We start from the raw sequence: 282428 nt of genomic DNA on the forward strand, positions 1-282428 counted from the left end.
CATTTGGCCTGAATTGGTGGAGGACGACGAGGTCGAGCTTCTTCTGTGGGAAGTTGAAGGATTGCTTGAATTGGAAACTATGCAAGCAGAGTCTCCAGAGGCGCTGCTTCTTGGCGGCCTCTTGAAAATATCAGTGGTTGGTGCCTTCTTTACATCGTTGCTACCATCTGACGGTAGTGAATGGACGGAGGTTTTTCTCGGCCAGTAGCTCCGACGGTGGAAGATTCCTCCCATAAAACCACAACCAATTTCACCATCCACCCTGCATTGCGCCATTTCTGCCATCACTCTCTCTTAATTAAAGTATGTGATGCCTGATTTATATTCGAATGAACAACCAATAACTTTGATAACCACAAACGAGGAATCAAAATCGCGTTAAAATCATATTAATTTAACGTACAAAAAAAAAAAATCAATAAAGAATGGCTAAGCAAAATAGAGATTGAAGGAATCTGAAAAGAATGATAAAAGATAGAAAATAATCAAAGAAGGCTTGAACGTGAAGGACTCTATACTCTGAATAATGCCAATATATATAACCTCGCAGCCTCATAGAGTGGCTTCCAAGAAACCAACTTTATAACTTTTGGATTTTTGAGAGGGAGACGAGGGTATAATAAGGATCACATGATTCATAACATTAAGATCCGTTTGGGTTTGTAATTTCAATATAAGAAAAATGCAATTTAAAAATAATTATTATAAAATGTACCATTTAAAAACATGGTGTTTAGTAAAATCACAATTTACCCTTTAAAATTATAGTTCCGTGCGTTTTTAAAACACATTTATTGCCTATAATTTGAAAATACAAATTTTTCTACGTTTTTAAATCATAATTTTTTTTTAAATGCACTTTCAAATTATTCATTTTTTGCGGCTTGATTTAACATCGCACTTTTAAAAGCGAAAAGCGAAAAAAAAAAAAGAAAAAAAAAAAAAAAAAGAATGGCGAATGATATGGCTCCGTTTAGCAATCAACCCAAATTTTTTTCCAAAAAGTTAACCCAGAGCATAATTATTTTTACTTTTCCTTAAAAAATTTAAAATCACTTTTATTTTCTATCATATCAATAACATTTTATTACTGTTAAAAAAAAAATCACCGCACAATCCTTTACCAACCGTCTGATTTGTAAATCTATTTCCCAAAACAGCAGAAACTCATACATTGCTCAGTCTTTTCACCCAAAAAGCAAAAATAATTGATGAGCAAGTTTTATTTATAAGAGTTGACATTAGGTGAATCAATTGAAAAGGCAAAAGGAAATTGAAGCCAATCAGGAGCAGTAAAACATGGGCAATAAGAAACTACTGTTTGGCCTGGACCTGGACCCCATGAAACAACTGAGTCAATGAACCCAGCTGTCCATATTATCATGCATTTCCCTCATCCTCTGCCTACTCTGCTCTGTTTCTTATTGGGTAGGTACCAAGCACAGTTCTTTTATTTATTCTCTGCACGAAATCCATTGGGAGTGGGTATTGGGAATTAAGCAGTGTTTTTTGTTGTCGTTTGTGGATTCGTTTGTAGTTTTGTGGATTTTGTGCGACAGATACGATGTTCTTGGACCATTGATGATGCAGAGGAGTTTGAAACAGTTGGTAGACTACTTGTCTATGGTTCTGCCTACATCATGTCTGGTTCACTGTTAGTCGGTGCCGGCTTTTTTAACACTCGACAACAAACTCAATTTTCAGACAATCCCACCTGCGGCCGGCCGGCACCACACAAATCTTATACCCTCCAATTATTATTATTATTATTAGAATGCTTTGATAACATGTTGAAATGCTATGATACCATGTTAGAATGCTCTGATATTATGATAGAATAATAAAGAGATAAAAGTGGAAGAATAATAGGGAAACTGGAAGCACACAATGAACTATATTGTATTGATATTCTTATTCTAATAATGATAATGAATACAGAGACCTTTATGTATAGAGAGACAAAAAACCTAATAAATTAAGGAAAAGTAAAGTGGTAAACCTAGTAAACTAAAGAAAGGTAAACCTAATAGACTAATAGTACCTAAGGAAATAAATAACAAGTAAATAACCATAACATAATATTCTTAACAATTATTATTATTATTTTTTCTGAAAATTAAACATTCTCCTATTTAATGTCCGCCCTAATTAATTAATTAATTATATTGTGTTCTCTCTTGCCCTACAAAGAATTAGTTGAAAGATCATGTCATACCAACTATGAGAAATTTCATACCCTCGACCTATGCCTATCTTCAACGTGAGAGCGAAAAGTATTACACATGTATCTTTTATTCATTTTTTTTGGTTTATTAGTGAATTTGTAGAACAGTGAATTTGTCAATCTCTTGTAGAGAAATAAACAAGAAATAAGTAAAATATGAAAAACAAACATTTCTCTTTTGACAACAAGGTGCTCGAGGGTAAGAGAGTGATGGGTGGGGATCTAATGACAATGAGGTGTTGTTTGGTCCTTTCAGACCATTCTCAGTTTCTGTTTATATCCATATATCTTTGTTGCATTTTTCATTTGAGTTTTGTTGTTAGGGTGTTCACCCTGTTGTTGTTGTTTGATCCCATATAACCATTTTCCTTTATTTATTAAAAAAAATAAAAAAATAAAAAAAATAAAAAACAAAAAATAAAAAACTAGTAGATATTATATTTTAATTTAATGATAATTTTATAAGTCACATTAATTTTGAAAGGACATGAGAAAATTTTTAGCATTAGTAAACTGATATACGACTATCATCCACTTAATAATATGATAATAAAAATTAGTCATTGAATTAACTATTAAATAGCATTAGTAATGTTTAAAACCATTCAAAAGGTGCATGAATTGGAACATCCAATCGTGAGTCTTAGAAAATTGAAATTTCCCGGTTGGTGGCAATATATATATATAAAAAAATAAAAAGAAGAAGAAGAAAGAAAGGGAATGATGAAACCGCGTTGAACAATGTGATTCTCATTCCTTTTGAGGAACAAAGTTTACTTGCCGACGAAAAAGAAAAGCCTCTCTCATTCTCTTATCCTGTTTGGAGTTGTGAGGAGAAAGATAGGAATAGGGGCGGGCTGAGAGTTGGAAATCACCTCAAATCCCTGCACAATCTAAAACCTAAAAAGTAGTCAAAGTTTACGACTTGCAGAAAGACAACGCATGTATGTTCCTCATTTTGTTTGTCTGAAAAAAACAAATTTGCAAAACGGTGGCAGATTGATACCGTTTTAGGCCTCTTAATTAACCAAGAGTTTACATTTGAATTCGGGATCCAAATCTATTTCAAGCAGAAAGTTATGTGCCTGGACAGAAATAAATTGATTGGGATAGTACTTGTAATTTTTGACATGACTCGTGAACTCGACACAAATCTAACATGAAATTAGTAAAATTAGGATTGAAGGGTCTAGCCTTATTTAATTAAATGGATTATATTCGGGTTGACCTATATAATCTTATACTCATAGCCAATATGAGATAGTTAGGACTGACAATTTTTATAAGACTTGTGACGTTGACACAAACCCGACACGAAATTAGTAAATTATAATTGAGGGATCAGGTTACTCTTATGCCTATGATTGAACACGATCTAAACTCGACACGCGAACACAAATTGCTACATCTACTTAGAATCAAGTATCTAAATCAAATATGTAAGTTCTTGTTGGCATAATTCGGTAATCAAAATGGTGACCAAAAGTGCTAAGATTCTTCATCCATGCAAGTACTGTTTGGACGTGAAGAAGTGCTGTTCTGACGCTCGAAGAATTCTATTTTTCTCGAGGGCCTCATCTGCACCCCGTTCGAACGAGATCGATAAACAAGAATTCCAGAGAGCCTCGTCTGCAATCTCGTCTGTATCTCATTCGGACACGCTGCACCAAGAAAGAAAGAAAGCGATGCGTTCCTCGAGTTTGCCTTAGGCCTGTCCAAACGGCCATGTGTTAAAAACACATTCTTGCCGTGTTTTTTATCCTCGTTCGGACGAACTCATTTATCATCCGGACACCGCGTACCTGTAACAATTTTAAATTATCTCAAACTGTGTTCTAGATCTAGGGATTGTGGGGCTATTATAAATACATCTCTATAGGAAGAGATATACGAATTTTAGAACCCTAGAGTTCGTGAGAGGCTATGCTTGAGTGATCAATTGTTGTGAGCCTTATTATTCCTCGTAGATGATTTTGTGTTAGTTTCTATTTGCTTAATTGAAGTCTATTGGAAGGGTCCGGTAAAGGAAAATCATGTTGAAGAAGAATGTGAGCGAGGAGACGAGTTGAATGCTTGTCAATCTTACAGAGTCAAGGTCTTGCAAAGAGTTGTGAGTGTTCCTAGTGTTTGTAATCTTTTGATAGTAATTTTTTGGGTTTGGCTGTCCTGAATAGGTTTTACTTTTAAAGCGTTTTCTAAAAGGTTTCCTCTTTGTCACCAAAATATTTGTGTCTGCGTGATTTACTGCTTGATATATTTTGGTGATTAAATTGTTTATTGCTTTATATTATTAATTCCGCATAAATTATGATAAACAAGTATTTTGGAGTCTTTTTCAAAATAAAAAAAAGTCATTAGTTCATTCCATTAATCCAATTAGTTAAACAAATTAAGCAAACAAGTTGAAGAGAGATATATAGACAGGTAGGCAGAGGCGGCAGATAAAGGTTGGGAAGCATGCATATCCTTGAGATACGATTGTTGACCACAATCATAGATGCTTTCTCTACTGCACTATCTAGCTATATAGAAATGCACGTGGATGATGCTGACCAAATCAAGCAAGGGCCACCTGAGACATGTTTAAATCACAACCAGATCAAGCACTACTCATAATTTATGCAATAATTATAATATCTCCCATAACATTTTATTATATATTAGCAGTATATTCTCTTTTTTCTTGTAAATTTTTGTTAAAGAAGCTTCATATCTACGTTGTGATGTTGAAAAAGGAGGCTTGAGATGCAAGGCTAGCTGAAAGTACTGAGGCACCTGATGAAATTGTGTGGGCAAAGGCTTAATTGGGACCTGGAGGCTCAAGAAGAAAAGAAAAGAAAAGTTGTAGATATGTATATATATATATATTACGTGTGGGATGCGGAAAGGGTAATTAAGAACACGTGCATTTTACGTAAAGGAAACACAAGTAATCACTTGATCCAAAGCCCATGAAAGCTGCCAAAGCTTCAGCTTTACGCTTCGGTCGGGTCTCATTGGGATCATCCTCATTCCTCGGCAAGACATTCTTAATAATTCCTCCATGTAATGAACATCATATGTCATGCAAAAATCAGCCATGAAAATTAAACAAACATATATATATATATATATATATATATATATATATATATATATATATAATTGTCACAAGATTATAATTGTCACATGGAACATAGGTTACAAATCAAGCCTTATCTCATCGGGGTCTTCAAAACCGAACAACCAGGAGAACCAGGTGGAGTGTCCATGTTCTTCAATATTTTTCCATATTCTTAACATTTTTAAGAATCTTTCAGCTGCGGCCGCTTTCGTAAAATGTCACAAAAAATAAAGGAGAAGTGGGCCTTGCGCAAAGGAAGAATGTCCATGACGGTCGTTTGGGCCAAGGCCACTTTTGGTTTAGGGAACACAACAGCTTGCCTACTCCTAAACCAGGCAACAATATCTTCGTTTCAAATAAAATGAAAAATATTTATTTTATGGTTAAGATTTAAAGTTAATGTATTAAATATTGTACATGATTTCACATTATTTATTTTTTTTTTAAAAAAAAAAAAACGTATCAACGGCATTAACTTCATATACACTATTAGATACACTAAGGTTAAATGCAAAAAGCCGAATACTAGTTCTAAATTTCTAAACCATTAAATCAACCTTAGAGCCTTTTGGGGTAAATAGATAAAAATAAACATCATGGTGAGGCTTTCTAAGTTTCCATCCAAAACATACCATTGATCAACCACTTCAATTACGGGGCGGCAATTTAGGTTTATGGGTCAACTTCGTGTCATATATTTCGAGCTTTATATAGGCATACAACAATATGTGTCGAACTTAATTAATCCAACCATTTAATTAAACGAATTAAATCCTTCTAGATTTTGAGGGGATCTCTCTCTTAGTGTGCTCCATCTCTTGCAAACCCAACAAGCTAAACTTCAGAGTCCAGAGGCTTTGGGAACATGGCAAGCCCACTATTCCTATTCAAATCAGTTTTAGCGTAAAGCCCAAAAACAAGGCCAATCTTCAGCAGTATCCGTTGTGAAAAAAACGCTGAAGAATTCAGAATTGAATGAACAAAAGTTATTTTCAATGCAAAAGATGGAGGTGCTGAGTTTTTTTATTTATTATTTATTTCCACTATAGTTTTTCTAAAAAATATATATAAGGGAATATTTTTTATTATTTTTTTTATTTTTTTATGACATGTCCACACAAAAGGGGAAAGTGAGATTCGAACTAGTGACCTCCACTTCATTAAGCATGGTTTTATATCCGGGATTCAAACTAGTGACCTCTACTTTATTAAATATGATCCCATATATAAAGGGAATGTTGGGGCGGTTGAGATCATCGATGCAATATAATATAGAAAATGACAATAACTTGTGTATATAACGTTGGGTACACGAGAGCACTAAGTTGTGAAAAGGGTGGGATGCTTTTTTTTATTATTATTTCTAATATTAGATATGGGTTGGTAAGAATATCAATTATATTTAGTGGCGTCATGTTGTACGTTGTTTGGAGACCCACCACAATTGGTTTCAATTGCTATTTATTTTCTCCAATATATATATATATATATATGTCAATTTGTGCATTATAACTATTTTTTCTTTTGCCGAAATGCATGTGATAAATAATAACACCCTATTAGTTTTTGAAGTGAAAATTGAGTCATTTCGTTTGAATTTTAAAACTAAATGGGCTATAAACAAATATGGAGATGACATCTAGCATTATTCGTGTAAGTTTTGGAGAACGGTGAGAGATACAAGAGACGTCTAACATTACTTAATATATAATACGACAATAGACAAAAGAGAATATGAGTTTATTCTGGGATGTGGAAAAGAAGCACATGATTCCAAGGAAATATGGGAGTAAGAAACTGCAGCCAAAGTGAAAGGATTATTTATATGTGGGATTTGCTAGAAAACGACGAGGGATTGAGGGATTACATCTTATGTAGTGTACATAAAGATTACGTATTCGAATCTCTCTTCCATAATTAGGATAAGTGTTATAAAATATATGTAGCTCGACCAGTCAGCAACTAAAACCCCTTGTCTCCCAGCAAGCCCTAATTCACTTCACACACACACATATATATATATATATATATATATATATATATGAAGGATGGGGGATTAAAAAAAATATTTATTTATTTATATGAAGGATGGGATTGAAAGACACCAATTAAAACGGTACAAGTATGGGTGACCGTGTTATATAGTTTATTTTTAATAAATATTTTATATTAGGTATGGAAGACGCGTGAGAAAGTTCTATTCGGATCTTTTGGGCTCTTGATTCGCCGATCTCGCTTAGTAGGGCAGACCAATAGCCATTAATTCAAGATAATCAAATAAATAAATAAAACAAACTACCCATGACAAGACCACAACCACCATGGTCCATATATACGTTGTTGGCCGGATTTGATATTACTAATTTAGTTAGATTAACTGATATAATTAAGGATGATTTTAAAAACAAAGAGACCATATATATCAATTGTTTAATTATTTCCATATATATATGGCTGGCTTGAATAATCATCAAAGTTATTTTCTATAATCCATTGAAAAAAAGAGTGAATTAAAATGGAAAATAGAAGCATTTTGAAGATAATGTAGCTATTGCAATGTAACATATGTACAACCATCTAATAATTAAGCACGTACTTTAGTCTTTTGTCTCAAAACATTTCTTCAAACACATTATCTTAATAATTAGAGAAAAACTATTTAGTTAATTGTTATACGGCCGTTATACAATTGAGAAGTTTGGAATAGACATAGTAATAAAAATTAGCCATTGATTTTTCTGTTTAACAAATTCTTGTTGCTCTAAATGCTGATTTTCATTGTCATATGCCAATATGCCATCCTAGTTATATGGTAGTATGCTAATAATTACTAGCTCTCATGTTAGATTGTTAAAGTAATAGTGAGAATAATGGTTAAATAATTGATTTTTGTCTGCTTTATTAATTTAAATTTAAGAGTAAGTAGTAACTTAACAAGAAGTTAGTAATTTGATTAAAAAAATTAAAACTCTTAATAACTACTAATTAATATTTTCAATATTAAGAGAGGATGAGACTTCTAATTAATTTGTAAGTCTCATTCTCGTTCCAAACAAAAATATTTTAGTGTAATGTTATTTAGTATACTATTATACCTTAATTATACAATTTAATGATATGGTAATAAAAATCAACCATTAAATTAGTAAACAAAAAAAAAAAACTGATTTTTATATATTGTCACATTATCCTAAATGTATGGCAGTTTTATAGTAATATACCAGATAGTATTACTCAATATTCTAACTCTACTAATGGATTCTGCACTTGCAAGTTGCAAACAACCATTCTTCCTTCCCTTAATCGTTTTTCTACTACTATTATTATTATTATTATTATTATTATTATTATTATTATTATTATTGTCGTTGTTGTTGTTTTCTTGGATGAAAGGGAGAGGGACCATGAGTTGATATGTAGTGCCAATTTTAGGACCCAAATTTCCTAATTGTAAGCTGACCACCAGACATTAAAATAATGAGTAACATCACACCGGAACATTTGTTATCATAACAATTTACAAGAAGGAATTTGAAAATGAAGAAAAAGAAAAAGAAAAAGAGAGATGGATGATACTAATTCAATATTAGATTTGAAAAAGAGATAGATGAGAAATGGAGAAACTAATATGCATGCCTAGCTCTAACTTAGGGTTAAATACTCTTTTGGTACTTAGGTTTTAATGTCTTTAATTTTTTTGTTTCACCTAGGTTTCATTTTGTATCATAAATAATACCTAAGTTTTGGCTAAATATTGAAATGGTATCTCGGTTCATCTTCCGTTAATAAAACTAACAGATTTTCATCATTTTTTGCAATTAGGGGTGGCTTCGGCTACCCCTAATTACATTTTGAGGTGAGAAATCTGTTAGTTTTATTAACGAAATATAGACGGAGGTATCATTTCCGTATTTAGTCATAACTTAAATATCATCTATAATACAAAATGAAACACAAGTGAAAAAAAAAATAAAGGCGTTAAAACGCAAATACCAAAAAAAAAAAAAAAAAAAATGAAAGCATAGCAGTTCTGTAACCTATAACATGTACACTAGCTATATATAGTAGCTACCTTATGAAAAGTAATTAATTTAGAGTTTAATAGAATATTAATTAATATACCAACCTTGTATTTTTCATATACCAAGTGCGTAAAATCTGTTATCAACCGATATGATCATATATATTTTATTTAGTTTTAGTGCGCACTTAAGATTCTTAATTCTTTCTCATATTAACAGTCGCTGATGTGTTTTGTTAATTAACCTCATGTTCTTCCCAATTTAGCTCTACTTAGCTAGCTACCTAGCCCACCTTCTCTTACTTTATTAATTATATATACTATATATATATATATATATATATTTTTTTTTTTTCCTTTTCCGAATAATTATTTTTTTGTTTTTGTTTTTGTTATTTAGTTATATATATATTGGCCTAGTATTTGCAAACTTAAATCTCCCATCGATCCTTTTCTCCCTTTCACACTCATAACATATTAGCCGACCCTATCTCTCACTCTCTCTCTCTCTCTTTCATTCACTTTGAGTTTGACCCGTTGCCAGCCACCGGCAGCTATTTTCTCTCTACTCGAATGGCTACCCCACCCTGCACTCTCTCTATGAGGATCCTCTAAATGTTGAGCCCTCTTTTTCTGAGCAGAAAGGTTAAATAACCTTTCATAATTTTTCTCTCTCTTTCTCCTTTCCTACTCTGAAACCCTAGTTCACAACATATAGGAAAAGAAAGCTACAAAAAAGAAAAAGAAAAGCAACAGATCTCTCCAAACCCTTCTCCCCTTCATCTCCAAATGATCATCACTAAGATCTCCATGCATATTCTCTCTTCTTTTTATACCAACTGAAAGACAAGTAAAGGATTTGCTTCCATTTCAGATCCACCCTTGAAAGATATCGTAAAGCTGCTAGCTCTACATTAATTTCCAGGTTCCTTTTTTCTTTTCCCTTTTCTTTCAGTCGTTTATTTAATTTTCAAGCTATGGATTCTGGTGGTAGTGGAAGTATGCAATCTTCTAGCGGTGGTGAAGAAGAATATGACTCATCTGCCCCGCCCTTCTTCAATAATCCTCCTCCTACCCACTTCGGCTCCATCTCATCAAATCCACGCCCTTCATTTTTCTATCAACACCAGCCCAATTTGTTTGATCTTTCACCTAATTATCTCCACGTTCTCTCTCAAACCCAACCAAATCATTCAAGTCCCAATTCCGCCGACCTTGCCTCGTTGAACAAATTATCTACCTCCAGCTCGGCGGCTCCTCCGGAGCCTAACCACGGCTCGATGCTGCACAATGGTGCACGAGCCGCAACGCAACGCAACTCCAAGAAGCGGACTAGAGCTACAAGGCGAGCACCCACCACCGTTCTCACCACCGACACCACGAATTTCAGGGCAATGGTGCAAGAATTCACTGGGATTCCCTCGCCGCCTTTCTCCGGCGGCTCGCCCTACTCCCGCCGGCTCGATCTATTCGGCAGCGGCTCGAGCTTCCGGTCCTCCGGTCATTTGGAAGCGTTGGGGGGAGGATCATCATCAGCTCTTTACCCTTTACGTCCTTCACCTCAAAAGGTACTCCAGCCGCCATCGCCGTTTCTCATGTCTTCCTCTTCTTCTTCTTCTTCCTCATTGTTGAACAACGCCATGGTTGATGCTACAAATGTTGGTAATTCGACAACCTTAAATAACTACCACCAACTGCCGTCTAATCTTGGCCTTCCCCGGCAGCCTCAAAACATGCTAAACATGCAAAACCAAATTCTCACATTCCAGTCGTCGTCGTCGTCGTCTCTTCCGCAGCCGAGTATTCCCGGCGGATTTGGTGCGCCGTCGCCTGGAAGTTTAGCCTTGCCATCCCTTGAGGAATTAGGTATGAGCCACGGACATGCCAATCTGAACCTCGGTGGAGGAGGGCTACCAATTAATCACGGAGCTGGATCCAATGGTGGAAGATCGAGCCAAGAGCATTTGAGGCCGTTGGATGGGAATTACGGCAATTCGCCGCGGGTCGGTGGCTGTAAGTTGAATTATTCGGCATCTTCATCAACGGATTTTAACGTCCACGACAAGTCTTTGGAGAATGTGTCTGGTAGTAGGGGTGACGGTACCGTTGATTCATGGCTTTGTCATTCAGGTTAAATTGATCAAATGATCGAAACTATAACACGTGTACGTACCACACGAATCGCCGTGTTTAAGTACATTATGATGAAGAGGGTTTTGCCGCAGCCATACAACACAGCGGCGGCCGGCAGCGCCGGTGGTGGTGGTGGTGAAGATGATGAATATCTTAGCTTCTTATATTAATTAATTAGTGATCACCACGCCTTAGCCACTTTTCGGCATCAATGTTAATCTGTTTTTATATATATATATGTTTCTTTTCATCTTTTTTCATATTAAACAACTATGAACAAGTAATTAGTCAAAAATGTGAGGCGTCATGCATATTATTTTAATTATATCGTGATATATTATGCTCTTTTATTGATCCGTAATTGAGATTAGACATATCCCATAGGGAGATTAATCAGAAAACTCTTTAGTTTTCCTTAATTTTCAATCGATTTTCTTTACCTTTTGAATGGATTTACATGTTGTAGCAGCTGTAAGATTTCTGAATTAGCAAAGTTTCTTCCTCGTACTTTATGTATGAAAAAGAGAAATGGGCGGGTGATCAGGCCGTGCATTAAAAAGAGTTGATATTTGCAAATCTACGTATCATTATCACACGTACATGTATGTACACTCGAGCTAGCTCCAAGGTCTCTATCCTTTGGGAAAAGAGTTGTGCTAATCAAGATTCAAGCGTGGTCCATGCTCCATATATAATCCATATGCTTTTCTTTCTTCCTCAGCTGCTATAGCTGTTAGTACGGCCCTTGGCTTTCTTTTTAATGGCAAAATCCTAATTAATTAATACTGTTGTGCCCACTCCCTTTTTTTTTTTTTTTTTTTTTTTTGGTGCTAGAACAGAAATCACTAGCCATATGGTTTGTAAAATTTTTGTTTACAATACAAATGTCCTTAATTATTTATAAATAGGCTTTTTTGGGGGGAGGTATATAATTATAGTAATTATCGGGGGAAAATGCAGTTTACTCCTATGAAGTTTCAAGGGTTTTTTAATTTTAACTCTAAAATTCAAAAATTGGTAATTTACTCATCTGAAATTTCAAAAATTGGCAATTTAAACCTTCCGTTACTAATTTTGTTAAATTGGATGGAAATTTTTTTGAAAAAGCCTAAGAGTAATGATGTAATTTCATAGATTTTCGTCCATTTAGACAGAAAAATTAAACGGAGAATTTAAATTGTCAATTTTTGAAACTTCAGGGAGTAGATTGTCAATTTTTGAACTTTAGGGTTAAAATTGAAAAACTCCTAAAACTTCAAGAGCAGTAAACTACATTTTTCCCTATTGTCTTATATCGTTTTTAACTGCTAAGTTGGACAGAATTAATTATTTAGCGTCTATTTTCTATTTCCATGGTATATAACTAAAAGCCCTAGCTAGGAGATCTTGTGTGCTACAAGCCTACACGTACGATATCTTCCATAATACATATCGTTTATTTTGATTTACAAGTACTATGGAAGATAAGTGGAGCGATTTGTGGCCACAATAGGAGAATCCCTACCTGCCGCAATCATAACATACAAGTTGATTGATTTCTAGTACTACAACATTATTACAAAATGACGCAATAATTAATCAAAATTTAATTTAATTATTTAGTGATTAATAAAGTAAATATCACTTAACCGTATGTATTAGTTTGAAAAGAAATTGTAGTTTTAGCAACCATTTTAATTCTGTACTGAACAGATTAATTGAACTCTTAATTATTTTCTATTTTTTTATATTTTCCATTTGAGATTTTAAAATATTTAACCACCCCACTATAGACCTTTTTTTTTTTTTTTTTTTAAGAAAAACTCATTTTCTTTTATTATTCAGAAACTTTCTCAGCAAGTACAGACTCCTGAATACACTGGGGAAAACCCTTAATCCAAAGCTCTTCGTCTGTTAAGACTAAAACATGTTTAGCTAAGAGGTGTGCAGTTACATTAGCTTGCCGGGTAACATGATTCACCCTCCACCCCACTATAGACCTGCCCAGGCGAGACTCTCTCTCTCTCTCTCTCTCTATATATATATATATATATATATATATATATTCAGCTTGAGACAAGAATATCATTTTCCTTCAAAGATTAAAAAAAAAAAAACCTGCAATATTGTATAGAGACTAAAAGACAATACAAAGATTCAATCCGCACAAGATCATTGAATACCATTAGCGGTAAGATTGTGATCCACACATGCAAATTATTCACTTTCTAGATAAAGAATATAATTCCTTCCTTGAAAGTTATATATATATATATATATATATATATACAGTTTATTCGGTGCTAGGCATTGGTTGATCAACAGAGGCTTTCCAAAATAAGTGTACGGATTAATCATACAATTAATAATTAATAAAATAGCAGGCTGGACTAACTAAAAGTCGATGGAAATTGTTTTTATTTTTATAAATAAATATTGAATGGGGAGAGAGGTCACTTTGTGTTACTAATTGTTACAATTAAATTAATAATTTCATTAAGCATGAGAATTAATTAGGTAAATGATATTAAAAGGAAAGGAAAGAAATATTAATTAATTAATTATATAAATAATATATCCAAGAAGAAACATGATGATGAGGAGGAGGACATATTATTATCCATCGGATTTTGAGGGATGATGACACATTGAGAGGATGTGGTGACATGTGAATACCCTCTTTCTCCTTCGGAATATCGTGGTGGCCCCATGCCAGAGAATAATCTGGTTTTTTGCAATGATGAATCCTTTCTATCTCTATCTTCTTCCCTCATTCGCTTGTCCTCGACCTCATGTGCGGACATCAAAAACACTGGTCTCAAAAAGGGAATGATCTGAGGCTAAAACTGGCAACTTCATATGCCAGTTCTAACTAGCATCGGCATCGGCATCGGCATCCAGGGCATGCATGTATGCGAATGCCTGAGCAAATTATATTATAATATTATACATACATGATACATCCATTCATATATATTTTTCGGCCATCGGTACTCTAATAATAATTATTACTCTCTATTTTTTTAATTCTACTTATTCGATTACTGTTGAGTTGATTGCCTTTTTTTCTTCCCACTTTTACTATTTCTTTATTTTCGTCGTTTTAAATGATTTAGTTTACGTAAGCGATGATGAAAGTATATGGCATGCTGACGCAACTGGGTCTTCCAAGACTCGAACCAGATCCCCCGTGAATCGGCTTTCTTTTCATTTTTTCTAAAATTTATCAAATCAGAATTATTTTTTTTCTTCTTTATTTAATTACACTTTACAATGTAAGTTCTTAACGTACTCTCACCTTTTTTACAAAACATTTTGCTTTAAAATAATAAATATAGAAGATAAAGTGATACTTAATACAGTGAATAACATTGTGACTTACCTAAATGCTTGGTTTACATTTACGCCTTTTTTCTTCTATTGATTTTGTATCTTTTTTCGTTTTTTATAAGAAAAGCAATTCATGTTCATGTGTCAGGTTCAGATCATGTCAAGACATGAATATAAGATATACTAAATCAATCATAACTCAACCCATTTAATTAAAACAGGTTTAACTATTCAACTCTAACCTTCTAATTCTGTATTGGATTCAGGTCGGATTTGAATTTTGTCAAGGTATAAGTATAAGATTATATAGGTTAACTCTAACCCTACCCATTTAATTAAGCAAGTTAAACTCCTCAACCCTAATCTAATTTTGTGTTGGGTTCATCTCGAGTTCCAAGATCGTGTGAAAAATTGTCTGTCATAATTTTTCATATCCTATTTTAGACTTTATTTCATTTTTCTACTTTTGTAATTAATTTTTTTTTTCATTTCATTAGAATTCAATTACACTTAACCGCATTTTATTCTGTTGAATCAATCGGCATAATCAATGTAAAAAAAATTAGTTACGAAATTAAATCATTTCATATTAATAGCCTGTGTACTTGCTCGTGTGAGAGCTAGATTTGCCTCAGTTCAAGGGAATAAGCAAAAAGTGATTCATAGCAACTTATTACAGCCGTGTGTACAGAGTTTGGACCTTAAGCAATTAATTAAGAGGCCATGCCTAATAAATGGGTTGCTTTATTTAAAGTCTCTATCCTATTGATGAAGTTAGGCAATTCCATTGGAGAAGCTATTACCTTGGGAAGATCCCCCAAAGCCACATGTGGAAAATTTTATTAATAAAAAAATGTTAGGTATATCAAATCTTTTTATTAAGATATGGGTATCAAAATAATGTGAAGTTTATTTAATATTCATCTCTTAATATAAATTTTATACCACTAGCATTTATATTTATTCATTAGGATAAGCTTTAAGTTAGGTTCTTAAGATATGCTTATAAATTATGATCTTAATGAGAAACCCTAAGCCCCCCTCCAGAGCGCTACCGCCTCAGGGGAGGAGGGTTGCCCGTTGCCTGCATCCCTCCTCCCTTCCTTGCTTCCCGATTTTTGTTTTAGGTTTGTTTCTGTCTTTGATGTTTTCTGTTATGTTGTGCTTGTGTTATCTCTCGGTGGGTACTGTTTTTGGGGGTTTTCACTCAAACTCTCCCCTTCCCTGTTTGTTTGTGTGTGCCGTCAATCTCCTCCGCGCTCGCTTCACTGCTCACCGCTCGCTGTCGGGTCTTTTCACGCGCCCCTCCCACGACAAGCTTTTTGTGCCACCTTCTGCAGCGGTTTCCGGCCAGCTTGCGATCGGCCTCCTCCGGCTGCCGTCACCCGCTTTGAGTGTTTTTCGTATTTATTTTCCTGTTTTTTTGTTTTGTATTTCCTTTGAGTTCCCCTGTATTTAGTTTTATTTGCTGTAATTTCTTTTCATGCATTAATTTTATTGTTCCCTTTATTTTCCTGTATGGTTTTATTTATACTTGTAATAAGGCTTTCTCCTCCTGCTTTGTTGCGCCCGTTTGCTGCCCGATATTACTAGTCCAAACCTTTGGGTTGTAGATGTAAAATTTATCCTGGCTTTCGAGTCGAGGAGGATGAGTATCGGCTTGTGGGTTTTGCTCTCAAGGCCGAGGAATAAGTATCGGCTTGGGGGTTTTGTTCTCAAGGCTGAGGAATAAGCGCTACCTATGCATTAGATGGTGTCTGTTTGATGCAGATCTGAGTTTTCAACCTGATATTTAGTCATAGGTTAGTGGATGCTGTGTTTTAGTTGATTTGATCTGTTGTTGATGACTGTATCTTTAGCTTCGACTATGATTTATTTCAGGGCTTTTTACTCTGTTTGTAAGAACTTTAGGCTCGCAACTTTTATCAATGAATGAGTATGATATGTTTCAAAAAAAAAAAAAAAAAATTATGATCTTAATTACTTGTGGTCATGTGAAAATAGACTTAGCAACATTCACGTATATCATTAAAAGCAAAAACTTAGCAACGTTCAGCATTACAATATCAGTGACACATCTTCTATATGAATCACTTCATCTCCTACATAAAGTGCTAGCTTTGGGAGCATGTGAGCGACTCAATTGGCCTCCTGTCGTACATGGACCCCATTGTTGGAAAGAGTTCAGCAAAATTCCAGTTTCCAACTACTGGGGAAATCGTTTTTGCTTTGATTACACATTGATCAGTGAGATGATCATGATCGATCCCATGCTGGTTTATTTCAGTATAATTTATTGATCGAGTACCAATTGTTGGCTAAGATCATGAGGACTTTTCACAAATTCGATATCAATGCACCTTTTAATATTATGGTCAATATCTCTCTCCCAATCCCTTTTCTATCTTCTCTCTCCTTCTTTGGTGGGTACAAAAATCTCTCCCGAGGCTTTAAAATTCAGAAAGATTTCGTTTCTTAGAGACATGAAGACATTATCTTTGTCTACCTCAGTGGGTGTTGTGTGATTTTCAGGAACCCCACATGTCCCCCACTTCAATTTCCTTTTTGATGAATGAGCTACAAGATAAAATATGTTCATTATCAGCAGCCATTGAGAATGAGATGCCATATATATATGTTTCCTCGTCCAAGGGTTACCCTTATATCTGGAAATTTTTGTACAAGTATACACAGGCTGAGGCTACAGCATGATGACTGATAGATGGTCTTTTCTCCCCTTTGTTTACAAAGTTGTGGGGTTAAATTCCTCCAAAAAAAAAAAACACAGAAAACAAGCTTGCATGGATGGCCTACATTTAAATTATTAGAATATATATATTTGCCAACATTATTCATTCAAGCTTACACCATAACAAATTACAAAAGTAAATTCTCGACATAATTAGGTCTAAATCTATAGACATAATGGATCATACAGTCATACAGATTCAATGACTAAATTTTTAAAAAAGTTTTACTAGAGAAGAATAAGAGACTCTCACTCACTTGATTTGACAGCATTAACTATTTGGAGCGCCCCACCCTCCAAAACATTGAAACAATGTGTCCAAAACACACGTCGGCGTAGAAAACACCCAAAGCTTAAGCTACAACTCGTTCTAGAGTCCCCTCCATAGCCATATATACTTTTAAAAAAGTTTGTTGCTACTTGCCATGGACTTGATTGGACTGAGATTTTACCATTTGTAAAGTTTGAAAAAATAAATAAATAAAAGGGTCAATAAACGATGAGTAAAATGACCAAAAAACCAATAAAAGGTTAGATTTTTTAACAAAAATTTTCGGAGTCAGGGCCCCCGCAGCCCCCGCGGATGTTTCCGTGCTTTTTATTGTTTTGTGAATGCATGCATATACTTTATCATCATATTATGTTTACTTTTTGGTCCGCAAGGAAAAATTACGAGGATTTTTCTGCTCCGACAATTTAGGCGCGAGAATTTGAGAAAACTAATTCTGATTGTGTGTAGGGATTGAAGGAGATAGATGGAAATTAGAGTTTAAAGGGAAGACAAAATTACCAACACTTTTGGTAGAAGGTGGGGATCATAGAGAGAGAGAGAGAGAGAGAGAGAGACAGAGAGACAGAGAGAAGTGCTGAAATCCCTCAAAGCTTCACATGCAGAAGATTGTGAAATTTATTTATCAGTACTCTCACTCTACACAATTTATACATGCAGGAATGTAATAATGATCAAACGATGTTAGGAATTCTATGTATGTGTGGCCAGGAAAAGAAAAGAAAAGAAAAAACTTGGCCCCGTATTTAGGGTTTTTGAAAATTGTAAAAGATTATTTCGTTTGGTTGCATTTAAGTAGAGGGAATTCAGATACCTAAGAGAACGTGGATTCCCTCCAAACCCCATTTTGCTGAGAATATGGATTCTCTCCTATAGACGTGAAAATCCAAATTTTCTTGGCTTTGAAAATATTTTCTTTCTTTTAAATAACTAGAATGCACACATCTCATACGTTTTTATTAATACCGGGCTAAAACTTTCTCATTTGTGCGTTAAACCGCAAAAAAATTGTAATACAAAAGTTAGAGTAAGTAATAATTTTGTTATAATTATTCTTTTTAATGCCATTTTTTGGATTTGATCGATTGTGACTATTTGTAAAATTTGAGAATATAAAGTGTCATTATTTATTCCACCAAAGTTGGAAATAAATGTAAAATCTGTATTTAAGAATGGGTCACCGGCCATTTTATTCCACAACAAATAGAAATGAACATATTGTATTTGGTTATAATGAAAAATAAAGAAAATAAGTCTAATAGTATAACTATTTATATACTGGGAAATGAAAGAAAAACCATTAATTTTTCTATCATTTTTGTTTAATTTTTAAATAATTATGTATCAAACTGCCACTTTTTTTTTTTTTCTTTTTTTTAATTGAAAGAGGGAAAATGACTACAAGGGAGGATCTTTCCCATTTCTGATCTGAATGAAAGAGAGAATAGGTGATCTTGTGAGAATGCTTTCAAAAACAAGATGGGAAGCGGCCCATTTAGCTTGAGCATGCATGTGCCCGAAAGTTGGCATTATGAGATACCTTCAAAGCATTCCAGCTTTGAAAGAGAGCAAAAACTACACTAATATCAGAAATACAGTTAGCAAAATTCCAAGAAGAGCAGAGAGAAGGGTTGTTAATAGTTAACACCACTAGGAGAGCGTCTCTTTCCAAAAAAAGAAAATTACAACCAAAAGAAGCTGCCACTTGAAGATAGAAACATAGAGATAGTTTAGAAAAAACAAATAATTCCTATAGGATTAAGCCAAATATGAGAATCTAATATTTTCAAAAACCCTACTAGGTTTTTAATCATTCCCAATTGTGAAAATACTAACCCCTCAAATTTTAGATTCTCAAGCATCACATTCTTAAGAATGTGAATGCTATTGGAAATGTTAATTTCCACAAACCTAACACCATGCATGCCAGGGTCTCTCTCTTTTTTGGGCTTGATAAACAATTAAAAACACTAATTAATATAAAAATTTAAGAGTATAAATTAATTTGGACTTATCAATATGATATTATTATTAGTAACGTAATTTTTTCACTAGTCTTAAGCCGCTTAATTGCTTAGTCACACCTACCAGTCCACGTAAATTATTCCATCACCCCTACATCATTCTAGCTAGCTCTTTTTTTCTCCTTTTTTTTTCTTATCTCATTTCCATATCTTCCACCAACATAGGATATTAATTTTGAGAAATGTTAACATGACAATGTTTCTCAACTTTTATTTTTCTTTTTTAACGATAGTTAATCTAAAGACCAATTAATAAAGCTTATACATCATCCTAATAAAATAAAAGTGAGACGTAGTATGATTTTCTTAGCATTTTTCTAATCTTAATGTGAAATAGATAATTTATAACTTTTTCTTCTATGGAGGAAATATCAGAGATTAAAAAAATCCTTATTATTATTATTATTATTATTATTTTTAATAAATAAATGAATTCAAACTTCTCAAGTGAAAAGAAAATTGCACGAGGGTGCAATTAATTGAGCGACAGGGAATTACTTACAGTGATATGACGCACAAAGCGACGTCAGAAGCACTTCACGCCTTGAATTCTGCAGATGAACGGGGGCTCTTAACCTGGAAAGGGGCGGGAAAGACGGAGGGGGGATGAAACACGTGTACGGCGGGAAGGGTATCCCACGTGGGAAGAGTGGCATTGATTGCTAGCTGTCTAATGATGGTTGGCTGGCTCCACCTCAAGTCTATGGCGGTGATTCTCTCTGAAATCTGCGTACGTTGTACGAATGCAATTATATGCGCCCTCACTTGTCCCCAAAGAGATTATGTATTGCATATGATGACCACCCACCACCCTGCACCCCCCCGGTGGTCGCTTTCTCTATTATTCACCCCACCCACTCTTTTTACTTTTATCAAACCAACACCTTTGTTTTTTCCCTCCTCAAATTAGTCTAAATAATTTTACGCCTAAATTCTAAATTTAATCTTTTATATGCCAACCCAAAAAAAAAAAAGTTTTTGAAAGGACCATCTATATTAGATGAAACAAGACATCTTGTTGTCGGAATAATGAATAACTATTAGGTCTCGAGACAGCTAGCACAAGAGAAAAAAAAAAAAAAACTAAACTAACTCAGTGGTGACAATAGTTTGGCATTGAGTATGAAGAAAAATGGTGATTAGCGTAATAATGATGTGGCTTTTCAATAGCAAAAGGTGAAAATCGCATCCGCATTTGATTGCATTTACTTTATAACGTTTGATGCGGCAAAATTGAATGATTCAATCGATATGAAAAGTAAATTTATTCTTCATAGCCTGTGCCCTTTCAAGAAGAAAATGAGAGAGATTTGAAACCTCACAACTAGGCATGTCACCATTTGATGGACCAAACCAGTCAAGAGGATTGCGCCGATCGACTTTTGACAGATTGGTGCGGGGCAAAGGGACGACAATTGGCTCCTAAGACTTTGAATTCCTAAATCTATTTTTCAATCCGCATACGCAATAGTCAATCAAATTAGTTCTCTCCCATTTTTAATTATGTAGTAAATATAGATTGAATTATTGTTATATGTGTGTACGCACGTAAATGTGTGTTTGTATAGTAAATTTATATGCATACTATAAAACATATATATAAACCCGAGATTTAATGATTTAAGATTCAAATTATTGTATTTAATTAAATCAACTGGCATGAATTTATGAAAAATTAATGGTTCAGGATATTAACTTTATCTTTGAATTAAATGAGCAACTCGTAAACAAGCTCATAAACAAGCCCATATCATGATGTTCATATATATGTTCATACTTGAACAAATTATTTGACTCAATAAGCTCAAGGTCAAGGTCAGCTCGTATTCAAAATTATTAAATTAGCAGGATATGAACATTCAATACTTAATTCGACTACAACCCTATTTAGGTCTACTCTCAAATTATCTAGGGAAGACTTTTAAGTGATTAACAAAAATTTCTCAAAATTATATGAGTGCAGAGCGAAATCTTAACATGCTTTTTTTTTCATGAATGAAAAATAAATTAAGAAAGAAAACAAAACAAAAGATACAAGAAAAAGAAGGTGGTTCTTGTTTTTTTTTTTTTTTTTTTTTTTTTTTCTTTTTTGAACAAAGAGAAGGTGGTTCTGATAATAATTAAATAGAATAGTCAGGAGATAGCAACAAACAAAGGTGACAAATTAATAGTCTTCGTAAAAGTACAAAACAATAACCCAAACCAAGGAGCCAAACAGAACACAAGAAGAAACCAATAATAAATAGGAAAAGTGCTGCAAAAGAGAGAGCAACAGAGTTTCAGGAAAAAAATTCCCCCACGAAACAACAGTACTTGTCCTTCCAACAGTAGACTCTCTGTCTGACATCCACCACGATAACCTCAACTACTCTCAACAAGTCCCTCTTCTTCTTCTTAAATAATCATCTCAAATTCCTTTATTTCCAAGCCAATCCATTTCTTTTCTTTCTTTTTTTTTTTAGTCCGGATATTCGGGCTCGTTTCGACTAGATCTCTAAAACAGTGCTTTAAATTTTTGCATTTACAGTAAAAGGGTTGAACTTTAGACATAATGCCCCTACCCCAGCCAATCTATTGGAATTTCTAAGCAATTTTCAATTCAAGCAATTAGCTATATTATTTTATTTTTTTGTTGGTTTTTGCAATTATGGATCAGACATGTAATTGTCCAAGCAACAATGACAGAGTATGTTGTACCTGAGATGGTGGCTCTCTTTAGTCTTTATCCAAGTAATGGGAAAGAGGACCGAAATTGTGAAGTAGGGTTTCTTTGGTTCAATTAAGAGTATAGGGACTGGAACTGTAGTAGATTTGATTGATCTGGAACGGTAGTAGATTTGACTGATGTGAGAAAAATGTACGAATATTTTGTATGAAAAGTGAAAAAAAAATAAAAAATTGTAGTGGTTTTTTTATTTAAATAGTAATAAAAAGTTATTGATGTAATGTAAAAAGTAAGAATATTAAAGTTAATTTTAAAATAAATTTTTTTGGGTCTTTGGGTTTAGAATTTTCAACATATATCAAGGAAAAGATGACCGGAATAGGGGAGGTTGCAGTGCCAAATAAAAGAATGTCAGATCCTAAAATGCTATTTAAGGAAATCTTTACTTTAGATTTTTTTCTTTTCTTTTTTATATGTCCGCACAAGAGGGAGAAAAATGATTCGAACTAGTGATCTCCGCTTCATTAGGCGTGATCCCAACCGATTGAACTACCTCTTGATGACACTTTAATGTTACTATACTGTATAAACCGCAAGTAAAAAAGGATTGCTCGATATTTCCAGTTTCCAGGATTGCTGGAAAGCCCCGTCAACTCGTTTAAATTTAACAAGATAATCCTTAATCAATTTCAACAGAACCTGCAAGATAATCCTTGGCGAAGAGCTATATTAAAATCATCCATACCTTAGCTTTGTGATTTTGATAAACCGTTGTTCCTTTGATCAAACTTTTTTTTTTTTTTTTTTTTTTTAATGATGTAAAGTAGAAGTAAATATAATTTATTGAGTATTTTGTGTTTTGAGTTATTTGTTCATGTTTTTGTTTTTTTAGGCATGGTCTAACAAATCAGGATTTTTTATTTTTATTTTTGGTAAATTACTCTATTGTAATTGAATTCCTAACGGCATTCAGATTGGTTTATGCATATTTTTATGTAAAATGGTTAATCAAAACCTACTTTATCTAATTTGTCTAAAAAGTTTTAAAAGACATCATATATCTCATTATCTATTTTTTATTTATTTATATGATTTAAATATTATTTATCTATTTTTTTATAAGAATTATATTTTTCCTAAAAATCATATTTTTCAACTTCTGGAAAAAGAGAGATGTGGAGAGAGAGAGAGAAATAGTATATTAATGAAATTGATGTGTAAACAGTGTTTGCTAACATATAACGGTGCACTATTTACAAATGCAATAAGAATGTATTTTACATTTAAGATGTATAATCTAATGCAAAATGATTAAGCGAATGTGAACGCTCTAATCGGATTGGTGCCGTTAGAATGGACTGAGCGTGCTGTAATTTTTTCAGTTTTTCCTTTTTTTTAAAATAATAATAATAATAATTTTGGGTCTTCGTTAAAATGCTCTTTTGCTTACCCTTTTCAGTCCTCGTTTAGACTTCACCTAACTTCACCTAATCAAGCTGTGAAACCTTCACAAATGTTCCCTCTGAAGCCATCTAATTTGACTTGTGAGATAAACAAATTAATTCAAATTCTACAGCATTCTTTTTTTTCTGATACTCATAAACAGTCAACTTACGCATGCTCGCCTTTATAAGCGGCGGCCTTTTTGATAAGTTTTCCGGGTCCAGCCCATCAATGGTTGAGCCTGGCCCATGGATTCTGGGCATCCAAAGCACAAAGCCCTATAAACTCTTACGCAGGCCCCATTTCACAAAGTCAAATCGCTGACCCCTTGACTAAGCAAGCAAATATGGAAGGACATCAATTTTAATATAAAATTAACAAGTTAAACCAAAAATTAAATTAAGGGAAGAGTCAAGCCCACCAAATACAGCGTTACATCACTCCACCCATGACAGTCTTACACGTAGCACACGCGGCCTTCCCCTAAGACTCACCCACTTGTCATCTTTACTCTTCCATCTTTTTCCCTTCACAAGACATAAAAATAAAAATAAAAACACCAAAAACCGTGTAGTCAATAGAAAAAAGGAAAGAGAAGTCAGAAACAGTGGGGACATGATGTTGGGAAAAGGAAAGATGAAGGCGGAGACGGTGACTCTGATTCTGGTGAATCTTGCCGGGATTATGGAGAGGGCAGACGAGTCTTTGCTGCCGGGTGTGTACAAAGAGGTCGGTGCGGCGCTTCACGCCGGCCCAACGGGCCTGGGCTCTCTCACTCTCTTCAGGTCCATAGTACAGTCAGCGTGCTACCCTGTCGCCGCCTACCTGGCCATGCGCCACAACCGCGCCCACGTCATCGCCCTCGGTGCCTTCCTCTGGGCCGCCGCCACTTTCCTCGTTGCCTTCTCCTCCACTTTCTTTCAGGTTAGGAATTAAAAAAGCACACCCAATTGCCCATTTTTTATTGGGTTTTTTTTTTTTTTTTTGGGAAATCCTTGTTTGGTTGCTGAGAATTCCCTGATCAAAAAGCTGTTTCCTTTTTCTTGCCATTAAAATAGATAGCTAAATATGAATATGGTAGTGATTTGATTGGTTTCTCATTTCTGGGGGTCAGTTTTGAGAAGGTCTTTTGGATATGGTAATTGGGATCAATTAGGTAGCTGGAACATTGAATTCCAAATATTTCGGAGGTCTAAATGTTTACAATTTTGGTATGTTTAAAATATTAACATTGATTAAACCTAAAGGAAAGAATTTGAGTATATTCGTTTCCCATAGAGTATATGCTTCTGAAAATTAGGTAGCTTCATTGAAGGAGGAAGAGGTTGGCGATGAAAAAGTGAGGTCAGTTGGAGTTTGAACTTTGAAAAATAGGCAAAAATTGAAATGAATTATTCCTAGAATTTTGTAACACTAGCTTGACATAGTCAGAAGTTCTGTACAAAATTCATTAAATATGAAAATTATTTAAAAAAAAAAAAAATTTATTTAAGAGTCATTCTTTTTCCTTTTTGAGATGCACAAGATTAGAAAAACACTTGCAAGCAGAATACATACTATTTGTACTAAAATCAAAATGAACTAAAATATAAAGGTTAGAGCAATAGGACTTAGCACTTGATGATAAGTGATCACAACTCTGAACAACGGTGTCTACAGAATGATCAAAAAAATATTAATATTTAACCAACTAGTTAACAAAAGAGAGAGTAAAAATTACAGTAGATATGTCCAAAGAATGTATGAGAGAATATATTGCTTTTGTAAATAGAGATAAGGTGGCAGAGAAACATAGAGTGAAATGAGAGTTTGTTAGAGTAAAATCAAAATAGAAAAGAAGAGGAAAGAATTAAAAAATGAATCAAGATAGAGGTTAATACATTTGATGTTTCAGCTCTCATAGAAAGAGAGGTAAACTTTTTAAAAATTGCTTTCTATCGTCATATGACAATTAGGTAGGTGAAATGATCCTTATAAAGAAAGAAAATTCCTATGGTCAAAAAGGGTTCTCATTCCTCTCTCTTCTTTGCAAACTAATTATTTTTTTAGCCAAGTAGTTTTTTTTTAATAAGTAATTGAGATATCATCATTAAAAGCGTAAGGCACCCCAAGTACATAGGACGTATACATGAGAAAACACCTAACTAGAAAGAGAAAAAAGAACAAGAAAATTATGATAACTAATCACCAAAGGAGAAACAAAAACTGTTGTCCAAAAATATAGAGTACAAAAAAAATAACAACTTAATTTTCTCCAATGTCCTCTCGCAGGCCCCTCTAAAAGAGGTTGTTCATTATTAGATTCTTCTGCAGTGTCTTGGTTCGCAATGATGGCTTTCATTTGCATTGGAAGAGTGTTTGGTAGAATAAGGTTCCTTTGAGGGCGGTCTTTTTTGCTTGGTTTGCGGCTCTAAAAAAGATCCTTACCATGGACAAAAGCTGTTGTATGTGTAAATGGAGAGTCCGTGAACCATCTTCTTCTTTATTGTAAGGTTGCCGGCGCCTAATGGGATGGTTTTTTCTGTTGATTTGGGCTGTCTTGGGTTATGCCTGGACAAGCAATCGACTTCTATGCTTGTTGGTGGACTATTGGTAGCACTCAAAGTACTGTTATGTGAAAGATGGCTCCTTTGTGTCTTTTGTGGTGTCTATGGTTCTTAAAAGGCATTTATTTCTTAGTGGCCTTAGGCATACAATTTAATTGCTTAGCCATATAGCTGGCCCTACATGCATAACAGTCTTAACAGACTAGAAGAAGTTTTCACTTCATCGAGCCTCTGATGGCTACCTTGTCAATTCAAAACAAGAACAATACTAGTGATGAAACCATGAATAGTCATAAGATTCACAACATTTTATAGCCGTTGAGGGTTATGTGATGGTATATAGATTCTGTTGTGAAATGGGGTTTCAACCAGTTCCAGACACCCAAATTCAAAGTTTAAGCATATTCTTCCCTTACAGTCATAGAAGGTATATTTTAATGCGATCTATAAATGTGTTATACTTGGCAAATATATGAAGTTTTAGAGCTATACAAGTGAGTACTATCCTTGGCATGCCAGCTGATTGTATCCGCTTTAAAGTCATCCATCTTCTGTCAAACAGGTGGCCATATCTAGAGGTTTAAATGGGATTGGCCTTGCACTAGTTGCACCTGCAATCCAGTCACTTGTTGCCGACTCAACTCATGACAGCAACCGTGGTATGGCTTTTGGATGGCTTCAACTAACAGGCAACCTTGGTTCAATTATTGGTGGACTTTGTTCGGTATTGATAGCTCCAATAACATTCATGGGAATCCCTGGTTGGAGATTGTCCTTTCATATTGTCGGAGTAATCAGCGTTATAGTAGGGATTTTGGTCCGTCTTTATGCCCATGATCCACACTTTTCAGATAGTGGTACAGTAGCTAGAGATCCAGTTCCAAGCAAATCTTTCAGGTCAGAAGTGAAGGACCTGATTCAAGAAGCAAAATCAGTTATTAAGATTCCATCTTTCCAGATTATTGTGGCACAGGGGGTCACCGGTTCATTCCCCTGGTCAGCTCTGTCATTTTCAGCCATGTGGTTAGAGCTCACCGGCTTCTCCCATGAGAAAACTGCGTTCCTCATTGCACTGTTTGTGATTGCTAGTTCCCTTGGGGGCCTATTTGGTGGCACAATGGGAGATATCCTTTCCACTCGCCTCCCAAATTCTGGAAGGATAATTCTAGCACAGATAAGCTCAGCATCGGCTATCCCTCTAGCAGCAATACTTCTCCTGGCTTTACCCAATGATCCATCTACAGCAGTGGTCCATGGTTTGCTCATGTTCATCGTTGGCTTCTTCATATCCTGGAATGCTCCTGCTGCAAACAAGTAAAGTCTTACAAACTCACATCCTTTCTCCTTCCATCTACTAAAATAAATTCACATATTCAGAATTTACGCCCAAATAATCCAATAATGTCACAAGGCATTTGGGTTTTTTTTGTAAATAAATATATTCACTTTGATAACAGGAGCATTTGCACACAAGTTGATAATGTAAAAAATGGATTCTATCATCAAAGTAACCAGAATAATCATAGAGGTGGCAACTATGTCATTATGAAGAAAGAAAAACATCATAGACTTGTTAAGATGGAATTGTTGCACTTCTTGTGATCAGTTATTTTCATGTAATGCAAAAGCTCAAAGAAAAAATTATTAGCTTTTCATGAAGGGATGATACTTAAAATGATGTTATCATAACTAATAAGTGATGATTTTAATTATAAAGATGTTTTCATTACTCATAAGTTGCTGATTTTGATTAGATGGTGTATGCAGTCCAATTTTTGCAGAGATAGTTCCTGAGAAATCCCGAACAAGTGTCTATGCTTTGGATCGTTCTTTTGAGTCGATACTATCATCATTTGCTCCCCCTATAGTTGGGATATTGGCTCAACATGTTTATGGTTATAAGCCAGTCTCCAGAGGATCCAGTGAATCCGAAGAGATTGCGACGGATAGAGGGAATGCTACATCGTTGTCCAAGGCACTCTACACAGCAATAGGAATTCCAATGGCTCTCTGTTGTCTCTTCTATTCGTTTCTCTATCGCACCTACCCGAGAGACCGGGAACGCGCCAAGATGGAAGTTCTGATAGAATCAGAGATGCAACAAATGGAGCTGGATGATTCACCCAGAGGCGGAGAGTTTGATCTTGATGACGAAGAGAATATATTGCTTTACCGCCAGTTGACATTCTCCAATTTAGGGGAATAGTAATCCCAAAAGCCAGAAGCTGACCTAACCAAAGGCAGCATTCCATTGAAGAAGCTCGCCTCATGGGAAATTTCAAAGCGTTTGGTTGGTATTAATCAGAGGAGAACTTTTCAGCATTGTTTATGAGTGTACCATATTATACGGAAGCCACATACACATCATCTTCTGATATTCTTCAGCCTGAAAGAAATGTAGTCGACAAGAACTCATTGAAAGGTTTAAGACTATTGAATGGGGTCTTCGGTTTTGTTTGCCAGATTTCGCGGCGTATTGAGTTCCCAATTTTGTCCATTTTTTAGCAACAGAGTTTAGTTGTGTAGCAGGAAATGTCAGCGGTGTATAGCCCTTTTTTAGTTTTGTTTTTGCCTCGATTGTCTAAGAAGCCTTTGATCTGATATCTTATACACAAACTTATGGTAATAAAATGATTGCAACAGGCTCATGTATATAGAATGGAGTACAAACGATCTACCATATAAACATATTTATTATTATTATTATTTTTATACAAGACACATGATTTTGATAGACTTAATAGTATCTGGTAGATATGAAATTTGGCATGTCTTTAACTTGTAAGCCAAAATAATTTGTAATTTGAGGGCACATGATGGAGAGGAGCAGCGTGCCAAATACTTAGATGGGTTTCGAAGCAGAGATCATCACGAAACGCCTATTTCTTATGCATGTAAAACCAACTAGCCCACAGGCTCTGCACAGTTCTTCTAGTTCCCGTTCAGATAAGAAGATGTGGCTGCCTGATATTTGTGTTGTATTCTATAGTAAGAAATAAATAACCCACCATCAGCAACAGATCAATCACAGCAACTATAATGATGATTGCAAGTTAAGTCCCTTTTCATAAAACTCTTCACACCAGCTTTCGCAGCCTTTTTAAAACAATAATATTCTTGCTCAAAGTTGGGAAAATCTTTCTTGTTTAGAAACATCTTTGACAGCAAAATAAAAGAAGCCATGATAGATCTCATATCCAGCAACAACACCAGAAACCATGATGATAGAAGATAAACAGAAATCAAGTCCCTTTTATCTAAACTACAATTATGATCGCAAACTATCCATTACAAAGAAGCATTTTGAATCAAATTGCCGATCAACCGCCATGCCCGATTCAAAGTTGAGAACGCTTACCTGTCGTACAGTCTTCAAAAATGGAAGGAAAGAATAAGGCCCATCGAGTATGTAGGTGGTAGCAACAAACACTCCTCCAGGTCGCAGAACTCGACTTATCTCAGCTACCTAAAAAACCACACTACCAAATTTATGTGGAAATAAAGAACATTGGGACCTGAGGCATTATAGTAATATTAGAAGAAGCGAAGGGGCTACAGCACCAGAAGGTGCTTATAGAAATTATATAGGATTCCTTAAGTTAAGAGATCCACCAGTAGATAAGTCTTCACATAAAGACTAGACAAAAATCTGACACAATAGTTTTTGACCCTTCACACAATAGACTTGAACAATGCACTTGGCACTAACTAAAGGTTGGCCTATGAAACAAGTTAATAAGTTCAACTGCTCTCATGTTTCTGTCGATATTTTTTATACAGTAAAGCACAAGAAAGATGTGTGAGGAAATGTAGTCAAGGTAATTGCAGAGAAATATTCCATACAAAATAAATAAGAAATATAAAAATAGAAGTGAGTTTCTTTCTTTTGGTCCATTTGATTTAAGGGAGTTATTTCCCAGCAAAGAACATTGTTGTGAAAAAGTATTTAATCAGAAATCTTTTCTAGCTGTCATGTTATCAATCTGTGCAGAATGAAGTTCGTCCAGAGAGATTCAAATGCATAAATGTAAAACCTTTAGGAGGTCAGCAGATTTTAAGAAGGAAAAAAAAAGGCTTTCTGTGACATTCGAAGTCTACTACACCCTCTTCCCTATAACTAATCTAAATCTTTTAGTAAATCAAAAAATATACAGGTACTTCAGTGATCTCAGGGTAATCCTAATTTCTTTGGGACTCTTACTGCAAAAAAGAGAATGAAACATCCAGCAATGAAAAAGGAAATAAAGAATTTGAATTTCAACAATATATTTTGGTAAGCAATTTTCAAGATTTTGTCCATCATGGTTTTTTGAAGGTACAAAGCAGGTTAGAAGTTGTTGTCATCCTTTGAGAAACCATTAAGGCACTAGAAGTTTTTGCTGGCACTCGAGTTTTCTGTCATCTTGGAATTTTCCTTTTAAACTCACCTTGATATGTGAACTCACATACCTTTAAATCAATAAATGGCCGTGATAGGCTACAAATTATGTCAATAGCAAAGCCAGAAATTTATCTTTGAGGGAGCCCAACAAATATGTAATAATTAAATATTTTTTTATTCTTTTTAGTACTGTATATTTTTCTCTATATAGTAACACAAAGAAGACATTATAAATATAATTCAAGATGCAAAAAATATTATCAACCTATTTGTTGACCTAGGGATGCAAGTCCATGACAGTGAAAGATGACGAATTGTAGAAGATGGTTTTCTCTCCTTTACCAAGAACTTGGCATACCCGAGTCATGGTCATGGAGGAGAGAGAAAGCATAAGATTAAAATGAGGGTTAAAGGGACTTGAGGGAGGGTGGAGGAAAGCAACATGTTCTAGATTTTAGAAGAAGACATCCCATGGCTTTTAGAAACTTTGGAGATCAAACTTTTTGGGTTTTGAAAGAAGCACTTTTTTAGAGTTTTTGTGCCTAAATTTTTGGATTTTAAAAAGTCTAGATTTATTTTTTTGGTGTGTGTGTGGGAAGCGGGCTAGCTGGTTTTTTTCAGATTTTTGGGAGGTCCAAAGGAAGTCTTTCAAATTTATATGGGGGCCATGACCCTCCCTCCGTCCACCATTGCATTGCAGGTTATGCCTCAGATTACAGATTCATAAAGGGAGGAGGTACTTCTTGGCTAAAAAGGTCAGTGGTCCTCTATGAGTTGTTTCTGTGCCAATATATAGGAACCCTATGCAAGAGGAACAATTAGCCTGAAAACCAATATATAGAAGAATACTCACAGCTGCTGATGGTGACGGCCAACAGTGTAGAGCAGCACCAGCATGCACAGCATCAACAGAACTTGAAACGAAAGGAAGCCTAGAGATATCAGCTCTGACCAAGATCAAATTCCTAACAGAAAACCAACTCAATCAGATTGAAAACTCGTATTATACTTATGAAAGATCACTTGTCTTATGAAATGAATTTAAATTTATAAGTATTCATAAACAATGAATTTTAATTTATAAGTTAAAACTTTATACTCTTTGGGAAAGTTCCTCTCCTGCTCAATGAATTCATAGCATTGCTGCAACATGTTCTCTGAGTAGTCCAAAGCAACAACAAGGGAAAACAATCCACTCTTGGCAAATAGTCTAGAAAATAACCCACTTCCACAACTAGCATCAACAATATTTCCCCCTAAAACCGGCTTTAAGAAATCCCTCATCAATTCAAACTGCAGTCAGATCAGCACCTGGTTAGTAACTCATCAATCTTAAGAGGATGCATTAGCCACAAAAATCCACTAATGTCTGTGTCTATTTTATGCCACCTCAATATTATTTGAAAAATATGATGAAACAGATTCAATTTATGATTACTAACATTTCAAATGGGTCCTTGTGTATTTGGAGGCACTAAATTCAATATTCTTTTTCACACATCAGATATCTTAAAATCACTTGCTTTCATTTAATAAAAGCTACTATCATTGACAGCAGGGCTTCCACTTTCTTTGATGATGCTATTCTAGAATCAAGGATTTTCACTTCACTTACAAAAAAAAAAAAAAAAAAAAAAAAAAAAAAAAACAGGATGGGTTGATTTAAACTTCCACAGAATGTCCAAGAACACTTCACATACTAAGTATCTGTTGGACATGCTTTCAACTGCATTGCTCAAAGCTGCAACTTCTTTTTATGATTGCATAAGCTTTACAGGCTATATCCATAAAATAACAGTAATTGAAATGTAGTAAGAAGCATTTAGTAAATCTTTATGCAACAGAGTAAACAAAGAAATAGATAAACTTGTAAATCACCTCTTTTTCTGGTCCTGGAAAACCACCCCAGACAGAAAAACTTTGACGCCAGCCCCTCTCATATAGAAACGATATCAATGGAAGCCTGATCCAGTAAACGATACCACAGTATGATTCAAATTAGACAATCGGACTGATGTGACATTATGGATTATGCAGGAAAGCACCTAAAGTGGCAGCAGCAACAATATTTGATCTATGATCATGCACTATCCGTGCCATAAAAGCGAAAAATACCAAGGTTGACAATGAAGGGCCTATATATGCAGTGAATTTCTTAACCAGAAACTGAAATGAGACAATATTACTGGAATAAACCCAAAAATGAGCCTAATATCCTCATATTCAATTCACAAATGCTTGCTGATATGGAGAAACTGAGTGAATTTGCATCTGAATATTCTTCAACCCTTTGCTTTCTACTCTAATCCATCCCCAAATACATGCACTCTAAAATTGAAGAATGCTACTGAAGGTCATATAATCTCGATTGATAAACAATGTGCCCACCTGAAAAGCTCCGTGGAAAGTGGCATTGGCTCACCATAGTTCTTGGCCCCGCTAGATGCCGTCAGGTCTAGATGTGTTTTGCTGCCAATATAAGATTTCTTACAAGTGCTACATTGTAAAGTAGACCCGGCTGCAGACTCTCTGCGGAAAATTCATTTCGATGCAAACGAATAAAAAATTGAGTGCATTGCAAACTAGTGAAGCAAAACAAATCGAAGATTGAGTACACTGCAGAAATTCCCAAACAAGTAATCCAGAACCATTCCATTAATGAAATTACTTACACAGATAAGACTGGATTGCCAACCCACGTTAAGGAGTCATAGCATATGGGACAAGCTAAAATGTTCTTGTTGGTGCTTACCTCCTTTTCAACAACAACAGGATCCTAAACATAAAGAAAATTATATGAAATAATAGAGAGCCAGATAATTGTACAGATACTAACGATCATATTCATACATAAATAATTATCATTTCTGATTTGTAATTGGATTGATTGTGTAGCACACAAATGTAAACTTGAATAAATCAAACTTTAGAGCGCCCAACTATACAACCACCAAACCAGACATTCAAAATTTTCATCCCCCCTCTATTTCTTCCACTTTCTCACCAATTGTGGACTCAACTCAAATATGGGTCCTAAATTTCAAAAACCCATGCAGCTATGGATGTTTTGGGCGTTTGGAGTTTGTAACGAGTGTCAATTTCATTGAACAAAACAAGGTAAAACTTTAAGTTTCTTCACATAACCAAATCGTGAATTTGCATATGAATTTGTACTGAAATCAAAAACAAGAATAAATTTGCTTCCAAACAAGGAAATCCTCTCCATTTCAAATGAGTTTGGTGGTATCATGTCTAAAAGTATGTTTTTTTAGAATATTAATTAAATAATTAAATATTACATTTATTATTTTTTATTAGCTTAAACTTTTAAGATAAATATTGATTTAATACAAATATCAGAACAAATGTCATGGAACCATGTCTTCGTTATTAGCTTCTTATTTCAATTAAATATTACGGTCATGGACAAATTTTCCTTTAACCCGGTCACTAAAAGTAAAATGTATTAATACATATTTTTCTACTAATGCTATCGAAAAAAAGCAGAAATATATGCAGCTTCTCCTTAGCATATGCTAAGGAACACAAGTAACTTTTAGAGAGAGGTAGGAGGAATTTCCTGTTTCTAGGAAATCTCTGAGGCATTCAATTTCAAGAATATGACAACAACGGGAAAAGGAAAAGCGAAAAGCATTAGTTACCGCTGGCGACTTGGTTTCCACAATGACAGTTGAAGAAGAAGAAGAAGCTCGAACTTGTGTGGCGAAAATGCGTTTTTCCAAGACTCGTGAGGCAGAGGATTTGAAGAAATAACGCCTCGAGTTACCGAGTTGTCTCGGAAGGAAAACCGATGAGAGGTTGCTCATAGCTCCCGCCATAGCTGCGCGTGTTTGCTAGTTTTCTGCTTTGAGATTCAGTTTTCTGACAAATTTTGTTTCGAAGAGGGGAACATGTTCTACCATTTGCCCGAATTTGTCCTTCCTTTCTGGATGTTCACCGGATTTTTTTATTTTTTATTTTTATTTAGGGTTAAATACTAAATTAGTCCCTAGGGTTTCACAACTTTATTTTTTCTCCCCTGGGTTTTCATTTTTATCACAGGAGGTCCCTGTGGTTTTGATAAGTGACCAAATTAGTCAATCCGTTAGTTGACCGTTAGTTGACCGTTAAACTGGACACGTGGACCAATCAGACGTCGACACGTGGCACATATATTAATTTTTTTTTAAATTTTTTTTTAATTAAAAAAAATGTTTTTTTTAAAAAAAAAAAATTAAAAAAAAAAAAAAAAAAAAAAGAAAAATCGTAAAAAACTGGGGGTGGCCGAGCCACCCCCTTGGCAATTTGGGGGTGGCTCGGCCACCCCCTTTGGCCATGGGGGTGGCCAGGCCACCCCCATCTGGCCGGATGGGGGTGGCCGAGCCACCCCCTGGGCACCAGGGGGTGGCCGAGCCACCCCCTTGGGCCCCAAGGGGGTGGCCGAAACCACCCCCGGTTCCCACTGGGGGTGGCTCGGCCACCCCCATGGAGCCTTGGGGGTGGCCGAAACCACCACCAATGGTGGTTTCGGCCACCCCCAAGGCTCCATGGGGGTGGCCGAGCCACCCCCAGTGGGAACCGGGGGTGGTTTCGGCCACCCCCTTGGGGCCCAAGGGGGTGGCTCGGCCACCCCCTGGTGCCCAGGGGGTGGCTCGGCCACCCCCATCCGGCCAGATGGGGGTGGCCAGGCCACCCCCATGGCCAAAGGGGGTGGCCGAGCCACCCCCAAATTGCCAAGGGGGTGGCTCGGCCACCCCCAGTTTTTTACGATTTTTCTTTTTTTTTTTTTTTTTTTTTAATTTTTTTTTTTAAAAAAAAACATTTTTTTTAATTAAAAAAAAATTTTTTAAAAAATTAATATATGTGCCACGTGTCGACGTCTGATTGGTCCACGTGTCCAGTTTAACGGTCAACTAACGGTCAACTAACGGATGGACTAATTTGGTCACTTATCAAAACCACAGGGACCTCCTGTGATAAAAATGAAAACCCAGGGGAGAAAAAATAAAGTTGTGAAACCCTAGGGACTAATTTAGTATTTAACCCTTTTATTTAAAAGAGCCTTTCCGAATGGCGCCTGTCGGCCCAGTGCCGGTGTGGACGTATTGGGCGTTGGCAATATGCTAGACACTAGATACCCCATTTTGTTAAATAATTGGATAAGAAAAGCGTCAGGTTTTAAATGAATTTTAAATTTCATTTTTAAATTGCCATAGAATATAGATTATCTAATCCTATCTATTTAATTTTTTTAATATATATATATATATTTTAAGATTTGATATTGATGATAATATTAATATAATTTTTTAATATATATATATATATATATATATATATATATTTTAAGATTTGATATTGATGATAATATTAATATAATTTTTTGTACATACTGTTATATAAAATAACAAATATCATCCTTTCACTTTCACATGGCCACATGAGTGTTAATTTAATGAAAGCCCCTACGATCAGGTTTATTTTGATAACACCTCTTTTGCAGTCTCCAATTATTATGCGACACATTATCAATTTAAGAAAGATGCAAAAAATAAAAGCGAGAACAATCACACTAAATCAGAGGAAAATAAAAATAAAAAAAAGGTAGCCTCCGTGGGTCTCGCGGATGGCTGGCGGTGAATGCCTTAAACCTCGCCTATCGTGACCTGCCTCAAAACTCATTTCTAATGCCTCAAAACTCGTTTCTAATGCCTTAAAACTCATTTTTTTGATTTAAAACTAAAACCTAGAGGTGGAAGGTTAATCATTTAGGGATTTTAACCCTAAAATTTAGTGTATTTTTGTCCAACTTATTTTTGTGCACTTTTTATGTTTTTGCTTATGTATCGGTTATTAATTGGAGGCTGTAAAAGTGGTGTTATAAGGATGGTCCTGATAAAAGGTTTTCTCTAATTTAATTCTTACACTTTACATATGTGACAAATCAAACCCTTCATTAAAAATTCTTAGTTAAATCTATTGCAATTAAATATTAAATAATATGTTTATCCTTTAATATCTATTCAAATTACAAAACAACTATTCATCCTTAAGAGCATCTTCAGTAAATTAGATAAATTGTCTACATTAGCTAAATTTAGCTAATATTGTCCAATTTTTTACCTCCAATAAATTAGTTAGAGGCTAGTTAAAATACATTTGATACTACTGTAAGTCTGTAAAAAGAATAAGTAAAATAGAGGAGAGTACTTTTTGATTATTGCTGCCTTGCTGGGAGTGATCCACGCCACATGGAATTGGGGGATGGGAGGGTGACAATAGTATAATTAGTATTACTCTATTGCTGAAAATGCTCTAATATTCGTATTTCAATATGTTAAATACAATTGAAATTATTATTAAATTTAGTATTAAGTAAGAATTTCGGCCTACTAAGTCAACAGCCCGTCTAGCTCAGTTGGTAGAGCGCAAGGCTCTTAACCTTGTGGTCGTGGGTTCGAGCCCCACGGTGGGCGTTTGTGGCCTTTTGTAATCTCGCTCTTTTTCACCACGTCCACTTCTTAATGGGACAAAATGAATCTACTAATAAAAACTACTTCTTGGTGGTTATGCAGAAAAATAAGCCACAAGCCACAACTTTTTTAATTTGTGAATCTGATTACATAAAGAGTAATGCTTAGAAACACATTTTTATTTGGATTTCATCCCCATAAAAAAAAAAAAACTTGTTTGCATTTTTTTAGAGACAGTGCATTGTAGTAATCTCCACTTTCACTTAGGTTGTGTTTTTATTGCAGTTATCCAAGACTAAGAGGATGAAAACTATATGTTTGTTTAATTAAATTTGACCCATTTAAGTGGTTCATAGAATGTCTACGTTTATCCTCCTACCGACATAACATCCTTGGCCCATCATTAATACAAAGTCAGACCCCGTCCCTATTCTTTTAATTTAATCATTAGTTGATTTTGAGATTAACTGATGTTTAGTTATTAAACTATTGTAATCAACTGAAAACACTTGCTTTACTTGAACAAAAATTAACAATGTTGATGGAGGAGGCACAACTCGCTGACGATGATCCTGAGTTAATTCTATTAACATCAAGTGGTTAGGCTGCTATGGCTGAGGATTAGCACATAAACAAAGACTAAGCCGACAACAGAACTGAACATCATCCAAACATAAAGAATTGACTACATTGCTGGTCGGAGAACAACATCTAAACTACTTTTGTTCTTATATGATCTCTATTCGACGTCAATTCCACAAAGAATATAAAACAAAATGCCTTTCATTTACGCCTTGGCGATCCAAATATTTCTTATCAAAATATTTTCAAGAAATTTTATATACCACTTATCATACTTTTATTCAATACGAAAAATGTATATACCATACTTTTATTCCACTTTGTTAGTGTGCTACTATCAGTCCGGTCTTGAAGCTTTAAAGAATGGTTGATTGACAGTGTTACATGAGCAAAGCAAAATAAAAAAAAAAATATTGTTGTATAGCATTAATCATTCAACTACTTATCAAGAAGCATAACCATATCAGGCAACAAACATATTTTAATCTAGTCAGATAGGTTCATAACTCATACTTATCAAGAACATTCATGATGCTAACTAAAGCAAGAACATAATGTTCTCCAGTGCATTCCATAAATTCCATAAAACACAGACAAAAAAAGCACATGGCTTTCAGTAACACCAGCTTCTGTTCACTTGTAACACCTTTAATCAAGTGTTGTCAGTCCTCTCCAAAGCTGCAAAAAAGTGCAAATGTCAGTAGCAGTAGAGCCATAAGCATCCTCATAAACTGAACTGTTGAGAGAGACAGAGAGAGAGCGAGAGAGAGAGAGAGAGATTACTATTGTAATTCAGAAGCTTTTCAATGAGATCAACATGAGTCATGAGCATTCGCCTACAGCAATAACGAACCAACCCCAGTGCATCAAGAGCGTCTCTGCGAACCAAGTAATCAGAAATCAGTACCATCAAGTAATATTCACCTTTTAACACTCAAAACTAATACTAGGTAACAAGGATGTCCACACGCAAATGCGGTCATATGTGTGCAGAATTAAATTACCTCTGAAACTTAGCCAACATTGATCATAATGTCACATTAACAAATTGGCACAACAATCACCCACAACCATTGATGTATGGTACACTTGTAGATACACATCACCCAATTTATTAGAGTATACAAGTGTGGGTGCGAATGGCTAAATCCCACACCAGATAGTAGACACAAGAGTGAGCAATTGAGGAAAGTCTTAACATCTTATATCAAGATCTTACTTTGAAACTTAACAAAGTGGGGTATTGAAGCTAATAATGGCGTACAGCAAGTTGTACAATGGTGGTCTTTTTCATAGTTTAAATGACACAATGTGTGTGCATAGATGACAAGTCAATCAAAAATGATGTCTCTTTCCCAATTGGAGCTGAGACCAAGTGTATAATACGAACAAATCCACAAAACCTCCATAAGTACAAGGGGTTCTCACCCTTCAGAATAATCTGATTGGAGAAGGTCAAGATATGTGTCCCACTTGTTTCCAATCACCTAAAGAACACAGCAAATTTCACGTTTATGAGCCATTGTTGAGGATTAGCGAAGTTAAGGAGTTTTCTGAGTAACAAACTTAGGTTTTATTTTGCAATTACATTGAAGTAGTTTTGGAGTAAAGACAATACCTTGCCGCAGGTAAAACAACGAACTGGAATGATCATCTTTGATTGCCTAGGGTTGTTGCTCTGTCACAGCCAAAACGTGTAACAAAAAAACTGAAACACTCAATAATTTTTGTATTCACTAATATGTATCTCACAGCAAGATTGCACCACTAGCTGTCACCACAGAAAATGTGGTTGGTAAGTTAATGCTACATTCCCCTTATTCACCTTCTGATAATGCCAAACCCGTATCAGCAACTTTATTCTAAAACTGAGAACAGCAACTTATCTCACACCAAAAATGGAAAAGAAATTCACAATACAAAGGGAATTTTTCAGCCTTTTCTTCCTCAAATCAACAAACCAAAACCGATTATCGTACAAATAGCTAATGGGATTGTCAAGGAAGATATAAAAATTAATGATAACCAAAAAAAAAAAAAACGAAATAGGTCAAGCCAACTGCTGTTCGTGACTAGCAGGGAAAGAAAAATGTGAGGAAATCAAAAGAAAAAATCGAAAAACAGAGAGAGAAGCTGACCTCTTTTGATGGCTCGGATCGTCGGTGGTGGTCACAGACACACACACCCAAGTTAGGGTTTCTTCACTAACCCGCAAGCAAAATTCCCAAATACAGTCAAACATTCCAAAATTAGGGTTTATTAACAAAATCGAAAGAGAGGTTGACTGAGAGAGAACGGTGTGAAATTTTTACCAAGATTGTGGTGGAGGGGGCGTCGCACGGTGGCCGAGAGTGATGGTTCGTCTTTTGATGGCTCGGCTCGTTGGCGCTGGTGGCTCGTCGGAAGCGGGGGCGTGTGATGAAGGGAGGAGAGGGAGGAGAATATTGGGGGGAAAAAGATTTGGGAATTGTTTTTGAAGGGGGCCACGTCAGCTGGGACGGATGCGGGGCGGGAACGAGGGTGACGAGTAGAATAACTCGTCACGGTGGGCTTGTGGCTTTTTTCACCTCACTCTCTGTTACCACCTGGTCCGGAAAATAAAGAAAAATAACTAAAAACAGGTTGAAAAAGTTCCGTTTGAAGGAATTTTTGTTTGTTTTTAAACTGTGAAAATACAAAAGAAAAAGATTTTGTTCGATCCCAGCTGATTTTTAACCCTTTTTTTTTTAACTTGTATTAATCAATCAAGAGATAAAATAGATTGCTCCATCAAAATTATATCACGGTCAGAAATTTCTCCCTCCAAACATGATTAGTGACTTGTTGAATTGCCAACATCACTTGTCTATGAGCTGCATTATTGAGAGCTTGATTCAAATGAAAGCACTTCCAACTAGGAAAAGAATGCAGGGTCGTCCTCATGTCTTCCACCAGACGCCCAGAACGACTCCAATTTTGCTCAATTGAATTCACTGCATTCACAACCTAAAGTGCGTCGCCCTGGAAGCATATGGCCTGCACATCTAATTCTTGGCATAATCTAGCCGCACAGCAAGCTGCTAAAGCCTCACCAGTTGTCGGTTCCAATGTGCCAACATGGGTAGTGCACCTTGCCGCCAACATCATTCCCTGTGAGGGGTTCACAGGGAATCAAATTTATTGATTTAACCGTTACACATCATTCTTGGATCATTTTCGCATCCTCACTTTTAAAAATTACTATTAGATATGTCGGATTCAAAATGGCGTTTTTGAAAATGTGAGAGGATGGGAGAAGAATCATAAGAGAAAATGAATAATTTTCCGTCATATTATAATTTTACTGTTTAATTGATTTTTTTTTTCTTCTTTTTTTCATTTTTAGGTTTGGTTTGTCATCAAGTATTTCCATAATTATTGTATTTTTCATATTTTTGGTCTGTTTGAGATTGCAATTTAAAAAATTGCGTTTTTTAAATCGCTACTTTTTAAAATCATAAAAGCGTTTGGTAATAAAATATGTTAAAAATTATTTTTTTTTATCAAATATTTGTTATGCAAAATCATGATTTTATTTAAATTTGCCTTTTTTTTTTTTTTTTTTTTTTTTTTTTTGGCAAATAAGCACCCCATAACGGTATAACCTGCTTATAAAAACCGCTTGCGATTTTTTCCCTATTTTAGATTAAGTGTTATTTAAATTGCTATGTCAAATAACTTACGTTTTGCGATATCTTTTAAAAATGCAAATTATTCTTGCGAAATCGCAATCTCAAACGCACCCAAAGTTTAGGATCATCTTAATGGAAATAAGAAGTTTTTGTCATCAATAATATATCAATTTTCTCTATTAATTTGTGTGTTGATTTTTGTACATTGAGAACACAATTTCTCTTTTGATGTCTATCCATTTTGCTACGTCTAAGTCCACTTCTAGAGCCTTAAATGGGGACCAAAGTTTTTTATGGTTGGGGGCCATCCCCTTAACCTGCTCCTTTGTTTTTATTCTTTAGTTTTCCGTCAATTGGTGGCTTCTTATTTCTTTAAGATGGCACGCCACCAGATGAGAACAAGCCTCCAATTGATGAGGACAAAGTTAGCAGCTATGGTTTTATAAGCTTATGCCAAATGGCCCGTTTACAATTTTTTTTTCTTCTTCTTCTAATAAAAAGGCTGGCGGAACAAATCAACTCTGACTTCTTTTATTTCAGTGTGACCATAATAGCACCAAAACATTAACTGTTTATTCCACCAAACTCAACTCCACCAAAACTTCAATAAAAACTAAAGTAGTTTACACCCATGTCAAATGGCACATTGACAGTTTATTCCTCTTTCTCGCAGAAAAAGAAGGCACATATTTTTTTTGCTTTGTGAATCTGATTAGATAAAATCTAGATATATTATTATTATTAAACACATTCTCATCCATGCAATTCACAATGAGTGGTACTGAATGAGCCACCTCATCTCAATGCATTACAATAAAGAGAAATGCTACTAAGGGTGCGTTTAGGATTGTGATTTCGTAAAAATAATTTGCATTTTTAAAAAATATCGCAAAATATAAGGTGTTTGACATTATGATTTAAAAAGCACTTAATCTAAAATAGGAAAAAATCTGCGATTTCTATAAGCAAATTATTATTATTAAACACATTCTCATCCATGCAATTCACAATGAGTGGTACTGAATGAGCCACCTCATCTCAATGCATTACAATAAAGAGAAATGCTACTAAGGGTGCGTTTAGGATTGTGATTTCGTAAAAATAATTTGCATTTTTAAAAAATATCGCAAAATATAAGGTGTTTGACATTATGATTTAAAAAGCACTTAATCTAAAATAGGAAAAAATCTGCGATTTCTATAAGCAAATTAGGGGGTGCTTATCTGAAAAAACAAGAATTTAAACTAAAATCATGATTTCGCATAACAAATATTTGATTAAAAAAAAAAAAAAATTAACATGTTTTACCAAACGCCTTTACAATTTTAAATACGCAATTTTTAAAATTGCACTTATTGAAACCATAATCCCAAACAAACCCTAAGCATTCTCTTTTTTTTTTTTTTTTTTTTTTTTTTTTTTTCCGTTGATGGTGGTTATCAAAAAGGCAAGTGAAAGAGACCAACTCTGATTTTTCTACTTGGATGTGACTATAATAGCACTTACTCGTTAAAGGGCTCCCCTAGACGATAGGAATCGTATACTCTCTCAAATTCAACTAAACTATAACATAACTCAACTCTACCAAAACATCAATAAAAATTAAAGCAGCTTACTCCAATGCCAAATGGCACATCAACAGTAAATTCCTCTTCTTGGTGTTTATGCAGAAAAGGAAGCCAATTTTTTTTTTTTTTATTTGTGAATCTGATTAGATAAAATCTAGATATATTATTATTACTAAAACATTCTCATCTCAATGCATTACGAAAAAGAGACGGAAAAAGAGAAATGCTACTAAGCATTCTCCTCCTCCTCTTCTTCTTCTTATTATTTATTATTATTTTTTTCTTTATGATGGTGGTTATCACAGCAGAGGCTAGTTTGCTTGCACTTATCCGAGACAATGACAACTATAAATGGTTGGTTAATTAATTTGACCCATTTAGGTCGATTTATATAACGCATTGGTTCATCCTCCTGCCGACATGACATCCTTGGCCCATCATGAAGACAAAGTCAGACCCCGTTCATATTTAGTTAATTTAATCATTAGTTGATTTGGGATTAACTGATGTTTAGTTATTAAACTATTGTAATCAAGTGAAAACACTTGCTTAACTTCAAAATTTTGGACGGTACTTCTTGATGTGGCTTCGGTTGTTAATGGAGTAGGCACACAGTGAAACAGGACACGACTCCTTGACAATGACCATGTTTTAATCCCAAGTGTTAATTCTATTAACATCCTGCGGTTAGGCTGTAATCCAGACCATTTCTGATATTCTTTTTAAATGCAAATGGGAAATTTAATAGCGTATAAAATGCAAAAATGCAGCTATATATATTCAATATTACAGGTCGGTAAAGTTAGGTGACCTTGCCTGCTGGATTTGTAAATATTTCCATTATATTATTTAACAAATGTGATCTTATTAGTATATAAAATTAGCATGTATCCTTTAACATTTATATATATTTTTAGGAATAAAACATGTACTCCATTTAAACTATTAAGCAATTTGCAATGTCTCCATAAACTTTTAATTAGAGCAATATCTCCCTAAACAACGAAAAAAAACACAATGTACTCCCTCCCTCGGTGCGAAAAACAACCTTCAAAAAATTTAGAAAAAATTAATTAAAAATGAACATTAATAAAAAATTAATAAAAAAGGAACATTAATTTTTGACTCACACCAGTCCCACCTAAGGTCATTTTTTCGAATTTATAAAGATATTTGTCTTTTTGAGAATTTTTAAGAGTGTTTTTGTCGAGGCAAAATGAGTACATGCATTGTAATTTTTTAGCAATTTTGAGAGATATTGCTTCAATTGAAAATTTCGAAGAAATAATACAAATTATCCGGTAGTTCAAAGAGGTTAAAAATACTTTCTTTATATATATATATATATATATATATATATATGTTAAAAAAAAAGAACTACACAAACTTTTAATCTTACACTCTCAAACCCATATTCTAAAAGTAATTTTTTTTTTTTTTCTAATAGTAATTTTGGATACACTAAGAAATAGAAAATTTTAGGTACTCTCTTAATGTTCTTATGATGTTTTTCAAATTGTAATGTGACTTTTAAAATTATCAATAAAAATTAATAATAATAATTTAATGATAATTTTAAACTTTATATTATAATTAAAATAACACTAAAAATACACTTAGTATTGCTCATGAGAAATAGTACACGGTGGCGCATGAGGGCCATGACCGAAGTTTACACTTAAAACATCGTCCCTTTCATGTGGCACACTCACCTACCTTGTCGAGTATGTAACCTGGTGTTCCAGTATCCCGTCCTTTTTATGTAATTTGTTCAACCTTGAATGGGCAAGTAAAATAAAAAGGAACAATAAAGTAACCGACAGCTGTGCTACTTACTCTCAGCCGTATGTGACCTGTGAACTAAATGATGATGATGATGGTAGCCATAGTGATATAATTGTGCAACCTTGAGAAGATGACATAGAGAAATCATAAACCTAGTCAAGGCTGACGTTGCAGCTCGATCGAATCATCCCTTTTTCTTCTGTGTGTGTTGGGTATGTTCCAACTTCCAAGTTAGGTTCCATTACGCTGTGCCAGATATCACTCAAAATCGTGGGTCCCTTCATATTATCTATTTTAATTTCTTTTCTTTTCTTATTTTTTTAATAAAAAAATTTTAAAATTTGAAATAAATTATTATGGTGTTTTATATTCTTATTCAATTTTCTCTCCCACGCCCAAGTTTTGGTAATCATGAATCCCATTATACACGGACGTGGGTTACCTTCAAAAGCTGATGAAATAAATAAATAAATAAACCAAGGACAAACCTTTTTCCAACCAAATTGAACACACACAAATGGTCCCTCTTCCCCCCCCTAATGAAACCCTAATCAATAATGAGAAATATTAGAGATTATTTTTTAGTTTTCAGCTTTTAAAATTACTATTGAATTTGAAATTACTGTTAAATTTTACTTTAATTGTGATTTTGAAAGCTGCATTAATTTAAAATGATAAAAAGATAGTTCATAACATTACTACTCATCGCCAATAAGGTCATGGTACGTTTTTTAAAATACTCTCATTTCTTGGTGCTCAAAAATATGAATTTGTTTACACGTTTTCAAATTATATTTTTTTTAATGCACCATTTAGAGCATGTTTGTGATTGTGTTTGAGAAATAGAGCTTTTAAGTCAAAATACGCTTTTGGCAAAAGCTTTATTTTTAAACTTTTGTCAAAAATGCGTTTTTGTTATTTTTAGGTTTTTTAAACAATTAAAAGTTTTTTTTTTTCAAATGGACTTTTAGACTTTTTAAATGGACACTCAAACAGGCCCTTAGAGTACTTTTAAATGCTTATGTGTTCTGGTACACGAAATGACTATTCCAATAAATAGTCTTGAAGAATGAAAAAACCTTGAAAATACACTAAAAAATTGTGATAATATGTACTTGATAGTTACCAAAAAAAACAAGCAATTATTTTGTATTGACTCTTCCAAATTCAATCTTAGGATTCTTGCATATTTAACTTTACTCAAAACATTCAATAAGTGGTTTTTCACTGTAGTTCTTGAATTATTTTCCTTTCTTGGTAGTGATCTGTTTGGTTTGCTTAGTCCAAAAAACCAAAAAGCATGAAGAAAAATAAGTAATGATGTGATGAAGTTGGATTGAAATTTCAAAAACTTAAACAATTAAATATCACAATAATTGTCTAAATTATTAATAATTTAAATAGCTAATGGCTCTTGAAAGGAGTTTTTGGTAATTGTAGGACATCAGGAAATATAAACGTCCGATTTGCCAGCAACAATGTGGATTATCTTGTCTAACGGATAACTTTATCATTACGTCACATTCTCGTATAACATATTCCTACCAGTTAGAGGACGGAAATACCCCTGTTAAATTACATCCCTACCCTTATTTCTGGTAAGAGTGCAAGTTGACAACCCTTTCAAAGTTTATCTTCCATTATCACGGCCTTACTTTTTCCGAGCAAGAAATTTTGGTGAAGAACGAGTAAATGTGTACAAAGCCGGCCCATAATAGAAGGATCTGAAATGTCATCATCGATGCCCATTCACAACACGTGAAACTTTTCTTTGACGTGCCCCACGAATGAAGCATTTGGGATTGGATTTCTCAGTGCCTCACATGGGTCGATACGCAAAAAAATAAAAAATAAAATTCTATTTTCATACACCAAGTGTCACGTGCTGCGAAGAATCACGTCACGTTGAAGATAAAAAGACGATGTATAACATTAGAGCTTGTTTGAGATTGTGTTTGACAAATAAAATTTTTAAGCAAAAACTTTATTTTAAAAATTTTAACCAAAATTTATATTTTCATACACAAAGTGTCACGTGCCACGGAGAATCACGTCACGTCAGCTTTGGAGATAAAAAGATGGTGTATAATGCAAATTAATTATTATTATTTTTTTTCATTTTTTATTGTTAAAAATGATCATAATTATTGGAAATAACTATTTTGAAGTTACAATTGAAAACGGAAAGATGGTTTTTTGGTATTTTAATGTCAATTATCGAAATTTAAGAAAGGTAGTTCGGGTAACCCGGGAAGGACATGACAGTAAATCAAAATAAATCTTATTTAATAACCGGCATGTGGCCGTTGATCCGGTGCACATGCTGGGCATTAAAGAAATAAAGGCGGTACGAGATTCAAATTTAGAGGGTAATATATATATATAAAGAAAAAAGAAAAAAGAAAAAGAAAATAATATAATAATTTAGTTGGTTTTAAACAGAAGAAGAGTAGCTACTACTCCTAGGCCTACGTTTAACTCCCTTTGAATCCACACATCGGCAGTGGCGAGAAAGCAAGCGAAGGAGTATAAAGCAAACGCATAGAAAGTTCCAGATCAGGTGGAGGACATTGTCGTCATTTCGCAGCGACCCCATCACTGCGTGAAGCGAGAGCGAGAGAGAACACGGTGCTTATTAGAGAGAGTTGGGGAGGAGGAGAAAGACAAAATTCCCCCTCGTACACTTTCACTCCCACTGTTTTTTTGTTTTTGTTTTTTTTTTTTTTTTGCCTGTCCTTCGATCTTCGATTGCAAAAGCACGCGAGTAACCCACACTCGCACTGCTTCGTTGCCTTACTTTCCAATTCTGGCAAGTGGTTGGTTCTGGTGCGAGTCGAAGAAGAAAGAGAGCAAGGAATAGTGATAAAAATGGAGAGGAGCACACCGGTGAGGAAGCCGCACACGTCCACAGCAGATCTGCTCACTTGGTCCGAGAATCCTCCGGCCGATTCTCCCGCCGTTGGTTCAGCTGCTTCTCGCTCCGCCACGCGCTCGCACCAGGTAGCGATTCTATTGTTTTATATCTTTCTTGTTTTTCTTTTTGGCTTTCGAAAAGCTTGTTTGCTGATTTGGAAATTCATTGGCTTGGTTATGTGGGGGGAAAATCTTAGCCGTCGGATGGGATCCGTAAGGTGGTATTTGGAGGTCAGGTAACGGATGAGGAGGTTGAGAGCTTAAACAAACGGTGAGATCTGCCTCTTCTTCTGCTTATTCTTCTCATCATTTGCAAATTTCTTCATTTTTTCATTTGTATCACAATTAAGTCCACTTAGTTCAAAGCTTCTTGTTTTTTAGAAAGAAAAAAAAAATCATTGTTTTAGATTTTAGTTTTTGCTCTGCCTCGGTCTGCATTGTTCACGGTTTTCACCATTTTCGCGTGCTTTTCACAATTTCAGATTTTTATTACTTAAGTTTGAGTCTATGTATTCTGGTAATCTTTTCAATAAACGCGATTGATCTACTCAATGATCTGTGATCGATCTACTTATTTTCACGGTGAATTTGAAAGAATTATTCAAATTTCGCTATCTCTCTGAATTATGTTGCGTGTCTTTTGAAGTAAAGAATTTTCTAAATCTATTGAATTTAGACGCTAATGTTTCGGACCCGAATGTTTGGATCTTATATCACTGCTAGATTCCTTTTTTTACCCATTTTTGGTTTCATTCTGTTTCCGGCAAGAGAGATCTTTTTCTAATGTTTATAACTAAGGAGACCATTTCAGTGATTAGAATTGGGCTCTGAAACTTGTTATTAGGAATTTCTACAGGAAACCATTTTGTGAAAATCCACATCCGCAGCTAAAACTTTTTGGGAATTGAAGAAAATTGTTTTAAAAGAAAGTATTAGTAAGCAAATTCCATGTCTGGATTCATGAGTTAATTATCTGCGGGATTTATTAGTTCTCAATGCTTTACAAAAACATGCATATTCTTAATTCTAAAGGCTTCTTTTTTTAGCTATCGCATTCTAATTACCTAATTCTGCTCAATTGTGGGGGATTTTTATCTGAATATAAATGACTTTCTGTGATGTGTTTGGACGTCCTGTTAATTTTGAAAAAAAAAATTCACATTTGAAAGCGTTTACTTGTATTGGCACCATTAGAATGAATGGTAGTTACCATCTCTGGTGTGAGATCAATTTCATGTATTTTTGAAGTGACCCACCTTCCTTTTCTTTTACGAACATTGATGTAACGCTGTGTAAAGGGCACTGTACGATTTGGTTATTTGGTTGGCCTATTTTTGTGGCCATTTGTCAGTGGCAGAAAAGGATAAGATGTCAAGGAGACTGAGAGGTTTGGTGAAGAAGAGGCAGAATATTCATTAGATTAATTTCCCCTCATCCTTATCCAGTGTTGTGCTGTACCCATGTTTCTTTTCTGATACTGCAATATTTGATATAAATGGAAGAAAGAATTTCTAATCAAGTGTTCCATCACATGATATAGGAAACCTTGTTCTGGGTATAAAATGAAGGAGATGACTGGTAGTGGCATATTCATTGGAGAAAAAGATACAGAAGAATCTGGCAATGCCAACTCTTCTGTGAGCAACAGAACAGGAATACGCATGTATCAGGTATCTCTATCATTTCTTGTTGATCTCACTTGTATGAAAATCTGGATCTCTGTTCTCCATATTGACTTCTATGTAACTGGTTGGAATTGCCAGCAAGCAATTGCCGGAATTAGCCATATCTCATTTAGCGAGGATGAGAGTGTTTCTCCCAAAAAGCCTACTACTTTGCCCGAGGTTGCAAAGCAGCGTGAGCTGAGTGGAACCCTGGAAAGTGAGGATGCGAAGTTGAAGAAGCAGCTTTCTGATGCAAAGTGCAAGGAGCTTAGTGGACATGACATCTTTGCACCCCCTCCCGAAATTTTACCTCGGCCAGTAACTGCTCGCACATTGGACTTGAAAGGAAGCATAGAAATAGGAGAATCCGCCGCACCAAATGTACGCACTTCTGTTAAAGTTTCTAACGTGAGTGAATTGCGTTTACATGTATGCTTGCACACATGTTTATGCACATATACATCATATAAGGAGTTCATAGGATCAGAGTCTTAGCATATGCATGTGACAAGTATATATTGCCATACCACCCCCCCCCCCCCCCCCCCCCCCCCCCTCCCAAGATTGGCCAAATAAGGCTTATAGTTGATCTTATTACTACAGTGTCAATTTGAAGAATTAGAATTTTGGTCTACATAATTCAAAGATCTAATAATGGGTTGCTGTTTTTGGATTCAATTCATAGCCTGCTGGAGGTCAGAGCAATATCATGTCAGATGAAGAACCTGTTATGAAGACAGCGAAGAAAATATATAACCAGAAATTTGCGGAGCTTTCCGGAAACGACATATTCAAGGGAGACGTTCCTCCATCATCCGGTGAGAAACCACTGAGCACGGCGAAATTGCGAGAGATCAGTGGCAACGACATCTTTGCGGACGGGAAGGCGGAGTCTCGAGATTATCTAGGCGGTGTACGCAAGCCTCCTGGGGGCGAGAGCAGCATTGCCTTGGTTTAACTTGGTTTAGGTCTAACACTCAGTTTCTGTCACCTGGCGTCTGGTTTTGTTTTAGTCCTAGTGCGGATGTGTTACATTATTATATATTATTTGACCTTGCATTCTGGGTTTCGGGAGTTGTCTTAGCTTTTAACGTGTCGACCACAACTATGGACTACGTACTAATTAATTGGGTTGTATGTCCATATATTCTTGTGTTTTTTCTTCCTTTTTTTTTTTTTTTTGGTTCTGCTTGTCTTAATGAAGCGCTTGGACTGTTGTTTCCAGGTTAAATTTTATCAGTTATTTATCTGTTTGTTGTGAAGACGCTGCTTAATTAAATGTTGGCTATTGAGAATTTAAACTTGGGGGGTTTTCAATCATCCCCGCCATTTTCTTTCCTACATAGACACAGATGGAGAGAGAGAGAAATCTTTGTGGGGGAACCTGGAGGGCTGCTGGACCAGTGCAAAACGGTTAAAGTTGAGGTGTCAGACTGGCACTAGGAGGGAGTAGGTGCACTAGCTAGGGCAGAGCTGTCCAACTGTCAAAGCCGTCCGCTGAGAACAGTAGGGTACTCCCATTTCGTTCTTTAACTAAAAACAAAAAAAAACAAAAAAACAAAAAAGGACTACGATTTTCAAGGGTCTGAGGTGGCCACTGGCAGCTGGCAGCGCCTTCCTCGACAAGGAATGAAGAAGGTGTATGGGAGGGAATTAACGACGAGTGTCAAGGCCGAGCTCACGCTCTGTTTGTGGTTGTTGCCACACTAGATCTCTTTATCATTTGTCTAGCCCAATTTTCTTTCCACCCTTGAGTTTGATGACATCTTGTTTCCTCTCAAAATTTCAAAATTAGGCATTTTAAAATTATTATTGGGTATGTGATAAATTGCTATTAAATTATTATCCAATGATAATTTTAAAAGTTCTAACAATTTTGAAATGACACAAGGAGAGAACACGAATTTCCTTTTAACATTACTCATTAGGTTGATGCTAAAATATTTGTTATTTGTGTTTGTTCGTAGTAAAATGGTATTACCATACTTGTCTAGCACACTTTTTTTATAATAAGAACTTTTGTATTGTTAACAATAATAAAGTTAATGAGAGCATAATAATGTAACTTTGGAGACAATTCAAGATAGATCTCTAACACCGAACTACTTCAAAATTCCTTGTTTGTTTTTTCTCTCTCTATGCTTCCACTTTTATTCTTATATTTAATATTTATATAAATTTCTACAATTATGTAAATAAGTGACAATAAAACCTGTTTATAATATACATATACATTTATGGGACTTGGAAGGATATACGTACAAACGAAATTTGTCAAGGCTCAGGAAAAAAAATATAGTGGATGTTTGGGCTATCCCTCATCGGTTGTGGAAAGGGCTAATGGTCACTTTATAAGTGTGAGGAAAAGCCTCACCTCTTGAGCTAGCTTTTGGAATTGAGAGAAGCCCAAGATTACTCAACACTGGTATTAGAGCTTAGGTTCAACCAACAAGTCTTGGCATAACAATCCACGAGAGAAACGAGTTGTTGCTGCTCCAACCTAGTGCCCAATGTATGAGGGGGAGATTGTTGAGGTTATCTCACATTGGTTGTGGAAAGGACTAGTAGTCATTTTATAAGTATGAGAAAAAACCTCACCTCTTGAGCTAGCTTTTAAGGTTGAGAAAGGCTCAAGACCACCTAATAGTGGAGCACATCCCTTGCCAGCAAATTAGCCTTTGGTTCAAGTCACCTCATTTTTATAGTAACACAAGAAAAACATAAGAGTGACTTTTATAATTACTCGGTCCGCTCCCTCAACGATATGTTAAAGTCTATAAATTAGATTAGATTGTCACACACACTATTGAAAGTCAAATATCATAACGCTCTGTTGAAATAAATGTTTTCTGAGTCGATCTCTCGAAAATATATAAATAAATGTTAAGATATTATCTATTTGGCTTTTAACAATCTATATCGGTGGACGTCAAGTCGGTGATAAAAGATGGGATCTTTTTAAGGTAAAGAAAGACCTTAAAAACAACAAAAACAAAACAAACAAAAAAAAAGGTTTGTTCCTTAATCTAACCATATACTATAAAGTATAACCCAAAACAGATAAAAAGGTCTAGTAATAAAAGTCTCCACAAACACGTGTACTCAATTATTTATGCAGAAAAAAAAAAAAATTATGCAGTAGGTTTATTCATTGAAAACTAACATATATATATATTTCTTCAAATTAATCATGTTATAATAAGTATCAGTAAATTATAAAAGTGTTGTAAAGTAGCCCAACCATATTCACCTGGTTGAAGGCATGGATCATTGTGGCAGTGCCCATCTAGTCTAAGATTTATTTATTTATTTTTTAAATAAAGGCATATCCAAGAACTAATGGACACTATCAAATTAGTCCCTTAGATTTTTATTTTTATTAAAAGTATGAAAAAATGAGATGAAAGTTGAGTATTTAGAATTACTATTTATTTGATTAGAAAAAAAAAAGAATTACTATTTATTTTTTCATATATACAAAATGAGCATTTAACATCGAGAATCGTGAAACTCAAACCAAGAGTTTAGTAAGAAAGATTCAGATAAAAGGGAAGTAATGTCTTATGCCACGCCACCACTCCATTATTATTTTACTATGTTGTCGGAGGCAGTGTCAATCCACCTTTAATTTCTCTTTTTAACGGGGGCTAATTTAAGGGTAGATTAATCATGTTGCATTAGCATAGTGGGATAGTGGTAGAACGATTGTTAGGGATATAACATTTTTTATTTTATTTTTAAAAGTAACATTAGTTAAAAGATATTGTTATTATCTAGAAAAAAATTCAAATTTTACAAGTGGTTATTCTGCTTACCTTATAAGAATGACTAGAGTTCGCTTAGAGTTCTTCTAAATGTGATGTAATTTTTAAAATTACCAATACATCAAAATTAAATAATAATAATTTCAAATTTAATAGTGATTTCAAATGGCACATCATATTTGAAAAGACTCTAATCCTCTCTATATCATTATTCTTAAGTAAAATATTATTCATTTGTTTGTTTTGTATAATGTTAGGAAGTTCCGAATCCCAATAAAACAAAAACAGTCTTCAAGAGGTAGCTCAGTCGGCTGTGAATCACGCCTCATAAAGCGGAAATCATTAGTTCGAATCCCTCTCACCCTCCCTTGTGTGGACACGTCATAAAAAATAAAAATAAAAAATAAAAAAAAAAATAAAAAAAGTTAAAAGTATAAAGAAACGTGGTAGGAAACAACTCCAAAACACACGTGTGCTCAATTACTCACTCAAATAAAGAAGGTATATATTCTCACTCAAATCAGGGCCGTTGAGACAATCATATCTATTTTCAATGCACCCATCCTGGCCGTTGGAGTGTCCTCTCATCATATATATATATATATATATATATATATATATATATTATATTTTCATCCACAGTTAACAGAGTGCTTAAAATATTTAGATTGAGAGTCACGAAAATCAAGCTAAAGTGGTTAAGAAGAAGATAATCGTATAACAGAACAACCCAATCACAAGAAAGTTTTTTTAAAAAAAATAGGAGTCGCTAAATAAAAAATGATTTAAGATTACATAAATACTAAAAAAATATAAAGAAATTTCCATGTTTGTAAATGTATGAGTGTATGACGCTCTCTCTGTCTCTTTGCTTTTTCTGTGCATAGTGAGTGCGACACCCTCTTCACACTCCAGTGCTCATTTTAATGGCGTGAGCGTCAAGGGTGACAGAACCGTACACCCGCACCCCCACATTGAAACGAAACCGTCTGAGACCAAAACCCTCCCTCTGTCTCGTTGTTTCTTTCCTTTCACAAAAAACGCGTTACCAAATCGAATCGGATATGAGATTCATGTAGAAGAAACACAGCGTCACATCCCAAACGAGTTGTCGCGTGCTTAAGAGAAACACTCCGTAGTAGCTGTGATTTTAGCGTCTCTGAGTCCGTTCTTGATGTGGGTTTTTGGATTTTGAGTCGTTGTTTGAATTTTTACATATACTTTTTTTTGTTTCTTTCTTCTTTGTGTTTGTCTCTCTTTGTTTGGATAAAAAGATGGCTGAGAAAGATAGGTGGGGTACAGAGAACATGAAGAGGAATGGAGAGTTTGGAATGTCGTCGAGTGAGATCCCCAATCCAAATGCTTCCTACCTTAATCTTTCTCATCGTCAACATCATCATCATCAGCTCGTGAATGGTTCACCTATGAGCAGAGTTTCTCGGCAACCAGAGTCCTGTCCTTCGAGTTCTTTCTCTAATGGGCTTGGTTCCTCTGAGGATGGTTGGGTATTTCCAATTCCATTAGAGGAGGTTAATCAAACACCCGGCACCCATTACTCGAACATCAATGGGAGGCTGGTGGATGACATGGATTTGTCTGAGACTATGCACAGAATGCATATCGGTGATGAACAGAGGGATGGTACTAAGATGAGGGGATTTGAGGTGGGCCCTGATGGGTTTGGCTTTGGTGATGGTTATTTTGGAGGGACTATCCCGTGGAGTGGTGAACATGAAGGTTATAGCAATGGTGCTTCTGGTTATGAAGGGTTTCAATCCTCTCATCATGGAACTCCGGCGAGTTTCAACGATGATGTGGGGATGACATTGCTTGGTTTGGAGGGTGGATATAGAGGAAGTGATTCAATGGGGTCTTATCTCGATCATAATCAGTCTAATGCTTTCTACTCTGGCCCCAGTTGCAGCAAAAACCACATGAACTTTTTATTGGAGAAAAGAAATGAACGTGGAAATGGCTGTTACTATAGAGGGGTTCAACTGCAGAACCCAGCGACAAGTAGGCCTTACCTTAATGATACTTCTATTTGCTCACCGTGGGGTGAAAGGGATTCTAATGGAGTCAGGGGTCTAAGGGAACCATTGAATGTGGACCATTCCTTATGTAGTCGTCTAATACTAAATGAAGGGACTAGAGCAATCCCTAACAGCATGGTTCCTCCATCTGTTTTGTCTAGGAAAGCTGCAACTGATGTTGAGGCTTTCACTTGTGAGGATGGTTTCATCATACATGGGAACAGTTTGAATTATGGCATCGACAAGAAATGCAACGCTTCAAGGAGTCATAAGAAGAATTACTGGGATGAAATTGCAGAACAAAACCAACGAAGGAAAAGCTCTGAACTGGATGGATGCTTTATCTTTGGAAGAAGTTGTGAAAATGGTCCGAGTCAGAGGAGTGATTCACCATTGTTCTTGCCACTAACTTTTACTTCTTTGGCTGAGGTCCAGGGCTATATATACTTCATAGCAAAGGATCAATATGGTTGTCGCCTATTACAAAAGGTGTTTGATGAGGGAACATGCCAAGACGTGCAAATCATTTTTAATGAAATTGTCAGTCACGTTGGGGAACTTGCGACGGACACATTTGGCAATTACCTTGTGCAGAAGTTGTTGGATGTGTGCAGTGAAGAACAGAGACTGCAGATTGTGCTAATGATGACCAACAAACCAGGACAACTCATCAGAATTTCTCTGAACACACATGGGTAAATCCTTCATATGTCACTTATCATTGCTGTTATCTTGGTGGAGTTTTGATTTTCTTTGCAACTTTTCTTTCTTCTGAATGAAATTGGTACTTTGGTATCAGCACGCGTGTTGTACAGAAGTTGATCGAGACTGTCAAAACTAGAAAACAGATTTCGCTAGTTAAGTCTGCACTTGAACGTGGTTTTCTTGATCTTATTAAGGATGTGAATGGCTATCATGTGATACAGCGTTCCTTGCAATACCTTAGCAATGAAGATAATACGGTATTGATTTTACATTTTGTTGCTTTTTCTTCTAATCTGTCTTTCCAATGTGGCTCTTAATCTCGAATGTTTTCATGAATTCTTTTCACTTCATATTGTGCCTTCTTATGTTCTTGAGATTTTTTTTTTCCCCTAGATTTTATATAATTTTTCCAATGTGGAATGTGCTTCTGTGCAAATCTCATTGTCATGCAAAAAGACAATATTTATTCCTAGTGCTTCATGATTGTAATTCATTTCTTGTAGATTGCATTTGGTTCTGAGTATCCTTAAAAACAACATGTTCTCTTCTAAGCCTGTTGTTTGAATCTTATACAAATGCAAATGCAATTAATGATGCCAACCTCAATTCAACCAAGCTTGACACCAGTTTCTTGGCTCGAGTTATATGTGTCCTTTTCACCATTCTGCTTTATAAGTATTTATTGCATAAGACAAGAGGAAGACCATATGCTCTGTAACCATCTTTTCTTAGTATCCATTCTTATGTTTGGTCAACCAACTAATAAGTCTACATATCACCAGTGTTTCATTCAAGCTATCTGGGGCTGGCAACTTGAAACCTGTATAATCAACATCATTGGCTAACTTTTTCTTTCAAAGAGAACCAAATTTGCCTTCAAAGTCTACCAAATCAAAGGGATGATGCTTGAGATGTTTCGACTTAAGCGTGGTGATCTATGAAAGTACTAGAAATTTTCCAGTCATTGAACTTGTGTATCCTGGGTGCTAATCTCTGGACTCTGATCCTGTATATTACTCCCCAAAATGGTGAAATCCAATGTTAGGAGTGATTGTTTTGGTTGCCATGGCTCATTTTCGAAATTAATAAATTTATTTCACTTTTAGTTAGTCTTTTACTTGATTCAGTGTTCTTTTAACTTTTCAAATATTTTCTTGGTTGCTTCCTGATCCTGATGTTCATGCTTTTTTGCAATTTCTTGATGTTTGAAAGCCCTGTTGCTATTTGTTCTTAAACTTGAGACCACGCTAGAAGGTATCTCAGCATTCTAGAACAGATTTTACTGGGACTTAAAGGCGTTTTAGCCCTCAACTATGGTGATGTTCCAACTTTTCTTGATAGCCCAATTCTAGATGTTGGGTTTCGTTCATTAGATAGTAGATACTATAAAAAGTATAAGCGGGGCATTTAAATTGCCTGACACAGCCAAACAGGCCTCTGTTGTATAAACAAGGATTGATTATTGAAAGGCTTAACCTGAAGACAACCATGGAATGCCAATCCATTTGAAGGGCAGGGTTATAATTCACCACAGCACATGCTCACCAAAGATAGATGCATCAGTAACATTTTTTCTCGTCTTGAATTATGGAACTCAACTATAACATGGTACTATGCTATTTCATTGACCATTCTAGGAATTTTCCCAGAGATATACTTTTCCTGAAAAGCTATACTATGCTTTATCTCTGTGTTTTAACTCTGTATATGTTTTTTTTGTAGGATCTGCTATTTTTTTTTTGTTGAAACAGATTCTAAACTTGTTTTGTCCGTGTTCATCTTTGCAGTTTATTTTAGTTGCCGCTGCAAAGTATTGTGTGGACATTGCAACTCATAGGCATGGATGTTGTGTCTTGCAACGCTGCATTTCACATTCAACAGGGGAACATCGAGATAAGTTGGTTACTGAAATCACTAGAAATGGGCTTCTCCTCGCTCAAGATCCTTTTGGGTAATTACGAACACCGGAATCGTGTTACATTGTTTGCTGACCATAAATCCTTATTCTAGCATGATAAACCATGAGTAAACTTTGGCATATGTATTCTTACTGCCTTTCGATGAGTAAAAAAGTTTCAGTCACCAAAATTTTCTTTAACTCACCTTGAGATATATGTGTAAGCATGGGTTAAAAATTATGGAGCTATTGACATATCTGTCATGCATTTTTTATGCTGCCAATTTTATTGCATTGTAGACATTCTTAATGGAGATTTCACAGTGACACAATTGTTAGTATTTCTATGATCTATGATTTATTTTATTACTGTGACAAAACTTTGATCTGCTCATGTTCCTTCTATGCTACGTTAGTAGGGTACTGCACTGACTGGGTGTATATATCTGACATGAATACACTATGCCCATTGCCCAATATGTTAAACTCTTAGTGCTCAAAATGGTATCTCTGCACACTTATGTGGTGATGTCTTCAACTCTGAAGAAAATATAAAATATCACATAGTATCCTTGTTATGGAGAAAATGTTACTTTTTGGCCACTTTTCATTGTAATTCTGCTCAACTAAGCCTTAACCCCAAAGAAGTAGGTTCGTTTTTATGTGCTTATTAGGAGACAAAATACATATGCCTAAGCTATTATGTTCTTTATGAAGATTTTGCAATCTGCATACCTGAGATATATGGATTGAATTGAAATAAAGGTGGATTTTATTACTACCTGAATATCACATCTTCCTTGATGGATTTATTTTTGTTAGACATCCAGTCCTAATTGGCCTGGTTTCTGCACTAAACTAAAATTCTTGAAAGAACATTTTTTTTTTTTTTTTTTTTTGTGGGGGGGTGGGTTGTTTCCATTTGTGTTATGTAAGCAGCTGCGGAGATACTGTACATATTTGTCACTAAAGGTTAGTACTTAAAAAGTATTACTGTATAGTTGTGCCTGTAAATCAATCATAGTGCATTACCTCAAGTATTTGGTTATTGGCAACATATAATTTGCACGAATCTTTTGTTGCCGTTGCTCTCAATGGCCCTTCTTCCTTCTTTTCTCACTCAAGATAATGGGATCTTTACTTACTACCTTTTCTCTCGAATATGGTCATCGGGTCATTGAGTAATTCTAAAAGTCACTCTTGTATCCTTCTTGTGTCATTCTAAGAATGAGGTGACTTTAAAAATACTATTTGATTAAAATTTAATAATAATCAAGACAAAGTTAATGATGATTTTAGAAGTCATATCATTCTTGAAGTGACACAAGAATGACTTGTAGCATTACTCTGTGACATTGGTAGGTGTATACGTATCTGACTGACATGTGAGAGTATCAAGTTTGAAAATACACAATAAGTTGGTTTCAATTGTAATGACACAGTGAGTTGACATCCTAATATTGTTGATTAAAGGCTCTTGAGAAGTTTTTCATGAACTAGACTATTGCTCATTTTCCGTTTTTCTTTCTATGCTACTGTAGCATTGATGAATTCTTGAGTTTCCAACTAAACCAATCTCTCTCATGGCCTCATGGGCTATGGTTGTGGTGCACAAGATATTTTTGTATAATACCAAATCAACTTGATTCATGCATGGTTCATATCTCCAAATTTGCTTACAGCATTGCACTTATTTAAATTGTTTCACTGTCTAGTTTCTCCTTACTATTGTGACATCCACATCATTTCTACAATTATGGACATAATGTGATTGAAGAACAGCCATTTGACTGCTCTATTTATTTATTCATCTGCCAGACCTTATCTATAATTATATGGCATTCAAAAGGATTCATTGATATCAGAATCTGTATTTCAATTTATTGGTTGATAAACGTAAAATTCTATGCTTTTATCTGTGAAATACTGTAGTCCCGGAAAAGGCATAGATTGATTCTGACTCAATATGTTGCTCTTTTTGCTTTTCAGAAACTATGTTGTTCAGTATATCATAGAGATGAAGATCCCAGCTGCAAGTGCGAAATTGATGTCTCAGTTTAAGGGGAACTACGTACAGCTTTCAATGCAGAAATTTAGCAGTCACGTGGTTGAAAAATGCCTTAAGCATTTTGAAGAGAGCAGGTCAAGAATCATCCGTGAATTGCTCTCTGTGTCTCACTTTGAGCAGTTATTGCAAGACCCTTTTGGCAACTATGTCATTCAATCTGCTTTAGCAGTTACCAAGGTATAAGAACCATGATTCCTTCTAAAAAATGCTTTAATTTTAATGCTGAAGAACCTCTCTCTCTCATGTCCTTACTTTTGATTTACTTCAGGGCCCTCTTCATGCTTCACTGGTTGAAGAAGTGCGGCGCCACAATGTCTTGCGCACCAGCCCATATTGCAAGAGGATTTTCTCACGGAAACTCATGAAGGACTAATTTGTATTACATTGTAGTAAGCTTGTTGTTGTTCTCTGAAGATTTACCAAGATGTTCTTGTCCACCTTCAATAAGTACACTTCTCTATCTTAGGCACTAGTGTATTAAATGTACTTCAGAATCTTTTGTTGAACTCTAGCTGAGAAATTCGCAATGCAGGCTCTGTGGATGACTTCCATGAGTCTGAGAAGTGTAAAAGTCATGTTTTGCTTCCAATTGCTCATGATGCAGATGTGCCTTATATATATTTCTGTTGTCTTCTTGTTGATCTAAATTTAGTAATTTATGATGTATGATATAACTGCTATACAATTAGATTTGACGTGTTAGTAAAAATCAACTACTGATTTTTTTTTTCTTTTTCTTTTACAAGCATGAATCCAAAAGCTAATTTACGATGTCATTTTTATGGTAATACGATAATATCATACTACATAGGATATCGTTTCATGTATATATATATATATATATAGGCGGTTAACGGTTAGTGCGGTTAGCCGTAAAATCACTATTCTTTTACTTTAAGTGTATTTTCCCGTAAAATCAAATATAAAAAGTAAGAAGTTGAAGTAGTAAGCCTTACATATCCATTTATGATCTTACTACCAAGGTAGTTGCCACATTTTTAATGTATTTGATTAACCATTAACTAAATGAAGCCCCCAAGGGATAGTTCAATCTGCTAGAGACCACGACTTATGAAACGAAGGTCACTAGTTCGAATCCCCCCTCCCCCCTCTTGTGTGAACATGTCAAAAAAAAAAATAATAACTAAATGGAATAACAAAATAGTCAATGTATTTTTTTCTTCGATAAAAGAACGAAAAGGTAGATGTTGCTACAAAGTAGTCAATAAAGAAAGCCCTTTTTGTAGAAAGGAATATAGGGCAAAAAGTACTTTGAGGTAATTAATGAAGAAGGAAATGTACGCTTAACGCATATACGGATCAAGATCCTTGCAATACCTCAAATTCTAGCCGTTCATTTGTAATGAATGGTTATGAATATGCCACGTTACTGATGTCTAGAAGAAATAGGAAAAAAAAAAAAAAACACAATGAAGAAGGGGTGATCGGCCACCTGATGAACTGTTTTGGAGTAACTGACTACTCCGATCAACTATTTGGAAGTGATCGGTCACCCCTATCAATTGTTTGGAGGTGGCAGAATTACCCTCAAAATTTATTTGAGGGTAGTTTCTCACTCTTATTGGTTGGTTTGAGTGTGATTAACCACCTTCATTAGCTTATTAGGGGTGGTTGACTACCTAAAAAACTAGTTGGGACTCAAAATAGCTGATGGGGGCGGGCAACTACTTTTATAAACTACTTTAGGGATGGCTGAACTAACCCCAAGCCTGTTTGAGGGTGACCGACCACTCAAACAATAGTTTATGGTGGGTGGTTGCCACCACCTCAAAAACTAGTTTAGGGAATGGTAAGAAATAGGCTTGAAGGTGGTCTAGTCACCCCTAAAGAGTTGATGGGGGTGGATTCCCACTTCTTTCTTTTCAATTTTTTGTTTCTTATTTTGTTCTAGGCATTTATGACGGGGCACATCTATAGTCGTTTGTTACAAACGAACGGTTGAGATTTGAGTATTGTATGCCTGGCAATACCTAGAATATTACAGGGATCCTGATCTCAGATATACTAACTCAAATGGTATAAATAAGGCTTCGTAGAATTTCAGTTTGCTGCTTGTTTTTATTGATAATAGAGGGCCTAGGAAAGTACAACTTGTCGATGATACAAACCCATTTTTATATTTTTATATGCCACAAAAATCAGCAGATATATTTACACGACCATTGCCCCCCAAGAGGCTAAGATCCTATTTTTCTACCTGCCATCTAAGGCTCTAAGCACCAAGGAAAAGCAAGAGGAAGAAGAAAATTTCCTTCATTTCGAGTAAATTTCAGAGACAATTGCATCTTGCACTGCGATGAATGCAGAGGTGGTTTGAGTTTGAGCCAGGAGGAGATGCCCCCACACTCAACCTTGGTAATTTCCAAAAGGATTTTCCATTAAAATTGTCTCAAATATAGGAATCGCTGGCCTTTTCCCCTTCCTTTTTTTTTTTTTTTTTCCCCTTTTGTTGACTTATGAAAGAATAGCATTCAAATACAGGACCTGCTTCAGTTTACACAAACCACAGAAGAGATTCCCCTTCTCCCGCTTTAAAAAAAAAAAAATACCACAGAAGAGATAAAAGGATTAAGATAATCTCATATAATGTTTAATGGAAGCAGATTGTACCATATCTTATTTTAGGTGATAATAGATAAAAGTTCTCAAACTGAGGCAACCATATGACAGGATTAAGGCCACCTTAACCACAACACAAACAGCAAACTATTAAAACCGCAAATTAGATATACTCGTTATGAGTAACACTATTTAGTATATTGTTATACGACTGTAATATAACTGAGATAAGGTAACAATGAAAATCAGCCCTTGTTTTTTCATTGCCACATCATCTAATTGTATGGCAGTCGTATAACAGTCTACTAAATAATATTATTCAACATGACACATAGACTAATGGCTCAAGCATCCCCATGCCCTATCAGTGCCAAAAGCATATTTTCATAATCTCCATTAGTGTCCTTGACAATAGCACGATCCAGAGGGACGCTGCTTCTTCGGTGGTATTCATCCCTTATAAACTTCATGTCAACCTCGGCCCTTGTAGCGATAACCCTAGTGAGTGCTCCTTCATCTGTTCCTCGCTTGTTAATTGCCAGCCGAAGAATCTTCTCAAAATACTTCTCAGGACGATTCAAGCACTTAACTGTGGCCCTCAGTATTGCAAGAAACTCATCCTTAGGGTCAGTCTTCAGATCCTGCATGCAAGTTGAAATTACCACCCTTAGAGACCATGGATAATATAAGTTGCACAAAGTCTAAAATATGTCTACACATAAAGTTTCTTCACTAACTCCCAAGAAAATGACATCACTCTGTTTTGATTCAAAGAGCCCCTGAATTCCCATGAGAAACACAAACCATTCCAAGCCAAAGTGCCATGCTATATAACTCAATTAATAGCAAGATGTAAGGTAAAAATGAGAACAAAAATAACTGCCCAGGACATCTTTCTGAAGTCACATAGAGCTCAACTCCCTACCTTGTTGATGTCATTTCCGAATTCATTTTTATAGTGATTCAGAGTGGCATTGATCTGTGCTTTGCTCCTTGTAGCCAAAATCCTGATAATATCCTCATGATTGTAAGCCTTCTCTGAAATCTTCTCGTGGAGTATTTTAGCCTCTGACTTAGCCAGAGTCATGTTCACTTCATCTCCCTCATATCGGTATGAGCTTACAAGAGGCACCAAAAGCTGGGAGGAACAAAATAATATAATAAAGTCAATACTACTTTGGATTTAACTGAAGAAGGACTAAGATAATCTTAAATGGACTTTTTGAAGAAAGAAAATGCCCACAAATTTCAAATTTCATAGTAAGAAGCTCATAACAGAAGCGACTTCGTAAATATTCACTCGCCATTTTTCTAAATACAATCATCGCCCTACTCTGTTCCACTGTCGCAGTCCAATATACATGACACTGTAGTTTTCACCCATAAGTTTAGGAACTTGCAACTGGTTTCACAAGAACCAACATGTTCTTGTCACAAAATCCCTTTAGTCTTTTAAAGGCACAGATGCAAAGTTTCAATTCTGGAAAGCAAGGAATTATTGTTATCATAAGACACGGTTTCAGATTGGAAGAAAGTATGTGCATTTCAGCTATTCTTCAAAAGCTTTCAAACAGTTTTCTTTGAGAGGTAAGAGTAATGCAAAAATATGAGAAAACTGTTTTCTGAGTGAAGAAAGAAGACTTCAATTGTCAATAGAAATCTAACACCTGGGCACAAGAAATCCTAAAGAAAGCCTGAAAACTTTAATTAGTAAAATTTCCTTCTAAACCCAAAAGTGTTAATGATCTAGAAGCTGCACCTTGCAGAAATCCCCAGTTGTGTGGTATGCAACATCCTCTTCAAGAGATTTCTTATACCGAGCATGATAAGCCTGCCTTACCAGAAGTAGATCATGTGAAGATCTCGTGCACGCTATTTCCACAAGAACCTGATTGCTTGAAGTCCACCTCTTTGTTGCTTCATTGGCCAAAAGTGCATCACGTTCAGCGGGATCAAGTGTCCAGAGCACTACCACTCTCTGATGGGAAGAGATCGAAAATGCAAATAAATCATCCCAACATTGACTTAAGCAACAATAACATGTTCTGATTCTGTATAAAATTTCAATTTCAACTGAGGATGATATATATGAGATCCTTAAGTTGTGCCTGTTCTTGGTAGATTCCTCATGCCAGTCAAGAAAATGGGTGATAAATATTCTCAAGTAAACCAAAAAGAAAATGCAATCCAAAACTGACCTCAAAGTCATTTGTAAGTTCTTTGTTCAATGCCTTGAGGAGATCTTCTCCATAAGTTTCAGCATAAGTTTGCCGAATCAACTTTCTTTGAGCAGCATTTCTATGTCCCAAGATGGAGATAACCAACCCCTCATTTGTTCCCCATCCTGCAACGATATTGATCAAGATCAGCTTCATCTAAGTATTCAAACATGGAAGCAAATGCACCAACATATCATCATCATCATTGAAAATATATAAAAGGTGTATACAAAACGATTTTATTGTATATTTAGAAGAGGCAAAGGTTCTTAAATCACACGCGCGCGCGCGAAAAGATGTCACGAAAGAAGATCAACCAAAATCTAGAATCCTAGATCAATCTCCCTAATACATATTATATGAATATTCAAAGCACAGATTCAAACACCCTTTTAATAGTACTACATCGAGCACACTATCCAAAATAATATAGCTCCAATAATTTAACAAATCATTTTCAGATCAACGTCTTCTTTTTCCAAAAAAGCAACGGATCGCGATCTTTTTTACAGATCCAAGGTAGAAGCAAAGAACAATCTGTAAGTTAGGCACACAAGTTTTCGGAATTGGATCGTCAAGGAGAATTAACACCGATCGGATCGCAGACCTTCGAAAGCTTTCCGGAGTTGCTCGCAGTCTTCCGGCACAGAGGGGATCGTCTCAGGTACTGTGAGAGTCGACATTTTTATATGTTTTTTTCTTTGCGTCTGCTCTGCGAGAAAAGAAACGAGAACGAGAGAAACAGACAAGTGAATGTCACTTTTTGTAGGCAAAGTTACTACAAATGGCAATCTGGCCTTGTAGAGAACGACGACGTAGCTATACGTAACACTGTAACAGGAAGAAGGCTAGAAGCCTAGAAGCATTTAGGGTGAATATTTTATTAGCATGTAAATACAAACATTAAAATGGTTTATGAGAAATGTTAAGTGTTTTTTTTTTTTTTTTTTTTTTTTCTAATTTAAAAGGTGGGAAGGGGCGAGCAGTGTAGTTTCCCTCCTTGGGCGTTACCATCGAGGTTCTCACCCGCTGTGGAATGTCCGGTTTGAGCCATAGCTACTGACTGGAAAGACGAACCCGTCACCACAACCCCACAAGGGTGTGAGCCAGTAGAGCCCCTTCAAAGTAGCATCTGGTTCACGTATCTACTACCGCAAGCGGATTCGAACACGTGACCACTAGGATGAAAGGAATTCTTCTACCAACTCAACCACCACCCTTGTAGTGAGAAATGTTAAGTGTTAATAATATTATGTTAGGGTTAATCAAATATATATTTGGCCTGTGTTAAATAATAACCATCAGAAGAAGAGGAGATCTCAAGACCAAGAAAATAGATGAAATGGCTAAGAACTTTCATCTCAAAGTGCTAACTGAGAAACTGTTTAAGTTCTTGAATACCAGCTGTCATCTTTGTCGACGTTGAGGGCACACTATTGACAGATGTTGGCATAAGGGAAAATCTAATGCACCCACAGCAGAAGTTACTCATACTGAGAGTGGTTCATCTCCAGCTGCTCCCTCTTTAGTTACACCCTTTTCAGTTGCTCTCTCTGGCCACGCATCAGGATCCAGTGTCACCTTATCTGCAGCTAACTTCGAGACAATAGTCAACTAGGTCGTCCTATCTCGTTCTAGTAATGCATCTTTTTCTGTCCTCTCAGTTTTGCCAGGTACCTCTTCCCCTTGGCTCTTTGACTCTGCTTGTTGCAATCACATGACACTTCACCCTACTTCTTCTACCACATCTGTACTTTCACCTCATTCCTCATTGATTCGCACAGCTCATGGCTCCATTATGACTGTTAAAAATATAGGCACTATCAATACACCTTCCCTTTCTGTTCTTGAAGTTTTTCATGTGCCTGAATTGTCCTTTAATCTTCTTTTTGTTGGCCAACTGTGTGAACTTGGATATCGACTTGTTTTTGACTTTTCTAGTGTGCATGTATAGGATCCTCGTACGAGTTAGACCATTGGGACCGGGCGTAGAATTGGGCGTATGTTCGAACTCTCATCCTTACATCTCCTCGCCACTAGCGTCTCTGCTGCTGCCTCTTCGTCGTCACCATCTCTTGCACTTTGGCATTCGCGTCTTAGTCATGCATCTATCTCTCACGTTCAACTTTTAGTTTCAAAGGGTTGGTTAGGTTCAGTTTATAATAGTTCTTTTGATTGTAGTTCATGCTACTGCATCTTTTGATTTAATTCATTCTAATGTTTGGAGATCTTCTCCTGTTACTAGTATGAGTGGTTCACGTTATTTTGTTATTTTTGTTGATGATTTCTCTCGTTACACTTAGGTGTTTTTAATGAAATCTCATTCTAAATTATTGGACATTTATCAAACTTTTGTCAAAATGGTTTAAATCCAATTTTCAAAACCCATCAAAGCTTTTCGTTCTGATAATACTTTAGAATATACTCAATATGATTTTCAAGCTCTTCTCAAACATTATGGCATTGTTCCTCACTTGTCGTGTCCAGGCACCTCACAACAAAATGGTCAGCTGAACGTAAACTTAGGCACATTTTAGACATTGTCCGTGCTCTTCTCATTTCCACATCTGTTCCTACCCCATTTTGGGGTGAAGCCACTCTCATGGCTGTCTGCAAGATCAATAGGTTGCCTACCCCTATCCTTGATAATTTCACTCCTGACGAGCGGTTGTTTGGCTGTATCCGTTCATATCACCATCTTCGTGTCTTTGGTTTTGCCTGTTTTGTTTTACTCTAGCCTCATAAGTGCACCAAACTCGAGCCTCGTTCTCGATTGTGTTGTGTTCTTGGATATGGAGTGGAACAAAAGGGCTACTGGTGTTATGATCCTGTGTCTCATTGTATTCACATCTCCCGTCATGTAGTTTTTTGGGAGCATCGACTATTCCACGAAGTTGGAAAATTCAGCATGCCATCATTCCCTCCCTTTACTACCCTTCTTGAATTTCCTCTTTCTCCTACTCTCACCACCAATGTCTTGCCAAAGTCTCTCTCGATCGAACAACAATCATCTGATGACCTCGACGCCGCTTCGCCTGCGTCACCAGGTTCTGATGCCCTCGACACCTCTTTGCCTGCGTCACCAGGTTCTGATGCCCTCGACGTCACTTTGCCTGCGTCCCCAAGTTCTTCGCCTGCGTCCCCAGGTTCTGTTCTATTCGAGGATCCCATCTACACTCCACCACCTAACCTTCGCCGATCGACCCGAGTAAGATCTCTCCCATCTCGTTTACAGGATTTTCATTGCTTTCATGCCTTAGCTACCTTACATGAGCCTCACTCCTTTTGTGAGGCCTCCACTAACCCTCTTTGGCAGGCTGCGATGAAAGAGGAACTTGATGCTTTACACAAGAACAATACATGAGATCTGGTTGACTTACCTCTTGGAAAATCTGTGGTTAGGTGTAAGTGGATTTACAAAATCAAGACTTGTTCCGATAGTACTATTGATAGGTACAAGGCTCGACTTGTGGGCAGAGGTTTTACTCAAGAATATGGTGTGGATTATGAAGAGACTTTTGCTCCAGTTGCTCGCCTCTCTTCTGTGTGTGCTCTGTTAGCTGTTGCAGCCTCTCGACATTGGTCACTTTGTCAAATGGATGACAAAAATGCCTTCATTAATGGTGATTTAAGTGAAGAAGTCTATATGCAGCCACCTCCTAGATTATTTTATCCTACAAACAAGGTTTGTCATCTTCGTCGAGCTCTATATGGACTTAAGCAAGCACCTCGAGCATGGTTTGCTAAGTTTAGCATCACTATCTCTCGCTTTGGCTACTCCATCAGCTCTTATGATTTAGCCTTGTTTATTTGCCGAATAAACCGGGGTACCATACTTCTTCTACTATATGTTGATGATATGATTATCACTGGAGATGATATCACTGGCATTTAGGAACTTAAACAGTTTCTCAGTCAGCACTTTGAGATGAAAGATCTTGGCCCTCTCAACTATTTTTTTGGTCTTGAGATCTCTTCTTCTGATGGTTATTATTTAACACTTGCCAAGTATATATCTGATCTGCTTTCCCGGGCCAATCTCACAGACAATAAGATTGTCGACACACCGACTGAGCTTAATACTCGTCTCACTCTTCATGAAGGCGAGCCTCTTCACGATTTTACCTTATATCGGCATTTAGTTGGCAGTCTTGTTTACCTTACTGTCACTCGACTTGATATCTCGTTTGCTATTCATCAGGTGAGTCAATTTATGGTTGCTCCTCGCTCCACTCATTTGTCAGCTGTCCTCCGCATTCTTTGGTACCTGAAGGGGACATTATTTCATGGGCTCTATTTCTCCTCTCAGTCTCCTCTACAACTGCATGCTTATACTGATGCTGATTGGGCGGGTGATCCGAAAGATCGTCTCTCTACCACTGGTTACTGTTTCCTACTTGGCATATCGCTTATCTCTTGGCGAAGTAAGAAACAGACTGTTGTTGCTCGATCTACCACTGAGGCAGAATATCGTGCTCTAGCTAATACTACCGCGGAGCTTCTTTGATTGCGATGGCTGTTACAAGATATGTGTCTCTCTTTCTTCTGCTTCTCTTGTATACTGTGACAACACGAGTGTTATTCATATTGCTCATAATGATGTTTTTCATGAACGGACAAAACATATTGAGATTGATTGTCATTTTTTCGTCATCATCTTCTTCAGGGCTCACTACAGCTTCATTCTATCACGTCTTGTAATCAGCTCGCAAACATCTTTACAAAGTCACATCCTCCGGGGCGTTTTAGTGATCTTGTGTCCAACTTCAAGTTGGTCTCTCGCACTCCACCTTGAGCTTGTGGGGGGTTGTTAATAATATTATGTTAGGATTATTTACTTTCTTTAGTATTCTAGGTCTACTAGGTTTACATTTCCTTATTCTACTAGGTTTGTATTATTAGCCTATATATATAGCTTCCTTCTGTACATTATATAGTGTGATTCAATATACAACCTTATTTGTAACATTAAGAGCATTACTCTTTATTCTTTTATTTTTATTTTTAAAAAATTAATTATTAAATTTGTAAGATCTATCTATGTGAAGGCAGATCCAATTTTAATTTTAAAAAATTAAGAACAAGAAAAGATGATAAAAAAAAATAAAAATAAAATAAAATAAAAAAAACCTTGAACAGATGCTATCATTTCTCGTGATCTTCATTTTATTTAAACTATTTTTTGAATAATTTGAAAGGGCAGTTTGACTGTGAATCATGATGAAGCTGCAAGCCATGGGCCAAAATAGTTGACATATTTTCTAAGATGTCTGGGTTTTAGGAAGGCTGTTAGGTATCCAAACATTTTTTTTCTAAATTTAATTTCTTAAATGATCAGAACTCTACATTCATTTAAGAAAAAAAATATATAAATCTATTTATTTATTAAATAAATCAGATTATTTAGACAAAAAATGTTGAGATGTCTAACATTATTCTTTCGATGCGGGGAAGCCTGTCGGCTGCCTCTAATGCAATTGATGCAAGGAGACGTGTAGAATAAACAATAAAAAACCTCAATTTAATTTTGTTAATTTGCGCGTGAATACAGAAAGAAAAGCCTTCTCTCAGCTCTTTTTTTTTTTTTTTTTTTTTGTGGGGGGGGGGGGGAGGGGGGGGGGGGCGGAATGCTTTAAGCTTTTTTATTCTTCCTTCAAGGCATCAATTATCAATATCTGCTGATTCCCTAGGAACGTTAGATGAGGATATTTTTGCACTTGGGTGCCCGAAAGAGCCAGGGATTGTGGAGCTTATTTGCTGTAAGTTGTTAAGGGATTGCCCGGGGTAAGTTCAGGGCTGTGGGGCCTTGCAATTTTTTTATTTATAAAATGAATAATTTTAAAAGTTTTTATTGTCACTAAAAAAATGAAATAATTTTTAAAATTACTATATGATTAAAATTCAATAATAATCAATAATAAACTCAATGGTAATTTATGAACCACATCATTCTTAGAGAGACGCAATAAAAACATAAGAGATTAGAGTAACTTGTAACATTATATTATAAAACTATCAGAAGTGCTTACAATTTTAGTAGATAATCCAAATTCATGAAGTACATAGAAAAGCAAAACAACTCTCAAAATATATAAAAACCAGGTGCTCTCCTCCTCCTTGTGTTATCATTGTCCTAGGTGAAAATTATTTTATAAAAACCAAGTGGGAAATAAGAGTAACTTTCTTTTTTTCTTTTTTTTTTATAAAATAATTTCCACATTAATTTCCAAATTGTCTTTTGCCTAGCTGCTACATTGACTTATTTAGAAGGAAAAAAAATAAAAATAAAAAGGAATTTTCAACACTCGAAATTGCCGTACAATAAAACACAAATAAACGTTCAAAATGAAGTTCAAATGACGCTTCGAACGGATGCCTTCCAATGTGTTCATTCGGAGCTCATAGGGCTGACGTTCGAATGACATTTGAAGCTCACTGGAAGTGGCGTTCAAACGTGCTTTGAGCGGACGTTCACTTCAATTTTCACGACGCAGAGAAAGATGACTCCAATGCCAGCAAATATAAGGAAACATTACTCACAAATAGTCTGTGTAAGAAAGATAAGAAATCTCACTGTAATTCCTTTGATTTGCACGTGAATACCATGGTTATTCTCTCAATATTACTCAAAACTCAAATAGTTTCCAGATTGTCTTTTCCCCCTCTCCCACAGTGATTTTTTTTTAATGGGCAAAATAAGATTCATTAAAGCTACGAAGTGAAACTATATCAAGATATTATTCAAACTCCATAATTTTCAAATTGTCATTTTCCTAACGACTCCAGTGATGTTTTTTTGTGGGTGAGATAAAATTCATTAAAGCTAGTAGCGGGTGGGATAGCTCATAGCTGCTACAGTGATTCATTTATAGAGAAATAGAACTAAAACTTCAAACAGATACCTTTTGGAAAGTTCAAGAATGTTTCATTCGAAGTTTACACGAAGTGGCATTTGGATCAATAAATCTTTCTTGCCACAAGATAAACAAAGAATAATTTTCCAACGAACGAATGCAAATCAAATTAATAACAAAAGTACTGTTAGAATAAATTTAACACATCGCGCATTGATACCAACCTGAGCACTTCAACTTTAACGTCTTTGTAGTTGTAATGACTTCAAAAAAAAAGAAAAAAAAAAAAAAAAACTTGAAACACACTATAGTGGTAGACTCCGATGACTGGTTTCCACCGGCAAGTAGAAGTCTAGAGGTGGGAGTGACATAACACAAGACTAACCCTGTGTAACCTCAAAGGCAAATTTAGACGTGGTCACAGGTCTTAATGTCACTGCAAGTTGATATAAAAACACTAGGCATGCTGCAATTCAAATCAACAACCATTATGAGTAACAGTGTAACACTACTCCTTCATCCTAGATTTTCACACCAATTTGACACCAACTAATGTGATATATTTTAAGTAGCCTTTTGTAAATGACATAGAAAGGCACTTAAAATAAGCCACATCAAAACCAGCTTAAAGAATAGCATGACTCGAAAGATAATGCCATAATGGCAAATGGTGATTAATAAATCTCACATGTTTCAATGAACACATTGCCACCCTAGAAATATAGCAATATTGGACGCAGGACCCAAAAGAATTTAGTAAAACCTAAATAAATTTGAGAGGGAGGGTAAATCAACTGATAACAAGACTACATCCAAACAAAACATGTTTAACCATATTGTAGGAGTCTAACAACCATTTAAAAAAAAAGATTAAAAAGCAAAGGGAAACAAAAAAAAAAAATCATTCACATGAATGAACATGTCCTGGTGATAGTTTCTATCTACTCATAAATTTCTAAAAATGCTGCGTCATAGGCTGCCATTGCAAGAAAGAGGTACCCGAAAGTTAGACCCCAAATGAACTGAGGAAGCATTCATATGAGCCTGCAACAGCCACATGTAAAGGCATGCGAATTGCATCCATCTTTAGGCAACCACAGCTACTAAAACTCCGTGGTCGGCTGAATCTTTTAATATCAGCAAGGTTGAGAACTACGGTACGGTTAAAAGTCAAAATCCCCATGGATGAAGGACTCAAATGAAATGTGAGTGTCAACTCTTACCAATCAGGACATTATCAAAGAAAAAATGGTAAGACAGTAGATTGCAACCAGCATGAACATCATATCCACCATCTGTGAAGCAAAACCAGCACCACAGCAAGCACATCTCAGCAAACAGCAAACAGCAAAATTCACCTTTCCCGACCACAACTATATAAGGACAATACACGATCCACAATGAGAAATTCCATTAACAGAAGAAATAATAATCAAAATTGCATATTTAAAAAGAAAAATGAAAAAAGAAAATCATTGAGATGGAAGGAAAGAAAGGCGAAATGATATCGAGTAAACCAAAAATAATGACCCACAGGCAGGGATTCTCAAACAACGTAATAAAAACTATTCTGGAACTCTTGAAATGGTACAAACCTATAGAAATTAATACATGAACTGCGATCAAACACGAGTCAAGAAATGCATTGAATCCAACAAGGTAATGTTCAACCTCCCAAAAGGTCCATGGCGATGAAATCTAGCATTCAAGGCGTTGATCATAGCATGCCTAACTTAACATGTCCGCTCCACAATTAAAGCAGATACACAGAACGCATTGAGCCACAGAAATCTCCATCACATCATATGCTGCTCCTTCATTCCTATAAAACATAAAACATCTCAGTTCAATCAAAATGCCTATGGCCTAAAAGGGAAAAAGAAGGCCAAAAATGCAGTGCAGTGACTCACATCAGCATCAGATCTACGAGGAGAAGGGCTTCGAGAATCAACAGGTCGACCATGTGATGCAACAGTTTTTGGTACAGGAGAGCCTTCTTTATGATTGCGTGCATCAGGACTTTCAACCCTAGAAGGTGTCCTATGTGGAGACGGGCTCCTCCTAGGATTCGGACTGCGCCGAGCAGGGGAGGCACTTCGATAAATTCCCATTTTCCATCAGATAACTATCATGAAAACACAATTTCTTACTAAAAATCAATAATATACAAGTGACTGAATACCTATCATAGGACCGACTTCGACTCCGCCGCTCATCGTCATATCTGCCTCTCCCACGATCTTTGTGATTATCAGGACTTGCACTAGGGCTCCTGCTCCGGCGACGATTATCTTTTTCCCTCCCACGGTACCTGTCACGAGCAGATCGCTCCCTGCTTCTACTACGACTTCTCCTTCTGTAATCCTTGTCCCTATGTTCATCCCGATGCCTGAAAATGTCACGAATTAGTCACTTCAACTGCATTATAGTACATATTTATGATAGAATCAAATCTGTCACATTTCATATGCATTAATTAATAAGAGCATAATCAACGGTGTAAGTGTCAAATTCAGTTTGATGAAGATTCACGGGTATAAGACACCAGCACAATAACAAAAGCAGCATACGAGAGAGTACAGAAACATATTCTACCTAATAAAATCATCTGCCAGCCAAAAAAAAAAAGAGCGTACTTCATTTTGTCTTTCTATAAGATTTTTTTTTTATATAAGTATTTTGTCCTTTTATAAGAATATTTGCAATGTTTGGAAGTTACAGATGCAAACAAAAATAGAGTTGCACACCCAACAGAAGTGAGAAAAAACTTTAGGCTCTAGAAACATGAAAACAAGGTAAAACACAGCTGAAAAGATATAAGAACCTGATATGGGCATCTTATTTATAACTGACTAAAGTAACAGCAATACATCAATCAAAGAATGCAAAACAGCAAAAGCATTATTTTAAGAAAAAGATTCAAACCCAGGGTGAAGGTTGTGGAGTTAGCACAGCCATTGAAAAAAATAAATAGCCAATATACAGGCATAAATTATTTTCAAGTTTAGGTTTCCAGGACACATGCATCATCTTCAAGGAAATAAGACATATTAGAACGTTTAATGAAAAAAATTAAGGTAACCAGACACCTATAAGTGACTGAAAAAGCTTTGGAAAAAGAAAAAAATCAACAGTTGGACATATATCCCTGAAACCAACACCAACATGGGTTCTAACCTGTGCCACCACTATTTCTATTACATCAAATATTTGTTCAATACCCCTTCCAGAGAATGGATATCACCCATCACATTCTTACTCTGCAAGCAAAAGGGGTCTGACACACTTTTATTCAAGACTACTTCCCGCGGATGCAAACAATAATCCAGATATCACATCCATCAAGAAAACCAGAAAAATATCAAAGCACCCAATTACCTGTGGGGACTAACTATTCCACAGATTTAGAGTGCATTTCATAAATATCCAAAAAAAAAAAAGAGTTTCTACGTGCTAGATCACACAGAATATCAACAAACCTAAGTTGATAAACCGGTGCTACGCACAAATTGAAGAGAAGCAAATTCTGGAAATGTCAGTAATCCAAAGAAAAAGCCTAGCGCATTGGATTCCCCAAGCCCCCCACCCCCCCCCCCCCCCCCCCCGCCTTTTTCCCATCATAAACCAAAAAAACAAAGAAAGACACATAATATGCCTTGCATTAGTGGTTATATTCATATCTGATTTAGTAGGGGTAGTTTTTATCTGATTCAGTAGGAATTCAAGTAGGAATCTATCATGATCATGTTGTACATTTCTTTAAATTCTGAGTTGTTGCTATTCACAAAATAGGAGAATTGATATAATTTCAGTTAGTGTCCTAAATGGTAGCAAGGTAGGCTCCCTTGAAGCAACCATGTTCCTTCATTTTTTTTTTATGTTTCAGTATGTATACGTATGCACGCGTATATGTAGACATACATATATATATATATATATATATATATATATGTGTGTGTGTGTGTGTGTGTGTGGGTGCATAAACATGTCATGTATTAGCACTCAATATTTTCAGAAGTGGTCATGTGCATGAAATCAGACTAACTTCAATAAAATTGCAGACTCCTCATGTCTCTGACTTTTCATTTGCTACCAAATTACATTCTAAGTTCTATATAAATAACAATATAGAGAAAGTTACCAAAAAAAATGCAATCTCCTAATGTCTCTGATTTTATGTTGATTTTTATTGTTGTCAGTCAAGAGGGAAAGTTACCACCCAAATGAGTAGCACTTCACAGAGAAGGATTCTCACCTAGGACGAGGGCTACGACTTCTAGACCTGCCTTTTGTCTTCGAAGTTGACTCTGATATCTTCCCTTTGTGACTGACAACAAAACCAACAAAAATTGATCAACATATCAGACAAACATGCTATTACGTAACTAAATGCAAAAAATATAAACATGTTAGTTGCAATAAAAAACGACTTACATTCGCTCGGCATTTGGGCCATACTTGGCGAACTGAACCATAATCTCTCTGCCGTCAACTATTTTTCCTAAAGAACAAGTTAAATAAACAAATAAATGAATAAAACAGCTTTCTTATACGCCTGTAGATATTGAATTCAAGAGAGTAAAGCTAACCATCAAGCTTTTCCACCGCTTTCTGTGCCTCATCCGCATACTTATACCGAACAAAAGCGAATCCTCTCGATTCTCCAGTCCTATAATCAATCAGAAAACACCAAATTGAAAACAGAAACTACAAGTGTGAGTGTGCGAGTGTGAGAAAAAGACGAAGAGGAACCTTCGGTCTCTGGGGATAAAGACGTCGACGACCTTGCCGTACTTGTCGAAGAGAGGGAAGAGATCATCGGCGGTGGTTCCTAGCAAAAGAACAAATGCGAGCATTAGGGATTGGGAGAGGAAGGGGGAGGGGAAGATTGAAAATTTAACGAGGACGAAAGGGGGGAAATACGGAAAGTGATGTTGAGGACGAGAAGAGAGTAGGTGTCTCTGATATCTGGAGGGCCGGATCTCCCAAAGTGCGACATCTCTCGCTGCTGCAAGTGCGAGTGAGAGAGGGAGAGAGGAAGTGGCGGACTATGCTAGGGTTTCGAATTTGAGATGCGAGATTTGTAATAGAAGCAAAACGCATTACTGGTGTATGGACGAATATGCCCTTTTTGCATTATCAGTCTCCGTTAAAATCTTCTTCTTCAAATTTTTTTTTTTTTAAACGTTGACATACTATTTCAAACTTTCACAATGTTCCATAAACTACTAAAAAAAAATTGATAAATTCAAAAAAAAAAAAAAAATCTTTTCTTTAACAAAAACGATTTTTTTTTTCCTTTCTTTTTTTAATTTTAATTTTATTAAGTGTATTTTCGTTATTATGAGAGACTGACAATTTTTGTCAAGGGGTGAAATAGCAACCACTAACCGCAACCGCCTAGGCGGTTAGTAATTTTTACTAACAGCCTCCGCTAACCGGGTAGCGGTTAACCGCTTTTGGATAACCGCTTTTTTGGGCCTTTTTTTGGGCTTTTTTCTTTGGACTGATTTTGGGCCGGGTTTGGGCCGGTTTTGGGCACTTTAAACTTTTTTTTTGCTCATTTTAAACCTTTTTTTTTTTTTTTTTCCCCTTTTCATGGCCATTTTAGCATTAAAAATTGCTATATACCAAAATCTTGTTGGCCACCTTCTACAAATCTATACATCATATAATATACAAATAAAATTATACCAAAATCATCACTTCACATGTAATCTTATGCATAAACTCAAACAAGTTCATAAACTCACAAGCAAGTTCATAAACTCACACATATAAATAAAATAAAACACAAACAAGTTCATAAACTCACAAACAACAAAAAAAAACCAACATGGTTAAACTTGAAGCTTGAGGCTCATTTCAATCAACCAAAAAAAGTTCATAAACTCATGACTTATTGTTATTATATATATATATATATAAAAAAAAAAAAAAAAAAAAAGCGGTTAGCGGGTAGCGGTTAACGGATTTCCAAAACCCACTAACCGCTAACCGCAACCGCCACCGCCTAGGCGGTTAGCGGTTTTTACTAACTGCTTTCAAAGCGGTTAGGCGGTTAGACGGTTTTAAATTTCACCCCTAATTTTTGATACTTTTGGAAGGACATTGTCGCAATTAAAAGTTTGGCGGACGATCCGTTTGACAAAGCATTTTTGCCTCAAATAGTTGTAGCTAATGTGGATTGATGTTGTATAAATTTTTTAATTTTTTATATTAAAAAGTAAAAAAGTTTTATTTTGTAGTATTTTTTTATTTGAATATTAATAAAAAGTGAATGATGTAATGTAAAAGGTGAAAAAAATAATAATAAAATAAAATAGAATGTTTTGATGTTAAATTTTTTAGGAAAAAATTGCGTGAACATTTAAAAAATGACGAAAAAGCTTTGCCAAACAAACCTTAAGCTTCCAAAACTCAAATTCCAGAAAACCCACTTGCCCAAAATCTTTGCAAATCACCGTTGATTTTTGCTGAATTTTGACGAATACTCAAACGGGTATTGCCATACATCACCTCACCAAGCTCAGTGGCTCAATCCTACTCCCACGCCCACAAGGTCTTCCTCTTCTGCAATACCCATTTGAGGTACATGTTTTATTTACTCTATATGAGATCAAATCCACTTAATAGATTTGTTTATACGTGGAGGATTCAAGAAGAAGGCCCATACCCCATGTTAAGCCTAGCTAGTTAGTCAGTGACCTGACGTTTAGACCTGATCCAAGACACCATAACTCCTCCAAAAGACTTTAGAGGGCTCTAGAAGGTTTCATATGTCAGTATATAAGGCCTAAGGTATACAAATTTCAACTATACCCAACACACTCTATCAATATTACTCTCATAAGTTGAGAGAGCTCTTCCTTTCATCTCATACTGACTTTAGTGTCAAAATCCCTCTAGCTCTCTTGGGCCGGCAAGTTTCTAACGCTTTCTACGCCTTTTACAGATAAATCTATTCCTTGAAAGGCAGGGCCGGCTCAACGTATTTTTGGGCCTTAGGCAACACTTTAAAATTAGGCCTAATTTTTTATTTTTTTTATTTTTATTTTTTTTAAGTAACAAATACACACACACACACACACACACACACACACACATATATATATATATATATATATATATATAGCAATAACATTTTCATTATCTTCTAATTCTTTTTTATGAGTTTCTTGTTCATTTATGAGTTTTTCACCTAAATTATTCTAAATATTTTATTTATTGCTAATAACAAATTTATTTAGAGCTCATCTTTGAGATTCAATCAATTTGTCTACTTTTCTCTTTCTTTCTCTTTTTAATTTTTTTAAAAAGTTTTTCATATCCAGATGCATATTTTCTAATAGACATGTTTAATTAAAAATACTAACAAATTAAACAAACACGATTTATCAACAAAAAAAAAATTATGACTATAATAAAATAAATGACAAAAATAGAACAATAAAACCTGATTTAGCAAAGGAATTATGAAGCAGTTCTTGGAGATAGGACATGAGACTCAGTCACTCGGAGTCGAAGAAGAAGAGAAAATGATGAGATAGGCAGAGAATAAAAACTCATAAAAGAGCAAGCAAAGAGAAAAGGTAAAGTAGCAAATATAGAGACTCTGATATTTAAAATGCCCATGGTAGGCTTACTAGGCTGACATCAGTTTATATTTTTGGCTCTTGGCTTTCCCTAATTGGCTAAATAATAAATAGAAAATAAATGGTAATATGTTATTTCTAACGAATATATTTTCTCATCAAAAACAAAAAATTTATAGAAAGAGGCTAAGAGGATGATTGCATGATGTAGGCGTGTACTGTAGCGTCAGGCGTGTAGAGCTCTAGGGAATTGGCATGTAATGATGTAAGGCTTTAATGCTTTATCCTTTTTTAATTTATTTTTTGAATTATTTTTAAAATTTATAGCGGGCTTATTAATTGGGGTCTTATTAAATTGAGGCATTAAATTTTGATAAAAAATTTTGTTAGGCCCTATTAAAAAAAATTTGGGCCTACAATTTTTTTTTTGGTCCAAAATAAAATTTTTTTTTTCAATTTTTTTTTTTTGGCCTTATTAAATTGGGGGCCCTAGGTGAGAGCCTAACTCGCCTAGGGCCTAAGCCGGCCCTATTGAAAGGCGGCTTGAGGCTATTGCTAGTTCATATACCAACAATAAGTGAATGCAATATAACAACATTTTTTTTTTTTTTTTTTTGGGTTCAACTTAGTGATTTTTATAGACGTCTGCCTCCAAAAGCAAGAATTCCATAAGCAATGAAAACATAAATTCTATGTTGGTACAACTTATAATGGTGTTTACTTGTCCATATATTACTTACGTTTACAAATAGTTTTGATACTCCTTATGATTATCAACTCGAGAACTCGTGGTTGATGGGTTACTATATGAGCAAATTACAATACAAGAGTGCTAGCTTTCAAGTAAATGATTTTTATAAATCTCTCAAATTGAATGAAGCTATTAAGTTAAAGTGGTTAAAAATAATATTTAAGTACTAAAGTAAAGAAATATATAAAAAGTTTAATATTTGATACTGTCTATAGGTAACACTCCATATTTGATAATATGATTTTTTCTCTTTAAATTTAACTTCTATTTGATAAGTCATTATCGTGTTACATGAATGGTAAGGGGAACTTGAGATATTCGGTTGCAGGAGATTCGCCACTAAAGAAAAGACATGTGACGGACGATTAGGGATCAAATTATTATAGAAGGAAGCTACAAAATAGGTAAAAGGGGGCCTTCATCTTCTTCCTCTATACTTTATTCTTGCTTAATTATTATTCATTTTAAACTTCTTACTAACTTAAACATTAGAACTATCTTGTGCTCGCATGCTCTTACACGCTCTTTTTGCCAGTTCTTTTTCTTTTTTTTTTTTTTTTTTTTTGCACCTATTCTCAATCGATATTTCAGCATGTGGTTAAGTGGTAATTTGTTAGTTTCCATTTTCAAAATGCAGGTGATAATTGAACATCGGCCTTTATTATTTATGAAAAGGTATGCTTCAGGGCAAACCAAATTGGCCTCCTTCCCTACCTGTTCTTGGAGAATCGCTCGAGTTGTCCTGAAGCCATTAAGGCATAGAATTATGAAATTCCTGACAATCTCTCCATTGTCCAATGAACAAGAAGAAGAAGAGACAAACAAAAGGAATAAATGAACAGAGGACGAGAGTCAGAGTACAGAGTTCAGAGAACTAATTTGATAGATCCCCCTCTAATTAAAATCAAAACGACCAAATATATTTATTCCCTTTTCATAACGAAGGGTAATGTTGTTTATTAACTACTCTCTCTCTCTCTCTCTCTCTCTCTCTCTATATATATATATATATATATGTTTAATCTAGCATTTGAAAATCAATTGGTATCTACCGAGGAAAATCAAAGTCTTTTTTGGTATTCGAATCGCACCCTACAAGACATGTTTCTAAGAACTGTCAAAGTGAGCAGAGTGACATTGTTGCACTCAACATTATGTATATGCGACACCCTGGTCTCATATTAAAAAGATGATGAGTAACTCAAATAAAGTGAGTGGTTTATGAAGATAGACATGTGTGCTAAATCTCACATTAGCTTAATTAATAAGTAAAACTGGGATCAAAATGCAAATATAATTAATGTTTTCTCTGGATCGTTAAAAATATTTATTTCTCGTTTGTAAATTTTCATTCCCCAATAAGATTTTTCAGACTAGTAGCTTAAGTATCAAAATCACTTGTCATAGTGAGATGTACAACTCCAATCAGCTATCTTTCCCTTTCTTTTCTGTTGGAGTAGATATGAGTTTGATTAACATGAAGAGAAACAGAGACGTAGCCCAGAAAGAGAGGGAAACGAAAATTAGCTTGAAGACAAATTTCAATCGACGCCTCCAGCACAAAACCTGCTCATTACGGGACACTTTCATTCTTGCCTGCAAACTAATTAATTATTAGGGAAAATTATATTTTACCCCCCAAAGTTTGAGACGATTTGCAATTCGACCTCCAAAGTTTTAATTTTGGCAATTCACCCCCAAAGTTTCAAATTTTTGTAATTTGACCAATTGTATCAAAAACTTTCCATATTGTCCATAATTTTTAATTTTTTTAAATTTTTTTTTTTAAAAAAAAAATTTCGAGTTGGCCGTAACCACCCCTTTGGCCATCTGGCCATTTTTGTACCATCAAATTTGTTCTTTTTTTTTTATAAAAAATAAAAATTATGGGCAATATGAGAATTTTGGAATAATATTGGTCGAATTGCAAAAATTTGAAACTTTGGAAGTGAATTGCCAAAATTGAAACTTTAGAGGTCGAATTACAAATCGCTCTAAACTTTAAAGAGTAAAGTATAATTTTTCCTAATTATTATAATCTATTTGTCCAAATATTTTATAATTTTTAAATTTGGTAGATAAGAGACTCACCTTAAACTTAGTAGGAGGGGAAGGAACACGTGCTCTTCCTGTTCCTAATCACCTACCAGTCTACCAGCTTACTGTTTTTGAGTATTTGATAATTCAGCGGTAGTTGTCCTGTCATTGACAAAGGAGACAAAATCAAATTAAACTATTTTGTCATATGTGGAATTAATAAATACCCAATTAAATAAATTTATTATTCTTCTTCTTCTTCTTTAATCTCCAATTATTAGCTAAAGTAGCGCATAAGTATAAAAGATTTTACATTTTTATTCAAGTTTGGTTATTTGATTTATCCCGATATAGGGGAAAGGGAGAAACAAACACAAAACTGAAAGAAAGTCAGTTAGGCAGGGAAAAGAAAAAGAAAGCAAACAGGCTGTTTGTTTGATCTACTAGTTAGTAGTTGCAAGACGCAAGTGCTATAGTTTTTAGTTATTTTTGTTGGTCAGGGGATATAGTTTATTGGCTATAAATTCGATCTCTCACTTGGGGAACTTGGACTCGACGCTTCAGTGTTTTTGACTCCGAGTTTTGTTTGAACTCGAGAAAGGGAGAAAGAAAGAGCGGGGTCGGAAAAAATGGCGGTGGGAGGTTTCGCCGTTGACGGGCCCGGGGGCGGCTTCAAAGGCAAGATAACAGTTTCAGTTGTAATCACGTGCATCGTTGCTGCCTCCAGTGGCCTCATATTCGGATATGACATCGGAATTTCAGGTACGTACAGTATTTTCGCACGGAATTTCAGGTTTTCTGTCGTCGTTTCTTGATACATGTAGCTTTTCCTAGAAGGCTGTGCTGATAGTGAGTTTGTAGCTCCGGTGGTTGTTGTAGCGTCTAGTGGGGTCTGGTAAGGGTTGTCCCTTTCTATGTTTTTTTTTTAAGAAAAAATCATTTTATGCGGCCTTTTCAAAGAGGAATGGGTCATTTTTTATTCTTGTTCATATATTTTGCACTATAATTATCAATCTACCAATTTTTCGATGTTTTAATCCATATAACACATTTCTTATTTGCTTAAAAGAAGAAAAATTCGCACCATACCGGTGCTCCCGCTGAGAAACAACTTTTTAGGCATTCTATCCTCAGTGGGCTGAGTAAGCACCGCACAACGCCATAGGATGTATGGATGAGGCCCATTAACAATTACCATAGGATTTTTTTTTTTTTTTTTTTTTTTTTTTTGGATAAAGTTCATTTAATCGAATTATTACCCCAATGATAATCTACACCCTTAACTATCAATAACGATAATTTACCCTTCAAATTATCAAAACAGTGACAATGTACCTCCAATGCTAGCAAAATGACAAAATTACCCTTATAAAATTTTCAACAAAACAAAAATACCTTTAAAATTTTGAAAAAATAAAATAAAATTTAGTATTTTTATTTTTATTTTAGTAAGGGTAGTTTCATTATTTTTTTTTTTAATTGAGAGTACATTGTCATTTTGTTAGTAGTTTGTGGGGTTATTGAGGTGATAGTTTTAGGGGGTTAAATGGACTTTACTTTTTTTTTTTTTTTACATGTCCGCACAAGAGGGAGTGAGAGATTCGAACTAATGACCTCCGCTTCAAGTGTAGTCCCAGCCAATTGAGCTATCTCTTGAGGACCATTACCATAGGATCTTTGCTATTGGATCAAGTTTTTTTTTTTTTTTTGGTAAAGTCCACTTAACCCCCTCAAACTATAATCCTAATGACAATCTACCTCACAAACTATCAATTGCGACAATTTAACCCTCAAACTACCAAAACAATGACAATGTACCCTCAATGCTAGCAAAGTAAAGAAATTACCCCTATATAATTTTTAATAAGACAAAAATACCCTTAAAATTTTGCAAAAAAAAAATTGTATTTTTATTTTTATTTTAGTAAGGGTAATTTCGTCATTTTGTTAAAAGTTGAGGTACATTGTCATTGTTTTAGTAGTTTGGAGGGTAAATTGTCACAATTGATAGTTTGGGAGGTAGATTGTCATTCCGGTGGTAATTTGAGGGGGTTAAAGTGGACTTTTCCATTTTTTTTTTTTTTTTGGGAAAAATTCATTTAACCTCTCTAAATTTACATATTTTCGGCATTTACGATAAAAAGTTTAAAAATCCACCCTCTCAGTATCTTCTAACTACCGCTTGGTCCGCTTCATTATAATACTCTTTATTAGTGATTTTTTTTTTGTCTAGTTGGAGTAAAGATGTCACATGAGTTGCATGTGCTTTTTTTTCTTTCTTTTTTTTTTTTTTAATATAAATTACCCAAAATACCCTTGAAGTTGCTGTGGTAGTAGGTTAGGTTTTTTTTTTTTTTTTTTTTTTTTTCAAGTTGATTTGTTTAAAGATAGTTGATGCAGTTGACTGCCTCCTTGTAATCTGGTTATGAATACTTAAAAAATAAAAACTGACGCAGGTAGCTTGCTAAGTACATTAGCGGTGAACACTCTTACGCCTAAGTTAATAAGATAATTTTTGTAAGAGTAGAAACGAGAGTATGCAGTTGACCGCCTCCCTGTAATCTGGTTATGAATACTTAAAAAATAAAAACTGACGCGGGTAACTTGCTAAGTACATTAGCAGTGAACACTCTTATGCCTAAGTTAATAGGATAATTTTTGTAAGAGTAAAAATGAGAGTATGAAAGGGAAATAAATATGCATACCTCATACTTAGGGTTTGTCGTCTTCTTTATATATAGGATTGTCATAGGTAAGGCAAGTAGGCCTAAAAAGGAGACAATCTGGATAGTTTATGTCCCAAAAGGCTCAAGCAACACATTTTTCATTTTATTTGATGAAAAATGCTAATAGAAGGTTTTAATTGTGACAGAGTAACAGTTAGAAGGGGCTAAGTATCACTTCTAAAGTTTGTAATTAAGGACACGAAACATCCTAATTTAAGTTGCTGTTATGGTCATTTAAATTGTGTAATGGTCATATAAAGTGATTGTTTTGACAGCTATAGATGGTCCGTGAAACAATTAAACAATTATGCATGTTGAATTTAAGGTCATGTCGAAAAATTGGTATAAAATTTTATAAGTTACTCATAGTCGGACTTATTTAATTAAATTGGTCAAACTTCTCAATCTTACTTTTTTAATTTCTTTTTGGATTTGTGTCGAATTCACAAATCGTGTAAAAAATTGCTAGTCCTAAATGTTATTTGTCGGGTTCAAGTCGTGTCAATGCATAAGTATAAGATTATATAAGTCAACTCTAATCTGACCCATTTAATTAATAAATCAGACTTTTTTCACTTTAACCTACTAATTGTGTCGCGTTCATATGCCATGTAAGTCTTGTTTGATAATGAGTGTTTTTACCCTTCCTTTCTTTTCTTTTGTTTTTTTAACCCCCCGAAATCTCATAATCGTATTGAATGAGTTCATTAATTTTAAAATAAATGAACTTTGTGGTAGGATTTTTGTATAAAAAGAAAATCTTCATATATGACATGCAAAATTATGTGATAAACTTTCTCCTCGAATTTCACTACAAAACAATAACCATGAGCATGTTTTAAGGGGGTTTTCATGTCAGACACTTAAAAAAAAAAAAAAAAATTAAAGTCACTTAAAACACGTTATGTCATGTTAGTCCGTGTAAAATAAGTGTAAAAAGTAAAATTACTCTTTTTTTTAAGTGGTTGTCTAGTTAACATGAGGAGTCACTTAAAATATGTAAATAGCATTACTCAAACTCTAATATTACTAGCCTATAACCCGCTCCATGCGCAGGTGTTACAAATTACATAGCCACACATAAGCACAATAGACAATTTACAAATTAAATAAGAAAAGTTTGAGTTTTCTAATGTTGTAAGCATGATGTTTCTAATATTGTAAGCATGATGTTTTTTAACGAGCTTGCATTGTCATTAACATAATTTCAGGAGGCGTAACAACAATGGTGCCATTTCTTCACAAATTCTTCCCATCAGTACTGAGAAAGGCAGCAGAGGCCAAAACAAACATGTATTGCGTGTTTGACAGCCAGCTTTTGACATCATTCACATCTTCACTATACATAGCCGGGTTAGCAGCTTCCCTTGTAGCTAGCCGAGTCACATCAGCAATTGGCCGCAAAAACACCATTGTCATCGGTGGCTGCACCTTTCTTGCAGGTGCTGCCATCAATGGTGGTGCGGCCAATATTGCCATGCTCATCTTGGGACGCATCTTGCTCGGCTTCGGCGTTGGTTTCACCAACCAGGTATGTGATGTAGGCTTAAAATTGTTTTGCAAATTGTCTTCTGTTCACTCACATTCGAAAAATTATGCAAGGATCTTGTGTTATATTTATTTCAAATTGGGTATTTTAAATAATTATAAAATTTATTTTATATCTAAAAGTTTTACGTGCATTTAATTGAGCAAAGTTTCAACCGCTATGAGCAAAGTTTTGTCCCACATTGGCTAGATACATGATGTCAAATAGTTGACAAGGAAACCTTCTCCCTTAATAATAAATTGGGTAATGAAGAAGAGAGTTAGTTCCCTAGCAAATTAGTGTATTTATCAACCTTCTATTTTCCAAAAGTGCTCCACATTTTTTTTTTTTTTTTTGGTTTGTTTGTTTCGGGAAAACTCCACTTATCACCCATGATTTTTCATTATTTTTGCAATCATACCGTTAAACTCTAAAAAGTGTTAATTTAGGTTACCATCTTTCAGAAGTTTGTAATGTTAACTATTTTGTCCAAATCCAACGTTAAATCCTCACAGAGGAAGTGAAATCCCAAAAATACTCCCCCCAAATTCAATATTTTTGTAATTTTATAAATATCTTAAGAGTATATTGGAGATTTCATTCTTAAACCATTTGATTTAACACTTAATTTTTACGGGAGAGTTGACATTGCAAACTTCTAAAATATAGTAACCCTAAATTAACACTTTTTTTAAAGGTATAATTGCAAAAGTAATAAAATATTAAGAACGGTAAATGAAGTTTTACCGCACCCTATTTTCTAAGGGTGTTTTTTGTTATCTTAAAAAAAAAAAAAAAACATTATAAAACTATTTTGTCAAATCCCTTAAACACTTAAAAGGTAAACAAAATATGTTCTAAAGATATTGTCTCAATTTCATTTTACCCTTGTATGTTTCCTGTTATTTCTACATATCCCTCTTCAGATTGGCTGCCATTGTTGTACAATTTTAGGACTATATATATATATGATGCACTAATTTTACAAATCATATATATTGACATACTACTAATGTTATTATGATAAAAGGCAACTCCCGTGTACCTCTCAGAGGTGGCGCCACCCAAATGGCGCGGCGCATTCAACACAGGCTTTCAATTCTTCATAGCAGTTGGGGTGGTTGCAGCCAACTGCATAAACTATGGCACCGCTAAGCGCAGCTGGGGTTGGCGCCTCTCCCTTGGCCTTGCCGTTGTACCCGCCCTTATCATGACAACCGGCGCACTTCTTATATCCGACACACCCAGCAGCCTCGTGGAGCGCGGCAAGTTGGACCAAGCCAAGAAATCCCTCATCAAAGTCAGAGGTTCGGACGCCGACATCGAGGCTGAGCTTGCCGAGCTGAAAAAGTCGAGTGAAATTGCCAAAGCCGCTCGCCGGGAGCCCTTCGTTACCATATTTGAGAGGCAATACCGGCCGCACCTTGTGATGGCAATCGCCATACCATTTTTTCAACAGCTCACTGGAATTAATGTTATTGCGTTCTACGCGCCGATTCTTTTCCAGACAGTGGGCTTTGGTAGCGACTCCGCCTTAATAGCCGCCATTATCCTCGGATTGGTCAACTTGTGTTCAATCCTTGTCTCCACATATGTTGTCGATCGGTATGGTCGAAAATTTCTGTTCATGGAGGGTGGGATTCAAATGATCATTTGCCAGGTATGCATCAAATCTAGTTATTTTATTTGTCTCCATGTATATGTTAGTAGTGGGTTTGCAATGACAAAAAAAAAAAAAAAATTATAATCATTTTTAAAATCAAGAAATTGAGGTAAAATAATAGAAAACACAACCTCTCAGTATTTCTTACTAATAAACTAATCAAAATGCGAATTAAGATTATTTCCAGTTTATTTGAACTAAATAATATTCAGTTAATTATATTGGAGGGGTATTTTTGTCATATTAAAAAGTAAAAAGACAAAAATACCTCTCGAATATAATTTACCAGGTATTTTCTAGTTCAAATGAAAAAAAATACACCATTGAAGGCTAAGGCCATATTTGGTGAATTGACGACGTTAGGGTTTGAACTTAAAACCGTTGACTCTATATAAGGCTAAATCAACACTTGTTCTAAAAGCTTAAGCTTATAGAAATATGTAAATTTGATAATTTAATCAACACTTTAACAATATAAAATGTAAATTCAAAACTCTGAAAAAAAAAAAAAAAAAAAAAAAAAAAAAAAAAAACCTGTTAGGAAGTTGAATACATATATACAATTGTTACCTTGTAAACGTTGGAATTTCAAAATTGTAGCAAAGCTTTCTAATTACATCAAGTTTGTTTCCATTTGATGTTAAAATCACAATATATAATTTTTTAAAACATAGGAAAAACTCTTTTAAAAAAAACATGTAACAGACTCTTTTGGTGTTCCTTAAACCAAGGGAACACAAGTGTTTGGCAACGGAGTGGGCCGGACTGGAATGAAAGGCCCAAAAAATTTGTCTCAAAATTAACTATAACATTCTTACTTTTTACATTACATTAATTATTTTTTATTATTATTCAAATAAAAAAATCACTAAAAAATAATTTTTTTTTCACTTTTTTATACATAACTTTTTTTTTTTTTACATCAATCAAATCTGCTACAATTTCAATACACTTCATTTTTCAAGCCCTTTGCCAAACACACCCATTGTATTACTTTTGCTTCTCTTAAAATTATTTTAATATAAAAAAGCTTTCACTCTCATTTCTTTCTCCTCTCTTTTGTATAACATATATGAGAAATAATATTTTTAGCATTTATTTGAAAGAATATTTATGTTGTATATGAAGATGATAATAAAAGTTATTAAATGGGTAAAACTGCCCTGCAATTGGAATAAGATATTTGAATCGAAGAGTATTCAGTTAGTTATATTCGATGGGTATTGTTGTCTTTTTACTTTTTGAGGGGACAAAAATACCTCTTCACTATAACTAACTGAATATTCTCCCGTTAATTTGAATTAGAGAGAATCCTAATTGCCTGCGATCACACTTACGCAAGCCCATGTATTCATTATTTGATCTCATGTGTTGTAAATTCGTGAAGGTGGCGGTGGCTTGTGTGCTGGCAGCTACGACGGGCGTTTCTGGCACGGAGCACATCTCAAAGGGCTACGCTATATTAGTTCTGGTGCTAATGTGCACCTATGCTGCTGGTTTTGGCTGGTCATGGGGCCCTCTAAGCTGGCTCATTCCAAGTGAAATATTTCCGATGAAGATCCGGCCCACCGGCCAAAGCATAAGCGTTGCCGTGAACTTCGCAACCACCTTTGTGCTATCTCAAACATTCTTATCCATGCTTTGCCACTTCAAATATGGCACTTTCCTGTTCTACGCCGGCTGGATCACTGTTATGACCATTTTTGTCGCATTTTTCTTGCCGGAGACGAAAGGGATCCCTTTGGATTCAATGGGTGCAGTGTGGGAGCGGCATTGGTATTGGCGCCGGTTTGTCCAGGGGCAGCCGGAGCTTTGATTTGGCGTTGGAGGAATGCTTGTGCTTACATGTACACCATTAATGTTGACAACAATACAGAAAGGTTATCCTGGTAAATTGCTTATGTTTGGATTTTTATAAAAATGTAATATTCAGGCTTTCTCGTACTTCCAATTTGAACAATTAACTCTATTGCGATTAATAACATTGATATATATATATATTTTCACAAAATTTCATTAAAAGTTAACAATTCTATATAATATATTCTGTTAAATGGGCTACCCTTCGAGCCCAATTGGTTGACTTCTAGGTTGTCGTGGACCTGCAAAAGACCAAAGCCCAAGATCCAACTATAGCAAAAAATGTGGTAATGACGATTATGACTTCAACAGTAATAATAATTACAGTTACACCATTAACAACCAAAATAATGTCAACAATGAAACACTCATATAAAATGAAAAAAAGAAAAAGAAAAAAGGAAGCGATTAAGGTAGAAAATATGTGACAGTGTGACAGTGAATGACATAACTTTAAATTAGCGGGCATGACAAGGAAAAATAGGGCTTTGTTTGTGGTTGGTTAAGGTATTCGTTTTCCAATTTTTTTTTTTACTTAATTTGTAAAACATTTGAGGATAATATAATGGAGATGGGAGGCTCCCTCTCTTGCTATGACCTGGAGGTTTAGACAAATTCTCTTCATAAGGTGGATAATGTCCTAGAAGTAGAGAGAATTGTTAAATTACCAGTTATTTGAAAAGTTTAAGCTGATAGGAAAAGGTAACTTTAATCACTTAACTATTATTAACAATCTCCCTCACGTGTGGGCTCAAACTCTCTTTTAATAGGTGAGACCAAATACGTGAAATATTTAATTTAAATGGGGGGTGATTTGATGGAGTCAATGTTAAATTACCAGTTGTCCTAAAAGCTTAAATTAACATAAAAAAATAAATTTAATTATTTAACCATTACTTTAACCATTTGAACCAACTAAACATGAGGAAAAAAAAAAAGAGGAAAATAAATTATAATTAAAAGAGAGTGATTTGATGCATAGTAAATGTAAGACAGGTGATGGTAAGATGAAACTCTTTCATAAAAGACTTTTTAGTAGTTAGCAATGAAGAGTTGTTGGGCTGGCTTAGACATTGATGGTTGGGCCCGAAATCTGGCAGAACAAGCGGAGGCTTATTTGGATGGGCCTTTCTTTCGACAGTTTGGTCTGTCAGCCCATGGCCTGCACCAATATATAGTGTATATGTAATTAATATGAAGCAAAAATTACGTTAAGCAGTTTGTCTTCTTCTTCGTTAAAACTCATATTTTGCTTTTTGATTAGGTATTTTTAAGCAAGCACTATAATTTATGTATTCTTTTTTTAATTTTTTTTTTTCACATTTCTCTCTTTTTTTTTTTTTTTGGTTTCTCTCTTGATGCTTCGAGAAAACAATAAAAAATATTTAAATGAAATAAAAAATTTGTTAGAATTTGCATTGAAAAAGTAGTAGGTAGAGTTAAAAATGATGCGTTTTGTTAGCTAAAATACATAATATTGCTCGAATTTCCCCTTTTGTGTAAAGTAGTAGGTAGGTAAAGTAATTTTTTTTTTTTTTTTCTTTCTAAATTTTTGATAAGGGTATTTTTGCTATTTTAGGTACAAATGAGGTGCATTTTCATTAATGGTTTAAATTCAAGTTTAAATGTACGACGTATTTTGAAGGCTATAACCTAATTTTTTTTTTGAAAGAGAAACATTTTATATTTATTCATTGATAAAAAGTTACGAGCAAAAAATTCTTACAAATAGAGCAAAAAACTCTGAAGTAAATCATAGCCGAAACTAAAGTTACAGTTGTCACCAACATACCAAATCAACCATTACAAAAACATTCACTAACCCAAGACTAACCATCAAGTTTAATATTATATCTGCACTAAAACATACATCATTCAATACATAAGTCAATGAGAGCAAATAACCCCAAGTCAATACTCATCTTATTCGACCCAAAAGTTTGATTATCGACCACATTCACAACCCAAAGGCCATAACCTAATTAACTCATGAGTATTGTCACTTCATTTCTAACCCCCCGCCCACAAAAAGAAAAAGAATGAAATTCTGGTGAGAATAATTTGGTGGGTTGAAGAAGTGGGGTATGAATGATATATAGGCCAACTCTCGTCCTAATTAATAAAGTGGGTAAATGTATTCAAAGCCACATTTGTTTCTCTCTCCATAACCAAAAAAAATAGGTTACGTGCCGCACTTCAAACCAACCTTGGGTTGCTGTCACTTTCCTTACAAATTACGACCCATCCAAACGAGTCATTAAATTTTGTTGACTATCATCAGTAAGCAAACAGGAATCGTGGATGCAAACCTCCTTCTTCTTATTATTATTTTTTCAAAAAAATTAAGATTGATCTAAGAACGAATTGAGTATGTTAAAAAAAAAAAAGTAGTAAGAGAATAGTAAGAGTATATTTGGGATTGCAATTTCGCAAGAATAATTTGCGCTTTTACAAGATATCGCGAAACCTAAGGCGTTTGGTATATATTGCGATTTAAAAAATACTTAATTTAAAAAAAAAAAAAAAAAAAATCCGTGATTTCTATAAGCAATGTAGGGGATGCTTATTTGAATAGGCGTGAATTAAAACCAAAATCACTATTTCGCATAACAAATATTTGAAAAAAATACTTTTTAAAATGTTTTAACAAACGCCTTTGCGATTTAAAAAACGCAATTTTTAAAAACGCACTTATTGAAACCGCAATCTCAAACAAATCCTAAATAGTATATCTTTTTAAAGCAACGCTAGAAACCACATTTTAATTCTATAGCTAAACTATAATTATCCTAAAATGTTAATGTATCAGTTCCAACCAACTTTGGATAAATTAATTTTAAAAAAAATTAGAAGTTAGTTGGAATTGCCACATCAACGTTATTATAAGATAGTTATAAAATAAAAATTTGGCATATATATAAGTATAACATTACTCTTCATTCATTAAAACTACAATCTTAAATGGACCCTTAATGTTATGGAGACGCCCCACCCCACCCCACCCCGCCCCCTCCGGAACCTTATACCTGAAAAAGTTGCACCACAAGCCTCTCCGATCGGCTGCAGCGCAGTACTCTAGTTTGGTCAGAAAGATTGGACCACCTCTAATAGAACTTATATGTACACCAAAAGAGGCCCCATCAAACGCAACTACTCTCATCTAAATAAATGAATGATCGATGATCATGAAAAAGAATGTTCAAAAGTTGGTCCTACCATGTACAGGAAGGTGCACTTTTGTGGTTGTGGCCATGAATCCCGTGGTTAACATAATTGTGTATGTAATTTAGGTCTAGTGTCTTTATTCCTTATTAATATTTGTCGTTAGAGTAATCTAGTAGGAAGACTTTGTTTCTTTAAAGATAATGTGACTTTTAAAATTATTATTTGGTTTAGAATCGATTACTATTGAATTTTGATCAAATAATAATTGTAGAAGCCACGTTATCTTTAGAGGGACAAAAGAATGACCAAAAAGTCTTCATTCTAGGGTTACGCTAAAAAAATTAGACCCCTTAATAGACCCTAGTTTTGTATTTGTTGGATTATGGACTAGTAAGCCCAAGTGGCAAACGCGTTAAGCTCAAAATTAGTCAGCTAACCCAAGTGCATCCTACACCGGTATAGGGAATTAATTTTAAAGTCATTATCGTGTTACACGAATGTTAAATTGTTGTATTGGCCACCATCTGTGATACGATTCTAGTTAAAACGGCAAGACGTACCTTAATTACGGCAAACGTGAGATGGATCACAAGAAAAACTGTTGTCACAGTAAAGCCGTATGTTGTATTGTTGACAGTTAACGCAATGAGAAGTGTAGAAAAGCACGTTAACTAATTTACAATAAAAGAATTGGTGTTCATTTGGAAACAGAGGAAGCTCTTTTGAAAAACCTTTATTAAAATATTATTGATGAATTGATAACTATACGAACTAAAAAATATGTTTTATATGACTACAATGTTAAAAATTAACGGTATTAACAAAATATGATTTTAAAAAAAAACCCCCTTAAAATAGAAAACCTAAAAACCCTAAATTAGACAAATTCCAACCGTTCGAATGGTACACACATACAGCCACCGTCATCTGATCGGCACTTGGACTGAAGCTTTCTATCTAAATCCATATGGACCATATAAATCAACCTATTTCTGATTGATACATTATAATTTGTTTAACCTCCAACGCTAGATCATCAATCATCCGATGTAACTTGTGTGGGCATTTGAACGGCACGTAAGCCTATTTAAATGAGCTTATTGTGGATAGGGGTGAAAAAAAAGCCTGTTAATCGTAACAGTCTAGGTAGTTAGTAAAATTTACTAACCGCTAGGCAGTTAACCGGCGGTTAGCTGTTAGTAACTCTAATAACCGCTAACCCTTTTTTTTATTTTTTTATTATATATATTTTAAAAAATTATTATTATTATTTTTAAAACGATGTCATTTCTATGGTAATACGATAATATCATACTACATACGACATTTTTATATATATATTTAAAATTTTAAGCACAAAAACAACATTGTTTCATATATATATATATATATATATGATCCGCGTTGTATACTAAATAGCATTGATCTAGTGTGATATTAAATTTTCATGAGACAATCATAAATAGCACTCTAGAAGTGAAATGGAATAGACAACCTCTTGCAACAATCAATATATTGTCTCTGCAATGGCCTTGTTGCGCAAAGATTACACACCAACACAATTGTCGGCTCAAATTAACTACCTCTTCCCATACTTCAATATTCATGCACGAACCCTTTTTTTTTTTTTTTTTTTTTTTTTTTTTTCACTTGCTAGTAGATTTCTCAGGTGGATATTACAATTTTGTTAAGTAAATGTCATTGCATTTGTGATTCTTTTAATTTGCACAATTGATATATATATAATAATAATAATAATTTTGTGGTAAGAGTTGTAATATCCCAAATATTGTTTTTAGGTAGAAAAAAAAAAGGGTGAAAAAATATACTTTGATGGTTTGACCCCCCAAGCTACCACCATAATTTTTTATTATTTATTTATTTTATTTTTCATTTGTGCCACCAAACTATCAAAATTGATATTTAAATAAGTCAAATTGCTTGTCAAAATAGCCATTTTATCAATGTTAGACATTAAAATTGATGAAAATGTGGTCACGTGACCACATTTTCATCAATTTTAAAGTCTTAACATTGACCAAATGCCACAAGTAATGCTATACATCATTCTCTCATTCTCTCAAAACTTATCGAAGGGATCCTCTCCGGTTCAAATGCTCTTGTAAAAGAGAGGACATTTTTTGTCCAAAAAAATGTAAAATGACAAAATTGCCCTCTCATTTACAAGAACTGGCTCCTCTCCACTTTATTTGAACCGGAGAGGATCCAATTTTAAAACTTACATGGCGTGGCCTCTCAAACCAAAAAAATCAATTTCCATATACCATTAAATGCTATGGGAAACCAAGCCGCATAGTTTTATAAGAGATGAGAGGGTAATGAAGGGATGATGAATAGAATTACTCAAATACCACTTTTTATGAAAAATTGGTAGTAGTCAAGGATGCAAGGTATATTTATCAAAGATATTATATATATATATATATATATATATATATATATATATAACAGAAAAGAAAAAAAAAAAAACAGAGGGGCAGTTTTGTAAGTTAGCAACTAAAATGGAAAGAAAAAAAGGAAAAAGAATGGACCCAAGCCATTAAAGGCTTTGAGAAGGAGAGACAGAGGGTTCAACTTCAAGGAAGTCCACCTGCCTTCATTAACTCACCTTGAATTCACTTAAATGCAGAATTCAAGGATGACACTGAAACACCCTCGCTTTCTTCAACTTCTTTCTTCATCACTCTCATCACCGGTTTCCTCCTGTTTAATGCTCCCAACCCACCTCTCCTTCCCTTCATTTATGCTTTTCTTTAAACCTAGCTATTTCCTCTCTCTCTCTCTCTCTCTCTCTTTCGTACTCATTCATACCCTCCATGATTCAATCACTCACACCATACATATGAGAATAAATGTTAGAATGTAATTGGTGAAATTGTTCTGATAATTTCATAACTGCTTCAATTTTTTGTTTAACTATTTCATCAATTATAGACTTTCGGTCTTTGTAGTAACAGTTATAGAATCCTTAACACCAAAGAGTTCCAAGAGAAGAGAGGATTCTAATCAATTCCCATTCTTGATCCGAAAGAAAGAGAGAGTGGGTGATCCTAAAATTGAAAAAAGTGTGGACTCCCCTAACAGCAAACAAAAAATAAACTAAAACAGTACATAAATAATTACAAATGGTAGAAAACGGGTTAAACGAGTGACTCAGTCTTCTTAAGGGGCTGTGCAAGGCCGTTACAAAACCAGAAGGGACACAGATTAAGGCGGACCTATTTGATCAACCTTCACTTGGAAATAGCAATAATCACCTGAAGGAGGCTGAAATCGAAGATGCGCGCACTATCATAGTCCGATACAAGGACTGTAGAAGAGAGATGATCCATCACTAAAGCAGCTACAAAAGTCAAATCTCCACTGGACCAACAAAACACAATAAAGCTAGCGGAGAGATAGTAACCCACAAAACAAACAAGCAGCGAAATACAAAGAAATTAAGCTCGATAAATATTGTGAAATCTAATCTTGATACTCTTTTTTTTTTTTTTTTTTTTTTTTTTTTTCACTCAAAACGGAGAAGATCGTGTTCAGATATTTTATGTCATCACTGAGCTAGGGTCCCGTTACCAATTCATTTAAAGCTGGTGAAATTTGGTTGAAACCTTTTAGGTCTTATCCTTGAGGCATTTGCTAGATCTTTTGCCGAATAAAGAAAGTTACTCCAAAAAATCCCATGATATCTCATTTCTTTAATTTGCTGTTTGTACTCCGTATTTTGAGTGATGATGCCATGCACCCACCTTGATTTATAACGAACAAGTTCAACAGGTAAAAGAAAGAAGATCGAGATAATATATATATAAAAGTGTTTTTTTTTTTTTTAATTATATATATAACAAATTAATGAGTACATAATTAAGGGTATGAAAAGTTCAGTACGTACGTAGTTGAACTTCAATTTTTGAAAACATTATACGTACGTAGGTTGGAGGATCGATGTATATATATATATATATATATATAGATGCGTACGTAGGTTTGATAGGTTGAATAGGTCATCAGTTGTTGTGTTGATGTAGTTATGTTATAAATATAGGGTTGAAGGGGGTGTTGAGAGCTTTAAAAGATGTAGTTCTTTGAGTGACCCAATTGTGGAAGCAGGAGTTATTATCCATATTAAAGATCCATTGCATTCAAGGCCTTCCTTCAACTGTATACAGACTCCCCACATTTATTGAACCCTTCCCACCCCTCTCTCGCTCACCGCCTCTCATTAATCCTTTTTTTTCCTTTGCTCCATCGATCGATCTTCCAATTTCCATCCATCCTTCGATCTATTTCCCCCACGTAAAAAGCAATATTAACATGTTGCTTATTTCATCCAAATTGGTTACCCTTTAATTCAATATTTCCCTCACCACCCACCCTTATTATATATATATATATATATATATATATATATATATATATATAGCTCTAGTAATTGATCCAACTTTCAACCACGTACGTCATGCATTCATAGTTTACTTGTATTATTATTATTTATTATTAATTAGATTTTGTGCTGCAGTTTACAGTAGTTGAACTGGCCTATATATAATATAACCACCTTTTTTCACCATATTCCATCACTCTTGTGTAAGAGAGAGAGAGAGAGAGAGAGAGAAGAAGAAGAAGAAATTAAGCTATGGTTTCCTTGCAACCAACCCTTTCTCCAAGCCGTAGAAAGGCAATCTCATCTGATCAGTATGAGAATTTATCGAAGAAGAGGAAGTTACAAGAGGGATTTGCAGCACAAACCCAACAAATTTTCGAGAAGCGATCAAAAGGAGGGGAATCCACAAAATTCTCCACGCTTGTTGATATCGAGCTACACCTTGACACCCCTTTGCCTTTGGAGTGGCAACGATGCCTTGATATCCAGGTATATCTATATATCTATATATATCATCTCTCTCTCTCTCTCTCTCTCTCTCTCTCTCTAAGCATGTCATTGATTATATATTCTATTATAATATTGAGTTTAGAATTTTGTGTGCAGTCGGGTCAGATACACTTTTACAATACGAGGACCCATAAGAGAACATCAAGGGATCCAAGGAGGAGGAGCTCTGATGATGATGATGATGGTGGTGATGATGTTGGTGATGATGATGATGATGATGATGATGATATGAGCTTAGAGCTGCAACTGAACCTACCATGCGAGTCACTCAGAAAGAGCTGGAAGCCTGCTGCTTCAAGTCATGAGCCGTTGATGATCATGGAATCCAGGAGACAAGATGATGATCAGAAGAAAAAGATGGGAGCAGGGGATGATTATAACCAAGAGATGATAGCGACTGTTTGCACGCGCTGTCACATGTTGGTAATGCTGTGCAAATCCTCCCCTGCATGCCCCAGCTGCAAATTCATGCACCCACCCTATTCAAGACAAGCTCTACCCTCTTGTGCTGCTACAAAATAAGAGCGTCTTTTAATAATTAGCTTTAGGGCTTTTCGCATCGATCTGCTACCTCCGGTCCTCCAACGTACCTTCCTTTTTTTCTTCTTCTTCTTCTTCACAATATTGAATCTGTCTAGCTTTCAAGGCAAATTAAGTATCTTGCATAAATAGTGTAAATATACAAAGTGCTTTTATATATATATATATATATATATGCACCTTTTCCAGTCTGTATTTACCATGAAACATATATATATATATATATATATATATATATATATATATATATATAAAATTGATTTGAGTTGTTCTTCTCCACTTCGATGATGATGATAATAATAAGAATCTAGTCATTCTGAAGAGCCCCGGATTCACATACACATGCATATATATATATATTGCAAGGACCACCATGAGAATCTGAACCATAGTACTTTTATGTATATAATTCACCTTTCCTATTGGCTATATGGACCCCATTTGGTTAGATGACTAAATTTAAACAATCCCATTAATTAATTAATTTCTTTTAGTGATAATTAACCAACGATGGAGAAGATGAGTACTGTAGCTGATCATTGTAATTAACTGACTTCAGTTTTTTCTTTTTATGTTTTTTTATGGCTAAGATTAACTAGTTAAATTAAGCTTAGTTTACCGGCCGTCCTACGTGTTGAGCCACGTGGGCTAGCTTGTGGGGGAGTTAAGAAGTAACCAAACGCAACTCGTACAAGCAGAGAACCACAGGAGAAGATCCGTGCACAGACAAAATGGCCAAAGCCGACACGATCGATGCTATAATCCTACTGCATACATATTTAGATGGAAATATATAAGCAAGTGCAATATATATGTTGGTCTCTCAGAATTCGAATCACTGGAAGCTGTTCCATTAACGCAGAGACATGTACAGAGAGACAATATACGTATATATGGCGACCGTAGATGGTGGCAGCCGGTGATGGGCTACAATATAGAGGTTGGTTGATTTTTTTGTGGTTAGCGTAGATCGGCTAACGAGATTTAGATTGATGTGGTCAAAAGCTTTATAGGATTCTTGGAAGATAAGGATTCAAGGCAAAATATTATTAAATGATAGTGAGGAATCCAGGGAGGCATACAGAATGCCTCACAATTTCATGCCCGATGCCCCCCAAGTGACCAGTAAAATTCAGTTTTGGTTTTCCTCCGATTTTAAATAAGTATATGCTCTAATTAATTAATGGCAAGCCATGTCATACCAATCAATTAATGCACATGACTCTCATTTGACACATCATATACTAACTGTACGAACCATGTGGGCCACCCCTCTATAAGGAGAGAGCGGCCCATCCCAGAGAGAGGCCACATTTATTTAGGATATAATTCACCCCTATTTTTTCCATCTCATCCTACAAATTCAATTAGATTTGTGGATTCATGTAGACCCCAGACAAATTTAATTGTAGATTCATCCATTCACTATGTAGATGGTTAAAAATAGAATGAATTCTAGCATTTTTCTTTCTAGAGTAATGCTAGTTTTCCACTTAAAACACGGGCGGGTACGTAGCTAAAGTGAAAATCTAGTAGCTATAATGAATTACCACTGCTTTGCAAAACCAACAAAGCTACAAAAGCTGCTTGATATGGAATCATTGATATAGGAAACAAAGTTGTTTGGGCAACAATTATCACAATCAGTTATATGTAAGGTTACAAATGTATATGCAAGGTATACAAGAATCCTGATGCTAACTATAACACTCCTACCGGAAATAACTACCGCCCAGGGGCTCATGTACTGTCAGTCGGCCATGGGTTCACAGGAAGAGGTGGTGGGTTTGCTGGTGGGGGTTGAATGAGTCTGAAACTTGCCATGAGGGCAATATGGTCCGATGAGAATTGAACTGATGGAAGACCAGTGCCAAGGGTTTGCTTGTCAAGAAGCTCTAACAAACCTTCAACTCTCAAACTGTTCTCTGATCCAAAGAATGATATGAAGTTAGTGGCAAACAATATACAAATAGTTCAAAACCCAAAAATTAAGGGCATTTTGATAGTATGAGCAGGTGATATCATTCTGTCAAGGTTTAACAGAATCATTCAGCAGATAATCAGCTAAAATTGTCTTTGATATCTGAAAGGGGACCATGACAGCAGCATGATCAAACTCATTTCAAGCATTACATAGCCATCATTGAGTTTGATTGAACTCTTCCAAATAAAAGAGGAGTTTTCTTCTTTAATCCTCTTTTTTTGATCACTTCTGCAACATAGGTTGGTATCAGTGACAAGTTATTCCCTAGCTTGATGGCTAACCCACACAACAGTGTCAACAACCCTAGCAATGACATTCGCAAGAGAGAGGCAGGACAGGCTTTACACAATAATCAAATAACTCTTGCTCGGCTAACGGTGGATCCAGATATGAACCATGAAAACAATAGACTTGCAACTATGATGGGGCTCGTGTTCAACCTGTTTTGTAATCGTGTTTATATGCCTCCAAATAAGTAGCCAGCCTATAAGGTCTATGATGAAGAGTTTGTCAGAGGTGCATTCAAACATTTTACTGCAAACAATCATCAGGATCATGATAATTAAAAATTTAGAGATCTTTGCTTGAATAATGACCTATCAAGCTTTAAGGGTCAATATTCATATAAAAAATTTCTTAGATTGGCTGAACGAGATTGAGAGATTCTTTGAATATATGGAGATTCGTGGGGAAAAGAAGATGGGTTTGGTTGCATACTAATGCAGATCGCAGAAGACAGGTTCTGGTACTGCGCTCGATCTTGCAATTGAGCGCACAGGTCCCTGGAAGTGCGATCGATCACCCGCGTGCTTGCGATCGAGCATACGCGGGGAGTCATATGTTATTTTCGCGTTTTAATTAGATTAAACCGACTTTATTTCATTGTTTTAATAGGATTAGAGTTTTGAGAGTCTTTATTTTGTTATTTTATTAGGTTTAGGGTTTTTGGGGTATTTATGTCATATTTTATTAGGTTTAGGAGTCTTGGGGCTATAAATATATGCTTGTAGCATCTAGTTTATCAGTTTATGTTGTTTATTGAATTTTGTTGAATAAGAATTACTCATAGGTGAGTTTTCTTCATATTTTTCATTGAAATCATAGATAGACTCTATATTTTGATAAGAATTTTCAGATCATTGATAGACTTAAGATTTGGAATTAGTTATCCGCTGCTTTATTGTTGCTCTTCGCTGCAGCCCACTAAGTCACGCTACATCAATTCGTATCAAAGCTCAGTTACTTTCCATGATTGGAGAGGAGCGACCGTTTTGCAGACATGAATGAGGTGCATGTGCGCACGAAGGCAGCACGTAAGGAGCAACCGGCAATTCGTTTGCGGCACATGGGTTGTGGGCCAAACGATTGTTGTCGCCAACCAAGACCGCTATTCGAGGAGGTGGAAGGCAAATCTATCACTGAACGTCAGTAACACATGAAGGATCGACTCAAGGCTACGAGGGATCAAATTGAAGACCTCACTAGCCAAGTATCTAACTAGTGTGGTTAACATGAGAGTGGATTCGGAAACCCTTTTGCGGAGCGCCAAACGCACGGACGTCAGCACCATGCGTAAGCTCATGCCAATCTATGGGTGAACGGGTTCAAACTCAATATTTCGGAATTCCAAGGGGATCCACAACCCAAAGAATATCTGGATTGGGTGATGGCTGTTGAAGAGGTTCTTGAAGTCAACGGGGTGCCTGATGAACGACGAGTCTCTTTGGTGGTACATACTTTCCGGGGAAGAATTGCTGTGTGATGGCAGCAATTGAAGCAAACTAGAATGCGGCAAGGCAAATTGGAGATCAATAGTTGGGAAAAACTATTGAAATACATGCGAGTCGCTTTCTTGTCCCATAGTTATACCATGGGCCGAAAATCACAAAATTGGAGACAATGGTCTATAGCTGTGACAAAGAAAATATAAAAGTCCTACAAAAAAGAGGTGTCTAAGGAGTCGGCGGAGGTCAAGCATCAATCAGTGTCTCGATACATTGAAGGTACGTGCTGAAAATTTCAGACTACATGCACCATGACAGGCAAGGGTGCCAAGCTTGTCATCGATCCAAGGAGTTGTATGAATGTAGTCTTGAAGGAAGCGGTTCGGAAACTAGGGCTTAAGACCAAGAGGCATCCTACTCCCTATCAATTGGAGAGGCTCACGAAAGGAAACGAGGTAGGAGTATCTAAACATTGCCAAGTGTCTTTCTCTATTGGGGCTAAATATGTGGATCATGTGTGGTGTGATGTGGTCGACATGGATACGTGTCACCTATTGTTGGGACAGCCGTGGCAACATGATAAGGGTGTTATCCATGATGAATCAAAGAACACGTACAGTTTCATGGTTGACAAGGTCAAGTTGACATTGTTACTTAACCAAGAAGTGGGGCCAAAACCTTCACAAGGGGATGGTCAGCCACTAGTAGCAAGGCCAAAGCTAACTGACACAGAAAGGGCCATCAAGAGGGTAGTATCGGAAGTGGATGAGGATGACATGGTTTCCTATGGTGAGGTGACGTGTCAACGGGAGGAAATACGATTAGACGACCGGGGTCCACGGCACGAGACCTTAGCCATTATTCACAAGCACCTCCACCTATCAAGTCCATATTATGCGGAGGAGGAAGGTGAAGGGGCTGGTGAGGAGTTCCAAGAAGATGGATTCATTAATGAAGAGTTCGAGCAACAAGAAGATGTTGAAGAACCTTCACAAGAAACACCCTTGCCATTCGACCAAGAGGAAGAGCACGAAGAAGATGAGTTTCTTTCCATGTTTGGCGACCTACTCCAAAGAAGATGATCAATTGGAAGAGGAAGAGCCCATGGATGACATTGCCGAGTATGAAGACTTTTTAGATGAAGTGCCTAATTTTAATGGTGAAGAGAGTGATTATGTTAATTTCCTTGGGGTTGAAGATATTTTAAATTCTCATAACAATGATTATAGTGAGTTTTATGCGGATGAGGAAAATTATATGTTCACAAGGGAAACAATGGCTGACCCATTCTTGAGTATTTTTATGGCATGTGGAAGAGAAAATGAATGAGAGAAGTACGGCAAATCCAAAGAATTGTCAAGTGGTGTATAGGGCGTTCCCGACAAACATTGAGGTATGGCAATGATGAGAAGCGTCACACTTAGTTTGGGGTGTTGCGTTGTCTTGATCTTGAGGAAGGGTGAGTGGAATGAGTTAACTAGGCATCCGAAGGACCGTGGAAAGAACCAGCCGAATTCGAAGGCGAATTCTCTCCAACAAGGGGAGAATGATGCAGATTGCAGAAGACAGGTTCTAGTACTGCACTCAATCCTACGATCGAGTGCACAGGTCCCTGAAAGTGCGATCGATTGCCCGCGTGCCTGCGATCGAGTGCATGTGGGGAGTCATTATGTTATTTTCACGTTTTAATTAGGTTAAACCGACTTTATTTCATTGTTTTAATAGGATTAGGGTTTTGAAAGTCTTTATTCTGTTATTTTATTAGGTTTAGGGTTTTGGGGGTATTTATGTCATATTTTATTAGGTTTAGGAGTCTTGGGGCTATAAATACATGCTTACAGCCTTTAGTTTATCAGTTTATGTTGTTTATTGAATTTTGTTGAATAAGAATTACTTATAGGTGAGTTCTCTTCATATTTTTCCTTAAAATCATAGATAGACTCTATATTTTGAGAAGAATTCTTAGATCATTGATAAACTCAAGATCTAAAATTAGTTATCCGTTGCTTTATTATTGTTCTTCGCTGCAACCCACTAAGTCACGCTACATCACGTACAAACTAACGGAAGGCGCTTTGGTAGGTAACTAGGTTGGAATAAACATAGATCTCAAGGATACGGCAAAGGAAGGCGCGAGTGCAATATTGGATGAAGATGAAATGCTTGTTAAAGATAAGATTTTTACCTCCATATTAGGAAAAACCCTTGTTTCAGAAATACCAAGATTGCAAGCAGGGGAATAGGACAATTCAAGCGTATACTAAAGAGTTCTATAGGCTGTCTTCTCCTAAAGATCTCATGGACATACAGGCGCAACAAGTGGCTAGATTCATTGGAGGATTGTGATTGGTGATCCAGGATAGAGTTTCCATGTAGACCAGGTATATGTTGGCAGATCCCATTAGTTTAGCCACACGAGTGGAGTCACAATTGGATAGAATGAGAGCTTAAGCGTCTAAGAACTCCTCCTTCGAAGCCTACAGTATCACAGCCATTAAATTCCCTCCAGTAACGACCCAAGAAAGATCAGTGGACCGTGACACACCACAGAACTGCATCTGCAAGTAAGGATGCTCCTCAAAATGTTTATGGAAAACTGGGTCCAGATAAGTGTTATATATGCAAGCAACCAGGAAGTTGGTCTAATCAAAGGCACCAAAAAGGAATAGTAAATCAAGTGGAAGCCAGGAATGATGAGGAGATTGAAGGTCTGGATGATACGACACTTACTTATGAGGAGGACTAGATAACTAGAGAGGATGGAGGAGAATTTCTCAGGAGATCATTGGTTGTTAGGAGGCTATTAATGGCATCTAATCAAAGGGAACCTCCTCAACGCCACATCTCAAGACGCAGTATACGATGAATTGCAAGATGCAATGTAATCATCCATAATGGTTGTAGTCAGAATATCACATCCAAAATAATGGTGGTGAAGTTGGGATTAAAGAGAGAAGCACCCAACGCTGTACAAGATTAGTTGGATCAAGTGTAGCACAAAAATAGAGATAACTAAAACCTGTTTGGTTCCCTTTTCTATTGGAAAATATTATGAGGATGAGGTGCTATGCGACGTAGTAGATTTGGATGTGTGTCATATGATCTTAGTGAGACCATAGCAGTATAATATAGATGCCATGCATAGAGGGCGAGACAATTGTCTGTATTCATGAGGGGGGATCAGAAAATTGTTTTAAGCCCGATGAAAGAAAGGGAACCAAAACTGCTTATGTGGAGGAAAAGTCCTTTTAATTTATAGTGACAATTTCAGCAAAGAGTTTGAAGAGCATGGGCAAATTTTTTCTTTGGTTGCCAAGATTGATACCTCCACTTCAATGTCAATGATTCCAAGAGCATTACAATCAATGCTTGAGGAATTCAAGAAGATCATACCAGAAGATTTACTAGAGGGAATGCCACCGATGTGGGATATTCAACACCACACCCACTTTGTTTCTGGTGCTAGCCTACAAAACCTTCCCCGCTATTGAATGAGTCCAAAAGAAAATCAAATTCTACAAAAAGGAGTGGAAGGACTTAAAGCCTTTTATTGGTAAATTTGTAGCTGTTGCCTTTAATGAAATCTTGATCTCTGGCCAAAATGAGAATGCCCTCTTGTTGCCACAATGTTGCATTAAAACAAACTATATATTAATTTGAAGTGCAATTCTTGACAAAGAGCTTGGTGCTTCTAGGATTTGTAGTATGTGTCGAGGAAACTCAGGTTGAAGAGGATACATTCCAAACCATATGTAACTGGCCAAGGGGAGTCCAAAACTAGTTAAGAGGGGGTATGTGAGAAAATGAAGAACCATGTCAGAAATGGTCAACCCATGAGCTGGAACTATATGCAATCATAAGAGCATTGAAAGTGTGGGAGCACTACCTAATATAGCGGGAGTTGTGCTGTACTTGATCATCAAGCTTTAGAATTCCTTGAACAGGTAGAGCAATGTGAACAGAATGCGTGCTAGATGGATTGCTTCTATGGCTACATACAATTATTTACTTTCATGCTGATAATACAAAGTGTTGAAAAAAAAAGACTTAATAATCTCCAAATTCCTCTCACAGTCCTCAAAACTCCTATTGTTTCTTTCCCTCCATAGACACTACAAGAGGCACAAAGGCACCATCTTCCATACAACAACACTCCGAATGCTGCCGGTATTCCACCAACAAGCATACAAATCGACTACTCATCTAGGCATAACCCAAGACAACCCAAATTGATTGAAAAAAACATTCCAAATGGCACACGTACCTCACAATGAAGAAGAAGATGGTCCACGGACTCCCCATTCTTTTTGTACGTACAATACCTATTAACCACAATGACGCCCCACTTCCAAAAATTGTCAATAGTAAGGATCTTTCCTAGAGTCACCGACCACACAAAAAAGGTCACCCTCAACAGAACCTTAGTCCTCCAAACACTCTTCCAAGGGAAACAAAAACCATCATGACAACCCATGACCTTGTAAAAGGGTTTAACACCAAACAACCCTCTTTTGGAAGGGACCCACCACAACTTGTTTTCCCCTTCCGTTCTCATTCTTTCTAAATACAACAACCTGAAAAATGAGGCAAAGGCATCTACCTCCCAATCCTGAACCGCTCTAGCAAAGCTCAAGTTCCACTAAATGAAACCTCCAAAAATTCCAAGTGAGCCGCAACAAGGGCATCCTTTGCGCAATGAATATCCTTAAGGGCCATATCCCTACACCAAAGATATGCCAGATTCTAACCTTAGAGCCATCTCCCACCACAAATTAGGTATAACTATAGAACTTCCCCCAACCTCTCCTAATATTCTTCCATAAACCCACCCTATACACCCCAACCGACTCACTAGAACACCATCCTCCCCATGAACTTTCATATTTAGAGTCCACCACCACTCTCCACCAAGCCCCTCTCTCAAGCCCATAGTGCCCAAGCCATTTACCTACAAGAGAATGATTGAACTTCATCAAATTCCTAATCCCCAACCCTCCCACAGAGATTGGCGTGCACACTTGGGTCAACTCACAAGGTGATATTTGGACTCTTCACCTATCCCACCATATAAGAAATCATGTTGGAGCTTCTCAATACGGTTTGCAACACTCGTAGGGAAAGGAAAGAGAAACATGAAGCACGTACGTAAGTTGGATAGGGTGCTCTCTACTATCTTCTCAATAACACCGTTCCACATATGCTTGGTCTTATAGGATGCCCCCAATAGAAGACCAACATACTTCAAGGGCAGGGACACAAAACAAGGTTGCAGATGCACTAAGAAGGAGAACAACACTACTAGTGACTATGAGCATCGAGGTCATTGGCTTTGAGTGCCTCAAGGAATAATATGAAGTGGATGAAGATTTTAAAGAAGTTTGGCAGTGATGTTTGCTGGGATTATCAAGAGGAATGCATATTCAGGATTGATATTTATTTCATGTGAAATCAATTATGTCCACCAAGAAGTTCACTTTATGAGTAGATCATGCGAGATTTCATGGTGATGACTTGAATGCACATTTAGGCCTTGATTAAACGATTGCATTTGTGAAGGAATGGTGCTACTGGCCCTAGTTGAAGAGAGATCTGGGCAACGTATCAAGGAGTGCCTGATTTGTCAGATAGTGAAGGGGTGGTCAGAAAACAGTGGATTATACTTGCCTTTACCCATTCCAAAGTCGCATTTGAAAGATTTATTAATGGACTTTGTAGGGACTACCATGAACTCAATGATGATCGGATTTTGTGTTTGTCTCCAAGATGACACAATTCTTAGCTTGCAAAATTACTTCTCATGCTACCCATGTGGCAAATATATTTGTCAGAAATTGTTCGTTTGCATGGGGTCCTTAAACCCATCATATCATAACGAGATATAAGTTCTTATCCTTGTAAAAGAGGTTTGATACGTCTCCGAACTTTAGTAGCACTAATCGCCCATAGTTAGATGAACAATGTCGTGAATGACTTATATTTCTCAAGTCATGGTGGGCCCCAAATGATTTATGACTTACTTTTTTCTTTCTCACATATTTTGTCTCACCCAGCCGAATTCTTCATGGAGAAGGTTTTGTTACTTTACTTCACAGCGAAGCATTTTTGACCGACTACCATTACCATTGATTATTTAACAATAGCCATTCAGTCATTTTTTGTCCATGAGAAAAGTGGCAGCAGCTCTTCATGTGACAGACACAAAAATAGAGTGAAGGCAGTAGCTTTGAACAATAGCAAACTTTTTGAGAATTAAGAGATTAATTTCTCTTTTGTATTTAATTCTCTTTTGTGTGTTAGTGAGTTTGAGTGTATTGGGGCTTTTGGGTTTTGAGTGGTTTTGTTTGTGCTACTCTTTGTACTCTACTCTTTTGATAATGAATTTTCTCCAGGTTGTTTCTGTCAGTAGATGTAGGCTTGTTAAGCCAAACTACTTAAATCTTAGTGTTTTGCGTGACTGATTATTATTTTCTATTCCGCTATTTTTTTGCTTCATTGACGATCCCTAGAATTATTTTATCTCAACAAACAGACACATATGGTCAATCAGGTTTTGGAAAATCTTATTCGTTGTATTTCTTTAGACCACCAAAAATGCATTGGATTTAGCTTTTTTTCCTAAGCTTTATGGCATGAGTAATACTAAAGAGTTAAGGTGATACAGGATGAAGTGTGGGAAAAGCTAGAATAGTCAAATGTCAAATGCAAAAAGCATAGAGATAAGGTATTCAAGGACGGTAATTTGGTAATGGTCTAAGGAATGATATGGAATGTACAACAAGCTCAAGAACAAGAAGTATGGTACTTATCAAATCGTTTGGAAGATCAACGAAAATGCATATGTTATTGAGTTGTCAGATAATATAGGTATATCTTCAGCTTTTAACATTGCTAATCTATTTAAGTACCATCCTCCTGATGCTGCATCATCTTCCAGTCATGCTCGAAGGCAAGTTCCTTTCAAGGAGGGGAGATTGATGCAGGACAATTTAGACAGATTACAACTTAATTCCACGTAATGTCAGGATTTTTTTTTTCTTTTTCTTTCTTTTGGTTTTCCTAGTAACTATAACACTTTTGCATTATTGAGTTTTCCTAGAAATTTAAACACTTATATGTTGTTGAGTTTCTTAGAAACTCTACAATTTATTCTATTTCCCCCTTTAAGAACTTTTTAGTTACCTAAGGATTAGGATTTGTTGCCTTTATAAAGTTTGTATTGAACCTTATTTCATTTATAAAGATCATTGAGTTTTATTGAGTTCCTTCAAATAAAAGAAAATTTTTTCTTCTTTTTTCTTCTTCCTTTTGTGTTTAAGGATTCAAAAGAACATGTTCTTCTATTTTCTATTGCTTCCACTATGTCACATTTAGTGTGCAACAATAAGCCAAAATGCTACATGGCCACCTTGGTGGCACCTAGGCTGGGTGATCAACAGAACCATTAAAATATAACTAATATTTAAAAATTAAACATTCTGGTCCAACGACTCCAACCCAATCATAAAACTAGAAAGCTTCAAGTTACCTGGCAGTGTCAATAGAAACACAAGTTATTATTTCAGGAAATGAAGTAGGATGACATATATCAAGCATGGACCCAAACTTATGCTCAATGCCTCAAGAAGAGTTGCATCAAAAGTGTACCTAGAAGTGTTTTTTCCTTTTCCCCTGCAGCTACCAACTACATCGTGCTCTATTACTGCAGCTATTCATAAGGCTATATGTGATTGGCAGCTTTATGCAATGGAGTAAGAGGCTGCTGAATTAGTAAGCATTTACTGTTTACCTTACAATCATATCACAGATCGCAAACATGAGTTGTGAAGTAGCATTTTTCTGATAAGTTTGTTCAAGTACAATATCATAATTTACTATGAACTAATAATTAAACATTCACAGGAGGAATTTTAGGGAAGAAACTTCCTAAGCCATCTTTTAGAAATCTCACTCTCCTGTGATAGCACAAGATAAGTAGAGGACAGAAATTGCAAATTCCCTTTCACCAGTATTTTATAAGGTTGCTTAATTAGTAGAGGAATATTAAAATTTCAATGAGAAGGAAGTCTTCATCAACGCAAACCAAATTATTAAGACTGAGCTCTACTAGATAACAAAAATTATGTAGGGTAACAACTCAGATATAACATTCAGAATACCTGTGTAGAATATGTAATCTAAGGTTCCGCAGAAATCTGCTGTGAAGTTGGTGAATACGGGCTCTTCGGATATGTGATGCATCTTCCTCAGTTGTTCCTCAACCCTCTCTGGATGAAAGAAAGATGCATATGCACTTACCTGGAAAATATAACTTCCATGCATTAGCAGTTAATGGTGGCAGTCAGAAGTAATAACAAAACTAGGAACAAGAATTGTAATAAGAATAAAAATAATAATAACAGCAATGATAATAACAATCATCATAATGATAATCACAATAATATTCATAATAATAACATCATAAATTCATAATAAGAATACAATATCAATGATAATAACAACAATAACAACAACAACAATGATGACGCTGATGATGGTGGTGGTGGTGGTGGTGATAATAATAATAATAATAACAATAACAATAACAACAATCCAGCATCAGAATTCCAATTATGGGTTACTAGCACATAACCCGCGCTATGCGCAGGATTTTTCATTATAATTTAATTTCAACAACTTAAATGCATCCCATATTATTTTTCATTATAAGTTAAAATAGGTGTGTACAAAAATCTATCACGCCTCTTTTAATGAAAATATATACAACCAATACATTACTGAACATGATTTTTTCTTTTTGAAGTGTACCAAACATGTACTTAATGAAAAGTATATAAAAAAATATATATAGTAAGAAGAAAACTTGAATTCTGATTATCAAAATATTAATAGAAAATTAGTAGGAAACTCTAATAATATTGTTGATGTGATACTTATTATATTTCAATACAAATAAAACCTATAAAGTTCTAAGCATTTCAGAAAAATACAGAGTGAAATAAACAAAATATTCTCTCTTCTTTTTAATACAAAATAAAACACATATTTCACTCAATATTTAATGCAATCAAATAAATCTCTTCAACACTTTCAAAAAAAAGCTAGAAAATCCGCTTAAATCACAAAAACGAAAAAAAAAAAAAAATCCAATAAAATATTCAAATGAATTAAAACATAAAATCTTATTGGTGTGATACCTATTATATTTCAATACAAATAGACTTTCTAGAGAAATAAACATAAAAAATAATCAATTTACTGTCGTGAAAAATTTATGCATAGATATTCAAAGATAAATCCAAGCAACAAATTTTCAATTAAATAGACTTTCAAAAAATGCAGAAAATCCGCTTAAATCACAAAAAAAAAAAAATCCAATAAAATATTCAAATGAATTAAAACATAAAATCTTATTGGTGTGATACCTATTATATTTCAATACAAAGAAACTTTCTAGAGAAACAAACATAACAACTAATCAATTTACTGTAGTGAAAAATTTATACGTAGATATTCAAAGATAAATCCAAGCAACAAATTTTCAATTAAATAGAAACCCTAGATGGAATTAAATACAGTGCAAAAATAAACAAAATCTTTTTATTTTATAAGTACCTAATAAAACAAAATATTGCACTCAACACTTAACGCGATCAGATAAATCCTCTCAAGTTCAATGTTTAATTATCTCTTTAGTGTTTCAAAAGAGTTTTTTTTTTTTTTTTTTTTTTTTTTTTTTTTGGTACAAAAATCAAATAAACACACTATAATCTTCCATTAGCCCACTAAAAATCCAAACAATTTATTATCTTAATTCAGAAGTTGCAATTTTCATCAACGAACAGATTGACAAAAAAAAAAAAAAAAAAAACAACCTACAAATATAGTTAATACTCAATTACAATTGTTGGAGAGGGTTGTGTTATTCTTATTAAAGGTTCGTTTGAGATTGTAGTTTTAATAAGTACGATTTTAAAACTTGATTTTTTTTAAAATTACGTTTTTGAAAGGTTAAGAATAAGAATTACTTTGGGATTGAATTTTTAGGTTGTCATTGTTGAAGAGTGGAGAGAGACAATAAAAAATAAAAAAAAGTTAATTCTTGAAGTTGTAGTTTTTCTCAAATAAAAAACATATACATGGAAGATTAAGAAGAAGAATTACTTCGGTTGATTTTTTAGGTTGTTATATTTGAAGAGTTGAGAGAGAGACATGGGAAGAGAGAGAGAGAGAAAAAAAAAAAAAAAAAAAAAAAGAAGTTAAATCGGTGAGAGAGAGAAAAAAAAAATCCGAAATAATTAGGAGATCTTTATTTTGTAGGGCTTATTATTTTGTAGATAATCTATTATTAATCAAATTGTTTTTCAATGGCTTATTGTTTAGAAAAAAATAATTCTTATTTTATAAATTATCTATTATTACAGGCACAAAGTATATGTAGAAAAAAAATTCGTCTTCTCTAACCTTTTCTAAATTTGAATTAAAAATATTAAAGGGACTAAAAGTATTAATACATAATAATTTGATTTGTATTATTTGTTTCCTTATTTGATTTGGACATTAATAATACTTAATATTGTGTATCAAATGTTTGAATTTAATGAAATCACATATAAGGAAAATTATTGAAATATAATTAAATTTCTTTAATTAAGCTAATTTAATGACCGGTTCATTATTGAAAAACCGGTTCACTTTTAAAAAATCGGTTCAAAAATTATGCCTTAAAAAACCGGTTTATCCTTAAAAAAAAAGGGTTCACGCCACATGTCGCAATATTAAAGCATTTCTGAAAGTGATTCAGCTTTTATATATATATATATGATGGGTGAAAGTAACCAATAACAACCACATTGAAGTATGTACTAAATGAGCTCTTTCACCGGAGTATAAATTGTTTTAAAAAAAAAAACGAAAATATCATCCAAATATTGCATAGGCATATGTATTACTCCAGAAAGATCAAAGAGAAAACAAATGCCTCACCAGAGGCAATGAATGCCGAAGCTTGAGATGCTGATATATATCCAATGGATCCTTTGCCCCATCACGAATAGGATTAGTTTCGCCCTTGACTATAAAGATATGAGGATCACTGCAATGTTGAATAAATGAATCAATCTCATCTATTGTCCATGCTATTGTTAGGGTTTTCTATGAGTTTTTGTGAGCTTGACATACATTATTAGCTAAAGCTTCTGGTATTGATAGATCAACATAGGATTTGAGTGAGGTTGTCTATGAGTTGCTTGATTCAAGTCTTGATAATCCCCATATTAATTTCTTTGGTTTTGCAAGTGCAAGGCCTACATTTGGTCCAATATTATAAGGCTAGTATGCATGAGGGCGAAGTTAGTATTAGTGTTTTTTCCAAGATAGACATACACTGTTAGTCCACTTCCTAGTCAAATATGCAGAAAAAAGGGAAAATGGGAAAATGGCAAAGAGAAGGGTTTCACTTGTCAGGCTCAAAAAGGTCCAACAGAAATTATAATAAATATGGTTTATTTCCATATATTCCATTATTGATAATATATCCGTTGTTTATTAGATTCATCAACTAAAGGAAAATCAAGGACCAAGAAATCATGATTGGCAAATGAAAGCAGATAACAATCTCTTGATCACTTAAAAACGCCAACAAGGTCTAAAATTAGTATGGAGTGAACACAATTCTTTCCTTCTTCGACTTTTATTATGTTTCTTCCATAAAGAAATTTCAAGTATTTTCAATCTAACCCACTTCGCTGGTAAGTAAAGACTAACCTTCCAGGAAGAGAGTTAAAATCCCCACAAAGTAACAAAGGAATTTGTGACTGGGCAATGGTTTCAAGTCCGTTGACAAGATTTGCAACCTTACATTAAAAGAGAAGAAACAGTCAAATCCACAGTTTTTTAAATGGGAGTGTATAGAAGGAAAAGATCTACACATCGTGTGGTACCTGAAATAATTTTACATCTGGACATTTTGGATTTGCATGTATGTGGGTGGTTGCCTGATATAAAAGGCCTGAGCATGTCAGGATTCCAAGAATTAGAAAAACAAAACTGCTGGAATTGAAATAAATACAGTACCACACATATTCTAGACTGCAAGGCATCACTGGTGCTGCTATTATGCAGTTTCTCTAATACAACAACTAGTGCAACATTGTCCTGCAAAACCAAAATGATAAATAAGGTAACAGAACAACGATAGAGAAATAAGAGCCACAGGACTGTAGAGGACAGTGACTGCATAAGAAGTTAACACCTTCATCAGGCGGAAGCTGCCTTGCTTTTTGAGTGTAGGATCCAAAGCTTTAACTAATGGCAATGCTCTTTGATCAAACTCAACCTACAAGAAACAATTAAGAGTCATTAACCCTTTCAAATAGACCTTATTTGTCACACAGACTACAGATTTCTCACCTCATATGTCTTAATTGCTTTGAATAGATCACTACGGTAGAATATTGCACACCCATCAATTACATACTTGGCCATATAAATCTGCAAAATATCTAGTAAATTGATTTTCTTTGACACAATTAAACATGGTAACAAGTCATCAAGTTTCTTCACCAAGTCTCATGAGTGAGAAACCATTTATTAGACCACATAGAGGGATATGTGGTCAAATGTGCAGAAAAAATACAACAGGATCACTATATGACTTGATTTTCATTCAAGTTTAGAGACCACAAATTAGGAAAAATGCACAGATCGTCATCAAATGGACATGAGTAGCATGTTTGAAAGCATAAATGTATAAAAAACTATATAGTAATGAACACTCTTTTATCTGATACACAAAACACTAATTATAAGTATAAAAGACTTGGAAGTTGTCAACAATATTCGAACATAAGAAGCTTGTCACAAAACAAGTTGAATCTCAAAGTAAGCAATCAAATAGGTAAAACTTATTTTTCAAATGATAAAACTGTTCAATCATCAATTGTTTTAAAAGCTTAAGCTAATAAAAAATGGTGCATTTAATCATTTAAATTAATATTCTAACAATCCCTCTCACATGTGGGCTAAAACTTCCCCTCAATTAGTAAGACCCAACGCGTGAAATATTGAACTGAAAATAAGAGTAAACTGTAGAGTCAAGATTCGAACTTAAGACCTTTGCTCTAAGAACATGTAAATCACCGATTGTCCCAAAAATTTTAAGTCGATAGGAAAGAATGGAATTAATCAATTAAATTGCTATTCTAACAAAACTATAGAATACCTAAATAAATCTGAATCCACATGAAGAAGAAATTTACTATAATGTAACATTCAAGTGCAAGAAAGTACATCATCTTCCTTTTTCTTCAAAAGATTAGACTGCTTGGGACGTTGAATGTCCATAAATGAGATTTAACTTGGAGCAACTTATGATAAGGCAATCTGAGTAAAGTATTCAGAATCCTTTTAGAGTGCAGCCTTGGAATTGAGAACAGAAATCCTTGCCAATTCTGAGCAAGGACTGAATTTTTTTCTTCATGCAAGATCATTTACTACTAGAAACTACAGAGAACTCAAGAGAGGTACTGTGTCAAAACAAAGGAAGAAATATTCTAGGTTCTCTATGTCCTAACACAGTCCACAAAAAGTTCAAAGGATGCTTTGGCCAACTCATAGAAGTAAAAAGACCACAAATATAGTTATCTGCATTAGATTTACATCAACTATGGCAATGGAACAGAGAGGACTGAAGGGCATTAATGCATTGTTAGTGGTTGCCTCATGTGGTGTTTATGATGAGAGAGAAATGCCCACACTTTTGAGGATTGAAAAATGTCAATGTTGGTTTTGAAGCTATTGCTTTTGGATTGAATGGCTGCAACTGATTGCAATGCTTTTACTTTGCTGCTCGAGCTCTTAGATTTTCTAAATATTAAAAAAAAAAAAATTGTGTTTCTTTATATTTATTTATATGTTTGCACCTTTTCAATGAATTATTATTTTATTAAAAAAAAAACTCATGGTTCTATAATCCAAAACTCCAAGAATTAAAGTTCCATATATGTAAAGTCAAGGCACACTTTGGGTGGCTGAAAGCAAGATCATAATTGGCATCGAGTAGCTAAGCTTATGGCTGGATTAAGTCAAGATCAGATAGGTATTGTTAAAATATGTTAAACTATTGTCTTATTAAGTGAAATAGAAATTTCCATGTATTGATAACTTTATCTATTTTTATTTTAAAACTAACCCATTTGTAAAAAAATCATTAAAAGTAGTCTAAAAATATATAGTGAAGAGGTTACTTAGAAAATGTATAGCATATTACTTAAACCTTCACTTCTTATGCAAAACTTAATAAAAAAAACTCCCTTTTAACAAAACACGTGTTTTATATAAGCAACCACTAAGCTATAGCTTAGATCAGACAAAGAGGAAGTTCCTTACAAGAAACAACTAATGAGAATCAATATAATAATATAAACTACAAATATCTGACATCAATTATGGATAGGACTTCTTATTGTGACTTACATTATTCAGATTTCATTGTGACTCTTTTTTTTTAGTAATTCAAGATTTTATTAAAAAGAAAAAACACACGTTACAATCTAATGTATACAAACCAACGGCATCAGTAACTATCAATCTATGAACCACCACACAAAACTCATGTGGTAACAAGACTGGACACTGATCAACAAAATGACATTGTGAGGCAAAGACATTATAAGGGCGAAGAAACACCTCTCCTGGTAATTATCCTCCAATCTTACTCTGACAACTTAAATTTTTTCAACAGTTTCCAAGTTTTTTACTTTACCTATAGTTCTTTCATTATATTGATTATATGATGCAATTAAATAAAAAATTTCTTCAAGTTGGTAATGTTCTGTTATAGTTTTCTCGATCTGTCTCAGCACATAAGCAAGTCCACTTATCATGTAAATAGAAAAAATATCTTTTTTCTGTTCCTTGTCTCCGACATATAGCTATAGATGGATATTAAGAACACTGGGTTTTATGTTAAATGAACTACTTACATTCTAAAAACATTTACGACAAGGTATCAAGACATACAGGTTCCTAAATTGGCCAGTTACTTAGTTTAACACTTTAAGGTTGCTAAAAACAAAGCCATATAACGACAAAAAAAAAAATAAACACCCTCTTCAGATCACAAATCATCCCACTTCCTACCTATATACGTTAAACACATATGTAGTACATATGTGCGGCAAAAAGTTAAATCCATGGAAGAGAAATGGACTTCGCAAATAAATGATTACCCATAGTCAGATTTCAACCATACCTCTCTTTTTTTTTTCTTGTACAAAACCGAGTACCCACAATTTTCCAGCTTAGGCTTAAAGAAATTTTCAAAATGGTCACTCTGTACCTGCCAAAACAAGGAACAATATACAAGCAAAAACAGTGATATGCTACCACGAACCACTGGGTTCAACATTCATACTAAATATTCCAGAAAAATATTCAAATTAACAGGAAAATCACCTCCTGAAGACAAAGGATATCTGCATCATATTCAATGATCTCACGGAGCAAATTCTGTCGACGGTATCCCCATACAAGAGCCTCTGTTGGGCAGTAAGTGAACTCAACTCCGGTAGTAGCATACAGATCAGCAAGGATGTTATAGGATAGCACGCTGAAAACTACCTCGTTAGAAGATTCGTCTTTAAGATTTGAGTTCCAAGGTTTCTGTAGATGTCTAATTGGGATCATACACCGAGGATGAAGAATCACAGGATCAGTCACTATTGTATTAATTTTAGACAAAGGAAAATGAAAACGGTCTACAGCTGCAGAGTCCAGCCTCAATCTGAAACCAAAATCATCCATTGTGGGTACATAAGTTTTCAAGGAGCCCACCTCAACCCATACTCTCCCTTCACATTCCACCATCATTACCCCCTGGTCAAACAATGAGCCAGGCCAAGAGCCAGAACTCCTGAGTTCTGTAGCTGATTTTTGCTTGCCAGTTAAATTCTTACTGATAACTTCAGCTGCATGACGATGACGCACCAAATGTTTTTTCCATGCATCTAAGAAGCAACTTGTAGAGCAATGGTAGCTCTCCTCGACTGGTATATTCAATGTTACACAAGATATGCACTGAACAGCAGCCAACTTAGCATGGTGCACAGAACATGTAATCTGTTCTCGATACCTACATATGTTTTTTTTGATAAGTAAAAAACCATTAAAAAAAAGAAAAAAAGAAAAGTAAAGCAAATACCTACATATGTAAGGTTTACAAACTCAAGACAAGCTAAAAGCCACCATGTATCGTTCAAGTAATGAACAGCCAACCAGTGGCACTGTACCATCTAATTGTATGTAAATCAAAAACTTCAGGGTCGATACACAGGTGTGAACAAACACAGTCCATATTACCTTCAAAGGAAACCTTATGGTGTGAGGAATTAAATTGGGTAAACAAAATGTTAGTATGAAAGTTAATTAGAATTCATGAAAATATTGTCTCTCATTTTCAGCTTTATTATTCTATAACAGGCGATGGGAAAACCATAATTTACTTTACGTGTGTGCTGAAACAACAACAACAACAAAACCCACTTAGTATTGCCACATTGAACTAAAATGGAAAATAAAAACTAACTATGATGTAGAGACTCAGTTTGCATACTTGTTCTAGAGTTGTAAGAGGAGACAAGGAGGTTATGGTATGGTTTCGTTTTGTTCAACACTTAATTTCCTCCTCATAGCATTGTTAGCAGGGGTATAGCAACTTCATCGTGAATGTCAAAACTTACTGTTTCGGCAGCCATCAAGAAGGAACCCTACTAGTCAGGATTTAATAAATGCAGGAAATTCAGACTTTAATCTATATATAAAGATTTTAACCCTTACTGTAAACACAACAGCTCTAGAGCAAAAGATGTATAAGATAACAATAAAAATTCTACACTGTAAAATTAGATGCTAGCATTGGCAAAAAAAACTAGAGCTCACTGCAGAAATAAAAGAGAGAAATGAGAGAAAGACGATGCAGAAAGCCCCCTTCCACACCCTACTGATTTGAGGACTATATATCCTTTTAATGGAGCCTATAAAGGAACACACTCTACATCAGCCCTATATATGGCTATAATACCGTACTATGATGCCTTTGGCAAATGTCAAGCTCCTGAAATCGCATTCTTTTTCTGGTTCTTCTAAAAAATTGTGAAAAAACTTGGAAAGGTTATCAACACACTCATGTTGATTGGCTTTCGTCTCTGGCCTAGACTCCTGTTTTTTCATAGTTTTAATTCGTCTCAGCCTAACTTAAAAAGGGTTGAAAATTATTTTTCAAAAGAACGAAGAAACAATAAATTGAGACAGCTCTTTTTTTTATTAAAAAAAAAAAAAAAAAACTATTTCACTGTTTTTTCGGATAAGAAATCGGGCTTTAGATTGAATTGTCTTGCGAAAATGGAATTACCAAAAAGTAGAGAGAATAAAACCTTAATGCCCCATTCGTTTCAAGATTCCAATCAATTCAAGAATAAAAAACCCTCCACTCAAGTGTGCCTAATACACACTAACTTATCTTTTACAAGGGTCATAATGCTTGCTTCCTTTCTCAGCGCTTTCTCAGCAACCAAACAAACATGTAAATACAAGCACACGCTCTAGTTCAATATCAGATAAAGACACAAAGCACGAGGAAAGATTCAAAGAACAAAAAGAAGGGATATATTGATAGAAGAAACTACGAGACCAACCAGTTGAAAACGAGCGAATGTTGCGGGGCTTTGAGTATGCCAGACCCTTGGCCCTTGACCCGCACATCCGGGTTGATTTCGCAGCCGACGACCGGAGTCTTGGACTGCAGAGTCACAAACACTTCGCATTCCATGGTTTCGGATTCTTGTTGGCTCCTTTTAGCGCCAAGACTTCAATAGGGCATAAAAGTACAAAGCCGAAAGAAAGAATGTGGGGGATTTGAGGAGTTTCTTGGGGTGCAAGTTTGGTTTGGGTGAGAAGGAAGGCAGACAAGTGTTGGGTTTTGTTCAATGTGGAATGGAAGAAGGAAAGACTTCTGCCATAATGCGTCAGAAAAACCTTGGGGGCTTTGGTTTGTATCTTGGGACTCGCTTACCGCCAGTTTTGCACCAGAATAGTGCTTACGTGGATGCCAATTTATAAAATATAGAAATTTTTTATGTTTTATTTTTTTAAAAAAAATATATATATATTAAATGGTCCATTTTTGTCAAATTTACAAGCATTTTAAGGGCCGGTAATTTTTGATACTACTAGCTAATTTGATTAGAATTAAATATGAAATTATTAGATTAATTAAAGGATTTGACTCGTTTAATTAAATGAATCGAGTTATAATCAACATATATAGTCTTATATACATGTCTCGTCACAACCTAAACTTGATATGTAACTAACAGTTTTTTACATGACTTGTGAACCTGACATGAAATTAACACAAAATTATCTTACAATAACAAACGCTTGATTTTAAAAAAAAATAAAAATAAAAGTAAAAAACGATAAATGATCCTATAGTAATTAGTTAGAACTATTGTGAGATAAAAATGCAATTTATAATATTACTATATATATTACATTTGAAAACATCAAAGAAAAAGAAGAAAATTAGTGGATGGAAATCAAAAAATTTATGCCAATCAGAAAATCCAAAATCAAAAAATTTATGCCAATCTGAAAAAATCACTTTCTTTCTTCTCAACTTCTTTTATTTCGTCCCCAATAAGTAGATTAATCAGTTGGGATTACGCCTAATAAAGCGGAGGTCACTAGTTCGAATTTTCCTCTCCCCTCACGCGCGGACATGTAAAAAAAAACTTCTTTTGTTTCTTTTCTAATCCTTTTGTAATTCTATGGATTCTATGATTTGCAAATTACGGCTTTAAGGATAATATATTAAAACTTTCCTTCTAAAAGCTTGGGAGGAGTCCATTTATACTCCTAAAAGGAAGTAGAAGGTTTGTTTCGGTTCAAGATTTTTTTTTTGTTGAAAAGAAGATTGTAAGATTTTATTTTTTATTTTTTAAAAATAAGGTTGGCGAGAGAGACCAACTATAACTATTTTAGCTATTCTACTTGAGCGAGAGCACATGTATGTTAAGAGCCGCACATGAGCTTGGTTGGATGGCTCAAAGAATGAAAGTTGTGCATGTGAAATACTTCAGATAAATCTCTCCTCCAAGCTCACCTCGTTAAAAATGCTTATGGTCCGTTTGAGTTTATGATTTTAAAATGTACGACTTGAAAACTCAAATTTCAAAAACGCGTTTAAACATTTAAAAAATTTATAGTTTTTTTTCTTTTAAAATACATTTAAAATATTACGTTTTTAAAAACACACCCCTTGCCTGCAAATTGACAACGCAATTTTTTTAACATTTTGAAATTGCAATTTATAAAAAACGCAATCTCAAATAATTTAATTTCTATAATTTAATTTAAAATATACTTTTAGTCCGTAAAATTGTAATACCAAACACACTCTTACCTTGTTCGTAGATTGTTACTATATTGAGGATGAGGCAGATCCTACCATTTGGAAGGACCAATAGGTGTCTAAACCCAATTGTTTTAGAAAAATGCTAAAGACCCCAATACTTTTTCTCAAATTTTCATTTTCAAATGATCTAGTCCGTTCAAGAAATAACAAGGTTTATATTATTATTTTTTTTCTTAAATGAACATGGGTCCAAATCATTTGAAAAAAAAAAAAAAAAAAGTGTGTTGGGTCTATAGCATTTTCTATAATTTTAAAACCTCATCTTTTATTTGATTTATTTATTTTAATTAATAAAGGTTGGAGGGGGAGAGCAATTGTTGCTATTCTAATCGGACATGGCCATAATAACACAAACCCGCGGGGCACTGCTCAGGAGAGACTTAGACGGCGAATGCCGCATGTGCACCCTTAAAATCAGTCAAGCCATAGCTTAACTGCCCGCCTCACAAGAGCATCGATAGAATTCAAGTGAGATAATACAAATAGACATAAGGATTCCCATGTTCGAGAGTCGAATGCTCTTGCATTATTTAAACCCCATGAAAATGCCTCTGAGATAATTGAACCACCACCTCTGGTGATAAATCTCATCTTAATAAGTCTGAGTATCATGACCAATACTCTGAGCTTCATAATGGAGTTTGGGTATAATTGATCATTACGAATTTGATTTGGAAGCATTTAGTCCCATGCTTTAAAATCTGAAATACAACACTAAAAAAATTAAAAATGATGGAAGCAAAATGAAATCCCAATACTTGGCCACGAAAAAAGACAAAGGAATCACAATTTTAAAATATTTGAAATCGTAATGTAATATATAAAGGTGAGAAGAATTTTTTATTGGCGACATTTTTGAAGAAAAGCGAAGTATTTTGCACGTGAAAACAACTAGAAAGTCAATTATCAAATATTTGACTTCAGGACATGAGCGCAAAAAGATGGTCCAATCAGAGCCGTCCTACCAATATTTATAAACTGAACATTTTCCCTCGCTGTACTGAGATTGAAAAAAATCAAAAGGAAAACGGGGAGAAAGAGAGAGAGAGAGAGAGAGAGAGAGAGAGAGAGAGAGAATGGAGGGATCGGATATGGAAGCCATGGACGACGCTCTGAAATCAAAGATAGTAGTTCGCTGTGCCAAAGCCGCGTTCCTGCTATCTGCGCTCAAATCGTCCCCAAATCGCTATGTAAATTCTACAACCGACGATCAACACGAGGTCACTAAATCGCGCCTCTCTCTCTCTCTCTCTCTCTCTCTCTCTATATATATATATATGCGAAAATTTTCTGAGTATCTTGTTATTTCGGAATTTGGCACAGGAAGTGGAGCTGATGAGGAGAGAAATCGGAGAGCTGAAGATGGAATTGGCGAGGGAGCGCTTGAAGAACAGGAGAGTCAAGCTGTGCGGCTTGATGGAGGTCGTTCTTGAGGTCACCGTGGTTCTATGTGTTTCCACTTTCTTCTTGATGCTCTCGCGCGCTCAATCTCGCTGAGCTCTGATGTGATGGCCATCTGTATTTGATTGTTGGTATTTGATTCTACTACAATTAGCTACTCCATCTACTTAGCGAGGCCCTTTCAGGTCGTAGCAATTATATACATTAGATTACTCACAAAAAAAAAAATGATAGAAATTTGATTGATTTCCTGAAAAGGAGCAGAAACTGTGCCTCTGCTTCGATGTATGTTTTCGTTGCAATCAACAACGGTGAACGATACCGTTAGAGATGCCTAGTCAATTTCTGACCGTCGTTCTGATCTCGGTATTTGATCTGAGTTTGAAATGATTTTTATGATCAAAAGCAAATCACACAGAAGAGTCAATTTCCCTCGCTGTACCCAAGTCCTTTACCTCTGTCTCCCATCCAAGACCACATTAGGAGATTATCCTTCTCTGGACACTGGAACTTCAGTAGCATTTATAATGTTTCTGATATTTTAATTTTTGTAATGTCCCCGTAAATTATTATTGGGTTGCAACGTTTCTTTCGTTAGGATTTTTTATTAAATCCAAATTGAAATTCAGAAAAAGGGCAAAAAATTAGTAAAAAAAAAAAAAACCTCGCTGACCCACGGCAAGGCTGAGGGTCACGGGAGACCCACCGCCTGGCTGTGGGTCTTGATTCAGAAGGGGGAGAGTTTTTTATTTTTTATTTTTTGAGATTTTGCATTTTAAATAAGGGTGTAATTATGCTTTCATAAATTCTTGGAATATAATGGACATTTTGCATCACGTGTGGTCACGTGATTGCGCTGGCCGTTTGACTCAACACAATTTCCTAATGGAATGGAATATTGCATTTATAAAGTTGAAATATTTGAGAGATGGGCGGTATATTAAGGGATTAGTTTCCGTCTATATTGATGTCTAATCACACCACACCGATATGGGATAGTGTACTCAATCGGGAGCAGATTTCAGTGTGTATACAGAATCTGTAATGCCATTCTCCAACCGTTCCCCTCCCCCCTTCTCTCAAAACACGTTATTTACATAAGAGCCAGTGTTTAACGTCCAAAAGTGACAGAGATCCAAACAGAACCAGCAAAGTGAAACTGCATAGATCTTCCGTATTTACAGTGTTAGGAGATCATCTGTTCCAAATGCCTTGGGCGGGCCAACACAATGCCATTCTTCTATCAGTGAAACAGTTCAAAAGAACCCCAGAAAGAATTCTTTGACCTGGAAGAAAGAAGAAGGTTGATCTCAGGCTTCAATACTATATATGCACGCTACTCCTTTATCGTTCTGTAATTATTTACAGCAAGATTAAAAATCCAACTAAAGGGGTAAAACCAAACTTTCTTAAAGCTCAAAGGGTAGCAGTTTTCATTATGGTTAAGAATGAAGGAGACACAGCATTTTTAAAAATAAAAATCAGGATTAGAATTAATAAATTGCAAGTACCTCTAATCAAATGCATAGGGATCATCTGCATAGGGATTCAGAGACCCTTCAGAAAACAAATCGCCTATGTTCGAAGGATGTGGATGACTTCCTTCTTTGACTCCCTGCATAAGCAATTAGTATGTAAGAACTTTGAATATTGAATTGTAGTATCATGGACAGTATTTAAAAGTAAAGCATATCCTATATAGAAACGGCTTGGGATACTCTCAAAATCCACTCATAAGAAACAAACAACTCATGGATGAAAATTTACAAAGTTAGTACGGTCACTTAGGGCTCCCTTCCTAATGTTATTGTTAAGAAGCTCTAAGTAATCAACATGTGGAAGAAAGTCTGTAAGAAGTATTACTGCTTTATCTTCTAATGGTTTGGCTCCACCACAAAAGGTGTTTTGTAAGCAGAATGGTTGGATGAAAATGGTGCAAAACATTTTCAGAGTAATGAGAAAGGAAGTTCAGTAACAGATAGTTTAGATTTTAGTTACCTTGACAACACTTCTGGGGGTATTGGCTTTCGGCGTATTCATCTTTTTATGTTTTCTTGGGTCCTGATATAACAGAACAAGTAAATTCAGCACCAGGAAATGCATATAAAAGGAATATGCAAGGATAGAAGCTAATCTGTTTACATACAATGTATCTTGTATACATAGGCTTAAAGGTGCTGCCAGATGGCAGGGTACATACCTCGAACATGACAGTACTTCTTGTTTTTCTTCGTTTTGTAATTGTTCGTCCATTAGAAGTTTCAACTTCATATTCATGGTGAGTTACCTGCCACCCATTAAGTATATCTTAAGAGGTTAGAGTAGGTATTAGTGCAGCCAAAATATATATGGTTAAGCTACATTAGCATCTTGATCAGCTGTCAAATAACAAGACATCAATATTCATTCTCCTTTCCTACAACTCAAATTGCTTTTACAAACACATACACAGACGGATAAGAAGCCAAGCGGGTGGATTGGTCCAAGTGGAGAACTAAAAAAGAGATTGACTTAAAAATAAAAAATAAAAAATAAAAAAAAATGATAAAGAAAAATTGGATCTACACTCTACAGAAGTGACTAACCTTCTTATGATGCTTAGGAATACTCCTTGCGTCTCCAGTGTTTGAATTCTCCACTTTCTTCAGCAACTTTGATACCGGTGTTTGTGCTGCTCCCAAGAAGGGAGAATCCTATTCTCAAAAGATACACAGACCAAAAGTGACTTTCATATCTTAAACTTCGCAAAAGCCTAATTTATTGCAAAGGCAGGTAAAATGATTTGTTGTTTCTCTGTTTCACCTTCTCTTCGTTCTCCTGTCTTACCAGAGCATGCTGACTTTTTTTGCTACCTACAGAATTTCTCATTTTGCATGATGAGGTGGAGTAATCCTGCAACATAGTAAAATTATCAATTTGATCATGTTGTGGATGGTAACATGCTATATATTTGCATTTTCATTGCATTGAATTCATCCATAATATATAGTATAAGAAATTTCACGCTCCAAACCTACCAGAAAAGAAACTTACAATATGCTTTGCTGCCTGTCATATAGAATATGAGTATTATGTTACATCAATTTGCAATTAGTTCTAATCCAAATGACTCTCCATGCACCACCTCGCCTCCACTCGTAAAAGAATATCTAAACTCATTCTAAAATATTTGTAAAGATTATATTTCCATTTAACATAAGATGTCTCTAAAGTATTGCAGATATTGCAGGCCTTTTCAGCTTTCTTGGTGCAACATCAGAAAGTCCTTGGGAGTTGGGAATAAGAAAGATAATTTCCAATAATCGTTGTAAAAATATGCAGTACAAAATTTTGTATCACATGAAAAAATCAATCTTGATTTTGGATATAAAACCTTTCGGAGCACTGAATGAGAAGGCTGAACTCTAAAAGTATTACAAACTTCTAAGCATTTATAACTTTACCGTTTTATCCTAAGTGATTTAACTGATTAACTAATGATCTTAACTATCTGACAAATACCACAAACAGATGCAACAGACTAAGTAATATCTTAATTTAAATCCCAGGACAGTCATATTAACTTATTTGACAAAGATTAGTATCTTTGCATCAGAACAAGTCCGCAAACATGAGAGAAATCTATTGACTATAGTAGCTAACCTTTTTTGAGTTCACTTCTTGGTCCTCTCGTGGCTTGTCACCCATAACTCTCCACTGCAATTGCAATAATGCCCTCTGCCTTTCTTCCTGCAATATAATATAAGCAAAATTAAATAAGGTGGAGATAATGCAATCAGATTAGCATTTCAGGAAAATATATACTTTGGACTTCTGGAGATCCAACTCCTCTTGCAGCTTCCTACACTCATCTTCAAGCTCACACCTCAAAGCTCTCATTTGAACTTCATGCTCATTCCTGAGTGACGTTGTTTTCTACATAAACTCACAAAGTATTAGCTACTGTAGCAATTTTTGGTACTAAATGACAATAACTTCATCCTAATTTGAAGCTAATCTACCTCTCTCAATTCATTTTCAGATTGAAGTTGGGCACGTTTTAGCTCTTCACTGTGGTCAGCTTTAAGGGCAAGTTCCTTCCTGTCATGCTCCTGCAGAATTCGACTGACCTACAATGAACAAGACCAAGGTTAATCCATCAATGAAGATTTTAAACTATTTGTGTAGGCTTCTTTTGTAAAACTTGGAATAAACATCAACACTTATAGCAGGCATAGTAAGAAGCTTGCAACACTTGTCCCTCAGAATTTGGTACCTTCCAACTCTGAAGAACTACAATTTGGTGATTGTCCCTCAGAATTTAGTACCTTCCTACTCAAAAGAACTACAATTTGGTGATAAGGATGATTCAATTAGGGAAGTTATATTAATTACATTTTATATTCACTATAAATTGCAGATAAACTTATCAAATGGGCTGGCTGACAATTCCTTAAGACTATAAGTTATAAACTCATTTAAAATGTGATATAAATTAATCAACTCAATTGAAAAGTAAGATGCTACCAAGTGGATGTCTGGTGTCTTAACATGTAAGTTTTGAAGTTTTTAGCAGATAAAGAAGAATTACTCCCCAACCATTAGAAAGATTTTGATAGTATCAGGGGTTGCATACGAAAAATATAACATGTCTGAGATGAATTAACTCATCATAACTTACAATAATAATAACATAAGATAGCATATCCAATGTTGCTGAAAGCATCGTATGCAGAAAGAGAATGATCAAAGACTCAATACTTTTGCATACCAGAGCAGCGTGTTCCTCCTGAACGTGCATCAAGTATTGCCTTGATTCTTCTTTGCATTGTTCGAGTTTTTCGCCACATTTTCTTTCCATTTCTCCCACAATTTTGTCTGCCTGAAGGTTCAAATTGATGAGGACCATGATTCACAGGTAAGCACATTGCAATTGCTGATAATTAAGAGTAAACCTTCTCTTTTTCTGTATTAACGATTTCCAGCTTCTCCATCTCATACTTCCTCCGTATGTCATTAATTGCCTAATCAATTTCAGCTTGGTGTCAGTCTAAAGGTGCTTGCACAAACCCATAAAGTGTTTGCATGAAGTAAATGGTTTAGTATAAAACCTGATCATTCCTCTGAGATAATTCTTTCAAATGCCTCGACAACTCCAATTGTTTACTCTCTAGCATCTGATCGTATTGCTTCTTAGCGTCTGCAAGTTTACTTTCAGCAGCAGTTAGGAGTACCTGATTCTGCAACAACAGACGGGATCTTAAAATATTCAAGAGTCGAGAGAACATATATTAAAATGATATAACTGCTTTTCAGAACCTCCTTCATATGATCTTCCAGCTTCTTCTCTCGCTCTTCACATTGCAAAATAAGCTGGTCCTTTTCCTCTAAGAGATCATGAAGCTGGTTGACTTGTTTCTCTATCAAATCAACATGCTGCTTACTTTTCTCACTCTCTTTTTGCAAAATATCCATTTCTTCCACTTTTTTCTGTATCTCTGACTGTAATTTCTCAGAATTGTCATTATTCTCCATTTCTAATTCTGAAATTTTCAGCAATAAATCTTGCTGCAATATGTTATGAAACAAGCTTAGCACAGCAAGAAAACAGTCTAAACTGTAGTATAAATGAGAGGACAAAAATTGCAAACCATTTTATTCTCAGATGATCTAGAACTTTCTGACAGAGTATCAATTTTCTCCTCTAATTCTGAGACCAACATATCTGTTTCAATCTTCTTTGAGACCAGAGTTTCTGCTTCATACTCCAATTTTTGAATTCTCTCTCCTGCTAAACGGCATTCCTCTGAAAGTTGTGCTGTAACAGACTCTTGGAATTTCTGAAGTTCGATAAGCTTATTGTTTAATTCCTGATTTACCAGTTGCAATGCATCTTTTTCTGATGTTATGCGTAAATACTTATCATGAAGTTGATAATACTGTTTCTTAGCATGCTTTGCAACAAGTTCTTTCTCCCGCCGTACCAACTTAAAGCAAGAGTCATAAAGAGAGTTCAGATGATCAAATTTGTCTGAAAAAGTCAAGCTCTGCTTGTCCAATACAACCAACTGTGCAGCAAACACATGAACCAAACCTTCGAGGTTTCTTATCTCTTGGAACGACATGTCTAATTTTTTAGCTAAGTCTCCTTTGCACAATTGAAAATCACTCTTTTCTTTCTCCAAGTTCTGCTGAGTGATTATCAATTGTTTAATTTGTTCTTCTTTGAGTTTCAACTCAAGGTGTACCTCTCCCAATTTAGAGTTCAAACTCTCTGTCTCCAATCTATTAGCCGCTACAGTTGCCTGAAAGTTCTTGATCATTTCATCTGTATACAAAATATCAAGAACGAATGAAATTATAAAGCATCCCCTGATTACAACTAGAAGCTAAAAGTTCTTCAAAATCCAAATTTTCAAAGGTGCAATTGTAATTTGATGGCCACAACGTGAGACATAAGTCTTACAGCCTAGGCCTTTAACAACGTGGTCTTTCCTTTTCAGTTCAAATCAAAGGAGATAATACTTTTTCAGCTCCCTGAAGAAAATAACTACTCAAATTATCTATGAATTTCTGATAGAAATGTCCTAGTTCAAGTAGATGAGCATATTATTTTCTTTTTCGAGTATATAAGTTGACTTATAACTTGTATTCCTGCACACAGAATCCCTATGGAAGCTATTCGAGTATAGTGCCTACAACGTTAAAATTAGAAGCTTTCGGAAGACTCATGAAAGAAATTATATTTATATGGGGAAAAAGATACTGAAGCACAAAGCCTATCTTTATGCGCCAACCAGCTTGGTCAATTTGCTTGGTTCCATTCTTCTTTCAATTAAATATGTTATAGAAGAGATACCTACAGTCAAATAATTTTTATTTCAACTAAAAGAGCAACAAACCAGCAAATAGTGATAACAATAAAGTTCACAACCAACTCAATTTTAACTGAAGAACCGTGTAACCAGGTGACATACTAATAGTAATAACAACCACAATGATGGTGACCATGAACACAAAACCATATGATGGTATTACACCAATTGTGCATCAATATTTTTAAATTTTAATAGGCGATAGAATTGGATAATTCCTCAAACATGAAAGACTGAAACATAATGAATAGCCACAAATAGTCAAATGAACTTCCATTTCAATTAAATATTTCACGTTTTACTTATCAAAAAAAAAAAAAAAAAATTCTTGGTGAAGCGAACCATAGTATATGCAAATTTATGCTGTTTTGATGCTTAAGCTTAAAAATCTCCAAAATACTAAATGATTACCAAATAAAATCCTAATGATGTTCTTCTACAACTGCTGCAATCCAAATTAGTTCAGTTTTAATATTTTATCATAATCACCAAATGAACAAGCAGTCCGAAGGAGCAAGCTGTCAGCCTTTGACAAATGCCACCTAAAATCTCTGCCAAGTAAAATGTTTACCTTTTTCCTCTATGAGATCGGCAGTCCTGCAGAGTTCATCTCTGTAAAGTTTATCTCTTTCTTCCTTCTCAATTTTGAGTTCCTCCAGTTCCTTTTCACCTATGACCAGGATTCAAACACAATACAGAATGCCAGATCAACATGGTGCAAACGCACTATTCTGCACAAATTCTATAATTAACGTCTATTTTAGCGTTATAACTCAGATGATTCTCATTTTAGATATTGAATTTGATCTTTATAGGAAAAACAATGGATGAGGGAACTCACGAATTCTAGTAGTTTCCTCTGCAGACTCTAAATTCAGGGACAGACCATGCATTTGTTGATTCAGACCATCAAGAGCGATTGAACTCGCAGAGAGCTTTTCTTCCAAAAAGTCCTTATCTTTCTCAGCTGTTGGATCAAAGTAGACACTATTACAACTGTGATCATAAGCAAATGTTAAAGGTTCCAGAGCTTGAAAGAAAACCTACCATCCCGAACCTGACCAGCCAAGTGCTGTAAGGTCTCAGTAAGTTGGTCACACAGGGTTTTAGTTGAAGAGAACTTAGATTCCAACCCTTTCCAGAGTTTCTCATCTTCTTTCTGCTTCACCTTGAGCTTAGCGTTTTCATTGAAGGCGTTCTGCAATTTTTCCTCTAATGCACGTACATGTCCCATGGATTTCTTCAACTTAGCGTTCTGCAATTGTGAAAATTGTTCACCAAACTATCATTCAATTCAAAGAAAACACAGAATTTTAAAAAGGAAAAACCGTAATTATGGAACAATGACTGAGAAATTAACGCGCGCGCGCAGAGAGAGAGAGAGAGAGAGAGACAAACACAAACGTGTACACTCACTCATAGTCTCATACACACACAAACATACACGCACACACAGGTTATCATACCGCCATTTCCAGATCAGTCTTAACAGAAGCTTGCTCTTTCACCAATTTCTCTGCAAATAAAATAAATCAACGACGTAGGTTACATAATGTATGTTCACAATTTTCGAAGAAAATGAGCCAAACAACCAAAATTTTCTTATCAAACCTGCTGTGAGCTTCAAGTTCGCGAAACTTCCCGATGAGATCGAATCCGAAGCAGGACGCGAAGAGAATGAGAAGCTCTTCGCGGTTCCCGGGACAGATCCTGCTAAGGATTTGAAGTGATCCAAGCTCTTCATGCTTGGAAACCCTAGCTTCTGCATTTCCGAAATCGAAGATCAATAACAGATACAAAACCCTAGAAATTTGTGTACGAACCTCTGTCTCTCCCTCTCTCCCAATCTAGAGCTCCGGAGCTCTTTCTGCTGTTTCAGGGTGTATTTGAAATAGATTAGGCGCCAAGGTGATGCTTATTTATAGTGACCGGGTTTTATACACGCGTTCCATCACACGAGCGAGTTAAACTGGGATCAGTGGATGGCTATTCTTTGGCGCGTGATGGCGCTACGGGACCAGCGTGGAAATGACCAATTAGGTCTCGTTAATATTTGGTCATGACATATTAAAGGAAAATTATATTTACTTCCTCTAATTATTATTCTATTTTTAATATCCTTTCAATTTATTATCGGAGTTACAGTATTCTATCTGCCTTCAACATAACAAAAATAATCTGAGATAAAAGAAAATATGACCGATGAAAAATATGATAATTAAAAAAGAAAGAATAAATAAATTATAAACAAAAAAATAAACAAGGGAAACTTCACTTACTTACACCAAATTATTTTATTGTTTTTGCTATCATACTATTAAAATTTAAAAACTCTTAGGCCCCGTTTGGTTCGCGGATTAGACCCTTTGATTGGATTAGCTAACACTAGGTATAGCTAGTCATTTGTTTGGTAACACTCTATTCCTGGGAATGGTTTATTCCCATGGGATTACTAATCCTATACACACAGGGTTAGCTAAGCCACTCAAAAACGAGTGGCTTAGCTAATCTTTTCCTGTGGGATTAAAATTATCGTGTAAATTGCCCACAAAAACCCCACCCTTCTAGCACTCACGTCTCTCAAGGAGACTCTGCAAAACGATCTTCATCTCTCAAAGAGCAACGATCTCTCTTCTCTGCGCAAGGTATCTCTCTCCCACTCTCTTCTCTTCGATTTTTCTTCTTTGTTTCTTTGTTATTTCATTCTCTCTCTGTTTCTTGAATTTTTTTTTTTCTCTGTAACGTTTCTCAATTTTTTTTTTTTCTTCTGTTTTTTTTTTCTTTTGATTCTCTTTATCGTTTCTCTTTGATTCTGTTTAGGGTTTTTTTTTTTTTTTTTTTTTAATTCTGTTTCTCCATCTCTCTTTCTCTATACTTTCTCAGTTTGATTTTTAATTCAGTTATATATATATATATATATACCCAAAACGTTTCTGAGTTTTTTTTTTTTTTTAATTTCTTTTGATTCTCTGTATCGTTTCTCTTTGATTCTGTTTAGGGTTTATTTATTTATTTTTTTAATTCTGTTTCTCCATCTCTCTTTCTCTATACTTTCTCAGTTTGATTTTTAATTCAGTTATATATATAACCTGTGTTCAAGCGTATATATATATATACACGCTTGAACACAGGTTGTTCAAGCGTACATATATATATATACACACACACGCTTGAACACAGGTTATTCATACCTGTTCAAGCGTGTATATATATATATAAAATTATATATACATGACATAACTGAAAAAAAAAAATTATAGTAAAATTGTTTATCTTTCAATAAAAAGAAAAGAATGAAAGTCCTTAATAATATAAATTGTATTTATATTATAAGGATATTTTAGGAAATAAGATCATAATACGATTCTATTCATCAACATATTGCATTGTACCAAACGAAAGAATGGGATTAGGTAGTCTATTCCAGCGTTACAACCAAACAAAGGAATAGGACTAGCTAATCTATTCCCAGTGGTAGCTAATCCCAGTGGTAGCTAATCCTTTTCCAATGGACTAGACAATCCGCAAACCAAACGAGGCCTTAATGTCAAGTATTCAAGTTTAAAAAATTTGCAATGTCATTCATATCTTTAGTGTTTAAGATTAAATCAGATGATAAATAGATAAAATATTTCTTATACTCCTGTAAAAATTTTAAAGTTACAAAATTACTGTAATTAATGAATCAAATTTTTTTATTTTTTTTAAAACAAAACTTTATCCACTACCAAAACTGTAGCATATTTTAATTTAATTTTTTTTTTCTAAAAAAACAAGTGTGTTGCAAATTTTCCACATCTTTCATTAGGATTTAATAAAAAAAATTTAACGGATGTATTACCTTGTTAAAAAAAAATACAAAAAAATACAAAATAGAGATAAAACGATTTAATATACTGTTCAGAAATATATATATATATATATAAAATGGACTAATCAGAAATCAAGAAACAAACGACTTTCGAGTCAGTCGAGGAGATAACTGTTCTTTGCGCGGCGATGGAAGCAAAGCAGCCGAATCCGCCATTTCCTATCTCCAATGCTCCAACTCTCACGACAAAGCTTACCCATTTCCTCGTATCCTCCAACCTTATCCCTATTCTAATGACGAAGGTTAAAAGCTCATGCCGTCCACATTCAAAACCCTAGATTTTTCCCAAGCATCATTTCGCTCGCACAATGCTGCTAGGACTGGACCTCAGCTTTAGCAACTCTCACTCTAGTACTCCAAATTTGTTTTGTTATATAAATTCCAATCTGAGCGTATTTGTTAGCGGCGGGTTGTTTCTGGAACCCACAATTCCTTCTTCATTCGTTAACTTAATTTCGTCCACAAGTTCTTCGATTAGCGTATCGGGCTCGGTTTCTTCTTGTACTTGTAGTCGAAAACCGGTGGTTTTGAGGAGAGAGAAGAGCGTTGGGTTTTTGACGGTGAGCTTAAAGAGTGATGGGTTTGTTCGGGAATCGAAGGTGTATTTGGTGCAAAACAGAGAGGAGGGGTCCGAGAAGGCGACGACGCGCGAGGAAGGCGACGCGGTTGTTGAGCGAGGAAAGAAACAGAAGGTTAGGTTACGGGGAGGTCGTGCCATGAACACTACCAAGCATCTCTGGTCAGGTGCTATAGCCGCCATGGTCTCCAGGTAGGAAATTGATTAGCCCTTGTGTAATTGCACATGCTTTTGAATTTCATTCATGCATTCCTGGATGGATGATATGATGCTTCAACGATTGATATAAACTGTTTTGTCTAATCCTTAACCCTGTATTCTATATGCTATTTAATTAAATTAGAGCATGTTTGGGATTATGTTCGAAAAATAGAGTTTTTGACAAATGCGTTTTGGCCATTTTTAAGCTTTTTAGACCTTTAAAAGTGCTTTCAATTTTTTTTATTAAATGGGTACTTTTTGATTGTTAAACGTACTTTTAGACCCCTCAAACACACACCCAAACAGGCCCTTAGTTGTACGAATGCGTTATATATTAGGCATGTGAGCAAGGTATTTGATACATCTGAGAAAAAAAACCTCCTTACAGTGTCTTGATTTATGCAGGGGAAAATTTTGAGACAGATAATATCACATGTATCCTTGTGTAACTGGTGTATTATGTAGCTAATAGATAATATCGCATGTATCCTAGTGTAACTGGTGTATTATGTTGCTAATGTTTGATACCAGGCATTGTGGAGCAAGTAGTTAGTTTTCAGATCATATCTGGTTTTTTTGCTAACATTTAATAATTTTATAACTTTTGGGTGTTGTTGATATCAGAACCTTTGTTGCCCCACTTGAGAGACTGAAGCTGGAATATATAGTTCGTGGTGAACAGAAGCATCTTTTTGAACTCATTAAGACTATTGCAGCTTCTCAGGGTCTCAGAGGATTTTGGAAGGGGAATTTTGTCAACATTCTTCGTACAGCTCCATTTAAGGCAGTTAATTTCTATGCTTATGATACATACAGAAAACAGTTGCTCAAATTGTCAGCCAATGAAGAAACTACGAACTTTGAGAGGTTTATTGCTGGTGCTGCTGCTGGAATTACTGCTACTGTCCTCTGTTTGCCACTTGATACGGTATATGACAATTTGAGATTTATTATTTTTCTGTGTTCTTCTTTTCTATATCTGATCAAATTGTTGGCTGCCCTTTGGTGTGCCTTTTATGTTAAAAGTAGTAAAAAGTTATAATAATTCTTGCAGATGCAGTGAGTTCTCCTACTTGATTTCAGCCTGCATTTTCATTTAAATTATATAAAAATTTTAAAATGCTGTATCTTTCAGATCCGGACCAAGATGGTTGCACCTGGTGGGGAAGCCTTGGGTGGTGTTATTGGTGCTTTCCGCCACATGATACAGACCGAAGGATTCTTTTCTCTTTACAAGGGCTTAGTACCTTCCATTATAAGTATGGCTCCTTCAGGAGCAGTTTTCTATAGTGTGTATGATATACTGAAATCAGCATATCTGCATTCACCAGAAGGAAAGAAGAGAATTCATAATATGAGCCAGCAAGGGCAGGAACTGAATGCTTTTGATCAGCTTGAGTTGGGACCAGCTAGGACCTTACTATATGGGGCTATTGCTGGTGCTTGTGCAGAAGCGGCAACATATCCATTTGAAGTTGTGAGGAGGCGGCTTCAATTGCAAGTCCGGTCAACCAAATTGGGTGCTTTGGCAACTTGTGTGAAGATAGTTGAGCAGGGAGGAATCCCAGCTCTCTATGTGGGACTCATTCCCAGTTTGCTACAGGCACGTATTACAAAAATCTTGATATACTCTTGTTAATCATTCTGTGTTCTATGCAAGGTTTTTATGGTCGTTAGATTCCCCTAGACATGCAGACAAAAATTTGGCTAGTTTTATCAAAACTGCAAAACTATAATCATAATATACCTTTTCAGATCTTTTGGGTATAATAGCTCTGGAAGTTATTACTTTTTATTTCAGGTCTGAAAACTAATTACACCGTATCATCCTAGGTAACTACAAAAAAACTATGGGTTATAAGCTGGCTTTGCTCCTTTAGTTGGTCTCTCTTCCATGGGAGCATATCCTTCTATTTCTTCCCTGCTCTGCCATATCATATGTAATGTTTTCTCTGGAAGATGTGTTGCTCTACAGAGTTGACCATCCCTAAGAAGTCCTGTGCTTCTTTGCCATCCATTTATGGCAAGTTAGTTTGCACAATTTATTTATTTTTGTCATACTATATTAATAATGAATTGTCTAGGTTTCGTTTTTTTATTTTTCCTTTTCATTAATCACATTTTTTTTTTTATATTTTTCTAATTAGGTTCTGTTGATTTTTCTTGTTCTTTTTATGTTCTGCATATTCAGGTACTTCCTTCAGCTTCAATAAGTTATTTTGTCTATGAATTCATGAAGATTGTTCTCAAAGTGGAATGAACAGTAATGATGGATCCTCTAGTAGAATTTATTGGAGGTTGTACAGTGACTTGACGATGAGCACCAGATAAAATTTGAATTGGTAAGAGTATCGTTGCCATAGACAGTAGAGGCAAAGACTGCTCTGCCCTCACCACCCGGTTCCATTCATTCATGCTGTCTATACTTTTGAATTGCAAGATGAAAATAAAAAACTTCCACAACACCTCAGCCTTCTGATTACTTCTTTTTTATTTTTTATTTTATTGATAACTGGGATATCCGGAGCTTCGCCCCGACCATATCTCTGGGACACCATGTAAAGCGCCCCCTCCATACCGTCGTGTGGCCTCATTTGCTAATCTTTTGGTTTTTGATAAATTGTTGCTTCAGTAATCCCATATGCACAAGATTCTTCTTCCCTTTCCTAAACTAAGGAAAAGCTACGGTGCTACCCAAAATTTAAGAAAGCGCTTTAGCTTCTCTCAAGTCTTATCCTTATTTTATTAAGAAAAAATATTTTTTCTTTCTTCCATTTTGTCTCTCTTTTTCTTACAATTAATTTGAAAGAATACTTAAATTGTATAAGGAAAAAATAATGGAAGCTATTGTAAGTGTATTTAAATATATAAGCAAAAGATAATTTGATTCCCTAAATCTTAAAAAAGTTAAAAATTAAAAATTAAAAAAATTAAAAAAAAATTAAAAATAAAAAAATCTAAGGAAAATTACTACAGGTAAACATGTTTACCCTAAATCTGTTTAAGCAAACGTAGCAAACATGTTTAATCTGTAATCATGTTCAAGCAAACAAAGCAAACATGTTCAAAAGCAAAATATAGCAAACATGATTACAGATTTAAGCAAACATAGCAAACATGTTTAAGCAAAACATAGCAAACATTCCTAACAGCAGCTTTCTTTTGATTTTTTTTCCTAAGTTTAAGGAACAAAATTACTTTTTGCTTTCCTATCAAAGTATATTTCACAATAGATTTCCTTATATTTTTCTATACTATGAAAATATTATTTATTTACAAAATATAAGTTTTCTACCTACTTTTACATTTTTTACAAAATCTCAACACAATCCTCAATAAAAGACAAAAAGATAAAAGATGAGAGGAAAGAAAAATGTTTCTATTAAAATAATGCATCTTTTGGTTCCTTACTTTTTGTATATATATATATATATATATATATTTTAATTTTTCCTAAATATAAGGAAGTGAATGGACTACAGGGTATCTACTGCTAGTACTCTAACTCTCTAAGAGAACGTAGTACTCTAAGAGAACTACTACTAAATGCTTCAACACCCATGGACTCTGTTAGAGACTTAGAGTCATGAAGTTTAGGACTTTGTTGATCTCCCAATTAAAAAAAAAAATCAATTACTTAATACAAAACGCTATGAGACTTCGTTACATAAACTTTGAAAATGGAAAGTGACATATAACATTCCTTTCATGCACTAAACACTATGACTCATATGAGTGATATATAGCATTTCTAGTTGGGCATAGCATGCAGTTATTGGTGGATGTAGCGTGGACGTTCACCCACTCACAACTACCCTAACATCCTCTTTATATATACGTCGGTTTACAGCCTCATGCTTTGAAAACGAAATTAATAAATTAGATAGACATAAATTTGCCTGCAGGTACACACACTTTTTTCTCTAATTGCAGGCACACACACTTGACTATTTAACTTCCAACCCCCACCCGCCAACCAGAACGGCCGATTTAGTGAACACACAAAGTCTAGGATATAGTTATGATCTTTTTTAAAGTATATATTAATTAAATAATTATATTGAAATAGAAGTCTTGAATTCAAATATTAGGGGTATCAATAAATTTACGGTTAGCGGTTATTGGCAATAACGTTAACCGTAACCACCTTAGTTGTTAGTAGATTTCACTAACTGTTGGGCTTTTTTTGGGCTTTTTTATTACTGTAACATTTTTTACTCTCATTTGTTTTGTTGTATTTTTAGTGTCTTCTTAGGCCAAATTGCTATAAAAAAAGCCCATATTGAAAAATCAAAAATATTTCACCCCAAATTTACATTTACTTGTACTTTAAAAAAAATTCTTTAAATATTAAATCATAACCGGTTAACTTAAAAAAGAAAAAAAAAAAAAAAAATTCAAGACAACATGTAAAAAAAAGTCCAACACAACTGTCACAATATATAAAAAAAATATAGTTAAAAAGTTCATCACAACATATAAAAGAAGTTTAAATAAAACATATGATATATATGATTATATGTCATATTATATATAATTATATATATTATTTGTTATTATATAATCATATGATTTAATGATCAATTCATCATATGATATAATCATATCAATCATAGTGATAATATTACTAAAATTATAATGATAATACATTAATACTTCAATTGTAATTATAAATATTATTATAATTATAATTATAAAAATATATTATATAAAAAGACGGTTAGTAAACTCAAAAACCTCTAACCGCTAATCGCTGGGCGGTTATAGCGGTTACACGGTTAACGATTAATACGATTAAGCCGTTAGCGGTTAACGAGCGGTTTCTAACCACCCGCATTGGCACCCCTATCAAATATGAATATCTACTATCGGGTTGGGTTGAAAGAGAGTTTGAACCCAACCATGAAAATGGATAAATAATAATTTAACAGGAAAAAAAAGAAAAGCAAACCTACACATGTTTTCAAAAATGTTCTTACATATTATGCCAATCAGGGACGGAGAAATGGGGCCGGTATAGGTCATGCCGCCCACCCCCAAAATTTACAAGTTAATTTTTTTTTTTTTGGTCTAAAGATCCTTACCAATTAAATTTTTTGGTCCTTGACTGCCTGCTACCCATATTAATCTTTGCCTCAGTCCCGTGCCAATGATTTGAGATTGTACGGTAGGTATAAATGATGTTAAAACATTAAAAATTAATTGAAAATAGAGATCAAACTTTAAGATTTATTATTTGATCAACTTTAAATTTATTTTATAACAAATGATAGAAAATTTTCATTTGTAATTGTAATTAACCCATGAAAAATATACACTACATTTTTTACATAACATCTTTTGTACAATTTCACGTGGTGATTTGATATTAATTTCTTAAAAGCGGATGTTGAAGATAAAGATTAGGGAATGTGCTTCATATATATATATATATATATATATATATATAAAAGTAATGCTAAGTACAATTTTTTATTCTTCTAAAATTTTTCTAATGCTAAAGTGGTTTTTAAAATCATCATTAAATTTTAGATGAATCATACTTGAATTTTGATCCAATGGTAATTTTGAAAGCCACATCAACTTTAAAAAAATTTAAAAAAAATAAAAAGATGGTACGTAACATTACTATATATATATATATATATAGACAATCTTTAAGGGCTAAAAATGAGTCAAACGCTGACCTTCAAACCGCACACGTGTAAGTCATTCACTCGAGTCTTGATAGACGCAAAGACGTTCTTTCTCGTCACTTCCTCCCTTTTCTCCTTCGCTTTCAAAAATTCCCACCAAGTTTTCTCGACTGCAAATTCATCTCCTCCACAACACCTAAATTTCCTGCAAAAACCCTAATTCACCACCATGCAGCCGTCCGGCGACGGAATTTCCGGAGCCGACGGCCGCTGCTCATGCTTCTCCGACGAGAATGGTGGTTTTCACGGCTATCACGACGGATCCGGTGATCCGAACTGCAAGCATTGCAGAAAACCCGATACTTCGTCCTCATATTCTTATTATTCGCCCGTGTTTAATTCGATTCCGTTGACGGACTCGGAGAAGCTACGGAGAATTTTCATTGCTTCGGTTAAGGGCTTCACAATTGGAGCTAGTCTCAAAGGTGGCCTTGCTCTCTTCTCGATCTTAGCTCGATTGAGACGACGGAAGGTCCTAACCTCCTCCAGGTGAAATTAGTTGAACATCAAATCTTTTTGCAAATTTCTTTTTCTAATCATTGTTTTTGTGAGTTTGTTCTTATTTCTTTGTTTAATATTGATTTTATTTTTTTTGGTTTGGTGCACAGGAAGGTCGGTGTGATTACGGACAGTGAAGCAATTGTAATGGCTGCGAAGGAGACCTTGAGATACGGTCTCTTTCTTGGAACTTTTGCTGGTACATTTGTCTCTGTGGATGAGCTTATTGGTGCTCTGGGCGGTCATCGTAGGCATGTTCTTTATCTTCTATTTGTTAATTACTGTTTTTCTCTTTAAATTATTTGAATTTGAACCAGATTTGTGAAATTAAGGTATTAGTTATAGCGCGTGTTGTGGAGTAAATGATTTGGTTCCATTGATGCTCGGATTTTATGGGTGGAGTGTTGTTGCTCTTGTTCAGGACTGCGCAATGGAGGGCTCTGGTAGCGGGGGCGGTAGCGGGGCCGTCGATGCTGCTGACTGGGTTAAACACGCAGCATACGAGCTTGGCCATATACATACTCATGCGTGCTGCGGTCTTGGCGTCGCGATGCGGGATAAAGAGCAAGCGGTTTGGGCGAATTTGTAAACCTCTCACGTGGTCGCATGGTGACATATTTCTCATGTGTCTCTCCTCTTCACAAATTTTGTATGTGTCCTGTCCTGCCAATGTATTGCAGATCTGTCTAGTTTAATTGGGTTTCAGATTTTGATATGTTTTCATATAAGGTTGTTTTAGTATATAATTCTGGCAATGAATTTGAGGTATATGCTACTAAAATATGTATGAAGTTCTTATGACCTCTTGATCTCTTTAGAAGATTTATGATCTGATGGTTTATGCCTGGCGATACTACTGCAATAATGATCTTTAGTTGACTGTTAAATCATGTCAAACAACCATCTGACTATAATTACATAGATGTTTGATTAGTCATAAATGTTTTACTTTATGTATACACACTAATAATATGCTGAATTACTTATATCTAATGTGAATCAGCTATGTTCGAGTCAACTTTCCTAGTAGCTTAACTACTAAATAGGTTGGGAGTTGTACTAACCTCTGAGCTTAAATAGCTTCTACAGCTGCCAAAACTTGTAGCTAGAAACGAGCTACTTCCATTTGAAAATTATGAACATACTGCATGGGGATGTCATGAGATTGAAGGAGGGACCTCCACTGGTAGTACCAATAGAGATGTGGTCTACTCTACCTAAGGGTGAATGTATCGGTTCTTGGTCTTCTACTCATGAATATTTCATAGATCAACCAGTTAATTCATCAAGACCTTAATAATGTCTCAGGACTGAGGTCCAAAGAAAGGTGAGACACACTTTTTAAACCTTGAATTAGAAAACTTTGAATTCACAAGAAAGATGGGAAAAAAGAGATCATCTAAGGTATTTGTTTTATTATAGCAAATTTCAGTATACATCTTTGTAGATGCTAATCTTAAATCCTTATTAAGCGAGGATTTTTTTCCTTCTAAGCCTTCTATTATGAAAACTATCAATTTGTAAAATATGTACGTCGTGAAGTCCATGGATGTATTTAGGTTATCCCTATAAATGCTATACCAAATTAGACACGTACATTTGTAGTTCCCTGTCTGATGTTAGATGTTTTAAAATCATGCATAGTTTGTTTTACATTATCAAATTATTGTTATGAAATAGACTCTTTGTTATTTATTTTGTAATTGTAAATGGTGGAATGCTTTGTCCATCCACTTCATAATATCCAAATTGAAGAAGTGTGCCCTCTTATACTTTCATAGGTCAGCGGCTGACTTTAAAATTTATTATGATGCTCTATTTAGAAAGGGATAGACTCTTATCCTATTATACATCTAAAGGAGAATTCTGCTTTTCAGGTCTGCTTACATATTGAAGCAAGAGAGTCTGCCCGCATCATACAAGTCCTTTCTCAACAAACATGGTGGAAAGGATTCTGTTATCCTGCAAGGTGTGAAACAGATTGCAAGTGGCATTCCTTTTACTAATTTGGAAGAAATCGAGAAATTTTACAAGGGGAAGGGGACAAACATTAAACTAGATCCTGAAATGAAGGTTCCCTGCTCGGTATGCATTCCCAGGTTTATCCTACTCTTATTTTATCAAGTGATGATATATCACACTTTTTTGTACATAGATATACAATTCATTAACCAAATAAATAAAGTGATAAAATTGGATGTGCAACATTCAATGAATACTTATACTTACTAAATCTAAAATGCTTTGTGTGTGTGTGTGTGTGTGTTGGTACATACTCCCAGTATTCTTTATAACATTGGGTCATTGTTCTCACTTAAAGCACTCTAGTTTACTTCAGTGCAGCAGTCTAATGGTATTATTCTTAATAAGTCTCGTTTTTAGAAAAAAACCAGATACCCGGTCATTCAAAAAGCATAGAGCCACTTGCAGGAGTTATTTGACATCAGAATAACCGAACATGTAGATTGAGTAGGTAGGATTCATCAAATATGAGGGATACACTATTCTCCTGAGTTGTTGTTTACTTGTTTCATGCAAAATTTCCTGATCAATAAATAGAGCCTTTGCATGTCTTTCATACTTATTCATTTTAGCTTGAAATGTAAGGCAGCCTTTGCATGTTGCATTTGCCATTTTCTAAAGTTCCTGTTTGAATTGTGTGTGTATATATCCTAGAACAGCGTATTATCACTTTTTTGCACTTTGCTCAAATAGTTATTGTGCAGTTTTTATACTTATTTGCAGATCATACATGGAAATCAGTCATGCAGCGCACATGTTCTTTCTTTTTTTCTTCAAGCCTATAAAAGAGCATTGCCAGTGTATCTACCAGTATATTTGATTCCTGCACTGATAGTTCATCGTCAGGGCCTTCGGAAAAGGTGATGGATCTAGTAGTTTTTCCCAAGTCTTATCAATTTTTTTTTTTTTTTTTTTTTCACTTAGTCGCTATAAGAAAATGTGTTAAATTGTTTTCTGGTTGTAATTGCTAGAGAATATGCTAGTTCAAGTGTAGTTGGTGTTGGTAATTTCTTTTAAGGTGACAGATTATGATATCCTGCATGCATCCTGCTCTCATATGATTACCTGAGTTCCTAGATATAATGTTTACGGTTAACATGCTGGCTAGCTACATAGCTGCATAAGTGTGCTATAAATTCTTGGCATGACTTCAAACAAATTTTTGTTTTAGCCTATGTTGTGGGAAATAACTAGCTGATGACTTAATGACTGGGTTGAGTCTGCTCGTGCATTGGAATCACAGTTCTTTATACAGTTGTTTCTGTTCATCACTTTGTTCCTAAAAGCCCTATCTGCAGTAGATCTATAAATGGTTGATACCTTCCTTGTGAAACCCAAAAAATTCAAACTTGAGCACTCAGAAAACATTTCTCAGTGCCTTTTTTTCTCCAACCTTTATTCATCATTATAATAAGAATTTGAGCACATCCCCTTTACTTTATTCCTGCTTCTTCTTCTTTTTTTCAATGAACAGTCTAAACTTGCCTGCCAGTTTTAAAGATGCTTTCGGTCCTTCTTCATTCTTCATTGTACTAAGTACCCCTTGTTGTTTGTGCTTTAAGATCTTTTAGAAATACATATTGGATTTTTGTCAATGAACTCATGTTCTGCTGGACGTATCACTCATGGATGATTTATCTGTTTGATTGTATGCAGGCCTTATACAATATTAGGAAAGGGTCTTCTTGGCACTGCAAGATCAAGCTTGTTTCTATCTGTATATTGCTCATCTGCCTGGTTAGCATCTTTCCTTTTTTCTTTTAGTTATCTCTGCACTGTCGTGATCCATTGATGATGCCATGTTCTCTTGCGCTGAAGAAGTTATTTGATACCATAAGGGTTATGAATTATATTTCTATATTATAGGGACCCACACCAGACATGAATCCTAGAAGTTATGAAACTAGTTCTGAGTGCATACCATCTCACTCCAATATGTTAAATGATTGAAAACTTGTTTCAGGGTATTCTTGTTGGTAATAGCTTCTTATAGCAAGGAAAAAATTATAGCCGTTAATGGAAAAATCATGGTGGGCTCTATCTGTCCAAAGAGAAAAAAAAAATGGTGGAAGCACACGTGTTTGCTGATAAGATGCTATATTTTGTTTTTTGTCTTTTGTTTTTTTTGTTTTTTTTTTTTTTTTTGGTTTTGTTGAGTAGCTGCTGTTGCATTATAAGTTGTTATTCAAGAAACTGAGGGGAGGTTTGAGAGGTATGAAGTAGTACTGTTGAGAGAATTCGAAAATGTTGGGCAATATGCCAGAGCATAATTGAGTTGTCAAGTTGGCATATTCGTCATAACAAAACCAAAAAGAAAAAAGAAAAAAGAGAAGGACGTGTGTTTTAAATTCTTGAAAACGACATCGATCTAGTAATTGGATGTAAGGTACCTAATTTTGCTCTTAATGTTTCAACAAAGGAATGCTTTGCTCTTTCCGTGTTCTAGCCTTTTGTCGAGCTTTGGCCTCAATAGTCAATACCAATTTATTGATCACTGATCAAATAATTAAAATGCTATAAGAATTGCAAACTAAAATGCTACTGCACAGCTTTTGCATTGCATCAAGCGGTCAAGGAGTCCTATTTACACGTGCCCTAAAAACAGTCAAATGTGCCCTGCATTTCACCTCATATTTTACACCTGCGATGTTCATAGACTCATTTTTATTTTTCACCAGGATGTGGACGTGCCTGCTCTTCAGGATCTTCAAGAGATGTAACATTCCAATGGTGGCAATGGGAACGGTATAGGACTGACTCCAACCATTTGATATCAAAAGAAAAAAAAAAAAAATGCTTTTGCATTGAGAGTAAAAGCTATGTTCTTGTGCAGTTTCCAACTGGCTTGGCATTGGCCATTGAGAAAAAAAGCAGGCGAACTGAGATATCACTCTACTGCCTTGCCCGGGCTATCGAGAGCTTCTTCACATGTATAACTGAAGCTGGATATCTGCCACAGTCAAAGAATTTGAAGAGAGCTGATGTGGTGATTTTCAGCTTAGCAACGGCCATCATAATGCACTGCTATTCGCAGGAAAGGGAAGTTTTTCGATCAAAATATTTGAATGTTCTTGATTGGGTGTTTGGCATTCCGCCTCCCCCATGTGAGACCCCACGCTGCAAAAATAATTAGAAGCTAGTTTTGAGGGAGAGTTTTGGATGGATGTTATTGAAATTGCTTGTATGCTGCAGGGTTAATTTTTACCTTGCGCAGTTATTATTCGAGTTCAAAAAAAGTTGGAATCACATTTTTTTTTTCTTGTATTATCTTCATTCATTACGGATTGGTTCAAATTGCGCTTTCAAAAGATAAGAAAGATGAGGAATTAGATTAAAGCAACAAACAATGTAATTGACCTGCATTCACTTTGGTTTGTGTTTTGGGTGCTGGGTGTTGTTGTTTGTGCAGTGTAATTAATATGGATTGATCACAGATGGGTTAAAGCTTCAAGATATTGTCACAGATTAAAAGATTGCTTGAAGCCCTTTGTCAGGTCATCTATCTTTGCACAGAACTTAAGTAAAAACCTAATTGATAATTCACAAAGAAGATGAAGAAGAGGATAACTTTAATTTCCATTCGCTCCAACAAAAACAAAAGCCTCTTATTTGAGGTTCTCAAATAAGCACTTGATTTAATTACCCAAAACCCCTAAATTGCTTCTCGACTAGGTAGAAAGACCAATACCAAATTAATAATATCTGAGAGCCAGTAAATAATAATATTATCAGATTCAGACCTCGTCTTCGTGAAGGAGCATATTGGGGATGCCCTTAGTGACGGGGAAGCGGCGACCGGTCTCGGGACAAACGAGAGCGCCCTCCTCGAGGTGGAGCTCCAGCAGGGCGTGGTGAAACTTGGTCAAGAATTCGTTGGAGTCGAGCATGGACGAGTCGACCTCCTCTGGGAGCTCGGCGTAGCCCATGGTTCTGGCGGCGTCAACGAGGGCCTTCCACTCGATCTTCGGAAACAGATTTCGTAGGAAGTCTGCGCTTAACTCCACCTGCTTCTCTATCACCTTCTCCACCTCGATGCCGAGAGGAAAGCCGTTGGCCACGCCTTTGATGTTGGAGGAGAGCATGTTATGAGTTAGCAGCCTCATCTTTCGCTGTCAGTCGCAATGGAGTAGCAGCAGAGCAATAGGAGGGATGTTTTCGCCTTTTTGTGGAGGCGAAAAGGCCCAACCCAATTCTAAGAGCGGCGGAGTGGTAGCCAAAAAACCGTTCGAGCGAGAAGACAGGCTCGAGCAGCGCGCCCGTCCGATACCTAACCCCTAAAGAAAGAGCACGCGAAGCCAAGAGAGAAGCTAGGCAGCGAGAGCTGGTGATGATGAATAAGGATTACAAGGAGAAATCGGGACTCTCGGAGGATCCGGTGATCATTCGCACTTGGGGATTGGATCTGATATCGCTGGGATCGTCGACGACGAAACGATCCCCAAGTACGGGCTCACGGCACCGATGATGAATCTGTCTTCGACGAAGACTTCTTTGTATTCTCTGGGAATCTCAAGAGAAACGGTAAACAACGTCAGAGGTGAACGACGGCGCAGGTTGATAGGGTTTTTGGGATAGGGCGTTTAAATATATCTTTGAAAGGACGTGGTTTCAGTCTTAGGAAAAATCTTATTAAACAATAATAATCATTTATATATTTTTTTAATTAAAAAATACCGGAGTTGAATCGTAAATTATCGAATTCCAACTTCTGACGAAAATTACCAAAAAAATATATATATTCTGACGAAACCCTAAAAAAGGGCTTCTAAACGAACATAGCGTAAACAGTTTTGGGCCTAGTTTAGATTAGATAGGCTCCATTCGAACTCATTTCATTTAGGTCAAATGTAAACATAAAATTAGGTTTGATCATTAGGCAAGTTATAAATTTGGTTACCTCAGTATAAGATTTTATAACTTGTTAACTTTATTTTGATTATTTTTAACTTGTAATGAGAACATGTTAAGTGTTTTTTGATAAGTAAGAATTTGTTAAGTATTTAAACAGATAAGAAAGAATTCTCTTCGTAATGTAATAGATATAGCAATTAGCACGTAAAGACTTGCATAAGTAACCCAAAGGAGTTGGCTTAGTGGTTTAAAAGAGTAGAACTTAGGATTCTAAGATGCTCCTCAGTGGTCTTAGGTTCGAAACCCACCGGTACTACTTCTCCTTTGGGGCCTCACCCTCTGGTAGGGCTGTCAAAAATTACCGGGGAACCGGGAACCCAGTTCTGGTTCCGATTGCAAAAAAAAAAAAAAAAACCGGGACCCTGGTTCTAGTCCCGATTTTTGGCACCCGAAAAAAACCGAGAAACCAGAATCAGGTGCATATATATATATATATTGTTTTTAGCCATTTAGCCACTTAGAGTTCACTTCACAGTTCACGCCTCTCTTCTTCCTTACCCAGCCGCCGCGCTCTTTAACACACACACACTCTGTCTCTTTCTCTCTCTCTCTCTCTCCCTCTCTCTTTTTGTCTATACATAATACATATATGTATTGGCATTGATTTTGCTGAGGGAGAGGACTTTTGCTGGGTTTTGCTAAGGGAGAGGAGTTTTGGGTTGTTAATTTTGGGTTGTGGGTTTTGCTAAGGGAGATGAGTTTTGGGTTGTTCATTTTCTGGGTTTTGCTGGGGTGTTCTCTGCCATGGCCGAATGGTGGAGTTTTGGCCCTTTTGGGTTGTTAATTTTCTGATTTGATTTCATAGAGGAGTTTGAGTTTTGGTTTGGATGTTTTCTTGAGTGTTTGTAACAATGGAAAAACAAGATTGCTCTTGTTTGGAGAAGAGGATGTTCTTGGACTGAGATGCAAGGTTTTTGTGGCTGAGTCCGGCAAGAAAGTTGTTGGAGAAGGTGACCATGGTTCACGGCAAACATTATTCTTAAAAAATCGGTTACCAGACCGGGTAAAATTGGAACCGGCCGGTAACTGGGACCCCGGTTAACCGGGACCCGGTTCCGGTTGCCCAAAACCAAGAATCGGGGTATCCTCGTTCCGGTCTCCGATTTTGACCTAAAACCAGGAAACCGGACTGGGTTGATAGGCCTACCCTCTGGTGAAAAGCTAGTAATTCACCCTGGTACATGTAGAGAAACTTTCGTGAGTGCAGTGCACAAGTCCGAGGTTTACTCTATCAGGATGGATCCAAAGGGTCCTGCCTTGTCGAAGTTCCCGTCATAAAAAAAAAATAAATAAAAGACTTGCATAAGTGTGTATGTCCTAGTTAATCTAAACTAACATTGAACCTAGGCTCAAATAGAATTTGATTTCTTATATGGGGTCATTGCACACAAGTAAGAATAAAGATTTGGAACCTACTACTTGTGCATTGCATGGGCTTAATATAATTTTTGCAACCACAAAAATTCATTAGAACTTATTCTCACTTAATATAATTTGTGCATTGCATGGGCTGCTAAACGAACATAGCGTAAATAGTTTTGGGCCTAGTTTAGATTAGATAGATTCCATTCGAACTCATTTCATTTAGGTCAAATGTAAACATAAAATTAGGTTTGATTATTAGACGAGTTATAAATTTGGTTACCCCAGTATAAGATTTTATAAAACTTTATTTTGGTTATTTTTAACTTGTAATGAGAACATGTTAAGTGTTTTTTGATAAGTAATAATTTGTTAAGTATTTAAACAGATAAGAAAGAATTATCTTAGTAATGTAATAGATATAGCAATTAGCACGTAAAGACTTATATAAGTAACCCAAAGGGGTTAGCTCAGTGACTTTAAAGAGTAGACTTGGACTCTAAGATGCTCCTGTTCGAAACCCACCAGTGCTACTTCCCCTTCGGGGCTACACCCCCTAGTAAAAAGCTAGTAATTCACCCTGGTCCATGTAGAGAAACTTTTGTAAGTGCAGTACACAGGTCTGAGGTTTACTTTATTAGAATAGATCCGAAGGGTCCTGCCTTGTCGAAGTTCCCGTTATCAAAAAAAAAAAAAAAAAAAAAACAACTTGCATGAGTGTGTATGTCCTAGTTAATCTAAACTAACATTTAACGTAGGCTCAAATAGAATTTGATTTTTTATATGGGGTCATTGCTCACAAGTAAGAATGAAGATTTGGAACCTACTACTTGTGCATTGCATGGGCTTAATATAATTTTTGCAACCACAAAAATTCATTAGAACTTATTCTCACTTAAAATTGTTGCAGCTAAAACATACAAACACACTGCTGGAAACTAGGTGGTTTCAGATGACAACAACAACATGTTGATATTGTTGAGGCAGCTGTCATCTTCCTTTGCCCTACACTCGAATAACGTTTGAGTTATGATCCAATAATCCCCGTAACATTATAAAGAGAAAAAAATAAGGGATAACAATTTTGCAAAAACCAGCAGTCCCAAGCATAGTAGTTGGAGTCATGCAGACCCAAGAGTTACAATTTTGCAAGAACCGAAATAAGGAAACAATATTATATAAAGTTACAAACAGCACAAATTAATGTAGTGTACGTACTAGTTTGATACAAACGTCCACCACTTGTTCAGAGCTAGGGCATAAACTGTCGTATAGATAGCCACTCTCATATAATAGATCCTAAACCTGCAACAAAAGAGAGCAACTTCTCTAACAAATCAGTAAACATCGATCTGAGCATCCCTCATTATTGTTCTCTACTCAATTCTTCATCATCATCATTAATGGTTCCAATCGGTAATTTTTTGCTCGCTTTTGGTCATAAGAGTAATCCTTCACATACACCACAAGGATGACAAGCCAATCGTTTCATTGCATGCATGGGGAATATGTCTTTTTAGTGTAAAAAGAAGGATAATATTATAAATTGTCATTTAATTTTAATATTAAGATAATATTACCTCTTATTTTATATTAATTTGATCATCTCCAATTCATTTCTTTCTTAGCGTATAAGAAGAATTGATCTATGAAACCAATTAATGTAAAGGTAGCTCTGATAGCCGCCAGGGTTTGAGCCAAGAAGAAGAAGAAAAAAAAAAAATATATCTCTGGGAGATACAGAGCATGGGAAACAACCATGGTGGGCTCCTTCATAATTAATGGAAGGTATTAAATGAAGTAACAGCCAACCATTTATGTCATTTGTTTTGCAGGACGTGGGGCTCATTTGCTTACCATTTTTGAAGGGCGGGTTTAGAATTGTCGGTTCTTAGATAAAATGTGTGATTTTAAATTAAATCGTAAAAAATAAATTGTTTAAAACTGTGTTTTTTAAAAATTGCGAAATTGTAAGTAATGAGGTGTCTTTTTAAAAATGCACAATTTTAAAGGTTAAACTGTGATTTTACTAAATGTTTAATTGCGTTTTTAAAAATCATATTTTCAAATCGCACTTTTTAAAATCGCTATTTTGAAAAATGTTTTGCAAAAAATAAAAAACATTAACAAACAATTTATTTTATAAAACACTCAAAATTATTTTCATTATCATGTCAGAACACTAGCATCAACTTTTCTATAACCTATTTCTTTCCCTAAATATAGAAAAAATTTCAAAAAAATTACAAAAAGTTCACATGCAGCATATTCCTTGAACATTAGAAATGTTACAATGCTACACTTTTAGCTTCCCTATTTATTATTTTAATACAAAATATTTTTCTTTCTTTTCTTTTTATTGCCTTTCATTAGGGATTCTGTTGAAATTTTGTAAAAAAAATAAGAGTAGGTAGGAAACTTGTACTTTGTAAGGAAATAATATTTTAATAATATAAAATAGAGAAATGCTATGGGTCAATATTTTTTTCATACTTGGTCAATCTCATCTTACAAATCAGTTATTAGATTTGTAAACTTATGTGAATCCCGCATAAGTCAATGGTAGACCCCCACAAATTTAATGGTTGATCTATTGAATTTGTACGAGAATATAAGCCAAATATGAATAACTTACTGAGTCCTAATATTTCTTTATAAAATAAGATAAATAAAGTTATTGTGGAATGAAATTAGATAAAGAAGCAAAAATAATTTTGTTTTCTAAATTAAAATCCCAATAATACCCTTGGCCTTTAATTAAGCAGAGGTTTTAACATTTGTTGAAAACGATGACAATGGACGACCTAAGACACAGAAGCCGAGACTTTCTTTTCCTGTTTTCCCATGCTTTCTCACCAACCAAACAGAGCATATTGTTTAAAAAATAAATAAATAAAGCTGTAAAAATCAGTCAGAAACTAACCTCTTGGATCCAGATCTTTGAGCAATTTGAGCGGCCCTTTCCTCGGCAGTCATCGGAGAGGTCCACCTCGAGAAATCGCGATTGAAGTAAGCCCAATCCGGCAAGATCACCCCGGCAATTCCCAGCACACCCACCACGTAGGTGGCCACCATTTTCTTGAAGGACTGCGTGCATATCCCAACCACCAATATAATTGCGGCAAGACATATCAGACAGGATCGGAGTACGGCGTCGTTCGCCATGGGACTCGCAGAGGCCGAGAGACTCGATTGAAGAATGTCAGTTTTGAAGTATGAACAACCCCACAAGCTAAAGAAGAAGAAGAAGGAAAAAATAAATAAATAAGACGACGAAAGAATATTTAGAAATCCTAAAACTGAAGTAGTTACCGGTTGGGCTGGGCACTACATTAAATGTGAGCTCAACGGCTCTGGGCAACTCTTTAACTATTGCGTGACGCGTAATCAACCGCTGAGCTGTTGTTTTTGCAGTAGAGAAAGCAGAGGCATTGGATGGGGGGTTTACCGGTTTAGGGTAAAAGCCGTCATTAGAGTTCGCGTAATCTCTTGCCTGTACTACTCACCAAACCTTAACCAAACCCCTCGCGCCTTTTTCTGCCCCCAAACCGTCCCGAAAGTGATGACTCCGTGTAATGACAGCGGGATTGGGATTCACGAGAATTATCTGTAAGAATTGTTATTAATTTCTATTTAACTACTCAAAATATAATTTTTTTTTTCTTTTTTTTTATTTTAGCTTTTTAGCTACTAATTTTTTATTATACACTCTAACGCAATATTTATTTTAACTCTTCATATTAATTAAATATTATTTTTATCATTTTTTTTTCTTTTCCAGAGAGAAAATATTAAAAAATAAAAAAATGATAAAATATAATAAAATATTACTTAAAAAATTGTTACAATAAACTTTTATATTAGCAATTGTTGAGAAAAATTGTATTTTACAAGGACTGCCTAAGCAAGAAAATAAGGTATAGATGTTAAATTTAGCTAAAAAAAAATATTCAAGGATTGCTGGAGATGCTCTAATCTAATGTGAGAAATTTTATTTATAATTCATTTTATTGAACGTGTGGGTCTTACATGAAATCTTTCACATTGATTATAACAATTCAGACAAATAATTGTTGTGAATCATTATTTACAGGGGTGTGTGTGTTTTTTTTCATAATTGTTGGGTGCCTCCGGTAACTCTCTTTATCTTTGTATTTTTTTTATTTTCTAAAATAAGGTCAATTTATTTCTTTTTTATACTTACAAAACAATTTTTTTATTTTCTCTCACAAAAAATTCAAATCTTATTTTACCTTTACTTCACATCAATAACTTCTTATTAATATTGAAACAAAAAACCTTCATTTTTTTTTTTTTAACCAAATTTATAGTTGCAACTAGGAGTGAAAAGACAGTTACAATTAGCAGTTATTAACTAAAATTATTAACTATAACTACCTAAACAGTTAGCGGTTAATAACCTTAATAACCGTTTTTTTTTAAAAATAGTTAGAAAATTAAATTAAAAATCAAAACGATGTCTTTTCTATGACAATAATACCTTACTATATATAGATATATATACCGGTTAGCAATATTATTCGCCCACCTTTTCACCTCTCGTTGCAACCAAACCAATATGGCTATACCAAGAGCTATTTTTAGCCCTTGCCCTCCCTTGAAACTTAATTATCATTTAATTGACTACTTAGCGGGTAGCGATATTAACCGTCCTTTCACCTCAAGTTGCAACCAAACCTATACCAAGAGCTATTTTCAGCTCCTTGTCCTCCCTTAAAACTTAATTATCATTTAATTGACTACTCATACTTACGTGTTTCTTAAGTAATGCCATTTATATAATGTCACATAGATGTCACGTTAGTCAAACCTTTTATATTCATATTCTTTTTTTAACGAAAAGATCAGGTATAAAATATACAAAAGATTAGATAGACAATTTTTTTTTTCTTCAATTAGAGTTAATTTTACTATAATTTTGTAAAGCTCATTAAGATAGGCAAATGAGCAAAATATAGAAAAATAAAAATGATAGAAGGCCTTTAGTTTGATTGCTAGTTAAAGAAGATGCATATTAATTAGATAACAAATAGGGAAAATTACATTTTGCCGCATGAACTATAATACTATGGCACTTTCTTCTCATGAATTGTCAATTGTACTACTTTGCTCTCATGAACTACCATTTTGTGCAAAAAATTCCATTCTGTCAGTCAAAGCCGTTAACTCAAACGATCAAAGTGACGGTGCGTTATAATTCATGGGAGCAAAGTGACACAAAATGATGGGTTGACCATCTGAGTTAACAGCTTTGACTGACGGAATGGAGTTTTGGACACAAAATAGTAGTTCATGGGAGCAAAGTGCCAAGATGTTAATATGACAAAAGTGCCAAGATGTTATAGTTTATGAGGACAAAAAGTAGTTTTTACTAACAAATAATATGGCATAATATCAGAAAATAAAATAATATAGAGTTGTTCTATGATGTTTATGTTATTAAAGTTCTTTCAAAAAGCATAAATGAAATGAAGTAAATTGGGAAAAACTTCCGCAACACTTCACTCACCAGGTTCCAAACTGCGGCAATAATCTCAATTTTCTGTTAATTATCTAGATTTGGCAGTAGCGTCTCCGTCAACAAATAGCAGGCCTGGGATGGAAACTGAGTAGATTGGGCCTGAGCCCTGCTACCTAGATGGTGGTTCAATGGCCTGGGATCATTTCCATAATTTCAAACTGCAGGCCCAAGATCAAATTTACCATTTAGGGTACTGATGGTTCAATAGCTAAAAAAAAATTCCCAAAGTGGTTAGGTACATCGCAATTCGTACACGCTAGGATTAATATAAACCATCTCGGTTTCCATGATGTTTTAGTGGGGTTGAATCAAACTATAACTCAATTAAACTTAAAAAAATGCTTGCAGTTTTCACCGTTTAGGTTTCTTTTGTGTAGCTCTCATTGAATAGGTACTACTATGATCATGCCTAAGTAAAATAGCAACTATTGATCTCCACTGCCTGCCTTTTTTAATAGGAAAAAAAATTGCATCAAACTTAGTTAAAGCAATTGCTTGGTTTTTCAAAAGTCATATCATAAATAAATTAAAAAAAGAAGAAGGGTAAATTCACTTATTTCTATGAAGTTACGATCCTTTTACAAACACTCTCTCAATGTTCAAAGTCTCTCACTTTGGTGTATCGAATTTTGATTTCCTTCTATTTTTCTCCTTTCGTTACATATTACAGTTAAATCAAACGGTTAAATGAGTAATTTCAGTAAGGGTATTTTAGTAATTTCACATATTTTTCGTTAGGATTTAACAGAAAATACACCAAAGTGAGAAACTTTAAATATTGAGGAGTATGCAAAAGACGCATTACTTAATGGGGTAAGTGAAATTACCCCCAAAAAATTATTAAATCATAGAAGGAAAATTCATTAAAAATGTCAACCGGATAGAAGTTGGTGTGAAGTAAGGATCAAATTGTACGCATTACTATGGAGACCCTTTCAAACAGATTAGGCGGGGTGGCTCGCACTTAACATCCAGATTCGGTATAAATGTTTCTAGAAAACAAGGAAAGCCCCACTGTTCTTGCTTCTTTTTCTTTTTTTCTTTTATAAAATTATATATTGCACAAACACCAATGGATAATGTATATATCATCCATCGTCTTCACTTCATCTTGTTTGAATTTGTTGATTGACTTTAAGAGTTAACAAAAATTGAAAAAAGTTAAATTGGCGCCGGCGGGCTAACTAATTGTTACTGCTATGCTTTGATTGGACTTCAATTTTTTGTTGACTATCACCGACTCGATAATTAAATATGGGTTTTGTTGGTGCTGAGATCTTGTAAAATTCTTCTAGTCTCTAAATGTCAACGAGCCTATTATTAGCATATTTTCTTCTCTCTAGCTTGCTAGGTACTACAGTTTCTAATACCTGCTTTGGGAATGTCTTGATTGGGGGAAGATATTCGATTATGGGAGTTTTCAGAAATTTAAATTATTTTGGCAGAAGAAAACTCAAGATATATATTGGGCAATATCTGTTATAGATGTGCGAGGTCCAGTTGGCTCCTAATGAATTAGTTCTACCCTTCTGAAAAAGATCCATCCAGGCAATATTGGGCGTGATTGAACTGAGCTATCATAGTATAACACAAAGTCAATTAAATCTAGCAAAGTCCTGAGATTAGGTTAAGTACCCATGAGCAACACACACAAGTTAATATTTGAACTTTCATCAGTGATCGATATATATATACATATTAATTTCAACCCATGCAATAATGATGCATATATCCTTAGATCTGTGACGACCCATGTGCATATCATGTATACAATAACAAATGCAAGTCCCCCCCATGCACCATCATCAATACATCTGACTTATCTTTAACCATTAATTCTCATATACTGTCTGGGAAAGATTACATCTCCCGACATTTCCCTCCCCCACCCTTTATTAGTTTCAACAACGTACGACTATTTTTGTTTGTGGTTTAGATCTAGATCTTAGATTTACTTCAACATTAATTTCCACCTACACAAGTCACATGCTCCTCCTCAACTATCTCCGGCCACCTATCCTTCCACACCGACGTCCTTCATTACAGCACATGTATGCCAAGTACCACGTGCCGCCACAGTGTGTATGAGCACTATATGTGCCACAGCCCTAGCCTTTCTTTTCTTTTTTTTTTTTTTGGGGTAGATTTAACAAATCTTTACCCCTACTCCTTTGGCTCTCTTTCGATTGAGCTTTTTGTTGCAAATAAGACTCTAAATTAATTAGATCTGAACCTCAGATACACCGACTTTACAAAGTGAGGACTCATTATCTATTTGTAAATATATCTCTTAGTTTTCGCATCTCTTTCTGCAACTAGTTTGAAATTAAGAATATTTTGTTAAAGTAATGATTAAGTGATTAAATTTATCTCTTCCTATAAGTTTTAGAATGCCATCAATGAGTAATTACACCCTAATTAAACTTAAACTTTTAAGATAATTGGTAATTTAACACATTTTGGGCGCCATCAATGACAGTCACAAATTTTTATCATGGGCTGATACAACTAGTTTTGTTACCAGCTTTTTTCTCACATCCTTCTTCTATCTTGAGGATCCTCTCCGAGGCTAGCTAGCTGTAGTATAGATTGTTGCATAAATAGTGTTATTTTGCTTCTTTTATTTTTATTTGGTTTCAGATTTTTTTTTTTTTTAAATGTTATGCCGTTATAGTTTCTTTTACTCATCTATATATATAACAATAAGAGAATTTTTTTTTTTAACAAAAAACAAAAAACTGGCCGGGTTTGATATCAACAGTAAAAAATGTTCAAAGTATGCAGGCAGGGTCTTTTGTATGAGAAATATGTGGACATAAAGAGACATAAACGTGGCGATATATTTAGACCAACAAGTAGATGTCCTGTCCCCAAAGTCTAGGTTTTAGATGTATTGGTTGGAAACCTATATATTGAAGCAAGCAAATCAGTTGTTTATCTGACACCACAAACAAAGATCAGTTTAGTATGAATATAAAAACAAAACAATTTATCTGACATCAGAGACTCCTAATTAATTTATTCAAATCTGTATATGGTCCATCCGACAAGGAACCTTGGCTGAAGGACCATAATCACCGATTGTCTTCGTGTTTGAGTATGAACCGTTTACTAACAAATTGTAAGTAGATGGGAAAATGAGGGTTTAATTACATCATTTCATATGACTCACAGGAAAAAGAAAGAAATGAAGGTTTATAAAAAAAAAAAAAAATTGGCCTCTTTCCGTTGGCAATTGACACTGACACTCCACTTAAATAAGAAATTAGGTTTGAAATTTTCTAGTTGTGAATTAAGCTGTAAGCACCATTTTGAAACAATTTTGTATCATCCCAAATTCCAGATGGCTGGCGCCTGCCACTACTGTATGATGGAAATCAAAACATGTTTTGGCCTCGATCGTTTCACTAACGTTTTTTGGACGGCGATTTTAGGGCCTGTCTGGGATTGCGTTTGAGAGGCCTGAAAGTGTTTTTAACATTCAAAAAGTCCGTTTGAAGAAAAAAGTACTTGTTTGGTAAAAAATTAAAAGCACTTTTAAGAGACCAAAAAACTTAAAAATGGCTAAAAAATACTTTTGGCAAAAACTTAAAAATAAAGCTTTTATTCAAAAGCTCTTTTTGACTTTAAAAAGCTCTGTTTTTCAAACGCAATCTCAAACAGGCTCTTAATCATGTTGTTAGGGGCTATAATAATAGAGGTATTTTATGATTAAAATACCTTAGGATAATATGTTATCTTTATAGATAAATTAAATATTAGAGATAAGCATTATCATTAGTATAATTTAAATATTAGAGATAAGTATTATCAGTAGTTTATTCTAATTAGTCTTTTATTTTACTATACATTGTAATCGTTTATTTAAAGACATCAAGCTCATTAATAAAAGGAATCAGAAAATTAATCATAAACATTGAGTTTGAAAAGGGTTTTTTAGGTTTCCTCAAAATCTAAAAGGTCTAGGTTAGTTCTAAGTTCCCTCAGAATCTAAAATCTATCTCCATTACGTATTCACGTAATACATGTTGTGGCACGTGACTTTGTAAGAGTTTTTTTTTGTAAAATATTTTGTAATATTCTTAGCATTTCTCTTGTTTAATACATTGAAATTTGATTGGCATATATTTAATTAGATGCTCCAAATCTGGGTTCTAGACTGGTTGTGATTGGTGCTTCACGGCTCACGCACTGTGGCATATATTTTATGCCAATTTGATTGGCATAAAATACAGTGGTTGGTGCTACAGGATAACCTTAATTACTTTAATTAGTTGTTCATTTGAAGCATTCTTTCAAGCGTGTAGAGAATGTGTTAATATTATTGGTTATAAATGGTTCCGCTTTGCATGGGCGTTTGCTGCACCAACTTCCGCTCCAACTGCCCAACCCTCTCGGTCAAAAGACTCACGTCCTGATCATCTTTTGTCTCTTTCTAACGAAAAATCGAAAATATCTTTTTCCTATATATATTAAAGGGAAATCTTATATATATATATATATATATATATATATATTAAAGGGAAATCTCATTCATTCATAACAAATCAAAGATTACTGCTATCAACGATTACAATGTTACGAAGCCATATATATTTGGATTGCTATCTTTATCAAAGTATGTGCCACCATATTTACTTTCCTTCTTGTATGCTCCACAACCTAAGCCTTATAAGTGATAATTGTGCAAAATAATCTTAGCATCCTCGATCAACGTACCATATCTATGCCACAATTGATCTTCGCTCCAAAAAGCATAGACTATCTCCATGGCATCATCACCTTTCAAAATAACTTTTTGTATACCCATGTCTCTTCAAAGTAGTACCGCTTTTCAAGCCGCATAAGCTTCCACAATTGTAGGGTCAGTAATATATGGGATAGACATACACATTGATGCCCGAACTTTACCCATTTTATCCTTAACAATTACACCAACACCCATCAATTTCTTAGATTTGTCAATTGCCGCATCGATCTCAGTTTATTTTATACACACCATCTGGAGGGGCCTTCTATCATGTGATAACATTATTTTGTCTTCTTACCTCACTTTTTCCTCCTTGTTCCGCTGCAATATAGACCTCTGCAGCTTCCTTCGCACTTTTAACAAGTTGAGTTGGGTGCATTAGATCTTCCCCAAAGATGTACAACATCATTTCATAAAGTTGCACATCCGGTTAGTTATCTCGAACGCAATGAAAGTAATGGCCTCATGAAATGGGATAATGAATTAAAATTGATCAAGCTAATTCGTGGCATGAAGTTCCTCCGATTTGTAATTTTGCCAACCAAATTAAGCAACAAAATATGACCATGAAAAACTATGGCATATATAAATATGCTGTTCTAGTAGTAATACTAATATGCTAAGGTGGCCGGGAATTAATGTAGCTGTAACATCCCCAGCCCGTTAAAGCTGAGTTTGCCACTTTTCTTCTTTTACAACAAAAGTTTTTGCAAAGATCTATAAGGTCTATCAGAGTACTTGATTTTAAAGGATACGAAAAATGTATAAAACATTATTCAAGAGATTTTATTACAAGCGAAATTAGAAAACATTAAACTTTAGTTGCAGAATATCATATCATTACAATAACTTATATGAAAAGACTTTGAAAATTAATAATTATTCCCACCCCATTCCGGCCTCCTATTCCAGCATCCTTTCTACCTGAAAACAAGAAATAAAACTGAATGAGCCCAAAGGGGGCCCAGCAAGTAAAATCCACAACCATAAATAGTTTTACTCCTTGTTCTCAGTTTTGAAAATCATTTTCGCAAATAAATATAATTCTAGCCATAATAATATCTGTATGTACGGTTGCATCTCCCGTAACATATACATACTATTACATCTAGTAATAGATCATCGTTGTAAATCATCTTTATAAATCATCATCATAATGCATCATTATAAATAATCTCTGTAAATCATCATAGCATATCATCGTTGAAAATATAGTATCATTTTCTCATAATAAGGCCCATGTACACTATTACCCCTGTGCACGAGGGTTGCGGGTCCTGTGACCATGGCACTGAACTGAGGCCTCAGCCATGCCCGACCGTCAATTAACTCTTTCTTGGTGCACTCAACGGTCTAGTTGATGGAATACCACCTTCTGGCATAGCCTCCTTCAGTGGTTTCGCCTCCATCCGAGTATCGGTACCGAACTCTCATCTTATCTTATCTTGGGGCCAAAAATACTCTCCTCCATACATGTGCCCTCATTTCATAAACATTTATCTCATCTCTTGTACTTTTCTTTGTACTTCTTTTGATGCATCTTAGGGCAACATGTAGGAGGGTTTATCATCTTTTTTCTTTCTTATAATCATCATCATTTCTCAACTTTCTTTTCTTAAAATGGAAACTTTTCCAAATATAAACTTGTTGTGCTTAAAAAGCATTTAAAGAAATATAAACTTTCTAAATAATTCTTTTAGAAATCTTTCATGCATGCAACATATCTCCATGACAGGTAAATAAAATAATCATTTACAGTTTGATACAAGAATATATAAATAGCATGACAAGAATATATAAATAGCATGACATGAAGTAATTTTAGAAGGGGTAGTGAATTTACTTACCTCTAGACTGAAGCTAGAAGTGGTATGAAGGAATCTAGTTGCTCCAATATGACTAACACCACTAGTATATCTTTTGAAACTAATTTCTAAAGTCCGCTATCTCTTGTGTTCTTTCTTTCTTGTAGCGCTTGGTCTCGCCCTTTCTCTCTCTGTTCTGAGTAAACACTCTTAGAAAGAAGAAAGACCGAGTAAAAAGCGGAAGAAGGAAGAATATATGCAAGAGATGGGAGAGGAGATGAGTGGTGAAAATTCTGAAGGAGAAGAGCTCTATTTATAGGAGAAAATCAAATACTATTCCACCAACCCTACACTATTCCACCAACCCTTTACTATTTCACCAACCCTATACTATTCCACCAACCCTACACTATTCCACCTTCAATTTACGATTATACCCTCATTCTTTCTTCAATTTACAATTATACCCTCATTTTACTATTTCACCAACCCTATACTATTTCACCAACCCTATACTATTCCACCAACCCTATACTATTCCACCAACCCTACACTATTCCACCTTCAATTTACGATTATACCCTCATTCTATCTTCAATTTACAATTATACCCTCATTTTACTATTTCACCAACCCTATACTATTTCACCAATTACCATTCTCTAATTACCACTCTCATAAATTTCCCAAGAATTAAAATCCTTAGCTACAATGGATATTAAAATAACATCATTATCAAAATAATCTATTTAAATAGCTTTGAAAATTCTGGGACACTACAATCTTCCCTCCTTATTAGAATTTCGTCCTCGAAATTAAAACCTATAATATTATCGTCCAATCTTCAAGTTGAGGGATTCAGATAATATTCCTTTCAATCCTTCATCAAAGCTTACTCTCTTTTATCATATTGAAATTCCATCTCCTTCTTCTATGAGTAAATCTTATTCACAGTCTAAAGTCTCAATTTCTGCAATCATTCATCAATTCACACTAAAATCTTACCTCAAAATCTTTTCCATTGTTTCTTTCCAACCTCAATAACAACGATCGAGTTATTCATTAACAGTCTACAATCAAGGTTTTAAACATCAAATTAATAAATCATGTGATCAATAGTTCATACCTCCAAACATCATAGTCCTTATTTCAAGCCTGCAATAATTCTCTCGATCTAATTTAATCAATCTTATCAAAAAGGTGTAAAAATCATCCCCGCCTATATTCTTTTTAGTATCTCAGTATTCCAAATCATGCATACGAAATTTTAATATGATGCTCTAATAATTATTAACTTCTCACCATCATAAGCCTGTAAAAGTAAATAGCACCAACATTCTACAGTTTATATTTTCCAAAAGCATTATTACATGAATATACCTCAGAAATGACATCATAATTCGATTCATTCTAAATACACAACCGTTTCTATTTTCTCATCCCAACTTTTGTGTTGATGCTACAATATCAGCGAAAATCTTTCAGTACTACATTTTTACTTGATAAATCATAACTCAATAATAGAAACTCGTAATTATGATTTCAACTCAAACGAAATACACGATTACATCAAATGTAAGATTCTCATCCATTCTTGACTAATCATGCTGTGCTTTGCTGCGTTCTAGAGATGAAATTGATAAGCAAGCAAGGTAGGATATGGGTAAGTTTCCAAGCTGGATGTCCCAAAACACTCATGTTATAATTTCTCTCCCTTGGGTCTTGCAAGGTCAAGAAAAAGAGAGAAAGATAGTCCTGTTGCTTTCTAGAAATGAAGATTTGAAAAGCATTTCAGGACATGGCATGTATGTGAGACTTTCAAAATACCCACATCGGATGCTCTCTCTCTTCTGTCATTTACGAAGACTGAGAAGGAAAGAGAGATATTTAGCCTGAGAAGCATGATCAAGGATAATCTTGCTTCATCAGGACATGATCAACGATAATCTTGCTTCAATGGTTTACTACTGAGAGTATAAAGAGTTGGGTTTGTGAATCAAATCGTGAGGCTGCATTTTTCTCTTGAGGACACGCTCAACTAGGAGGAAAAGTCGAGCTTTCATTGTATGGAAGGCTATTAACAGAAGATTTCAGGCGAAGGGGTATGATCAGAAGGCATGTGTTGCAATGGAGAAAGAGGTGGGAATTTATAGGAAAGATTTCTGGTAATGAACGAGCGCGTGGTGCGCGTTGGCATGACAATTCATTCAGTTGCCCACGCATGGTATTTGAAGTCGTTGATTGAACAGTGGGTTTGAAAAATGAGCTCAGTCGAATTTATGACAGGAGACAAGATCCTACTTCCACGGGATCTTTTGACAAAATTTCCATCGCGGCCCGAGGTCGCCTAACGCTTTGTTGTTTACTGTTTATTTCACCTGAAGTGAAAAATTCCTTTAAAGCCACTCGTCTGCTGCTTCCAGAAACTTCACAAAATTTCTTCAGTTCCTAACGCTTAGTCTCTTCTCAGTACTTCATCTCTCCCAATTTCTTCGTATTCTCAACTATTTTTCCTTACTCTCCTAAATATGGGAGTATCATCATCATCTGTTAACAACCTCGATTTGAATGTTGCTCCTGCAGCACAACCCATTGTTATGCCTGACGTGCAACCGGAGGTGCCTGTTGTTCCCCCTGAAGTGTCTGCTATTCATCCCGTCGTACCTGTTACACACCCTAATGAACCTGCTGCATATCCTAACGTATGGCAGCCAACTTTTGTCTTTGACAATCGTCCTATCACTATTCACGATTCTGTCATGCTCCATGATTCTACTGCTGTAGCAGTGGCCAAAGGTTTCGTAATTCCACGGGATCAAACGTTCTTAGCTGATAGGTCGGATACTGATGCTATTAATAACTCATTGGCATTCAGTATCCAAGGTGCTGCTTCAGTTTCTGACATGGCACAACGTTTGAGTGCCAGAAATGTTGAGCTGAAAGTCTCAAGAAACCAAATCGGGGTCTTACAGCGACTGCTCAAATACTACAAACGAAAACACGTGGATTTGAAGCAGGAGAATACTCAGCTGAAAAAGATGATGTTATCTTACGCAGAATACTTGGGACCAAAGATGCTAGAAATGGAGAAGAATACCGAACGTCTCCAGCGACAGCACGAAAAACTCCGGGTCGATGTTCAGGGGTGTTGCAAGTCTCTCCGCACACGCTCTAGTCAGGTACCTCATTAGAAATAAATATTCTCTTTGATAATTCAATTATATAAATATATGATTATGCTCATACTAGGTTTTCTCTGTGCAGAAATAATCTTCCTGGAGCAGCTCTGAGGAATCATCTGCTCATCATTACCACGTATCTCTTTATGCAACAAATTCCCTTCTCTTTTTTTTTTTTTTTTTTTTTTTTTTTTTTTTTTATGGACACTGGTATGTAATATTATAAGGAGCTTGTTCTCCAAACATTTCTTTTCGTAATCATTCAGTGCTCATTCAATATTCATTATGAAATCATTCTGTCATTGTAATAACTTCCTTTAAACAAACAATCTGTTTAAAAAAGTTAATCACTCAATAAAACATCTAAGTATGCACCATCACATGTTTTCAACCTCTAAAATACCTTAATATCATTGAACATATATCTTATAAGAGAAATTTAGATCATGTCACTATATTATATCACTGTATCATATTGTCTTTCAACTCTTACCTTTATGCTTCAATTTACCTCAAGAATAATAATCCATTATCTTTACTTAGTAAAAGAAAATTATATCAAAAGCTTTGGCATGTAACTAAAATTTCTCATAATTTCATATCCACTAATGCCTCAAAATTTAAATATTATCCATAACCTAGGAGCATCAATTCATCCTCAAAACTTTAAGCATCACTTCAATATAATTTACCTCAATTACAGAAAACCTAGTACCTCAAATTCTAAGAATCACCTCAAAGATTTCATGAATTGTACCTTAAAGTCATCACAATCAATTGAAAATATCAAAATCCTTAAACCACAACTTTATATATCAAAATATCTTATAGATTCTAGGGTATACCTCATTTGCATTTATCCCTGCAATACTTAGGCATTCACTTCATGCCACTACGTAATCCTTATTCATCAATCCATATATTATAACATCAATCATAGTATCATTATTGTCATCGACCAAACCTTAGCCATTACCAAAAACTCATATAAACTCTTATATCATTAATTCAGTTCAAGAATCATTTCACAACCGACATCCATAAGACCATTCATTACCAAATCACTTACACAATTTGTCTCACAACCTAAATCCATAAAACCATTTTGTCGCCAAGTTAATTTCACAAATCATCTCGCAACCTAAATCTATAAAATCATCATACGATTTTTAAATCATGATCAATAATCTTTTCTAAATCCTCGAGACACCTTAAAATATACCCTTATCAATCGATACTCTAGAAAACTGCCGCAAATCCAAATAGGCAGATACTATAGATCACAACCTATCTATAAAATAAAAATTCATCTCCGTCATTAACATGATCACAATAATAAAATCCTCCAAATTAATCACACTAGGATGATTTGTTTTTTTTTTTTTTAACAAAAAATTAACCATTAGAAAAATGCTCATGCATCATTTATTAGAGACCACACAACAATGCACACTCTACTTGGCCGGAATGTGGCTTCTCATTAACCCCCCAATTTTTTATTTTTTTATTTTTTTATTTTTTTTGAAAAGTCTGCCAGAACCTTATAACCTTTGCTCTGATACCAAAATTGTAACATCCCCAGCCCGTTAAAGCTGAGTTTGCCACTTTTCTTCTTTTACAACAAAAGTTTTTGCAAAGATCTATAAGGTCTATCAGAGTACTTGATTTTAAAGGATACGAAAAATGTATAAAACATTATTCAAGAGATTTTATTACAAGCGAAATTAGAAAACATTAAACTTTAGTTGCAGAATATCATATCATTACAATAACTTATATGAAAAGACTTTGAAAATTAATAATTATTCCCACCCCATTCCGGCCTCCTATTCCAGCATCCTTTCTACCTGAAAACAAGAAATAAAACTGAATGAGCCCAAAGGGGGCCCAGCAAGTAAAATCCACAACCATAAATAGTTTTACTCCTTGTTCTCAGTTTTGAAAATCATTTTCGCAAATAAATATAATTCTAGCCATAATAATATCTGTATGTACGGTTGCATCTCCCGTAACATATACATACTATTACATCTAGTAATAGATCATCGTTGTAAATCATCTTTATAAATCATCATCATAATGCATCATTATAAATAATCTCTGTAAATCATCATAGCATATCATCGTTGAAAATATAGTATCATTTTCTCATAATAAGGCCCATGTACACTATTACCCCTGTGCACGAGGGTTGCGGGTCCTGTGACCATGGCACTGAACTGAGGCCTCAGCCATGCCCGACCGTCAATTAACTCTTTCTTGGTGCACTCAACGGTCTAGTTGATGGAATACCACCTTCTGGCATAGCCTCCTTCAGTGGTTTCGCCTCCATCCGAGTATCGGTACCGAACTCTCATCTTATCTTATCTTGGGGCCAAAAATACTCTCCTCCATACATGTGCCCTCATTTCATAAACATTTATCTCATCTCTTGTACTTTTCTTTGTACTTCTTTTGATGCATCTTAGGGCAACATGTAGGAGGGTTTATCATCTTTTTTCTTTCTTATAATCATCATCATTTCTCAACTTTCTTTTCTTAAAATGGAAACTTTTCCAAATATAAACTTGTTGTGCTTAAAAAGCATTTAAAGAAATATAAACTTTCTAAATAATTCTTTTAGAAATCTTTCATGCATGCAACATATCTCCATGACAGGTAAATAAAATAATCATTTACAGTTTGATACAAGAATATATAAATAGCATGACAAGAATATATAAATAGCATGACATGAAGTAATTTTAGAAGGGGTAGTGAATTTACTTACCTCTAGACTGAAGCTAGAAGTGGTATGAAGGAATCTAGTTGCTCCAATATGACTAACACCACTAGTATATCTTTTGAAACTAATTTCTAAAGTCCGCTATCTCTTGTGTTCTTTCTTTCTTGTAGCGCTTGGTCTCGCCCTTTCTCTCTCTGTTCTGAGTAAACACTCTTAGAAAGAAGAAAGACCGAGTAAAAAGCGGAAGAAGGAAGAATATATGCAAGAGATGGGAGAGGAGATGAGTGGTGAAAATTCTGAAGGAGAAGAGCTCTATTTATAGGAGAAAATCAAATACTATTCCACCAACCCTACACTATTCCACCAACCCTTTACTATTTCACCAACCCTATACTATTCCACCAACCCTACACTATTCCACCTTCAATTTACGATTATACCCTCATTCTTTCTTCAATTTACAATTATACCCTCATTTTACTATTTCACCAACCCTATACTATTTCACCAACCCTATACTATTCCACCAACCCTATACTATTCCACCAACCCTACACTATTCCACCTTCAATTTACGATTATACCCTCATTCTATCTTCAATTTACAATTATACCCTCATTTTACTATTTCACCAACCCTATACTATTTCACCAATTACCATTCTCTAATTACCACTCTCATAAATTTCCCAAGAATTAAAATCCTTAGCTACAATGGATATTAAAATAACATCATTATCAAAATAATCTATTTAAATAGCTTTGAAAATTCTGGGACACTACAGTAGCATATTGATACAGCGTGACTTAGTAGGCTGCAGCGAAAAACAACAATAAAGCAGCGGATAACTAATTCCAGATATTGAGTTTATCAATTAATCTAAGAATTCTTCTAAAAACAATAGATACTCTCTAAACTTTAAAGGAAAAGATGAATAAACTTAACTCTGAGTATTCTCATTAATCAAAATCAATAATAATCAACAACTGAATTGTTAAAGGCTATAAACATATATTTATACCCCAAGACTCTTAGCCCTAAAATAACAATGAAATAAAGTTAATTTAGAAGTAAAGACAACTAAACCAAATAAAAGACTAACAAAGAAACCTAATTCAAATAAAGACTGAAAGATAAAATATAATAACAAACTAACAAAAAAAAAAGTAAAAATAAGGGAAAAATATAAAAAAGCCCCCCAAACTACCAGCCGTTTTCGATTTAGCCCCCTAATGTTCCAAAAGTAATAAAGTAGCCCCCTAAACTACCAAACTATTGCATTTTGGCCACTCCGTTAGTCAAAACCGTCAGTTTGGATGGAAACAGCAAAACGACGTCGTTTGTTACGAGTAAGTTACTACAATGCCCTTTTGGGAAAAATATAAAAAAGCCCCCCAAACTACTAGCCGTTTTCATTTTAGCCCCCTAATATTCAAAAAGTGATAAAGTAGCCCCCAAACTACCAAACAATTGCAATTTGGTCACTCCGTTATTCATTACCATCAAATATGATGAGAAATTTAAAACTACGTCGTTTTGGCAATGGTAAGTTACCAAAATGCCCTTTTTGAAAAAAAAAAATCATATTAAAACAAGCAAGCAAAACGGCGCCGTTTTGCTTGAAATTAGGGTTTCCTTACACTTACCAAAATGACGCCACTTTGGCAAGTGTTAGGAATTAAAAGAAAAAACCCTAGACCCCACGCAGGTGACCCACGAAAAAACCCCCAACCCTAGTTTATCTCTCTCCCCAAAACCGCCGGCCACAACGTCGTCTATCTCCGGCAGCCTGTAAATCTTACCCATAACTCAATCTTTTTATTGTATTTCATGGTTTAGCTGTCAGATCGGTGTTGTTTATCTACGAACGTGGTTTTTTTGTTTGATTTCTACAATGGGTAAGAATTTTTCGGTAGCGCTTCGTAGCTAGTGGATGGTGTGGCCGGCGGTGATGGATGGTGGTGGCAGGGGCAGTCGGTTTTGAGAGAAAGAGAGAGAGGGGTGTTGCGTTTTTTTCACTTGAGGGAGAAGGTTGCCAGAGATAGAACGACGTGGTGGCCGGCGGTTTGGGGGAGAGAGATAAACTGGGGTTGGGGGTTTTTTCTGCATGGGGTCTAAGGTTTTTTCTTTTATTCCTAACACTTATCAAAACGGCGCCGTTTTGATAAGTGTAAGGAAACCCTAATTTCAAGAAAAACGGTGCCGTTTAGCGCGCTTGTTTTAATATAATTTTTTTTTCCTAAAAGGGCATTTTAGTAACTTACCCTTGTTAAAACGACGTAGTTTTGAATTTTCCATCATATTTGACAGTAATGACTAACGGAGTAGCCAAATTGCAACTGTTTGGTAGTTAAGGTGCTACTTTATCACTTTCTGAACATTAGGGGGCTAAAATGAAAACGGCTGGTAGTTTGGGGGGCTTTTTTATATTTTTCTCAAAAGGGCATTGTAGTAACTTACCCGTAACAAACGACGTCGTTTTGCAGTTTCCGTCCAAACTGACGGTTTTGACTAACGGAGTGGCCAAAATGCAATAATTTGGTAGTTTGGGGGGCTACTTTATCACTTTTGGAACATTAGGGGGCTAAATCGAAAACGGCTGGTAGTTTGGAGGGCTTTTTTATATTTTTCCCTAAAAATAATATTGCCAATATTTCACAACTAAGGTTCCATTTCATCCATTGTCAAACAGTAAAAAATTGATGAATGATTTGATTTCTAAATAAATAATTAAGAAAATAACATTATAAGAATGTAAGTGCATGTGTCATGTGTCACGTTGAGTCCCTACTTGATTATAAAAAAGAAAAAAAGAAAAAAGAAAAATAAAACAAGAATATGTAGATTCCCTAGGGTCTTATGAATCCAAAATGTATAGACCTAAGTCCTTTCAAGCCATGCAAACAATAACGAAATAGCTTCTTCTTGCGTGCATGGAATGAATTCCTTTGACAAGTAGGCGCCTGCCATCTGTTACGCAATCTGATTTTGAAAGATTCAGTTCAGCCTTAACGAAATACTGGCGTGAAGAAAGAAAAAAAAAAAAAAATTGTTTTATAGAAGTAATTGTCTTCGATCTCCTTTCTTACATATAACCATTTTTTTTTTCATCAGTGATATATATATATATATATATATATATATATATTGCACAAATCCATATATATATCATCCCTCGTCTTGGTTTCAACTTGTTTGAATTTGTTGATTGACTTTAAGAGTTAAAAAAAATTGAAAAAAGTTAAATTGGCGCCGGCGGGCTAACTAATTGTTACTGCATGTTATACTTTGATTGGACTTCGATTTTTTGTTGACTATCACCGACTCGATAATTAAATATGGGTTTTGTTGGTGCTGAGATCGATCTTGTAAAATTCTTCTGGTCTCTAAATGTCAACGAGCCTATTATTAGCATATTTTCTTCTCTCTAGCTAGGTATACTACAGTTTCTAATACCTGCCTTGGGAATGTCTTGATTGGGGGGAAGATATTCGATTATGGGAGTTTTCAGAAATTTAAATTATTTTGGCAGAAGAAAACTCAAGATATATATTGGGCAATATATGTTATAGATGTGCGAGGTGCAGTTGGCTCCTAATTAGTTCTACCCTTCTGAAAAGGATCCATCCAGGCAATAATATTGGGCATGATTGAACTGAGCTATCATAAAATAACACAAAGTCAATTAAATATTGCAAAGTCAGTGATATATATATACATATTTCAATCCATGCAATAATGCATATATCCTTAGATCTGTGACGACCCATGTGCATATCATGTATACAATAACAAATGCAAATCCCTCCCATGCACCATCATGCATACATCTGACTTATCTTTAACCATTAATTCTCATATACTGTCTGGGAAAGATTAAATCTCCCGACATTTCCCTCCCCCACCCTTTAGTTTCAACAACTATTTTTGTTTGTGGTTAAGATCGATCTAGATCTTAGATTTACTTCAACCTTAATTTCCACCTACACAAGTCACATGCTCCTCCTTTACTATCTCCGGCCACCTATCCTTCCACACCGACGTCCTTCATTACAGCACATGTATGCCAAGTGCTACGTGCCGCCACGGCATGTATGAGCTATACGTGCCACAGACCTAGCCTTCTTTGGTTTTTTTGGTAGATTTTACAGATCTTTACCCCTACTCCTTTGGCTCTCTTTCGGTTGAGCTTTTTGTTGCAAATAAGACTCTAAATTTAGATCTGGACCTCAGATACACTGACTTAATAAAGTGAGGACTCATTATCTATTTGTAAATATATCTCTTAGTTTTCACATCTCTTTTTGCAACTGGTTTGAAGTTAAGAACATTTTGTTAAAGTGATGATTAAGTGATTAAATGTATCTCTTCTTATTAGCTTAAGCTTGTTAGGACAAGTGGTTATTTAACATGGTATCAAAGCTAAAGTAATAATTAAGTGATTAAATTTACCTCCCATTGACTCCGTCAATTTACCTCCCATTTAAATTAAATATTTTACGTGTTGGACACACGTAAGGGAGAATATTAAAGTAATAATTAAGTGATTAAATTTACCTCTTCCTATAGGTTTAAACTTTTGAGATAATTGATAATTTAATACATTTTGAGTGCCCTGAATAAGACTCACAAAATTTTATCATTGGCTGATACAACTAGTTTTGTTAGCAGCTTTTTTCTCACAACCTCGATCCTTCTATCTAGGGGTGGGCACGGGTCGGGGCGGGGCGGGTATGGGCTTTTTTTCCACCCGCCCCGCACCCTGCGGGTTTTGAATTTTTCAACCCGTCACCCGAGCAAAATTAACAAAACCGCGCGGGTTCGGGTTGTGCGGGGCGGGGCGGGTTGTGCGGGTTGGGTTCTTCTCCTCCATTTTCGTCTATTTTGCAGGTTTCTTGTCCTCCATTTTCAAACAAACCCTACATCAGAATACCAAGAAACAATCAAACACAACCCAACCCAACATCAAACCTATAATCAATGGAATAGAAAACCAAAGAATGATTAGATCTGAATGATAAAAGATCTTTTGGTTCCCATTCATGAAAGAGGCCTAGAGAGAGAGAGAAAAACCTGGATCGTGGATCGTGGATCGTGGTCTGTGGAGTGGAGGTGGGAGCGGCGCAACAGCCAGTGATTTGAGGTGGAGCGGCGGCGCAGACGAGCAAGCAAGAGCGACGGAGAGAGAGCGAGAGCGAGAGCAAGAGAGATGGAGAGAGAGCAAGAGACGAGAGGTTGAGAGAGGAAGGAAGGGAGAGAGGCGGCTGAAACTGAAAGAGAGAGTTAGGAAATTAGGTTAGGGTTTTTTTAGTTTTAATATTTTTATACTTGGGCGGGTCGGATCGGGGCGGGGCGGGTACCCGCATGAAATAAATCTTTATACCCGCAACCCGCCCCGCCCCGCACGGGTTGGAGAGATCCTACCCGAACCCGCAAAAATATGCCTAAAAACCGCTCGGGGCGGGGCGGATCGGGGCGGGTCGGGTTTGCGGGTCGGTCGGGTTTTTGCCCACCCCTACTTCTATCTTGAGGATCCTCTCCGAGGCTAGCTGTAGTATAGATTGTTGCATAAATAGTGTTATTTTGCTTATTTTTTTATTTGGTTTCAGATTTTTTTTTTCTTTTGTTATGCTGTTATAGTTTCTTTTACTCACATATATATATATATATATATATATATATATATATAACAATAAGAGTTTTTTTTTTAACAAAAAACTGGCCGGGTTTGATTTCAACAGTAAAAGATGTTCAAAATATGCAGGCAGGGTCTTTTGGATGAGAAATATGGGGACATAAAGAGACATAAACGTGGGGATATATATATTTAGACCAACGAGTAGATGTCCCCAAAGTCTAGGTTTTAGATGTATTGGTTGGAAACCTATTGAAGCAAGCAAATCAGTTGTTTATCTGACAGCACAGACAAAGATTAATTTAGTACAAATATAAAAATAAAACAATTTATCTCATGACATCAGAGACTACTCCTAATTTACTCAAATGTATGGTCCATCCGAGACAAGGAACCTTGGCTGAAGGACCATAATCTCCGACGACTGTCGATCTTCGTGTTTGAGTATGAACCGTTTACTAACAAATTGTAAGGAGATGGGAAAAATGAGGGTTTAATTACATCATATGATCATATGACGACTCAGAGGAAACACGAAGAAATTAATTAAGGTTTGTAAACATAATTGGCCTCTTTCCGTTGGCAATTGACACTGACAGTACTCCACCTAAATAATAAATTAGGTTTGAAATTTTCTAGTTGTGAGAAGTAAGCTGTAATTAAGCACCATTTTTAAAACAATATTTCTGCATCCCAAATTCCAGATGGCTGGCTGCCGGCTGCCACTGCATGTATGATGGATATCAACGTACATGCATGTTTTGGCCTCGTTTCACTAACGTTTTTTGGACCGTTCTTTTTCTTTTGTAGTTGAAAATGTTTTAATTAATGTAACGTAAAAGCTGTACAGTTGACTATTTAAAATACAGTGGCTTGTGCTACAGGATAACCTTTTACGTACTTTAGTTGTTCATTTGAAGCATTAATCTTTGAAGCGTGTAGAGAATGTGTTAATATTATTGGTTAAAAATGGTTCCGCTTTGCATGGGCGTTTGCTACACCAACAATTAATCCGCTCCAACTGCCCAACCCCTCTCGGTCAAAAGACTCACGTGACTCACGTCCTCTTTTGTCTCTTTCTAACGAAAAATCGAAAATATATCGATCTCTCCTATATATCGTCATTTCTTTTCTTTTCTTGGTTTTCGCTTCAATTTTTAATTTTCTTTATATATATTTTTTCATATGTATCTGTTTTGATCTAGTTAAAGCGGTGAACTTCCTTAAGGCATGATGTTTTGATTAAGTAATTTTGTTGTCCAAATTACTAGCAATTTAGACAATAAATATAGGAGCACTTTTATAATGGTTTCTGACATGGCAAAATTTGGTTACTGTTTGTCACTTCAAAAACCATTCGATTTTTTGTAGTGTTAAGGGTTTAGTTCCTCCAATTTTCTGAGGGAAAAGGGTAGAGTATTAGTTGGAAAATGAATTCTTTCAAGTTTATGTAAAGGGTCATATAAAGAAGTGCTAGAGAGCTAAACATTTGAACCTAGAAAAATTTTCAAACTGACGTGACAGACTGTAAGTGGCAAACAAGGAAAAGAGAATTGCATTTTTTTAATTTAAAAACTGTCACGTTTGTTTGAAAAAATTTTTGTGTTCAAGTGTTTAACTTTCTAGCACTTTTCGGTATATATATATTTTTAAAAAAAGTGAAATCTCATTCATTCATAACAAATCAAAGATTACAACTACCAACAACTACAATGTCATGAAGAAATTTAGGATACTCATCCATCCAAATTTTCTCCATAGATGTTTAATTTTGACCGCTATCTTTTCCAAAGTATGTGCGATCATATTTGCTTCCCTTCTTGTTTATGCTCCGCAACCTAAGCCTAATAATTGTGCAAAACAATCTTAGCATCCTCAATCATCGTACCATATCTATGCCACAATTGATCTTCGCTCCAAAAAGCATGGACTATCTCAATGACATCACTTTCTAAAATAACTTTTTGTATACCCAGGTCTTTACCAAGTAGTACCGCTTTTCAAGTCGCATAAGCCTCCACCATTGTAGGGCCAGTAATTAATATATCAGACAAATATACACATTGATGCTCGAAACTTACCCATTTCATCCTTAACAATTACACCAACACCCATCAATTTCTTAGATTTGTCAATTGCCGCATCTTAGTTTATTTTGTAAACACCATCTGGAAGGGCCTTCTATCGTGATAACATTATTTTGTCTTCTTACCTCACTTTTACTGAGCTATAGACCTCCGCAGCTTCCTTCGCACTTTTAACAAGTTGATGAGTTGGGTGCATTAGATCTTCCCCAAAGACAACAATTAATTTCTATCTTTCATAAAGTTGAACATCCGGTTAGTTATCTCAAACCTAATGAAAGTAATGGCCTCATGAAATGGGATTACGAAAGTTGATCAAGCTAATTGTAGCATGAAGTCCTCCAATTTGTAATTTTGCCAACCAAATTAAGCAACAAAATATGACCATGAAAAGACTTTGGCATATATAAATACGCTGTTCTAGTAGTAGTAATACTGATTCACATGCAGTTGCTAAGGTGGAAATAATTGTAGAATATATATACTTTTTGATAAAAATAAAAAAAAAAATAAAAAATAAAAAAAAAGGGAAGAAAAAAGAAAGAAAGCATTATGCCATTACAAACGTAAAAATATTGTCAATTCACCACTAAGGTTCCATTTCATGATTCCATTATCAAACAGTAAAAAAATTGATGAATGATTTGATTGCTAAATAAATAATTAAGAAAATAACATTATAATTATGTAAGTGCATGTGTCATGTGTAGACCTTTGTGTCCCTACTTGATTATAAAAATAATAATAATAATAAATAAAAAATAAAAAATAAAAAATAAAAATAAATAAATAAAAACCAAGAATACGTAGATTCCCTAGGGTCATATGAATCCAAAATGTAAGAGATAAAGTCCTTTCAAGCCATGCAAACAATGACGAAATAGCTTCTTCTTGCGTGCATGGAATGAATTCCTTTGACAAGTAGGCGCCTGCCATCTGTTACGCAATCTGATTTTGAAAGATTCAGCTTAACGAAATACTGGCGTGAAGAAAAAAACAAAACACATAACAAAACAAATGTTTTTGCCGGATAGAAGTAATTGTCTTCTATCTCCTTTCTTACATATAACCATTTTTTTTTTCTAATAGAAAAAGCAGGTAAGCTACTCTTTTTTTTTGCATGCCGTGATTAAATGTGTTGCGAGTCGCGCAGAAAATGGCTTAGATGATGGGAGAATTGTAAGCATTTTCTTAAGTCTGATTAAATTATGGTCTCATTCAATCCTATTACGACATTAGTAGAACTTAAAGCGGTTAATATTAATAGGATTACAAATTATCATTTCGAGAGTCAAACTCTCACTCCTAATATATACACAACCACTTTAAAAAAAAAAAAATTGAGATTGCTGAACCAACACCATTGATAATTCTTACATATAACCGGGAGAGTTTGACTAAGACCAATTACACCACGTCCTCCAAGACTAATGTCAAAAAATGTTTGGCATACTTTTAATAGAACAATTACATTTTTATATCAAAAAGAGTGGCATCTCTTAATTATTTTACCAATTATAAACGGACTCTTTAGTAAATGTTGTAGCATCCAAATCATTTTCCAATATCTTAATTAGTGAATAATGTCAAAGGATATATAGGTCATTTCATAGAAGAGTGGCGTACGTCTCTCATATTTTAACGAGATGGGAGAGTGTACCAATCTTGATCGACCAAATAAAAATTGAGAGTGATTATTTAATTAAGACAATTGACGACAAGAACTCCCATTAAATAGCGAGCCGAGTCTTTGCTGCAGCAGGGGGAAACAGCAAAAAGAAAGCAAACTTAGATACATTGATCGAGAAACAGGATATGGGAAGGTCTCCTTGTTGTGACGAAAATGGCCTCAAGAAAGGACCCTGGACTTCTGAAGAAGATGAAAAGCTTGTCCAATACATCCAGAAACATGGCCATGGAAGTTGGAGAGCCCTCCCTAAGCTTGCAGGTTTTAGTTTACAAATTAAACCCACTACTCTCTCTCTCTCTCTCCGGGCTTTTTTTTCATTTCCTTTTTCTCTTGGCATGCAGGTCTTAACAGATGTGGCAAGAGCTGTCGGTTAAGATGGACAAATTACTTGAGGCCGGACATCAAGAGAGGGAAGTTTTCTCAAGACGAGGAGCAGACAATTTTACACCTCCATTCTGTCCTGGGAAACAAGTAATTAATTAATTAATTAATTAGTTTCAATCTTGACTACTTGTGCTTATTTTTGATTAATTATCACAAACTTACTAATTTTATCTGCATTTGTTTACAAGATGGTCAGCTATTGCGACGCACCTACCAGGCCGGACTGACAATGAAATCAAGAATTTCTGGAACACACATTTGAAGAAGAAGCTGATTCAGATGGGTTTTGATCCAATGACCCACCAACCAAGAACCGACCTCTTTTCCAGCTTGCCACACCTCTTAGCCCTTGCTAACCTTGGAGACCTGATGGAGCACCACCCATTTGATGAAAATGCTGTGAGATTACAGGCAGAAGCTGTCCAGTTGGTCAAGCTTCAATACTTGCAGTATCTTCTCCAATCCGCTGCCAACATCACAGACAGGGAGACTAATATCAATTTGTTGAATTCAAGTAATCCTGCTATCAAACAAAACCCAGTTTTAAATTCATTACAAGCGGAGAATCCAGCAACATTTTCTGTTGGAAATGATACCACTCAACCACTCCACCACCCAAGCTTATTATCTCACCTGTCTTCAGACCCACAAGTCCCTTTCGGTTTTCAAACATCTTTCAATAGTCAAGGAGATATTAACCCACCTGAAGACTCTTCATGGTTATCCCCATTTCCCACCACTTCTTCTCTTCTTTCAACCATTATCGAGGAGACGTCGATAAGCAACCTCGGAGATGCTACTAGCAGCACCTCTAGCTATGGAGGAGGAGCTTCTTCAGGCTGGCCTGAACTATTTTTTGACGACCATATTATGCAGGAGATTCTTAGTTAATTATTTCAGTTTTCGGGAGATTTGGAGTTGCATCACCGTGTATGTTTGCTGTTACGTACTGTTTACTCTCGCTACAAACACTTATTGCATGTATATAGCACATGAACCTCATGCGTACTCGAGTACGTGTATGTTATATATGCATTTATATGAGACTCATATAATACGTATTATCTATATAGTCTGTGGATAAATAAAACATGTTTTATGGTTTTTATGAGCAGATCTAGAACTATATATATATTTTTCTGTGTACTATTTATCGCTAACGGATACTCAAAGGCCAGAGCCCATCCTCTTGGAACAGGATCCTCTCCAATTTATTTGAGATATATTTTTGTCTTTTTACTTTTTGAGATGACAAAAATACTCTTACAATATAACTAACTGGATATTATTCATGATCCTAATTAATTCCATCCTCTTGGCTTCATTGTCAAGAGCGCAGCTTTTCATGGAACTGATTTAATGATGCAAATGATTAATTATTTCGTTAAACTTCCATTGGTGAACTTTGAAAGAGAGAGAGATATGGGCCCCGGGGGGGGGGAAAGAATAATGTTATTTAGTAGACGGTCATACAATTTGGATGACATGGCAGTGAAAATCAGCATTTACATCAACAAAGTCTTGTAAAATAGAAAAATCAATAGTTGATTTTCACTGTCATGCCATTCTAATTATATGGCAATCGTATAACAGTTTACTAAACAACATTACTATTTTATAGCAGTAGTATAACAGTCTACTAAATAACATATATTTTATAGAAAAGAGTATATATTATTTAGTAGATCGTTATACAAGTAAGATAAAATGACAATGAAAGTCAACCTTTGGATCAACCGGAACTTGTAAAAACAAAATTAATAGTTGATTTTTACTACCGCATCATTTCAATTATATGACAGTTATATAATAGTCTACTAAATAGTATTAGGGTTCTTATTTCTTTAGTGAGTGCATGATTGGACATAATTCTTTTCTTTCAAGAAATTGACTGACATGCACACGCATCACCTTCAAAGTTTCAAACTAACTAATCCATTTATTATGAAGTAGCTAGTCTTGGTCTTGGTGATGAAGCTAATTTTTCACACGCACGTGTTGTTATCCCAATGGACTTTAATTAACCAATTACTTATATATATCTTTTGTGAGTAACCTGCATATAGAGTAATCGCAGAAATTGGTTGATTTAGGTCAAGTGGTCGTGGTTGTCAAAGCAACATAGAAAAAAGGGATATGGTTAGGTTTCTTCTCCATCCTTATTAAAAAGAGAAATGGAAATTTTCACCACCTAATCCTACCCCATTTGTTGAATGCTACTGATCAAAGTTTCTTATGTCATGGCAATCATGTCAAATAAGATTTTCATGTATAATTTATACATGTTATATATATATATATATATATATATATATATATATATATAGCCAGGGTGACGAAATATATTTGAATTGGGACTCCATCGTCAGGAGATCTTACAATATATATAGAGTTGGTGGCAACGACATGGAAAACATGGGCAGTGGCAACATCAAGACAGGGATGTTTTGTTTTCGAGTAATATAACCATATATACACTAATCAGATTTTCGATCGTATTTTATAATTAAATATGACATTTTTATTTTTTTATTTTTTAAGTGAAATCTCATTCATTCATAATAAGTCAGGGATTACAACTATCAATAATTACAATGCCATCAAGAAATTCAGGTTATTCGTTCATCCAAATTTTTTTCATAGATGTTTGGATCGCCGCCTTTGCCAATGTACGTATATGCCGCCATATTTGATTCCCTTCTAGTATGCTCCACAACCCAAGCCTAGTAACTATGCAAAACAATCTTTGCATCCTCGATCAACGTATCATATATCTGCCACAATTAATCTTCACTTCAAAAGACATAGTCTATCTCTAAAGCAACAACTTTCAAGATAACCTTTTCTTAGAGTACTAGCAGCAACTTCTCTTTGATTTTCTCTAAGTTTAGGGCACAAAAATACTTTTTGCTTCCTTATGAAAATATATTTTACAATACCTTCCCTTACATTTCCCTATACTATTAAAATATTATTTCTTTACAAAATACAAGTTTTTTAACTACCCTCACATTTTTCACAAAATCCGAACACAATCCTCAATTAAAGACAAAAAGATGAAAGAGAAGAGAGGAAAGAAAAATGTTTATATTAAAATAATGTATAGGGAACTACTTTTGGTTCCCTACACATTGGAAAACACTGAAACAACCTTTGATGGTTAGTTAAATGTAGAGAATCTAATATGAGTAGATTTTTATAATTTTTTTGAAATTTTTTCTAAACATAAATAAGAAGAGAATGAGATATGTTTTTATACGCCCAGATCTCTGCCAAATACTTGTCCGTTGTGCTTGTTTTATATTTCTTGATTTTTTTTTTTTCCTTTTTTTTTTTTTTTTTGCACGTGGGGTGAGCGAGTTGCTAGGGACAAAACGCCTTTTATGGTTTACCTGGGTTTTTTATTTTATTTTTTAAAATCTCTCTATCTAATTTCAGACTCCAATAATCAATATTGGTTGGTTGGGCAGGCCCATTTGCAAATAGCACATAAATAGGCCTACTCTGGAAGTGATGGGCCTGCCGTAACTCTATGTATCAGTAGTAGGAGATGATGATCTATCTAGGATTCAACCTACCTAGAATACTCAATTATTCTTGTATCACTTTGCTAGAAAAAAAAAAAAAATTAAAAAAATTAAAAATTAAAAATTAAAAAAAAAAAAAAAAAAAGTGTCAATAATTGTTAATGGTCATAATTAAGTTATATTGGTCACATAATAAAATCGGATTAATTAATATAATGGATGGTTGATGAAAAGAGATGGTGGGGAGGGGATCAGGTGAGGCCCATGACCATCATAACAATATCAGGTACGTAGCATACAAACAGAAAAAGACGGACCACACCCCCCGGCCCCCACTCCCCACATGACATGTGGTGACATTTTTCCAGTCCTGGAGTCCTGACTCCTGACTACAATCGTCCTTTACACGAATTCCAGGGGGTGATCGATCTTCATTATCTTGACCAGACGGTAACGACCACTCTTGTTGCCGAGCTAAATTTTGCTGATCACTCACTTTTTTTGGAATTTACCTCTCTTCTCTCTCTCTCTATCTCTCTCTCTCTCTCTCAATGATGGTGAAGGTCAACTCTGGGCTGTAATTCATTAGGAGCAGGATCCACGGCAATTTCTTAAACAATTTTGATGCAAGGTCAGCAACATGCCACGTCTTCTTTCATATTCTTTTCTTTTTTTTTTTACTTCTCTTTCAAACACAAGACCTTAATAACGTGGCATATTTCTGGCCTTACAAATGATGCTACTTTTTTTTTTTTTTTTTTTTTTTGGGTAATTTTACTTATCCCATAAAATTACACGCCTTTTGCAAACACTTTTCAATATTCAAAGTCTCTTACTTTGGTGTATCGAACTTTAATTTCTTTCCACTTTCTCCCTTCCCTTAAGATTTTTTCTGTTAAATTCTAATGAAAATGTGTAAAATTACTAAAATACCCTTACTAAAATTACTCATTTCACCGTTTAAATTAACTGCAATATGTAACGGAAGGAAAAAAATAGAAGGGAATCAAAGTTTGATATACCAAAGAGAGAGGCTTTGAATATTGTGAAGTGTTTGCAAAAGGCGCGTAATTTCATGGGGTAAGTGAAATTACATTTTTTTTTTTTTTTTTTTTTTAAATGCCAAATTATTACATGTAGTAAGAATGTAAATCAAATGACTATTTCAGTTTAAAAAGAATTATGGTGGTACTTGTCGTAAAATTAAATACTGAGTTGTAGCTTTTGTTGAAGTTTCATATATTTTTTCTTGGAGATTTATGTAGAAATTAGAATATGAGTTTTTAAATATTATTTAAAGATAAAAAAGCGACAGTTGTTGTGTTTTTAACCGCTTTAACATGGATTTTTGTTTTTAAAAAAATGGACGCAATGAAAGTTGTATAAGAAAAAACTAGATTTGTTCCTAAGGGGTAGTGTTGTTACTATACATAATAATGATGAATAATATGGAATCTTAAAAAAAAGAATCAAGATACTGATTTACGTAGTTCGGCAATGTGTTTACATCCACATATCACAGAAAGTGCGGCTGTATTTTACTATTAATGATTTAGGGTTACAAAATAACACACATATATATATATATAAGAAAACCTTAATTGTACTGATGTATTTTGAAAATTATCTCCAAAGTACCAGTAGACTCCCACTCTATGATTGTCGCTTCACTCCGTTCTATTTACTTAGCCAACCACTAGTGTTCTAATATGACTATATGAGCCACTAGTTCTAACAGGTACCTTAATCGGTTGAAATTTACACCTCATAAAGTGGAAGTTTCTAGTACAATCTTCATATTCCTTTTGTGTGGACAATGGACATGTAAAAAAAAAAAAAAAAAAGGAAATATTGAAATTGACCACAGGACACAGATTATCTAAAGTTGGTTATATTTATAAGGGTAAAAATAAAATTGTTTTTTCCACATTTTCAAACAATTGGACCCTTCAATAAAATTAAGGGGAGAAGATCAAGTCTTTCTTATAAATACCGCATAATGCATTAATTAGTAGCATTAGATTTTCTCATTATTGTTTCTACACGTTCTCACAATTTAACAAACAATGGTTTATCAATGATGAAGACTCTCTGGTGGACTCAGCAGCATAAACATTACACACGATCTTTCCCCTTATTACGATCGGGATTCAGTTTCTCTTTAGAGACCAACAAGATTCCGACACTTAAATAATATGGTAACACATCGGTTCCTTTCCGGACAGCATGCCCATGTGGAGCTAAACAATGATTTTAAAACATTAGTACGGCAGCTGTGATTAATTAGGAGTCACCTAATCACAAAAATTAATCGGAGAATATATATCTACATACTAGAGAATGTGCATGCATGTTATCTGGAGTACATTTCGTACGGAGAATATTATCTACAAAACCCTCTCAAACAACTAGAATGTTTGATAAATTTCAAAAGTTTTTTTTTTTTTTTTTTGGGTCAAAACAATTATAGCAGCTTTTTTGAGACGGATTTAGCGGGACTGTCAGTGGCCTTGGTCCCCCCAAATTACAAGAAAAACAAAAATTTAAGGCAAAAAAAATAATAATTTAAGATATTTTTTGTCAATTGGTAATTTTCCAAAAAAATTTTAACCCTGAGTCTCCACCTAAATTTAAAGCCGGCTCCGTCCTTGATTGTAATTGCATAATTTTACCTTCGATTAAAACAACTAGCAACTTCAAGTTTCACATAGCATAAATGGGAACCAATTATAAAAATTGAGCAAATAGAGTATGAAGATATACATGAATCTCGTACGAGAAGCAAAAGGACAATCTTTTGCAGTGATGTTATTGTTAGAAAGAACAGACAAAAAAAGAAAGAAAGAAGAAGATATTCTTTTAAAGAATTAAAACACAAGAATTTAGCTTGATTCGACAAAGAAATATATATATTCTGCGAAAATTTTCAGTCTCTCTCTAAAATCTTTAACTAATTTATGATACAATACAAAAGCACTAAGCTTAATTATTTCCAGGCAAAAACATTCCTATAAAATTTAAGATTCACAAATAAAGTTAGAGTCTGTTTGTGATTGCGTTTGAGATGACTAAAAGCACTTTTAACACTCAAAAAATTCATTTGAAGAAAAAAATTAAAAGCGTTTTTAAGGGTCCAAAAAACTTAAAAATTATCAAAATGCACTTTTAGCAAAAGTTCTTTTTGACTTAAAAGCTCTATTTCTCAAACGCAATCACAAACAGACTCTTAGACTATAACCTACAAATTAATATTCTTAAAAAAAAAATGACAGTAATTTTTAATCCTAAAATAACTTGAATTCAATCAGCTCATGCTGATTTATTTATTTACTTTTTAATAAAAAAGTTAACGTTGAGTTCTAATGATAGATTTATAAAAAGATGGCGACAGAGACATCATTAATCAGCTTTTACAGCGACACAAATGGAATCTCGGGTAGCAAAAGGCCCACCTCATGAGAAAAATGCCAAATCTCATGCCTTTCTCTCCCACTTGCCGTCGCCCTCCAATATCCGAGCTTCCAATGCTAAGTCCAAGTGCAAATAATATAAGGATAAATCAATCATAAACAGAAATGATAGGGTGAATAAATTCTTTATATTTGGTTTATATATTTTTATAAATTAAATAAATTAACTGTTAGATTTGGGAGATTCACTTATGTGGATCGATTCACATAAGTTAACAAATTTAATGATTAAATGTAATTTTAGTGATATGATTTGGGTTGTGGTAAATAGCTTTTTGAGTTGTGATTAATCATTCTTTGGAATAAGGAAAAAAATAATAATTGCATTTAAAAAGGTTGACAAAATCATTTAATTTGCTAAATAGGGGTGGTTTGACCTGATACAAATCCCCTGAAATTCTTATGAGAATTTTAGTTTCTAAAATTTCAGATTCAAACAATTTATTTTCATTTAAGAGCCATTATCCTGTCACGTGTCTTATTACTAATAAAATAATAATGATTATTAATATCATTAAAAATTTATTAGTAGTAAGACACGTGGCAGAATAATGAAACTTAGATGAAAATAGATACCTGGACTTAAAATTTTAAAAACTAGAATTCTCATAAGAATTCCAAAGAATCTGGATTTATGGCCTTACAGTGATTTGGTTATCCCCTATGAGCATTTCTAAGGGTACTTAACCACTTTGTAGCTACCCCAAAAGTAAAATATAAAAAACAAAGTTGAGAAGATGGTCGAACTACCTCCAATAATTATGAGATGGTTTGACTATCGTTTATGTGATTAATCGCCTTTTAAAACTTAATAAATTATTTGTCATAACTCCAAACATTATAATATCATAAATATAATCCCTCACAAGTGGCACTGATGGCACCAAGCAAAAACAACTGACAAAAAGAAAAAAAGAAAAAAAAAAAAGAAGATAGATTTATTAAAGAGCAAATTTCTGTATAAAACAGAATCATCGTTGGACAATAATGGATAAATGTCTAATCGCTCGCAACGTGGTGCTCCCAGTCGGAAAATAGTTTAATGGGCGCCCGCATAGCTTCAAAAGAACGATGATAATGGGTAGAAATTCAAGGTATCTTTTGATTGACAATTTTCCACCCTGTCAAACAAAGGATTAGAAAAGGAACTAGAGAGAGTGAGAGAGAGAGGTGGGTGGGATTTGTTGTTGAGGATAAGAAAAAAAAACTAAATATAAATAAAAACAAAATCTGCAAAAACAAAATTTTGTGGCTGCAATTTACCAGTCAATTTGTATCCCCACCCCCACTAGCCAATCGTCTTCACTCACCCCCTTCCAACCCCATCTCTCTCTCTCTCTCTCTCTTGCAGAAAGCCCTTTTGTTGCAACTAGTCCAAAAAAGACCGAACCCCATATGCATGAAAAAGAGACTCACCCAAAAAAGTGGGAAAAATGAATAAATGAATAAATAATAATAATAATAGTAGTAGTAGTACTATGATCATATCGGAAAGAAAAGTAAAAGATAAGTGCAAAATCCATCCACACCAATATCAAATGTGCTTTGTTGTTGCTTATGCAATAAAATCCCATCCTCAAACTACCATAAAAAAGTACAGCGGAAAAGGCAGAACGCAAAAATTAATTACAATTTTTTGGAGATGTCGTCGGGTGGTGGTTGTAGCATAGTATGGTTCAGGAGAGATCTGAGAGTAGAGGATAACCCGGCGCTGGCTGCCGGAGTAAGAGCAGGCGCGGTGGTTGCCGTCTTCGTCTGGGCGCCGGAGGAGGAAGGCCACTACTATCCCGGTAGGGTCTCACGGTGGTGGCTCAAGCACAGTTTGGCTCACCTTGATTCCTCTTTGAGGAGCCTCGGCACTTCTCTCATCACCAAGAGATCGACCGACAGCGTTTCTTCTCTTCTTGAGGTTGTCAAGTCAACCGGTGCTACTCAGCTCTTCTTCAACCACTTATATGGTCTGTTTCTGTTCTTCCCTTTTTTCTGTATTTTAATAGTATTTTGAGCTCCCACGGATTTTGATATTCTTGTTTATGCTTTTGGATCATGCTGACTCAACTTGAAAACTTCATATGCTTTTTCAACACTTGTATTCTTTTGGGTTTTCTTTAATTTATCATCTGGTAAATTGGAATTAATGGTTTCTTTCAATAAGATAATATGTTCTTTCTGGGTGATTTGTTGCTCAGAAGCTGTGTACAGTAATAAAAATGTAGGATATATATTGGATTTTCCTTATCTTTTTCTGTTCATCTGTTCATCCTTCTACCATCAGCTAAATTTCTCTGTTTCATTTGTATCTATTCATCTTTCTTTAATTAAGAAAAGGTAATTAAAAGGTATTTTTGTTCATCTTGTTATTATGAACAAGTTTTTGTGCCCTCCGAGAACAAGAAAATAAAATAACACCAGATCACACCAAATCTAACAGGTATGGACTAAAAAAATCTCTTCGTTTACCTTTTATTCTCTCACTTCTCTTCAGACAACCACAGAAAAACCCACTGCCCAAACTTGACCCACCGCCCAAGCTTGAAAAGAAGAGGGTGAGAAGGCTCTCGAGTCTGGAAATGAAAAAGTTCCATAAATATCAAACACCCCAACATTGAGAACCACGAATTGGGTGTGGAATGCTTGCAAACTTTTGTATCTTATAATTTAGAATCAGTCAATATAAGGACTCCTGGGCGGTGGCGGTGGCGGTAGGTTTTTCTCAGGAGGTGGTTGTCTGAAGAGAGATGAGAGAATAAAGGTAAATGAGGAGATTTTTAGAAAGAAAGGCACATTTATGCCGAGACTTTATTATAGAAGTTATTCTCTGTCCAATTAAAGAATTGAAGAAAACAAAATTGACTTTTACATTTTATTTATTTATTTGGTGGAGAATTTGTGTTTTTCAGATCCTTTGTCGCTTGTTAGGGATCACCGGACAAAGGAGGTTTTAAGTGCCCAAGGCATAGCTGTACGTTCGTTTAATGCAGATTTGCTCTACGAACCGTGGGATGTTAATGATGATCACGGCCGCCCATTCACAACTTTCGCCGCCTTCTGGGAAAGATGCCTTAGCATGCCCTATGACCCTGAGGCTCCCCTCCTCCCACCTAAGAGGATAATTTCAGGTTAATTTTCGTCCATTTACTTATTTTCTATACATATTACATATAGTGATGAGATCTTTGAGAGGTTATGTGTACTCAAATTATTAATTCTCTTGAGTTGGGAAATCTTATGCTTGTTCTTATACGAGAAATGTTACTTACCATTCTTACGCGTCTATTTTCTAAATATATATGCTTTTTTTGTTTTAAAAAAAATGAATATGAATGTGCCTCATAGACAAAAATGGTATGAGATGAACACTTAAGAATGCAGTAACATTATTCTAATTGTAACGAGCAAATTATTTTGCACCATTAGAAACATCAACAAAACCCTACTCTAGAATTTGGAAAATGTTAGGTGCTTTCTTGGTGTTCTTTTGTCCTAGGTAAATATTATTTTTCTAAAAACCAAATGAGAGAAATAAGGGTCACTTTCTTTTTTATTTTTTTTATAAAATAATATTCACTTAGGACCTGGAGAGCACCTAGCATTTCTTAGAATTCTTAAGGCATTCTATTGTTTTGAAATTAAAGGGTTTAAATTTTGTCATATCAATATTTATTACATTTAAAATATGAAAACAATATAATAAAGATGAGTTATTAAAAGTAAATATGTTAATAAATGTTAATGTGTCAAAATCTGAACCATTTAATGTCAAGTAGATTTAAAGAAATCTACTTGAAATGCTCTAAGAATTTTAGAGAATCTTGATCTCCACTCTGGTTTTTGACCCTTAAGGTTTATACAAATTCCACTCTGGTTCCTAATATTTAAATTCATAAACAAGCTTCTAAATTATTAATTTATTACTGTTAGTTGCCGTAAATCATTTGAAGAGTTAGATTCCGACTTTTTAAATGTTATGGACTATATTGAAACTTCTTGTGAACTTTGGGGACCAAAATATATGTTTGTCCAAGCTTTTTTATGCACATGGAATTCAAGATACTATAGAGCCATTTACGAGTGACAGAGTAAACCCCCCCCCCCCCCTTTTTTTTGGAGGAGTTGGTATTGGTCCATAATAAACACAAAGTTGATAGAGATTATTAACGATTTTTTCGCTTAAGAAGAAGTTTAGGGGAAAAATGTAATTAACCCAAAAGTAAAACTTGTTAGATTTGATATAAGTTGAGTCTAAAAGACCATTGATTATATTTTTTAGAATGTAAACAATTATATTTATCAATATAGTATGTTTGAAAAAAAAAATGAGTATTTTAAATTTCCATTAATGTAGGGTGAAAATATTACTATATTGAATCATAAGCACCTCTACGGTTGACGATAAGAGGCTCTTATGATTCGGTTTGAATTTTTTTTTTTTTTAAATCAGAAGTAATGCTATTTAGTAGGCTGTTATACAACTGGAATGGGATAACAGTGAAAATCAGCCTTGGAATTAGCACTTGTAAACAAATAAAATTTTAAAGCCATTTTTTTACTGTTATGCCTACTAAATAACATATCTTTTGACAATAAACTTTGGATTGTGGGATTAGCTTTATGCAAAGAGTATGAATGGGTAGTTTTAGTAAGGGAATCCATCAATAAGGGGAAATCTCCTACTTGTATCTAATTGATAAGATAACTCTCTATTCTTGATCCATCATCAGTTAAACGGAATTAACTCCTTTAACTAACTACCTGAAGAAAACAGAATACAAGGTTCTTCTACATCAAAAGTGTATTTTATTTCCATATCATAAGTCTTGCAGTAAACTCATGACATCTCTTGCACTCTTCTCAGGTAATGTATCAGGGTGTCCATCTGATGCATTAGTCTTTGAAGATGAATCAGAGAAGGGAAGCAATGCACTTCTTGCTCGGGCATGGTCACCTGGGTGGAGCAATGCTGACAAGGCTCTGACTACATTCATCAATGGACCATTAATAGAGTATTCTAAAAATCGCAGGAAAGCTGATAGTGCTACAACCTCATTTCTTTCTCCCCACCTGCATTTTGGAGAGGTGAGTGTGAGAAAAGTATTTCATCTTGTTCGCATCAAGCAGGTTCTCTGGGCCAATGAAGGAAACATGGCTGGTGAAGAGAGTGTCAACCTGTTTCTCAAGTCTATCGGCCTTAGAGAATATTCAAGATACTTGAGTTTTAACCATCCTCAGAGTCACGAAAGGCCTCTTCTTGGGCACCTCAAGCACTTCCCTTGGGTCGTGAATGAAGGCTATTTTAAGGCATGGAGACAGGGTAGAACTGGTTATCCATTGGTGGATGCTGGCATGAGAGAGTTATGGGCCACTGGCTGGCTGCATGATCGGATACGAGTAGTTGTTTCTAGTTTCTTTGTGAAGGTTCTGCAACTTCCATGGAGATGGGGGATGAAGTATTTCTGGGATACACTCTTAGATGCTGATCTTGAAAGTGATGCTCTTGGTTGGCAGTATATATCTGGTACTCTTCCCGACGGCCGTGAATTTGACCGCATAGATAATCCACAGGTGCGACCACCGTGCGAATAGATGTATTTAACCATTATGGCTATTAAATCACTATTTATCTCAAAAGTTTAAACTGATAGAATATACATTTTATCATTTAATTTATATTCTAACACTAGCCAAGGTTCTTTTCTTGACCTTCTAGAAACAGACAAACATCTTTCAATTTGCACCATTTGTTATTTACTCATCTAAATAATTCTGGCCTTTCAAGATTTTAGATGTTTCACATAGGTCAAGATTTTAGTATTCCTAATAAATGTTTTTTTTTAACAATAAATCGAGTCTTAGTGTAACTTCTTGTCAGCCTCTACACCTAAGTGCAGGAGACAAGTTTGAGGTTTTACTGTCCTAATCAGTTACATGACTGTCAAAATTTGTTTTACTGAAAGAATCCTTAGTACTTTGAAGTTTCCAACAAGTTTATATTCTTTGTGACCTCTATATACTTTTCAATTGATCTCCTTTTTTTTTTCTTTTTTTTTCTTTTTTCTGTGAGATTGCAATTATAAAAAGTTGACATTTGATTTAAGTTGTTATATCATTACAGTTTCAGGGCTACAAGTTCGACCCCAATGGAGAATATGTACGACGTTGGCTTCCTGAACTTGCCAGGCTACCAACTGAATGGATACACCACCCATGGAATGCACCAGAACCTGTACTCCAAGCTGCAGGAATTGAGCTGGGGTCAAACTATCCTCTTCCGATTGTAGGGATAGATGCAGCGAAAGCCAGGCTGCAAGAAGCACTATCAGAGATGTGGCAGCAAGAAGCAGCTTCAAGAGCTGCAATTGAAAATGGAATCGAGGAGGGGCTTGGAGACTCCTCTGAATCAACCCCAATTGCCTTTCCTCAAGATATACAAATGGCGGAAAATCATGAACCATTGAGGAACAACCCCCCTATGACAATTCGTCGCTATGAGGATCAGATGGTACCAAGCATGACTTCTTTGGTGAGAGTGGAAGAGGAAGAACCTTCTTCGGACATTCGAAATTTAGTAGAAGAGAGCAGAGCTGAAGTGCCAATGAATCTGAATGGAACTGAAGAATTAGCAGCAAGGACCACATTAAACCAAGCTGTTCTTCATACCATTCGCAGCAACAATCTGCCACAACTTAATACTTCAGTAGTGATGCGGAATGCTGCTGAAGATTCCACAGCAGAATCCTCTAGTAGTAGTAGGAGAGAGAGGGATGGAGGTGTAGTTCCCGTTTGGTCTCCTTCGACTTCTAGTCACTCTGAACAGTTTGTGGGTGATGAAAATGGCATTGCTTCTAGTTCATCATACTTGCAGAGGCATCCTCAGTCCCACCAAATAGTTAATTGGAGGCGGCTATCTCAAACCGGGTAAGAACTCTTGAAGCATTGCTATTAAGTCCTTGTTGATCTAAAGGCTAATTTTCACTATTACGTCATCCCAGTTGTATGACAGTCGTATAACAATCTATTAAATAGCATTGTGTAAGGACCAATGTGTCAAAACAAATGTCATTGAGAGAACAAAATCATGTTTATTTTTCTTAGTTGTCTCTCTCTCTGTGTTTGTTTAAAAAGTCCTCAAAGTTGTGTAAAGTTTTCTTTTGTTAACAGGTAGAGCATATGGCACAAGAAGTCTAGTAGCTCAGAGGTGGAGACAAAGTATCATGAACTCCTAAGGGTCAAAGGGATGGTGCAGCAGCATCCCACATACATCTTATACCACCTTTTCTTTTCACCCGTCTGACTGATGAGCTGCAGACCTTCCATGCTGTGAGATTCCACAATGATACAGAGGCAGCTCATCTGCTAGGCGCTATCCTTTATTGTTGTACCACATATATATATATATAGCTTTGCTGTATAGTTGTAAGGGGAGAAGAGAGCCATATTATAGGGTTGTGTAGTTATCCAATAAACCAGGTTTGTACTTTCTAATTTTATTAATTAGGCTGAGAATACATTTTTCTTCTGCCTTGAAACTTCGCTGACCGCCTTAGGTTTGTTAAACACATTTACATTTAACTATGCTTCAACAGGCTTGAAAAATTATAAAGATTTCATAATCACCAGAAGCTCATTGCAGGGTTCATAGAAAGCTCCAATGATTGGCCTGCCAATCCAATCATCCATATAGGACAAGTAGAGCTGAACAATGCTAAAGGTCAAAGGCCTCATGTTGTAACTAGTCAGTCAACTGGCACCATATAGTGCTGGAGTAGTCCAAAATATCTGCAATTACAATGTGAAGATAGAAGCCCTTTTCCTTCTCTATATAATTTTCTTCTTTTTCCTCCCCTCCCGGCCAAACAACCAAACAACCCAACGATCCAACAACCTCAGACCCGAGTACGCCCTCACTCAAGTATGACGCCCAGTAGTTGTGCCCTTGGTCCTCCCAAGACCGACGGACTTCTAACGACTTCTTTTTGGTTTTGCAAGAGCTGCTCCTCCTTAAAAGGCGGCATCAAGGCTTTGTTGGTTTTGAGCACCAACATAGTTCAATATTTTGGTTGGTAAGTTAAGCTCTCCACTAACACCCACAACAGACCCTACTAAGTACTAATTGTCTTTAGGGTTTAATTAATCAGTCAAACTGGCCGACTAAGAGTGTATACTAGTATTACTTCATGGGGCAATTTATGTTAATGAGTCGTCAATTTTTTGCCACATTAAGTTGGAGACACTTTGATGCCATTAGATGATTCCCAAATACTCACGCTTATGACATCCAAATCTGCACCTTTACATGTTGAACTAGTCCGGCTTCCAATATATCATGAACACTTAACCATATTGGTAGTTGGTACGCTAAGTTACATATAAAATTCATTAAAACTTTTTTTTTTTTTTTTTTTTTTCAATAGAAGAAAGATCCTTGACATTTCCACTTTCTGTAAGAGATTTTCGCTCAATTGGACCGGTCGAAAGGACACTTGCAAGACAAAAAGAGAGAATTTAAAGTGACACCAGTAAAGAGTCTCTGATGGTTAAGTCAGTAGAGTATTCATAAAGAGAAAGTAGAATAAAGAGAGTTTAGGGAGAAAAAGACTCGTATCTGATATGATATGGGAGTGATCCACTTCCTTTATCTTAGACTTCTGGTTTAGTTACCACTTAGCGAGCGTACGATTGTGGAAGCTCTTAGGCTTTTTTAACCTTCCTAATGAGTAGGCTTTTTAATTGTCTAATGGGTCCAAAGCTTTGAACATGTGCCTTATTTATGGTATCACCAATAAAAGATTCTCCAAACTAATTGCAAATCAAGGGTTTGGCATGGTGTTGTAGCTCTAGAGGTACAAAATTCCCAATTAAATTGTTGAGTTAATTTCATGCAATTACATCACTCAACCTCCATGAAAAGCATTATTGTGTAGCATATAATAGCACTTCTGTTAACCATTTATTTATTATTATTATTGGATATTGTAAGATTTTGTACATTAGATTCAGATTTACTAAAGATGGTCAAATGTCTTGGCACACAGTTGGACATATTCTCCTATGATAACGTTCTTGTAACTTTGTTTGATTTTATTGCATTTTTTATTCTGGAATTTAGCTGGTAGGTGGGCAGGAAGAAGAAAAGAATGCATTATATATATTATGATAGTCTAAAGAACTCTTATTGGTCTCTAATTTGTTGCCATACTAAGAAGCAAGAGATTAATGAGAATTCTGTGGTGCTGAGATTAGAAATGAAAGCCATAGCCATAGAGCATGAGGTCTAATGGCCTATCATTGGTAACGCAGCATGCGATGAGCCATCAGCCTAATTAATCTTCTTTTTTTAATTTCTATCTTTTCCTCTTGCGAATCATCAAAGGCTTGAGCATTTTCTAATTCAAAGCAAAGCATTGGATTCCCACTTGGGACCATCCCATAAGTCAACTACTATAAACCTCGAAAGAGAGATATCATTATATCAATCCCTTACTTATAGGGAAAAACAAAAAAGATTTGGGCAAATAATATGATGATCACCATAACAAATTTGGTTGTTTATGAGGTTTATATAAATAAGAGCTACTTATGCATTGGTTTAAATCTGTTTGGTGCAGAATCTGCTGTTTGATTGAAAATTAGTCATAGGTTAGCGGATTTTGTATGAGTCTGAAATGTAATACGTCATCTTTGACGCTTGTAACCTCGTAGCTTCGGCTATAGTTACTTTAGAGTTTTGCTCTGTGTTGTATGAGCTTTATGCTCGTTTATCAATTAATGAGATTGAACTGTTTTTTTTTTTTTAAAAAAAAAAAAAAAAAAAAAAAAAGAGAAATGCTAGGTCTCATTTTGCTAACCATTTCTTAATCATCTTTTTTTTTTTTCTTTTTTTTCAAATGAATTCAAATCCACCATTGGATTTGTAGGTCTACATGTGAGTCCTACATATTCAATGATAAATTTATTATTATTTTTTTTTAAAAAAAAAAAATGTATGGAGATGGTTAGGAATATGAAGCCTAACATTTCTCCCTTAGAAAACCATAGAGTGAGAGAGATGTGAGTTTGAGAAAGAGAACAATTATGACTTAATTGTTCTTTCTTTGTAAATGCTGTCAAATATAAGTTTGATTATTTCCTTGTAGACGTGGTCAAATATGATATGAATTATGATTCTATGTCTAGTGCACAATCGATAAGAGAATCTAAAGAAGCAGAACAATTTGTGGCCTCTCTCAAAATGGCCTAAGTGATTGCAACGGTTGGATTTATATATAAATTTAGAATTAAGAATTCTTTAGATTTGAAAAAAAAGAAAAGAAAAAACCAACAACAACATCGTTACTAACAAACTGTTAACAACTATTGCAGCCAAATGTTTTCTAAAACCTTACATAACGGATCCTCAAACTGCTGAGGCAGTAGCAGCTTGAAAAGTAGTAGATTTTATTTGGCAGCTGGGGTTCATGGACATCGATCTCGGTTGCGGTGATGCAGGTTCTCTGTAGTAAAGAAAGTAGTGGGGCGCAATTTGGTTATCTTATGGATGAGGCTAAGATTCTCCTAGAGAGCTGTCGAATGTAAAGTGTTCAACATGTGAAAAGATATGGCAATGAAGTAGCCTATCGGTTGGCAAGATTGGCGTTGGACCAAAATTTAGAACATATGTGGACAGATTCGTTCCCTTCTTGCATTAAAAAATAATAATAATACGAACTGTTTACATACTTGAAACAATGCATGGCAAAAACATTTGTACATTAAAGAACAGTTTTATGTGAATAATATTATTTTACTCGTTGTTTTATCAAATTGAATAGGTTAAATTTAGAATTACCTTTTTCATTATATATAGCATTTTAAACGTGTGTATGATAAACGTGTTTTTTCATTTGATATTTTGAAATATTACGTGGTCTCAAAGGATGTCCGGGTGGGAACATTGGTGCACTTGTGGTCTGCCGGCTGCCGCCCCTGACCGACCAAAGGAAAAGATATTTTAGGTTAGATACAGGTACGGAATTAGAATTTTAGGCCGGGTTAAAACTAAAAAATTAAAAAATTTAAAAAAAAAATGAAAAGGGTAAAAAATTAATTTTAAAGAAATTTGTATAGATATTTTAAAAAAATTTGGGACCCCCTCCTCAAAAAAAACCAACCTAATTCTGGTTAAAGTAGTGATTAAATAGTATTTAATAACAAATTAAATCAACAATAATCACAAATCAAATCTTCATTAATCAAAAGGATTTATATCCTTAACATGAACGGTGCGTTAGCGATCGTTGATATTGAACATATTGAGTGGCTGGAGTGAGCTAATGGCATCTGATTTGAAACATCAGTACTCTTAAACTTTAACTTCGTCAACTATGGCCGGAACTTGAACATCTACAACTTTTTGACTGGCATCAGAGACTTTGACCGGAATTTTGACATTGGCTACTATGGCCGAAATGAGCCAACTATGAGCTTAAAATGGGCCAAGGGCCAAAAAATTTTGCCTCTTCGGGCTTTTTTTTTTTTTTTTTTTTTTCTCGATTGGCAAGCAATGGATCTCATAGATCGAGAAGAAAAATGAAGTATAGAAAAAAAAAAATTGCAATTTAAGATCTAATAATTGACATTAGTCTGTTAGCTCTGATACCATTCTGCACTTAGTTACGTATACATACTAGAAAACATCTACACATTTTCCTTCATAATATCCTATTTAAGTCATATATTTTATTTCTTTTTTCTTCAATTTTTTTATTTGTAAGTTTTTTTTTTTTTTTTTTTAAGAAAAAATATTTGTGATAATTCTATTCTCCTAAAAGGGAGTAGTTGTACCCTGAGTAATACCCTTTCAGGCTTTCAAGAACCATAGAGGAAAAATAATAACAATAATAAAGAATGAAAGAAAAGTTTAGCACTGTTTCTTTCATTCATTGTTGAAATTGTACGATATAAAGCCTAAGATGTTTCAACTTTCAATAAATGTTTTTGAATTGTATAGCATATCTGACCCTTCTGCCAAGATTCCTCATTTTTTAACTTATTTTTTTTTAGCTTTGGAACAGTTTTTTCTTTTTCTTTTTTAATGTCAATTCATTCGACTTTTATAAAATTATTTATATTCTTATTTTTGACCAAGAAAAATTCTTTCTTTTCCGGCTAACGTCTCAAAAAATAATAATAATAAGAAACAAGAAAGTGAACTTGTACGAGACAGTATGCGAAAGCAAGCAGGAGTTCATTTTACTTTCTAACCATAGCAGTTAAAAATATTTACTGAAAAAAATGTAATTTTTTATTTTAATTATTGTTTTTTCTATACAAACTTTATCATATTCTCTATTAGACTCTCTATTTTATTTAAATATTATTTTTCAAAGTTTTTATTAAAGAAAGAAATTAAGAAGGTAAATAAAGAATTAATTAATTAATTTTTTTTTTTTTTAACTTGTCCACACATAAGGATGATTCGAACTAGAGATCTCTGTAATTGGGCTATCCTTTAGAGAGAATTAATACTTTATTTGATATATCAAAAAAAAAAAAAATAGACAGAAGAGAAAAATAACTCATATTAACTATATTTAGCTAATATGAATTATTTGACTAATTTGCTGGCCTAGGTAGGTTTATGGGGAGAAGAATAAATTTAGAGAAAAAGGCATGAAGAAAAAATGCCATGTTTGCATGTACTAATTAAGTTGTACAAAATATATCACACAAAATAAGATTACAATACCTCTTTGTGATTCATAAAAGATACAATACCTCTTTACAATGCCCTTTGCCTCTTCGAGATCCATTATAGATGGGATAGATTAAAGAGTTATGGTCTTTTTGACTTAGTCCTATGCTTTCTTCAATATTGGTTAAATTAAAAAATTTTAGTTTCTACAATTTAATATTTATTTTTGGATCAAGCTTTATAATTTCTTACACCTTGCATGCTTCTATAGTTCTATATTGAATAATAGCTGGCCTTGTAGGAGCATATATCATAAGAAATAGTCAATTAGGATCATCCCAAAGCAAAAACATTTGAACAAGTCCAAAAAAAAAAAAAAAAAAAAAAAAAAAAGAAGAGAAAATCAAAGTTGTCATTCGTGAATGAAGTCAACCCTCAATAAATAAATAAACTCAAGCATTTATCATACGATGTATATATAATAACATAAACAAAAGAAGAGGAGTAGAAAAACAATTAGAATATTAGTTAAATTATTAAATTCTTGTTTTATATTAACTCGTGAAAAAAGGTTTTGAATTTGAACTTTGTCTTTGTTATTTATTTATTAAGGAGAAATTTAAACCTATACGTAAATTTTAATTGAAGGACTAATTTATATTTAGTTTTAATAATTCTCAAAACAACTACTGAATATTCTGTCCCCAAAAAGTAACTCAATCGGATGTGAATCATGTCTCATGAAGCGGAGATCACTAGTTCAAATCTTTTTTTCCTCTTTTTCTGTGTGGACATGTAAAAAAAAATAAAAAAAAAATAATAATAAAACTAGTGAATATTCTAAAGATAAATCACAAATAAAAAATAAAAAAATAAAACAAAATAATTAGGACACAAATCAAAGGCTTTTTTTAGTCAATGAAGTCTGGTCGGTCGTGGTCAGCAAAAGCATGAAACATCAAACACAAGGAAGCTTCTTCTCGTGGCCGTGGGGTCGGTCACCGACTCACCCGCCCTTTTGGTTAATTCTATGTATTTTCTCCATCTCTTTTTCGCTAGGTTTTTGAACTATGAATTTGTCTCAATTAAATTTTAATTTTGGTATATATATATATATAGCCACAAAAACAAAAAGAAAAAAGAAAAAAGAAAAAAGAAAAAAGAAAAAGAAAAAGAAAAAGATATTCAACTCTAACACACCAACCAAATCATTCATATATAGCGAAACATATATATTAGAAAGTAATTAATTTGATAGCTTTTGCAAAACTTGTGAATAATAGATTTGACTATAATTAATGACTTGAGAATTTGGTCAATAACTATTCTTATTATTATATGTTGTGCCCCAAGCTTGAGAGAAAAATTATCAACTGATTTATATTTGTAAAGAATGCTCACAAACAAGTTCGTAAACAAGATTTGTAAATTAACACGCTTGTTAACAAACTCAATACTATATATATATATATATAAGAAAAATAATTTATATATGTGTATTAAAATAAAGAATATATATTGTTTTTAACTTATGTTATACCAGGATATATATAGATGTGAATAAACAATTAATTTTTTTATTCTGAAAACAAAAACATTAACAAACAATTTAAAATACAAAAATAATTTTTTTTAGAATATTCGTTCAAATTAAAAATACAAAATAGTCCTCAAAACACGTTAACGAACATACTAATAGTCTTATATATCTTTCAGGGTATTTCTTTCTTTCCTTGGCTCTCTAGTTAAGGCTCATCTCCACTCTTATTGAGAAAGCTTCCCAATGCATCTCTAATATTATATTTGTTAAGCGTTGTATGAGTTGACGATATATGAAAGTTCGCTCATTTTATCTATAAAAAAAAAACTATGAAAGGAGTGTGAGAGCATTTCCAGTAAAAGTAAGCAAAATAGTTCGCTCGTTTTATCTAAAAAAAGGTGTGGGAGCATTTCCAGCATAAGTAGGCAACATAGCTACTGAAAAAGTATAAATTTTTACTTTAGCTGCTCATTTTTTCATGTACACTTCAACATATTCTCTATTATATTTTTTACTTTCTTTAAATATTATTTTATATGAGAAAGAGTGAAAGAAAGATAATGAGAGGGACAGTAAAAGAAAGAAAGTGGGAAATAACAAATAATAAACAAAGTTTACAGTGTGAATAGTAAATAGGTTAATCAGCATTTCACAGTAGATAAAAAGAAGTTAAGTTACCTATTTTGTTGAGGACGAAAAAATACCCATAACAGTTAAATTTGACTACTCTTTTGTAGATGGTTGGTCCTCTAATTGTATACACAAAAGCTTCCATAGTTTTTCCTTTCTTTTTTAATATAGATAAAAGAACAATGCTACAATACCATGGAAGGGTAATTTCTTTGAACATTTACCGTTTACTTTGTTAGTGGAGCCGCATGAATAAATAAAGAAAAAAAAAATGTTGTACTTACAAGGATAGAACTTAGAAGCATAAAAGCAAGAGCCAAACAGAGAAATCAGACTCAATAGTAGAACTGGAAACAGCAAAGTCAACAGGAAAGAAGTCCGCTGGGCAGCCCGTTTTCTACTTTATTATAATATCTTTTTTCGCATTGGCAAAAGTCCAGAAACGGTTATACTCATCACGGAGAATTGAGGAACACCTTCGACTCCTTCCTCTCAGGCTCTCATAAACTTCCTTTTATATATAATTGGTTTTTTCTTCTCTTTTTGAGATAAAGTTTCAAATATTCTCTCTCCCTTTCTCTTCTTTTTTATTTTGTTGGTTAGGCCTTTTTCTTTTTCTTTTTCTTCCTTTTTTTTTTTTTTTTTAAATAATTGTCATTCTTTTATTGAATGACTTGTGCGAACTAATAAGGAGAAGGAGCAGAAGTATATACAACCAAAACAACAAGCTCAGCCATTTTTGGCGTTCAATTGGATCGGTAAGATGAAATTCTCGATTACCCAGTTCCTGTTTTTTCTGTTTTCGGCTTTTGTGGCTTTCTGGGTTTTAGGGTTGTTTTTAAAGGTTGTCTTTTTTTTGTGTCATATTATGAATAATGATCGAGTATGTTTTTGATGATGCAATTTGTGAATTTTAGGGTGGTGGGTTGGTTTGAATTTTTAATTGGACGTGGCTACAGGAGTTGGATGTTGAGAATTTAGCTGAAGAAAGTTGGAGGGACTGAGGAATTATTTTTATGGATAGGTTATGCTGTTTCAAATCTTCCTACTCTCAGGTAACGATGCTTTCTCTACTAAAGTTGGAGGGACTGAAAAGGCATGTCATGTCTGAGGACTTTAGTGTATGTGCTCCACTTTTCTTCGTGGGGTTGTCGATTCTGGGTGAATATGATAATTGTGTGGTTTCATTGAGTTGAAAAATCCACTTTTACATGTTTGATGTTATGCTACATCTGTTATGATAAAGTTCTCCAAGGTATTTACTTCTTCGGTGAGTTTGATGGGAATAACTTAGCCCATAGTTTGACTCTTGTTTGCAGGGTTGCTGAAATTGGGTGTAAGACATTTTGCACCATTAAGCCACATATTTTAGGATGGGCTGATGCTCTGAATTGAACCAACTGCATGTTGAGTGAAGGATCTTATACTTGGAAGTTGGAAGTCCACAAATTTTTATTTTTTTATTTTTCTAAGCACTTTGATGCCCCTCTTTGCACCCCCACTCTCTCAACCAGCACAGACACGTAGAGTTACTGAGACCAGAAAAGAACGGGTAAAAAGAGAAGTAGAAAAAAGAATAAATACAAAATAAGAGAGAAAAAGAAAAAGGAAAGTTCCAATCATGATAACTTTCAATGCTTCATTTGTTTGGAATGATATTTTTTAAGAAATATGATAGTCATTTATTTGTTTAATTTTCTTCCTGCTGCCTTATTGCAACTAGTTTTTGTGTGCTTCCATACCTGTAACTGCCTCTAAACCATACTATTGAGGTTTTTCTTATTCGTAATTTTGTTATCTAGCTTGTAGGAGTACGTTCCTCATCTAGCTCTGGTAAAGGAAGAAGCCATGAGGGGTTAATGAAGTATGGTTTCAGCCTAGTAAAAGGGAAAGCTAATCATCCAATGGAGGATTATCATGTTGCTAAGTTTGTGCAGATTCAGGAACATGAGTTAGGGCTGTTCGCTATATATGACGGCCATTTGGGAGATAGTGTTCCTGCCTACCTACAGAAACATTTGATGTCCAATATCCTAAAGGAGGTGGGTTGTTGCTTTGAAACTTTAACAGATAATCATAGATTTCACTCTTGCTCAGTTACATAATAAATTTGAAGGGATGTGTTCTTACACTTTAATTTGATCATTCTAGGAAGAATTTTGGGTTGACCCCAACAGGTCAATCACAAAAGCCTATGAGAAGACAGACCAGGCAATTCTCTCACACAGCTCTGACTTGGGGCGGGGTGGATCCACAGCTGTAACGGCAATTTTGATAAATGGCCAAAAATTATGGATAGCTAATGTCGGAGATTCGCGAGCAGTTCTCTCAAGCGGGGGCCAGGCAATACAAATGACTATAGATCATGAGCCCAACACCGAACGAGGCATTATTGAGAATAAAGGCGGTTTTGTCTCAAACATGCCAGGTTTTATCACAACCATGCCTCTTTAAAGAGTTTGTCTGAATGCCTACTTATCTGAAGTTGATATACACATGGCTGATATTTTCCCTGAAATAATTAACCATTCAGTATCTGTCAATCATCATTGAAATGGAGTTGCAGCTCTTTCTTATGCACTTAAAATTGTTGGTAGATCTCTATACTTGAAATATAATATAAAGAAATACAATTAGTTATCTGATTATCAAGGATTGTTGTAGCATCAATGAGATTTTATGGTTAGGTGGCCGTCCATTTACTGTGATATGCACCAAAATAATATTGGAATTAAAAAGTGAATCATGTGCTTCGTTTCATAGCTTGATCAAGCCTGGAAACTTCCCAGCTTATTCTTAAGATATTTCGTGTTGGGATGATCAGTTTTCTTGTCTTAAAGCATTACTTTGTTGATTCACATTTCAAGGATTAAATTATGTTGTAGCCCTGCTTCTACCATGCAAATCATATCCCTGTCCATTAAATTAGTAGCTTTTTTACCCATTAAAAAAAAAATCATTCTTTCTGAGTTTGGTTGTTCAGTTCAAATTTCTCTTATGATTACCTCATTGAATTGTCATGACTCTCTTTTTGGGGGCTTCAATGATGGATCTCTAAGGTACCTAGACGTTTCTCATGTTGAGAGGTTGGATGGATTTAATGCTCCATACTTTGGATACAAGACCACCCAGAAAAAAAGAATTAGCGTACACTATCTATTGGGCACAAGTGCAATAGTGTGATACCCAAAATTATCATGATATATGTTAATTCCTACATTTGATGGGAAGCTTGTGAAGGTTTTGCATGGATACTAAACTTAAATTATAACTTTGATTAATCATTTTGGAGTATAGCGTAAATATGGTTAGCGTTTCTTTGAATCATGACAAATGGTATTAGAGCTTAACTAGCACAAATAAGTTGATTGTGGGTTTTTGCTCTCTAGTGCAGCCAGGTTGATTGGGTAGAAGACATTTTTTGTTTTTTTTTTTAATATCATAAACCTCTTGGACGGGATAACACAAAAGTGTGGATATCCTTCTTTGCTATTAAGAATTCAAAAACAAGAATATTTTCCACTGTCCATGCGGAAGGTGATACTAATGTCATTAAATGGATTACAGTTGTAGGCTTGTGGAGTTAGTAACTTGGTACCATACCTTTGTATGTGTCTTGTACCTCTTGGTGGTCCTGATGCTGTTTTATTGTTCTCCTGAGAGAATATATTTTAGTTAAATATCAGATGACACCAAACTTTGGCTGGGTGAGAAAATTTTAGGGTTTTCCTTCAAAATGGGACTTCCAATTCTTAATATGGAAGTGGGTTGGTCCCTAGTGCATCTATCTTCTGTTAATGTGCTGCTCTGTATGTCTTAGGTGTCTCTTGATTTCTCTTCAGCTTCCTTTGACAAGTCTTTGCTGCACAGCAATCTGCTTACTATCATGTTGATCATATCTAAAAGTAGATCCAAGTTTAGGAAGAAGCTCTCGTGCTAATTTTTACATGTTTATATTCAATTTGCTTTAAACCATGGTAAGATTCTTAGCTTTTGTTCAATGTACTCTTACCATTGGTTATTCTTGACCACTTCATCCTTGTCTCAAAGGCACATTGGAGGCCTTCCAGAACTTGACATGATGTTCTTGTATGTTAAATAAATATTGGGACTACAACATCCATAATATTAAATGAGAGTTTTATATATGGTCGCTGCCATAATTGATGTTTGAAGGCTGGTTCCTGTTGCAAATTTTAATTAGTTCAAATGATACCTTGTTTTTCTTTCCAATAATGTGAAACATCTTTTATTTAAAGTCCTTATTAACTCCAACGCTAGTTGCCAATGATAAGCCAAAGATGAGTGTATCATTTGTATGCATCATCAGATGCAACGTGGCAGCTTTCGTGAATGAAACAGTAAATCCTCTGGTGTTCGTTCATGTTAACAACCCCTTGGATATTGTATGCTTTTTGCGGTGCTTTGATTTAGAGAGTTTGGTAGTTGGGTGATGTTAATCCTGATTTCTGCTGCACTTTCTTATCAGGAGATGTCCCTAGAGTCAATGGGCAGCTGGCCGTTTCTCGTGCTTTTGGAGACAAGAGCCTCAAATCACATTTGCGATCTGACCCTGACATACGAGATACTATTGTAGATATCAACACTGATATTCTAATCCTTGCTAGTGATGGTCTTTGGAAGGTAATTGTTTTACTTTCCAGATCTGTTTCCTCGCTGCATTGATAGTAGCCACAGGTTCATGCAAAAATAGCATATGATTGGTGATGCATCACATTTCCTATCTTCTGTTTTGTGAGAAAATCCTTCCTGTGCTGTGTCATGGGGCTTGCGGTAGAAAACGTTTTAAAAAGATCATCTTTCCCTTTTGTATGTTATAAACAGGTAATTGCCAATCAAGAAGCAGTTGATATTGCAAGGAAGATCAAAGACCCACAGAAAGCAGCTAAGCAATTAATAGCTGAAGCCTTGAAAAGGGACAGTAAAGATGATATATCCTGCATTGTTGTTCGATTTAGGGGATAATACCTCAAATCATGTTGCTCTGCAAGTGCAGTATAAACCTATAATAAGAGCTTTTTTTTACAAGGGATGCCAATTTAAGGTCTCAGACCGACAGCAAATAGACCTGCTTAGGGTAATGCACACCGAATCTTCAGAGATAAGAAAAAGGAAGGATTCTCCCAATGTAAAGTTATTTTCTCCATCGGTGTTTGATATTGTTTGATTTATTTTTGAAAGTGGATTAGGAGCTTGATATGATATATGTTGTGTTCTACTCTCACGATCTGTTTCCCTGAGGCTGTGTAGATGAAGAATATGCTTATTGTTATGATTGGAGAATTTGCCTGTTGTTACATCAAACCAAAATTTGTGGGTACTTTTATTTTGATTATTTCAAATCTTACAAAATAAAAAAAGGAAAATGCAAGATGCTGACGATAAATTTGCTAGTATTAAATCTACATTTGGGTCATTTTCTTTCTAGCTATTGTCAAAATGGAATGATCAAAGTTTATTTTATTAGTTCTAATTGTTGTTTTAGTGATTTGGAGAGCATTTAATTGGCCTTGCTATCATTTTCTTTCTAGCATTTCTCAATATAAATCAACATCTATTTGGTCCTAAAGATAATAATTTCTATAAGGTCTTGGCTTGTGCCCACCAATAAGAGGTTGACACCTTAGCTTGGAACAAGAAAACAATATGAGAACAAATCACCGGATCATATCAAATGTAAACCTTAAAAAAACTCATCATCTACAATTTACACTAACCACCCATCTGCCGCCGCTACCATCACCCAATTGGGGCGCCATTACCTATGCCGGTAAGTTATTCCCCCTATCTCTCTCATCTACTACCCAGACCGTCAAATTTGTTAGCTTCCTCTCTTTCTCTGAATCTACCACTCAACCACTGATACATCTACGCCCAGATTGGATCTACCACTTAACCACTGATACCTCAATTTTGCACTACCTATGCCCACCGCAACAAGCTTAGACCAAAACCACCATTGGATATTGCTTGATGAAACTGCGACAAAGAGAGAGATGAACCTAACTGAGGTTTGTGCGATGAAGTTTGTGCCCTCCAGGGTGGTGGCGGCCGGCTTTCGGCTAAGTGGCAGCGGTTGCGTGAAGGGTGGTTAATGTAAAAAGTAGATGATTTGTTTTTTTAAGGTTTAAATTTGGCATGATCCGATGTTTTGTTCTCATTTTGTTATCTTGTTCTAAAATGAGGTGTTAACCTCTTAATAGTAAGCACAAAAGTCTTAATTTATACGAAGACCTTATAAAAATTATTCTCCTAATAAAATATGAAAATTGGAACCTATAGTCTATAGATGTTAAGTTTGGCCCACGGCAATTGCCTCGAAGTTTGCTACTGTACTGGAATGGAATTCCCTCGATGTGAAATGAAATTTCGTTTGTTGGGGCGCCAGCCGCCAGAACTAGAAGGCCCAGAACGGTAACCAGTTCGTTCGTATCCAAGAAAGCTTACGAAAGCTCTCCGTGGCAAAAGTGGAGCCCACAGCCTCGCTAATCCAACAGCCGTCAGTGCTCGTTTCAGTCAACATCACCCCTCATGTGACCCTCGCTCACGCATAATTCCCATCCAACGGCGATTTCTTCTCTAACCCGAGTACCAACCGCTGAGATCTCACCTCCCGAGGATCCAAAGGGTTCGCAAAATCAAAGCCCCGTCTGCCACCGTGGATCATACCCCCACCCCTCCAAAAATCACATCCAACGGCCCGATCGCCTAGTACCGCATATCAGAAAGCGGTTGGCAAATTCGTAGGCTTGCATTTGCAAGAGAGAGACTACAGCATAGAGAGTCGCGTAGAGAGAGAGAGAGGCGATGGAGAAGGAGAGAGAGCAACAGGTTTACTTGGCGAGACTTGCAGAGCAAGCCGAGCGATACGATGGTATGATAATCTGTGGATCTCTGTATTTCTTCTTTTTTGTTCTTGATGAGGAACTTTGGTAATTATTTCTTCATTTCGATTATTATTTGTCCGATCGGTGTTGTTTAATCATGTAAGTAGTTATGATGTGTTTAACCAAGTGTTTCCCTTCTGGATTTTTGACTCTACCGAATCCAACACAAACTGAATTTTAAAAAACTTAAAGATATTTGGTGAAATCTGATCAAATCCTTAAGCAAAAATCTCAGAGAAGACGACTTGTAGCTTAGTTCATCGTAGCTCATTTCGAGATAGCAGATGAGAAATAACTCTTCCGTAAAGTGAGCTTAATGGTTTCATTTCCGTTTGGAATTTGAGCAATAATAGGTTAGGAGAATACTTCTACTATAAATGTTTGAAGAAAGCTGAAGAAAAGGAAGGTATCGTCTATGAGTGTTTTTCCTCCCCCTTGTATTTTTCCAGAACCAAAAGAAGCGTTGATTATGATTTGTGATTTACTTAGCATTTGAAATGAGTCTGTTCATCATACTTCACTTCCTTAGAAAATTGTTTCGAATGTGGTTTTGTGAAATCTTTCCTTTTCGTATTTTGAAGCAGTGTTGTTTGTGGTGCAAATGTAGCGCTTATTTGGGTTGATAGTTTTATCTTTTTCTCAGTGATTACATCCATGAAAAACGAAGTTGAATCTTTATGTTATGTGGGGCATCCAGAGGTGGATTTATGCCTCTAATCATTATTGCAGAGCAATAGCTGGCGATGACTAATTCTTTGACTTTTGATTTTTATTGTATGTTAGATGTGATGGTCCATTTGTTTTTATTATCTTGTTGCAGAGATGGTTGAAGCGATGAAGACAGTTGCTAAATTGGACGTGGAGTTGACAGTGGAGGAGAGGAACCTGGTGTCTGTTGGGTATAAGAATGTTATTGGGGCAAGAAGGGCATCATGGCGGATATTGTCTTCTATTGAACAGAAGGAGGAGGCCAGAGGGAACGAGCAGAATGTGAAGAGGATAAAGGAGTACAGGCAGAGGGTTGAAGATGAGCTTGCAAAGATCTGCCATGACATATTATCAGTCATTGACAAGCACCTCCTTCCATCTTCCTCAACAGGGGAGTCGACTGTTTTTTACTATAAGATGTGAGAATTCTTTTACTGTTATTCTACTTGTTTTAGGTGGTGAGATACTTTGAAATAATGACCTATTGATTATCAAAATAATAGCATTTTGGGTGGAGATTAATGGTTTCAAACCATTGAACATTAATTCATGCAGCACTTTATACAGTTTGATTCTTGGGCAATGATGAGGGTGAATAATTTACTTGCCTTTTTGTGTATACATTTTCCGTATTGAAGGGGATATTGGTTTTGGAAGCGCTTTATCATGATATTCTATATTTCTTTCTTCCACAGATTCTGTGATTATGCAATTTTGGTTTGTATATGAAACATGTGTATCTGTTCGTGTATGAAGAATACATCTGCACTGTGATCCTTATATTTCACTGTCGCAGGAAAGGAGATTACTATCGATATTTAGCTGAGTTTAAAGGGAGTGATGATCGTAAGGAAGCTGCGGATCAGTCACTGAAGGCCTATGAGGTGTGTGTAGTTTGGCTTCTCTTGCTGAAGCTCCTTTGATCTCCCAGTATTTCACTTTTCCCTCCCTTTTATGTTTCCATTATAGTTATACATTGCTATCTGGGTTTCCTCTTATGCTGCAGGCCGCTACAAGTACTGCTTCTTCTGATTTGCCTCCAACTCATCCCATCAGACTTGGAATGGCTCTAAACTTTTCTGTTTTTTACTACGAGATTTTGAACTCCCCTGAGAGGTTGACATTCATCTCTCTCTCTCTCTCTCTCTAAGTAGAAGTAGTAGTGCCACTTCTGATTTTGTTTAACTGTGTCTGGATTGTGCAGGGCCTGCCACCTGGCTAAGCAAGCTTTTGATGAGGCTATTGCTGAACTTGACAGTCTCAACGAAGAATCCTACAAGGACAGTACCCTTATTATGCAGCTACTTAGGGATAATCTCACGTTGTGGACTTCAGATCTGCCAGATGAGGGAGGTAATTGTCATTCATCTCTCTCTCTCTCCCTCTCAGTTTTCTGTACATTTTATTGCTTCTTTCTTTCTAAACTTAAATTCTGTTATTGGTGGAAAAGAAACGCAACTTGATGTATAACTGCTTTTAGCAAGAAGAAAGCTTAAAAAGCAACACTTTTTATACTTTCCTGTAGCCTAACTTAAAGATTTTACGTGATTAAAGATTTCTTGTTCAATTGTAAGTTTGAATAGCCGTAAAGCATACACAAAATGGGATCTGAAAGTATTTTGTTGTGGGTTAATCTTTGCAATGGGCACGCTCATATAATTCAAATTTTGATTTTCAATATGATAATTCATATAAGACCTTTTAGGATTGTTTTTGTCATAATTATCTGGTGGCATGTGAGGTAATTTTTCGAGATTAGCCTCGAAACAATTCCCAGACCTGGTGCCTTGGTATGCACTTCATGACACTGGATTTCATGTGCCTTATGGAGTGATATCTTCAGCCATGTTGGGCTGTCTTGGGTTATGCCTAGATGAGTAGTAGACTTGTTTGCCTGTTGGAGATTATGTGGTAGCTTTTAGAGTGCAACTATGTGAAAGATGGTGCATTCATGCCTTTTGTAGTTTATTTGGAGGGAAAGAAATTACAGAAGTTTTTGAGAACCGCAAGAGGACGGTGGTAGAGCTTCTTCAATACTCTTTACCTTTGGACCGTTGTGTTTGTCTATCCTAATTTACTTGGTTTCCATAATTTTTTTGTTCTTTTTTTTTTCTCCTTTTAGCTAGGTGTTTCTTTTGTATACTTTTTATGTACCTGGGTTGCACTTTTCACTTTTTAATGATATTTCAATTACTTTTTTGAAAAAAACTACTGGATTGCATTAGGTTTTTGCTTTTGTAGAGATAAACTTGAGAGGCGTATACTCTTAAGGCCTGATGTTCATTCCAAAAGGGACTACCATCAAATAATTGAATAAATTTATTTTGTTTGAGATGTCTAAAATGTCAACTTAGTTTCATTATTATCATTACTATCATAGATTTTTGGTTTTATGAATTTTACATTCTGATTCCTTTTATATTGATTTGCTAAATTTGCAGGTGAGCAACCGAAAACTGATGAAACTCAAGCAGAGGTGAGATATATTTGATTTCTATGCTGCCTGAGAAAGAAAAGACCATTGTCTACTTGTTGGTTTGGCTAGTTTAAAATGTTTATCAGCTCTCTTATCCCCGTTTGTTTCGGCATAAAATGTTTTTTGTAAAATGGTCTCCCTATTTTTGAGTGTTTGACACGGAGTAAAATGATTAACCAAAAAATGTTTTTAATTGATCAAAGAAAGTAACCTTCACAAGGTGTAAAATGATTTATGCTTCTTATCTACGTAAACTATTTTTGGCTACTCGTCCACACTCCTAGGTAGGCAATTGTGAGAGGGCTCCTTATAGGGTCTATCTACTTGAGCAGGTCGTAGGCTACCCAAACACTTGTTCGGGCAAATGAGCCGCATAGTGTGTTTTCGTCCCCTGCAATTTTTGTTATATTGATTTGGGCAATGTTGTTGTGCTTTTTTTTTCTTTTTTTTTTTCTTTCCTTTGGGCCTTTTAATACCGTATATGGCACAACATTAATCTGCATCGTAAATCACGAACACATGATTCTAAGTACACAATGTGGAAATCTTTAAAGTTTTTGTTAAATAACTAGAAAAACTAGTTCCAGCACTACTTATTACCTAATTTGTATTATTTTAATGTTGATTGATGATTGTCGAACTATATTTGAGATGATTTATCACATGTGCATGGAAGATTTGTTTTGAAGTTTGTGGTATATAAATGAACATATATGATTATTATTAGTCAATATGTATATATTTTAATTACACATAATTTTTAGGTTGATTTTGTTTAGTTTTTTTATATTAATATTTTTATGTTATGAACAAAAATTGATATTTATAGGTTAAAATATGATTGACTGAAAATATAAGAATTTTTTTAAAAAGTTTTCATATAAGCCAAATGCCAGAAAATGTTTTCTGACTAAAAATATTTTCCGACATAAAACATTTTAGGCCGAAATAAACATGGCCTTATTTTGTTTTTCAAATTGATTTTGTTTTTCATTTTTGTCCCATAGATTTTGTTGTTTTCTTTTTGGATCAATTACTCACGAGCATTGAATTTGCAGAGTTAGTTGGAGAGAGTAATTCTTTGAACCTGGGTTCGATGAAGGAGGAATGATAGGGTGCTCTGCCGGACTTATCTCCTCACTAGCTGTAGGACTGAGATTTGTGACTATTGGCTTGTATTAATTATTATCTGGTATTCTAAATATTACAATATCTGCTACATTTGTGATTGTTATGGATATTCTATTGGCATGATTTACCTTGTCAAAGTTGCCCATTATGAACTTGAGCCGCAGGCTATTAGGCTGCCTCCTACCTTTTCTGCTTATCAGTTGCAACTGATTTTTTCCCCTTGTTAATTGGATGCTTGGTCCATGGACCTGAATGATGTTTTTGTTCTTAGAAGTAGCACTTGGTTTCTGTTCAACATCCAGACACATAAATCTAATATTTCTTAATTTAGTTTGCCATATTACAAGAGGACATTGATTACTGAGAAGCTGATTCTAAGGGTTGTAGTATCTCTGGAACTGTCGGAAATTAAAATTGTTTAATTGCATGCTAGAATGACAATTTGTCTGCCTTCGGCCCTGTCTAAGTAATTTTAAAAATTTCTCGCATGTCCTAAAAATAAGGTGATTTTTAAAATTATCATTTGATCAAATTTTAACGGTGATTAGTTATGAGTCAATGATGATTTTAAAAATTGCATCGTTCTTAAAGAGGCCCAAGAAGAACTTCTAGCATTATTCGCCATTTCTAGCCCTTTCTAACTGTTGGTTAATGGTTATTATCAAACCTGGAATTGCATCACCAGATTGATGTTGTTATTATGTAGATTTTTGCCTTTGAATCTGTACCTCAAGGGTTTTTAGGTCATCTACTTTGAATATAGTTGATTGGCTGATATACTGATCAGCAGTTTAATCACAAATCAAAACGAGTTGATTTGGGCTGAATGACACTGATCCAGTCAATTAAGAGCGGAGCAAGCAGATGGCTTATTACTTTCATCCTGCAGCATCTTTCACGTGCATTTGTGCAGATGTACTTGGATGGTAGCTAAGTGTTTTTATTTTTTTATTTTTTGGTGCAAGTGGTAGCCAAGTATTTAAGTGCTCACAGGTGGAACTTGAAAGCATATGACATTATATTTGTAGGAAACTATATAATTTCTGATATAAATGTTGCTGAAAATGAGGTATCCAATACCTCTGTGCCTAGGGAGTCACAAATTTAACCGCAAGTGAAAAGTTACACGTCAAGCCTTGAAACATAGAATGAACTCCCAAGAGTTGATAACATATCTTTGTTTATGCCTCCCTTCTGTGTTTAAGTCGGTTGTGGCTTTGATGCTTGGGAGACGGGTTGAATGGCGGCTGCTGCAGCCGGCAAATCCACCAGAAAGGATATCAGGTGCTTACAGAAATCCTTGGGTTTCTCTACATTGAAGGCATGCCCAGCATTCTTGATTACTACCAGGTGAGCATTATCCCCCAAGTGCCTGCATTTTCCATAATACCCAGTTCAGAAAAAAGAGTCGATCAAGCTTCGAAATCAAAATAAGGGGTCAAACTTAGGGTGGACCTTTTTAATCTGTAAGCTAGTTCCAATGGGAATACTTGATCATGCTCTCCCCAGATTATCAACGTCGGCTGCATGAGAAGTGAAAGAAAATTATCACCCATTTTGCATTAGATACTTTGTGGGGGAGAGAGAGAGAGAGAGAGAGAAATGTCGAACCTGAGAAATTTTTGGAAGGTCTGAAAGTTTCCGATCTTTTGGAATAGCTCGGATCAAGTCTCTCTTCTCCTCCACATATTCCGTGCACATTGACTGCCCATATCATTAAAGCCTTGAGAGCAACTCATTGTGAAACTTAGCCCAACCAAGAAATGGATGAGAAATGAAAAAATAAAATTTTTCTTAGAAAAATGTTTGGTTTTCATCTTATCTCCATAAAAAAAAATAATAATAATAATAATAAAACATGAATTTATTAAAAAAAATATATTCCCGTTAATATTTTTTTTAATCTTTTCTTATCTTATCTTATGGTTAAAAGATTGATGAAAAATGAATGATTATGTGTCATGTGAGAGGTATTCCCAAGTTTTTAATGCTGACTTGGTCCAATAGAATACAAGTTACTAGAAGTAAGTCAAGTAACTAGATGTGTCATGGAGGAATGCTACAATGCATTCTCCCCACATTCATGTGAGTGCGATTCCAAGTTTTTAATGCTGACGTGGTGAAATGTGAATGGTCCAAAAAGATGCAACGTTTTTCCACCCAGAAAGGGAGGGGGGGGGGGAGGGGGGGGGGGGGGGGGGGTGGTCTCTCAGATTCGATCAAGAATCAAAAGAGAAAGATAAGAATGAATGTTGGAGATGGCTTACGTCAATGAAATCGGCGAGCAAGCAAGAGGGCAGCAATCCCACCGGAGGCGGCCTGAAAAACGTGTAGCCCGTCAATTCCCGAAGCTTCTCGGGCGTCTGCGGCACCAAAATCCTCGCCGCCTCCTCCAAGTTGGAGACCTTAAAAACTCCTCCCCTCAGGTCCTTCTCCTCCATGCACACCCCGGCGCAGCATATAACCACTCTCTCCACCATCTCCTTATACTGCCACGCTATGCTGTATCCGACGAACCCGCCGTAGCTGAGGCCCACCAGGCTCAGCCTCCACACCGAGTGGGCCTCCATGACCCGCATCACGCACTGGGCTTGGAACGACTCGGTCCGTTCCGGCCGGGTCGTGACCGAGTCCCCGAAGAAGACGAGGTCGGGGACGTAGACGTTGAAGAAGGGGATGACGTGGCGGACGACATCGGCCCACTGCCACAATGCGTTGGCTCCGAGTCCGTGGATGAGTAGAAGGTTGGGTTTGCTCTCTTTGCGGGCCTTGGGGACCCAGCAGTGCATGACGGTGCCGTCTTTGAGGTCCGTCACGGTGGATTGGAGTCCCCACTTGGTGAAAGCGGATCGATAGCACCAGTTCTTGTACTCCGTGAAGCTGAAACACTTGGTCATTTTCGAAACTATTTGTGTAGTAGAAACTAATCGGTCATTTTTTTTTCTCGTGGTGTCCGATCAGTGATGCCGATTAAATTAATGAAATAGTGGGTTGAAGATATAAAGAAGGGCAGGCGGATCTGGGTTTTGTGTGTGGTGGGGGCCGGGGGGAGTAAAGAAGCAAAGCCGGGGCTGGTAAGAACAATGAATTAGGTGAAGTAAATAAACCTAACTACTCACTCAGCCTACTCCAATGGAGTCTGAAGGCAAGATTCGTACGGCCTAACCCGGGAGAGCAAAAGTTAACCCAAAAAAAAAAAAAAAAAAAATCAAGGAATTTGGATCACGTGTTGTATGAATTGATTATTATTATTATTTTTTTTTAATATAATGATATGATTGGAAGTTTTTTTTTTAAAAAAAAAAAACAAAAAACAAGTGATCGAGGAATTTCGAAGGCAAGATTTGTCACATCACGTGGTCTATTGTTGATCATTGAAGGTTGGGCTTGGGCTTACTTAAGAATTGTCTAGTAAAAACACAGACTGCTAAAAAAAAAAATAGTGAAAACTGAGGGCTGTGAGGTGTACTGGGAAATCCTTTTCCATTCATGTGATATGACAAACTTGGAATTTTCTTACCAACTCGAGCAAAATCATTTATTAAAAAAAATAAAGTTCTCAATAATAGTGTGACTTCGTTTGAGTGTTTGTTTAATCTGAAAGGTAAATTATTAATAAAAAATTATAAACAGAAAATATTAAAAATTATTTTCCCCATTACGTTATATTAAAACATTTTTCAACAAAAAGCATCCTCTATAATGTTTTATCAAAGGAATTTAATATACCCCTTCTCTCAAAAGACAGTTTGACGTGTAATTTTCATATAAAAAAGATAGCATAACACTTATATATAAAATAATAAATTGATTGATTGATTGATGTGTGCAGTTATCTTTCGACTTATTTTAATGGAGTAGTGATTTAGTAAATATTGGTGTGCATGAACAATATGCACGTCGATATTATAATATTATAAAATATAATTAAAATAATATTTAAACAATTTCTTATAAACATGTTCAAGGTCTTGTCTACAAGTAATGTAAGATTATTCCTCAACCCTCACATGCAGGCAAGTATTTTTTCTGGTTCTTGTTACGAGGTAAGTAGTGTGACCTTCATTCGTCTTGCAGTAGGCTTTGATACTATGAAGAAATTTGTGGACCTAACTCATCTCATAAAACCGGTTTTATAGGAGAGGGTTGTTCATTCTTCATAAACATGCTCAAGGTCTTTTTCATAAGCAATGTGAGATTATTCCTCAACATTCTCCCTTACATGCAGACCGGTATTTGTTCTAGTCCTTGTCTGGAGGTAAGTAGTGTGAGCTTCATTCGTCCTGTGGTAAGCTCTGATACCATGAAGAAATTCGTAAGCCTAACTCATCTTATAAAATCGCTTCTATAAAATAGGGTTGTCAATTCCTTATAAAGATACCCAAGGTTTTGTTTACGAGCAATGTGGGATTATTCCTCAACATGCCCGAGGTCTTGTTCATAAGCAATGTGAGATTATTCCTCAACGCTCTCCCTTACGTGCAGACGGTGTATTTGTTCTGGTCCTTGTCAAGAGGTAAGTAGTGTGAGCTTCATTTGTCTTGTGGTAGGCTCTGATATCATCAAGAAATTCATAAGCCTAACTCATTTCATAAAACCGGTTCTATAAAATATGGTTGTTAATTCTTTATAAAGACGTCTAAGGTTTTGTCCACAAGCAATGTGGGATTATTCTTCAACACCCTCCCTCAAATGCAGGCCTATATTTTTTCAGGTCCTTGTCATGAGATAAGTAATGTGAGCTTTCATTCGTCTTGTGGTAGACTCTGGTACTATGAAGAAATTTGTGGGTCTAACTCATCTTATAAAACCGATTCTATAAGAAAGAATTGTCCATTTCTTATAAACATGTTTAAAGACTTGTCTACAAGCAATGTGAAATTGTTCTTCAATATGTCCTACACTGTGCTCCTCTCAGATGACTTGCATAATAAGCTCCTTCAATTGCTTCTCAAGAGTTGTTCATTCCTTATAAACATATCTAAGGTCTTGTCCACAAGCAAATTGGGATTATTCCTCAACAAGTCCTAACTGTGCTCCTTTCATATGACTTATATAATAAGCTCCTTCAATTGCTTCACAAGCCTTGACTCAAATTATGTCTCCAGAGTATCCTCTTTGCGTATGGGATTGCTAACGGAGGCCATTGCATAAGCTATTAAATCATAAATTTATAGCACTCGCTTTTGGTTGCGTGTGTAGGGCATGCTCTTTTTTTCTTTTTCTTTTCCTTTTTTTTTTTTTTTTTTTTTTTAAACATGTTCATATATAATGATGATTCAAATTAATGACCTCTAATTCATGGGTATGTTACTAACTGATTGTATTCGAAGAGTATATATTTCTCATATATAGAAGACATTTTTTTTTTTATAGATTCAGTTGAGTTTGGAGAAACCGAATAGAAATACCCCAAGATGTGCAACCAAACAACAGCACTCTCTTCTTCCGCCAAATAACCCACACGACACAAATCGCGAAACAGAGACAGTCACAGACTTGCAGCGCCAACGGCTGCTTCCCACGGCTGCATCCCACGGCTGCACACCGTCTATTCCAGCCTTCGCCACTACCGCAGAGAACGCCGTCAGCCATAGACTTCCGTTCCCGCACTCAGCTCAGCGACACTGCTCGGACGTTGCATGTCAGGAGCCCCTGCCACGCGTGACATTGCAGCCCCACGCACAGCCAGTGGCGGAGCCACGTTAGCCTGTGGCACCCCTAAAATTTGAAATATATATATATATATACCCAAAACAGACTCTTTAGACACGGCACGCCCAAAATCAAAGTCTCTCTCTCTCTCTCTCTTTCGTTCTTTCCATCTCACGACAGACGCTCCATCCTGGCATCCTCCAATCGGCTTTGACAGAGCAGTCGAACTCGAACAGGTCTTGTTTTGGTTTTCTTTTGTTTTTTGTTTTGTTTTCTTTTTCTTTTTCACTGATTCACTGAAGAAAATGGTGTTTCATTTGGATTTTGGGTTGATTCAAATCGTTTCAAAATTATGATCTTTGTTAGTATTTGCTCCTTTTCTTCCTGTTATTTTGTATAAAATTCGTTTTTTGTTATATGTAATGCTGTATCTTTTCTTTTTCTTTTTCTTTTTCTTTTTTTTTTGGGGGGGAGGGGGGGGGGGGGGGTTGGGGTGGGGGTGTTTGGGGTGGGGGTTGCTGGGGATGTAGAATCAGGTTTTCCTTTAATGATTTGAGCATTGTTTGCAAAGTTCATTAATTTTTGGTTGGCATCATTTTGTGGTTTTTCATGAATTGTCAGTGTCCCTAATTAGAATTTCAAATTTTATGTTGTTCTTCCTTTATCTTTTATCCTTTAATGTTGGCTTATATAACTTAAATATCTCACATGTTCGTAGTGATTTGAAAATGTTGTGTTCTTGACATCTTGTAGTTGCAGTATTATGATTGCAGAATCACAAAATCATATCAGAGATCAAACATTGATTGTAATTCTTTTGATATAACGCTACTACTACAATTTGCCCTTTTTTCCGGTTAAGAAAACTGGGTTTTTCTTCTAACATTTCAAGAGTTTGTGTGGCTGCCATTAATTGCTGATTGTGGTTTCCAAAAGCTTTGACTTGATTCGTACAGTTTAATGTGAACGAAATAATCTGCAACACTAGGAGTAAAATTTGATGCAATCTCAGCCTTAACAGGCATTCAGACTCTCTTTAGATATGTTTTTTACTCTTGTGAAATTATGTGCTTTTGTTAAGTAGTTGAGGACGGTTCCTCTCTCTCTCTCTTTACTGAAACCTTTTTTCTGTAAGTCTGTGCAGGCAATTGTATCCATAAAGAAGGGTGCATATCTTTTGAAGTGTGGACGAAGAGGGAAGCCCAAATTTTGCCCTTTTAGGCTTTCTACGGTGTGTACATGACTTAGCATCTTTGTTTAGAATTATGAGAGTGTTACACTTTAGTGTAAATGCAGGTTTATAATGCTTCACATTTATAGTAATGATATTTGCTGGATCAATGGTAATGAATTGTGTTTGAGCAGCTAGTTCCCCTATAAAGGAAAGACCTAACTAACTCAATTATCTTGTCATGGAGAGCTGTGCAATCTTTGATAAATTTCTTTCCTAAAACATGTGTGGGATCTTTTAGACATTTGAAGCATCACTTGTTGTGGATAGCCTGCTTGTAGCATTTCGTTATACAAAATATGATTTAGATTCGATACTTGACGATTTTGTACTTCTAAGAGACCGTAAAGTGCAGCTCTAGACACCTTTTTTTTTTTTTTTTTTGTGTATTTGTATTTGTCTTTTTGATATAGTGCCGGCATGTTACATTTCTAATATATCAATTTAAACACATATTTATGAACTTTTATAGATATATTTTTCGTGATGTATGTATTGTGTGAATTACCAAATTTTTAGGGAGAAAATTTTTAGGGCGCCAAAATTTTTTTTTGCAGTACCTCCAATATAAATTGTCTGGCTCCGCCACTGCGCATAGCGTTACCCGCCGTGACAGCAATCACCAACACCCATGCCCAGCGGAAATCAACCCACCCTTTGCACGACTTCTGCACAGGTAAACCACTCTAGAACGGTGGCTTATTTCGCTATAGAAAAACACCTCAAAAAAGTACTCCTTTGATACCGGATGATAGGAACCCAAGGGTTTCTATCGATTAAAAATCATAAAATACATAAACTGAAGGGATAATAATCGACCACCTCCAATGACCACTTCGAGGAGGTCTGGGCTCCACAAATTGCTTATAGCAATTGATTGAAATTATTCTCTTTGATGGATTTGCCATACAGCATCTACATTGGAGCAAAACAAGCCTAACATGGAAATAAAATCAAAGGAAACGTAATAAGCAAGCATACTTGAGACAAATTAGGAGAGAAATGTGGGGATTATTTGAGAATTCTACCATGTTTCTCAAGCAATCCCATTTATTGTCTTTATAGAAGAAAAAAAAAAAAGTAGAAAGAATTGATTGATGGTTGATTCTACATGCTAATGGGCATCGAGAATGTGTAATGAACATCAGTAGTGATGACAATGGTCTACGCGTGAGGTGTGGGAATCCCAACTGAGAGCCTATTTAATTCGTCTTTTGTCCTTGGTGTTGCCTGAACAGGACTCAGGTTTGGGATTTGAGACGTAACTTGAATTGTTATATGTCGTAATTCTATCTGAGGCTGGACGACTTGGCAAGGCTTATTATTCAGTTAGCTTGATTAAATTGGTATGTTTCATATTGTGCTCGTGTTAAACACGAGCCAAATTTGAAACTAAGCGTAGATGCGTCATGGTATATGATATGAAAACCTATAATGGCAAAACTTTTTTCAAATCGGGTGTCTCTCTCCCCACTCACGTACCAACATGGCCTCTTCTCTTGCTTCTTTTCTTGATATGCATCTTTTTATTCATTATTTTCCCTCTTTACTGTTGTTTGATGGGTATTCTAATTGATTGATACCCTGACATCAATTTCAAGATCTTAACCCCCCAGAAAAAGGAGAGAAGATACTAAAAAAGATTGTCCTTTGAGGTCTAATTTTATGTTTCATATTTATGGATTTTTGTTCTGCAGGATGGCTAGTGCTGGAGAAGATTTTTCTCAGTTTGATATTTCAAAAGAGGTATAGTTTTGTGTTTCACCTTCCACTTGATCATTCTTATGTTTTTGGGTTAGAAAATATGTTCCTTCTAATGCACAAACGCTATTCTTCCCCAGGAGAAGGACAAGCTTGTTGCGGAAGTAATCCGTTATGTCCTTTTCAAAACCCACCAAAATTTAGGGTGCCCAATTAAGAGGGATGAGCTCACTCAACTGGTTACTAAAAACTATCGTCAGCGTGCTCTTCCGTCTTTTGTGATTAATGAGGCTAAAGAAAAGCTCTCAAGCATTTTTGGCTATGAGATGAGGGAACTTCAAAGATCTCGTCCTTCCTCAGCAAATCAAGGGCGCTCTTCCCAGCAAAGTGAGAAGCTATTACCTTAAAGTTTATGATGAAGCATATCATTTTGTATAGCAGGCGTGAGGTGTTAGGCTCCAAACTGCACTAAATAGGCTTATCAACTGAAGTAGTGATCGCATGTCTGCCCATGTGTTTGTTTGAGTACAAATCCATGTTTTGCTTGTTACAGAGGTGTGACAGCTCTGAGACTAAATGAGGTTTCCATGGTTAGGAACAACAGTAAGGGTGGTCCAATGTTTTTGCTTCATTTATTCATTTTTTAGGTCCCTTGCCTTGTGTCCCTTGATTTGACCATTTTACTCAAAGGACAAACTTGTCTGTGACTTCGATTACATTACTTTTAGGTTTTCATTAAATAGCATGCCTGATCTATTTTTCTGATAAGTTGTAGTGGATTGGCTGTGATCCAAATATAGGTTTATCTTCTTCATATTTGTAGTATTTTGCATTTGAATTCAGTCCTGGATAGACAAATTATAAGAAATTGCAGTAGTGTTCATGGGTTGGCAATGGAAAAGATAGGGCCAGCAGGCCAGATGTCTTAAGTAATATATTGTGCGGTTTCATTGCATATGTGCAAGCATGTTCACGTTTTGGGATAATTTGGTCTGGAACAAAGTCACTTGTGCACGACAGTCACTTGAGCACGAGGCACATGAATATATACATACATAAAAAATATGAATAGATATATGTATTGTCCATACATACATACACATATTAACTTATATATTTGTGTGTTTGCGCGCGCGCATTTTGATACATTGGATCAACAAAGTGCAGCTTGATCCACCCTATGAAGCTTTAGATTACAGAGTTGGATTATGAGATCAGGATTTTTTTCTGTTGCTGATTTCACCAATTAGTTGCTGCCCAGCTGATGATCCACTGGATCGTCACTTCTATTTCTTATTTATTACTCGGTTGTAAGAACTTCTACCTCTGGCCACCCTGTAGCAGGCCTCTTCCATAAGTGGCTTCAGCTTCCTTTCCACCTCCATGTTTTTTTTTTCAGCACCCCTGATCACCACTATGATCACCACCTTGCTACTGAGATTATACTTTTGTAAAAGTAGTAAAAAATTATCACCGCCTTGCTGCCGGAAGCTACAACAATCACTGAGATTATAGTTTTATAGTAGTAAAAAAAAAACTTTCCTAAATGCACTCAAAGCCTATTGATGTGTTTTAATAAGGAAGAATAAGAATCTTGGAGTATCTTGACATGTTCAGCACCATCTGGAGATGGCATGCAGTGCCGAGATATCTTTTCCCTTTTTATTTTTTTATTTTTATTAATTTTTTTTTTATTTTTTTTATTTGGGGTCTAATATAGCTACATTAATCCATTGCTCCAGGTGTTGCAGATGCAAAATCCTATGTTCTCATAAGCCAGCTACCTGCTGATGTCTACAGAAAATATGTTGAGGATGTAAATACAACGCACCTGACTGGTTTCACTTTCGTCATTCTTAGTGTTGTATATTTAGCAGGTGGCAAAATTCCAGAAGGTATATTTTCTGGTTAAATTGGTATTATGTAGTGACCCGGAAAGAAGGCAGAATATTTCTGTTGGAAACATGCCCAACTTTCTTCCAAATTCATGGTTGAAACTTTCATCTTTTGAAGACCCTGCTCATCTCTTAGTGGACTCTCTTGCCTCATGGCGATCAGTGGGTTATTTAGTAAAATGTGAAAGATCAGATTGTTAGCATCACCTCATGAAGTTTTTGGCTTATGATTCTCACTTAAAATTTTGAGGGAAAAACTGCCATATGTTACTTCACTTCTTATGCTTTACTAACATAATCGAGCTTATTCTTGTGGTGAACTCATTGCAGAGAATCTTTGGCATCATTTGAGGCGAATGGGATTGTCTGATAGTGATGAAATCCATCCGGTCCTTGGAAACGTGAAACAGGCATTGGAGACACTTGTCCAGCAAAGGTTAGAATTGTTTGATTGGGTGGATTTTTTATTGGGAAATCATGATAAGACCCCTAAACGATTTTAACATTAAGACTCTGGTTTTCAATTTGATAGATTTTTTAGATCCAAGTTTGGGTTCAACATAAATGCAGAGAGAAATGATAGGGGTAATGACTCTTTTATTAACATATGAGTACTAACATGATGTAGAGCTTATTCATTGGAGATGATCAAAACAATAAATAAAGAAAAATGCTACGAATACCAATGAATAAGCTACACATCATGTTAGTACCCCCAGTATTTCTAAAATGCAAAACTTTCAGCCACTTTTCTGTCAAATAAATTACATAAATCGTCTGAAATTACAATTATGTCCTTCACATAAAAAATAATAATAAAAGAAAAGAAAGAACCATGGAGGCCGTGGACTAGGTGCCATGAAAGCTGACCCCCATTGCCCCCATGGCCGTGGAGGACCAAACTTCCCGGGCCATGACTGGATGACAGCCCGTGACTAGATTCCTCCATGGCCATGGAGGGACCTCCACAAGGACCACAACCATTGACGTCGACCTCCATGGCCCACAGCCATGGAGGACTGATCTCCAGGGCCTCTAAGGCTGTGGCCGTGGAGGTCATCCACAGCCACGGAAGTGCCTCCTCCGTGCTCATGGAGGTATTGGCTGTTCGCTGTTCTCCATGGTAATGGAGGCCATGGGGGTCGACCCTCCATGGCACCCAGCCCACAGCCTCCATGGAGGACCTCCCTGGTTATTTATTTATTTTATTATTATTATTTTTTAATATATATATATTTTTATTTTATAAATTATGTTAGGGGTACTTTAATATGATCTATGTTACCTATTTGACTAAAAAGTGGACAGAAGTCTCGCATTTACACTGAGGCCAAACACGGGTCTCAAATTGATTAAATTAGAAACTGGGGTCTTAATGTCAAATTGCCTAAAGCACATGGAGGGCTTTTCATGATTTTTCTTTAATTGGTCATTTATGTTGCTTTTAAATGATGCAGACAGCCAGTTGTATTAATCCCATTTCTTGCTTTTTGGCAGATATTTACAAAAGGACAAGGTTAGTGGCCCTGAAGGTAATACCTTGTTTTATGAACTGGCTGAGAGAGCTTTAGATGGACCAGTCAATGAGAGGGTTAAAGAATACATATCTCAGGTATTGAAAAGCAAATAAGAGTATTTCATTAAGCAATGTTTATATTACATAATCAGTTCTGTTTGAAATGCATAAACTCTTTAATAAGTCGATGAGAATTAGTATTACTTTACAATTTTTGTTCGAAATTTGACATTTTTGGTAAACGGATGAATGTAGCTGCTAGTGGAGCTTTTCCACCTCATTGATATTCCAGAGTCTGCTCTTTACTGGACATGGTTTTTGTGCCCATGTTCATCTGATCAGAAGTATCGGTGTGTAAAATATCTCCTGTTGAACCTGTTTGATGGTGGGGTTGTTGCTGCATATTTGCAATCTTGTGTGGCTCTAGGTTGTAGCGGATATAGGACATGGGGACTAATCAATAGCTTCTTAGGGTTGGTTTAAAAAGGAACAAAGGATACTTCTGATGCTTTAACTTTGGCCAGATAGGTAATAACAAAAAGCATGGAATTTGTTGGCTATTTAGTTTTGATTTTTATGAGGGTTATCATATAACTTGAGTAAAAAAAATTTAGTCAGTTGATGAAACGTTGCGATGTAAATGTTTGTGACGCTGGCACATGATAAATTGATAAGTGGATACTTCTTTTGGTAAAAATCTCATCCAATGTTATTTATATTTTTGGTCAGTATGGCTTTCTGAAGGTATTTTGTGTTGGCAGACTGTGAAGAAAGATGCCACCTCTGTGGACGTTGACTAGTGTTCTATCGCCATCTCTTAGCTAACCCAATTAAGGTAGAATATGATTGTGTTTTTTTCTTCTTTTCCAAGTTACTTTTGTTTTGCCTCTACTTACCAAAGGAGGCATGATGCTCATGAAATATCCTTTTGCCTTGCAGACTAAGGATTATGGAGTTTGGGAATTTTGGGAAGTTAACTGATAAATAGTAATGTGGTGGAGTCCCTGCTTGATGTATATGCTCTGAAGACATTAAGGTAACAGTTGGCATGAGTAATCCAATTACTTGTCGGGTCAGAATTCCCTCCATGGACTGTATCTGATTTATGGCCAATATATATATCTTTTGCAAATCCGAGGCTCGTATTTTCCCATGTCATTTAAGATCCCTCTAATAAATAAAAGAAGAAAGAAAGAAAAATCAATGGAAGACAACTGATAGTGTTTTCAATCATCACAAAACTCAATCATCACGAAACTGATCGTTGACATCAACAACCAATCAGCCACACCCCAACCATCTCTCCCAACTTTCACTTCACACACACCAAAAAAAAAAAAAAATTGTTGATTGCTTTTGAAGATGAGAGCTCAAATTATTGGGTGAAATGAGTTTCCAATTGATAATGCAGCTGCCTGTAGCCATCAAGCCTTGCCTCAGAATGTAGGCAAACGCATTGGATGCTCGAAGTAATTTGGTTCTTTTGTCAACTGTTTATGTGCAAACACATGATTTATATTTATCTAATTATGAGTCTCACTATAAATCAATTCGACCTTCTTTCTTTTTTCCCCCTTAAAAAGATAAAAAGAAGATCAAGCAGCTATAGCAACATATCCCCCCCTTTTAAGAATTGAACCCAAAACATCCTTGGGTAAAATTTGTCCCGAGATCAATCTTGATATTCCGGTAGATCTAGTCAAATGAATAATAAACCTGTGTAGGACGTTTAATATTCCAATACCATATAGTTAATAATTGGGATAATTTCGCTGAAGACACTTGAATTTTCACTCGATTTGACAAACTTCTTTTAAACTTCAAAATTTCTTAATTTAATTCCTTGAACTTTCAATTGCTCTCAATTTGAACTTCTCTGTCAAATTTAGCTGTTAAAAATACTAAACAAGACTAAAATATCCTTGATTTTTGTTTTTTTTATTAAAAAAAAAAAAAAACCGTTTTGAAATTAAGGGTAAAGTTAGAATTTTATAAAAAAGTTAGGATTATAAACGTCATTTAATGTCTAAAATATGACAAAGGGGTACAAATTGATTGGGATTGAAAGTTTAGGAGACTAAATTGAGAGATTTTGAAGTTTTGGAGGGAGGTTTGTCAAATCGGGTGAAAATTCAGGGGTCTTCAGTGAAGTTACCCCTTAATAATTAGAAGAAAAAAAAAAAAAAAAAGCTTAAAATTTTGTGATAAGTTCTATTATCAAATCAAATCGATCCCTTTGTCTAACTCTCTACAAATCTTCTTCTTTTTCCTTTTTTTTTTTTTTTTTTAAGGTGTCTTTACAAAATTATAATTCTACTCCCATATAAAAATTATTTAAAAAAATTAAAGAAAGAAAAAAACAAGAGACTCCAAAGACTCCATCTTTCTTTCTTTTTTTGAAGGGGCGATAACCGCCTCTTGCATATGAGGGTTATATCAACTTCGTGAAAAACCACCATTTTTTCTTTTATGGCGGTTTCTTTTCTTTTTGTTATTTGAAGTGGAATTATAATTTTGTAAAAAATCCATCCATCAGAAAAATATATAGTTTCTGTATCAGGATTGATTTGATACATACCTAAACCTCAATAATCTTTCCCACAATTAAAGGAAATAAAATAAGAAGTTTGGTCTATTAATAAGGAACTATTCACAAATTAAGCTTTTCCAATGCCAAATAAATTGTACTCTAAATCAAATATAGACTAGCCAGAAATGAATAACTACAAGATAAGAGTAACATACTTCAGCTTCATCACAAGACATTTCAACCCAACGAGATCTCTATAATGAAGGTTGTTATGACGATTTTCTGAAACAAAAAGAAGTGGCACAGTAGATTCTGAAGCCAAATGTTTTGTGGGAAGATTCAACGCTAACAGAGAAAGGTTAGCGACATTCACCCCGACTGGTGCCGGGATGTGCCGGCATCCCCAATAGAGACGGTGGCAAGGGACTTGGAAGCCCATGCCCTGGCATTCATTGCTCCTTCCTGCAAATTGCTTCTCTTGCAAGGTTCCTTTAGAGAATTGAATAACTGTATTGCTCGCCTCAGATAGGTCAAAGGATGTTCCCACAAACTCCCTAATCTCACATTTCTAATGTGTCTTTGAGCACGTAAAAGTAGAGTTGGAAAAATAAAATATAGTAATCTCAGAAGCACGAATGTGGTGGCCAAAGCCAAATACGTCTCCTGCCGAAGCAATTTCTCCGGAGATCTTGCCCATGAGAATGGGCAGCTTTCCTGCTCCGTGTTGTCGTTCTTTTCATGATTTGATGTACACCCAACTTTGTCCACAGATAGTTGATCCAATGATGCAATCTTAATGCCTAAACACAATCGTTCAAATCAATAAATATTGGAAAGAAGAAACTTCAATAAGATCGTGCAATAAAAGCATATGGATAGAAAGGTAGGTATTCATTAAAAAGATCGGCAGAGGAAACAAGTTGGGGATTCATTACTATGCACGCTGAAGCAAATCAATAACAATAGCAATAAAAGCATCCACACCTACTCTTGGTAAACCTCCTCCCCTGCTCAACTCTCTCTCCCATGCATGTGTGGATAAAAATTTTCCAATAAAGCAAGTGGGGTAATAAATAATGAGAAACATTACAACTAATTGGCCTGTATAGCGGCACACCCAGCAACTTCATTACTGAAATGGAAAACATCATAAGGAAAATATTCAGAAAGGCAAGCAAAGCATGTCCAACAATCTATGAGATATTCTGATTAAGTTTAATGACATAAGAAATAATTTGCTTTTCCCCCTTCTTTTGGGTAAGGAAGTAACAATTTGTTTGCAACTGATAAACGGAAAAAGTCCTTCTCTTCAATAACTATAAGAAGCAGGAGCTCATTATATTTTTAACTCTCTCTCATCTACAACTAGCTGCATTAATTCATCATACACATGTAAATTAAGAATCCAAAACAGACGCCCATAATAACTTCCAAACCGAAAAGGCTTACCAGTCTCATCACTATAGAAAGAAACGAGAGAACCAAGGGTCCGGGAGCCTTGATAGCGAACACGCATTGTGGAGTTCAAAAGAAAAAGGGTAGGAAACCCATGAACTCCATACTTAGAAAGTATGCTGCAGGCACTCAACCAATGTTATTCCCAACTCCCAAGATATAATTGCAAAATGTAAAACTAAAAGAAAGTTGGTCATATACAAACCTTGGCCTGATGGTCGATTCCTCAATTGCAAAATGGGGGATGGAGGGATACAAAGAAGATAGGATGGACAATCTTGGTCTAAAAATCCTGGAGAAAGGGCACCAAGATGCATAGAAGAGCACGGCTACATATTCATGACTTTTCGTGTGAACTATATTTAGTGCCCTTTGCAGTGAAACTTCATCTCCCTTCACAATAGCAAAAAGTGTAAATTCCCATTAGAACTATACTGAAACATTTGTAAGCAAAGCAAAAAGATTTATAAAAAGCAAGGCAACTTCTCAGTTAGATTGTGCAATATTTCTCAGTTCCATTAGTTGATGTATAGAACCTTTCAACGAAATAGTGTCACCATGTCAATAGTGATAAATCATGAAAACAAAATAAAAAGATAAACCTTCGGCACTATCCTATGCGATGCTACCTTCATTGTGATAATCATAGTTAACCTTTCTATCACCCGCAATAACTTGCTTTAAGTTGTAGTGACATTTATGTCCAAAGAAACTGCCTTACAAATTTCAAAGAAACGCAGCAGAAGCTAGAGAGGGATTCAACCACAAAAGCTATTGGCTTAGGTACAGCTCAATTAGCACTGAAGAGCTATTTTCTTAGTATCTTAAGCAATAGCGAAGGCAAATTGTTTATTTTCCGAAGCAATAGCAATGCCTCCAAAATGAAGATCAAATACTTGTCATTGTTTACAATTAGGCAATCCTTCAACTCACAGTAGCAATACAAAATCCCCAGTATTATTTTACGAGCTCTTGACTCTAAAATCAAATTAAAAGCCTCATTCAACATTAAAAACCCAAACTTTCGAATAACCTAATTTGATTCCTAAACAGTACAAACAAAGCACAAATGAAATTTCCAATTCCCATAATCCAGATACATACTGAAAATAGCCACACCAGATGCTTGAATTCACCAAACACTTCTTCCCCCAACCCCCCCCCCCCCCCAAAAAAAAAAACCCAAAAGCAAAATTTCCAAAAACCCACCAAGAAAAAAAGGAAAACCAAAATAGAGAAGGATTTCAAGACCAGAAATTTAGTTACATGAAAATCCAGAAGATTAAAAATAAAAATTCGAAAGATACCTCCGTTACAGTAACGAGACCAAGGGATTCAGAACCACCGTCTAAGGGACAGCTCCAATCCCGAAACCGAAACCCAAGGATCGAATCGGCTACAGACTCCGTAGGACAAACGGTGCTCGGAGATGAAGCCCTAGAATGTTCGGCGGCGCATGTTAGCCTCGCCCACACCACCAACACCACGACGATCCCCGTTCTCCAACCCCTCATCCCCATGAACCACAATGACCTCCTTGATATCAACCCAAAACCAAACCCTAATCGCAAAAAATTATTCTGAAAAGTCAAGGTCTGGACCAGAGGAAAGAGAAATTAGCACATTTGAGCGTTATAAAAGATATTTTCGAGCAATTAGTTTATCATTTCAATCATAAACTAACGGGTTTATGGGAATTTTAGTTAATTATTCCATTTGGGTAATCAGAGGAGGAGGGGATGATGAGGGGAAGGTTGGTTGGGTCTGGGATAACGAAGGCGAAGGGTGCGCACGGTGGCTTTGGTCAGAGCGCGTGTGCGAGTGCGGGTGCGTGTGCGTGGGGGCTATCTTAGTTACTATGACCAGCTTGCTATGTAATGTTCGGTTGGATTGTAGACAACCTGAAAATGATATGGAAACACAACAGAAGGTAGCCAACAATCGTGGTGATGATTCGTGGAGAGCCTCCCCGATTTTAACCCCTTTTTTTTTCCCCTTTTATGTGCACCTTTTTTATGGAGGAAAAATATAAATTTATTCTTTTAGTAATATTTCAATTTACTCCTTAATTTTTAAAGATGAATGATTTACGTCAATATTTTCTTTATCTTTTTTAAATCTCATCCTACAAATTTAATATATCAATCATTAACTTTGTGGAATCATATACACTCACATAAATTCAATGATGAATTTATCTATTTACTGTCGAGATGGTTAAAAATATAGAAAATTCTATCGTTTCTCATTTTTAAATCCTATCTTTTTTCTGCGTTTGTTTATTTTATTTTACTTCTTATGTCTAAAATTTGCTCATGTGGCATTTAATGTCACGTAAGTAGTTTTGTCATATCACTTAAAAAAAATGTTATATTTTATTAAAAAGAAAAAGAAAAAAAAAACCCAATAAATAAAGGTAAAGGGTGGCAACCGTGAGTAATACTACACCACCCTTGTTTCCTCTCAAATTTAAAGCTGATGTGGCGTGATCTTTCAAAAGAAAAAAAAAAAAAAAATTATTTTTATGCACCACATGTTATTGAGTAATGTTATAAATATGACTTCTATGATTCTATTGCCCTTTTTATCCCCCAAAATGTAACATAGAATAAAAGGGGGTTAAAAGTCCTATGTATAGCATTACTCCATGCTATAAGAGACTACGCGATATCAACTTTGGAGAATACAAGCGCACCATATCGATGACCATTCCTTTGTTTGGGTTAACCGTGCGAGCCACCACCATTTAGTGGCCAACTTAAACAAATGGGCGTTTTGTGTGGTTATTCTAATTAGAGGGTTGAGGTTGGCCCCGGGAGGCACCCCTCCTATTTTTTATTTTTTATTTTATTTTTTTGCCTTTTTTCTTCATAATTTATTTTTTAATAAAATAAAATTGTTATTACTCAACAACAATAATAATGATATTTATTATAATTATTATTATTACTATTACTATTATTGATGATGTAATTGATTGTGCGATCAAGTTTAATTAATGGACACTTACAAGACAAGTACAGTCAGTCAGAGGCTTGTTGGGAGTTGCTGACGAAAGAACTCTATGATACTTAAAGCTAACCAATTAGGAAATTATGCATCGTTGAGTGCTAGGGTTTTTGTGAAGATTGGGTAAGAGAATGGTTGTGTGGTTGTATCTTGCCTAGTGGCTCATATTTTCTTTTTGTGGAGCATCCACTGATGGAGTATGGCTTTAGCCAAATAGTGTCAAATTTTGTGCTTGCAAGGGGTTATGACCTTAATCGGAGTTCAGGTAGGAAATCATTGATGGAGTAGGCATCCTCAATGGTATAATTCCAATATCTTTTAAGTAATCATTATACGAAGTGGCTAATCAAGTAATCTGGGATTTTTGTTCTATTTTCTTGCATTGGTCTTCATGGTTTGGCCAAGACTTGCGATTTAAGCGTTATCACCTTGACTAGACCCTAGGCTCTCATGCCCGTGTTTTTCGACTTGGGTGGTCAAGCATATATCTATCTATTAGTTACCCCCATTCGGCCATTCCCATGTCTGGCCTATCCACTTGGTTTGGTATTGGAAACTTGCTCAACTACTAGGCCTTCCACCCCTAGGGCAAAAATGGGGTGGTCGGTCATCTCCTATGGTCAAGATGGGGTGACTTATTTTTTTATTATTTACTTTTTAAAAAATTCTAAATAATATTTTATTATTATTTTAAATTATTAGGACACGTGTCCTATTTGTTGGTCTAAAATTTCTGAAAAAAAAAAAAAAACTTAACCATAAACTGAATACTCTCTAATCCATTTTGAACTAAAAAGGCTCCGGAGTATAGCAATTTCCACCTCTAAAGTTGCAACAGGGCATTTATTGTGAATGTTAGGTGATAATTGTCGTGCAACATGGAACATGCAACATCTTAATTGCTTTGAGAATTTGTGTGCCCGTTGACTTGGTTTCAAGCCTTGTTGTCTAGGCTTGACTCCATCTCATCAAGAACCTAGGCTAGAAGCCTAGAATCCAAGTCTTTTCCATATTCCAAACCGGTCCCGACCAGTGTCCACCCCTAGGATTTGTTTGATAAATAATTTTGTTTTGATTTTGATTTGATACTATAGCAAAAAGTGATTGATATGAAAAAAAAAAAAAGTAAGAATGTTTTTTTTTTTTTTTTTAAAGTGAAAAAGTAAGAATATTTGGTATAGAAAAATAAAAAATTTTGTTTTTTAGTGATTTTTTTATTTGAATAATAATAAAAAATAATTGATATAATGTAAAAAATAAGAGAATATTAAAAAAATGAAAAAGTGAGATGAATAGTATAGAGCCAAAATCATGGCAAAATCGTTTATCAAACAGAGCCAAATCCCTCAATCTAGAGGCGTTAACCTCTTAATTATTATTATTATTATTTTTTGGTAACTTTTTAGGATAGTTTCACATAAATTTTGTAAACAATCGATTTAAAAATAATTTTTTTTAAAAAAAAAAAAAAAAGGAAAGGCAAAAGAACCTATTAGAGATTGCAAAAATTAAGAACCCAATCAATGATTTGACACCAACCAATAACTCAATGTAATACGTTAGTATTTTTCCTAAAATTTGACCAAAAGTACTTGTTAAAAGCAACTCCGTTTTATTTTAGAATGGAAGCTACATAGACAGCGCCACCTAGAGGGGGGAGAACAAATCCTCCCTGGTTTTTCTTCCCCTTCCTTTCCCGCGTCTTCCCTCCCCCTCTTTTTTCCCTTTTGCTTGTCTTTGCTTTCTACTTGTTTGTTTGTTTTTGGCACACTTTGTTGGTTCCGTTCTTGGGAGATTTACTCAAACTACCCACAATTTTTTGAGTGCACCGCTGTCCGCTGATCTCCTCCACGCCGCTTTGTTGTCCATCGTCCACTGCCGGGTCTATTATCGCGCCCCCCACCGCATTTTACTAGACCTATTCGCTTCCAACATCAACTTCGGTTTCTGGCAAGCACGCAATCAGCCTTTCTTCCGGCTGTCGTCATCCGCCTAGTGTGCTCTTGTTTTTTGGCTTTATGGTTTTTTTGCTTTCATTTTCCTTGTATTTTTCTGATTCTGTTGTTTTTTCCCTTGTTATTTGTTCCTTATTTTATATTTCCTATTGTTTTGTTGTTTGTAATAAGGCTATATTCTCTTGTTGATCTGTGAGGTATTTGTTTATGGTCCAAACCCATGGATTGTGAAGAAGATTTATATTCTAGCTTTCGGGTCGAGGAGGAAGAGATTCGGCATGAGGGTTTTCTACTCCTAGGTCGAGGAATAAGAGCTACCTATGCATTAGAATAAGTCTGTCTGGAGCAGATTTGTTGTTATATCTGAAGATTAGTTATGGGTTAACAAATCTTGTTTGAGATTGGGATGATTATATCTTTAATGTCATTTTCGACGTTTTGTATCCTCATAGCTTCAGAATTTTTTGCTATGTATTGTAAGAGCTTTATGCTCGTATTATCTTTGAATGAATGTGACTGAAATATTTTCCTAAAAAAAAAAAATAAATAAAAAAACTCCATTTTTTCTCATATAATTTATTAAAAATAAAGTGAACCAAGCTCGTAAGTCACAAAACCCTTTGGGTTTGTCAGGAGCACCTTACTAGCCACCGGAAGTCTCCCGCCAGCTGCACGAACTGATTCCAACTTATGTACCCGCAAAAAGCACGTACAATTTTCAAGGTTCTCCATTCTCCATTGGTTCATGGGGAGCTAGAGCTCAGCTTCTTGTTTAATTGTACGTTAGATGGGGATTGGGACCAATCCAAACAGTGAAATTTCTTACAAAAAATTGATGGGATTTGAATTAGCTTATTAAATCAAGATACAAACAATTGACAAGGTTTACAGAAACTAGAATAGTCCAGATAGCATAGCACATTTAAAATAGCAGCGACCTCATACATAACTGGGGCACAGAATTTTAAAAAAGCCAAACACCGTGTCAATTTTTTCCTTTTAAGGTAGGCAGGCATTGTAGCCTCCACTTTGTATAAAAAATCATTTCATCCCATAAGCATTAGTGGTAACGAAGAAAAGCACGAGTTGAAGAAAATGTGCTTTGAAATCCAACATACCTTATTTGTTATGTACTTCATCTTCATCACAAATATATTGAAAATGATTAATTAACTAGTATTATCTAAAATAGAACTTAACAAAATCATCCTTTTATTTCTGGGGCTAATAAACAATTCATTGCTATTATATATATATAAGCTTTTTTCTTTCGAAAAGAGAAAGAAAGAAAAAAGCTTATGGTAAAAGATGCAATCAATACTCAAGATCTACCCTCAAGTAAACTGGCATTCTGGCAACATGAAATTAAGTTTTCCTGACACAACCTCACCTCTAAAGAGCTCCTGTGACAATATTGGTCGGGTTTTCAAATCATTCGCTTTAATTTCCCTCGTGTAGTTTGAGACTTTTCAAAAGTGATTAATGCCTCGTAGCCATTGCAATTTCAAAATTTCCCTTACCCCAAAGTGAACTGTCCCTAAGGCCAGAAAACAACTCAAATTTTCTTGGAAAACCATTATAAGATCTCCTGCAGAGAGTCCAACACACTTCTCCCTTAACTATTTGTGAACAAAACTAAAACTTGAGCCTGTGGCATCTCTAGAAGAAAAGTATCTTATTTTCTTAGAAAACCAGAAGTCATCAACGTCAAATTTCCCCAGATCTATTCCCTCTCCGACACTATGAAGATCATATATGATCTTGAAGATTACAGAGGTGGTAGTGAGTTGGCAATCTCTGCAGGCAAGGGAATCACGGCAAATGCTCAGAAGAAGAAAAAAAGAAGAAAAGTCCTGTAAGTAGCTAGTTTGGACTTTGTAGAGCTCACTTAAAGAGCAAAAAGGTTATGCAAGTACTTTTCCCTGGGTCAGCCCAAAAAATCATTCACCATACACTTGGCAATCCTTTTTTTTTTTCCTTGTGGGGTAAAAGACGGGTCCTCGAATAAAGGAACCCAATAACTCTGTCGTCAGTATTCTGATAAACAATCATTTGGACCCAATGGGTAAAGCAGAAAAATGAATTATGCGCTGAGTGATCTCCAGCAAGAAACAAAAGAGAGCACCATACCGGATTAGCAAAATCAGGCTCATGCATAGGACCACCATGTGTAAACTGACAAGTCTATCAATATACCATTGTTGTCTTCCAACCAGTGTCTGCCATTGCCTGGAAAATATAAAAAGCAATCAATGTGATCCATCATTAACAAAAATATTAATTATATCTTTCATTTTGGAATGGGGGGGGGGGGGGGGGGAGAGTGGGTGAGAGAGGAAAACTATAACTAAATGGTACATTGGAACAAGAAAGCCAAATACCAAATGAACTTTAGAGCAAACAAACCCACAAGCCAAGAACAAGTGATAAGAAATATCCCGAAGAAAAGGTTATATGACCTTTAATGTCATCGAAATTGTAAGTTGTGCATATCTTTGGTTGCAAAACTTGCATTCATCTAGTTAGTCAAAAAGAAATAAGAATGCTGCAGCACTTGTGCATCGTTGGTCAAAGTATAAAAAACCTTTAAAAGGATCAGCTTATCCCAACACAGAACAGATGCATCCATCCATGAAATTACATGTAGCAATTACCTTGTAGCTAAAATATTATTCTTCACAGGAGGTTGGGTATATGAGAAGCACATCCTTACAGAAGCAAGGATGTCACGTTGACAACTACAGTAGATTGACTTGCCTGGAGTACTTAGCATTGCAGGTTGCGCACATAAAACCCACTGAACCTGATTGCATTTCAGAGTTGACAGATTCTAGATAAAACTCATTTCTGCACCAGACACACATGGTCCTGACCTGATGCCTGCCCGCTAACTTTGGCAACAAAGGCAAAGCTTCCTTTTTAAGCCAATAAGAGGAATCTAAATCCTCCATCTCTACATCATATGACAAAACCTTTGATTCCTCTGGTTGAGAGCTTCCCTGTGATGTCAGGAAATTGTGTTCTGGATTTCCTGTCCTACTTGATCTTAGCCCGTCCAAACCTGATTTTCTGTCAAATCTCTCATTAGCACTGAAAAATTTGTCTCCACCCTGTTCATTAACATACAAAGGTAGCATGTGATTATTACTTGCGATGAATGCCAATACAACACAGCAGAACCTTTTCAGCAATTTAAAGCAAATGTTAACAAGAGAAGATAAAATCTTTACCACTGAGAAAGGGGGTGGTAAGGATAGGGTCTATGTAGCACAATCAGGGATGCATAATTCTCTCTACGTAAGCAATCTAATTTGTGTGTGCGAGTGTTTGTGCATTTCTTAAGATATGCAACCAAACGTTAACACGAAAAACCATAATATCCTTGCTGTAGAAGGGATAGATCACCATAAATAGAAGGCTAGTTGATCTAACATCCAGTTTTATAGATAAACTGAAGGATCTTAACAAATTGAAGAACATAATTGACACATGGCGACAAATACGATCAAGTGGAATAGAACATGACAACAATGTGGCATATACCCCAAGTATCATCTGGCATTTTTTTCTCCACTTGAAAATTAAATTATATGAAATTAATTGCTCTTATAGTCCCACTGGCTACCACCACCTGTAGAAACCCATCAACCACTGGTGTCATTATACCCCACCCAAAGTCAGACCCACTCTCTTTTTTTACCCTAATCCCAAACCTCATCTTCAATTTGAGAGAGAGAGAGTTGTGCGGCACACAATATCTCCACCTTCGACACCCCCACCACTGTACTGACAATTACCACCATACCCACACCTAAACCCAGATCATACTCTCCCACTAATCCTTCGAACCTCACCCTTGTACTGCATCTTTCCTCACTATCGATATCGGCCTTGCAAGTTTCACTGCCATGAGACAATTCTCTCTGCCACAGCCCACCCTTTTTTTTTTTTGTTCCATTAGATTCCTCAATCAACTCCTAAACTTGCATCTTGAAAACGTCAAATAAATTATTCTTGAACCAGCCATTCAGAGAGTACAATCTTGAATTCCATTCTCAGTAACACACCACATTACTCCCCTTATTTTCCACATTGGCGCAAATGTCTCCTCCTAATTCATACATGCTACGTAACTTATTTTCATAGTACAAATAAAAGGTGTTAGTATCATAGATCATCAATATTGAGAGTTGAGGAAAGATTATATAGAACTGGAGTCACTTTCACAGCATAGAAAATGGCATAGTTGACGGCAAGAAACACATGCTGAAATTAGTGGGAATTGATGATATTGGGAAGATTAAGAATTGAATATCCTTGTGTGCCATTTCTCTCTCTCTGAGCTCTCTCTCTTAAATTGAGATTAGTTTGGCCATTGGGTGGAGAGGAGAGAGTTGATATGGGCATGGGTGTGGGTAGATTGCTGGCATTAGAGGTCACTGGTGACTGTGATGGCAGTGGTGGTTACAGAGTTTGAAGAGCAAAATCCACATCTTTTCTTTTTTATCTTATTTTTTTGTTATTATTTTCAATTTTCATAGTTAAATTATATAAAAGGTGAATTTTTTAAAGAGTTACGTGGCAAATGCCATATGACACGTTGTTGGGATAATGGCATGTCAATGTCTGTTCTATTTTATGTCATCATATTACCAATAAGAAAAACATTTATGTCATCATATTGGTTGGCACACTAAAATATGTTTTGGTGTAGATGCAATTGAATCATTTTAAAAATTGAAGGATTTAATTGACACAATTAGAATTATAGGGATGCAATTGAAATCTATCAGAAACTTTGAAGACCAAGGCATATTTCAAACTAAATTCAAATAATAAAAAATAATAATAATAAAAAAAATAAAACTAGAAATTGAATTTAGGATATAAACTGACAGCATATGAGTAAATCCTATGGCATGTGCACGAGTAATCCAGGACAAAAAAAAAAGGGTAAAAAGAAACTTAATTAAGTAAAAATATTTTGTGGTTTACTCTCATCAAGTATCTAACATTTCCATATTTATCCCCATCAACAACCAGTTGCTTCAAAAGTAGTTATGCTTCATACCTTGCTTGACATTACATCAAAGAGCGGAAAACATCCAGATGATTCCACCAGTGGAGATGAAGTATTGGCTAAACCACTCGGCTGGATATTTTGTTCAGTAGTTCTCCACATAGGCTCTGCCACAGAATTCTCATTTGATTGGGCAAGATCCTCAAAATCAATCATTACTGCGTCATCCCTAGGCTTCTCCATGTCTTCTGACCTGTGCCACTCCCACACTCTGCTCATACAGACCCCATTCAACTTATTTTCAATTTGATCAAAAGCAGATGGACAAGGAAAGCTGTTTTTAGAACCTCTTTCATGTTTAAGCTCCCCCACTGTGCTACTATAAACATCAGTTACCTTGTTATCAGTGGAAAATGTTTGTTCATTCCCAGAAAGAACAAGGGAACAACCTTCAGAACTTGGTCCCTGCATAGTGCATGTCACGTCTTCATCCATTCCTTCGTGGGTGCCAAAAGAAAGAAAAACTTCAGTGTCCCAAAAGCTCTTAACTTTCTTATGTTCAGCCTCTTCTATTGAGCTACCGGAAACCTTATTCACATTGTTTATATTATCATGGTTTTGTTCGTAACCAGACTGTCTAAGTAAACCCCTTTCAGACACTCCTCTTGCCTGTTTAAGCTCCTCCAATGTACTATTGCAGATGTCAAAATCTTTTAAAACATATCTATGCTCATCTGCAGATAAAACAGGTAAAGAGCCTTTGAAACATCTTTCCTGCTGACTGCAAGCAGTAGTATCCGCATCTACACCAGTTTCATTCCTGTCAAAAGCAATATTTAACTCAAGATTCTTACGGTTACTGACGTCATCAAGCTTAAGCCCCTCCACTGCACTAGTAGAAGCTTTATTCATATTATTGCCAAAACGAGATTTTTGCTCATTAACAGACGAAGCAAACATATGGCTTTCAAATGTTTTTCCTTGAAAAGGTCCATCCAGTGTCCAAGATGGACTCTTATTTGTGTTTTCAACAACACATTGTTCATTGCAAGATGAAATGAGTAAACAACTTCCAGAACTCCCTTCTTGCTCACCGCTAGTCACAGCTTTATCATTCTGTGAAGCAAGATTGCTCCCAAAACCAACTGAAATTACATTATTCCCAGAGATATTTACTTCATCAAATCTAGGCTCATCCAATGTGCCAGTACAAACATAATTCAGATTACCTCTAACAACACATGTTTTCTCATCAGCAGATGAATTACATAAAACACTTCCAAAACCTCTTTCCTGCACAGACTCCAACATCGAGGAACTCAAAATTCCACTCCACTTATTTGCTAAAGTTGATCTTTGTTCATTTTTATATGGAAAAAGTGAAAAGCCTTCAGAACTACATTGCCGCTTGACATTAGGACAAAGATCCTTGAGCCCACTGTCATGATTTCCAAAAGCAGATACTGACTCATTATTCTCAAATGTATAACCATCAATATCTTCACCACTACATGTTTTATCCTTACCATTCAAAGCAAGCAAACCACTTTCAGAACCTATCTGTGGCTTGGGCTCCTCCACTGCTGGGAAGAATACCTTGATCGCATTGTTTTCAACAGCAAAAGTTCTCTCGTTTCCAGGTGGAGCAAGCGACCTACTTTCAAAACTACTTTCTGCGACATTACTATTAATTCCACTATGCATGCCCTTATGAAGGTTTCTTTCATAAGAAGATTCACAAATACTTCTACTCTCATTAATGGAAGCAGTTTCATTAACTGAACAAGCATTCCATCTATCAACAACAACAGTAGCCACGTCTACCTTCCCCAAGTTATCACTATTCATGTCACAAATTTTATCCCGCTTATCACTATGTTCCTCAACCAAAGCTTGGTCATTTTTGTCAGCCTTAATGGTTTCCTTGTCATGAGATAAAAGAACAAGTGCATGACTATCCACATCACCACAAGTTTTGATGATAGTATCTGCTTTTATTAACCCATGAGAAAAACCAGAACTCAGTTCATCAATGGCTTCAATGGAAGTTTTTGCCCCGTCAATACCAATTGATTTGTGCATCTTTGAGGTTGATAGCAGAACTCTAGCAAGAGCAGGGTCAACATGCTTCTGCTTGCTTATTACTTCTCCTGAAGTGTCAACACTCTTCACATAGTTCGGCACATGGACCCCAAAATGGCCATTGTATTGTTGCCTCTCATCAAATATTTTATGGCAGAGCTCGCATTCATATTTTCCATCTTTAATTATTACACCATTATTGTGACCTGTTATCAGATGGCGTGCTAAATCATTCTTCTCATCAAATGTTATGGTGCATTTGTCGCATTTTAAAATTTCCCCAATGTGAACCACTGGATCCCCTGTCTTCAAGGTGTCCTGCTTTGCATAATCAGTTAATATAGAAGTCATGGGTAGTGGTGAACGGCTAACAAGGTCATCAGCATTCTTTCCATCTTCAAGTTTAAGAGCTGCATCCTGTTGCAAACCTTGTAAATACAAATATAAAAGAAATAATATGCGTAAGACAAAGATCCCAGACACTGACTTACATCTCCACGATCCATTTTCCTGGACAACTGAACATTTTCATCAATATGACCAGATCTTGGTTGGTTCGCATCTTGGAGTCCAAAAAAGGAGAGCAAGTATGAAGAAACTTCCTTGCACGACACAAACTGGTGTCCATTAGGGCTGGACGGTTCCGAAGTGAGGAAAATTGTGTAAGAAAAACACAACCATTAAAACTAAGAATGCATGAACAAGCACTATAATTCGATGAAACTAGCTTCGCATTTTTATTCAGCATGCACCCTTCTAGCCAGTATAAAATAGAAAAAAACAAAATAGAAGATACATAGCAATCTCAACAGATTTCTTGATATCTAACTTAAAACACGCAAGGTTCACAGTCACTATAATTACCATATCTGCCACAGTATAATGAAACAACACATCATATTAAACACACACACACACACATTTCAAGGTGAGATTGCTGCTACAGCTTTCCAAATATCCATTCACTTCATAAGTTTATGCGCCCTAAGTTCAGAATCAACTTGTGTTATGCATGTCACTGCAAAGAGATTAAAAAATACAAAGGAGGCCATGTAAACCAAGAAAGGCCATTTTAAATTGTAGGATCAACAAGAGATTAAATGTCACCGTGAAGAGATTAAAAAATATAGAGGAGGCCATGTAAACAATGGTGGTAAAACCATTGAATATTCATCACTATTAAGGCAGGGTACTATTATAGTTTGTATGAACGATTTAGACACCAAAGGTGGAGGCTATTAAACTTATTCCCTTGTGACCTACCACACATTATTATATAGGGTTAGAGAAATATTGCAATGACCAAAAAATCTCCAAACCCTAATGAATCACTCACAAACCCTAATAACACTTACCCTCAAGCTGGAGCATATATATCATATAAGTCCAACTTGGAAGAAACAAGCAAACGAAAAACAACTAGAAAACATACTCTAAAACTCCCCCTCAAGCTAGAACAGCTTGGAGCACACATTACAAAGACTACTAAAATTAAAAATAGGGTTAAATTCTCCATACCCCCCTAGGGTTTCCCAACTTTATTTTTTTTCCCCCTGTGGTTTCATTTTTATCACAGGAAGTCCATGTGGTTTTGATAAGTGACCAAGTTAGTCCATCCGTTAGGACTGACACGTGGACCAATCAGACGTCGTCGACACGTGGCACATATTTAATTTTTTTTTTTTTTTTAAAAAAAATGTATTTAAAAAAAAGAAAAAAAAAAAAGAAAAAAAAAAAGAAGAAACGGAAAAAAATTGGGGGTGGCTCGGCCACCCCCTTTGGCCATGGGGGTGGCCTGGCCACCCCCATCTAGCCGGATGGGGGTGATTTCGGCCACCCCCCTGGGCACCAGGGGGTGGCTCGGCCACCCCCTTGGAGCCCAAGGGGGTGGCTGAAACCACCCCCATGGCCAAAGGGGGTGGCTCCCAAATGGCCAAGAGCCACCCCCAATTTTTTTCCGTTTCTTTTTTTAAAAGAATAAAATAAATTTTAAAAAATAAAATAAATATGTGCCACGTGTCGACGTCTGATTGGTCCACGTGTCAGTCCTAACGGTCAACTAACGGATGGACTAACTTGGTCACTTATCAAAACCACAGGGACTTCCTGTGATAAAAATGAAACCACAGGGGGGAAAAAATAAAGTTGGGAAACCCTAAGGTGGTATGGAGTATTTAACCCTTAAAAATAATAAGAAAATATGCTAAAAAACTTCAACGCTGATCGAAAACTCATCGAAAACTGCAACAAGCGGTCGGATCTATACCAAGGCCGATAGGATCTCATCGGAAAACAAGGACTGGTCGAAACCTATCACAAAACACCAAAGCCGGTCAGATTTCGCTGCAAAACACCAATGGTTGATCGCTGCAAAACACCAAGGCTGGTGGAATCTTGCTGGACAACAACCGGTCGGAGACCACCGCAAAAAACTAACAATGATCACATTTCACGTGATCAACCAACGAGTCTTGCCGAAACTACTACTGAAAAAAAAAAGAAAAAAAAAAAAAAAAACCCTTCGCCGGAGTCTCACCAGAGATAGGCAGACCACGCCAGAAATACCAAAAACAGAAGCAAAACCAAACAAAAACCTTCACCGAAGATTGTCGAAACTTAGCCGAAGACAGACAGATAGAACACGTCGGCAATACCAAAACCAAAAGCTTAACCACAAAGGAACCTTCATCGGAGACCTACCAGAGGCTCACCGGAGACACTCTGAAACACGCCAACGTTCGACAGACCTCACTGGCGATACCAACAACCATGGCTACAGACCCAAGCAACGATCACAAGGCAGCAACTATTGAACATGCCGACCACCACCACAACACACGCTGGCAACCACCACAGAACGCGCCTAGCAACCAAATACGTCACCAACCATCACAGAACACGCCAGCCAACCACCACAGAACACATCGGCCACCATCACAGAACACCAAAAACAAACAAAATCTTTTTTTTTTTTTTTTTTTTTCTTTTCTCTTGGTTTCCAAGAACAACTATAAAACTTCATCAAGGCACCGCCCGTGTGGGCACTATGCCCACATGGGCGGTGCTGCCACCAAAAGGAGACTAACTAACAATAGGACGAGAAATTCAACCAAAAGAAAAAGAGCGGAAAATTAACACAACAAACAAAGGACCAAGGATTTAAACCCTAAGGCTCTGATACTATGTTATTGTTTGTATGAACGATTTAGACACAAAAGGTGGAGGCTATTAAACATATTCCCTTGTAGCCTACCACACATTATTATATAGGGTTAGAGAAATATTACAATGACCAAAATATCTCCAAACCCTAATGACTCACTCACAAACCCTAATAACTCTTCTAACAGGTACAAACAAACTACAGGCACCACTGTCACTGTATAAGACCAATTCACATGTCAAAACAATTTATGTACACCTAAGAATTTTAAGAACAATCATTGATATGGCTGAGACACAATCTGCTTGGGTCAAATTGGTTCAGGTCAAAGACAGAAAATCCAAAAGGCCACAATAATCATCCCAATCCATAAAAGGAAAAGCCAGTCCAGGTTCTAGCTCATTTTAAGCTAAGCTAATTAACTGCCTTATGCAAACATAACATGCTAAGCCAAACCTTCCTAATCAAGAGAACATAAAATATGCACACAAGCATGTCAATAAGAGGCAGGACCTGGATAATTTTCATACATAAAAGAGTGTCAAATATGGGGATAATTGGGTCAAACAACATGTTGCTGGAAAGAAGGATAAGCTTAGCCCTTGTAAAGAGTTCTTCACAATGTCTTGTTTCACACTGAAGAATGTGTGAAAGCAAGTTGAAAGAGAAAAGGGGTGGACACCAACTATTAGCTTACATTAATAGTCCAGACAAATTCGGCGGACAGATTGGAGGCCACGCAGATCTGGCGGCCATCCACTTTTATTTTTATATATATATATAATAAGGTAGCTTCTACACCTAAAAAAATGAGCATGGGTGTTCAAAACATTCCTATATAAGGTGTGGAAAGTTTTTCTTAAAAGTGACATTTGTGTTGTGTTTCGTGAAAAGTATTGTGTGTTTTCACTATTATTTTTTACTTTTTTTTTTTTCAAAAAAAAAGTGTTATGTAGTGAATTTTTCAAAAAATTGTTATTTGAAAAGTGCATTAGGGTGATTTCAATGTTACTAGATTCCCTAATGAGAGACCGGGTGAAGCCCGTTTATGCCCAGCTGTGGAGTTTTCTGATTTCATTTTTTATCAAGGCTTGATGGGCCTCCCTCTTGTCTGCGGAACTTTTAGCTAGTCAAATAATCGGGAATCACCCTCTTGATCCAGAATTGATGAATTCTTGGACTAGAATTGAAACAAGGGTGGGACCCTTATCTTTTCCAAGGCACTCCAAGCTTCATTTTAGCTAGCAAGATCAAGGCTTTGAAAGTTGATTTGAAGAGATGGAATGAGGAGGCATTTGGAAATGTAGAGAGGAAGAAGTAGATCCTTTTAGAAGAACTTCGTGTTTTTGGTATCATTGAAGAAGGGAGGGCCCTAGATGTTGATGACAGTTTGCAGAAGGCAGAATTTATTAGCGAACTAGAAAGATCCTTCTCCTAGAGAAAGTGAGCTGGAGGCAAAAATTTAGGATCTTGTGGCTTAGGGAAGGTGACAAGTGCACGAATGTTTTTCACATAATGGCTAACTCCAACAGAGGAACTCCAATGACTCCTTGTTGATTGATGGTGTTAAAGTATTTAATTAAATAACTAAATTTACCTCTTCTTATCAGCTTAAGCTTTTGGGACAAGTGGTGATTTAACATGGTATTAGAGCCAAATATCCTAAAAAGTGAAAATACTTGTTGAAAGTTTGCCAAACAGGATATAACTTTTCTTCTTTACTTCATCTTTGAATGCTACCCGTCCTTCAATTAGAAGTCCTATATTCCCTAATATTTCCAGATTTTTTTCCTACCAAACCCCTAGCCCTAGCTATCCCAAAACCCTACAAACCTCTACCACCAAATAAGCCCTAGCTAGCCCAAAGGTCCTTCATTGTTGTTGTCGACATCAATTTTGGCATCAAAGTCCGTTGTCCTCCATCATACAGTTACAGTTGTTCTATTGTCCAAAGGAGAACCCATGCAGGCAAATTCCATGAAGAATCCTTACAAGAAGTTGGGATATGGCCGGTACTTTTTTCATTGAAACCGATCTATAATTGGCTGGGACCTGATTCAACTATGAGAGGATTTAAATCTGACCCACCAAAAGACCAATGCCTTCAAATGTGAGCCATGGCACGGTTTTTACAGGAAATTTTCCTTAACAAATGAATGTTCCAAATTTACCTACTGATTAGACCGACTACCAATGACCAAGTAGTGGGCATTAAGTATGTTCAATGGCTGGTCCCTTCTCACAAATTAATCAAATTCGCAAAACTCTCACCTTTTGTTGGGTCCTTTCTTTGATTTCCCTACTTTTATATCAGGGGAACTTTGGCATCCTACAGGCTTTTATGGTAAATATGGCTTCAAATGACACATTATATGCAGCATCATTGACTAGGAGAACAAAGTTCAAGAAAATCTTAAAGGCAAATGGTTGAAGAATACTCAATAGTGATCAATATGCATGCATGTAAATACATAGATAACCAATAAATGGACAATCCATCCATTATGTTTACCAAAATAGGCCCGGAAAAAGGGGGGGGAAATCATGAATTGAAGCAACAAAAAACAAGAACTTGAGTTGATGGTTTACGAGAAAAGAAAATAAAACAAATGATCCTTTGGCAAGTTGTGGCAATGCGAACTACACAAGGGAAAATCTTCAGAAACAAATAAGTCTCTGCATCTTGAGGCTTACAACTACACAAGGGAAATTTTTCAAAGGTAATACAATACAGTCATGTTCCATAAATGCCAAACATTGCACGAATAATGAATAGCTTGGAATCAATGGAAGGGAAAGAAGAACACAGGCTAAGGCAGTCAAAAAAAGACACCACGACTGTGAGATAGAGCTGGGTGGCAAAATGGTTTGAGTAATCATCCAGAAGTTAGTTTATATTTTTATTGAGATGGGCCCTTAACAGTGGAATGTAAAATAAGTCCACAAATACAAAAACATTAATTCAAACAAGAAAAATAGATAAATTGTGTGAAAAATCATGATATGCAGCACAAAAACTCCCATAAGGTACTTGAATTTAAATTAATCTAATGTTCTACTTCGATAAATGGTCTTCTCTTTTTCATCATCAGACATAGTTTACCAAATCAAAATCCAATTTCAAATAAATAAAAAGCATATATAAATTGGTAGAGTAAGAAAAATCATCATAAAAACCTTATATAACGGCGACAATGCAGCCATACACGGCTGGCTCTCTTCTTGACAGTAAGCATAAGCTTCCACCCCTCAGGCAACGCGTGGCCGAAATCGCTAGCCAGCACAATCCTCCTCTTCCTACTCCTATTCATCGACTCACCAGGCAACACACTCAAAAATTCTAACAACTCCGCCTCGGTCTGCAACCCCTCTGTCCTCCTCTTCAACTCCTCGCCATACGGATCTTCCACATTTGCCAATGCAGCCACGTCCTCCATATCCCCTTTCTTGTTCACCATCACCATCTCCTTTTCTTCCGCCACAGCCATCTCTCTCTCGGACTGACGGCTATCGATCATTGGATTCTCCTCCTTTCGCGGTCGCCCTCGCTTTCGCTTCTTCTCCCCCTCGCTGACAACGACATCGACTGGAACATTTGGCTCGGCCTTATGCTCCGACCTTGGCTCAATCCTCCAATTCTCGTTCTTCCGCGGCCGCCCCCGCTTCCGCTTCTGCTCTCCACCACCATCGCCAGCAGCACCAGGAACAACGTCAATCGGCACATTTTGAAAGCCCGCACTCCACCAATCCGGAAGGGCATCTTCAAATTCTACTCGGACCGAAACTAGTTTATCGTCGTCATCTGCGGTGGCGGGATTTTCGGCAGTGGAAGCTTGGGCGGCGAAGAGTTGTTTGAGAATGGAAATGATCTGGGAGTTTTCTTCGTCGAGCGGTTCGGGTATTTGGCGCGGAGTGGAAGAGAAGGGGGCGGGAGTGCTGGTGCGGGTAGGGGAAGGGGTAGATGTGGATTGGGGCTTGCGAGGGGCTAGGCGGAGCCGAGAGTAGGTCTGCTTGCGGCTACCAGCGGATTCGTTGAAGACGGAGCGGTCGATTTTCGGGATTAAAACGTCGTCGTTATCGTTGGATGAGTAAGAAGAGGAGGAGAAGAGGGAGAGCGAGTAGAGCTCGGACTGAGAGAGGAGGCGGAGGTCGATCAGAGGGAGGGCTTCGAGGTAGAGGTGGTCCACGACGGCAGCGGAGGCCATCACATCGGGTCGCGTGAGAGAGAGGGAGAGAGAGAGGTAACTGCTCGGGAAAGAAGCAAGTGGATCAATGAGTGATTTAATTGGAGAGGACGAGAGAGGATTTCGTGACCCAAGGGATCGCTGTGTGTTGATGAGACTGGGGTGAAGAGGCGCCACGTCAACTTCGGTCAATCTAGATTCGAGATTTCGATTAGATTAAAATGATCAATCAGGATTTTGGAGATTAATTAATATTTTTGCCCACTTTGTCAGCTTCTCACTTTACACTGCCCTTTATTTAAAGATGAGAATGGGTTTTAATAAATGTGATTTTAAAATTTATTTTTGTTAAAAAATATTTTTCCTATCAATTGAATGTTTGGATATCATTAGCATACCATTGGGGTTTCATGAATAAATTATCAATAAGGACATTTATTTATAACATAAAAATAATTAATATCGTCTATAACCCTCCATTTTAACACCTTTGCAAACAAAACTAATAAGAGTTATAATTTGACATTTTGAGTTTTCTACCAATGTTATCTTTCCATATTACTTGTTTCTATGTTTTTTTTTTTTTTTTTTTTTTTTTTTGTCTTTTGAGGTAAAGATTTTGAATAGACATATAATAAAGACGAGAGGTTTTTAACATATTTTCGGTGGTTATTTTTTGAATTTTTTTTATTCTCGCTCGAAAATTTGCTAATTATTGCCCCAATTATTTATTTTGTGAAATTGTGATTTTGTTTTAAATTTGTGCATTCTCAAATAAGCACTTCTAGCATGATTATAGAAATCGCTATTATTATTTTTTTTTTCAATTTTAGATTATGTATTTTTTAATCGCAATACCAAACGCTTTGTATTTGCGATTTCTTTAAAAAATGTATATTATTTTTTATGAAATTGCAATTCCAAACGCACCCTAATTGAATAGAGTCGTTCACAAATAAAGCTGGAATTGATTTTGATTAGCTCAATTTGAGATTAGTTTATTTATTATGGAATAGGTCCGAACAAATTTTTAAATTCATTTATTAACTTTTGATCGGTTTGTATAAACTTATATAGCTTTTTTTTTAAAGTATTATTTTTAACTTTGTAATGGGAACATTTAAGTATTTAATATATATATATATATATATATATATATATAAAGAGAGACCAACTGTAACTATTCTACTTGAGCGTGACCAAAGTAATACCTAACCTCTGAGAGCCACACATGAGGAGTCCAACTGTAACTATTCTACTTGAGCGTGACCAAAGTAACACCTAGCCTCTGAGAGCCACACATGAGGGGCCTAGACGATGATAACCATAGGTGTTTTTTTAAGTCCGACTGAATCATAGCATGACCCGACCCCATTAGAACATCAATAAAAATCTAAAGCGACTAATTTATACTAATCACGCACTCATGATTCACAGGGGATTGCACAACCCTCACAGGCTCACACAATGAGGGTAATAGTATTAGTGTGTAAGGCCACAAAGCAGGTGAAAAGACAAATTAAGTTTAAAGATAATTATTTTGAAAATAAATTTTATGTAATCATGTAAGTATCATTTTTTTAAAAGGGAAAAATTCACTTCACCCCCTTAAAATTTTAGAAAATTTTTAATTTGAACCCTAAAGTTTAAAAATTGGCCATGTAACCCTCTAATATTTCAAAAAAATTTAATTTAAACATTCCGTTACTAATTTCCGTCAAATTAGACAGAAATCTCTAAAATTATGTAATTACCCTCAGACTTTTTTAAAAAAATTTCCGTCAAATTTAACGGAAATTAGTAACGGAAGGTTTAAATTAAAATTTTTTGAAACATTAGGAGGATACATTGCCAATTTTTAAACTTTGGGGTTCAAATTGAAAAAATCCTTAAATTTCAGGGGGTTAAGTAGATTTTCCCCTTTTTTAAAGCATAATTTGTCTTTAAAGATTTTTCAATCAGAGTTTCTTTATGTATGAAATTCCAAGAGAGTTCTCAAAGAAGAAGAGATTTATTATGTAAACATTATTTTATTTGGAACTCCAAAAGAGTTCCCAATAAGGTCAGAAATTTAGTTATGAAGCATTTCATTAATTATTGGAGAATTTATAGTTTATTTTATTGAAATTCCAATAGAGTTTCCAAAGAAGAAAGAAATTTTACTATGAAAGTATTTCATAATTTAAAGTTTCTTTTATTATGTATGCACTTAATGAGTTTCCAAAACTCACCCCTTTTCTCTCCATTTTTTTCCCAGATAATGTGAATAAGGGTATAGAAGGCCAAAGTTATCAATAAGTGAGATGGATCTTGATGAGATCTTTAGAATGAGTACCTTGTGGAGCATAGAATAGTTATTAAATGATGTTTATTAACAATAGAACGTTTATTGTAAATTAATAGTTTTGGGTGAAATGAGGATCTCTTGAATTTACATAAAATGTATTTCTCATTGCTTTGGATTTACTGGTGAGTTTATAAATATTATACTATGCATTTGAGAATACATAATCTGCACCTTGGCCCAATTTGGGGTTGGGGTGTGACAGAAGAAGAAGATTTTGGATATGTATTAGAAGGACTTTTGGAGAGATTAGATGAGGAGGATTTGGTAATGGCAACTACTATAGCAAGAAGAATTTCGCTTCGAAGAAATACATAAGTCTTTAAAAGTGAGCTTTCTCACCCTTAGTTAGAAGCGCAAAAGAGTCGGTGGAGGAGTTTTCACAAAGTTGTACTAAGTATGAGAAATCATAATGAGCAAAACCGAACCATCGTGACCCCGAAATTTGAAAGGACCCCGGCCTACCAATGCGATAAAGGTAAATTGAAATGCAGTAATAGACAAATAAAAATAGAAGATGGGAGTGGATGTGATTGTCAGAGACCATGGAGGGATGTTTTGGCATCTATGTGTTCCCCAAAGCCTGAGACATCTCTAATCCAACAGTTGCTAGAGCTTTTGCAGCTTGAAAGGTTATGGAATTTTGCAGAGAACTAATGGTTCAACATGTTGTAGTGAAAGGAGATGCTTTAAAAGTAGTGCATGCTTTGCGAAATGAATGAAATTGTTGGAGTTGGTATAGACAGTTTGCAGTCCTAAAAGGACTAAACAACAGGCAATGATTATCATCCATGGTCTCTGAGAAACCATGAACAAGTCGTGCCTTTTTCAAGGCTGCACAAGGCGGTACTAAAATGCAAAAGAACTCAGTAAAGAATCCTATGCGGTAAAGGCAACAATCGTGGTTAAGTGATTGTAGCAGGGGTGGCACTGCAGAGAACCGAGAAGGAGCTGTTGAACTACCTGCTACAAAAATCTCCCCCACAAATTCAGACCAATTCAGAACAGGGCGACTATAACCCACGGAAAGCAATAAATAAAGCAAAAACCAACTAAAAGTACAAAAAATACATAAAAGCAACAGAAGGACAATAACAGAACATGATTATAGCCGATAGCTAGGGATAACTTTAATATAATTGGAAGGTTACTTGATGTGTAACTCTGGCCATTATACATATGGTGCCCTTTTCCTCTTTCTAATAGATCAAATGCATTAAACTTAATTCGATATGCAAGCTTTTAGATATAACTAATTCAACGGTTAAATCGTCACTTATTATAAAATCTTAAGCTTTTTGATGAAGAGATGAATTTAATTATTTAATTTAGATTCTAATACTCTTCCTCACTTATGGCATCAAACTTCATTCTAATAGGTGAGACCCAACACGTAGAATATTTAATTGAAATAAGAGGTGAATAAGTCTGAACTCAGGACCTCTGCTCTGATACCGTGCTAAATTAACAATTATTTCAAATGTTTAAGCTAACAGGAAGATGTAAATTTAATCATTTAATTAAATACTTTAACACTCTTCCTCATGTATGGGCTCAAACTTTGATATATTTTTTAATGAAAGCATGAGATTTCACTTAAAAAAAAAAAAAAACATCGTTTTAATAGGTGATGCTCAACACGTAGAATATTCAATTGAAATGAGAAGTGAATGGATGGAAATATGGTTCGAACTGATCAAGATCTTTGGTTCTAATATCATGTTAATATCGCAATTTATCCCAAAAGCTTAAACTTATAAGAAGAGATAAATTTAATTATTTAATTTATATTCTAATATGTTTTTTATTATTACCTTTTTGACCGGTGCTTTCAACATTAATCAAAGAAATACATTATTAATTATTACCAACCAATGTGAATACAAATGGCATCTTTCTCAACTATCATAATGGACAAAATTTCAACATAGTAATTAACCCTTTAGAAATTCATCATTTGGGTTTTGGCAAAGGTCACCACAAAAACAACCTTTCATTTAAATCAAACATTTTTGTTATTCTTTTTCGTGTTCTGATTTTCCATCCTGAATAAAAAAATATTTTTAATCTTTTTTTTCTACGGTTAGGATCAACTATGGGAAAGACCCGCCTTTATAATTCCCATTTTCTCCTCTCCTGCTTTGAATATATATATATATATATATATATATATATATTCGAAAGGTTGCATTACTTCATATGTAACTTTGACCATTATATATATTGGGGAAAATCCACTTTAACCCCCTGAAGTTTCAGAAGTTTTTCAATTTGAACCATAAAGTTTAAAAATTGGCAATGTACCCTATAATGTTTCAAAAATTTTCAATTTAAACTTTATGTTACTAATTTCCGTTAAATTTGATGGAATTTTTTTTTTTTTTTAAAAAAAAAAAAGCCTGAAGGTAATTACGTAATTTCATAGATTTCCATCCCGAATAAAAAATAAAAAAAAAAATTTAATACTAAACTTTGCTTTTTCCACATGCATGGTGAAAGGCTTAGAACATGCAAAAAATATATGGCTTGTATATATATATACGTTCGACATCATGACGAGTCGACGACAACTTCAAGAGAGCAAATTAAGGAAGTTGTATTGGTGATGAAGATGATAATGTTAATTAATCATGTCTATGTTAGTTCTAAGTCATGCGGATGAGCTTCCTCCCTCCTCTCTCCCTCCTTTCTCAGCATTTCCCCTTGCCCCTCTCTCTTCCCCTTCGAGTGATGCTTTATATTATTTAAAACCAGCATGTTATTTTCCTTGTCTTCGAAAAAACACACAATTTAAACCGAATGGCCATTTTTCTATGGATACAATTGGTTTTATACTTAATTTGTCTGCGTTTAGAATGTAAACGCATCATACTAGAACATGGTATAATTAATTCTCTCTCTCTCTCTCTCTCTCTATATATATATATATATTTTAGGTGAAGAAAAATTTTACCTAACCCTCCTGAACTTTCAGAGCTTTTGCAAGTATTCTCCTAAACTTTTTTAAAAAAAAACTCTCAATTTTGTATGTTTAATTTTAAAAGGTTTGTAATGTTACTTTTCGTTAGGATTTGTTGTTAAGGATGCCAAAATATCCCTTTAAAAAAAAAAAAAAAAAAATTGTTGGCGGGCTGACCCACGATCGATTGACACACAATCAAACTGTGGGTTCCATTTTTATTTTTTTTTTATAGAATTTTTAATTATTTTAAAATTAAATAATTTTTAAATACATGAGTATAATAAACATTTCACCTATATATACTACGTCTGGTTTAACCTCAAACCCGATTTAACTCCAAACCTTAATGGTAGGGTGACATTACAAATTTCATAAAGTTGGATATATTAAACTTCGAGTTCTTAAAGTTTAAAGGATGATTGCCAAAGTTGAATTAAATGAAGATTTCCCAAAAATTTATCAACCAACATTTTATAGCCTATGGGTTTGAAATTGTTATTTTTAACGTAGTGTATGTGTCTAAGACCAAATTAGTCTAATGTGGAAGCATTTAACTAGGCTATAATTATTATTATTATCATTATTTTTCCTTTGAAATAGATTCACATATAAACAATCAAATAATTGAGTGATTAAATCTCAAAAGAGATAATAATGATTAATATAATAACATCATCGGAATTTAGTAATTTAATTTTTTTTAATTAAATAGTAGCTCAGAATATTATATATCAATACTCATATGAAGATTTCTAGATGTTAAATTTCTAACATTTCCAATTACCCCATGAGATTCTAATTAAGAAAACCTGTTTAATTTTACGTGGCAGGTGAGCAAGACAGAGTGAAGAAACCTGCTGGTAATAACACTTAAAAAACATGTTGTGAGTGCACGTGTTGGAATAAACCAAAGCCAACGAGGTGCACTGTACTTTGTATTAACGAATAATAAAATTTCATGCTTTGTGGAGATGCAATCTTCTTTAAGAATCGTCGTATGTTATATACTAATTATATGCCATGTAATTAGATTGGATGGTTATTAAATCTAATTAATTTGATTACTATATTTATTTATTTATTACAATTCTCCTTTTTCTTTTTCTTTTTTTTTTTTAATTTTTTAATTTTTTATTGTAATATTAGGTATGTACAAGCAGTTATTGGTTCTAGCAGGTAATCGCAACCTCCTACGGCGGTTATGAGATTTTTTTTTTTTTTTTTTTTTTAATCAGCGTTTAATAACCACTTTTTATATATAGACCTATTGATAGTATTTTGGGCCTTCATTGAGCATTATTTTTGGGCTTATTATACATATAAATAAAATACCAAAACAACGTCGTTCTGTATATTATTATTATTATTTATATACATTATATATAAGGGTATGCAGTTAGCGGTTTTTAACCACCTCCGTTTACCCTTAAAACTGCTATTCGCCACAAGGGTGGAACTATAACTTTTAGTTTGGGGGAGCAACATTTTAAAAAAAATTATTGGGATGGGGGCAAATTGTAATTTTTAAAGGTCTACTCTTTAAAAAAAAATTATTTTTTTATGGACCACCAAGCCCCCCAAGCTATATGGGTGGTTCTGCCCACTCTATGCGGTTAGCGGTTATTTTTAGCTGTCTTCAAAATATCTTATCTTTATTTTATTTTTATTCCACCGTCTATTTATTTTTGTATTTCATTCTTAATTTCTTCATAAGCAACGAATTGTAACTCGCACGCGCCTGCGCGTGGTTTTTTCGCGCTCTGGCCAGAATCATCCGGCAGTCTTCCTCCGATGGTGTTTTGTGGGCTTTTGTATTTTTTATTTTTTCCTGTATTTTGTGGTCCTGGCCTGTTGGGTTAAAGATGTGAATAATTTCTTGACTTGCGAATCAAGGATGATGAGTTTTAGTAGGAGGATGTTGCTACCTATGTATCGGATTGAGTTTGTCTGGAGCAGACCTCTTGTTACAACTAAAGATTAGTCATAGGTTAACGGATTTCGATATCATAGATAGGTCTTGAATATCAAATTGTTATGTATGCATCTATAACTTGTAATCTTATAACTTCGGTTATGACTTTTTCAGAGCTTTTTCTCTGTAATGTAAGAGCTTTATGCTCGTGATTTTTCATCAATTAATGAGACTGAAATGATTTTTCCTTAAAAAATAAATATCTTTGATCACCAAAGTGACAAAAATCCAAAAATAATCTATATAATATAATTTACCAACCTACAACTACGTGGCCAAAAAAGTAGGTACGTGGCTACTCTTAATATCTATAGACTATAGACTATAATATGTCGCTGAGGTTTGCCGTCCATGTGCGTTCTGTCTACATTCCATCTTGTACATAATAAATATGTCTATTTTTGGTGGACCACTACAAATTATTAATGGTTGCAAATCTTTACATATGGATACATTAATTGAGTGTACATTCATCGGGGTGCAGTTACTTCAAAGCCCATTGGACTTAAAAATAAAAACATAATTTACAAGTGCGTTCTAGTCATTTCACACCACATACTACTTTTTTTGGGATTTGGGAACTTTTTTACCTTATCCTTCTTGCGCATATGGAATTATTTTCCTTATCTATAGACACCCATTTTATTGGTTTCCAAGAAGGAAATTATCATGCATTAATATTATATTGGCACCTCGGTCTCCTCGGTTTGGAAGGAAATTATCATGCATTAATATTATATTGGCACTTCGGTCTCCTCGGTAGGCCCGAAGAAACTAATTGTAGTTATTCTAATTAGGCGTGACTATAGTAGCACTTACTCATTATAAGCCGCACAAGAGGGGCTTAGACGATGGTGGTAGCGCTTTCTCAAGTTCGATTGAGTTATAGCCTAATCTGGTCCTACTAAGGCGGCTAATACTAATTAGGCATATGTGAAGATTTTTCATTGCGAAGATTCGAAATATGCCCTAACCACTTTGAAAATTTCCTTAGACTTAGGTCATTGAACCACAACCCTTGATGGTGCATCTACCTAATTAGATCACTAGTATATGTCTCTCCCTTTTTTAGGATTATAGAATTGAAAGCTTCTTGATCTCTTTATTAAGAGAAGAAAATTTCAACTCAAAAGGGTGTCTCTCTTTATAAGGGAGGGTCTTAATTTCTTAATATTAGTACGAATAGTAGAGAGAATCGGGAAGTAGTTGAAAATGCTTACAAAAATACAATTAGAAGCGGACGTCCCACTTAGCAAGCTGATGTGTTCTAAAATTTGTATGTTTGGAGATTTTCGTAGCACTCCAACTTACAATTATCTCCAATGATTGAAGCAAATGTCCAATGCGAAAAAATTTCTGTTGTTGTTGTTAGCCAGAATTATGATTAATGAAACTCCTTCTAAGGCCATGCTTGTTGAATGAATATAAAATGGTGTCAACCAAATTGTAGCTAGAGCCGATGCCATTCCAAAGATAGGCACCATGAAATCAATTAACTGTATAATTTATCTTATATTTTAATAAAATATCTAAAGTATTTGACTCATTTGATACAGAAATATCTTTTAGAGATAACTTAAATTATTTAAGTGCATAATTAATTATATTCCGGAGGTGTAGGTAATAGGTTGGAGCCTTGGAAGGGGACAATGTAAAAGAAAAGAAGTTGAACACGTAAGAATTCAGTGAGTGAGAATGAGATGATCAAAAGGTGACAACTTTGCGATTATTTCACGGATGACGTGACACGCATTAGTCTCGATCGTATGCATGCGAAAAATGAACACGACAAATAGTGATGTTATATGCTCATTTTAGCTAGTATTTTACCATGGGTGCCACTAGAATTGGCTGGATAAATAATAAGACAGGCATATTCTTATGTTTAAAAATTAATTACATAATATTTTTTTACGGAGTAATTCTAGGTGGCTTACTTGCATCCTACTAAGAATGATGTGGTTATTAAAATCATCATTAGGCTTGTAATTGATCATTTTTAAATTTTGATCAAATTGTAATTTTAATAGCCACATCATTCTTAGTATGACACAAGTAGACCACCTAGAATTATTCTTTCTTTACGCGTTTGTATTATAATTTATTTATTTTTTTAAAAAAATTATTCTTCTCATTTTATTAATTAAGTTTTTGTTTGGTATGTTGTTGTAGACTTTATGTCCAATACGGAGTTTAATTATCTCCATTCAACATGTCGTAATCTTTTTTATTTAAGTGTTATGGAATAATAAAAGCTATGCGAAAAATTATTTTCATACTTTGTGATTTTCTAAAGGTATATGTAATATGTTTCCTCTACAAATCTAACATACTATCTCACGTAACACTACAAAGTGTTTTATTTAATTTTAAGGAGTAACTCCACTTTAAATTCTTAAATTACCACATGATTTGACAAGCTCTCTCAAACTTTAATACCTTTCAATTTGAACTCTTGAACTTTTAATTGCAATCAATTTGAACCCCTTCGTCAGATTTTAAACGTTAAAAGTGAGACAATGACGTTTATACTCCTGACTTTTTTTTATTTTTATTTTTTTTATTTTTATAAAATTTTAAATTTACCCTTAATTCCAGATTAAAAATAAATAAATATAAACGAAAATCATAGATATTTTGGTCGTTTTAGGTATTTTCGTTAAAAGTTAACGGCTTAATCTGATGGAGGGTTTCAAATTAACTGCAATTAAAAGTTGAGAGGTTTTGAAGTTTTGGGGCTTATCAAATCGTATGGTAATTCAGTGAAATTACTCCTAATTTTAATGACAATTTATAAGCTACAAAGTGTTGAAACTTTTACATGAAGAGATACAAAATACACTAACGATTTTTATTTAGCTAATATGTAGAATCTTCTTCTTCTTAAAGCTTTATTTTTTCCTCTCTTTTATTGGAAGGCCTTAGACATTATTAGACAATGACCAAAGTGACTTCCTATTATATTATATGCCTGCCTAGCCTGCCTAGGTGCCACTCTGGTGCTGACATTAAGCGAGTCGGGTTATTTAGTTTCTCACCAAAAATAAGAAAAATACAATTTTGTATTCTCTCCAAATGCCATGTCAACCGAATATGTTGAGAGAATGCAAAATAAACATAATAGAATTTTTATCCATTGAATTATGAGTAGTTCTTTTTTAAAAGATTCATCACTATTTGGGAAAGTCAAGCCCAGAAAGAACTAGGAAAAAAAAAAAAAAAGAAGAAGAAAAAAACCATGGCGGCTCGTTTATGTTCCAGAACTTCGGAAAAGGAACGATTAAGAAGGAAGATAATAATAGTAATAATAATAAAAAAAGGATAAAAAGAAAAGGTGATGTAGAAAGATATCTATCCATTCAGAAACATGGAAAATAATCTCCGTCCGTATGAGGACAAAAGCTTAAAATGAATAAAGTAGTGGGTAAATAAATCAATCAATCATTTTCCAATTGGGGCAGGCGGCAGGCCCTTGCAGCGAAAGGATCTGTGTCCAGATTTTTACAGTTTAGTTTAAGCTTGATTCGTGCTGTAGCTCTACAGTAGGATATCTTGGACAAGATTGATATACAAGGTAACTGTAACTGTTACTGAATGACGGACAGAATAATTGTTTACTATATGCTAATAATAATAATTAAATAAAACAATTATTTGTTTATTATATTGTAGAATAATGTCACAGTTAGGGCACCGCGTTACATGCGTGTATGTGTATCAGTATCACTGCTTCGTGTACGTTTCTATATATAATACTCCTACAGAAAATCCAACTCCTCAAACATAATAAAAACGTCAAAAGAATAAGACATAACAACCACCACCAGATCTCTCTCTCTCTCTATCTCTCTCTCTTTCACGTCGTGGTGGTCGTCTGCTTCTCCGTGATCTCAACAAATTTTTGTTGTGTGTCACCTGAGACTCATACTGCTGTAGAAAGGGAAATCGTTTCGGTGGGCAATCTGGCGGAGTTCAGCTTCAAAAGGTGCGACTAATTTCAAACCATACAGCCAAGATCTTTTTTTTTTACCTGTTTCCCTGATATTTGATCCTTGCAAGACCAACATCTCTTGGGTTTTATGTTAAAAGTTCCAAACCAAAGGATTCGGCTACTCGTATAATCAATCGTATTGCATGGGTGTTGGTGTTTTGGAATTCTCTCAATAATGATGATCTTTTGATTTTATGTGAATTTGCAACCTCGATGTTTGATATTAGGGTTCTGCCATTCTGAAATTTTCTTATATGTAAGCAGGAAGGTTTTTGAAGAAACTCTGTTTGGTGAAGCTTCTAGAGAGAAGCTGCTGCGCATACAACTCTGGCCGACACGCTAGAGATATCTTCCCAATCCAGAGCTAGTGCTGGTCCTTTCTTTTCTAATCTCCGTTCGTGCTTGATTTGGGTTCTGTCACTGGTTTCACAACTTCCCATTGATTATGGCTAACCCTTAATTCAAAAAGAAGAAAAAAAAAAAAAATTCCAATGTGATCCTGCCGTAGTTAAATAATTTGCCACCAGAGATGTGAGCAGCAATAGCATAAAAGAAGAAGAAGAGGAAGACGAAGAAGATCAGAGAAAGACAAGAAGAAAAAGTGCATATTACTTCCGTTTTCCTTTGGAATTTGTGCAAGTCCATCTGCTGAAATGGCAAAATTCAATTGTTTCACTTTACGAGTTGGAAGGAAGAAGAAAGATAAGGTGAAAATCAGTTGAGTTTTTGAATTAAGTTTTTCTTTTTTTTTTGGGTGGGGGATTCATATATCGTGTGATTTTCTAACTTCACCATGTTTCCTTTGTTTTCTTTAGGGGAATGAGGAATCTGAATTCAAGAACTTGAAAACCCTGCAAGTCAAGATTGAACATCCTGTGAAATCGTCTTTGGCTGAAGAGTTGAAATTGACGACTTTCAGTGTTGAGGTACCTTATACTGTCCACAGCACCTCTCAATGCAGCGTCAAGGTTATGAGCCATGAGAGTCCTGTTGGGGTTGAAGCAGCAGAGATAGCTTATGAAGGGGAAGATGAGCACGAAGATAACTCCCCCCCGATCAAGAGGGACTTCACTGACTTGGATCCCACAGCTCATGAAACTATTTCTGGTGATAAAGATTTTTATTTTATAAACAAAAACATGGATTTCTCCGATGCAATATTTGATACTCAGGAGAAAGAACATTTTGATGATAAAGCTGATGAGAAGAATAGTGAAAGGGGTGTCAATATGATTCAAAGCGGACATGTTAGTGATCCTGGGATTGAGAAGGCCGAGTTCTGGACTTCCCCAAAGCTTAAGCGCTCCTGTTCCAATGTGGAAACGAGGAACATGCTTTGGAAGACAACTGATCATCAGTTGCCTCCTTCCAAGTCACAGTCTTTTGAAGAATTGCAGGAGTTATCTGAAAAGGTGAGGGAGAATGTTGATCCTGGCAGCCCCAGGTCTATACTGACCCACTTCAGTGCAGACAGAGTGATGTTGAAGAAGCATTCTTCAAGCCAAGTTCTCCCCTCCAGCAGTAGAAGATTGTGGTGGAAATTGTTCCTATGGAGCCATAGAAACTTGCACAATGCGCGGACCCTGAAATCACACTCGCTTCCTGCTCATGCTGCTCTGAACCCGCAAGGTGGATACTCCTCAGATACGCTAGAACCAAACCGAGCTAGGGAATCGAGCAAGATGGCATCACCTGGATCTTTCACTGGAGAATCCTTGAACAAAGGCCACAATGACAACAACGATGGATACAAAAGCTGGTATGCTTTTCAGAATGGAGTTTCCGGTTTGTGGCAGCAGAACCAATGGGTTGCTTTCTCTTCAGAATCATCCCCCTTTGCAAGAGTGGATAAGTGGGTGAAGGATCTCGAAACCCAATATCCACTTCCAGAAACTGATAACAATGAAAATTATGAAGGCATTCTCTTCCCAGCTTCTCCCGAGACTGATAGATCCCCAGCAAGAAGCACTACCCACTTGACCCGGCGGCATGATATCAAGCTTTCAGAGGAGATTTTGCATGCCAATAGTATCATCCAGTCTCTGAATTCATCCTCGACTGTGGCTCATATCTCTGGTATTGGCTTAAAAGTTATCCCCACCATTTCAAGCTTCCCCAGTCTTCGATCTGTCAACTTGTCAAATAACTACATAGGTAATGCTCCGGCAGAAAAGGAAATAGTTTCAGAGGTTATAGATATCCAAAGTCATACTTGAGCTGATTGATTTTTGTTCTTTCTCAAATTGCAGTCCAAATTACTCCAGGATCTCTCCCAAAGGGCCTTCACACGCTCAATTTGTCGAGAAACAAGATTAGCACCATTGATGGACTCAGAGAGCTAACCCGATTACGGGTTCTTGATCTCAGTTACAACCGCATCTCTAGAATTGGACATGGTACTTATCCTAATTTTGCCTGTTTATATGACCTTGTATGTAATTTTTAGAACGATATTCTAAATTTTCACTCTCAATTGTAATAATCAGGGTTGTCGAACTGTACATTAATCAAGGAGCTCTACCTTGCTGGCAACAAGATTAGCGATGTGGAGGGGCTACATAGGCTACTGAAGTTAACAGTCCTGGACCTGAGCTTCAACAAGATAACTACAACAAGAGCACTGGGCCAGCTTGTAGCCAACTACAACACTCTGCAGGCTCTCAATCTGTTAGGGAATTCAATCCAGAGCAACATCAGTGATGAGCAGCTGCGCAAAGCAGTTTGCGACCTCCTTCCAAAGCTAGTGTACCTGAACAAGCAGCCAATTAAACCTCAGAGGGCAAGAGAGGTGCTGACAGATAGTGTTGCCAAAGCTGCGCTTGGGAACAGCAGTTGGAGCTCTTCTAGAAGAGCAGGAAAGAGAGTAGTGAGCCAGGGCAGATCAGTTACTGCCACTGGGCATAAGAGCAGTGCAAGTGTTGCACAAAAAAGCAAGAACAGATCAAAGAGCCGAACTCATTAGCACTTATCCCTAAAGATAGCACCATCTGCACATGCTTCTTCATCCCATTAGGTGTTTCCCCGTTCTTCCAGAATCTAATCTATATTTCGATTTTCTGAAGTGGTGTTTCTTTTTCTCCATTCCTATCTTGAAAGACAGTTTGCAGGCGAAATTTTTGTTTTCTGAAGTTTTTGTTTGCTCTAGTATGAGCATCATATTTGGACAAAACATCTCATGTTATATCAATATTTGGATATGTTGTGGTGTTACCAACTTGCACTTGCATTAGCATCCATGTTATTAACTTGTAAAACTTTGTTGGGGGAGTTCAAGGCAGCTAATTATTTGTTGGGAACTCAAAGCAACTAATTATTTCTTAGATAATGTGCCTGCCTATTTGTAGCTTTTTGTGGAGATTGTATCTGTCTGTATTATCAAATTACATGCTAGCTACCTCCAGCTAAGATATTTCCAAAAAGGCACGAATTGCATGTGAAACGACGAATTGATGACAAAACATTCCAGAGTAGATGAAATGGGCACAAGGAAAGAGCAATAGACCAGTCCACCAAGTATCACCTCATTGAGAGACTCACCAAGTGGGTCAGCTCCAATCTCACAACTGAAAGTATTACCCACATCTCTCCTCCCCTGGTGTAACCAATCTAGTCAAGGTTTTCAAACCGTCTTGATCCCTTTGATCTCATTATATTCTCCTTGTTAAAATATTTTCCAACCTTCTATATGTATAAAACCACCAGAGTACCAAAAAATGCTACTACAATGCACCGACTGCTGCAGACCACAAGACTTTGCTTTAAAGACCGGTGCAAAAGGTTAAATAATTTTAAAGTTTACATTCAGAGGACGTTGGAGGACGTAGGGCTATAAATAAAAAATTCAGTACAATGATGAAAGGCTTTGAGTAGAACATATGGACCATAAGGGTCCTACTTAGGCATGTGCATGTAGTTAGTTCGCAAATCATAAGCATGTACGGTGAATCCTCAATCTGTGGTCCTACTTCCTAGTAGAACTTTTCATTTGCTCGTGTTTAATGTCAATCAACAGAACTCAACCAGTGCTTTGGGGCATATTTTCAACCACATAATAGTCTATGGCCTTAGAACCATAGGTTCATCCTAGTTTACATAAAATGCCACAACTGGTGCCTAAAACAAGACTTGATCTGTACAGGTTCTAGCAGAAGACACAGAAAATTACTAGTACCATTTTGGATATTAGTAGAGAATGATACATAATGTGATTCCCCAACTCATAAAATGTTAACAGTTAAAAGTTAGCATTCCATTAGTGAGCATAATTAAGAAAATGGCATAAATTATGCTGAACATTGATACAAAAAACACTAGACAGAGATGTCAGGGATCAAAAGATAATACCTTATATATCTACAATGTAAACTGCTTTAATCTTGTGTTCAGGAGTGCTACTCCACCACTAAAAGCACCTAACAATGAATCTCTGACAACCTCCTCAAACCCTATTACCGATCCATCAAAAGAAATCCAAATAGTCCATCTCTAAATCATTTCTTCTCCATTTCCCGCATTTGAGCGAATTTATACAGCTTCTCGTTGAAAACCACCTGCGGATCCTTGTGTTTCAAAACCCCATTCTCATCATATGCACCTTTCAAGAAAACAACCCAGTTCATCTCCGTCCCCGCCAAATAAAATGTCCTAGGCTGCTTCAAAAGCATCTGGTAAGTATGCTTAGTCAAACTGAACTCCTCCTTGAACTCCACAATGTGATGTATAGAAGCCCTCTTCTCCAATGTCAAGTTCAAGAGCTCGTGCAAAACCCCAACCCTATACTTCTCCGCCTCCAATGTCCAAACATCCAATCTCGACCCGTCGGAGTACGGCGACACCAACGGAAGTGTGTTCAACAAGTTGAGCTTCCTGGTATCGTCCTCGTCCAAATCCAGATCCTTCCCATGCTTCATTGGAAACTTAAAAGCCCTCTTAGCCCTGTCCTCATCCACCACGAATTCCCTCTCCAACGCACTCACCGCCAGCAACGGATCCCAATTCACCAATTCGAGCACTCTCTTCCCATCTCCTTCAACCACGATCCGAAAGTAATTCGGGTACTTCTCGACGCGGTCCCGAAAATCCTCGGGAATCCCAAACACGGACCTGCAATGGTAAATCTTGCTCAAGGGAATGCGCTTATTCGCGGACATCATCAACAACTTGCGCACCGTGGTGACCCTATCGGCCTCCATGGAGTCGGCGACGGCTCGCTCCTCGTCGAGCAGGTCCTCCATTAGCTCCGTGAAGCCGAACCACATTTTGCCGTCGGTGTGGCGGTAGGCCTGGAAGAGCAAGGGGTAGCGCTCGATGGAGCGGGCGACCTTGCGGCCGCGCGGGAAGCCGAGCTCGCGGTGGAGCTTGCCGGCGTCGTCGAGGCGGAGGACATGTTCGGGCTGCTTGGAGAGGAAGTCCTTGGACTTGGTGACGAACCGCAAGAAGGCATCGCGCTCGACGATGTGCTCAAAGTGAGGGATGCGATTGGGCTCCGAGTTGACCAGTTTGGTGCGTGGGCTCTCTTTCTTCGTGTGTTTCTTCTTGAACTTTTTGGGGGTTTTGGTGACCAGAAAGGAGGTAGAGAATGGGGAGGTGAGGAAGGGCTTAGAGGGGTTGGGGTTAGGGTTTAAGAGTAGCTTTAGGGTTTTGGTCAGGAGGAAGCGCCAAGCCATGGAAGTTTTTGAGTTAACTACTGGTTACGCTTATATAGTTATATATACAGCGAAAGTGATGATAAATGGTGATTTAGGTGCTCAGCGCCTTGATGATTTCTGGACGGGGTAAAGGTTGAAAAACAAAAAAAAAACAAAAAATCCGACCTGCCGGATTCGAACCAGCGACCTAAGGATTTCCCTGACGGGTGTTTTGACCCACTACAGTCCTCCGCTCTACCAACTGAGCTAAGGTCGGTTATTGACAACATTCATGGGTAAAATGATATTTAAAACGTATTTCATTGGAGACACTACACTTTATTCATATCTTTTTGTTGGTGAATCGATCCGTGCAAGGAATACTTATATAAAAATAAATTAAAAAAAAATCCTTGTTAGGAATTATAGATGGAATTCACGTTTGATCAGAGTCCATTTATGTATCACATTTCATGGTTGCATCAGATAGTTTGCTATGGGTAGGCCGTCTAGGCCTTGCTGTTGAGGTCTTTATTTGCGACTCATAGCGAGCAAATGCTACCATGATTACATTCAAGTAAAATAGTTACAGTTGGTCGTTTCACCTATCTTTATAAATAGATAAAAAAAAAAAGAAGTTATTGTAGATTTTATTTAAAGCACCACAATGACTCACATCAACACCAAAAGATGAATCTAAGATCCCTTACTGTTTTCTTTTCTTTTTTTTTTTTTTTTTTGAATAAATCACTGCATTCTCAATAGAATTAAATCGACAGAATCAGAGCAACTTGTTCTGCCGTTAAAATCACTCGAATACATTCATGTGGTTCATATAACCACACACTATCCATGACCTTATTCGTAGCTAGACGTACAAGAACATGAGCCCCTTGGTGTTGTTCACTCAATATATGTTGTGAGCGCATTTACGAATGTTGAGTCTCATATTGAGAAATTATAAAGAAAATAGTAATGTTATAAGGAACAGTAGCATTACTCTAAGGAAAAATAGTAGTTAGAGCTTGTTTAGGATTGCGTTTGAGAAATCGAGTTTTTAAGTTAAAAAAAAGGCTTTTAAGCAAAAGTTTCATTTTTAAGCTTTTGTTAAAAGTGCGTTTTGACTATTTTTAAGCTTTTTGGACTCTTAAAAGTGCTTTTGAAATAAGAGTAGTGATCAAATATGTATATTAATTTTAGTTTTTAAAAAATGCATATTAATTTATTCTCGGTAAAAACTCCCAAACGGTTTATCTACTAACAATATATAAGCAATGAGAGGCTTCTCTATGTGGATCCCCACATTTTTGGAGTGGATGATTATTAGGCTTTTGGGTTGAAATTAACACATCAATGCCAACGGATAATTCTTCTGCCTTCCATTCCACCACTGGTTTTCGAACAAGGTTCCATTTGCATTTCTATGTCAACTTTTGCCTTATCTTTGCCATTCAGAGCATGCGGCCCAATAATTCTTTGTAAGCTTCAATGCTAAACCTCAGAGGAAGGAACTTGCGCGAAACTTCAAGCGAAGAAAATGATCAAGAAAGTTATTTGTTCTACGATGAACACAAGAAAAAGACACAAACAGAAAGAAACAATATCTTCACAAGAATGCACTGCCAAGCACTTTTATATACTAGAGCAAACAGCAGCGGATTATTCTGTAATTATCTTGACAATCTTAATCATGTGGTTGTATTGTTATAATGTGACATCACATGGAAATTTAAATCAAATCTCATCCTATGTAATTACATCAGCCCTATGTAGGCCTTACGGCTACATAGCTTTGGTGGTTGGTTCCACTAACATTCTTTTCTTTTTATCTCTCTGTTTCTGGTTTCTTCTGTTCAAAAATTCTCAGTGTCTCCCTTTTGATGGTGGAGCTTTTTGATGCTTAATTAACATCCAGAAAATGAATATGGATACTATGATGTAATTTCTTCGGCTCCCTCTGGAAACTCATAATTAATTTGCTTGTCTCTTAAACAAAGGTTTCTGGCAGATAAGAAGTCTCTCATCACTATTACTTTCCATCTCTACAACCCGTGCATCCCACTTTAGCCTTGCTGTTAGAGCTCTTGCTGATTCAATGAGGGAGGCTGTGTCACGGATTATCACCCAACCCTGCAGCAACCGTTGGCGTCAGCATATTTAACATGATAGAGCGAACGCAAAGCCGTCCAGCACAGGAACCATTACAAGCATATTGGGTTCTAGTGGGTACTCAAAATAATAAACTAACAACACTCATTTTCAATACAACCCATCTAGATGTGCGATTTCTGATAATATGATATTTTTCCCTGCTATGCCTTTTATACATGATTCTGAGTATTTAAGAATCATAAAACTCACAATGACTGATTAGAAACACATAGATATTGGTCAATAGAATATGAAGAATTGTAATGTTTGTGCTCATAAAGTGAATACAACTAACAAGAACAAGTGTTTACTGCAACACGCAGCCAGCACGACGTCACTTTCATGTTAGTATAAATGTACTGCATTAATCCTGTCTATCATTCTTATAATAAATAACCAACACAGAGATTTGCAGAAGATGTACTATGAGCTAACTCTATGAATCTAAATAACGGAAGCTCAGGTACACATATGGCAACGGTCAAATGATTTTGATATGTATTTCATAGAAGAAGAATTTAAGGTTTTAAACACTTGCAACAAAAGGAACGCAACTTGAACAATCAAATGATGAAAAAGGCATGCAAGTTGTGCATCATGAGTTCATGACATGTCTATCAGAGATCCAGCAAAAGAAAAAAATGATTAATAGAACAATCGTATGGTAGTGGGGATTATTGGGAGGATAGAATTGGGTGAAGGAAAAGATGGATGCAAATCCCTCTAGGCTCACTAAAACCAATCAAATTAAAAGCTTGGACAAACTGAGAGAGATAAGGGGTGTTAGCAATAATTTGGGGTATTACCTTTTCATGATCAAATTAAACCATTCAAACCAAGGTATAAAGGGTAAACTTATATCTTTACATTTTCTTTCCTTTCGATTCTCCATTATTACTACCAATCCGAAGGAAAGATTATCACCTACCCTCCCCCCCTCTATCCTTCCCATCCCCCCTTCTCTTCCTATTTCCTCTATGTCTATAGAACATAGCTGAAAGTTTTGACATTCAAGGAGTGGTTAAAAAAAGGCTTTGTGGATGATTCAATATAAAACCCCCATAGGCAATTGATTTAGCAGCCGCACTTGATCAAAATGTAGAAGGAATTACAAAAATGTCAATATTTTGTTGAATAAGACAAATGAAAATTACAAAGTTCTGTTATACTAACAGCTTGTTACACCCAGTAAAAGGAATGAAAAAGACAATAGAAGGCCATTCAAGGCCACTATTCCCACATTCTAACATATGCCATACACAAGTTCATAGCATCACATCATTCTTTTTTTTTAAAAAAAAAAATAGACATAAACAATACCACCTTTCATGATCCTTGAAAAAGCTTCAATTTTAATAATTCTCATTTTCTATGAACTTCTAGCAATTAGTCTTAAGTTCTTAAAAAAATCACATATAAGCATGAAAATTATTTATTCATTCTACAATACGACATCAAAATGCAAATTACATAAATTTAGCTACAGAAAAATGGTATAGTTGTTGATTTAGGGGAAACTCCTCAATGAAAAAATGTTTATGGCGTGCAATTTCTCACATAATTTCATATAAATCAACTGCTTCAAGCATGTCTAATTGATTATTCTGCTACACCTTTGCCATTAAAAATTTATTTCATGAATAAGGTGATCAGTGCAAGGTAACACTATATATGCAACATAAAGAAAGAACTATATAATTTGGTACCTCTGGTCGAAGTAATCGATCAATCTCAGTGAACAGATCAAGTGAGGTGCACCTGTGCTGCTGACCAATTTCAAGAGATAGAAGTCCTGCTGCATGTACCAAGTCATAAGTCCTAGGATATGTTGGAAAAGATTCACACCTGAAAGGGAAGTAACATATATCATAAATACAGGACAAAAGTATAAGCAAACCTATATTATTTTCAATAATGAGAGATATACAATACAGAGGCCGAATTTTCAGGAAGCAAATTACACCTAATTTATTCTGTATAAATCTATGTTACTCAAAAGTATCATTCCACAACAAATGCTAAGTTTTTCATGGGTTCCTTGAACTGTATTATATAATACTGATATAGTGGCATATCCCTTAGCATGCATTACTTCTTTTCAAGGTTATTCTATTATTTTCAGAAACTTCTTCACCAATATTCCCAACTAACTCCAGAGCTCCAAAATATTTGGACGCTAAAATATAAATCCAAACTTTGTTTCTGTTACTAAGCAGCCTCTAGTTCTCACCTGTAACATATCCAAATTATAAAATTGGAAGGTAACCACTGACAAATTAAATTAAATGCTAATTTTCCAATCAACAGTTCCATCATTAGACCTGTAACACAAGCCAAGTACAATAACAGGATTAGAAGCTCAAGCCCCTTTACCAAGTTAGTGTTTTCTGCATTCTGTTTTTAGATGACCCACCAAATAAATTGCCCAATTTAAAACTCCTGAACAAGGCAGTTAATTGAGAGATATCTGAAAGGGTTAGGTTGATGCACTTCCTCATGAATGTTTTGTCTCTAGAGAGAAAGAAAACGTGCAACTTGGATCAGTATATGACACAGTTGTGACATCAAAGATTCAGAGTTACCAACCAAACTAATTAAGCTGATACACTATCCTTGCATATATATGAAGCCCTGGAGCAACAACATGATATTTGGCTGAGATTCCATGTAAGAACACCAACATGTATGGGATACACTGAAAGAAAAATGATAAGAAGAAGGTGGCATTACCAATCATGCAATACACCAACAAAGCCCCTGTCCATGATCAAGGGAAGGTAGTTGGGTCTGTTTGTAGGAACCACATTCATGACCCACACAGACTTCCCAGCTTCCAATAATGCAGAATTGAAACCACCAAAATTAGCATTCATGTCTAGCACATTTCTAAGCATGTTATAAGGTGGTGAAGGATCCTCATCGCCAGGTCTCTTTGGATGATCGGAGAATATTATCGGTGACAGAAGAGACCAATAATTACGGACTGCTGCTTTCCAGATGTCAGTATCATCAGCAAATTCTTCAGGGTGCAAACCTGATAAAACATTTAAATATTAACATATAAAGGACAGGATATTATGGACAAATATTTTCATCCTCTGTTTTAATTTTATTTGATTTGCATGTTGCTCCAAGCTGTGTGAGCAAGAACAAAAGAATTACCATAGTATGCGAGTTCACTCTTGTTCAGGGTAGCCCTTGATGGCCATGTTTTCCCCTCTTCAATAGGAATCCATCGGCGGTTCTGGGTTCCCCCTATGCAGGATTGGAGTGATCGATAATATGGAGATTCAATATCGTGGCTTTTGCTGCATATAGAAGGGCCAGAGCTAGACTTCCTACAAATATAAGTGGATCATACCATGTATCAAGATTATTACTTATGGACAACAACACCCATATCTATCTAGACCTACATCGAGATCTCTGTGTGTGTCTGTGTTGTGTGTGGGGTGGCTGGGGGAGGGGGGAGGAGGGGGTGTCAGTGGTTCAGGGTATCTTATGTCGGTATCCTTACCGCAAACTGTAACAATTCCTTTTACTAGTCTTTTTCCATACTATAGTTTCATCTTGTTGTGACAGCATCTCCCAGCAGAGATTTTCTGCAAAACCACGAACAAAATTCCCAATTTTCTGATTCTCTTTGGTACGGTATCTTCCTTGAACATTGGTAAGTGGTGATGTCCAGACGAAGTATCCACCGGGCTTTAAAACTCTATCAACTTCAATCAAGTAAATACCATCTGTACCAAATGACATGACTATACAGTTACAGAGGTGAACATAAAGAGCTATAATACGAGTTAAACATTCTAAGATAAATTCAAACTATTATTTGGCATATCAAAAGGACTAGTTTTCGAAAGTAATATTTAAACAAGATACCCCAGATGATAGTAGCAGAATAAATGCTGTTAAAATAATGCAACTCCAATAAGGAACTTTAAAAAGTCAGGATAATAAATTTCAGGCCATTAAAGACATCTAGCCTCCAGTTTATTGAGCTCTTTGGTGATAATTAGCTGGTTTTTATTTTTAAGTAGACCAGAATAATTTCTTTAATGAGCCAATTAACATATAAACCAGTTATCATAATTTAGGATCAGATTACTAAAATAAGTAGGCTATGTATTCTTCTCTGCAATTCCACCTCCTCGCAACATACATTTGAAAGGAATTAAATTTTTGTTAACTTCACATTGTATATTCTAGATATTCTTCCAAGTAAATAAGGATATCATGAGCCACTGTACCAATTGCATTCAGAAATGAACTATCGAAAAGGAAAATCAAGTTGATCAAGGTTTTCTTAAAAGTATATTAAATCAAAATTCAGATAGCAAATAGTAGCAAATGAGTCAACCAGCCATTCAAAATATGCTTTTGGCTACAAAACTCGCAAGACGACTTATCCTCTTCTTTTTCTTCTCTTCTCTCTTTCTCACAGATTTTTCTCACAACAGCAACAAACACACCAATCAGCACTCCACAAAATCATTGAGTCAATTGCAAGAATCTCTCTCTCTCTCTCTCTCTATATATATATATATGCCGTTAATTTCTCTGTAAATTGTATGGACACTCTCACTAAGATATTCTTTCACTCTTTTTTTGAATTTCTCTCCTCTCTCTCAATATTCCACCTCCAATTCTGCCTCCTTTATACAATCAACACCACCTCCCAGATGTGTAAACCTCCATCCACCAACACCTCAACCTCAACAAGCAAACTCCTCCACCTCTAGAAATCAACAAAGCAGATCTCTTAAAAATCAGATTGCAAGTTAAATTGTTGATCTGGATACCCCTCCGAGTCCTTGGTTCAAACTCAGTCTTTATGCAAGTCCCACAACATGGGCCTGATAACAGTCAGATTTGCAGATTATGGAATGAGCATTCTGATAATGCTCAGATTGCTTCACTCTTAGTAAATTGATGGAAAATGTTATTTATATGATTATAAAATGCTTTAAAAAATATTGATTTTCATTGCAAGCCAACAATAGAAAATAATTTCCCAAAAATTTGCATAGTTCCAGCCAAACAATGAAGACATCATTTTTCTCAAAAACTTTTTTTTTTTTTTTTTTTTTTTCATTTACGTCGAAGCAAATAGTCTTAATGATTTAGCAACTCTAAGCTTTATTATATACTTTGGTATGTTCATCAGTTTAAGGATGTACAAACATAAGATCCACTAATCATTTCCTAATACTTCTAGGAAAGAATATGAAAGCGGATATTTACGTATCTTGTTCAAATTGGGTAACAATATAAAAACTTTTGTTTTAATACTTTCTAGTAACTTGGACACCAGTGATGTGGTACCCTATTGGAAACAAACTAAAATATACAGGAAAAGAAGAAAAGGAATAAAAGAAAGAGGAAGAAGCATGTTTGCCTTTGTGGATGAACAATTGCATGTATATTCAATTATGTCCTTCATGAATTTTTATCCAATTATATCCTAAAATTTAGTATCACTTTAACATTTAACTTTCAAGTTTCAAGTATTGATACCTTTTTGGTCCCAATCAATGCCACATCGTGCACAATGCAACATGTCAAAAGAGAGAGATGGATATGGTAACTGTTTTGAAGTAAAAGAACCAATCATAGCAGGAAGACCCCTTTCAAGAGTCAGTTGAACTTGACTGCCCAGAGCCTCATAGTTTGCAATGCACATAGTTAAAAGCTGATTGGAAAAGAGATGTGCCCCAAAGCTACCATAACCACATCCTATATCCAGGATGGTCCTAACCTGCAAAGTTTAGGAGATCATCACATTCAGTCATCATTTCAAACAAGGGAAGGCAATTTCCAAGCTAAGTCTTTAAAAATTTGTTCAAGTTGAGTAGTACCATAATCACACATTAGAAGGATACACATATACACATCACGATATACAAATATAAGGCTTTAATACATAGATTGGATAAAAATCCTTACGTTACTCTTATGGTTTTAATCTTTGTGTCAAAATAATGACAAAGTAACCATAAGATGATCTGCCATGTTTGACAAATCAAGCAGTAGACACCAACCAGGATTAAATGTTCCATAACACAAAAGCAAACTGATAAAAGTAGTCATTAGAGTCATGAAATTGCTGTAGAATTACCAGTCTTGCGGGAATTTGCTCAATAATTTATATGCCTGAAACATTTCAAAGTTCATGCATCCAAGGTTGCACTTTCAGGGAAAGGTGCCATTCGATACATTGCTGCTCTATTCGATAGTAAGAGAGATTTTTTCTTCCTTTAGTTTTTTATATGTTTTTTTTTTTTTTTTCAACAGGATACCCTACAGCCAGGGTGGTATTTTGACATGGAACCTACCAGTTTATAATAATTAGGCACATGCCAATAAGTAAGCCAACCGCCAGGCTGAAGAACTAAAGTACAAAGGAATATGACTGATGGACAATGGAGAAAGACAACCAAAACAATAAAACAAAAACCATGTTTAACATGTGGTTCCAAACAAAAAGTAAATAATTACCTACCCCAGCGTGAATGAAGTTAGATTCATTTCTCAGCCCAATCATTTCTGCAATCTGATGTGAATAGTCCTCAATGCCATCAAACATGAGAGAGGCTGAACGGAAGGAGATCTGTTCTTCCTCCAACATCATCATCCTGCAACCACAAGGAATGGAGAAATTAAAGAAAGATCAAGGGGAATGTTAAGCTCATATAAGAGAGTTGGTTAATAAGAGACTCACCTCTTGGTCAAGCTTCCGGAGGACATTACCTCCTGTGCGGTAATTTTAACATTTGCAAACCAGATGACATCTCTTCCAGTAGGCCACCTGAGAGGAATCTTGTAATTTACAGGTGGAAGAACCAAACAGTTTTGCCTCGGCTCATGCCCACAGAACCGGTCATATTCATTTCCATCAGAGTAACCCAAAGCAATATTCTTTGAAGCATTGAAGCAAGGAACATAATTTTCAAACTCCTGAGGACAGAATTCCAACTCTTTCAGCTTTGAGGAACCAAGAGAAAGCTCTCCAATATCCCACAAGTCTGAAACAAGTTGCTCTTGGAGTCGCCTATAGCCATGGAATATGTGGCCTCTCGAGGACGTTGAAATAGAAATCGTCCACCAAAAAGATCCAGTGAGAGCAAGAATTACAATCAATACCAAACTGAACTTTAAAAGCAGCATTGCTAATTTGTGCCGACTTCTCGGAGTTCCGACCACGAAGGAATCGGATGCAAAACCATTATCGGTAATACCACATTTGGGAGTAGAATTATCTGGGAGAAGCAGCCGAAAAGGAAACCTCAAGGCTAAATAACTTTGATCAGAACCTCTTCTATCCAACTCTTCCTTTTCTGGTTTATCTTTCATTTGAGAGTCCCACAAATCATGGCTGCTCCCAGAGATCCGTACCCCAGATACACCTCTATGCAGAGGCCTGGACATCCTTTGACCTGGAAACCCCGCCACATGAAATTCCAAAAGAAAAAAAATAAAATAAAATAAAATAACTCCTTTTACAAACAAACTGACTAATCCACGAAAGTCTTCCACTCTAAATAGGGTTAATAAAAAGAAACAGAGAAACCCTCCACTGAAAAACTAGTGAAAGCCTATGAACACAGATGCCCAGAAACGTTATTCACTCAAACAAGTCAAATCTTAAGAAACAAGCAAACCCAAAAGAGTGTTTCGTTCAAGCGAGCTAAAACATGGAATATAAGGAAATTTTATCATTGGATACGCCCCCAATTTACAATACTAGATCCACAAACCGAATCACCAAGAAGAAACTCTCCCAACAATAATGTAAGTATGAACCCAAAAAAGGAAAAAAGTGTAATTCAGATTGACAAAAAAAACGAAGGGAAAGTAAAGCAGGTACATTTTTATATAACAAACCAAGAAAATCACCATCAGTGAGTTCCGTAACCCCGAAGTCGCAAAAAGGCAACTCCATTTCCGTTAAAGAAATTCACTTTGGTTCACTATATCTCCTACTAAAATCTAAACCAGACCAAGATTAAACGAGCAGACCCCATTTAGATCAATTCAACGGGTCTCAGAAACCAGCAATACATCAGTTGAATATCAAATCAAGCGAAAGCTAGAGGAAGTAGTTGAAAAGCAAACAGTACCTTGCTCTATCGGCGGCAGAGCCGGAGAGAAAAACAGAGAGAAGGAGAGTAGGAGAGAAAGCAAAAAGGCCCGAAAATCAGCAAGAATTCATGACTGGTATTAGGCCACAACAAACAACCTTGTTGTTTTCTTTAGCTCTTTCTCTCACTCTCTTTCACTGTGGTGAATGCTTAGAGAGAGAGAGGGAGAGGGAGAGAGTGGCAGAGTGAAGAAGCAGCGGATTTTGTACCGATCCAATCACGACAGAGCGAGCTCGTGAAAGCTAAATTGTTTTTTTATTTTATAGTATCTGTTTTTATTTACGAATCTATACAAATTTTGCATCACAATAATAAATGTGACGTAAAATAAGCCATACTGTACACTATTGCTAGCTGTTGTATTATTACTCTGTTCTTCAATACCCTTTCTCCTGCCAATGAAGCTGCAACCCCAACTCTTAATTCTCTCTCATTAATATATCCCACCACAACAACCCAAATCCCCATTTCAAATTTCCAAACTCATTAATGAGAGGAAGAGAAGGACCTAATCATCCACCATTAATTTTTGTTTAATCACTCCAACATGTCAATGAATGACTTTTTTTCGGGCATTCTTAGTTAAATCTGATGATAATTTTAAGAGTTACGTCGATGAACATGAAAGTGAAAGCGTGAGAGCGCAATTGTGAGTAGGGTTAGGCCAACTAGCATTAACAAGTAGAGGCACAATGGACAATTTTCCTTGCTGGCTACCGCAATATCTATGAATATATGGATGGTAGATCTTGAGAGAGTGAAAACTGTATAAAAGATTAGTAGGCATATGGATCACATTTGACTTGTGCCTGATTTGGCGGGGCTTGACCCATTTTTATTTATAATGTTTATTTAATGCTACATTCACACTTGCGTGAGCTAGCTCTCCATCGGTGGCTCCACACTCAATTAATATCTCCACGCTCTCCCACGTGTAAAGAACCCAATACCCAATATTTTTTTTTTTTTCCAATTTTCACATCTAAATTCAGTAGCAGCGAATTTAGAGCCCACAAATTAAGCCACGCTTTTCAACCGAGAATGCCCCAAAAAGGGTAACATCGTAACTTACTTACTTTCATTGCCGTGTAGACGGGTACAAAGTACACCGCATAACACCTTACAATTGCTTTAAAACTGTATGAATTTTAAATTAATTACGAAAAAGATTAGGGAATGATACGTTTCATTGCATAATTAGAGGAGAGATTAGAGAAGTCACATGAGACGATGATGAATTGAAGATCAATTTGGCGCACTATAATTGATTTTTTTTCTTCTTGAAAGGTGGTGTGTGACCGAAGAGGGCCCACCGGGCCGCGTCGCTCTGTCGGTGGAGCCGTTTCGTGACGTGTCGGCGAAAGATGGACCATTGAGATGTGCGCGTGTCACGGAATAGCAGTATGAGTTCTCGTGGTCTCTCTCTCTCTCTCTGAATTGTCCGTTTGTAATGGCGGTGGTGGTGGTGGTCTGTACGCGGTATTTGAATTCCGAGGGGAAGAGCTGTCACGGGGATTATTGTTTCAGGTGGAGTCATCACGGGGCATTAACCTGGGGAGGCTGGGACCGCTGGGTCCTACGCCTAAAGTGATAAGATTTCTTGAGTGGGTAAAAATATCCTTTGATTTTTTTAGCTTTTCACTATTTCATAATTAACTGCAAGGTAATTATTTCATTTGATATGATGGTGTCTTTTATAGTTATCTTTAATAACAATATTAACAATATTATTGTTTAGAATCTAGATTGTTTGAAATTCAAATAATAAATATGAAAAAGATAATTTTTTATTTTATTAGGATGGGGTGTAAAACTCTATTTTACTCGATAGTTTTGTCAATGAATATTTTTGGAAAAATTACACTTTATCCCACTAAAGTTTGAGGCGTTTTTCAATTCGACTTCTAAAGTCTCAATTTTGACAATACACTCCCCCCAAACTTCTCATTTTTTGGAATTCGACCAATGTTATTCCAAAATTCTCATATTGCCCATAATTTTTATTTTTATTTTTTATAATTAAAAAAAATATTGGGGTGCAAAAATGGGCAGACGGCCATAGTCACCCCGGATTTTTTTTTTTTAATTTTTTTATTAAAAAAAAAATTAGGGGCAATATGGAAAGTTTGGGATATAATTGGTCAAATTGCAAAAAATTGAAAGTTTAGAGGGTGCATTGCCAAAATTGAAACATTGGAGGTCGAATTGAAAATCGCTCTAAACTTGGAGAGTAAAGAGTACTTTTCTCAATATTTTATATATGAAGTATTTTGTCAAAAGAATACAAATTATTTAAAGTGAAAGGTCATATTATTTTTTAGTGTTTTAAGCTTGGATAATTAATGTTATTTTTTATGATAAAATTGAATTGTCTATTAACAATGCTTAAACATATAAGTTCAAATGAACTCTATCTCTTTATTTTATCTGAATACTAATAATTCAAACTAAATTACTGAGATTTAGAATTATCTCCTCCTCATGCACCAAAATCCAAAACTAAGTTCCAAGGTTGTTTAGTAAAGCAGAATAATAGTTATGGCACCCTTATCATTGACACCTTTAAGCTTACTTTTACCGTTTTCATAATGATTGCGAATATTATTAACTTTTACAATACCTTAATTAATTATTATTATTATTATTATTATTATTTTGGCATTTAAGGGATAAGGGAAGTGGGGGTGGTTGGAGAGTAGTGGTTAATATGTACATTCATATGATATGTTACGACTTTGTATACTAGAAAAAGTCAAAAAGGCAATATCCAAAATTCTCAACATTTTGATATGGGATCTAGCTTACATGTTAGCTAGCATATATACGGTAATATAAGCAACGATCAAGATTGAATCTTAAAATTAATTTACTTTGAGAAACTTTTAATAGGAGAGAAAATGAAGAAAGATTTTGAGAGATTTAATATTGACCGTTGCTTAAACTACAATATACATACTGTTATTTTAAAGCTGGCAAAACAGGTACCTGACAAATAAATAGGTACCTATTTATACTATGCATGTAACTATTATTTATAACGCCTAGATGAACCTTATTATAAAAAAACATACATATGATAAATGGGTCGTAAATAGGTCATGACAGGTACTTGTTTTGTTAGCCCTGACAGTTATTTTAATAACAATATGTAAACTAGATCCATTGATATGATACCATTTTGTTGTTTTACCGAGAAATGTAATTAATTAAAAGGACAAATTTTAGAATTTATATATATATATATATATATATATATATATATATATATATATTGAAAAAGAAAGAGAATATACAAGTTCACATAAATACTTAGGTTGGTAAGCCATATGCTTCAGAATTCAGCTTTTTAAAGCGTATAATAAATTCCCATATGATTAAATTTTTAAAATCTATTAAACAAATACATTTATATCAGATAATAAATGATAAGGGTTTGACATAAATTATAGCTTGCATAATAAATTTATAGAGAAGATATACTCCAACAATTAACTCCATCAAATATTAAAGTGGTGCCATATATATCACACCAAGTTACATTAGGTTCAGTTTACACAGGCACATCTATATTTGGTTGATATATATATTTTTTTTCTAATTTATATTTAGTTGAAATTGAAGGTCCCTAGTCAATAGTCCAATTATTAGCTTTCTTGTGATTTCCTTGTCTACAAAGACTTCAACCAATGCCTACCATTTGAGAGCTATATGTATTTGACTATTAATGCTATTGTTGATTTCATAATTAATGGTCAGTTCTAATCTTAGTGCATCCCATTTTAGGTTGGCTAATTGTCCAAGATAATTATGCATAACGTTTTTATTTTATAACTACCTCCACAATATCAATTGATAATTTTAACCAAATCTTGAATTTTTTTTTTTTTTTTTTTTTTTTTTTTTTTTAACTAGAACTTATCCAATAATTGATTAGAACTGTCATGTCAGTGATAATTATAGTATAAAAATGTAATTTATAGCATTACTCTAATGCATTTACTGAATTTTTTTTTTTTTGGTTGAAATGCCCATACAAGGCGAGGGAAAGAGAAGAGAGAAATTTCATGAGGAGTAATTTTCAGCCGATTGAGCTACTTTTTGGAAACATTAAATTATTGTACACAACGTTTTTTAATTACTAAATGGTGCAACTAATCACTGCCTAGCAAATGATGCATTATCCTGTAGCATAGAACATGTCCTTATTGAGGAAATTTCCAATTCTATTTTAGACATTATCTTTATTGAGCGTTGTGCTTAAGTTATTTGATATCTATAAATCGCTCGATTCATTTTTTTTTTTTTTTTTTTAAAAAAAAAATTACTGAATGGTTTATTTGTGTGGGGAAAGATGATAAAATTGAGTGTTTCAGTTTTTTTTTTCGTTTAAAGAATTATGGCCATTTTTTAGGTAAATTAATTAAGAGCCATGCAAGAAGATTCTTCCACCACTTGCATCCTAATAACAATATAACAGAATTTTTTTTTTCTTTAATTTTTTAATTTTTTGTTATAGGCAACTTTTATAATAGATAATGGATCAAGCGATCTGTGATATCCATGCATGAGTAGATCAGATGCCCCAGGGCCCAGTCCCACATTTCCAGCTCATTCCTAGGACCCCACCCCTGGAACCGATGATATCATGTCCTACGTTTCTCTACTCATTAACCGAAATGGACGCAGATTTGCAGCCGGTGGAGCATTTCAGGCAGCAGGCAATACCGCCTCCGTACCAAAATTTCTACCCTACCAAGTACCAAGTCTTCAATATTTATTGCAATCCACTCTGCGGTGATGGTAGGTATCCAAAGTTAACTTAGGAAAGCCGATTTGGTGGGGTTGCTTTTCTGCCATTTTAATCATTTTTTTTGGCCCACTTCAATTGTAATTTGCTGTCTTACTGATTCCCTAGTTAATCTTTTTATCATGTATTTCCGGCTAATTTTACATTGAAACAAACGGAGCGTTAGAGAAAATTAAGTTAGATATTTTCTTATGAAGAACGATGTAGGAGTTAATTAACTTTGGACTAACATTACATTATTGTATTATTGTAGTGTTTTTAATTTATTAGGCAGATTCCACACTTACCACCAAAAACAGTTCATGTGAGGTGGGCGGGTGTGTCTCCATCTTAGCAAATTATCGTTTTAATTGACTTGAAACATCATGTGTTGAACAAAGTTCCAGTACTGTCCACGCATAATGTTGCATGATTTACGCCTAATACCAACGGGTCGGAGCCGACAAAATAAAAGGCTAAGGTAGGACCACCATGATCATCGCCATGGTCGATCTTGACTGTCCACACCGGCTCTTTAAGCCGGCAAACAGAAACCCAAGAGTCAAGAGGGATCCATATACCTTTACAGCAAGCGGGAATCAATTCAATCCAATTTGTGCATCTTTTTAATTTGTCCTGAGAAAAGAGAAAGAAAGGTTAAATGGATTGACAGCAACAGGGTCATTTGACAACAAAAGAATCAACAACTAGCAAAAATCACTTTAACGCGCTTTGGTGACATATCAAATCAAGTTCGTATTTAGAAAATATCCTTCACTATGGAGGCTTTTTGGGTCTTCATCTGTCAACCTGTAAAGCATTAACTTATATATATATATATATATATAGCAGCCACAGCTACCGGCCCACCTCCACCGCCGGCGGCATGATTTTTCTAGTTTGCTTTTCAAGTCTCCACCAGGGCACTTCATATATAGCTATATCTTTGCTGCATGCAATATTCTTCTTTTCATTGATCATGTTTGGTCCTTTATTCTTGCCAAATATATCCGAGTGTACGTACCAAAGGCCTCAATTTCTAAAAATTGGATAATAAACGATTTGGGCATATTGCCCTTTGGGTCGGGACGGAATCACAAAAGCATAAAGATAATAACTCTGCTGTCGAGGACTACCCATTAGTATTGAAGCCTTTCTTCTCAGTTTTTTTTTTTTGATTGTTTCCCCGGAATTGAAAACTATTATAGTTATCAAATAATAATTATATAGTAGTATGCAATCAATTGAGCTAAGAACCCCTTTGATTGTTATGGTTCATCTAAAGTCATTTTGTTTTGGCTATTTTGACGCCTTAACTGTTAAAATATTGATTAAATAATTAAATTTACCTATTTCTATCGGTTGAAGTATTTTTGAGATAATGAGTAATTTAACATTAACTTATATACGCTGATATACATATATAAGATAACGGATTTCATATTGTGGAATTATCAATTGATTTTAAGACCTTGTATGATTTTCTCAAAACACTCGCTGAAATCCTTGTGCATAGAGGCCAAACTTGAGTTTTCTATGGGTTTTTATAATAGAGCCACAAGGGGTCAAAGCCAATAAGTGTCAAACTTAATATTCTGGACATAATAATATATATTATACAAGTCTTAATACTTTTTGAAACAAGGGGTAATTAAAGTTGTTTTTTTTTTTTTTTACATGTGTTCACACACAGGAAGAGAAATGAGGGAGGATAATTCGAACTAATGACTTCTACTTTATGAAATTATCAAGCCAGAATAACTCAACAGATCAAATTAATTTTTTTATGGTATCAGAGCTTTTTTGACACGTACGTCAAATTATTTTCTTTGATGGATTCATCGTCTTCCACCACTTCTTCTCCTGGTATTAAATCCGCAACCAATCCTGTGATCAACCCATCTCCTGATTCCTTCATCAATAATTCATCTCACCTTGTCTTGATTAAACTGTAGCTTGACAATAACTTGACCAGGGAAGCCCAAAATGGTCCCGAATCTATGTTTTCATTGATGAGCTCACCTATCTTTGAAGCCTCGACATTATTAAAAAATACAAAACGTAGCTCACTCACCTTTCAAGTTTAAACAAAATCATCAAAATGTATCAATAAAATATTCTTTCTAAGGTGGAATTCTTTTGTTTCTATATCAAGTACGAGTGAAAGAGATGAGTGAATAAATTAAGGGTAAGCAGTAATCCGAAACTCGTCGTTTTGTCATCTTATTTTGGTACAGAACGTGGGGTGGGGGTAGAAAAAAGAGACAAACAAACAAAAGAGATGAGAAGGAAACATCCCGAAACAAGGAGAGACGAAATTACATACCGGCTGCTGAAGATGAATCAAAAAAGTGTTTACAATGCTTTGCATTTGTGACAGATTTTCGGATTAACACGTGGAATATTTAGTTTTTTTTTTTTTTTTTGAAATCAATACGTGGAACTTTTATTAAAATCAAACAGCCAAACCCAACTGCTCTTGAGCAATTAGGTTCTGAATACAAGAAGGTGGACCTGAAGTCCACACCTTATTCATCAACTGTTTTGTTCCCATTTTCGCCAACTCATGGGCTGGACGATTCGATTCCCTATTAATAAAGGACAACTTCCATTGTGGAAACTCTCTTAGCCTCATGCGAATGTCATTAATCAAATGGCCTGTGCAGCTCCAATCTGGTGACCCCGATAGCACTGCATCAACCACCGATTTTGCATCTCCCATAAAATGGATACGCTCATACCCCATATTCCGACACAGTTGGATCACTTCCAGTGCCGCCAATGCTTCAGCAGCTGCAGGTTCAATAAACCCCCGTAAGGTAAGACTTTTGAATGACAGAGTTAAGATTTGAATTCAAAACTTTTGGCAATGATATCATATTAAATTACTGCTTATCTAAAAAATCTAAATTGATAAAAAAAATTAATTAATTAATTAATTATTTAATGTATACTTTTAATACAAAATACAGTTTAATGGAATCTGACCCCCTAAAATTAGAGTGTTTCAAATTTTGGCTTTGTCACTTCTGATTTGATCTGAAAATGCAAAACATGCAACCCATCTCTCTCTCTCTCTCTCTCTCTCTTTCTCTCTCAAATTTTGAAGATAATGTTCTTGTCAATCATGTTTCAAATTGAGAACTTTGAACAAAATAGAATTATTAGTATTGTCGAGATTACGTGCAATTTAGTGAAAAGTAAAGAGAGAATAAAGAAAATTTATGTGATTAGACAGTTTGTCTACATCCACAAGAGCGAAAGCTAATTTTTTTCCAAGTTGAAAAAGAATAGATTCCAACTTTTATATATATATATATATATATATATATATATATATATATATATGTGTGTGTGTGTGTGTGTGTTGGAATTAGTGGCTCATATTAATACTAGTGGAAGGCCAAGTAGACGAGAGCAAAATGAAAATTGCGATAGCGACATTCACGGAGCGAGAGTTTACTGGCCCATGGGCGTAATTAAGTTTGTGGGGGAAAATGATTAGGTTGTGGGGGTACGAGGGCGTTGCCCCCGCGGTACAGTATGGAGTATTTTGAGGATTTCCTTAATAAGTCCGTAGGGTTTAGGGTTTTTTTTATATATATGTATGATGTAACCCTGAATTATTATGAGTAAAAATACAGTCGCGTCTCTGTGAACGTAGGCAAATTGCCGAATCACGTAAATCTGTGTGTCGACTCTCTCTCTCTTTTCGATTCTATATTGTTCATCAATTATTGTCCTCGTATAAGACCACAACTTGATTCCTGCATTGAAATTCTCAATATGTCCTTACAATATTGCAAGGGGCTTGCATTGCACGTCCAACCTATTATTCAATCTTAACATAACAAACTAAAATTAAGCCACAATGGACCATATCGACTCGCTAGTTTCGTTTACCCTATGCTCGTTGCACTTATATAGTCTTTATATTATACACCAATATTTTATCCCCGTTCACAGTCCGAGCTTTTGTCCACAAGAAAGATGGATAATATAACAGATTGATTAAAAAAAAAAAAAGGAGAAAGAGCAATAGCATTCAGTGAACCTATGATTTTCCTGTCGTTTCTGGGAAGGCTTAACTTACCAAGAACCTTATCCCACCGTAAGACTAAAGTTACTATTTTTACTGAGTTATATGGTATAAACATATAACAGGTAGTAGCTATATAACATGCAGATCTATATAATTTCTTCTTACTAGACCAATATTTCACCCTTTCTACCGTGATATCAAATTCGAGTTATTGGGTTTGTGTTGAATTTAGAAGTCGTGTAAAAAATTATCAGTCCCCCTCGTACCGGTAAACAGTCGTAGACTTTGATGTATTATGAGTTCAAGAAGGATTCCTTCATTTTTCTAGTAGCTTTAGCATAAGACAGAACAATTCATTTCAACATTTCATATGACTCTAATTAGCCCATCGAGGGAACGATAAGCTGATTACCAATCAATTCAAGCCAAATGCCACGAAAATCAGTTTTGGATGGGGGAAACAACATGGGGACAACCTTGGCCGCATACACATGAGGTGCTGTCTTGTCTTAATTTGTACATCGAATGGCTGAGACAATATTGTTTAATTTCCATCAATTTAGATTGAAAATACCTAACCCAGAGGATTAGAAAGTGAAGGAGCCCCACCCCCCTCCAAAGGAACTTTGTGGAAAATGAGCCATAATTTTGCTGATGACGACCACGACAATGATGTTTTTGGCAGCAAAGCATGTCATCATGTATGATAACAATGCTCATGGTCTACCATGTTTACCAAAATGAAGCTGCAAGTCTCCCATTCAATGCAATAATAATTGCACAAGTGGCAGCCGCAGCACGTAAGTGTAAGCTCCACTCAGCCACAAGAGCCTCTGGACCCCATTGCATGTGAGTGTTAATCTGAGGGAACTTCTTCTCTGTTTTTGCTGATTAAGCATGGTGAGTGTTGAGGTTCAATAATGCCGCTTTTCTCACTTTGATGGCTCTTAAAACATGTCTTGCGGGGTGTGATTTCGAATGCCATAAAAGGCTTTGGCTTCTTTCATTGGACACCAATTGGTTGTCAGATGAAATGGTCAAAGGTTCGAGTCGGATCCAACAAATGGTATCAGAGCTAGGGTCATGGATTCAAGTCGCGGGAGCCTCATATTGAGAGAGGGATTGTTGAGGTTCAATAATGTCACTCTGCTCGCTTGAATGGCTCTT

General features: G+C 35.4%; 30 protein-coding genes and 2 non-coding genes across 48 annotated transcripts in view; 17 read left to right on the plus strand and 15 right to left on the minus strand.

Annotated features, from left to right (window-relative positions):
- LOC132190211 (TPR repeat-containing thioredoxin TTL1) overlaps positions 1-371 on the minus strand; it is a 3689-nt gene extending 3318 nt beyond the window's left edge. Inside the window, exon 1 of the mRNA XM_059605127.2 lies at positions 1-371. This exon is cut by the window's left edge and continues 479 nt beyond it. Within this exon, the coding sequence (XP_059461110.2) occupies positions 1-285 (285 nt within the window). The 5' untranslated portion in view covers positions 286-371.
- A 9594-nt stretch (positions 372-9965) lies between these two features.
- On the plus strand, positions 9966-11681 carry LOC132190275 (uncharacterized). Its single transcript, XM_059605214.2, has one exon. It carries the CDS (start codon positions 10326-10328, stop codon positions 11481-11483), a length of 1158 nt encoding a protein of 385 aa, XP_059461197.1. The 5' UTR covers positions 9966-10325; the 3' UTR covers positions 11484-11681.
- Positions 11682-24549: 12868 nt separating this feature from the next.
- UNE2 (Major facilitator superfamily protein) lies at positions 24550-28966 on the plus strand. Its single transcript, XM_059603755.2, has 3 exons — positions 24550-24884; positions 27069-27820; positions 28274-28966. The coding sequence occupies exons 1-3, from the start codon at positions 24576-24578 to the stop codon at positions 28710-28712; spliced, it is 1500 nt and encodes a 499-aa protein (XP_059459738.2). The 5' UTR covers positions 24550-24575; the 3' UTR covers positions 28713-28966.
- Positions 28967-29137: 171 nt separating this feature from the next.
- On the minus strand, positions 29138-34824 carry LOC132189171 (S-adenosyl-L-methionine-dependent methyltransferases superfamily protein). The gene is made up of 8 exons (XM_059603756.2): positions 34550-34824; positions 33560-33663; positions 33276-33416; positions 32766-32850; positions 31987-32180; positions 31741-31852; positions 29865-29972; positions 29138-29489 (listed from the first exon to the last, which is right to left on the minus strand). Exons 1-8 carry the CDS (start codon positions 34724-34726, stop codon positions 29349-29351), a joined length of 1062 nt encoding a protein of 353 aa, XP_059459739.2. The 5' UTR covers positions 34727-34824; the 3' UTR covers positions 29138-29348.
- A 2466-nt stretch (positions 34825-37290) lies between these two features.
- On the plus strand, positions 37291-37363 carry TRNAK-CUU (transfer RNA lysine (anticodon CUU)). Its single transcript has one exon. It is a non-coding gene; the product is annotated as a tRNA-Lys (tRNA).
- Positions 37364-38349: 986 nt separating this feature from the next.
- On the minus strand, positions 38350-40538 carry LOC148583894 (DNA-directed RNA polymerases I, II, and III subunit RPABC5-like). Of its 6 annotated transcripts, none has more exons than XM_088510545.1 (6): positions 40255-40538; positions 40081-40146; positions 39561-39620; positions 39371-39429; positions 38726-38820; positions 38350-38620 (listed from the first exon to the last, which is right to left on the minus strand). In XM_088510545.1, exons 3-6 carry the CDS (start codon positions 39594-39596, stop codon positions 38595-38597), a joined length of 216 nt encoding a protein of 71 aa, XP_088366671.1. In that variant the 5' UTR covers positions 39597-39620; positions 40081-40146; positions 40255-40538; the 3' UTR covers positions 38350-38594. The 6 variants fall into 6 exon arrangements, with proteins under 6 accessions (XP_088366671.1, XP_088366674.1, XP_088366676.1 ...); XM_088510548.1 differs by having other exon boundaries at positions 40081-40141; positions 40255-40537; XM_088510550.1 differs by having other exon boundaries at positions 39561-39713; positions 40081-40141; positions 40255-40537.
- A 6862-nt stretch (positions 40539-47400) lies between these two features.
- On the plus strand, positions 47401-50681 carry LOC132190172 (N-lysine methyltransferase). Of its 2 annotated transcripts, none has more exons than XM_059605079.2 (5): positions 47401-47945; positions 48056-48129; positions 49399-49528; positions 49622-49930; positions 50208-50681. In XM_059605079.2, the coding sequence occupies exons 1-5, from the start codon at positions 47814-47816 to the stop codon at positions 50478-50480; spliced, it is 918 nt and encodes a 305-aa protein (XP_059461062.2). In that variant the 5' UTR covers positions 47401-47813; the 3' UTR covers positions 50481-50681. The 2 variants fall into 2 exon arrangements, with proteins under 2 accessions (XP_059461062.2, XP_059461063.2); XM_059605080.2 differs by having other exon boundaries at positions 47402-47945; positions 49622-49903.
- A 3879-nt stretch (positions 50682-54560) lies between these two features.
- Positions 54561-60528, plus strand: PUM7 (pumilio 7). Its single transcript, XM_059606036.2, has 5 exons — positions 54561-56014; positions 56119-56281; positions 57812-57975; positions 59911-60166; positions 60258-60528. Exons 1-5 carry the CDS (start codon positions 54561-54563, stop codon positions 60360-60362), a joined length of 2142 nt encoding a protein of 713 aa, XP_059462019.2. The 3' UTR covers positions 60363-60528.
- A 2042-nt stretch (positions 60529-62570) lies between these two features.
- LOC132189399 (annexin Gh1) lies at positions 62571-65598 on the minus strand. Its single transcript, XM_059604136.2, has 5 exons — positions 65396-65598; positions 64768-64913; positions 64329-64547; positions 63495-63707; positions 62571-63210 (listed from the first exon to the last, which is right to left on the minus strand). The coding sequence occupies exons 1-5, from the start codon at positions 65469-65471 to the stop codon at positions 62914-62916; spliced, it is 951 nt and encodes a 316-aa protein (XP_059460119.2). The 5' UTR covers positions 65472-65598; the 3' UTR covers positions 62571-62913.
- A 6836-nt stretch (positions 65599-72434) lies between these two features.
- Positions 72435-76733, minus strand: LOC132190255 (uncharacterized). The gene is made up of 9 exons (XM_059605190.2): positions 76566-76733; positions 76395-76473; positions 76232-76311; positions 76077-76143; positions 75898-75969; positions 73825-74031; positions 73553-73736; positions 73238-73464; positions 72435-73015 (listed from the first exon to the last, which is right to left on the minus strand). Exons 1-8 carry the CDS (start codon positions 76639-76641, stop codon positions 73459-73461), a joined length of 771 nt encoding a protein of 256 aa, XP_059461173.1. The 5' UTR covers positions 76642-76733; the 3' UTR covers positions 72435-73015; positions 73238-73458.
- A 5584-nt stretch (positions 76734-82317) lies between these two features.
- Positions 82318-90025, plus strand: LOC132189458 (Major facilitator superfamily protein). Its single transcript, XM_059604196.2, has 4 exons — positions 82318-82787; positions 85963-86282; positions 87310-87939; positions 89330-90025. The coding sequence occupies exons 1-4, from the start codon at positions 82655-82657 to the stop codon at positions 89756-89758; spliced, it is 1512 nt and encodes a 503-aa protein (XP_059460179.2). The 5' UTR covers positions 82318-82654; the 3' UTR covers positions 89759-90025.
- Positions 90026-97424: 7399 nt separating this feature from the next.
- LOC132189891 (uncharacterized) lies at positions 97425-98614 on the plus strand. The gene is made up of 2 exons (XM_059604722.2): positions 97425-97858; positions 97976-98614. Exons 1-2 carry the CDS (start codon positions 97622-97624, stop codon positions 98399-98401), a joined length of 663 nt encoding a protein of 220 aa, XP_059460705.2. The 5' UTR covers positions 97425-97621; the 3' UTR covers positions 98402-98614.
- A 1434-nt stretch (positions 98615-100048) lies between these two features.
- On the minus strand, positions 100049-120124 carry LOC132189890 (carbon catabolite repressor protein 4 homolog 1-like). The gene is made up of 11 exons (XM_059604721.2): positions 119818-120124; positions 117581-118256; positions 117378-117464; positions 114536-114616; positions 114378-114461; positions 114200-114280; positions 114067-114120; positions 113891-113979; positions 113111-113219; positions 110284-110422; positions 100049-100344 (listed from the first exon to the last, which is right to left on the minus strand). Exons 1-11 carry the CDS (start codon positions 119949-119951, stop codon positions 100160-100162), a joined length of 1719 nt encoding a protein of 572 aa, XP_059460704.2. The 5' UTR covers positions 119952-120124; the 3' UTR covers positions 100049-100159.
- A 2543-nt stretch (positions 120125-122667) lies between these two features.
- Positions 122668-123196, plus strand: LOC132189031 (uncharacterized). Its single transcript, XM_059603506.2, has 2 exons — positions 122668-122818; positions 122922-123196. The coding sequence occupies exons 1-2, from the start codon at positions 122675-122677 to the stop codon at positions 123093-123095; spliced, it is 318 nt and encodes a 105-aa protein (XP_059459489.2). The 5' UTR covers positions 122668-122674; the 3' UTR covers positions 123096-123196.
- A 743-nt stretch (positions 123197-123939) lies between these two features.
- LOC132189913 (synaptonemal complex protein 1) lies at positions 123940-131762 on the minus strand. Its single transcript, XM_088510490.1, has 19 exons — positions 131465-131762; positions 131320-131369; positions 130901-131108; positions 130695-130820; positions 130425-130523; positions 128630-129306; positions 128298-128546; positions 128090-128218; positions 127934-128002; positions 127750-127860; positions 127001-127108; positions 126804-126914; positions 126642-126728; positions 125802-125891; positions 125585-125692; positions 125200-125286; positions 124998-125060; positions 124511-124614; positions 123940-124285 (listed from the first exon to the last, which is right to left on the minus strand). Exons 1-18 carry the CDS (start codon positions 131619-131621, stop codon positions 124513-124515), a joined length of 2631 nt encoding a protein of 876 aa, XP_088366616.1. The 5' UTR covers positions 131622-131762; the 3' UTR covers positions 123940-124285; positions 124511-124512.
- A 2034-nt stretch (positions 131763-133796) lies between these two features.
- LOC132189411 (putative mitochondrial adenine nucleotide transporter BTL3) lies at positions 133797-137274 on the plus strand. The gene is made up of 4 exons (XM_059604153.2): positions 133797-134493; positions 135127-135430; positions 135638-136105; positions 136694-137274. Exons 1-4 carry the CDS (start codon positions 134033-134035, stop codon positions 136760-136762), a joined length of 1302 nt encoding a protein of 433 aa, XP_059460136.2. The 5' UTR covers positions 133797-134032; the 3' UTR covers positions 136763-137274.
- A 2982-nt stretch (positions 137275-140256) lies between these two features.
- On the plus strand, positions 140257-145964 carry LOC132189981 (uncharacterized). Its single transcript, XM_059604845.2, has 8 exons — positions 140257-140687; positions 140807-140947; positions 141118-141345; positions 142574-142781; positions 143442-143578; positions 144375-144455; positions 145397-145463; positions 145552-145964. The coding sequence occupies exons 1-8, from the start codon at positions 140368-140370 to the stop codon at positions 145849-145851; spliced, it is 1482 nt and encodes a 493-aa protein (XP_059460828.2). The 5' UTR covers positions 140257-140367; the 3' UTR covers positions 145852-145964.
- Positions 145965-146270: 306 nt separating this feature from the next.
- Positions 146271-147317, minus strand: LOC132189982 (Trm112p-like protein). The gene has a single exon (XM_059604846.2). It carries the CDS (start codon positions 146819-146821, stop codon positions 146453-146455), a length of 369 nt encoding a protein of 122 aa, XP_059460829.1. The 5' UTR covers positions 146822-147317; the 3' UTR covers positions 146271-146452.
- A 2726-nt stretch (positions 147318-150043) lies between these two features.
- Positions 150044-152575, minus strand: LOC132190192 (peptidase). 2 transcript variants are annotated; one of them, XM_088510618.1, is made up of 3 exons: positions 152323-152575; positions 151915-152223; positions 150044-150296 (listed from the first exon to the last, which is right to left on the minus strand). In XM_088510618.1, the coding sequence occupies exons 2-3, from the start codon at positions 152154-152156 to the stop codon at positions 150209-150211; spliced, it is 330 nt and encodes a 109-aa protein (XP_088366744.1). In that variant the 5' UTR covers positions 152157-152223; positions 152323-152575; the 3' UTR covers positions 150044-150208. The 2 variants fall into 2 exon arrangements, with proteins under 2 accessions (XP_088366744.1, XP_059461085.1); XM_059605102.2 differs by having other exon boundaries at positions 152304-152575.
- Positions 152576-163107: 10532 nt separating this feature from the next.
- On the plus strand, positions 163108-164422 carry LOC148583895 (uncharacterized). The gene is made up of 2 exons (XM_088510699.1): positions 163108-164267; positions 164353-164422. Exons 1-2 carry the CDS (start codon positions 163617-163619, stop codon positions 164356-164358), a joined length of 657 nt encoding a protein of 218 aa, XP_088366825.1. The 5' UTR covers positions 163108-163616; the 3' UTR covers positions 164359-164422.
- A 12056-nt stretch (positions 164423-176478) lies between these two features.
- MYB93 (myb domain protein 93) lies at positions 176479-177894 on the plus strand. Its single transcript, XM_059604947.2, has 3 exons — positions 176479-176660; positions 176744-176873; positions 176975-177894. The coding sequence occupies exons 1-3, from the start codon at positions 176528-176530 to the stop codon at positions 177675-177677; spliced, it is 966 nt and encodes a 321-aa protein (XP_059460930.2). The 5' UTR covers positions 176479-176527; the 3' UTR covers positions 177678-177894.
- A 7222-nt stretch (positions 177895-185116) lies between these two features.
- Positions 185117-191300, plus strand: CRY1 (cryptochrome 1). 2 transcript variants are annotated; one of them, XM_059604087.2, is made up of 5 exons: positions 185119-185741; positions 186684-186902; positions 188639-189345; positions 189896-190698; positions 190942-191300. In XM_059604087.2, exons 1-5 carry the CDS (start codon positions 185426-185428, stop codon positions 190943-190945), a joined length of 2049 nt encoding a protein of 682 aa, XP_059460070.2. In that variant the 5' UTR covers positions 185119-185425; the 3' UTR covers positions 190946-191300. The 2 variants fall into 2 exon arrangements, with proteins under 2 accessions (XP_088366535.1, XP_059460070.2); XM_088510409.1 differs by lacking the exon at positions 190942-191300 and having other exon boundaries at positions 185117-185741; positions 189896-190702.
- A 7680-nt stretch (positions 191301-198980) lies between these two features.
- On the plus strand, positions 198981-203868 carry LOC132189150 (putative protein phosphatase 2C 9). Of its 2 annotated transcripts, none has more exons than XM_059603728.2 (6): positions 198981-199381; positions 199541-199678; positions 200426-200665; positions 200775-201051; positions 203113-203267; positions 203469-203868. In XM_059603728.2, the coding sequence occupies exons 2-6, from the start codon at positions 199640-199642 to the stop codon at positions 203607-203609; spliced, it is 852 nt and encodes a 283-aa protein (XP_059459711.1). In that variant the 5' UTR covers positions 198981-199381; positions 199541-199639; the 3' UTR covers positions 203610-203868. The 2 variants fall into 2 exon arrangements, with proteins under 2 accessions (XP_059459711.1, XP_059459712.1); XM_059603729.2 differs by having other exon boundaries at positions 199583-199678.
- A 1375-nt stretch (positions 203869-205243) lies between these two features.
- On the plus strand, positions 205244-210042 carry GRF11 (general regulatory factor 11). Its single transcript, XM_088510314.1, has 7 exons — positions 205244-205518; positions 206352-206658; positions 207036-207123; positions 207246-207355; positions 207444-207592; positions 208681-208715; positions 209774-210042. Exons 1-7 carry the CDS (start codon positions 205452-205454, stop codon positions 209777-209779), a joined length of 762 nt encoding a protein of 253 aa, XP_088366440.1. The 5' UTR covers positions 205244-205451; the 3' UTR covers positions 209780-210042.
- Positions 210043-210879: 837 nt separating this feature from the next.
- Positions 210880-213013, minus strand: LOC132189151 (alpha/beta-Hydrolases superfamily protein). Of its 2 annotated transcripts, XM_059603730.2 has the most exons (4): positions 212114-213010; positions 211458-211550; positions 211302-211369; positions 210880-211218 (listed from the first exon to the last, which is right to left on the minus strand). In XM_059603730.2, the coding sequence occupies exons 1-4, from the start codon at positions 212741-212743 to the stop codon at positions 211047-211049; spliced, it is 963 nt and encodes a 320-aa protein (XP_059459713.2). In that variant the 5' UTR covers positions 212744-213010; the 3' UTR covers positions 210880-211046. The 2 variants fall into 2 exon arrangements, with proteins under 2 accessions (XP_059459713.2, XP_059459714.2); XM_059603731.2 differs by lacking the exon at positions 211458-211550 and having other exon boundaries at positions 212114-213013.
- Positions 213014-215219: 2206 nt separating this feature from the next.
- LOC132189152 (melanoma-associated antigen G1-like protein) lies at positions 215220-222976 on the plus strand. Of its 4 annotated transcripts, none has more exons than XR_015909056.1 (10): positions 215220-215737; positions 216646-216732; positions 217290-217408; positions 218430-218478; positions 218574-218820; positions 220176-220328; positions 220659-220764; positions 221826-221940; positions 222100-222679; positions 222784-222976. XR_015909056.1 is itself a non-coding variant. In XM_059603734.2 (10 exons), the coding sequence occupies exons 4-10, from the start codon at positions 218431-218433 to the stop codon at positions 222610-222612; spliced, it is 771 nt and encodes a 256-aa protein (XP_059459717.1). In that variant the 5' UTR covers positions 215220-215737; positions 216646-216732; positions 217290-217408; position 218430; the 3' UTR covers positions 222613-222679. The 4 variants fall into 4 exon arrangements, 2 of the variants coding, with proteins under 2 accessions (XP_059459717.1, XP_059459718.1); XM_059603734.2 differs by lacking the exon at positions 222784-222976 and having other exon boundaries at positions 222100-222194; positions 222606-222679; XM_059603735.2 differs by having other exon boundaries at positions 215221-215737; positions 222606-222679.
- A 1472-nt stretch (positions 222977-224448) lies between these two features.
- Positions 224449-227772, minus strand: APRL4 (APR-like 4). The gene is made up of 4 exons (XM_059605586.2): positions 227137-227772; positions 226035-226222; positions 225824-225948; positions 224449-225174 (listed from the first exon to the last, which is right to left on the minus strand). The coding sequence occupies exons 1-4, from the start codon at positions 227347-227349 to the stop codon at positions 224744-224746; spliced, it is 957 nt and encodes a 318-aa protein (XP_059461569.2). The 5' UTR covers positions 227350-227772; the 3' UTR covers positions 224449-224743.
- A 4553-nt stretch (positions 227773-232325) lies between these two features.
- Positions 232326-245352, minus strand: LOC132189168 (uncharacterized). Of its 3 annotated transcripts, XR_009441014.2 has the most exons (6): positions 244236-245352; positions 238387-238528; positions 235865-238312; positions 233448-233903; positions 232924-233022; positions 232326-232590 (listed from the first exon to the last, which is right to left on the minus strand). XR_009441014.2 is itself a non-coding variant. In XM_059603753.2 (4 exons), exons 1-4 carry the CDS (start codon positions 245261-245263, stop codon positions 233532-233534), a joined length of 3990 nt encoding a protein of 1329 aa, XP_059459736.2. In that variant the 5' UTR covers positions 245264-245352; the 3' UTR covers positions 233215-233531. The 3 variants fall into 3 exon arrangements, 1 of the variants encoding a protein (XP_059459736.2); XR_009441013.2 differs by lacking the exon at positions 232326-232590 and having other exon boundaries at positions 232644-233022; XM_059603753.2 differs by lacking the exons at positions 232326-232590; positions 232924-233022 and having other exon boundaries at positions 233215-233903.
- A 10956-nt stretch (positions 245353-256308) lies between these two features.
- LOC132189219 (Outer arm dynein light chain 1 protein) lies at positions 256309-259721 on the plus strand. Of its 2 annotated transcripts, none has more exons than XM_059603838.2 (5): positions 256309-256505; positions 256776-257218; positions 257327-258665; positions 258761-258907; positions 258998-259721. In XM_059603838.2, the coding sequence occupies exons 2-5, from the start codon at positions 257165-257167 to the stop codon at positions 259471-259473; spliced, it is 2016 nt and encodes a 671-aa protein (XP_059459821.2). In that variant the 5' UTR covers positions 256309-256505; positions 256776-257164; the 3' UTR covers positions 259474-259721. The 2 variants fall into 2 exon arrangements, with proteins under 2 accessions (XP_059459821.2, XP_059459822.2); XM_059603839.2 differs by having other exon boundaries at positions 256311-256505; positions 256776-257228.
- A 982-nt stretch (positions 259722-260703) lies between these two features.
- Positions 260704-262208, minus strand: LOC132189220 (Ubiquitin carboxyl-terminal hydrolase family protein). The gene has a single exon (XM_059603840.2). The coding sequence runs from the start codon at positions 262175-262177 to the stop codon at positions 261002-261004; it is 1176 nt and encodes a 391-aa protein (XP_059459823.2). The 5' UTR covers positions 262178-262208; the 3' UTR covers positions 260704-261001.
- A 110-nt stretch (positions 262209-262318) lies between these two features.
- Positions 262319-262415, minus strand: TRNAY-GUA (transfer RNA tyrosine (anticodon GUA)). The gene is made up of 2 exons: positions 262379-262415; positions 262319-262354 (listed from the first exon to the last, which is right to left on the minus strand). It is a non-coding gene; the product is annotated as a tRNA-Tyr (tRNA).
- Positions 262416-263743: 1328 nt separating this feature from the next.
- On the minus strand, positions 263744-272654 carry TSD2 (S-adenosyl-L-methionine-dependent methyltransferases superfamily protein). The gene is made up of 9 exons (XM_059603837.2): positions 272413-272654; positions 271014-271728; positions 270795-270927; positions 269810-270050; positions 267807-268032; positions 267452-267627; positions 267020-267323; positions 265996-266134; positions 263744-264268 (listed from the first exon to the last, which is right to left on the minus strand). Exons 2-9 carry the CDS (start codon positions 271718-271720, stop codon positions 264110-264112), a joined length of 2085 nt encoding a protein of 694 aa, XP_059459820.2. The 5' UTR covers positions 271721-271728; positions 272413-272654; the 3' UTR covers positions 263744-264109.
- Between the last annotated feature and the right edge of the window lie 9774 nt (positions 272655-282428).

Source organism: Corylus avellana, chromosome 9 (assembly GCF_965113065.1).
Source record: "Corylus avellana chromosome 9, dhCorAvel1.hap1.2, whole genome shotgun sequence".
NCBI lineage: Eukaryota > Viridiplantae > Streptophyta > Magnoliopsida > Fagales > Betulaceae > Corylus > Corylus avellana.

Bases quoted from the DNA above. Each gene is read 5' to 3' on its own strand.
- LOC132190275 (XM_059605214.2), top strand. From the start codon at position 10,326: ATGGATTCTGGTGGTAGTGGAAGTATGCAATCTTCTAGCGGTGGTGAA.
- UNE2 (XM_059603755.2), top strand. From the start codon at position 24,576: ATGATGTTGGGAAAAGGAAAGATGAAGGCGGAGACGGTGACTCTGATT. The intron at 24,885-27,068 runs GTTAGGAATTAA...TCTGTCAAACAG, and splicing joins TCTCCTCCACTTTCTTTCAG to GTGGCCATATCTAGAGGTTT. The intron at 27,821-28,273 runs GTAAAGTCTTAC...TGGTGTATGCAG, and splicing joins AATGCTCCTGCTGCAAACAA to TCCAATTTTTGCAGAGATAG.
- LOC132189171 (XM_059603756.2), bottom strand. From the start codon at position 34,726: ATGGCGGGAGCTATGAGCAACCTCTCATCGGTTTTCCTTCCGAGACAA. The intron at 33,664-34,549 runs GTAACTAATGCT...CTTTATGTTTAG, and splicing joins TGGAAACCAAGTCGCCAGCG to GATCCTGTTGTTGTTGAAAA. The intron at 29,973-31,740 runs GTGAGTATTCTT...GTGGTTTTTTAG, and splicing joins GGCCGTCACCATCAGCAGCT to GTAGCTGAGATAAGTCGAGT.
- LOC148583894 (XM_088510545.1), bottom strand. From the start codon at position 39,596: ATGATCATTCCAGTTCGTTGTTTTACCTGCGGCAAG. The intron at 38,821-39,370 runs GTGAGAACCCCT...CTTGGTTCGCAG, and splicing joins CAATCAGATTATTCTGAAGG to AGACGCTCTTGATGCACTGG. The intron at 38,621-38,725 runs GTAATCTCTCTC...ACTTTTTTGCAG, and splicing joins AAAGCTTCTGAATTACAATA to CTTTGGAGAGGACTGACAAC.
- LOC132190172 (XM_059605079.2), top strand. From the start codon at position 47,814: ATGGAGAGGAGCACACCGGTGAGGAAGCCGCACACGTCCACAGCAGAT. The intron at 47,946-48,055 runs GTAGCGATTCTA...GGAAAATCTTAG, and splicing joins CCGCCACGCGCTCGCACCAG to CCGTCGGATGGGATCCGTAA. The intron at 48,130-49,398 runs GTGAGATCTGCC...CACATGATATAG, and splicing joins GTTGAGAGCTTAAACAAACG to GAAACCTTGTTCTGGGTATA.
- PUM7 (XM_059606036.2), top strand. From the start codon at position 54,561: ATGGCTGAGAAAGATAGGTGGGGTACAGAGAACATGAAGAGGAATGGA. The intron at 56,282-57,811 runs GTATTGATTTTA...TCATCTTTGCAG, and splicing joins TTAGCAATGAAGATAATACG to TTTATTTTAGTTGCCGCTGC. The intron at 57,976-59,910 runs GTAATTACGAAC...TTTGCTTTTCAG, and splicing joins CTCGCTCAAGATCCTTTTGG to AAACTATGTTGTTCAGTATA.
- LOC132189399 (XM_059604136.2), bottom strand. From the start codon at position 65,471: ATGTCGACTCTCACAGTACCTGAGACGATCCCCTCTGTGCCGGAAGAC. The intron at 64,548-64,767 runs GTCAGTTTTGGA...TCTTCCCATCAG, and splicing joins AACTTACAAATGACTTTGAG to AGAGTGGTAGTGCTCTGGAC. The intron at 63,708-64,328 runs GTGCAGCTTCTA...TGTTCCTCCCAG, and splicing joins CAACTGGGGATTTCTGCAAG to CTTTTGGTGCCTCTTGTAAG.
- LOC132190255 (XM_059605190.2), bottom strand. From the start codon at position 76,641: ATGTCGCACTTTGGGAGATCCGGCCCTCCAGATATCAGAGACACCTAC. The intron at 76,312-76,394 runs GTTCCTCTTCGT...GATTGATTATAG, and splicing joins TTTATCCCCAGAGACCGAAG to GACTGGAGAATCGAGAGGAT. The intron at 73,737-73,824 runs GTATTCAGTCAC...AATTTATCGAAG, and splicing joins CGAAGTCGGTCCTATGATAG to TGCCTCCCCTGCTCGGCGCA.
- LOC132189458 (XM_059604196.2), top strand. From the start codon at position 82,655: ATGGCGGTGGGAGGTTTCGCCGTTGACGGGCCCGGGGGCGGCTTCAAA. The intron at 82,788-85,962 runs GTACGTACAGTA...ACATAATTTCAG, and splicing joins ATATGACATCGGAATTTCAG to GAGGCGTAACAACAATGGTG. The intron at 87,940-89,329 runs GTATGCATCAAA...AAATTCGTGAAG, and splicing joins TTCAAATGATCATTTGCCAG to GTGGCGGTGGCTTGTGTGCT.
- LOC132189891 (XM_059604722.2), top strand. From the start codon at position 97,622: ATGGTTTCCTTGCAACCAACCCTTTCTCCAAGCCGTAGAAAGGCAATC. The intron at 97,859-97,975 runs GTATATCTATAT...TTTTGTGTGCAG, and splicing joins AACGATGCCTTGATATCCAG to TCGGGTCAGATACACTTTTA.
- LOC132189890 (XM_059604721.2), bottom strand. From the start codon at position 119,951: ATGGAATGCGAAGTGTTTGTGACTCTGCAGTCCAAGACTCCGGTCGTC. The intron at 114,617-117,377 runs GTATGGTTGAAA...GATATTTTGCAG, and splicing joins ACAAGAAAAAAAAAAGAGAG to ATTTATATGGCCAAGTATGT. The intron at 110,423-113,110 runs GTGAGGCATTTG...TATATTTTCCAG, and splicing joins TTCGGCATTCATTGCCTCTG to GTAAGTGCATATGCATCTTT.
- LOC132189031 (XM_059603506.2), top strand. From the start codon at position 122,675: ATGGAGGGATCGGATATGGAAGCCATGGACGACGCTCTGAAATCAAAG. The intron at 122,819-122,921 runs GTCACTAAATCG...AATTTGGCACAG, and splicing joins CAACCGACGATCAACACGAG to GAAGTGGAGCTGATGAGGAG.
- LOC132189913 (XM_088510490.1), bottom strand. From the start codon at position 131,621: ATGCAGAAGCTAGGGTTTCCAAGCATGAAGAGCTTGGATCACTTCAAA. The intron at 128,547-128,629 runs GTTTGCAATTTT...AACATATTGCAG, and splicing joins GATCATCTGAGAATAAAATG to CAAGATTTATTGCTGAAAAT. The intron at 128,003-128,089 runs GTTTTATACTAA...GAAATTGATTAG, and splicing joins TATCTCAGAGGAATGATCAG to GCAATTAATGACATACGGAG.
- LOC132189411 (XM_059604153.2), top strand. From the start codon at position 134,033: ATGCTGCTAGGACTGGACCTCAGCTTTAGCAACTCTCACTCTAGTACT. The intron at 134,494-135,126 runs GTAGGAAATTGA...TGTTGATATCAG, and splicing joins ATAGCCGCCATGGTCTCCAG to AACCTTTGTTGCCCCACTTG. The intron at 136,106-136,693 runs GCACGTATTACA...CTGCATATTCAG, and splicing joins TCATTCCCAGTTTGCTACAG to GTACTTCCTTCAGCTTCAAT.
- LOC132189981 (XM_059604845.2), top strand. From the start codon at position 140,368: ATGCAGCCGTCCGGCGACGGAATTTCCGGAGCCGACGGCCGCTGCTCA. The intron at 140,688-140,806 runs GTGAAATTAGTT...TTTGGTGCACAG, and splicing joins AAGGTCCTAACCTCCTCCAG to GAAGGTCGGTGTGATTACGG. The intron at 140,948-141,117 runs GCATGTTCTTTA...GCTCTTGTTCAG, and splicing joins GCTCTGGGCGGTCATCGTAG to GACTGCGCAATGGAGGGCTC.
- LOC132189982 (XM_059604846.2), bottom strand. From the start codon at position 146,821: ATGAGGCTGCTAACTCATAACATGCTCTCCTCCAACATCAAAGGCGTG.
- LOC132190192 (XM_088510618.1), bottom strand. From the start codon at position 152,156: ATGGCGAACGACGCCGTACTCCGATCCTGTCTGATATGTCTTGCCGCA. The intron at 150,297-151,914 runs GTTAGTTTCTGA...CTTTTGTTGCAG, and splicing joins CAAAGATCTGGATCCAAGAG to GTTTAGGATCTATTATATGA.
- LOC148583895 (XM_088510699.1), top strand. From the start codon at position 163,617: ATGGGAGTATCATCATCATCTGTTAACAACCTCGATTTGAATGTTGCT.
- MYB93 (XM_059604947.2), top strand. From the start codon at position 176,528: ATGGGAAGGTCTCCTTGTTGTGACGAAAATGGCCTCAAGAAAGGACCC. The intron at 176,661-176,743 runs GTTTTAGTTTAC...CTTGGCATGCAG, and splicing joins AGCCCTCCCTAAGCTTGCAG to GTCTTAACAGATGTGGCAAG. The intron at 176,874-176,974 runs GTAATTAATTAA...TTTGTTTACAAG, and splicing joins CATTCTGTCCTGGGAAACAA to ATGGTCAGCTATTGCGACGC.
- CRY1 (XM_088510409.1), top strand. From the start codon at position 185,426: ATGTCGTCGGGTGGTGGTTGTAGCATAGTATGGTTCAGGAGAGATCTG. The intron at 185,742-186,683 runs GTCTGTTTCTGT...TGTGTTTTTCAG, and splicing joins CTTCTTCAACCACTTATATG to ATCCTTTGTCGCTTGTTAGG. The intron at 186,903-188,638 runs GTTAATTTTCGT...CACTCTTCTCAG, and splicing joins ACCTAAGAGGATAATTTCAG to GTAATGTATCAGGGTGTCCA.
- LOC132189150 (XM_059603728.2), top strand. From the start codon at position 199,640: ATGGATAGGTTATGCTGTTTCAAATCTTCCTACTCTCAG. The intron at 200,666-200,774 runs GTGGGTTGTTGC...TGATCATTCTAG, and splicing joins TGTCCAATATCCTAAAGGAG to GAAGAATTTTGGGTTGACCC. The intron at 201,052-203,112 runs GTTTTATCACAA...CTTTCTTATCAG, and splicing joins TTTTGTCTCAAACATGCCAG to GAGATGTCCCTAGAGTCAAT.
- GRF11 (XM_088510314.1), top strand. From the start codon at position 205,452: ATGGAGAAGGAGAGAGAGCAACAGGTTTACTTGGCGAGACTTGCAGAG. The intron at 206,659-207,035 runs GTGAGAATTCTT...TCACTGTCGCAG, and splicing joins ACTGTTTTTTACTATAAGAT to GAAAGGAGATTACTATCGAT. The intron at 207,356-207,443 runs GTTGACATTCAT...TGGATTGTGCAG, and splicing joins ATTTTGAACTCCCCTGAGAG to GGCCTGCCACCTGGCTAAGC.
- LOC132189151 (XM_059603730.2), bottom strand. From the start codon at position 212,743: ATGACCAAGTGTTTCAGCTTCACGGAGTACAAGAACTGGTGCTATCGA. The intron at 211,551-212,113 runs GTAAGCCATCTC...TGATATGGGCAG, and splicing joins TGCTCGCCGATTTCATTGAC to TCAATGTGCACGGAATATGT. The intron at 211,219-211,301 runs GTCCACCCTAAG...TGGAAAATGCAG, and splicing joins CTAGCTTACAGATTAAAAAG to GCACTTGGGGGATAATGCTC.
- LOC132189152 (XM_059603734.2), top strand. From the start codon at position 218,431: ATGGCTAGTGCTGGAGAAGATTTTTCTCAGTTTGATATTTCAAAAGAG. The intron at 218,821-220,175 runs GTGAGAAGCTAT...CCATTGCTCCAG, and splicing joins AGGGCGCTCTTCCCAGCAAA to GTGTTGCAGATGCAAAATCC. The intron at 220,765-221,825 runs GTTAGAATTGTT...GCTTTTTGGCAG, and splicing joins GAGACACTTGTCCAGCAAAG to ATATTTACAAAAGGACAAGG.
- APRL4 (XM_059605586.2), bottom strand. From the start codon at position 227,349: ATGGGGATGAGGGGTTGGAGAACGGGGATCGTCGTGGTGTTGGTGGTG. The intron at 226,223-227,136 runs GTATCTTTCGAA...GCTATTGTGAAG, and splicing joins GTCTCGTTACTGTAACGGAG to GGAGATGAAGTTTCACTGCA. The intron at 225,949-226,034 runs GTTTGTATATGA...GAGTGCCTGCAG, and splicing joins GAATCGACCATCAGGCCAAG to CATACTTTCTAAGTATGGAG.
- LOC132189168 (XM_059603753.2), bottom strand. From the start codon at position 245,263: ATGGCCTCCGCTGCCGTCGTGGACCACCTCTACCTCGAAGCCCTCCCT. The intron at 238,529-244,235 runs GTTTTTATGATG...GGAACCGTCCAG, and splicing joins CATTGTCGCCGTTATATAAG to CCCTAATGGACACCAGTTTG. The intron at 233,904-235,864 runs GTATGAAGCATA...GTTAATGAACAG, and splicing joins TTGATGTAATGTCAAGCAAG to GGTGGAGACAAATTTTTCAG.
- LOC132189219 (XM_059603838.2), top strand. From the start codon at position 257,165: ATGGCAAAATTCAATTGTTTCACTTTACGAGTTGGAAGGAAGAAGAAA. The intron at 257,219-257,326 runs GTGAAAATCAGT...TGTTTTCTTTAG, and splicing joins GAAGGAAGAAGAAAGATAAG to GGGAATGAGGAATCTGAATT. The intron at 258,908-258,997 runs GTACTTATCCTA...TGTAATAATCAG, and splicing joins CATCTCTAGAATTGGACATG to GGTTGTCGAACTGTACATTA.
- LOC132189220 (XM_059603840.2), bottom strand. From the start codon at position 262,177: ATGGCTTGGCGCTTCCTCCTGACCAAAACCCTAAAGCTACTCTTAAAC.
- TSD2 (XM_059603837.2), bottom strand. From the start codon at position 271,720: ATGTCCAGGCCTCTGCATAGAGGTGTATCTGGGGTACGGATCTCTGGG. The intron at 267,324-267,451 runs GTAATTCTTTTG...ATGTTTTATCAG, and splicing joins GAGTGAACTCGCATACTATG to GTTTGCACCCTGAAGAATTT. The intron at 264,269-265,995 runs GTACCAAATTAT...CGGTTGCTGCAG, and splicing joins ATCGATTACTTCGACCAGAG to GGTTGGGTGATAATCCGTGA.